This window comes from Anastrepha ludens, chromosome 4 (genome assembly GCF_028408465.1).
Source record: "Anastrepha ludens isolate Willacy chromosome 4, idAnaLude1.1, whole genome shotgun sequence".
In the NCBI taxonomy this organism is placed as follows: domain Eukaryota; kingdom Metazoa; phylum Arthropoda; class Insecta; order Diptera; family Tephritidae; genus Anastrepha; species Anastrepha ludens.
In genome coordinates this window covers 77,730,512-77,951,176 of record NC_071500.1, presented here as the reverse complement: position 1 = coordinate 77,951,176, position 220,665 = coordinate 77,730,512, and the positions used below count along the sequence as shown (strand labels likewise).

The 220,665-nt window shown below is 37.5% G+C and overlaps 10 protein-coding genes across 14 annotated transcripts; 6 read left to right on the top strand and 4 right to left on the bottom strand.

Moving 5' to 3' along the window:
* Positions 1-1,890: 1,890 nt before the first annotated feature.
* On the bottom strand, positions 1,891-57,513 carry LOC128859921 (uncharacterized). 2 transcript variants are annotated; one of them, XM_054097072.1, is made up of 6 exons: positions 56,856-57,513; positions 9,283-9,541; positions 9,076-9,202; positions 6,449-8,958; positions 2,069-3,829; positions 1,891-1,996 (listed from the first exon to the last, which is right to left on the bottom strand). In XM_054097072.1, the coding sequence occupies exons 1-6, from the start codon at positions 57,420-57,422 to the stop codon at positions 1,941-1,943; spliced, it is 5,280 nt and encodes a 1,759-aa protein (XP_053953047.1). In that variant the 5' UTR covers positions 57,423-57,513; the 3' UTR covers positions 1,891-1,940. The 2 variants fall into 2 exon arrangements, with proteins under 2 accessions (XP_053953047.1, XP_053953048.1); XM_054097073.1 differs by having other exon boundaries at positions 1,891-3,829; positions 56,856-57,512.
* LOC128859922 (uncharacterized) lies at positions 38,612-47,894 on the top strand. Its single transcript, XM_054097074.1, has 2 exons — positions 38,612-39,767; positions 46,478-47,894. Exons 1-2 carry the CDS (start codon positions 39,732-39,734, stop codon positions 47,552-47,554), a joined length of 1,113 nt encoding a protein of 370 aa, XP_053953049.1. The 5' UTR covers positions 38,612-39,731; the 3' UTR covers positions 47,555-47,894.
* An 8,262-nt stretch (positions 57,514-65,775) lies between the features above and the next one.
* Positions 65,776-84,210, top strand: LOC128859920 (TBC1 domain family member 9). Its single transcript, XM_054097070.1, has 15 exons — positions 65,776-66,370; positions 66,917-67,083; positions 74,087-74,345; positions 74,411-74,672; positions 74,847-75,018; positions 75,085-75,212; positions 75,283-75,431; positions 75,496-75,610; positions 75,663-75,851; positions 75,917-76,399; positions 76,515-77,102; positions 77,475-77,692; positions 77,759-78,366; positions 83,019-83,110; positions 83,178-84,210. Exons 1-15 carry the CDS (start codon positions 66,327-66,329, stop codon positions 83,469-83,471), a joined length of 3,768 nt encoding a protein of 1,255 aa, XP_053953045.1. The 5' UTR covers positions 65,776-66,326; the 3' UTR covers positions 83,472-84,210.
* A 5,224-nt stretch (positions 84,211-89,434) lies between these two features.
* LOC128859919 (polycomb group protein Pc) lies at positions 89,435-94,439 on the bottom strand. The gene is made up of 2 exons (XM_054097069.1): positions 93,740-94,439; positions 89,435-91,911 (listed from the first exon to the last, which is right to left on the bottom strand). Exons 1-2 carry the CDS (start codon positions 93,800-93,802, stop codon positions 90,724-90,726), a joined length of 1,251 nt encoding a protein of 416 aa, XP_053953044.1. The 5' UTR covers positions 93,803-94,439; the 3' UTR covers positions 89,435-90,723.
* Positions 94,440-101,808: 7,369 nt separating this feature from the next.
* LOC128859918 (ras-related protein Rab-26) lies at positions 101,809-155,510 on the top strand. 4 transcript variants are annotated; one of them, XM_054097068.1, is made up of 7 exons: positions 101,809-105,041; positions 106,965-107,075; positions 137,962-138,072; positions 147,144-147,252; positions 147,315-147,425; positions 153,470-153,614; positions 155,275-155,502. In XM_054097068.1, exons 1-7 carry the CDS (start codon positions 104,679-104,681, stop codon positions 155,387-155,389), a joined length of 1,065 nt encoding a protein of 354 aa, XP_053953043.1. In that variant the 5' UTR covers positions 101,809-104,678; the 3' UTR covers positions 155,390-155,502. The 4 variants fall into 4 exon arrangements, with proteins under 4 accessions (XP_053953043.1, XP_053953042.1, XP_053953039.1 ...); XM_054097067.1 differs by lacking the exon at positions 137,962-138,072 and having other exon boundaries at positions 101,814-105,041; positions 155,275-155,498; XM_054097064.1 differs by lacking the exons at positions 101,809-105,041; positions 106,965-107,075 and adding an exon at positions 129,527-130,484 and having other exon boundaries at positions 155,275-155,510.
* A 6,936-nt stretch (positions 155,511-162,446) lies between these two features.
* Positions 162,447-165,499, top strand: LOC128859916 (pre-rRNA-processing protein TSR1 homolog). The gene is made up of 5 exons (XM_054097062.1): positions 162,447-162,779; positions 162,985-164,330; positions 164,391-164,514; positions 164,582-164,848; positions 164,909-165,499. Exons 1-5 carry the CDS (start codon positions 162,597-162,599, stop codon positions 165,389-165,391), a joined length of 2,403 nt encoding a protein of 800 aa, XP_053953037.1. The 5' UTR covers positions 162,447-162,596; the 3' UTR covers positions 165,392-165,499.
* A 2,458-nt stretch (positions 165,500-167,957) lies between these two features.
* LOC128859915 (translocation protein SEC63 homolog) lies at positions 167,958-174,125 on the top strand. Its single transcript, XM_054097061.1, has 6 exons — positions 167,958-168,309; positions 168,906-169,615; positions 169,682-170,204; positions 170,269-170,395; positions 173,214-173,833; positions 173,896-174,125. Exons 1-6 carry the CDS (start codon positions 168,186-168,188, stop codon positions 174,072-174,074), a joined length of 2,283 nt encoding a protein of 760 aa, XP_053953036.1. The 5' UTR covers positions 167,958-168,185; the 3' UTR covers positions 174,075-174,125.
* A 14,821-nt stretch (positions 174,126-188,946) lies between these two features.
* LOC128861880 (myb-like protein X) lies at positions 188,947-202,190 on the bottom strand. Its single transcript, XM_054100255.1, has 6 exons — positions 201,793-202,190; positions 192,971-193,465; positions 190,320-190,389; positions 190,155-190,246; positions 189,899-189,995; positions 188,947-189,823 (listed from the first exon to the last, which is right to left on the bottom strand). The coding sequence occupies exons 1-6, from the start codon at positions 201,835-201,837 to the stop codon at positions 189,066-189,068; spliced, it is 1,557 nt and encodes a 518-aa protein (XP_053956230.1). The 5' UTR covers positions 201,838-202,190; the 3' UTR covers positions 188,947-189,065.
* Positions 202,191-213,711: 11,521 nt separating this feature from the next.
* On the bottom strand, positions 213,712-216,111 carry LOC128861732 (nedd8-conjugating enzyme UbcE2M). The gene is made up of 3 exons (XM_054100096.1): positions 215,611-216,111; positions 214,076-214,377; positions 213,712-213,979 (listed from the first exon to the last, which is right to left on the bottom strand). The coding sequence occupies exons 1-3, from the start codon at positions 215,714-215,716 to the stop codon at positions 213,839-213,841; spliced, it is 549 nt and encodes a 182-aa protein (XP_053956071.1). The 5' UTR covers positions 215,717-216,111; the 3' UTR covers positions 213,712-213,838.
* Positions 216,112-217,367: 1,256 nt separating this feature from the next.
* LOC128861731 (probable deoxyhypusine synthase) lies at positions 217,368-218,644 on the top strand. Its single transcript, XM_054100095.1, has 2 exons — positions 217,368-217,672; positions 217,724-218,644. The coding sequence occupies exons 1-2, from the start codon at positions 217,481-217,483 to the stop codon at positions 218,621-218,623; spliced, it is 1,092 nt and encodes a 363-aa protein (XP_053956070.1). The 5' UTR covers positions 217,368-217,480; the 3' UTR covers positions 218,624-218,644.
* The last annotated feature ends 2,021 nt before the right edge of the window (positions 218,645-220,665 follow it).

The following is a 220,665-nucleotide window of genomic DNA, read 5'->3' as shown; positions in this document are numbered from 1 at the left end:
TGAGTAAATTAGCAGCATTATTCTCTATTACGAAGCAAACGTGCACTTCGTGTCTAAGGTTTCGTTCGTCTGTTTGCATTAGGCATTTCGAGTCGAGAAGTAGATTTAAGCAGCTGTCTTCAAGCGCCTATAACGCAAGAAAAGCACATTTTCTATGAAGAATAGTTGTCAAGAACCCACAAGAAAGTAGTGAAATCAAACGAGAAGCTATTCTGAATCGCTTCGTTAGACTTCAAATAGAAAGCTCAGCAAATACTGATAAAGGAATTGGAGGATAACCGAACCTTTATCTGGAGCTGATAGGGATTAACAGCGATGTGAAATAGCGTCTGAAATAAAATACTTTTTCTATAATTTGATGTTTCATGCGAGTCTCTTCCGAATTGTAGTCACGCACCAACCATTTCGGTTATGGCGGTCGCACTAAATTCAAAAAGTGGCGAAAGCTCTAATAAATCAGCGTGGGGCAATCTGACCCATTACTCAGAGTCTAAAAAATATTGTATATTTTCGTAAAGCTTTAAAAAATAAGTAAAATATACATCTGTATGTACGTAATCCGCAGTTTTAGAATTTCATTGGTTTCATGGTTAGAAACCGACTTCTATGTAAGCCGTCCTTTTCCATGTGTATTAAAATGAATTTGTATTGTCTGTTTTTCTTCAATTATTTCATTTTTATCAAATCTTTCTGAAGATAATGAAATAATTGGCAATTGATGTTTAAAAAAGTGTGCTCAATAATTATCGATAACACTCAAACCTTCGCGCAGGTAATATAATTTTTGATTCAAAATGCCGAATTGATTTGTTTAAATAAAATATGGTGTTGTTTGGCTGTTCAAATTTGGTGCTTCATTGTCAAATTAAAGACATTTGTATTCTTCCCTCTTCTTCCTTTGACTGAAATTTTACAATATCCCACAAAATTTTTGTTTTTGAAGAATCGATATCTCCTTGTATAGATTCGCCTTGGTTAAAATATAAACAAACGCGAAAGTAGAAACAGCAGTTGATGCTGTCGACATTTCAAAAATCATATAAGATAAAATCCACTGATTTTTCCTAATTTTTATTCAAACTACATACGGCAACGACACATTTGACATTTATGACACATTCTACATCAACGTCATAAACGTGTGACAACGAACGCGTTAGGGAATGACATTAAAAGACGAAATCTTTAGAAGATGAAAAGTTCGTATTTCTCCCCGTTCGCGGTAGGGAAGAATGCTGTAAATTTCATTCATCATGAATAGTCTTTCAAAAGGTGCGCATAGATGTTGTTTTAAAATAAAACATGTAAAAATGTTGAGTCTTTCAGGCTTCACTATTTTTGTTCACAATATGGCTCCTAACAATTATGCGTGAAAACTTACATCACTTAAATATTCACCATGAGCATATGTAGATGTACATTATCGCTTTGAGTTCAACAATCTCGAACCGAATGTTGGATTTTAGCTTTGGAATCGTTGTTGGCTTATTTCCATAGACTCTGTTTTTCAAAAAACACCAGTCTGGTCTGCCAGTCCTTTTTCTATTCTCGACATAACCAGTTTCTTAAAATTTGTTCACCAATCTTTAAATTGTCGACTCATTCGGACGATTATTTGCACCACCATTATCATAATAAGTTTCAATAATTTTAACGCATTGTTCTATCGTGTAAAATTGTATAACTTTCTACTAGACAAATGTCAAAGATGACATAAAAAAGGTACCGTCTAGGAATTATTCACTACTGGCACCTAGGTGTCACTTTTGAAAGACCCTTTACCATCCCGTCTTTTTCATACTGTCAGCGGTCATGTTTTACGCCTTTGGAGTGGATATTCTACTTGTACGCTTGATGTTATGTCGTTAAATGATTATGAGTTGACTTGGATTGAGTTGCATTATATGTCTGTTAGAGTTTATTGATTTCTTTAATTGTTTTTACACCACATGGTTAATTTCATCCACGATAAATTTACGTTCAAAACTGAGGCTACCTATATAATAATGAAATATTAAATTGGTTTTACTACTTTAATTATCACCAGTGTTTTCACTTCCATCCTCACCCTCTTCTTCCAAAGAGGCACCCTCGCGTAGCATTTCTACTTTGTGCAGAGTGAAATTTACATTGTAATACGGCACATTAAGCGTCACCACGATACAGTAAAGCAGCACTTGCAGATTATTTGTGCGCAGCAGATATGATGCGCCTTGTCCATTTGGGAATAGCGGTTGATCTTTGCTTTGGCAATCAAACATAAAGAAGCCACCATCGAAGCCCATGGTACGACCGATAGCTAAGGAATGTTTGAAGCACTGCAATACACCAAATTGGAAGCGAGTGAAAAAGTACATCAACGCATCTGCCAAATTCATTGTAGTACGAGTGCCTGGGCTATAGAGCTTTCCGAAAGCCACATGCTCGAGATGTACAACAAATTTGATGTTCTCCAATGTACAGTCCAAATTCAAATCCTCTAACGAGAACTCATAGTCCAACAACTTTATATTTTCTAAGCTCTCACGGTGATAGCGATCACCATTAATGACTATTGTATCGAGCAAATGAGGACTCCAATCCGTCAAACTGTACATTTTTGCGGCACAGAGTGCCATCACATTGCATGCAAGGTATTGCTTTCCTCGTGATGTTGAACCAAATACTGGTGCATCTGGATGCAGATTGCCCCAAAGTGACCACAACCGGCCATCGATCTCTATATCGAAACGCTTTAGCATTGTTACCGGCAAATTTCGGTAGCGACCAGCTGTATTACGACGATTCATGCGACTCCAAACAGGCAAACAGTTCTCCGAATCTAACCAAGACATAGTCTCCGGATGAGCACACACCACTTCCTCATCTTTTCCATGCATCGCCGTCTTGCATTCAATCGGTACTGACAGATCGGTGAGTAATTGGAGTAAGCGTGTCTTCGGTCCCGCTTTCCTGTATGATATCACATCAATTACATGCAGTGCATACTCTTCGGACGCTTGCCAAGTCGGATTTGAGGCACGTTTGTCCACGTACTTTAATAGTGAATCAACATCAGCAAAGAGTACCCATGAAGCAGTGTTACGTTCGCCATATCTCTTCACTCTTTTTTTACATTTGCCTTTACGTGGACCTTCTTTTTCAACATAATCTCCATCATTGTCATCTTCCTCTTCCTCTTCACCTTCTCCTGATTTTTCCATAGTAGGGTAAGGATCGAATAGGTGGTAATATTCATCGTGGAAGAGAGCAAATGTGGTATTGGCTAATTGTAGTAGCAGATACTTACGGGCCTGCATAGATTTGGTAATCTTACGGGAGACATTAGCACCTTTCACACCCGGTGGGTCATGTGTCTTAACCCACACGTCGAATTTGTAATCATCCACCGTAACATTCTTGATAAACCGCTCGTAGGCCGAAGTCATATTCGTAACACGACTAGCGATTGTTTTCCCACTTTCGATCACATGATCCACGCGCTGGGCAGACCATTGATTGAGAGGACGCATTACAGCATATAATACAGCCAGTGTACTAGCGAAGAAACAAGGTTTGATTTTATCTACATGCGCAGAAGCTCGATCTTTCAGAGCTATTGTGCCCTGGATTTTGAAGTTACAGTCTTTCTCCCGCATGCGGTAGCCGAACAGGATTTTTCGTGGCTTGAAGCCAGAATCGAGCTCGCGTTCAAGTCGCTTGCCCGGCTTATGCTTCAATTCAACCTCTTCCTCTTCAAATTCTTCCATTTCGTCCATATCATATTCTTCGAATTCCTCGTCCTCTTCTGCATACTCAGTGGAAAGCTCCATTCTGATGGTCCTTTTACCTATTTCAAACAAAAGCAACAAATAAATTTATTCAAACAAATGAAATAGAAAGAATTTTAAAAGAAACCAAATTACAAATAATTTTCTAAACTCAAAAAAAAAACTAAAATTTTCTGTAATTTTCCTGTTCTCGCAAAAATTTTACGCAACAATAGTGGATTTCTTTTTCCCCAATCTAATATTATTATTTTATTATATATTTTATAACTCCTCATCAGCTTTATCTCCTGCTACCATTTTGCCTTCTGCTATTGCTCCACTAGCTTCTTTCCGACGAAAATAAAGGGCTTTGTGGCGATCGATACCGCTAAACCTTCATACACTATTTTTTCACTTAACCGACATTCATTCGTCAATGTGCCTCCATCTATTTCGCTTTATTAGACTATTATAAAACCCAAAACGCTACTAATACACTAAGTTATGCTCGGAAATTTAGTTTCTTGATGTATAAGCATTGGTTCCATTCGTTTAGTATTATGTAATGTATTGGGTTGGCAACTAAGTACAATAATTGCGGATTTCACGCATAGATGCTGAATTTTTAGGTTTGCAGACGTAGTAGCGGCCGCCGTAGCCGAATGTTTGGTGCGTGACGTAGGTTCGAGTCTCGGTGAAACACCAAAATTAAAAAAAACATTTTTCTAATAGCGGTCGCCCCTCGGCAGGCAATGGCAAACCTCCGAGTGTATTTCTGTCATGAACCCTCCATTTGCGGAACAACATCAAGACGCACGCGACAAATAGGACGGAGAGCTCGTCCAAACACCCAAAATAGGGAGTACGCGCCAATTATATACATATATACATATATATAAAGACATAGTACAAATGTAAAACAAATTTTGTTATTTGATAGTTGGCAATTCAGCTGTCAATCAGTTAAAAAAAGTTTTTTGATCGGCGTTCGTTGAAAAATGGAAAATCAAAAGGAACATTTTCGACATATTTTGCTTTTTTATTCCCACAAAGGAAGAACCGCATCGCAAGCTCATAAAAAATTACGTGCTGTTTATGGTGACGAAACCTTAAAAGAACGGCAGTGTAAAAATTGGTTTGCCAAATTTCGTTCTCGTGATTTTTCATTCAAATATGAAAGCGCTCTGCTCGTCCAGTTGAAGTTGATGACGCCCTAGTCGAAGCAATAATCGATTCAGATCGTCACAGTACAACACGTGAGATTGCAGGGAAGCTTCATGTATCACATACATGCATTGAAAATCACTTAAAACAACTTGGCTATGTTCAAAGACTCGATAAATGGAAACGCATTTAACGCAACGCATTAACAGCTGCGATTTGCTAAAGAAACATAATGAAAATGATCCATTTTCGAACCAAACGACACAGGTCGACAATGTTTTGTCCTATAAAAGTGTAGGGTCATTTCCGAAGTAATTTTTTGTGTAGAATCCGAATCCGGGGTTTAAATTGCTCTATGACGTCAGGATTTTGAGATATCCTAACCTAAAAGTGCAAAAAACCCTGTTTTTGCCCATTTTTGAGGTTATGTAGCTACGCAGATTTTGCTCTTCAAGTTTTTTTTATTTTTTTTGTGCGACTATGTAATCGACCGTATCACGTTTCATGTTATCTCAATGGATTTTCGAATATCGAAAAATTCACAAACATGGAAACTTCAAAATGCGATATCTCAGTGAAAAATAAAGATATTTAAGCAAACTCAACGGCATTTAAAAGAGGAAGACTTATATGTACTTTAAAATACTATGCTTACTTTTTTATGAAGAATCCTGACGTGATAGAGCAATTTAAGCCCCGGATTCGGATTCTACGCAAAAAATTACTTCGGAAATGACACTACACCTTTATAGGACATTCCGAACTCATTTTTTTGCAGACCTGTGTAACTGGCGAAGAAAAATTGGTTGTTTACAACAATATCAAGCGGAAAAGACCGTGGAGCGGGCTAGGTGAACTAACTCAAACAACATCAAAAGCTGACATTCATCAAAAGAAGGTTTTGTTATCAGTTTGATGGGAATACAAAGGAATTGTCTACTTTGAACTCCTACCACCCAACCAAACGATCAATTCGGGTGTCTACATTGAACAACTAACGAAATTAAACAGTGCAGTTGAAGAAAAGCGGCCCTAGTTGACAAATCGAAAAAGTATTGTATTCCATAATGGCAATGCAAGGCCACACACATCTTTGGCCACTCGGCAAAAATTATTGGAGCTTGGTTGGGATGTTTTGCCACATCCACCACACAGTGCTGACCTTGCACCATCTGATTACTTTTTGTTTCGATCTTTACAAAACTCCTTGAATGATAAAAATTTCAATAATGACCAGAAGTTTTATGAATGTGGGATTATGATGCTGACTGAAAGATGTTAAAAGGTTATTGATCGAAATGGACAATACATTACAGAATAAAGTTATTTAATTCCATGAAAAAATTGTCTTTGATTTTCTAAAAAATCGGCAATTACTTAGTTGCCAATCCAATATTTTTATCCATCAAAGCTGTTCGGATTGAGAATGAAAAATGTATGGATAATATTTATTATGAAGAGTGATTCATAAAAAAATATGATATTTTATCCTATTGAGGAAATACGTCAAAAACAGCTAATACATTCAAACATACCCTTTGTTTTGCCTCTTTGGGCGCGAGCTGCTATCTTCTCCTCTTTCTCCTCTAGGAAGCGCTGTATGCGTTCATTCTCTTTAAGTAACTCCCTGTCCAAAAAGCGTATCTTATCCATTCGCAATCTATCCATTTTCTGCTTGCGCTCGTACTCAGTCGCGTATATAGATTCTTCAATATCTGGTGGCAATTTCATGTAACGCTTGGGTGGCACGTTCGTAATGTCCAACACTTTGATGGCGACAACCACATAGTTGGTTATTTCACATCCTTGCGGATTGCAACCAAACTCTATGCGTCGTATTAGAGCATCTAACTCAACGAATCGTAGTAAGCAACCCGGACCAGAACCGAACTTTCGGTAGCCTACCGACGTACATGGAAATGCAATAAACATGTACAAAAAATTATAACGCTTCACAATCAAGCATGAAAAAATCTGACATACAACAATCAAACGATTGTAAATTAGCAGACTCTCAAGAAGCCTTTGCCGAAGCGTACGTTTCACTGAACTTTGTATGACTCTCTGCAAATGCAACATGTAAATATTCTTGCCAATGTTTATCTTTGGCATCTTCTTCGAAAGGAAAGTTCTTAGTGTCGCTTCGTAGTTAGAGAATTCTTCACCGAAACCATTAGATGACTCCACTGCATAATCAACGAGTTCCTTGTTCCATGTGGAAATATTATATTTTGCGCTAAGGGCTGTAGCTACTAAAGTAGATAGAAGACCATTTAGCTTGCTAACTTCATCTTCTTCCACAGGTATATACGATTTTCCCATTACAACCCATGATCCGTCAGGTAACTTCTTAAAGTTTGTACGTATTTCTAACTCTTCTTCTAGTGTCAATGGCCGCGGGGGCTGTTCCGGCTGTTTCTGGAACTCTGTATAGACATTGTCATAGTCTTCACCATGAATTAGCTTATAGCGCAGGCCTCTCAAATATTCCTTATCGGAACGCAACAATACCTTATCAGCTTGTTTATATAATTGTAAACGGCTTGGTGTCGGTTCAAATATTTGTTCGATAATATCGCATATGATTTCATCCAGCACAGCGGCCACCACATCGGCATCTTCAAACTCAGGTATGCGATCCTCATCTGGTATAGATTGTATACTGTATGTGCGTACAAGTTTCTTCTTACCCTTGCCTTTTTTGGATAGTCGCTTATCCTGCTCCGATTTTATAGCAAGCTTAGGAAAAGCTATCTGTAAGCGTGGATATTTATTTTTAATATTTGCTGACGACAACATCGGTCTGATACAGCCGATATTTATACCATGAATGAAAAATTTCCCACCACGCCGCAATTTCAATGCTTTTTGGTAGAGAATTCTACTAAACGACTCAAAGTTTGAGTGCATCTGTAGACAAGCCACACCTTTGGTGAGGAAATCTTCTGGATCTAGCACTTGTCCGGCCTTACCACGTCTAAACGGATCGAAAAGGTAGTAAAATTCCCCGTCTCGCCAAATTGCTAATACAGAATTATCAATCTGCAACAAAGCCGCTTCGTAACTGCTCCCAAAAACTTCGCTCACAACCGCTGTCAGTTGAGATTCCAGGTACGACTTGCAATTAGTCACATGACCTGTGTAAAGAAATGGATGTTTTTTCAGCGTTGCACGAAATGCGCCGAGCATGATCGCATCTGGTATATCCACTATGTTCAAAAGCTGTTTCTTCTTCAATTTTAAACGTTTCAAAAAATTCTTGTAAAAAGCTATTCCGAATTTGACAAGCTCGTCAATTACTTCCATGCGCCACGTCGAAGCTTGTTCGATATTGGAATATAAAAGTGCCAGAAGAGATATGATCATTGAACCATTCTGTTCAGTGCCGGCTATAGGCTGCTGGAGACCATTATTAACCGCCGGTATGATCGCATATGTACCGTTCACCACAGCCCACAGTCTATGAGTTCGCTTCGGGAATGGTTTATTCGGTATAGGGCTAGATATTTTTCCAAAACTTTTTATCGATATTTCATACACGCTAAACTCGCCTTTTACATCAGCCTTGCTGAAGTTGATAAGCAAATGCACCAAATGCTCAACATAAATGACGGCCATCAATGAGCAATTGCCTTGGGCAAAATCTCGTTGGCACAACTCGTCACGACCATATGGATCAAAAATATAGAACGTATTTGTACATCGTTTCCATATAAGCAGATATATATCTTTGGCGGTTAACACAGCGGCATTGTATTTAGAGAAATATAGTGAAAGTACTTTGTATATATTTGGCTCGGAGTCGAGAGGGCCAGTGAAGTGAAGCTTAAAGCCAACCTCCGCCTGTTTATCAAGAATTTGTGGTAGTATGTCAAAATCATTATCTGGAGATTTGTAGTTCAGATTGATGCTCTTCTTTAATAGTTTTTCACCAGTAGCCAATATACCATCCAAGGTTTCCGAAGTCCAAAAATCAGGATTGAATCGAAAACTTTCTACATAGGCGGCGAATAGGCAGGCGATTTCTTTCGGACGATTAAAATAACTGAGTAGAAAAGTGTTGAAAATTTTGGATCGTTTAGATTTGAAAGCAATATCGAATAAATTGATAAATAATATCGATCTACTCTTATATCCTGAATGGCTATTCGGATACTAATACCTGGGTTTTTGTTTTTTTGGTTTTTCTTCTGGTTGAATTGATTCAGTGCCAAAAACGATTTCAGCAGTAAATGTTTTATCCAGATCATTTGGTATTTTGAATGTAGTCAGCTCTAGATGTTTGCAATCTGTAATTTGTAATGAATTGATTATATAAGAAATGAAATTTTGGCTGAAGTCAGGGTCACCTAAATGGGCCTTTTCTTACCGAACTTTGGTGTGGATGCATCGAGAAAAGCGCGATCCAACTGGCTTTCATGTTGTTGCATCGCAATATTCCATGTCCATAAATCGTTAGGATCACGGCCTTGTATTAAGTCAACCCTTTGCAGGTTCTGTTCATCGAATCTCTGTTGCAGTAGCCGTGGATTGTAGTTGATATATGGAATTACATCTTCATCCGATGGCGGAAGCGGCTGTTGAGTTTCATTATGGAACATACCACTCTTGGGGCGTTTCAGTTCGAGCTATAGAACGAAGAGTAAGAAGAATAAAAAAGATTAATGAAATAAATAATAATGGAATTAATGATTACAAAAGTAAATTTGATTTCTTTTATTTTTGAGATTTGTTATTGTAATGAAACATAAATAAAGTAAGTCTTAAAGCTGACAATAAGTGTTAGATTAGCTGTGAACGCATAAAATATATACGAACTAAGCATAGGAATTGATTTTTAGTTTTATTTTTTGTATTACTCTCTTTTAAAATGTCTCTCTGTCGGATATTAATAAGTACGAGGGGAGGTTATTAAGTAACGAGACTGACGCACAATGTTGCGTCGCCATATAAGCTGTGCTCCGATTCGGCTGAAATTTAGTTCCTTCTTTACTTATGAAAGAAGAAATATGAAATATGATAAAGATTTACATACTGCTATGTCTACCCCTCTTGTGGGCGGAAATGTTAAATGTTATTCGATTATGATGAAATTCGGTTTACATATTGGTTTCACCTAAGAATATACCAATCTGAAGAAAGGCATTGATTGACTCATTTTCACACCACATCAAAATTTCGGCCCAAATGTTGAATATTATATGTTCCGATCTTTATGATATTTGGTGTACAATTTTATGTTAGTCAAAAAACCAATTATTTTAAAAATAGTGAGGATTAACACTCGGTCACCCCATTTCTAATAACTCCCATGCAAAAAGTTGGCAAAGAATAAACGTCGCATGAACTATGACTGAAATCATAGTTTCATAAAAAAGCATAGTCATACCCACACTTCGTTTTGCTACTTTTACTTGCACTTGGTAGCTGATTAGAAAATTATGCTTATTAACATTTTAAGTCCATTTATTATCAACCTGTCAACTTATCAACCAACTCATCAACATTAAATGATAGAAAACATTTTTTTCTAATAGCGGTCGCCCTTTGTCAGGCAACTGCCGTTCGGAGTTGGCTTAAAACTGTAGGTCTATTCATTTGTGGAAAAACATCAAGTCACTTATTCTTCTTCACACATTGTTTTACTCCCATTACTTAATATAAAATTCGACTAAAGTCTTTCGTAATGATTTGTTTCAAAACCACTCTTTCCGATGACATTCTCCACCATACTTTAATTTTATTTAAAGAAAACTGAATCTTTTCAGATTTTCTCCCGAGTTTTTTTTATAAAATGATTCCAATTCATCCCACTATTCTAAGGTGCCACTACATAAAAGTAAAGAGACACATACGTAAGGTTTAATAAAAGTTTCAAATTGTTACGACAGACAAAAAACAAGGAAATTACAGCAACTTAAAAATATTCAACTTTTTAGAAGATATTATTGACTTTATATGTATCTTCAATGTTGAATACTTTAAGGTACTTGACCACCTTATAAGTTTCAAAAAATAAATTTTTTTTTTTTTTACATTTTTTCAATCCTTATACTTTTAAAAATCATCACCTGAAACTGTTTTTTTAAATTCGAATTCTAACAAAGTGAAATCAGTGAAAATGTGCAGGCGCATCCTGCACTCATTACTTGCTGACTCAGCTGAAAGAAAATAGCAAGTTTTAACTTTAAACGCGTTTTTCCAGAAATTACTTTTTTTCGAATGGCGGACACTTTATCTCCGAAACTGCTTAGCCGATTTTAATGATTTTGGTCTTGTTTTATTTGTTAAGATGTTTTGTATGCCAATTTACCACATTTTGCAAAAAAAAAGTTAATAAAGTATTGCTTTTTAAGCATAACATTGTGAAAAACAGGGGTGTTTTCTTAACTTTTTTTCAAACATCCGCCATTTTTTTATTATTTTTTTTTTTGTCAGTTTGTGGTAAATTCTCACGCAAGGAACCTTCCTTTTGAAAATTTTGTTTCTCTCTTTTGTTTTAGAATTACCATTTCTAAGATTAACTGTCCGCCGCAAGACATGATTTTCTTCAGGCCTCGACTTTGGCGCCTCCTGGATATATGTTAAAAAAAGAAATTTTAATAAATCAATTTTTTTTTGTATTATATAAGCTCTAAATAAAAATTTAAAAAAAAATTTATTTTAATATATTATACAGAACATGAAAAAAAAATTATTGAATATGTTGTACTTTTTAGCTTTCCAAGGTGGTCAAGTACCTTAAAATGTAAATAATTATTACACCATTTCAAAAACGTTTTGAAATCTGTAGATTTGAGGTATTAAGAGGAAATCGCCTTCTTTCTTTTTTGACAGCACTCACAACACTGTGGGACATTATAAAAGTCTTTTCTTTGATAATACAAATTCACTTATTATCTCCTTCAATATATTGTACTTCCATCCTAAATCCCTGCCACTCTCCATGTGAATTTTCCATTGTTTCAAACAATGCTGAAGGTATTATTCTGTCAACTCCTTCAGGACATGTGCCACATTTTTTCACACCTTCAGTGGACTCAAATCTTATTTCTCTAATAGACGGTCTATTGCAAATTTCACCTAACACGAACAAGTGCTACCTTGCTCTTCTTCAATAGCAGCGCCAATATCGTTTTTTTTAACCACACCTCGTAACTACTACAAGGTAACGTATATTCAATTTTCTTTTACATCTGTTTCAACAATTTGGCATATGTAGTTTGTTTTTAACAGATACTAGCGTATACAGACATATTTTGGTGTGCTCGGCTATTGACGTCAATTATGATGCTGATTTGCTCCAAGTATTATAACTGATGACGAATCATGGCTATATGATGACGAAACTTAAGCCTAATCGATCCAATGGAAAAACCAAGGAGAGCCAAGAAGAGCAAAAAGACTGCATCGCTGAAAGAGAGAGGAGGCCTTCCTCTTCCTCTGCTACCACTAGGTGGTACCGCATCGAATACTTTCAGAGCCGGAGCGTTTGTATCCATTCGGACGACATGACCCAGCCAGTGTAGCCGCTGGATCTTTATTCCCTGCGCTATGTCTATGTCGTCGTAAAGCTCATACAGCTCATCGCTCCATCGCCTGCGATATTCACCGTTGCCAACGAGCAAAGGTCCAAAAATTTTGCGCAGAATCTTTCTCTCAAACACTCCAATCGTCGCTTCATCGGATGTTGTAATCATTTACACTTCTGCGCCATACGTTAGGACGGGCATGATGAGAGCCTTGTAGAGTGTTAGTTTTGTTTGTCAAGAGAGGACTTTATTACTCATTTGCCTACTTAGTCCAAAGTAGCACTTGTTGGCAAGAGAGATTCTACGTTGGATTTCAAGGCTGACATAGTTATCGGTGCTAATGCTGGTTCCTAAATATACGAAGCCTTTACGACCTCGAAATCATAACTGTCAACTGTGACGTGGGTGCCGATGCGCGAGTGCGCCGACTGTTTGTTTGATGACAGGAGGTACTTCGTTTTGTTCTCGTTCACCACCAAACCCATTCGCTTTGCCTCTTTATCCAGTTTGGTTGTCCAGCGCGGTTGTTAAGGCCGATGTTGTCAATGTCATCGGCATACGCCAAAAATTGTACGCTCTTATACAAAGTTGTGCCTGAACGATTAAGTTCTGCGGCTCGTACGATCCTCTCCAACATCAGGTTAAAGAAGTCACAACGAGTCACCCTGTCTGAAACCTCGTTTGGTATCAAACGGCTCGGTGAGGTTCTTCCCAATTCTGACTGCGCTGCTCGTATTGAGCAACGTCATTTTGAATAGCCATATTAGTTTTGCGGTCGAACTCGAACATATTACTTCAAAAAACATATTTTTTAAATTTTTCCCGTAAGAACTTAACTCTGATTAAAATGTTTAATATTATATTTTTTCACTTTGGTAGCTTCCTGGCGACATATAATTAGGCATATGCTTGACTTGTTCACAGTAGCACAGGAAACAAACTATGTGACATATAACGCTGAAATTTGCCATGTAAGCTTATAACAGTCCTACCAAAAAACAAAAAATTTATTTTTATCATATGTCATCCGCGGACCGTTTTATTGATAACGTGTCGTTCATATTTGAGCAGAAGGTAACTGAAGTGATATGTAAAACCTACTGTGTTGCCGCATATAAACATAACAGCAACAGAAATTCGTGTCATGAAAGTACATATAATATTATATTTCTTTGTTTACCATCAGGCTTTTCCTGGTTGCGAAATATAGTATAAAATTAATGCTTATTGCAGCGAAAGAAGGTTCTAATTATTAAAATTAGAATTTATGGTAGTGGTAGATCGGGGCACACATTCATTTTTCAGGTGAACTTAATTAAGCCTAGCCTTTTCTCTACTCTTTCGAACTTTTATCGAAAATATAAGGGTTCATTTAGGTAAATTTACTCAATTAATTTAAATTCCATTTATTTTCGGCATTCAATTTTATAAAATAAAAACCACCATCGATAAATGTTTGCACCATACATTTACAATTGTTCTCCTTTAAACAGCTGTCATTGTCGCCACACTTGTCCTACGACAAAAGTAGAAAGTTGCAGTTTTTGTGCATTTCGGCGTATTCGTATGTGATGCCTCCGACTCAAATACACATAATATATTTAGCTATTAGTCAAATTCGCTGCCGCAACGGACAGAACGGACCCATTGTGACGGCCCTATAAAAGACTTAATGCAGTAATGGAGATATCAAACAACGTAATACAATGGCTCGCCAATTAAAGTGTTCAGAGTCATAGAGGAATAGTTGAAATAAAATAGGTATGTATATGTATTAGGCAATTGGCTAATTTTGAGCCATTTTAAACTTACTCAATATTATACCGAAATGGAATGGGCTGCAAAACTGCTCAACATAAATTTTTTTTTTAAATGCTAACTAAAAAGTTTGCAATCGATGAAAATTTGTTGATTTTTTTAATTTTCTGCAATATTTGAAACTTGGAATTTTATGTTTTTCTTGTAATATGAACTATATATTTATAAAAAAAATGTAAATAAAAAATTAATAAGCAGTCAAAACTTTGCAATATGTCACGCTTCTATTATTGTAATTGCCATTGTATGTGTTTACGTGCTATAAGCCACATTATACATACATATAATATAAAAAATAGATGACAACCTTATTCATATAAAATACTTTAAAGCTCTTATTATTTAGTTGCACATGTGCTAATTATAATAATGATTAAATAATTATTTAAATAAACATGTATTGCAAAGTGTATGACTTTTTAGTATAATCTCATAAGCATAAAAAGTACGTATAAGTAAAAAATACATAGGTGTATTTTACGCATATGTTGCACATTTTATCTTGACACTCAGAACAATCTTATCGGCAACTAGCGAGAGTTCGAACTATGTGTGTATAAGTATATGGTATATATTATATATATGTATGTTTGTACTGTATGGGTAGTACATACTAGCTGTGTATGTATGTTTGTATGGCAATGTAAATACTCAAATAAAATAATTAGCTTACATGGCAACTACTTACATGCCACACTGTTAATACGTAATCTTACATACATATGTACTATATGTAAATACATATAAACAATTTACGCGACCAACGGATTTATTGACCATAACATGACTGTTACTTATGTAAATATGACTACATGTTAAATCAGTAATTTGACCACTGGACGCTAGGGCAAAAGAGAACATTTCAATAATAAACAGAGCACTTGCATATGTACATCTGTATTTATTCATGCATAAATATTTGTACTACTCCCGTTCTCACATGATTTTAGACAACTATGTATGTAGTTACGTATATGTAGCTATAAGCCCTACTGCACCCTCAACCGAAACACATTCGACTTAATCATTACAATTGGCAACAAAGTGCTGAGGTTTACCATAATATTGAAGAATTGAGGTGGTGAGTAGTACGAATGCCTATATTGTAATTGCCTACTGTCACTAGCTTTGTCACAATGCTTTGTGGTTTATTAATATTATTGCATGTGCATATACATATATTGTACATACATACATATAACCGGTCAGCGTCGAAAGAAAGTATGCATCACATATTGATAAGGTTTTACTATTTATTTATTTATTTACTAGCAACCCGCCCAGCTTCGCACGGGTATAAAATATATACCCTATGTCACTCACTGAAAAAATGATTAAAATCGATCTAGTAGTTTTGGCTTATTCATTACTGCCCGTGGCCCGCACGCGTTAAATTTGGAGTAAAACAATTCTCCTTTCTTTATAGCATGAAGATTTCCTGCTATCTTTGGGATATCTAAATTCATACCCTACATTTTTGCATATTAACTTTTTGCATTTTTACATATGTATTTATTTTATTTTTACAACAATTACTATATTACAGAATGTCTTTATATACAACGTTCATAGCCTTCTTGTCATTAGACAATACAAACATGTTTTCTCTAGAGGTTACTCTTGAAAGAGCGACATACAGTTGGCCATGTGAAAAACAGTCAACACTCAAATCTAAGCCTGCAACGTTGAAGGTTTGACCCTGAGATTTATTAATGGTCATTGAAAAAGATGTCTTTACCGGAAATTGTAAGCGTTTAAATTGGAATGGTAGATCCGATGGTATCAGAGGGATTCGGGGAATCAATACATCTTCTCTTACTTTGGACTTAGGTTTCTTAATAAAATAACAGGACAACCTATTTTCAGCTTCATTTTGTGAGGAGGGAGTCCAGACGGGTTCAAAGAATTTAGAAATTCTGTAGGAAATTGAACAGCTTCTTCCAAATCCATAACAGTATCGACCGAGTAGTATATTTTCGTCGGCGCATCAATCTTTGAAATAATCAAGTTATTTACTTTATCTACTTGTTCATTAGTTGGTGACAGAATAGCTCTTTCTTTAAACCAAGATATTGTCTTATAACTTATGTTATCAATGTCTGGATAGACATTGTTGACTAACTCTTGGATGTTGTCTATCAAAACACAAAGGTTTTCTAGGTTAATCCTTCCCTCACTTTGTGTTAATTCTCCATTGCCAACTTTTAGCAGCATCTCTGGAAATAGCCTGTTCTCACGTGAAGATGACGAAATCCTCATATTAGTTTTAAGCTCTAATTTATTGACATACGACTAAAGGTGGGATCTTTTTAGCGAAGCATTTATTTCGTCAGCACGTGTTCCTCGAGTCACAACTGGTAGGATTTGACGGAAATCTCCTGAGAACAGAATTGTACATCCACCCATAGGTGAATTTTTGTTGCGCTTCCACAGACGTCTTGTTTGACATGGTAGCTTCGTCCCAGACTATTAATGAGCAGTCACGCATCAATTTTCCTGTATTGCTCTGTCTAGAAACACTACAGACGCTGTTATCATCATCGGTTGCGATTTTCAGCGGGTGCTTGATTGTAGAGTGTGTGGTTCGGCCTCTTTCCAAAAGAGTTGCGGCAATGCCGGATGACGCAACAGCTAACGCAATTTTTCCGGTAGATCTCAATTACTAATTACTGATGTAATATCTTGAAAAATATTGTTTTTAATTATATGCTGTAAAGAGCCATATACATAGATCAATATGAAAACAACAATGTATTTAAGGTATTTAATTGGATAAGGATTAATGTTGTACCCATTTGTTGAAATCGCTTCGAAAATAAGCTATTAGTTGTCGTAAAAAGTAAATGACAAAAAATGTTATTGTATGGAATTGATAGCAAACTAAACGCGCTCCGAATCAATAAAAACTATTCAAAAACTGTATTTTAATTATGTGCGATTTACTAATATAGAACCTGAAAATAGCGTTTTATTTCGCTGTAAAATTGTATGTACATACAATTACATGGAATTCAGTACATACATAGATACATATGTACATACGTCCGAAATGAAATAATGCGAGCGATTCGTAAATACATACATACATACGTCACCATACGATGTAATTCAACATTAATGAGGTGTGGTGAGATTATCGCTTAACGCCTGTTGCTTCATTCGGTTGACAGCGAACACACACACAAACAGCTTTTTTGGAAAAAGAGCTGCTTTTGTTTAAACAATTTTGGTTAAATAACAAATAAATCAATTATTTTTTTTGATGCAGAACGAAAGTAAATACTTCAAAGTTAAACTTCAAGAAAGTTTCATTTTAATTGGTTGATTCGTTTATGATTTATGGCCGTGAAAACAAAAAATTTATGTTTTTTTGCCACATTTTGACCGATTGCCACGCCCCCTTTATATATTTCTTCACATTATATAGATATAAACCTTCCTCTTCAATCAATCTATCTTTAAAAAAAACCGCATCAAAATCCGTTGCGTAGTTTTAAAGATTTAAGCGTACATAGGGACATAGGGACAGAAAAAGCGACTTTGTTTTATAATATGTAGTGATTTTGTAATTTCAATTATATTTTTATAAAAATACTACAACATTCTTACTATCATACAATAAAAACCATGCAAAGCAAGGTTTCAAACTTTGTAAAAAATTTGTGAAAATTAGGTAAATTGTCATCAAAATTTCAAACTTTTCATTTTACTCAGAATTTTTAGAAAAATTTCAAGTATGTAGTTTTATAGATGATTTTGGTATAATAAAGAGCAAGTTTCAAGTGGTTAATTAATAGCGTTGATTTTTCAAAATTTGTTCGGCTTTTCATATCAAATGCGGAGTAGGCGTTAAATGGAGAAACTAAAACAAGACTGTGACCGAAAAAATTTCTAAAAAATTAGTGTGATTTTTGACTTACTTGAAACTTGTAAATTATTGCACCACGCACCAAAGTTTAACGAGGTATAAAATGTCATACTGTAAATTTTTCCAGAAATTCTAAATAAAAAGTTTGAAATATTGGTGAAAAGTGACCGAATTTTTACAAAGTTCGAAACTTTGCGTTTTACTCGTATGGTACTTATTATAGTGTTAACTATATTGTTATAAAAAAATAATTGAAATTACAAAGTAGATTGTCAAAACTTATCAATATGTGGTGTACACTTTCTTTTGACGTTGAATGTATGTATGCATGGTATACACATTCTGTTCACTAAAAAGTGCATTATTCAATTAGGATTCATTTTTCTAAGCGATAACACGCTTAACATACCCCAGCACTTAACCTAAGCCTTCATAAATTTTTCGAACTGGGTTAGGTGTAACAACTGCTTCAGCGATTTTCATTATCTTTGGTGTCAAGTAGGAATTTAGTTTCAGCAACTGTAAATAACACTGTGGAACAAATTCAGGTTAGCAAAAATTAGGTCCATTCTGAGAGTGGCGGGTGAAAATAGAGGCGAAATTAGAAGACCCGTATCGCGCCGTTTTTTTATGTTAGTTCGAATTTTTTTTTAATCGGCCTTCGAAGTTCGAAATCGGAGCAAAATTGTTTATATGGTTTTTTGGCTATAACTCGTCGACTAATTGATATTTTTTCAATCTGTAAAAGCCAAATTATTGCTAGAGACCTGTGCAACAATTACAGTTTTTGAAAAAATTGATTTCGAAAATTTTTGTGGTACTTATGAAGCAATATACTGAAAATCGGCATTTGACTGCAAACTTCGAAGGCCGATTAAAAAAAAATTCGAACTAACATAAAAGAACGGCGCGATACGGGTCTTCTAATTTCACCTCTATTTTCACCCGCCACTCTCAGAATGGACCTAATTTTTGCTAACCTGAATTTGTTCCACAGTGTAATCTGATGTTATCATTATCAAGGGAGTGTGATACTCGTCCAGTCACAATAAACAAAAAATAACAATTATAAGTTGCAGCAAAGTAAGTTTAGACCCAGCATCTCCACAGTTTGGTGATGATTTTCCTTTCCTTACCTTGTATGGAGATTTTAAGTGGCCTGAAAGTCAATATAAACTTAATTATTTAGTTCTCTGGATAAACTCAGGATCACAATTTACTTTGCCACACAAATCCAAAATTCTGTACAAATGTGTTTGTGGAATGAAAACTATTTTTGACTTTTACCTACTCTTATTACAAATTATTTTTTACATCGTTCAGAACAGAAATTTCGATTGCATTTATTACAACGATGTTAAAAGGCTTCTGAGCTTTTTTACAGGCAAATGAACCTTTTTTAGATTTTACCATAGTTCACATAGGTACAAGTTTAAGTATTGAATTTCTAAAACTGCCAGTCTTTTCATTGTCTAATCTAAGGAATTTTAGTACAGGAGCAAATTTTTTCCCATTGTGGTACAAAATATCGAACTTCCAATATGCGATCCCCGTTTTCTGTAAAATCAACACCAGTCAATAAAATACCGGCAAACCCTTGTATTTTGTCAGTTGGTTTACATCGATTTTGTAATGCTCTGTGCTTATTGAAGCCCCGTTCTAATATTTCGTATTTACCTTGACGCCAGACTTTATGAAAACGATTAGAGAGTGTCCATCAGACGTGTGGCCCAAATCATTACCTGTAAGGGGTACTGCCTTCTGGTGGCCAATCGATGGTTCAAATTCTCGTATGAACAGTCGGTCAAATAAAACCTATCGTTTTGGGAGTTTATGAATTGCTAAATTTGAAAAATTTTCTCGTCAGAAAACACAATACAGGGTGCATACGGTAGTTGAAGGCATGTGTATATGGTATGTGGCTAAAACTTGCCGAAACCATTATTTTTCGTTTTGCTCGTTTGCAACTTAACTCAAAAGACATTCAGTTATCGTCGCTATATGTTCAAGTCACACCGATTTAGAAATGTTTAATTTGTTTAAGTGCGCCCGTTCATTCGTTCACAAGATTCGCTGTGAATTGTAAACATCGGGCGACTATCAAAATCAATGAGGGTCCTTGCGAGGGAGCTTAATGTTTCTGGGGGTCTTATCCGTCGAGTTGTACATGAAGATCTCCTCTACGTTCTACGTTATGGGCAAAAGACAGTTTGTCGAAGCAAACACGAGAACAGTGGATTATCCGATCAAAACGCCTTCTAAACAAAATTAAACACCTTGAATCATCTAAGATATAATGACGAAAAAAAATTGGTCCAAAATCAAAAGGCCAACAACGGACCTATGTTCCAATCCTCATGCACAAACGGCCGCTGATATGGTTTTAGGTAATTTGAGCAACAAAACACTCTTCGTACTCAAGGATTTCATACGAATTCTGCTGCATCGAGGTTGTAAAGCTTTAACGGAAGCCGGGGTTGATAGTGTGCGGGGAAACAGACCATACATCTTTCAGCAAAACTGTGCTCTTTCAGACAAAGAGATGGCGACACACGATTGGATGGCTGAAAATTTCCATGACCACATACACCGAACTGATGCCCGCCAAACTCCCCAGACCTTAATATCCTGGATTACTACGTATTCGGCGTAGTTGAAGGGGCATTTGATTCGGGTATGCAATCGTTTCCGGACTTAGATGAAGAAGATTATTGCAGCTATGGGACATTTTATTGAATGATTTTATAGATATATAACAAGTTAATGTTGTGTAAAAAATTCGTGAAGTTTCATTAAATTTTGTTAAAAATAAAAACTATAATTAGTTTTACTCTCAAGTTGTACACAAATACCGTATGCACCCTGTATAATATATTTAAGTTTCACATGACACAGTGCGACACTCTCCGAGTATAATACAATAAAACAAGAATCGAATTTAAAATTCTCCCAATACTCCCAAAATCTTGATTTACGATTAAAAAACTGGCTTTTCGCAACTTTACGTACTAATAATTTTGAAAATTTACTAAAATAACATCGCCTTCTTAACATTACTTGATCATTCCAAGGCCTTTGGAACAGAATACGTACCCGATTATTCTGGCCTAGAATATTCAGCTTATCAAGCTATTCCAGCAAGAGTTTTTATGTAACCTGGAGAGAGTTAAGAGCCTCGGTCACTACCTGACTATTATTTAGGCTACAATATATTTTTTGCTGTACACAGACACCTGTCCCTGCAACTTTCTCGGATCCATCCGTGTACCATTCTATTAGATTTTAGATAACTCTTCCCAAGCCTTTTTATTGCCCAACTCAGTCTTTAGGTCTTTGACAAAGCTGAACATCGGCCTTAATGAACGCCTGAGCTAGTGGTAGCTTTGAGGGTTCTTAGGATAGCCCTCCCCTGGATATGGATGTGAAGAGTCCTGAGTTATAGAAGAATCTCCATTGATGCCGTGGGACATATACGCATACACACGCAAGTCTTGTTAGTATGTTTATTACTGTTTGCTTCGTCGGACGATTCTCCCATATTACTGGCCCGTAGGACATCATAAGTATAACAATAGCCATGTAGATAGTCAAAGTAATTATGGTGTACATCCCCAACTTCGTCGTCTGCCTAATTCAATCAAGAGTTCATCTACTACAAAGCGCCACATTATTGGTGATAGTACGCCACTTAGCATATTGCACATCCATGGAGCGAGAGTTTTATTAATGCCTCTCCTAACTAGAGCCCTATTTATTAGAGCAAGTTAAATCTTTTCTCTACTATGTTTCGACAACTGAAGTATTCTCTGATTCTGAACAAAGAAGTTCAGAAAAGCATGGCTCTAAAGTGGATTTCAACCTCCTTATTTTTTATTATAGTTATTATTTCCTGTTCAATAGGGTTTTCAATAATAAATTGAACAAGCGAGCTTTTCCTTACTCATTCACTGATCAACTGGACAAACAGGTGAAACACTTAAAGCGGTCTTATCAGACGGCCTTCAAAGTGGCTTGATCAGTATCTTTTAGCAAGAAGGACTTTGTTCCCTGGTGGAACAAGACGCTGACCGTCTTAAAAGAGAAGATTAGGAGGGTTTTTAATGACTGCTACCAAACTAAAAACTTTCAAACTTACCGAGTAATTTTGAATTAATACAAAAAGCCTTTATACATGCGAAATGTAACTCCTGCAAAGAGTACTGCGAGTCCACTGAATCCGTGAAGGATTCTGCAAGGCTAAGCAAGAATCTTTCGAGGGACCACTCTTGCAGAACTCTTGTAAAAAGAGAAAATGGGGAGTGGGATGTATCTGCAAAAGAATCTTTGACTATCCTGATAAAAAATCATTTTCCAGAAAATTCTATTACCCCACGTGACACTGTCGACTCGAGTCGACACATAGGGCTACTCGATGTTACCCTGAATCACGTGGGCAATCAATAGTGTCTCTACCTTTAAATCTCCTTGCTTCGATGCTTCAGAAAGCAAGTACCTCGGTGGTTCCTGTCCTGCATGACATCTACATGGCTTGTATTGCTCTTAATCGTGTCCGAACTGGAAAAAACGGTGGTTGTTTTCATACTCAAGGCAGGAAGAAGGGGTCACGTCTCGGCCAAGGACTTCAGGCCTATAAAACTTACCTCATTATCCTAAAGATCTTTGAAAGATTGATTGATTATCATATCCGAGAGCACATCGAATCCAAATTATCTCTAACGCAACATGCTTACCTGAAAGGGATCAGCCTTGCACGTGGTTGTAGGTGCTATGAAAAAATCTCTGGAGGGCAAACAATTCACCTTGGCGGCCTTCATAGATATAGAAGGTGTTTTTAATAACAGTAGGGCGGAGTCAGTTGTCACTGCATTAGATAGACTAGAGGTCGGAAAACCTATCTGTCTCTGGATGTCGTCTCTGCTTGGCTTCAGGGAAGCTAATACGGTGGCAAGAGGGGCTAAAGTCACTAGATTTGTTCACAGGGGGACACCGCAGCATGGTGTCCTTTCGCTCCTACTTTGACTAGTTGCTATTGACGAAGTTCTAAAAAATATTAAGTGGGGTTAAGGTAGTTGCATACACCCATGACTTGTTTCTAATGGTATCGGGACCGTTTCCCTCAGCCATGGCTGAGATTTTGGAAGGTTGACTGGCTGTACTCAGTCGCTGGGCTGGTAGTTGCGGCCTTCGAGACAAAACAAAGCTGGTGCTATTTACCAGAAAGTATAAATCTGCGCCCTTTAGACTTCCCAAATTAAACAACCACGTCCTTCTTTCCTGGCAGCTAGACGATTAAGGTCACTGGAAGTTCCTTTCTTCGACTGTCTGGGGCAGTGCACCTACCTAAATCTCATTAATCTTATCCATTGTATCAACAGCTCTGATTGGCTGTAGATATCTTCCTGTTGTAGGTCTCATAATAGTTTTCGATTCTTCCCACGCAACATATACTTATATGTAGATGACGCAATTGTAGCTCATTAAAACGTAAAAGATACAACAATAAATGTAAACGGTCTTTTTAACTGCATTTCGAATCATCCATTACACTGTTCAACACAAAAAATACAAGATTCTGATAATATTTTTGTGGCACATTTTAATCCGTTATATCACACTTATGATGAAGAAGAAATTAAGAGTGGTTTATTCGCATTTGAACTTTTATATACAAGTATACACTGTTAAGCCAAATAGTAGTTTTAAACGCCATTCTAAATGAAAAAAACGTAAAAATCTTAATGTTTTTCTTATGCTTTACCTGCATGTCCCGATGTTTCTTAAGATATATTAAGGAGTTCTCTATCATTGTATTCATAAAATTTAAAATACAAAACTTTTTCATCAAATAAATAAACATACATTTTGGGCTAAGTATGTATAAGTATTCGGCCGCCGTAGCCGAATGGGTTGATCCGTGACTACCATTCGGAATTCACAGAGAGACCGTTGGTTCGAATCTCGGTGAAACGCCAAAATCAAAACAAAAAAACATTTTTCTAATAGCGGTCACCACTTGGCAGGCAATGACAAACCTCCAAGTGTATTTCTGTCATGAAAAAGCTCCTCATAAAAATATCTGCCGTTCGGAGTCGGCTTGAAATTGTAGGTCCCTCCATTTGTGGAACAACATCAAGGCGCACACCACAAATATGAGGAGGAGCTCGGCCAAACACCCAAAACAGGGTGTACGCGCCAATTATATATTGGGTTGGGGAAAAAGTAATGTCGTGTTTTGTCAATTGAGTGCGACATTTAAACATATCTTGCGTTGTACTTGTACCTGCATCGGGTCACACTAAACGGCGATTTGAAGACGACAATCTGTACTACAAGTGTCTCTTTGACAGTATTGTGATCGTACGTTTCAGTCTTAAGTTATAGCGCGTCAAAGATGGAGTCTACCAAGCAAGAAATTCCTCATATTTTACGTTTTTACTACCTTAGAGGTAAAAATGCAACGAAGGCGACGGCAAAAATTTGTGAAGTTTATGGGCCTGATACTGTAACGATTCGCACAGTACAGCGTTGGTTCGATCGATTTCGTTCTGGTGTAGTAGATGTGGAAGATGCACCACGTACTGGTAGGCCAATCGTCGTAGAGACTGATAAAATCGTTGAAATTATCCAAAGAGACCGGCATGTGAGCATTTGCTCGATTAGTCAGGAACTAGGTGTAGACCACAAAACCGTTTGGAACCATTTGCAGAAGATTGGATTCCAAAAAAAGCTGGATGTTTGGGTGCCACACGTGTTGGCGAAAAAAATCTCTTGGACCGAATCAACGCTTGCGATTCTCTGCTAAAACGGATCGAGCTTGACCCATTTTTGAAGCGGATGGGGACTGGCGATGAAAAGTAGATCACGTACGACAACGCCAAGCGAAAAAGATCCTGGTCGAGAAGCGGCGAGCCGGCCCAAACCATCGCCAAACCCGGATTGACCGCCAGGAAGGTTTTGCTGTGTGTTTGGTGGGATTGGCAAGGAATTATCCACTATAAACTACTCAACTATGGCCAGACCCTTAATTCGGTCCTCTACTGTAAGCAACTTGATCGTTTGAAGCAGGCGATTGACCAGAAGCGGCCAGAATTGGTCAATAGGAATGGTGTTGTGTTCCACCAGGACAACGCTCGTCCTCACACATCTTTGATGACCCGCCAGAAGCTACGGGAGCTCGGATGGAATGTCCTATCGCACCCACCATATAGTCCGGACCTGGCACCAAGTGACTATCATCTCTTCCGGTCCATGCAAAACGCCCTTGGTGATACCAAGCTGGCCACAAAAGAGGCTTGCGAAAACTGGTTGTCTGAGTTTTTTCCAAATAAGGAGGGGGGGTTTTATAAAGGGGGGATAATGAAGTTGCCTTCTAAATGGCAACAAGTTTGCCAACGAAACGGGGCATATTTGACTTGAATCGGATAATTCTAAGTACGTTAAGTAAAGCGTCAAATTTCGATCACAAATACGACATTTCTTTTTCCCCAACCCAATATATAGTATATCACGCTGCCGCAGAAAGAAAGGATGCCGCCTATAGAGCCACGCTGCGATCGGGCGCAACGCGAGCCATGTGGGATCGCTACAAAGACCTGAAAAAGGAAGAGAGACGTATTATCCGAAAGAAGAAACGAGAGGCCAAAATACGTGAGTGCGAAGAGCTTGAGATGCTGGCCAACAGGAACAACGCCCGAAAATTCTACCAGAAAGTTCGGCGGCTTACAGAAGGTTTTAAGACCGGGGCGTTTTCCTGTAAGAACAAAGACGGCGAACTGGTGACTGACGTACAGAGCAATCTTAAATTATGGAGGGAACACTTCTCAAACCTGTTAAACAGTGACAGCTGCGCATGTCACCGAGAAAGTGAAGATCCCGATATCCCAATCGTTGACGACGGAATTGTCGTTCCGCTACCCGATCATGACGAGGTGAGAATAGCGATATCACGGCTAAAGAACAACAAAGCCGCGGGCGCCGACGGACTGCCGGCTGAGCTATTCAAACATGGCAGCGAGGAGCTGGTAAGGTGCATGCATCAGCTCCTATGCAAAATATGGTCGGATGAAAGCATGCTTGTCGATTGGAATTTAAGTGTGCTCTGCCCAATCCATAAGAAAGGCGATCCTGCAATTTGTGCCAATTACCGCGGGATTAGTCTTCTAAATATCGCCTATAAGGTTCTAGCGAGCGTATTGTGTGAAAGGCTGAAGCCCACCGTCAACCAACTGATTGGACCTTATCAGTGTGGCTTCAGACCTGGAAAGTCTACCATCGACCAAATATTCTCAATACGCCAAATCATGGAAAAGACCCATGAAAGGGGATTGACACACACCATCTTTTCGTCGACTTCAAAGCTGCATTCGACAGTACGGAAAGGAGTTACCTGTATGCCGCGATGTCTGAATTTGGTATCCCCGCAAAACTAATACGGCTATGTAAGATGACGTTGCTCAACACCAGCAGCGCCGTCAGAATTGGGAAAGACCTCTCCGAGCCGTTTGATACCAAACGAGGTTTCAGACAGGGTGACTCGCTGTCGTGTGACTTCTTTAACCTGATGTTGGAGAGCATCGTACGAGCCGCAGAACTTAATCGCTCAGGCACAATTTTTTATAAGAGCGTACAATTGCTGGCGTATGCCGATGATATTGACATCATCGGCCTTAACAACCGCGCTGTTAGTTCTGCCTTCTCCAAACTGGACAAAGAGGCAAAGCGAATGGGTCTGGTGGTGAACGAGGACAAAACGAAGTACCTCCTGTCTTCAAACAAACAGTCGGCGCACTCGCGTATCGGCACCCACGTCACTGTAGACAGTTATAATTTCGAGGTTGTAAAAGACTTCGTCTATTTAGGAACCAGCATTAACACCGATAACAATGTCAGCCTTGAAATCCAACGTAGAATCTCTCTTGCCAACAAGTGCTACTTTGGACTAAGTAGGCAACTGAGTAGTAAAGTCCTCTCTCGACGAACAAAACTAACACTCTACAAGACTCTCATCATGCCCGTCCTAACGTATGGCGCAGAAGCTTGGACGATGACAACATCCGATGAAGCGACGCTTGGAGTGTTCGAGAGAAAGATTCTGCGTAAGATTTTTGGACCTTTGCACGTTGGCAAGGGCGAATATCGCAGACGATGGAACGATGAGCTGTATGAGCTTTACGACGACATAGACATAGCGCAGCGAATAAAGATCCAGCGGCTACGTTGGCTGGGTCATGTCGTCCGAATGGATACAAACGCTCCGGCTTTGAAAGTATTCGATGCGGTACCAGCTGGTGGTAGCAGAGGAAGAGGGCGGCCTCCTCTGCGTTGGAAAGATCAGGTGGAGAAGGACTTGGCTTCACTTGGTGTGTCCAACTGGCGCCGGTTAGCACGAGAAAGAAACGACTGGCGCGCTTTGCTAAACTCGGCCAAAATCGCGTAAGCGGTTATAGCGCCAATTAAGAAGAATATATAGTATATACATTTTTTTTGTTAAATATGAAAAAATATTTTTTTTTTTTGTTTGTTTATTTTATTTAAAAGTAGGTGAAATCTGAATTCTTACTTAAAAATAGTAAAATTGAGTAAACTTTGCAATTTTTCGCACTCTAGCGGTCCCAAATATCACATACATACATACATACATACATCTTCTTCCAAAAAATGTTTACCAAATAAATAAAAATTGAATGCGGATTAATAACTAAAATTAAAAATAAGGAGGATTGAAATCCATTTCAGAGCTTTACTTCCCTTGACTGTTTTGTTCAGAATTGACAGGAGAATACTTCAAAGTCGGTTATTTATAGTATATATTTTAATAACTAATTGACCCGCCGTACTATTTATGGTTTCATGTGTGATGTACTCGTAATCGCAGGCATATTTTATGCCTAAGAAGTTATATATTGTAGTTTCCTTTTTTCTGTACAGTCTCAAAGCAGTCTCTAGTTAGTTGATAGAGAGCAGTCTCTGTTGATCACGCATGCATGTTGAGATGAGTGCAGTGGTATATTTGCTACGATCATGGCTCTGATGTAGTTGTATACTACCATTTCTATAATTTAGAATGTCAATGACGTAAGACAATTTAACCCAGAATGATTTAGGATAAAGTGAATACTTCTTTTCTGCCTTGGGTTTAAATACCACTTTTGCCCTCCTTCACATCTTTTAAAAGTACCCAAGTACGATACTTGTTCTAGAAATCATGGTAAGTGATCCTAGGAACAGGATCTTTATGGAGTAATGTCGCGAAGATGCCATCAACAACAGATGATTTTAACGGCTCGAAGCTGTTTATCGCCCACTACAATCTTAGTATCGTACATATATTAATTGTTGGCGAGCCTCTCATGTAAAGTCTTATAATACAGGGTGGGCCAAATAAGACCTACTAATGCTAAGTACAAATAACTTTTTTATTTTTTGACATATTTATTTTTCTCTTTTTGTAGGTTATAATTGAATTGTTGGAAATTTATTATGGAACCCTACAGTATAACACAACGCGTTAAAACTATCGAGTTTTTCTATTCTTGTCAACACTCAATTGTTTTAACGCAGCGTGAATATCGGCAACATTTTAATTCCAGATCAGTTCCCACAGCCTTCATGATTAGGAGTTTGGTCGGTCGTTTTGAGAAACTGGGGTCCGTGGCCGACCATCCTGGACGAGGTGCCCATCGAAATATTCGCACTGAAGACAACGTGGAAACTGTGCGACAGTGTTGCAGATGACTCGCGGTCGTTCCAGCCAATTGGGTACTTCCAGAACGACATTGTGTAGAATTTTAAAGTTGGATTTTAAGATGTACCCATATAAAATTCAAATTGTGCAAACACTGCTTCCGCAAGACCACCAACAACGACTACAATACGCTATTCGTTTTACACAGTTAGCCACACAAATTGATTTTTTAAATAATATTTTAATGTCGGATGATGCGAATTTCCATTTAAATGGTTATGTCAACAAACAAAACTGTAGATTGTGGGGCTTTGAAAATCCGAGGGCAACACACCAACATCAGTTGCACCATCTAAAAGTACTGTTTGGTGCGGTGTTATGGCCACTAGAGTTATCGGCCCATATTTCTTCGAAAATGAGGATGAAACGTTGGAATCGATTTCAGGAGCTTCTTACAGAACATTGATTGAAAACCTTTTGCGGCCAATGGCGGAGCAGTATCCTAATTTGTGGTTTCAACAAGATGGAGCAACTGCGCATACTGCTAGGAAACTATGGACCTGCTGCGTGAAATTTTTGGCGAACGTCTGATTTTCAAAAATTCAGATTTCCCTTGGCCACCTCGTTCGCCAGATTTGACTGCGCCCGCCTTCTTTTTGTGGGATATTTAAAAGACAAAGTGTATCTTAATAAACCAGAGACTATTAGACAGCTGAAGCAAAATATTCGAGACGAAATACTGAGCCTTCAACCAGAAACATTATGTGGTGTAATGGAAAACGCGTTAAAAAGAGCCAATCTTTGTATCGAGAAAAATGGTGGACAATTGTCTAATGTAATATTTCATACATAATTTCCATAAAATATATTCAATGTATAAAAACAGTTAACCAAAATAAATGATTATTGCAAAAGTTATTTGTGTTTAACATTAGTAGGTCTTATTTGGCCCCCCCTGTAATATGAGCGGAGATCTATGGTTCATAGGCTACTATCTAATTTGCTCCGGATATTTTTTATAGTTATATCAAGGACCTCTTTGTTACAAATGTTGATATATTATCCATATTAAAAATTTATAATTTATTACTAGGGATAAATTCAAGGAAGTACTTCCCAATTTGTTGATATCCGTGCTTTCCCATGCCTCGTTATGCGCATTTGCGTGGCATTCAATTATCAAAAGCAGCCTCCTCTTCTCGCACTGTTCTACCAGTTTGCGGACTAAATTAGGTGGTGCCAACTGCTCGTGGTAGGTGCACAGTGATTAGGTGTACATACAGAATATTGTCCCCGTCACATGCTCCTAACTCTGGACTTTCTCAGCGGGACAGTTTTGGCGCCGTTTCACGGCAGTTGGCAACTTCCTTGGTTGCAAAACTTGGACTAGTGTTAAGCCCTGCCGAAAGTATAAGTATATACCTTGAAATTTAAGTTCGGATTTTCATTTCTTATACATATTCTTTACGAAAAGTTTCCCAATGCTTCTCAGCTCCTCCCATGAAATATTTGTAGAGAGAAAGATTTGTGCAGAGCCGCCAGTCTTAAACCCTTAACTATGATCATTGCTTGCAGGTTGTGCCCTCTTTTCTTGGCACAGTTGCCTTCAACTTAGCTGATTTCAAGAACACACTCGAGCTTGACTTGTTTACAGTAGCACAGAAAACAAACTATGTGACATATCACGCTGAAATTTGCCGTGTTAGTTTATAACAGTCCTACCAAAAAACAAAAAATTTATTTTTGCCATATGTCATCCGCGGACCGTTTTATTGATAACGTCTCGTTCATATTTGACCCGAAGGTATTATTTGTTTCCAGCGTCACGCAGACATTTTTCTGACCGCTCCCAAGGTGGGAGTTTGCACAAAAGCTTGTCCAGTAATCGTGCTTGGCTTTGGGAGAATCCCGTTGGATATTGAAGGGTCCTTGGTGCCTGTCTTGCATTTTCCTTCCATGAGTCTGTTACTTTACGGGCCGTAGTTTGTGTGGGCATTGATGCTAATTTATCCAGCACACTAAATTGACCGGTTGAGATGCGGTTTGCGTACCCGCTGCTTTTCTGTATTTGTTTCGTCTATAATTCCAATCCCAGGAATGTTTTTCAAATAAGAGTTAACCAACAACTATAGTAGGGGACGTAATTGAAATTTGTATTTTACTTCTCTCTTTTTCATACATTTTTTTCTTTCCTAAATAAACTAAAACTAACAAATGAAAAAATACAAAGTAAAAAATAACCTTGCAAAACTAGTTTTGGAACCGTAAGCCAAGATTTTTGAAGTGTTTAGAACATTTCATATTGTGATTCCTGTTTTGTTCGATAAAACCTTTAAGAAAAATAACATCACTTCCCAGGTGTAGCCACATCATTATTTTTTGTCGCACTGCATAATATAGGTACAAGGTGTCCCAAAATCAAGCACCCTACCGTACATCAATTATATTTGACACTTGTGTATTAGACAGGTGCAGTATACAAGCAGACAAGCAATGGAGCACGTAGGGGTAAAAATAAAGAATTTTATCACCCAAAATAATTATTTAATTAGTCACAAAGTTATTCAAAGCAAAATTGGATGATTAATTTTGCACCACCTTGTACAAACATCAGGCTCATAGGTCTTATGAATCACTCACTAAAAATTTTTTTTTTAAATTATACAAAATAGAATTTATAAAAAATGTGAAGAAGCCATGGGCCCTACGCAATTCAGTTTTAGAAATGGCATGGGAGCTCGTGAATCGCTGTTTTGTGACCATGTTCTTGTCCAAAAGTGCAAAGATGTATTCATGTGTTTTCTAGACTATGAAAAAGCATTCGACACAGTGCAATATGGCAAGCTCTTTCACATCCTACCATCACTCGATATTGCCACAAAAGAGTTGCGCTGTTTAAGAAACCTTTATTGGAACCAGATTGCCGTAATTAATGTTGACAATGAGAAATCACTTCTAGCAGATAACTTAGACGATTTGCAAACGATATTAAATAAAGTTGTTCATCACAGCAAAAATTACTGCCTTAAAATTAACCTTAATAAAACGAAATTCATGCATGTCAGCAGGTGTCACTCAGAAGCAGGCAACAATCAAACACTTATGGTTCATAATGTAAAAATAGAAAAGGTTTCAAATTTCAAATAGCTTGAACGCTGGATGAATGAAAATTGGGGCACATCAGCCGATATAAAAAGCAAATTAGAAATGGCTAGATCTACATTTTGAAAGACTTGGACTTTGGACTTTTAGGCGAATTTTGAAAATTCCGTAGAGCGTAGAACCTCTTAATCGAGAACGTGAACTTCTACAAACAATAAAATGTCGCAAGACAGCTTATCTTGGACATATCATGAGAAACTCCAAGTACCACATGTTACAGTTAATACTGGAAGAAAAAATTGAAGGAAAACGATGCGTTGGCCGGAAGCAGTTATCATGGTTACGAAATATAAGGCATTGGACGGGCATATGCAATGTTGCAGAATTATGGAATGCAGCTCAAAATAGAGATATTTATAAATAAATTGTAAATAATATAAATTAATATGTTTTGAGTATTGTAGTTAAGAAACAAAAAGATATAAAATATTGTATGATCGCTATGCGAATGTAAACGAATAAGCAATACAGAAGAAGAAGTACAAGCAATACAAGCGTTGTCGAATGAAGACGTTTTGTATCCTCTCCTGATAAAAACTAGATCTTCTATGAACTCTCTCCTAATGCCATGCGTTTCTCGAGCTAGCGTTGAAGCTACACGATCAGATTCTCCTATTTGTTCATATTTTCCTGTCATAATTCTTCACGAAATATCCCACCACGGAATTGTCAAATTCTACTTTTCAACTTACATACATTCCGGATAGAGTATTTTTCTTTCTATGTGCCCGAACAATTTACTCTTTATACTTTGAGTCACTTTATTATAAATCGGCATACTTTAACTTTCACTGGAATTGAGCCAAAGCACTTTATTTAAAAAAACGTACACTGCATAAATTTATATCATACCTGTTACACCCTGGCCTTAAATGCAAATTTAAAATCTATCCAGGTACAGTCAAGTCGAATTGGCGAGCCTGCAGATGGAGTTACAAGATTCAAATATTATCTGGTGCCTATGGTGTCCCCTGAGGGTATCTACGATCCTTGACGATATAACTTCATAATGAAATAGTATTTTGGGTCCTCGTTCATCGGCCGAATACAAACAGACACATATACTGGGTTTAACGGTCTGCTCCTGTAATTCGTATTTTCTGTACTTTTTATGCCTTGCATTTTGCAGTAGAAAATGTCGATGTAGACAATTACATAAGCGAATCATTTTGTGCCTTTCTTTTAACTAAGATTTCTAGATACTTAAAAAATGCTTAGGGACAACAACAATATTAGAGTTTAAATACAGGGTAGAAACAAACAAGAATTTTCAACAAAATTCATAGCAAATTAAAGGTAGCATGTTAAGGTAGCTTTTTTGTAACGAATAAATCTCTCTTATAAAGAGAAATTTATTTATTTTCTCTAATTCATCGAGAGAAAAATTGTAATATATAAATTTTGAATTGCCTAATTTGTGCTTATTATTTCAATGTTTCATAGCACAAATGCCTGGAATTTTTAATCAAAAATAAAAAAATTGAAAACTCATCCGACTAAAAACTTTTACCAATAACAGCCATGGTTATCCAGCTAAACCAACTCTCTCGCAATCAAAAGCCATATGGCTGGCCATGGGCTCTTGCTTTGTGGTATCATACAGAGAAAAGCAGAGGTAAAATAACATAACGGACTGAAAAAAAGAAGGAATTCTTTGGATTAAATGAGGGTGATGTTAAATTTTCGTAACCGCTTCAAACTACTGATGTACATCATCAGATGTACGATACCTAAATCTGCTATATCCGCAGGTTTAGCAAAAAAGTGCGAGAGCGGTATAGCTGAGCAGAAGTTAGACCCACTAAGTTCATCAGGATTACGAAGAGAATATTTAACTCTATACTGTATAAGAATGATAACATTGTGATAATGAAAGCTACCTGATTGAAAACCTTATGGACTCGTCTAGTAATTAAAGTTAATTAACATGAGTTAGATTAGCATAAGGTTAGTGATAACTTGATTTCTAATTTCATTTTATTTTTATTGTCCTGTCAAATTTCGTTTCAAAGTTGTAAAAAAAGTGATTTTTGCCAAATAAATTGGCTTAGGGTATTTCTTTAGAGGCGAAAATGCGGCGAAAACAGCTGTCAAAAAAGTTATGAAAGGCGCTTTTAAACTTTGAAAACTTTCGAAGCAAATTAGTCGCGAAAACTACCCCGAAACACCGTTCCTAAATTTCGGTGTTTCCTTTATATCGCAATGGTCTACAAAATTGATAAAAGAAAACAAAAAATAGGAGAAACTAACTAGAAAATGAATGTAGGCAACACTAACTGAAAACCGCTGTAAAACAAAAAATTGCTTATTTATCAATTAAGAGAAAAAATGCCAAACGCACAGCAAGATTTGGGTCTTAAAAAAATTTCTTACTTCTAATAAAATTTTATTACATTCAAGTTTGTCCAGTTTACTCGTAAAAATTGCTCGCTCCTTTTATCTAAGTTTGGTCAGATATCAAAAACAAAGTTTTTGAGTTTAGAACCGCATTGAGTCGAAAAAGGCTGATACTTAGAAAACAGTTTACAGCCAGAGTGGTAAAAAGCCATTCATCAAGAATTTCCACTTCTTTTGCTCTTGATTGATTCTTGGCGAGTTTTTTCAATATTAGAAAATCGCCGACCACACCAAAACACATCGAATCTTTGTATCTATCAAAAGCAAGCAAAAATCGAGTACGGTGCCGCGAAATTTTAAAAGTCACCTTTATTTTTTAAACACACCTCGTATAAAGTAAACCTGGCTTCGGATTCATGCTCTTCCTGCCGGGTGTTTTTAAGAGCTTGTGAAAATAAAATGTCAATGCAAGACAGAGTTATTGTTCGAATGAATTTTTTTATTGTATTCTGGTAGATAATTTCATGGCATTCATTTTTTGAATATTATATCCGACATCTGTCCGCCGCGGCTACGAGTTACATGGTTCGATCAGTGCAATAAATCGATTGATAAGCGCGCAAGTTGCGTCGTTTTGCTGAGACCAAACGTCGATGCTTAGCCGATAAATTTTTGAAAACAAAAATGGCTCAATAGCGCTCGCCATTCACCGTAACCACAGCTCTTTCGTCATTTCGAAATAAATAAGGACCGCCAGTGCTCTATGAAGTTCGCGAACAGATTTATTTTGTTTTAAGTAAATTTCCACATTTTGAAAGAGTTATTCTGGCGTTAAAAGATTCATGGCGACTTGCCAAATCTTACTGAACAGAATTATAAACACAGTTTTTTATTTTCAGCTGTCAAGCCATAGGTATCGATATCGATAGTTCTCCTGCAGATAAAAAAACACCCGATACATATACCATATATATATGTATATACATATACTTTTATTTAAGTGTATGGCTTGCTGCTTGAAATATTATTATTAGGATATGAAAACTTCACACAGTTTGTAAAAGCTGGGAAAATGGAAACAGATTCGTAATTCTTAATTTATATTTTCTTTTTATGGCATTTAAATTGCATTCTTTTTGATACATACTCATATTTATGTTATCTATTAGGCAAATTCCTTGCAGATTTTATTCTCACTACTGTTTACATATTCACATCTAAAGTAATCTAAAATTGGAGCTTAAAAATATGTAAAATTATAACTAAAATCTAGGTATTTGATTTGCTACTGAGTTGCATAGAGGTAAACATTTCTTAATATTCTCAATACGTCTTTATATCGAATCATTTGTCAAACCTGACTTCTCACAAACAACAAAATTATAAAGCAAATTTCAGACATAAAGAATTACTCCGAGAATAAGTGGAAACAAGGAAGATTAGCCGAGTATAAGTGGAAGCAAGGAGAATTCAAATAGCCAAAGGAACTTAAAAGAGTGTTCACCGTGAAATATACAACAACAGTGCGACTATTAAATCATAAATGCATCAATTGACGATGCCTGTTCGGTGAAATGAATGACTAAATTGGCATCGCATACAAAAGAGAGAAAATAAAAAAACGCTATCAATAGAACATGTAATCGCACCACCAAAGCTTTCCCACAAACACCACCAACATAATGCGAACAATTGGGGACAAAAAGCGATATTTCTGCACTTTTGTGCATTCACTTTGTTTTTTCGAATGACACAAAAACAAATAGAGAATGAAATATTAAGGTAATGGTGAAGCCTTCAAGAATTTACAAGAGTAACATTGCGCTCTCAACTCTCGTACTTAATTCTACTACTACCTTTGCACTCATGAAATTGTGCATGAAAATCGCCTCATTCGCTTTTGCACTTGACGTGTTCGGTATTTTCATTTTGTTCTTGGATGTTGCACAGTGGTTTTGAAGCTATTATTCAGTAATTAAAAATACTGCAGTTATCCTTTATTTGCAAACATCTTAAGTGGTAACACCATCCTAGGATCTTATGTACATAATATTGTTTTTTGTTAAGTAATAATTGGACGGGTCTTAAAAACGATATTCATTGGACCCTATGAATAGCGTAAAAAGTTATTTAAACTTGGTTTTCTCCAAAGCTCCTTTTGTCAACCTCAAACACTATCGATTTGGAATTTTGCAGGTAGCCTAACAAAATCGTTTCACTTAGAAGTACGTAACCGTAAGATTAGTGAATTTAACCATTATTTTTTATTAAAAAATATGCGTTCACCTTTTTTGATCAAGCCAATTTTTTTTATCAAAATACATTCTACGACATTTTATTTAAAAACAAACCCCCTTTGTACACCCACAGGCAATAATATGCATATGATAATAAATGTTTGTTTTTTGTTACAGGTCCTACACTTTGCACGATTTTCGGCGCTCGTGAATGAGTTAAAAAAACGATTCTCCAACAAAATATTTAATACTCGCATTAACAAAAAAAATAAATTCATACAATTTAAACAATAATAAATATAAAGGTTCATATGGTATTTTCGCCTTTAATACAATTCTGCTTTTTAACTATCAGTACGAGGAAATTTAATGCATATTTAAAAATGTAACTCTAATTATTTCTATGCTCCCATATTATGTATGTCATATATCATACAAGTTAGATAATTTTCATTGATGCAAAAAACAATATTCTAAAATTTATTTGTATAAAAGAGAAAAAGGAAAAAAATACTCCTGAGTGCCACATATTTAATAAAAAGTTAACCACAAATATGGCCAGTACCGCCGTAGCCGAGTGAGTTTGTAGCTAAAGAACGTACAGCACAAAGTGGAGAAGAGTGTCGAATAAACTAATAATAAAATGTCTCCCATTATAATTGTATTTGTAACTATAAGTAGAAAAAAATTTATTTATCTTAAATGTTGATTAGAAAAAAGAAAAATATTAATATTTACATGATTTTAATACAGCTTTACTGTACACATAGCAAGATGCAGTAGTAGATACATATATATGAATAATAAATGCTGAATGTACTTTTTCACTACTTGTATTTTTAATTGCAATGTCTCTTTTTATTAGCTGAAGCTCCCTTAAAACCGAGCGTTTAGATAGCAATTATATAGCAATATAGCATACATGCTCATATTTAGCGTAAACACCGCTTTTAAATAGTGTTGCGTGTATGCTATGTATATACAAAATTAAAAAAAAAATAGTGAATACGAAGGTTAAAAGTTCATATCAAACAAACATTCGTTATTCTATTCTACTAGTATAGCTTTATGTACTAAGTACTATTTGAAGAGTTAAAAGAAACAAACGAATTTTTGCACAATTTTTTCATATTCTGTTAGGCTTCATTTCCTGAGTTCCTGGCATTTATCCTCTGGTTACCTGTTTTTCGTTAGGCCTTTTTTATACTCAACCTATCCGAAAACATGCGGGCAGTGAAAAATAAAATAGTATATTATCTCTACTTTATTTTAAATTTGAAACTTAATGCTCCTGTATTTTATTCTAAATAAGCCTACTGTGCACCAATATGTATGTATGTACTTTTTTTGTTCTGTTTGCAATGCTACTGCCGTGTCTGGGGCTGCATGGCTACGACTGCCGTGTAAGCAAAGGTGTTTGCATGCCTTGATGTCTCGAAATGTGTCTGTGTATTATTTCGTTGTATGGAAGGCAAACAAACGTAAACGAAGAGCCGACCACCCTACCACTCTGCGACCGACGTCCCAGCTGTTGGTTGAACATTTTGTATTCGTTAGCTCTAGCATTAGAAGCACATCTTGTGCACTTGTATGTGTGTATTAGTGCATTTTTGTGCTTTGCGGTTTCTACGAGCATGTTGGCTTGTCGACTACTACTACTCGTACTTTGTCCACCTCTACTGGTGGTTGTTGTTGGAGTGGCTGAATATTAATACCCATTGCTATATGCCACTATGCCATAGCCGGCTATACATATTAATCTAACACATACATATTGTGGCTGTTATGTCTGTTATAGCATATACCAATGCTTGTTGTTTGTATGTATGTGTTGTTGCCTAGCACTGTGTAATATTATTGTTGTTCTACTTATCGTATATATGTTTTTATATTTGTACATATGTATATATGAACGTCAATACTCGTGCTTTAGTTGCGATTGCCATATGGCTGATATAGACATCAGTAAGTATTTACGTCTGCACTCGCTTATAGCTGATGTTGTGTGCTAGCATTTATATGTGTTGGCCGTTGTTGGTTTTTCTCATACAAATATTGTACGGGTTTTATTTCATATGACCAAACAACACACAGAACCAACACCAGTGTCACTAGTCGCTTCGCGTTACTCAGCAGTTAAGCATTACAGCGAGGCAAAGCGCAAAAGTACAGCGAACTAGAATAGACCTGTCGAAGGGGCGAAACAAGTGAGAAAAACAATATAAGAGTAAACAAAAAAACAACACCAATAACAAGAACAAATACGGACATAGCTAAAGAAATAAGTGGGAAGTTTGTAAACTACTAAGTAAAATAGTAAGAGCTTACTTCGTTCATCGTCATAGATAGCCGACCACAAAGCCTCAAGGCGAGCCGAGTAAGGTGTTTGGAACATCGTCCGCTAAAGTATCCGTTCGTCGGATGGAGCTGAATCGAGCAAGGTGTTGATCGCGAATTGGGGAGCATCAGAAATGAACTCGAACTACTCGCTACATATGCTTGCACAATTACTCTCTCATACATGCATATACATACTATATGTTCATATGGAAAGTTAATGTGGGAGGCGAAGAAAGAGCGGTCAAAGAGGGAGTCAAAGTCGAGTGAAGTGCTAGGGAAGCAAATGGTTAATCACCGTTGAAGCTGCAGCTGCTGCACAACACTTGCATGCATATGTGTGTGGAGAGCTCATTCGTTACCAAACGACAGACAAAAACAACAAATACTATAAACTCTACACTGTAGTCTTACCAATGTCTGTACTTCGTTGATTTGATAAAGTGCATAAAGAGCAGAAATGGGTGCAAAAATTTGAGACGAAACAAGCGGTGGGAAAGAAGAGTTGGAGATAAATAAGTACAATCGTACATGAAAAATAGTTGGCATAAAAGAACAGTTGTTTGATTCTTAAACGGAATTTTGATTGTTTTCAGAAAAAACCCTTGTTCGGCATTTAAAGTAAAAAAAATATATGATTTGAGTATTGTGGTAATTTCATGAAAATGTTGGAATAATTGAACTGTTTAAAAATATTTATGAAAAACTCGGCAGGCGGTATAATAATTGGAAATCTTGAATTTACCCAACCAACCCATTTTGTATTTTTCATTTGTAATCTAAACACAAACGCTATTAGCAAGTGAACTACTTTGGCGGACAGGAATAGTTAAATCGAGTATAATGGCCACTAAACCATTTAAACGCACCAACAAAGGGGTAAGTTTTATATATCAGTTCTCGACACTTTTTACGCATGTTCTTACCAACCCTACACAGCTAACACCATGCGGCCAGTAGTGTCCATCACAAGCCCACACTAACTGTTTCAACCATGGTCAACATTTTCATGCACACATTTGCGGTTTTATGCGATGTAACTGCATAGAATGTGGGCAGCGACTAGAAAGATGTGTTTGGTGCGATATTTTCTATATAGTCCACTTATCGTAAAAGCACTGAGTATCTCTGTTACATACAATCCAAACGAATTTATTTGCATGTATGCGTATACGATTTCTTTGTATGTGTGGGTTCTCTGTTCGTTCGCGTGCACCTTTATATTTATTTGACCACGTCAAACAAAGCATCGAGGGTTATTTTTATGTTTTATAAAGCAGCGAATGGAACCACAACAATAACAATGACATTTGGAGAACAAAACCTCCAAATAACACATACAAATACTATATATATACATATGTAAAAGTATTTACATAGATAGGTATACATATAGATACATACTTTTGTGAGCATTGGCAACAGCCAAACAGATTCGTTGCTATTGCGACTGCCAACTTTTAGTTTATGTCACCACTTGTGGCAATAACAGATACAATTTTACAGCATAAGCAATGATATACTTAATTCATAGAGGTAGGAAGTATAGGCTGGCCTTAATGCCATAGACTTTTGGAAATTATGCACTGAACTACGGCGTAGCACTTAAGGATCTGTTAAACAAAAGTTGATGGGCTCTGAAAAAATTCGAAACGAAATAGACAGCATACTTCGTGTTCGGGATTGAGACAATTTTGCGAAATCTTTGCGAAAAGGGAATATAAAAATATCTCAATGAAATTAATTCCAAACAGTTTCCGCCAAATCTTCAGTTCCTGGGCAATAGAATATTTGCTCGCATAATAGTCCGATTCGAAGATTTCCAATTTCCATTTCAACAATTGGTGTACCAGAACGGAATCGTTGGAAACACGGCTTTGCTATTGTATTCAACGCTATATTGAAACTTATAAAGAGCCGAATTTCTTTCGGCCGCCTGCTCTAACTTTCCACTTCACATCGAAATGGTACTAAAAAAATTATCGAATTTTCGCGTTTTACTTCACTTTTCATCAAACACAAAAATGTCCAAGACCTTATATCACCTTTAAATCGGTGCATAGTATGATCCAAATTGTGGTATACGGTTCACTAAAGATATTTTCCGGAAGAAATTCGTACGATTTCATCAATGTGCCGCCTCAGCTGGTCTCGAAGTATCACATCCTGTCTATAAAGAATTGCAAGACCTTGCTGATCGTTTACAGCTCTACAAGACCTATTAGGATTTTATTTGTCTAAAGTAGATACATAAATCAGTATTTCAGAGCACTGCATAAAAAGTCTAACAGGGTGAAATCTTAACAATCAGCAGAACAATTGACATAATCAAAACGGATGACAAAGTATCATGGAGAAATTCGATTTTTTTGAGGATTATATCATATGGCATAGCGCGCCATGCTAGTGAGATCGAAAAAACAAATTTTGAATGAACTCACTACTCCAAAACTCACCCCCAACTATCACCCTCTACAGACACAAAGATTTCTCGACAGTCACGATTATTTTGCTTTTCACAGAGCCGCAGAAAGGAAAATTTTCCTTGATAAAAAATATACTTTTCGACTTCCAAGACCAACTGATCGTTTACCGTCAATTGATAATTGGTCAATAATTTCCGATGTTCATGCAAAGATGCGCACTTTCAGCCACGGCATTCACACTCTGATTGGCGGAGTGCGGGATTCATTGTACTCAAATGTACTGTTTTGTGGCAAACAGAAACACTTTAAAAATAAGTTCAAAATATTCCCAATGTTGTTGATTCGTACAGAAATTTCGATCAGAAAAACGGTGACAAAAGCAATTAAAGATACGCTGATATTCCTTTTGAGCCTGAACAGGGAAACTCTTCAGGATCCAGCTGACATTGTTATCGGTGTTAATGCTGGTTCCTAAATAAACGAAGTCTTTTACAACCTCGAAATTATAACTGTCTACAGTGACATGGGTGCCGATACGCGAGTGCGCCGACTGTTTGTTTGAAGACAGGAGGTACTTCGTTTTGTCCTCGTTCACCACCACCAAACCCATTCGCTTTGCCTCTTTATCCAGTTTGGAGAAGGCAAAACTAACAGCGCGGTTGTTAAGGCCGATGATATCGATATCATCGGCATACGGCAACAATTGTACGGCTCGTGCGATGCTCATCAACATCAGATTAAAGAAGTCACACGACAGCGAGTCACCCTGTCTGAAACCTTGTTTGGTTTCAAACGGCTCGGAGAGGTCCTTCCCAATTCTGACGGCGCTGCTGGTGTTGAGCAACGTCATCTTACATAGCCGTATTAGTTTTGCGGAGATACCAAATTCAGACATAGCGGCATACAGGTAACTCCTTTCCGTGCTGTCGAATGCAGCTTTGAAGTCGACGAAAAGATGGTGTGTGTCGATTCTCCTTTCATGGGTATTTTCCAAGATTTGGCGTATTGAGAATATTTGGTCGATGGTAGGCTTTCCAGGTCTGAAGCCACACTGATAAGGTCCAATCAGTTGGTTGACGGTGGGCTTCAGCCTTTCACACAATACGCTCGCTAGAACCTTATAGGCGATATTTAGAAGACTAATCCCGCGGTAATTGGCACAAATTGCAGGATTGCCCTTCTTATGGATTGGGCAGAGCACACTTAAATTCCAATCGGCAGGCATGCTTTCATCCGACCATATTTTGCATAGGAGCTGATGCATGCATCTTACCAGCACCTCGCTGCCATATTTGAATAGCTCAGCCGGCAGTCCGTCGGCGCCCGCGGCTTTGTTGTTCTTTAGCCGTGATATTGCTATTCTCACCTCGTCATGGTCGGGTAACGGAACGACAATTCCGTCGTCAACGATTGGGGTATCGGGATATTCACATTCTCTGTGACATGCGCGTGACAGCTGTTTAACAGGTTTGAGAAGTGTTCCCTCCATAATTTAAGATTGCTCTGTACGTCAGTCACCAGATCGCCGTCTTTGTTCTTACAGGAAAACGCCCCGGTCTTAAAACCTTCTGTAAGCCGCCGACCTTTCTGGTAAAATTTTCGGGCGTTGTTCCTATTGGCCAGCATCTCAAGCTCCTCGCACTCACGTATTTCGGCCTCTCGTTTCTTCTGTCGGATAATACGTCTCTCTTCCTTTTTCAGCTCTCTGTAGCGATCCCACATGGCTCGCGATACGCCCGATCGCAGCGTGGCTCTATCGGCGGCATCCTTTCTTTCTGCGGCAGCATGAATCACAACATGATCGATCTGGTTTCGCGTTTTTCGATCAGGAGACAGCCAGGTAGCTTGGTGTATCTTTTTATGCTGGAATCTGGTGCTGCAGACTACCATGTTTCGGCCCGGCGAAGTCGATCAGCCTCTGTCCGTTACCGGATGTTTCGTTGTGCAGGCTGAATTTTCCGACTGTGGGACCAAAAATTCCCTCCTTGCCCACCTGGCGTTGAAGACGCCAAGCACGATTTTTATGTCGTGGCGGGGGCAGCGCTCATAGGAACGTTCCAAGCGCTCCAAGCGCTTTTTTCTTCCCAAAACTATTCTCTTTCTAGAAAAGATAAATGTGTTTTTATAGATTTCTCCGATTTTTACGAATTCCAGAACAAAGTTTTGTGCTGTGAGGAATTCTCAACAATCTTAACTTATGTCTTTCAATATTTGTAAGAAGATCAACTAAATTGGCAAATGCATTTTTAATTCGATAATTATCATGATTTCGAAAACAATTCGACACTGATCATCAATTACTCAGTGCTTACACCAGCAGGGCGTAACTTACACCAAGATTTATTTAAATATTGTTTTTTATATGAAATAATTTGTTCACGACTATATAAAAGAAGTTTTCAAGCAATGAAGTCATATGCGAAAATATAAAATATAATTATTTTCTCAATTAATTACGCAATCCAGAGTAACCTAAAGTTGTTTTCTATACAAATTTACTTTTACATAACACTTTCACCAAAAAACTTGAAGAAATTGAAAATTGAAGAAAAGAAATGTAACGGTTAGATGTTTTGGGTGAAGATTATTCTCTTCATTAAACGCTGATAAACGCATAAATATTTAATTTAATCAAACATGTTTTATATATATTTAATACCTGATTTAGAACTAACAAAGGGAAATTCAGAATTATTATGTTTCAGATTTAAAAAAATAAGTTTGTTGGATGGTGACGCAAAAGTTACTTTTGCATATTATGGCATCATGAGGGTAACACATATTTCCTCTATTAAATTACGGCGTTCATACCAAAGTTTGAAAGCTTACTTCATTACTGAAATACTTTATATATCCACCATTCCTTTACTCTACTAAAAGGAAGAAGCAAGCAAATTTATGAAATTTTTTTTAGCAAAATACAATACAATAAATACAAAGGAAAATATAATATAAGGCGATTTTTAGAGAAGTGGTATATGGAGATATAAGTGCAAATCATATGGCTGATTCACTTCAATAATGGCATAATCCAAAAAAAATGCAGGGCTCTTCTATTAACAGTATCTCATTAGATGAACATATGTCTTTACCTTTACTTACTATGTATATATAAATACATATACCCTATGATCAAAAAGTACCGGGAATGTGATGTTGACTGTTTTCTTCGATTGTCAAGGCGTAGAGCAAGAGAAGTACCTTCCATCAGGCCAGACAGTCAATAAAGAATATTATTTATCCGTTTTGAAGCGTTTGAGAAATGCTATACGTCACAAACGGCCGGAAATGTGTGCATACAATTCTTGGATTTTTCATTATGATAACGCGCCATCGCACCGAGCCCAAATTGTGCTGGATTATTTGACCAAACACCAAGTAAATACCATCGTGCAAGCACCGTATTCGCCTTATATGGCCCGTGCGACTTCTTTTTGTTTCCCAAGTTGGAGTTACTACTTCGTGGAAGGAGATTTCAGCCGATAGAGGAGATCAAAGAGAATGCGACGAAGGAGCTGAAAGCCATCCCTTCGTCGGCCTACCAGGGATGCATGGAGGACTGGGAGAAACGTTGGTCATATTTTGAAGGAGATAAAATAAATTTGCCTAAAATTTAACTCTGTTTTGTTTTATTTAAACATTCCCGGTACTTTCTGATCATAGGTACTATATATGCTTCCCTCCATATATATACATATTATATATGCATATATATAAACAAGGCGAATTGAGTAGTGGAGGGGGCGCCATTAAAAAATAAAGACTTTAATTTTCGCAATTTGGACAAGTCTGAAGACAGCTCCCTTCGCAATACAAAAAAACGAACAAAACAACCAAAAGTAGGAGAAATTGCATGTTTGTGAAAATTTATTGAATAGCTTGGTAATATTGTGATTTGTGAGATTAAAACTAAACAAACTAATGCAAACGAAGTACCACGTGTTAAATTGTTAAAGCACAAATGAATAAAAAGCCTCCAAATGCAGTTTTTGCGTTTTTTATGCGGAAGACGCCATGGCTAGAAATTATGTGTATGTGCGTATAATTTCTTGTATTTGGCTGTTTTCATTGCTTTCGCCTACTCTTCTTCTTCACAAACATGTAATTCTCCTTCCTTTTGTTTGTTTATTGCTGGACTTTTACGACACGGCGAATTCGGAAAGCGCAATCTTCTTCTCTATCATTCCTGCTATATATGTACATATATTCTCTATAAATATATACTTATATAAGTATATGCCGGGTGCGTACGGTATTTAAGGACAACTTGAGAGTGTAACTAATTAGCTTTTATTACGAACTTAAATTTAATGAAACTTCAGGAATTTTTTATACAACATTCACTTATTATGTATCTATAAAATATTCAATAAAATTTCCCGTAGCTGCAATAATCCTCTATCTAAGTCTGGAAACGATTGCATGCCCAAATCAAATGGCCCTTATTCATATTGACCATAACGGTATTAATTGTAGCCTTCAGAGAAGAAATCGTGTCATGTTACGTTCAACGGCGACCCCATATGTAGTAATTGTTTCGCGAAAACCGATTTATTTTCCTCAAAGAAATTAGAACGGTGTAAAAGCATGTCAACGATTGCCCAATATAATAAAAAAAGTATTAGGTTATCTTAACGCGATATATAATATAAAATCTAAGGTTTGTACTGTCATCCCTCTCTCGCACCTTTCAGCGCCCACAAGGCAGCATTATCGCCCACTTTAAGAAAGACTGATTTAGATCGCCTGACAAATCCTTTTGGATGGCGGTAAAACCCATTGGATGGATTCTAAGTCAAGTAATTGCCAATCAAACCGCGACTTTTAGTCATAAAATTGAATGCAAGTATCGATCAGTGAACTTTTCCATTGAAATTTTAACTTGTCATTGAGAACCTCAAGTGCGATTTTAATGGAGTGTTAGGTTATAATATCATGGCCAACATGTTTTTATCCCTTCTAAGCTCAAGCAATGCAGGATCTATCTTTCATCGCTAATGTCAATAAAAAGTCTCAATGTAAACATTGACTTTAAAATGTCCCCCATATCATGGTATGATTTACGTCTTCTTCATTTTGGTTTCATCTAACTACTTTTTAAATATTTTAGAAACAATAATAAACTGATTATTTTATTTATATGTACTTACTTATCACTTGCAGGTCAAACGGCGCAATGAGCGTAATATACTAACATTTTACGAGAAAATTGCCGTCATACATTACTACGATGAGACGAGTGTTTCCCGAAACCGTTTGGCGAAGCTATTCCACTGTTGCGCCACACAAATTCGACGCATCCTTGAACACAAAACCGAGCTGCTCCAGCAATTGGCCACACTCAGCGAATCTGATGCCACCAACTTTATCGAAGAGATGACACGCAAGCGACGCAAATTCGAAATGAGTGCCATTAGTTTTATTCTACATCAGTGGGTGGAGCGCTGTCGAGAGTTGCGCTTGCGCAAGAACATAACCAATCAAACGCTCAAGGATACAGCGCTCAAAATGGCAGCAATACTAAATTTGCCCAGCTTTCGGCCATCCTATCGATGGCTAGATCGTTTTCGCGGCAAATACAAGTACACGGATGAGGATTTGGGTACGTCAGATACAAATGCGACGGACGGTGAACTGGCAGTAGAAGATATTATCATAGAATTTAAAGATGCACTGCCAAATTTCATGCAAACAGAAATCTCTGCGATCACCTCACTTGATAAAGCAATGAATGCAGAAATAGAAAAAAGAAATGACGAGGTGCAAAGTGGAAGTCATGAAAATAGCATAGATTATGTGCTCAGTGATGAAGATGAGGTGGAAGAGGTGAAAAATGGTGCAGTCGAAGTTGATAATGAGATAGCTTTGGTAGTGAATGATTCCAAAGATTATAGTGGAAGTGCGTCAAACACTGATGTGAATACTCTTTGTGCGATAAACAGCGTTGCTCTGGAGGAGAACGTCGATCAAATCAAAATGAATGCGGGCACCACGGCTGTACTAGGCAGTATATTCCCACACATGGCTGTCATACACCAGTTTGCACTGCTCAACGCAGATGTGAAGGCACTGGAATTGATCTCACAGTTGGGTGTGCATATGCAAAAGCAAGCTGTCGAGGGAGCATATAAACAGCTGACGCTGGCGTCGACAAATGAAGAATCAGCTGCAGAAAATATGCAGACGGACGTGAGCAGTCTGTATGCAGCAGATCTTGACGATATTGTACTGATTGAATGAAGATTTAGCATTTAAGTAATAAATATGTATGTACACATATCTATACATATATACATACATACATATATGTGTGCATTGAGTGAAATTTTATATGTTCTAAAGAATGAGCTCAACAACTTGGCCTTTAAAAAACACAGCCTTAATATTATAGAATTAATTTAAAAAAAAGAACTAGAATTCACTTAAGTTTTCTAAATAAGGAAATAAATAAATATTTATCAATTTGTACTTATAATTGGCATATCGAAATACATGCAAATGCATATATTTTTAGCACGTAAGGATAAGAATTTAGACAAACATAGAATATGAAAATAAACCATACTTAGAAACAACTGAAATACATGGAGTATTGCTAATTGTGGAGTAAGTATTTTTGCGATTCGTTTACTGATTTTCTTGTTTTTGTAGGTGGTCCACGAATATAAAAAAAAATGTATATGAAAAATATGTACTTATTTTAGTGTGATTGAGGTGGGATCATCAACCCTTTTAGCGAATTACCTTCTACAACCTCAAAAAAAGCACTGCGACGTAGAATATATTTTTGACGTGATAACGTCTTATAAATTGATTTAGCCGGCTGTACGCACGAAAAAATGTGTCGTTATCTTGCTCAATCGTCGTTATCTTGCTCATGCGTCGTTACCTTGCTTGAACTGCAAGCGAGAGCGCGGAACGAATGACAAAGAGCACAATCGGCCCTCGCATTCGGCAACGTTCGACATCTGGCTACCTCCTACTTGAGTGAGCATATATATTAGGACGGGTCCATTTAAAAATCGCTCATTGCTCTGTGAAAATCGTATTCTAGGGATCAAAATAAGAAACTTTGCCGAAGGAACCATACCTCTAAAACGAATTCTGATGTCCCCCAATTTGGGTCGACTGACACATCCGCCATTTCCATCGCAGCTCAAAATGCAATCAGGTTAAAGGGGATTGACCTCTGGAGGCAATCTCTCAAAGGACATGGTAGCATTTTCGGGCAATTAACACCGTATTTTTCCAAACTTCGAACATATCTCTCAACCCGTAAACTAGAATTTGAGGGTCGTGCTAGGCAATCTTTATAAATAGGCAGGATTGGATCGAGCGGAAAATCTGCACCGCAGCTTGCCCCTCTGTCTTCAATGACGGTTCCAAGATGGAATCGGGAGTCGGAGCAGGGGTTTTCTCTAATTCAGCCAATTTATCTATCTCCTTCAAACTGCCGAACACTACTAGTGTTTTTCAAGCAGAAGTCTTTGCGTTCCTGCATGCATGCAAAATGCTTAGGGAACGTGGGAGCGAGAGAGATATTAACATTTTCTCTGGTATTCAAGCCGCGGTTAAGGCTCTGATGACGACATAGTGCAGAACGAAATTAGTAAACTCCTGTAAGGAGGAGATCAAATCCCTTGGGTGTGCAGCTTACATTTCTCTGATCTGCGTTCCAGGACATAGGAACATAGAGGGAAATGAAATTGTTAATGAGCTTGCCAGGAAGGGGACTGAATTGGCCTCAGAGACCTCCTACCCTGTTATCGGGATCCCCCTGACAGTTGTTCAAGGGGAACTGCACAAATTATTTCTCGGGAAAACGCAGAAAAGATGGAGCTCCATTTCCTCATGTGCTATTTCGAAAACCCTTTGGCCCCAATACGATATACGAAAGACTCAGAAAGTCCTTTGGACTCCTCGCCATTCAATTTCCAAACTCGTAGCTGTGTTTACCAGTCACTGGATGACATGGGCATTTCCTTACAAACATGTAAGCTACTTATCCTTGAAGAAATCGTAAGGAAAGCAAACGAAAGATGGCGCAATGAAGCCAGCATCAACTGTGGCCGACTCTTAGTGCTAAGTTCACAGAATATTTGCTAAGCCAAAATAAACACAGTCTTAGCACACTGATGTCAGTCATGACGGGACATTGCCTAATAGGTAGGCACGCCCAAAGAATGGGTGTGCAAGCACACGACTTCTGTAGAAGTTGTCTTGATGAGGAAGAGGAGGAGATAATCTTGCACCTTCTGTGCCATTGTCCTGCTCTATCCAGACGGAGATTTGCTATTCTAGGCAAACAATTTTTTAACGAATTGGAAGATCTCAGTTCCACAGAAATAGGAGATCTTCTAAAATTTCTGAAAAGCGCACAATGGTCTTAGCAGAAGTAGGGAAAGCTCCCCCACGCGGCATCACAATGGGCTATGAACCTGAGTGTGTCCCACAAGACAACCGCTTCAGCCTAACCTAACCTAACCTAGGGTTACCATTTAACCTCCATTGCAGAAGCTGTGGGGACCTTTCAGAGAAGCAGACTGTAGAGCCTTTTCTCGGTAAATGTCCGGGTTTGGCAGCTAGTCGACTGAGGTCACTGGGTGCTCCTTTCTTCTACCAGCGGTGTATTGACGCTCAAGGGTCCTATTTTGAATAATATTAGTTGTATAAGCCAAGAGGTTTAATAAAACTGCTCATTACTTTTCAATCAAACCCTGTATGGCTTTGCGCTTGAACAACGGTGAGAAATGTTGCAAACTTTTTTTCAAAGTGAATGTTTGTCTTTTCTCACAAGCAAAATTGAAAATCGACGTGATCGAAGCCAATGCATCTTCAGAAAGTGACAGGGTGGGCAGCATTGACCATTTCGGTCAACTACGTCAAGCAAAGTCTTTACCAAAAAATCACAAACAAAAGAGGTTTACACATCTAATAAACCTCACTAAGGACAAACTGAGAATACTCCAAGCGTTCTTACTATAGCGTGAAGAGGGCGCAAGCACCTCCGCCTAATATGGGCGCAATATATGTAGAAACACAGGCTCTGCCTAGCCCAGTACCACCTTAGGCTTATTAAAATAACTAGATGAAGCCTTGTCAGCCTAACCTCAGTAAGGATTAAACTTATATTGTTTATAAATATAAAAAAATGTGTGTTAGACCTAAAATCAATTGATCTTTGTAGCAAATGACAAACGAAAGACTTAAGAAACAAACTTAAAAATAACTTCCAAGTTTAAAATATTTTGAAAAAAGCATTGATCATAATTTCTAATTTTAGAAATGACTTGGAAATATGAAAAATTGAGGCATGAAAAATAGGTAGTAATGAAAACTACCTTACTTCTTATGACATTTATTTTCATTAATGAGTCGTATTTTATTTTATTTCTGACATGAAGAAATATTACGTACAAATCTTTAACAATAAGCTAATTTATATTTATCGCAATAGAAAAATAAGCAGTGAAAATTTTTACATTTGATACACGAAGGCAGTTCAGTTCAAAGTATATAGGCCAGCAGTACTTCAGAAATCTATTTATATAGTGATCGCTCACAATATTTCTATTCTCAACAGAGAGTTCAGGTGTATCGAAACTGTGTGAAAAATAATCCCGTTTGACTCAGTACTTTCTCCACGGATATAAAAATGTGACAAGCTACCATACCTGCTATCCAGCAGGAGCATTAATACTTCACACCAACTGACAAATGGCAAAGTAATGGATCGCAATAATCAAAATACATATAAAGTATATGACGCGATGATATCGTACAATAAAAGTAAGTTTCAAGGTCAGAAGTAGTTTATAAAAATTAATATAAAAACGATGCATTTGGTGCTCACAAAAAATACGACACTTTGAAGTTTTTTGGTGTATGTAATGCAAATTTTTAAGCAAAACTAAATTATTTATTATCTACTTATTATGCTCATGATTCAGGTCTGAAAAGTGGATGATAGTGGCTAATCCAAATGACTTAGCGTAACAAAAGAATGTAGAGGTTAAATTAAAGTTATTTTTTTATACAAAGAAAAATAATATGTGCCGTGAGCGATCGATGCAAGGGAATATGGTGAGAACCCAGAAGGAGAGTAGTTCGATACAAATTTACCTTTCAGACTAAAACCTTAATAAAAGGTTTGATAAATTCCGATAAGGGTGTTTTACCATTTACTTATTAATTAAACTTAAAGAGCTGTCAAAACTCAGTCAACGAACTATTTAGTAAATTTATAAAAAAAAAAAACAATAGTTTTGTGCATTTTTGGTCTGATCACTTTAATGACAAAATATATATTTCGCTTAAAAATTTTGAACGTGACTTCGAAATTATTAAAGATGCTACTTTACTGAGACGTCGAAAAGTGTATAAAAAAGGTTCATCCTATTTGACGATGACGAATTTTATTCCCAGTACCGATTCGATAGAGCCACTGTTGACTGCAGAAATGGTATGAAAATCTGTATGAAAATATTTGAAAATTGTTTACTCTTTTTTCTTCCTCCATCATATTTCAGTTCTTAATTTGTAAAATGTAAACACTAGCCAACAGATTTATGAAATTTTATGTGTATCTGAATTATCAAATAAGCTGATATATGTGTATTCTAAAACCGGCTGACATTCTAATCGAGATATTGAATTTCAAGTAAAATATTATGCATCAATTGCCATCTTTTTCCTCCTCGAAATATATCCATTAGTTGAATTTCGATATTTTTCCCACCAAAAGGACATTGCTATTTTTGCAGCGTTGCCACTCCAGTTTATTTCCTAATTTATAAAGTCGTTATTAGTTATTAGTTTGAAAAATTCTAAAAGTAAAGCCTGTTTTTGCATTTTGGTCTTTTTCTAATTAAAGTCGTCATTTGCGTTGGGCTATGATAATTTTACAACATCTCCTGGCCGATTTGTATATATTTTACCCCAAATGTTTAAGTAAAATGCTATTAATACTTTCAAAACCGCTTTTTATGTAATCTTACATAAAATGTTGAACGAAACAGCATCTCATAGGAATTCCTTACCCCTAGCAAACATCTAGTTGCAATACCATTTCTTTACTACAGAGAGAGTACAGGCGGATGTTTGACGGCGATCCCCCGAGCAGATGGACCATAATGAGACTGGTGAACAATTTTGCTGAGCAAGGAACAGTCGCAAGAAGGCCTTATCATCGAAACCCACCAGTTCGGACGAAGGAAACGATCGCTGCTGTAGCTGCAGCTATACAAAGCAATCCAAGGGTTTCAACAAGAAGCTTATCTGCTCAACTTGGTGTCAGCCGACAGTCTTTGCAAACAATAATGCACAAAGATTTAGACTTATTTCCCTACAAAATTCAAATGGTTAACAAACTGAATGCAGCAGACTTGCCGATTCGCTTAGAATTTTGCCAGAAGATGCTGCAAATGGTGGAAGAAGACCAAAACATGTTAAACTGCTTCTTCATGTCTGATGAGGCCCATTTCGATTTAAACGGCAATGTGAACAAACAAAATTGTCGAATATGGAGTACTTCTAACCCACAGATACTCCACGAGACGGAATTGCATCCTCTTCGCGTGACAGTGTGGTGTGCGGTTTCTTCACGCTGTATTGTCGGGTCTTATTTTTTTGAAGAAAATGGTCACACCGTTACGGTTACTGGAGACCGTTATTTGAAAATGCTGAAAGAATTTTTCTATCCAGAACTACGCCGAAAGAGAATTCCTTTCAACTCTGTGTGGTTTCAACAAGATGGGGCAACGTCTCACATAGCCCAGACTGTTATGACAGAGTTGCGACGAAAATTTCCCAATAAACTGATTTCAAGAAACTCCGAATTTCGTTGGCCCCCAGGTCGCCTGACCTTACTGCACCTGACTTTTTCTTGTGGGGTTTATGTAAACAAGAAGTTTATAAAACAAAGCCAACAAATTTGGATGAACTAAAACAATCCATTCGGGCAACAATTGCGGCTATTCCTGTCGCAACTCTCAAAGCAGCAATGAACAACTTTTTACTAAGATGCCGCACTTGTGTCAACGAGCATGGGGGGCATTTAAATTCAATTATTTTTAAAACTAGTTAAGCTACATTTAATAAAATTTAATGACCTTCAACTTGAAAAAAAATTAAATGAATTCCATACACTAAAAAAAAAGTATATATATATGTTTGGTATGGTTTGGGGAAAAAGAAATGTCGTATTTGTGATCAAAATTTAACGCTTTATTTAACCTACTTAGAATTATCTGATTCAAGTCAAAAGAGCCCTGTTTTGTTCGCAAACTTGTTACCATTTAGAAGGCAACTTCATTATCCCCCCTTTATAAACCCCACTCCTTATTTGCAAAAAACTCAGACATCCAGTTTCCGCAAGCCTCTTTTAAGGCCAAGGGCGTTTTGCATGGACCGGAAGAGATGATAGTCACTTGGTGCCAGGTCCGGACAATATGGTGGGTGCGATAGGACATCCCATCCCACAACACAGTAGAGGACCGAATTAAGGATCTGGCCATATTTGAGCAGCTCATAGTAGATAATTCCCTTCCAATCCCACAAAACACTCAGCAAAACCTTCCTGGTGGTCAATCCGGGCTTGGCGATGGTTTCGGCCGGCTCGCCGCTTCTCGACCACGATCTTTTTCGCTTGCTTGGCGTTATCGTACGTGATCAACTTTTCACCGCCAGTCACCATCCGCTTCAAAAATGGGTCAAGTTCGTTCCGTTTTAGCAGAGAATCTCAAACGTTGATTCGGTCCAAGAGATTTTTTTGTGTCAACACGTACCCAAACATCCAGCTTTTTTGGAAGCAAATCTTCTGCAAATGGTTCCAAACGGTTTTGTGGTCTACTCCTAGTTCCTGACTAATCGAGCGAATGCTCAAATGCCGGTCTCTTTGGATAATTTCAACGATTTTATCAGTCTCTACGACGATTGGCCTACCAGTACGGGGTGCATCTTCGACATCTACTGCACCAGAACGAAATCGATCGAACCAACGCTGTGCTGTGCGAATCGTTACAGGCCCATAAACTTCACAAATTTTTGTCGCCGCCTTCATTGCATTTTTACCTCTAAGGTAGTAAAAACGTAAAATATGAGGAATTTCTTGCTTGGTAGACTCCATCTTTGACGCGCTATAACTTAAGACTGAAACGTACGATCACAATACTGTCAAAGAGACACTTGTAGTACAGATTGTCGTCTTCAAATCGCCGTTTAGTGTGACCCGATGCAGGTACAAGTACAACGCAAGATATGTTTAAATGTCGCACTCAATTGACAAAACACGACATTACTTTTTCCCCAACCCAATATATAATTGGCGCGTACACCCTGTTTTGGGTGTTTGGCCGAGCTCCTCCTCATATTTGTGGTGTGCGCCTTGATGTTGTTCCACAAATGGAGGGACCTACAATTTCAAGCCGACTCCGAACGGCAGATATTTTTATGAGGAGCTTTTCATGGCAGAAATACCCTCAGAGGTTTACCATTGCCTGCCGAGGGGCGGCCGCAATTAAACAAATGAATGGTAGTCGCGCACCAACCCATTCGGCTACGGCGGCAGTAACCCAAAGTAACCCAAACTAGTACTTATTTCACAGATATGCAAAATAGATATTTCAAAAAATGATCAGCAATAAATACATCTGCGAAAGGGAAAAAAATAGTTTCATTGTTGCAAAAAATGAAAAAAGTATGTATTGTCTCTACAAAACAAGTGGAAGTGGTTAAATGTTCTTTAAAAGCTCAGCAAGGCAATAATGTTTTTTGTACCACAAAAAGTGGGCAGAAGAGGACGTTAAGTTTGTTCATGTGGCAAAAGTCAAAATGAAAAGAAAAGATTGGGTAAAAAGACGCGCCTTGATACCAGGCGTGCCTGTGTGCATCTATCTCTTTTCGGCATCGGATTTCGGGATTGGGTTAGATCGGAAGAGAGCACAGTTGTCCAGTGATGTTCTTCCGATTCCTACCCAAATTTTTCATTGCTGGAATGAGTCCAAGATTGAAATTTGAAAAAAGTGAGCCAAGAAGCACCGAGAGATTGGTAACTCCTAAAATACGCTGGCTAAAAATCACATTGTATTCAAAACTCTGGAAAGTAAAAGGGTAAATAGGCAACGAGAAAAGGAGGGAAGTAACAGAAAGAAAGAGCTGAATAGAATAAAGGCAGAGACAGAGATAGTTACACCTGTGAGAATTTTCCACACTTTTTCTCAGACCTGAAAATATCCTCCAGTTTGAGAGATCGAATATTACTCATTCTCATGACATTAGAACCCAAAAGGACAGGACACTCACAGCGAAAATGCACAGTGATATCCGCCTCCTCTAAGCAAGATAGGCAAATTGGGTCCTCAATGATTCCAATGGTGGCCAATGCTGACCCCATGGGTTGTGTCTTGTAATAATACCGACCATCAACCGGACGTCTTTTCTTCCAAGTTTTAGAAGAAAGTTCGACAGTTTTCTGCCGAGCTTATCACAAAACACTTTGCAGTTCTGCAGCGTTCTTTACGTAAATTGAATACATAATCGCTGAACCAATTCATAATTCCTGTAGAACTGATTCCAATTATTAGCTCTGGTCCCTGCGGAGTCACCGCTGATCCACAGTTGGCAAATTCATCGACAACTTCGTTCCCTTGGGTAATTTAATAGTTTCTTCATTAAAAGAGATAAAAAGTATTTCAGTTTCTGAACCAGCAGAACAGAAATGATGAAGCAGCTCAGCATTGCAACGCTCTTTGGCGATATGATACTGTTGAATATTTTTCTTTGGAGTTTCTTTAGGGTAAAAGTATATTCCAATAACCCCATTAATGAAATGGAGCTGGCACTATACCAAAATGAGTTCATATCTGCACTCTTTATTCCAGCAAACCGGCCGCCGTAGCCGAATTGGTTGGTGCGTGACTACCATTCGAAATTCACAGAGAGAACCTAGGTTCGAATCTCGGGGAAGCACCAAAATTAAGAAAACGTTTTTTCTAATAGCGGTTGCCCCTCGGCAGGCAATGGCATCCCTCTGAGTGTATTTCTGCCATGAAAAAGCTCCTCATAAAAATATCTGCCGTTCGAAGTCGGCTTGAAACTGTAGGTCCCTCCATTTGTGGAACAACATCAAGACGCATACCACAAATAGGAAGAGGAGCTCGGCCAAACACCCAAAAAGGGTGTACGCGCCAATTATATATATGTATCAGAACTTTTCACATAAAGCCCGGACTTCTTACGCGGCCTTAATTGGAAATTGTATAAGGATATAATTGTTCATATTACGGAGACCCGACTCAAACTCTCTTATTAACATCACAAAAAATGTATAGGCTGCTTTCGAAAATAAATTAAAATCTCCAACAAAAAAAATTCAGTTTACTCCAAATATGTAGTGTTAATAGAATATTAAGCTTCCTCTTTTAAACTGATGAGGAAGGATTATGCAGGCACAAAATGTGGCTATTAAGATCATCAAAAGTGAAATATGTTGTTATGAGAAACTTACATATAATTTATCACAAAAACAACATTCAAAACTCACAAGTTTTTCTGATGGCTCATAAATTACATCCATACTGCATGAAGGGCTTGCAAGTTTCGGTCTCACCGACTTCTTCTCCTCCTCTTCGCCTTCTTCTTCTTCCGTCGAACGCCCTTCATCCTCCTCTTCTTGACTTTGCACTGGACTAACCAGTTCAATGTGACTGGGCGCATTTAAAGGCACTTCAGAACCATCATGCACACGCCGCGTCAAATCATAAGCGGCTCTCAGAAATCTTTCGCGCATAACTGAATGTTCCCTTAGCTCGATCGGAGTACGCTGTGGTTGCGTACACATAAAGTATTCATCGGTTTTGCCGCATTTCTTTTTGACTTCACGTTGAAAGCGCGACTCTTTCACTTTTTGATTCAAGCGTCGAAGCTCGTCTTCGATAGTCATTACTTTGGTAATAGTTGAGTTGTTGGGTCGTTCACATTTACGCACCTTTTCACACATTTCAGCCTTCCAATTTGTTGCGGGGGGAGTATCCCCCATATAGGTGCGCACCTCATACGGATTTTTTGATGGACTGATGTCCGATTGCAATGTCACAAATTTTTTCAACATTTTTAAAAATTTATGCTGATTTTAAGAAATTGTTGATGTTACGATCGTTTGATAATATTGTACTGCAAAAATGTAATTAAGCCCGAAACGTGATGTGACATCAAGATAGGATAGAAAAGATAAAAAATAAGAATTTTTGCAGATACAGAAAATTTGTTATTTGCTTAACGCTGACAAAAATAACAAAGTTCTAAAATTCGGTTATTATATATTTAATTATTTTTTTTATTTTCGTTTTTAAATGTTCTTTTCTACGCAATAAAATTCAAACTAAATTCAAATTTCAAATTATATTTTATTGAAACAATAATACCTGCTGCTGCTTATTCCATATTGAAACAAACTTACAATAAATGGAAAGTAGCTAAAGTGGTGAATTTGGAAGATATAAAATACAAGCAGATTCTTTTAATTGTCTGTTATAGACTTAACTTGGAAACTTTAAGTGTCGTGACCCCACCGCCTACTCAGATTCTGAGGCTCTCTAAGCAACAGTTCAATTTAATGTATCTTTTCGAAGGCCGCGCTTTTCTAACTTCAAGGAAAAAGGCTCTACTGAAGAAGCAAATTCAGACTATCAAACTCAGTTAGGTTTTAACAAACTCATCATAGACAACGATAGTTGTAATACCGGAGGGACGGACGGAAATTTAATCTTAATCCAAGTGTGGGCGACTTACATATCGAGATACACGCATTTATCCAAAAGTGAGCATGGTACCGCAGATTTTTCACCGTTTGATATTACTTTTCTTGGTTTCATTATTTGTAGCAAATATGAGCGATTTCGAATCACTTATAACGGAGATATCATGTGTTTATTTTTTGTGAAAATTACCGATATATGGCAGGAGACCATGGTTATTGACCCATCTCGATTTCAATACCAAACCTATTTGCACTAATTGTAATATGTTTACCGAGTTTCATTGGAATATCGGGTGGTTTGTTAGCTGCATGAAAACTATCGATATCGGTAAGTATGGTATGACAGCTGACAATGGTAAACTGTGTTGACAAGAACAACGTTTCCATATCGGGGGAATTGACTTGGGAAAAAATAAATCTTTTCACGAAATTCATAGAGCACTCGCGACATCATCGGTCCTTATTTCTTTTGAAATTACGGAGAACGGCGTGCGCTATTGAGCTATGCTGACTGAATGTTTATTTCCAAAAATTAATCAGCTAAGTATTGATTAACTTCAACTCATAATCGAGAAATAAATGCAATGAAATTATCTACCAGATTATAATCAAAAAACTCATTTCAACATCATTTCTGTTTTGCATTATTCTTTTAAAACAGGCTTATTTTGATCCCTTGATATATAAAACAGGCAGGCTCGTAAAAAAACACCCGATATATTAATTTTTGCTCGACTTATCATGCACACGGACTGACAGACGGGCATGCTCTCTTCATTCTGTCTCAATTCCGTTATGCTGCTACATACAACCGTTAACACATGGGCTGAAAAGTCGAGGGCCTAACAAAGAAAACGGTTTTTTTTTTTTGGAAAAGAACACATGTTCTTTTCTTCATTCCAAGCTTTTTTTTAGGTCTGCGCACAGCCAGTAGTCACTGGGAGCCAATTCTGGCGAATACGGTGGATGTGGGAGCGATTCGAAGTTCAACTCATATAGTTTTGTCATTGCTCAGAATCATCAACACGTTCTTGTTTTTGGTCAAGGATGAGTAAACGCAGCACCCACTATGAACAGAGCTTTCTCATAATCAAGTGCTCATGCAATATAAAGCCAACACGTCCTTTTGATATCTTTACGATGTCAGCTAACTCACGCAACTTCACTTTTCGATCATTCAAACACGATTTTGTTGATTTTTTTGATGTTTTCTGGTGTTAGCGCATCATTTAGACGTGCACTGCGTTGTGCATCATCGGTGTCTCTACGGCCGCGTTTGAAGTCAGCAAACTATCGTTTTATTGTTATTTCTGATAGAGCGGAGTCCTCATAACACTTTTCAAGCTATTGCTTCGCTTTAACGGTATTTTTCCCCATCAAGAAGCAGTGTTAGGAAATACTCTTTGATCCATCGTTTTGAAAATAACAAAAGTAGCGTCACTCTTAGCACAATAACTCACGAACTAATGAATAGAATATCATGCAATTTTACCATCTGTCTTTTTACCATTGACATTGTTATCGATGTTAATGCTGGTTCCTAGATAAACGAAGTGTCTTGCAACCCCGAAATCATAAGTGACGTGGGTGCCGTTAATCGAGTTCGCCGACTGTTTGTTCGATGACAGGAGATACTTTGTTTTGTCCTCGAACACCACGACCTCGACCTATTCGCTTTGCTATAAAATAAAATACTTGTGTTAAATTATCTTTTTTTGCTTGCGTTATGTGATTATTGTCCTGTTTATTGCAAACATACATTTCAAAAAATAAACAAGGCCGTAAAAGGACATAAAATGTATATTATTATAAAATTTAATATTTTAGTCATTCCTTCCTTGATCTGAATGCACCTCAATAGGATCTCCAAACCCCGAGTCACCCAGTTCTACCTAAAAACCCTCAGCAATGGTTTTAGCCTCTTGGTTTGGTCGAAAGTACACTTGTGGTCACTTACAGCACGTATTTGTTTCCGGATACACCCAAATGCAGAATCCGTGTTGTTTTTCTGTAATCTGCCATACACAGCGCGCTACTTCGAATCCATTCGGAAACTGATTTTCTGCAATTTAGCCAGTAAAAGCGCTGCATAATCTTCTCCAGCGTTTTAGTGATACCCATGTTTCCCTTTGGCCCATTGTGGAATTCCTCTTGCGCGGATGTAATTCTGGATTTAGAGACGATCTCCCCAGCGTTTGTCGCTACAATGATCTTTTCCAGGTCAGTATTGTTTAACTGACTTCTTCTTATCGCATTTGGTGTCACTCATCATCGGTTGCAACTGCATCCCTCGGATTTCTCGACCTTAAAGCATTGCCTCCACTCTATAGCACAAGGTCGCTGAGATAGTGCGTCTGCATTCCGAAGTTGTTCTGTTCGATTTCGAAGTCGTAATTTTGCAGTTTTTAGATCCATCGTACAATTTTTCCTTCCGAATGCTTGAACCATCTCAATGCTGCTTTAGCTGTTCTTAATTGGAATCGTTCCGTGCAGGTATTTGAGGAAATGTGCTAGCATTAGTATCCACAACGAACTTTTCTTCCGCGACCGGACCCCTAACATAGGCGCAGTGCAAAGAAGCTCTTGTTCTATGTGCCAGACGAAAGCGCAATTCTTCTTTGTGAGATTATGGAGACTGGGTAACATTTGCGAATCCAGAAACAAAACGACGGTAATACGTGCACAATCTTAGCAAACTTCGCACTTCGTTCGCATTTCTTGATCGTGGACGATCTTTTACTGCCTTCACTTTCTCCTTCTATATATTGACGCCTTCGGTTGTTACCTAAAGTCCAAGGTACCTGATATCTGTTTTAAATAAGGTGCACTTGTTCGGATTCAATCGTAATGACACTGAGGCAATGTGCCAAAGGACTGCTTCCAAATGTTTCAGATGGTCGCTAAAATTGTTACCCCTATATGCCATATTTCTCCAATAATTTCTTAGCTTTTGTCCTTTATAGCCCGCTTATTTCATGCAACCAAGTCCTTATGAAGTCGGGAGTTTTTCTTCTTGCTTCTGTGTTGAGGTCCGTCGCTATGGCTTCTACAGCTCAGCATTTCCCAACCACAACTCCTTTATCCAGAATAAGTGCTGACTTGAAATGAAATCATGGAGCCCTCGCGCCTCCATCTAGTATTCTTCCCACAATTATATTCTTACCGCAGTTAAAACACTTTATACTCCAACTGTTACAATAGATTGTGAGAAGAGGGCTAGCGTATTATTCTTCTTATTGTTTCTTCCAGAGAGGTAGGCTCTTCAACCTCAACTCGATGTGCTTTATGCACTAGCTTGCTTAAAGAGCTGTTGCTTCCTCTGCCAGTGCAGAAGACACTGTCTGTGTTGGGTATGATTCTCATTTCGTGCCCGGATCTCATATATCTCTTGTGAATGTCTGACACTTCATTTTTTACACAAAGTCTGCTGCCAAACGCGCTAACCGCTCAATCTCTATCGCATATTCCTGCAAGATCTTATTTGCCCTCTGGCAGCAATTCATCAGCTCCATCTGAAACATTTATTGCCTGTAGTCACTTTCGCAACGTCTCTCTACAACTAACATCAGACACAGATAGATTGCTTACGAGGTATACACTTCGACCTCATGATCTTTTGTACCCTAAATAATGGAACGCTTCACGATTTTGCGTGTCATCCTTACGCAAAGCCATGCAATTAGAAAGACACATAGATGCACCGATAATCTTCTGGAACTACTTCAGTACTTCAGCAGTGAAATCCCACCAGTGAGACAACCAATGCAGCAACTTTATCAGCAGTAGTCCAGTGATTTGTTGTTGATGTTTTTTCAAACTGAAGCATAAAGATTGGGAATGGTACGGTACAATCGAACGAAGGAGCTTTTTCTTTGGGACCACTGGTTAACATACATATTTGGACGATTCAATTATAGTTTATAGAGAGAATTTTCAGTATATTCTTCTGCTTCTGTATATTGCTTTTCCAGCTGTGACGACAACTTTGCTGACATTTGAGAGGTTTGTGACGACATTTGTAATATCTGCGATGACACCAATTGTTACGTTTTTCTCCAAATAAAAGGTCTCTTTATAATTCCTCTAAATTCGATTACTGGATTGCTAAATATAACGTATGTATAAACTAACGGCATCACAACTTGCTTGATTTTATTTTTAATTTCAATTCTTAATTACGTCATTCACACGTTCAACTTTAAAATGAATACTTTGTGCGCATACGCCTCTGTTTATTGATATACGAGGGGTGCCTTTTATATGTCGGGATTAGAGAACAAAAACAAATTTTAATCATCGAAAATCACTTTATTGTTTTTCAAAATATTCTCCATGAAGATCTATTCACTTTTGCATGCGTTTGAACCAATTGTCGAAGCACTTTTGCCACTCTGAATGAGGTACCTCCAAAACATGCATTCTGAATGCCGCAACCGCTTCTTCAGGTGTCGAAAAACGTTGACCTCTCAGTTTGTTTTTTACGTACGGGAATAAAAAGAAGTCATTCGGTGCCAAGCCAGGACTATACGGCGGATGACCCATTAATTCGATGTTTTGGGTGCTCAAAAATGCAGTTGTTTGAGCCGATGTGTGAGAGCTCGCATTGTCCTGGTGAAGAGTGATCCGTCTTTGGCGATTGGTTTTCCTAATTTCTTGGAAGACAACTGGCAAACAAATGGTTGTGTACCCCTCAAAATTTACTGTTCTGCGTTGTTCTAGTGGTACGGTTGCGGCATGTCCAGTTTTTCCGAAAAACAGGCGACCATTTGCTTGGAGTGCTTCGTGCGCGAACAACTTTTGTTGGATTTGGCTCATCTTGAAACACCCATACAGTCGACTGCTGTTTACTTTCGGGCTCATACGCGTAAATCTATGATTCATCACCTGTCACGATGTCATAGACGTGTTTCGAAGCCCCGCGATCGTATTTTTTGAGCATTTCCATCGACCAGTCGACCCGAGCCTTTTTTTGAGCGATTGCCAAAATTGTGTGGGATCCAACGCGAACAAATTTTTTTGACAGTCAAGTGTTTATACAATATTGAATGTAGCTGGTCCCACTAATGTCTAAGATTGTCTCAATCTCACGATAGGTCACATGACGATCTTGAAATATCAGTTCGCGCACAGCATCAATGGTCTTCGGAACAACAACTGATTTTGGACGACCTTCACGAAATTCGTCTTGGAGTGAACTACGACCACGATTGAGTTCACCATACCATCGATAAACACTGGTCGTTGATGGAGCTTCATCGCCAAAAAATGAATTAAGTTCATCCATGCAATGTTGCTGAGTTAATCCACGTCGAAAGTTGTAAAAAATAATCGCACGAAAATGTTCACGATTTAATTCCATTTTTGGACCGAGATGAATCTTTTAAGTTACTGTAAACAACACAAATAGCGCTGGTATTTCAAAACGTTCTGAGTACGTAAAAGCCAAAAAATGTCAAACTTTGCGATACAGCTGTCAGTTGCCAGATTGCAACACCAGGGTTGCCAAATCCCGATATATAAAAGGCACCCCTCGTACATGTGCATAACAACTAGATGTAGCATCTCAATTTTGGCAAATTCTGTCTTGTCATCTGGCATTCATGTTTTTGTTTTATTACCTCATTTGTCAATCAAGATTGCGCCTTCCGAATTCAATGTGTTATCAGGCTCCATGAATAACAAATAAAAGGAAAGGGGATTACTTATTTGTGAAGAGGATGACTAGGCAACAAGTGTCATCCGCATACAAACGCAAAAAAACTGAATTTGGAGGTTTTATATTTATTTGTGCTTTCACAATTTAACACGCTTCACTTCATTTTCTTTAGTTTGTTTAATTTAAAAATCACAATATAATCACAGAATTTTTACAACCATATAATTTCTCCCCCTTTTTTTTGTTTTGTTTACTTATTTTGTGTAATTAAGGTGTCTGACGTCAGACTTATCAAAATCACGAAAAAATAATTTGCGGATTCAAAAGATGCCACCTAAGGTATTTAATTCTCCTTGGTTAACAATAATTAAACATTATAAAATATTCCACAAACCAATTTGTATGAAGAAAAAGAAAAGAAAGAAGCGAGATTACCCATACAAAATTTCTCTCCCGAAATCTGAGATTATAAAATAATCCTATGTTAGATTATTACCATACTTTTTTATATACAATCCTGTTTTATCGGAAAAATTTTTACGAATGTAAAGAAAAACGTCAGAGGAAAAAGTAAAATCGACGCCGGTGAAGAAAACAAGTTTGTAGACATAATTAATTCTAATAAAATGTTTCTTAGGTATTATTAATTATGCAATCATAGAATAGAAAAACCCATATATACATAAACGCTTTGTCCACATACGTCGCATACGTATTGCTACCATAATTTTTTGAAACCTCAATAAACGTGGTTTACGGATTTCCTCCAACTTTTTATTACTAGCAGCCAATTGCGCAATTAAATTAGCTTTTCCTTCTCCTGTATTTTCTTCATGTCTTTAATAATAATTAAACAAACCAAAAACTCCAAAATATTCCACCAAAGTAATTTCTATGAAGAAATCCTTTCAAGTATTGACAGCTGATTGCCATATGCGAACGGGTAGATTAATTTTATAGTTTTATTGCTAATTACTGCATATCTGAACGTACTTTTAGTTGGATATACAAAAGCAGAATATACGTAAAATTGCCAAGTAATGAAGTAACAACCTCAGTGCAGTGTTGCCAATTTAGCGACTTTGTCGCTAGAAGTGACGACTTTTGCTGAGTCTTGGCGACAAAAAAAAAGTTTTGACGACAAAAATGACTTAGCGACTTACCTGGCGACTTTTGGAGAGCAAATCAAAACCGTTTTAGGCAATATATACTTTTCTGTCAACTTGATTACCCGTAAATGCCCTTTACCTTCCATACTCTAGAGTAACAATTTACTGAGTATAGATAAAATAACGCACTATCTATTGATGTGTTATCGTCGTTAAATTATCGATCTATAATTGAAATTTAGGATGACAGTCTTTAATGGACACTTAATAAAATAAAAAAAATTCGATCCAAAAATTCCTTCATTTTCCCCCTAAAAAAAGCACTTATTTCTTTGGCTGTCACAGTGGTGTTCCCCTTAAAGCGTAGCTTTTTTATGCAACTTTTTCTTTACTATGCTTAAATATGTTTTATAAATCCATTTCAAGACTTTAGTTAATAATAATACAGTAAATTGTTGTATGATTTGCCTAGTTTTATTATAAAAGCGTAATAGTTAATATTATTAATTTTATAAATTTTCAAATTTCCATTTGAATCCAGTACTGGATCAACTTAATAAATAATTTTTTCAACATTTCTAGAATCACTCATTCTTTCCAATGATATTTAAGAGACACAAATGTTTTTCAGACACAAATTAACAAAGCGTTAGAAAATTTAGTAGATTTATCGAATCATAATAAAAAAAACCAGTATTTCAGGAGATTGAAACTAACTCCCGTTGATCTCAAATTTCAGTAGAGTTGGTATTACTGGTTTAATTATTATTCATCTAAAAATTTTAAGTCCGCAGCTGGCCTCTTGTGCACCTCTCAGAATGAAATTTAGGATCCGCCCGTGATGGAGTTAGCGACTTTCTAGCGACTCAGATTTATTGTCGTTGGCAACACTGCCTCGGTGAAGACCACTAGTAAATGATGTAGTCATCTGTACTTCAGTCAAGAATAATAATTCTAAAAAAGTTGCATCTGGAACACTGCATGAAGAAACAGATGAAAAATAAGAAAGCAAAACAGAAGAGTTAACAAAATATAGAAAACCAAACAAAAGAAATCCAAAAAGTGACAAAGAAACATATGCGGCTGTAGAAAAGCAAATGAACGAGTTAACGAAGCGACCGAATTTAATGAATTCGACGGGCGACACCGAATGCCATCGTATTGTAATCATCGCTGTTGAGCTCGATTGTTAGAAGAAAATTATAAAGATTTTTTGCCACAGTACAGACATTTTTACTTGAAGAAATACATGGAGTGTAATTTACTGGATATATAATTAAAACAAAAACATAAAATAGTTCCTTATGTTGGTGGGTTGGACGGGATCGCTGAATCTAAATGCGCTAAAATTGAATTGGAAAATTAACACTTCTATACAGAGAACTCGTATCAAGGCTAATCGACGGAGCAAAGAATATTTTCCCAATAAACTTTAAGCAATTGTGTGCACCTTAATCGCTAAAGGGAGAAATACGCAAGAATAGCTTCAAAATGTGGATAAAGCCAAAAGAAATGCTTATGCCACCAGCATTTTGGTAAGTGTAAAATAATTCAATGCAATGCATACTAAATAGTAAGCCTTTTCCGAAGAAGCGTAACAATTCTGTCTATTTTTCTACGTTGTAAATGTTTAAGAACTCCAAATGTAAAATGGAGTGTTTTACACAATGTGTAACAATTTTTGCATATCGACTTTTTTTTATAGCTATTTCGATTAGAATTTTTTACGCAGCACGCAAATAGAGTAGCAATCACGATTCTGGCAGCGAATGCAGGCACAAAGGCATAATTGTAAGCAAACAGCTGCTCTAGTGTGACTTGCTGGTGAATTGTATGTGTGAAAAGTATACACTATTCCGTAAGTTGTTATAGGGTTTTTTTTATTGGACGCACTTCGTGTTATCAGGAAACCACTGAACTCTGACAAATCTCTGTTTGTATGGCATTGTCATTTTCTTGTAGTCATACATACATATATTGTCACAACTTGTATCACTTTAATATTATTTGCTTTAATGTATTTATTATTTACATTAATGTATTTATTATTAACATTAATGTATTTATTTGATTTTTTTAAGGATTGACGAAATGCAGTCGAAATATTTTGTGCTACAGAAACGGCGTGGCCACGGAGAAACGCGTAGCTTCACCTCACTCTTGGTTAATACATTAGATAGTGTTTGGGACACAAAGCCGCCACCATATCGCATCTTACATCAGACGCCAAATTCGGAAGTGTACTACGGTAAATGCACATATTGCCTATTCAATGCAAGTAAAATAATTAAAAACTGTTATTAACAAAAATAGCTTATTATTAACAAAAATAGCTTATATTGGTTTCCTTTACTTACGCAATCGTTGATGAATGGTTGTTGTCGAGTATGTTAGATATTTACCTTTGGTTCTAGGGTTCCGAAGGTAGAATCCTCGTCCCTTGGTTTTTCTTTTGTTTATCAATGAATTTAGTACATGTTTCTCATCAGAAAAATTTTAGCTTTATGCGAATTCCATCAAACAACTGCATGATTGTCAATTGATGCAGATCGATATTGATATCGTAGCAATTGGTGTGTCGAGAATCGCATTTCACTGAATGTAGGCAGGTGTTTCTACGTTTGACTTGAAAGTTTACCTTCTTTAATCATTAGTTTTTTGTTAAGCGCTTCAGCTGAAATTTCACTGCCCCGTATACGCTGAAGCATTTGTGCATGGCGCTCGTTCGTTCTAGGCTTGAAAGCATTTCTTCAATCTGGACTCGATACAATGCATGCCATGTTGCTAGTGTTGGGAGAATCCAATTCAGTAGATAAATAAATAAAATAATATTGAGGCAATAATAGTAGAATGAATGAATTTAATATCAAAAGCAATTGATTTGAATCGGCGGTTTCGGGTGTACATATGAAAATTCATACCAGTGGTATGAAATTCATACTGGAAGAGCGTCATAAGTAAAAAATCAAAAATTCGAGAAAAATGGATTCAAAAATTTTCAATTTACTATGCCTCCATAAGTAAAAGCAAAGACATATTTTCCCCGGCAGTCGGTTCTATGTTACCGGAACGACCCGGACATACTATATGTCCGGCCAAGGACTGTCACTCTAGCAACACTCCCCGTACATGTAATGTTGCTGTTAAAACAACATCAACACATTTCCATCCATTCCCAACCGGTTCTACGTGCCGGAATGACTCGGATTTTTTCCGACTAGAGCTGACGCCTCTGTGAACTAGCCCTGCCTAGTGCGTTGCACCTCACCCCTCCTCTATTGTCACTGGAGGAGCCTAAGCACCAAAGCTGCTCCAAATACTTTATCCTTAAGTCTGGCATCGAGCAACGGTGGTGCCATCTGAAAACCTGCTCGGGCCTAAGGCACACGTAGTAGACCGTTTAATTTGTGGCCACATATCCTTAGCTCGCACAATGCGCCAGTGCCTCCAAGGTTTCCGAAACGTGCACTTTAAGATCTTACACCAGTTAAGGAGTATAGTAGGATACTCAGCAAGCAATTTCTTCTGAGGGTGCTATCGCAGGGCCATCCTTGCAAATACTTCGTCGGGGCTGAACGACCTCCCAGCCACGTTAGGAAGCATCTCTTTGACTTAACTGGCGAGATCCAGGAATTTACAAAAGAACTATTGGACCCCAAAAGGTTGCAGTCATGCTGTAAACTGCATTTATCGGAAGCCTGTTATCACCTTTTTAAACTACCGCTGCTTGATCGCCGTCATTCGAGCCTAATCACCAACATATGTATGCTACAATAACACCAACACATTTCCATCTAATGAGATACAGTCATCTAAAACGGTTTCTTATTTTAACAATAGGATTAACTTATAACTCTTTTTGTTTTGATGGTACCCAAAAATTATTTATACTTTTTTTAAATAAATTTTAATCACTGTCGCGCAGGGCATGTCGCATAATGAATGCAGCTGTAAAATAATATTGAAAATGGCTTTATTGTTTTTCAATACATTTCCGCATTGGCCTGAAACAATTTTCAAAGCACTTTTGCCACTCATAAATGAATGCTTCCTAAATGAGCTGTTGAAAAACGTTTACCTCACATTTTGTTTTCGACATTCGGGAAGAAAAAGAAACAATTAGGTGCCAAATCAGGATTGTAAAGCGGATAACCCAGTAATTCGATCTTTTGAGTGCTCAAAAACTCCCTTGTGTGAGCCAATACGAAAGAGACGATGTCTTGTCTAACCCCCCTCTCCCTTTGGACCCAACCTGTCGAAACAGCATGTTTCCTGGGCCTACCCTTAGATGAGCTAGACGAAGACGAATGATGATATGCCTACACTGACAGGGCTACCTATGCTGTTAACAACAACAACAACAGACGATGTCTTGGTGACGGATGATTCGCTTCGGCGGTTGGTTTCCCTCAATTCTCTGAAAACTTCTGGCAAACAAATGATTGTTTACCACTCATAATTTACTGTTTTAAGTTTCTCTAGTGACACAGTTGCGGCATTACCAGATTTTCCGACGACCATTTGTTTTGAGGTGCTTTTTCCGCTTGCTCGTGACCTGTTACGAAGTCATATATGTATGTGCTTTAAACCACCGTGCTTGAATTCCTTCAATATTTTTTTACACCAATCGACACGAGTGCTTTCTGAGCAGTTGATTTGATTTTGTTTTTGTATTGGGCGTTCCCCCGACAGTCGATTCTACATTACCGGAACGACACGGATTTACTAACATACCCGCTAAGTACTTTAATTCCAGCAGCACTCGTCGTAGATGCATGGGGAATGTTTTTGCTGCTACAACAACAGCAACAGTATTTTTTGGGGTAATTGTCAGATTATGATGTATTCCACGAGAACAAATATTCTTGACGACCAAATGTTCATGCAATATTGAATGCATGCTGTAATGGCAGTAATGCTAAAGGATGCTTCTATCTCGCCTATAAAATTTCAATTAAGCTCCTAATTTTAATTAAACGGAGTCACATTTTATTTATACTTGTATATCGCAAAGTATTCAATCATTGTTCTGATTCGTAATTGCCTAGTAGCTGAATTATTTCAAATTTGCAGTAAAAGCTCCCATCCAAAGCAGTACATTAAATATACCAACATAGGTAGGGGAGGGGGCCCAGTTGTGACGCGGGTTTTGAAAAAAATTAAAATTTTTTCCTCAGTTCCGCAAATTGAAAAATGAAGAAGTTTAACATTTAACTATTAACCAAACGCAACTTTTCTCCAAAGAAAGTATGTTTATTTGAGTTACTCAAAAAATGTTGGAACAAATTTTTTCAGGATAACTTTTTTTAGGACAAAAAAAAAGTGGCCCAGTTGTGACGCACCTCAAGAAATTTACTGGAAATGAGAAAATATGAAAGGAATGTCACACCAATTGTTGTGATTTAATGATTTATTTATTTTGAAGGCTTTCAATGGCAAAAATAATGAAAAATACAAAAGAAAATGTCCTTCAATGGCCATAAATGACAACGATTTTTATTCATCATCGTCATCTAAATATTCCTAGTCGTCTTCCACGTCACTTTCGCAGTGTTTGCAAGTGAAATAACTTGCCTGCATGTTGGCGCACTTCAAATGAACTGGACGCTTGCATACGTTGCAATTGATCGAGTTGGCAGTTGGTTTTTTTTAAACAACAACAAAAATGTAGGAATTCGGCAGTTCTATATGATCGTAGTGCAAAAAAAAAGGTGCGTCATAACTGGGCCACCCGCTGAGTCACAACCGGGTCACGATGCTATTTTGTGTATGACAAGCAAGTTTTTTATAGACACCACATAATCACATAAATCCATATAGAATCACAAAATATACGGCAAATACAATATTTTGATGCATTACACTCGCCTTTTCACTGTTAATTTCACAAAATTTTGGTACTTTGAAAAAAATCAAAATAACTTTTTCGCACGATTTTCAACACGATGTTTGGTGCGTGTATACACAATGCGACTACTAACGTTGGTGTCTGCACAAAAACTGCTGAACGTCAAACGAACATGATTGGCAGGGCTCAAACTGTCATTTTCATACCGCATGTCAAAAATATTTAGCTGCGTCACAACTGGGCCTGCGTCACAACTGGGCCCCCTCCCCTACATACCCGAATATGTTAGTGATTTAAAAATTATAAAATTGGGGTTACGCAGACTGATCAGGTAATTTGATTGGTTTATAAACCTATTTGGGCCGGAATATCCATCCATTATTAAACAATGAATAACACTGTTAGAAAATATAATAAATACGCAGAAGCAGATCTTTTCAAGTAATTTTTGACACTTTTTCCTTTTGTTAACTCCTGGTGATTTGTGCCTTACATTTAATGCAAATTAAGAAAATGAAAAGCCTCTTCCAAAATATTTTACAAAATCATAAAATATCATCGAGCTTAAGAAACGTGCTCTGGAAAGAAGTTTTACCGCAAAAATCATTGTTTGAACACAAATGCTTACATATGGAGAATTACCTTTGTATTTATGCTTAATTTTTTGCTTTTTCACATCCTCGATACATTCAGTGCTGTGCATATGCTAAGCATCTCGCACCAAGTTTCAAAAAACTGACTATTTACTCTGAAAAAAATAGTCAAACGGTAAGTATTCTAATTTTTATTTATTACTTATATGAGTACAAAAAAACATATAATGACCAAAACAACAAAAACTTCTTTCTCAATTAAATACAACAACAAAACAAAATTAACTCAATTTTAAGCTGTGCATAACTTAAGCAACTGTAAAGAAAACATAGAAGCATATTCTTTTTTTCAAGTACATAGATAACGGTACTTTTCAATTCATTTTGCATTGCTTGTTCGCTCTTCAATTATATCAATGCAATGTAGTCGTCTAAAGGTTACAATTGTGCCAAAACTGTGAAATTCAAACATGCAGCGAGTTAAATACGATAATAGCTTTAAGTCTTATGTTATTTCGTTGTACCAGACTGTCAAAAGTCAATCTGATATTTCATAATCATTGAAAATTAATAAATCCATGGTTTCTAGATGGATTCATAAATGTAGCACTACTGGTAATGTTACAACATTAAGAAGTGGCGGGCCTCCACACAAACTATCTTATCGTGACGATACTCAAATTAAAAAAGATTAAAAAAAACCATTTATTTCTTCAAAAGAAATACTTAAAGCTCTTAATTCGAATGTTGTTTCAAGTACAATACGAAGACCTGCAATCAAACTTGGATTACAAAGTTATAAAGCATGTAGTAAATCAATGTTGACAAAGAAGCATATGAAGAAACGGATTGTTATTTTTAAGTTGCTAATAGAACAACAATAACATTGTTTTTCTAATTTTTAGTCTTGAATTCGCCAAAAAATATAGTGATTGGAGTGTTGAGAAATGTCATACGGTTCTATTCAGCGATGAGGTCAAAGTCAACCTTTTTAATTCGGACGGTATGTGCACAGTAAGACATCAGAAGGGTAACAGACTAAATCCACGTTATTGTAAGCAGGCTTGGTCCTGTTCATCAAATTGTGGATAAAATGGACCGTTGTATGTATAGGGACATTTTAGAAACAAAAATGCTTCCTTATGCAGGATGGCATATGCCACTTTGTTGGGTGTTTCAGCAGGATAATGATCCGAAACAGGCATCCAAGTTGGTTAAAGATTGGTTCAATGCGAATGGGATTTCAAGTGCTTGATTGGCCGGCACAATCACCCGACTTGAATCCGATCGAGAACTTGTTTGCTATTGTAAAACGCCGAATTGGGTCGTATCGATACCCGAACAAAAAGGCCTTGTTTAAAGGCTTTAAAAATGAGTGGAAAAACATCCCAAAAGTTATTTTAAGAAATTTAATTGCCTCAGTGCCAAAAAGATGTGCTGCAGTCATAAAAAATGCAGGTTCATATACAAAATATTGAAAAGTTGCTTAAGTTATGCACAGCTTAAAATTGAGTTAATTTTGTTTTGTTGTTGTATTTAATTGAGAAAGAAGTTTTTGTTGTTTTGGTCATTATATGTTTTTTTGTACTCATATAAGTAATAAATAAAAATTAGAATACTTACCGTTTGACTATTTTTTTCAGAGTAAATAGTCAGTTTATTGAAACTTGGTGCGAGTTGCTTAGCATATGCACAGCACTGTATAATTTATTTTATTTGCACATTTAACCGAAAAAATAGTGTGCCAAGACTTTCGAATTTGCTTCCATAGTTATTCCCTATTTGCGGATTTGAAAGGCTCGATTATATTTTTCAGTTCCGTCCAACGATGCTCAATTGGGCTTAGGTCAGGGGACTATGACGACCATTCTAAAGCATTCACTTTTTCTTTTTAAACCACTCCTTTGCTAATTTTTATGAATGCTTGGGATCGTTATACTGCATAAATTCCCATCTTAGAGGTATTTCTTATCTTGCATTAGGAAGCATCCAATAATCTCAAATAGTCTACCACACACATTTTATCTTTTATCCAAAATATTGGACCTACTCCTTCCTCCGAAAAGCATTCCGACACACATTTAGCTCAATTTTAAGCTCGTTTACCACCAAAAGGTTTAATTTTGGTATAACGTATGAGTTTTTTGTTTCTTCAGCGATACAGTCGATTCGAAAAATTGAAGTACAGTGTTTCAATAATATTTTCCAACAGCGTGGACAAATACTTATCTGTATAAAATGTACATAATAAATATAATTCCATTTGTACAATTTTAATTATTAAACTTATTTGCACAATTTCTCATATATATTTACGAGTATATTCTATGTTATACAATTTAATATTGCCTGCACTTTCGAGTAGAGCCTTCATGGAAATAAACTATTACTAACATGGATTATTGTATTACAAAAAATAAAAATAAGCCTTATCAAAAATACCAGCTGCAAGCCTATTATGAACATACATATATATATTTATGTACATTAGAATATAACAAATGGAGGGATAACCCTGCATTTTGTGAACTTGCAGTTTCAATAATCAAACCCCGTACGAATTTTAAAGTGGCATGAATCTTTTTGGTTCAGAAAATTAAATGTTGAAAAAGTGTTGAAGTTGTATTTTTTGTATCAAGTATGTATGGCGATATGTTTTCTATAGAAAGCACACATTTTTTCATAGAAACTATGGTACTGTTGAAACTTAAAAGCTTATGAGTATATTTAATAACAAATACGTACAAACACGCACTTTTTTACATACATTTGTACGTGCAGTGTTTTACCTTTACACCTCCCCTTGATAGAAATTGCGATTGGATTGACGCAAGAAGAGATCGTTAAAGATTGGGAATGGCTGGCAGAGCACCTTTTCAAAGTTCTCAATGAAATGGAGAGTGAAGAAGAGATCACCAACTTTACCATCTGTAAAATTCAATCTCTTAATGCACAAAATAATAAAGATGAATCGGATGAATCGGCCAATTTCAAGGTGGCGGCATCGAAATTCCAGCAACTTTTCGAAATGCCGAAAGAAGAGCGTTTAGTTAATACGTATGCCTGCACGTAAGCTATTTAGCCATACTAAATTTTTTATATTGATTGAATAATTTTCATATCATTACTTTCAGTTATGTCAAGAATAAAATACCACATCAAGGCAACTTATACATTTCGTTAAATCACATCTGCTTTTATTCATATATTTTGGGGAGTCAAACAAAGCGTGTAATCCGATTTGCGGAGTTGGAAGATATTCAGAAATATGGACAAATTTTATATTTAAAAACGGTTAATAATATGGACTATAATTTTACCTTGATAAAAGATGTTAAGGAGGCCCATGGACTGATTGAGCAGCTTAGCAAGATGGCTATACAGCAAAGAATACAGGTACATTTTTTGCCTCCGAATTAGGGAAGTAAAACCTCATATGAATTTAATTATGTGTATATACCGCCGTGGCCGAATCGGTTTGTGTGTGACTACCATCTCCCAATAAATAAATAAATAAGCACCCAAACAAAGGGTGTAATATAATATATATACATATGTATATATTTATAGGATCCTGATAGCCCAATCGTTGATCATGATGCATCAGCTTTTCATCGTTTGGGACGCAAAACATCAAATAAACCTGGACTTTTACGTGATTTGACAGCTCGCCAGAAATCTGAAGAGTATCGCAGCTATTTTCGTCTACCCCAGACCGAAATTATTGATGGCCAAATAAAGGGTTTGTTTTCAAATTAAATACGTCTTTAAAATTGATATCTTCATTTTCTTGGGTAAATATTTTTAGCCAATATTTGGACACCGTATTCAAAGCGCTATGTTGGTGGAAACATTTACTTGTCTAGGAACTTCTTTTGCTTCCGCAGTGACGTACCCGACCTGGTCAGCCTGGTCATTCCAATGCGTAATATTAAAGTATGGTTTTAGAGACTTTCATTTATAAGAGTGTATGTACTAATTTTAACGGTATATTTGACTGTTGCAGAGTGTAGAACAGAAAAATGATGGACCACATCGATATGATAATCAAATTGTCCTACATACAGCAGAAAATGTTCACTTTGTCTTCGCACAAATTGTCGACCGTGAAGTGTTGGTAGAAAAGATTAGCGAACTGCTGTCGCAATTTCATGTGTAAGAAGATTCATTTGTTATTACCTAAAGTATTGTATTCACTTCTTTTACATAAATTTGGCAGCCCTCTTAGTCGCGAGCGTGCAAAGTATGACATATCCTGGAGCAAACAGACAGCCTTAATGAATTCATTCAAGACTAATTTAAGTGAAGAAATGTTGAAGATACAAGAGCAGAAGGTAGATTGAACACTTTATGGTTTATAGTCATATTTCTGTATATCTTTCATAGCTGTCACGCTGGGAGTCACACTTCCGTGATTTTGGGCGCGGTACTTCTATGTTTCGTACAACAGAAGTTATCAATTTGATTGTAGAAGGCATTCCAGATAAATTGCGGCAAGAGATTTGGCTAATGTTTTCTGGTGCAATACATGAGAAGGAAATGAACCCTGGGCTCTATGAAGATCTGGTGGAGAAAGTATAATAAAGACTGATAAAAAAAAATAAAACTTGTGATATTTATGTTCAATATTTTTTCTCCAGGCTGCGTGCATTAAGCTATCCTCTACGCACGAAGAAATCGACCGCGACCTTCATCGGTCGCTTCCAGAACATCCAGCGTTTCAGCATGCGGATGGTATAGGCGCTTTGAGACGCGTTTTGCAAGCATACGCATTACGCAATCCACAAGTGGGTTATTGTCAGTCAATGAATATCGTATCTTCAGTATTTCTGCTATTTTGCGATGAGGAAAATGCGTTCTGGTTGCTGGCAAGCCTTTGTGAAAATTTGCTACCTGACTACTACAAAGACAAAGTTGTAGGTGCACAAATCGATCAGAGTGTATTAAATGAGCTCGTTGAGACATATTTGCCCGAGTTGCACAGTCATTTGGAGCAGTTGGGTATAATTCGTATGATCTCAATATCATGGCTTTTAACCATTTTCATAAGTGTAATTTCCTATGAAAGCTCATTACATATAATCGATTGTTTCTTCTACGATGGTGCCAAGATAATTTTTGTGGTACGTACAAATTTGAGTAAATATTTTTTAATATATTTTAATAAATTAATAATCATACAAATACCATTAAAATTTCCGTTCTACTCAGATGTTAAACATATTCACTTCTCCACAGATCGCACTGCAAATTCTGGAATGGAATTGCGAAAGGCTACTCAAATGCAATGACGACGGAGAAGCCATGGAGTTGCTTTCTAATTTTTTAGACGGAATTTACAATCCACAATATCAGCTACCATCACCATTTGATAAGCGAAAAGCTAAAATACAACCTGTGCAAACGCTCATCCATGACGCGTACACGAAATTCGGCTCTAAAATCTCTCAACAGAAAATCGAAGAATTAAGAAATAAACATCGACGTCTCACCATTCGTCAATTCGATATTGATAATGAGAATACGATTGTAAAATTCCACACAGATAATATGTATTTCGACAAAGAGGAACTCCATCTACTTCTCACCATTATACGAGAGGAAAAGTCAACTCCACGCAAAGTTTTACAGCAAAAAGCGCACTCTGCACTTGGCGGGGAATCGCCAATAGTGTTACCGGCAACGGGAGGTGTTGGCTATGCGGATGGGCATTCTAGCCGATCTGAATCGTACAGCGTTGATTTTGAAACATTCCGTGCACTATTCCACGAGCTGACGCCATGGCGCAACTGCGTGAGCATCGATTTAGCCGAGAAATTGTTTAGGGTAAATTATTTTATGTTCATCTTTTAAATAGCTAATTTTATATAATAACGCTAAACAAATTTTGAAGTACTTCATAAACAAATTTAAATTTGCTCGTGGTGCTTCAAAAATAAGAAACACCTAGAGTTTTAGTACATCGATTGAATAAGAAAATTAATTCGGAGCTAAAGAAGGCAATCACTTGTTGAGTTTTTGTTTTTGCCGATACGAACCTCCCAGAAAAACTCTAAGGCAGTGAACATTTCAACAACAAAAAGCTTTCAAGTTGGACTACATATTGCCTTACAGTATTATATAATACAAAATATTAAATATGTATTTAAAGGATGCATTTTAATTTGAATGGTCGTTTCCCATTTTGTATATTACCAGCTGACAGACAAGAAAAGTACAGGTGCGATTCAATTCTCCCAAATTATAAATGCATTGGGTTTGGTATGTTCTTGCAAATACACAGAAAAGCTTAAACTGCTTTACATATTGCACCTGCCACCATTGCTTTCGAAGGCTGAGATTGAACAGGTCCGCCGTCCAAAATCGAAGGCCAAAGAAGATGCTGAGGAGGCCATTGAAGCTGAGGACTTCTTCGGGTACATAATAAAAATATTTCTACATTTTACACTTGAATATATAAATATTGTAATTCACTTTGCTAGCGATGATCCATCCGAATCGATCGAAGCACTCCCGTCGCCTACAGATAACAACTTCGACGATGACGAATATGCGCTCATTACAGCTACGAAGCATTTGCATTGTTTGGCAGGCCTTTCGCAGCCGTCATCATCATCGGGTATAGCTGGGGCAATTAATGGAGAACGTTCATCAACATTCTATGTCGATCTGCCACGTCAACATGTTGCTCCCATGGAAGTGGCGCGTTCGCAGAATGGAGCAACGGGCAGCAGCACTTCGGATCTTATTGGCAATGCCTTACGTCATCAAGGACGTTTCGAATCGACTGACACATTTTCGGATATTTCCGATTTGGGTGCTGCTAAAGTGACACCCCCTCAATTAAATGTGGAGACTATTTCAAATTTTTCCCAAATAAGTGATTTGATAATGGCTACAAGAGTAGATCGCGCTGACTCATCGACGGACACAAAAAGTTTGGGTAGTTTAAGGCATTTGCTTGATCAACCTGATGATGGAAATGCGCCCAATAAGAATATACCCAACATGAAAAAAGCAAACTTCCAATTCTTATGGAGATCGCTTGTGGAAATAATAGGACAACAAGACGAAGATATGCGCAAAGCATGTAAGTAAGACCTGTGATAAAAAAAATGTAAACCGGAGGAAAAGAAAGGTAATTCTGATTGAGTCATAGTATTTACCGATACGATCCTCCAACAGAAATTCGATGCCAATGAATAGTCCAGCTTTGTGAAACTTTCCAGCTGCTGTGCACATGGCATTACATTGTTATTGTTAATAATATTGTTTTTTTAATTTTTAACCACATCTCACTCTCTCTCCTAAAATTAAATTCTTAACTTGGTCTGGTCGAAGCCGAATAAAGTTAGCATTTGAAAACGCAATCTTTTGTGACCTATTACATGAACCGTTTGATGATCTTTCTGCAAACCTTTTGAACCCTTTCCAAGGTTAGTTGCTGTTGTTGTAGCAACTTACAGCTCCCAGCTTAGTGCTGTGAAGCCATCAGTCGTCGTCAATCTCTTGTAACAGTAAGCCCATGAAACAGACTGTTTCGACATTGTGTGACCAAAAAAAGAGAGAAGTATTAGACGAGTAGACTTTGACGGTATGTGGGCAGGTGATTAGGGCAGAAAAACGGTAGACTCTTTACTCCTGTACCTTGAAACTTTTTTATTTGTCCTTTTGGCAAAGCAAATTTCCTTCACTATGCCCGTCCTAACATATGACGCAGAAGCTTGGACGATGAGATGATTGATTCTGCTGATTCTGTTTGAGAGAATGATTCTGGGGACGATTTTTGGAACTTCGCACATTGGTTACGACGGGTATCGCAGGCGATGAAACATTGAGCTTTACGGCGACATAGACATAGTGCAGCTAATAAAGATCCAGCGGCTTTGTTGGCTGGGTGAATGGATACAAACGCTTCGGCTCTAAAAGTACTCGATGCAGTATCAGCTGGTGCTATCAGATCAGATGGAGCTGTAAAGATCAGGTGGGGAAGGACTTGGCTTCACTTGGTGTGTCCAACTGCCGTCGGTTAGCTCGAGGTAGAAACGACTGGCGCGCTTTGTTAAACTCAGCCAAAGTCGCGTAAGTGATTATCGCGCCAATCAAGAAGAACAAAAACGCTTAATACTCCGTCTGTTATTCGCAGGAGATATTCCCTCGATGTCTGTTATCTTTATGAATATATCCTAAAATATCCTTTGACATAGCAGAGGATCAAATTCCAATTAAAAATATTACGGGCTTCGGCTTTTAAAATTAGAATTATCAATGTTTACCAGGGCCAAAAATAATAGCCATCTCGAATTTGCAAATTAAAAACGTTACCCGAATTTTAAAATTTTTCCAGAAAAAGCTACACTTACCCACTTCGCGTGGAATTGTGGTTTACGAGTTTGAAAAATCCGTAATGATTTATATAACGGGCTGGAAATTATATATAAATAGAGTGTTTTAAAGAGCTTGACTACTTGAAATGATAGTACAAAACAGAAATGTTGTTGGGACTATTTTTTTATCGTAATGTGGTAGATAATTTCGTGGCATTTATTTTTTGTATCTATATGTTCGTCGCGACTACAAGTTACATGGTCTATTCAATCAGTCCAATAAAATAAAGTTGCGGCGTCTTGTTGCAATCAAATGTTGTCCATGTTTAGCTGATTAATTTTTGGAAACAAAAGTTCAGTCAGCATGACTCGATTGCACTCGCCATTCACCGTAACGGCAGCTCTTTCCTCATTTCGAAAGAAATAAGGGCCGACGATGCCGCCAGTACTTTATGAACTTTTTTTCATAGTAAATTTTTCCACATTTTGGAATTGTTGTTCTGGGGTCAAACAATTCGTGATGACTTACCCAATCTTTCTGAACAGAAATGTCAACACTGATTCTCAGCTGTCAAACCGTAATTATCGATATCGATAGTTCTCAAGTAGCTAAAACAAAGAACCCGATATAACAGTTAAAAAGCAATAGAAAAAAAACTTTGGGATATAATTCATCACAATAAAGCTTATAACTTATAAAAAATATTTTTGTATACGAGGTTTCACCAAGTTTGAATGAGTTTCAAAAAATAACCAGCTCAGCAGTAACTTCATTCTATTTTTATTCAATCCGAGAACGTCTTAAAGAAAGAATCTGACCGACAATAATAAATAGGCAATGATTTTATAAAAGTCCAATATTTTTATTAATAAAAAGTGAGAAAAGCTGCATACATAACTTTCAATCACATTAGTTTCAGCTTATGACATACATGTACTTACTATGTTTGCAAAAATAGTAACAACAAAATTATTTTACATGTCTGCATGTAGTAAAAACAGGGCCGTGGAGATAAATCCGGAATGTTGAACTTAAAAACAAAACTATGGGATATTTACTCAAAAATAATTTTATTTGCACTTAACTTTGTATAATGTGAGTACACATATCATAGTTGAAAATTATTCAATGTAACCTCCATCTCGTGCAATTACCTGCTCCAGCCGGGACCTGAAGCGCCCACATGCGCGAGCTACCTCCTCTTTGTCCAATGTGGTCATCACTTCCTCGATGGTTGTCTTCAGAGCGTCCTTAGTGTTATGAGGCTTCGCGTTAACTTTTGCTTCAACTGTGCCCCACACGTAATAATCAAGAGGATTGCAGTCTGGGCTTGAAGGTGGCCAAAAATCTGGTGACCAGTGGTAGGGTAGGTTGTTCTGGAGCCAAGCCTGAGTGTTCTTTGCCTTGTGAGCAGGTGCAGAGTCCAACTGAAGCACATATTCTCTTCCAGCAGCCACGCGGTCCATCCAGGGTTGCGTTTTTTGTATCCAAACCACTCAATTATCTTTAGGGCTTTTTCCGGCGCGAAGTGACTCTAGTATCGCAACTCTTCTGTCCTGCTCTATACTCATCGTTTCACTAGCACTTACTCCGGCACTCCAATGTCAATCAGGAAACAATACACTAAAAATATGTCCCTTTATCAGCGGATTTAGACTTAACGCTACTTTCGAAATGTTTTCCGGATTTACCTCGACGGCCCTGTACATTAGACAAACTCAAACTTTTTCCAAAATTGCAAGGTTCCAAAAAAATATTTGTACGTGTCGACGCTACGTCTGAATTTTGTTTAAGGTTTTGTTCCTTTTACACATTCTTATGGGAAATCGGCATAGAAAACTATGTTGTCTTTACATATTAGATTTATGATGTGTTAAGCAGTGCTATTTAAAAAAATTGGAACAGTGGGGAGAGAGGGCTAAGTCCTCAATAGAAGCATCGTTTGGCTTTTTGCGTAAAAAAGCCAAAAATACTCATAACAGAGGGATATAGCGGGATAAAATGTGCGACAAAATTATTTGTCATAAAATTCTATTATAAGTTTTTGAACTCACCAAAGCTCAAAACTCAACTTAAACGCCAGACATACGGCAAAACGGAAAATGTATAATTTCGTTAGTGTGTATTAAAAAGATTGTCTCAATGTATGTAAGTTACAGTTTCGGTCGCCACTACCCACTGGGGGCATAGAATACCAACTGCTAGAAAACGTTTTTGCTATTAGCGGTCGTCCGCGGCAGGTAATGGCAAAAAATTTTATTTCTGTTATGAAAAAGCACCTCATAAAAACCATCTGCAGTTCGGAGGCGGCCTAAAACTGTAGATCCCCCCATTTGTGGGACAACTTCAAGTCACAAATTGGAGGAGGAACTTGGCCAAACAGCCAACTAAGGATGTCCGCGTCAATTAACACATGGCCGGGCCTAAGAAAAAAAAACACGTTTTTTGTTCAAAATTAGCTTTATTCATCAACGATTTATCTTTTGTCTCAAAATAGGCCAAAGTTTCAACGATAACCTCTTTATTCGAGCGGAATTTCTTGCCGGCAAGCATTTTTTAGGTCTGCGAACAGTAGTCGCTAGGAGCCAAATCTGCTAGTTTTGCCATTGTTTTGATTGTGACAGAGCTTCCACTTTGAATATAGCTTTCTCATAGTCAAATGCTCATGCAATATAAAGCCAATAGATTATTTTGATATCTATACAATGTCAGCTAACTCACGTAACTTCACTTTTCGATCATTCAAAACGATTTTGTTGATTTGTTTATGTTTTCTGTTGTTACCGCCTCATTTGGACGTGCACTGCGTTGTTCATCATCGCAGTCTCTACGACCGCGTTTGAAGTCAGCAAACTATCGTTTTATTGCTATTTCTAATAGAGCGGAGTCCCCATAACATTTTTCAAGCCATTGCTTCGCTTTAACGGTTTTTATTTCGTTGTAAAATCAAAACACAAAATTCTTTTTGATTCATTGATGTGAAAATAACAAAAGTAGCGTCAGTCTTAGCACGAAATAATGAATAGGATATCATGAAATTTTAACAGCTGTCTTTTAAGGTTAGTATTAACTGAAAAGGAGGTGAATGAAATAAAACTAGTGCCATCTATGTGTTAGGCCCGAGACTTTTCAGCCCATGTGTTATATATGTATATACTTATTTGGGTTATAAATTTGGGTTTTATTTAACTTTATGTCATTTTATAATAATAACTTTCAATTATCCACAGTCCTTTGATAAATTTTCTCAACGTTTCATTAATAATCATTATTCGTACCATATAGTTAACCCTGTCACATTGGAAACCATTACTTTATAATATAATATATGAACTTGCTTCCCTCTAGGTTAAAAATACCGCTACTACATTTTTTTAGCAAAATAAAAATACATCATGCATTTTGTAATTTTAGATGAAAATCTTCTGGAACTTGGTAACAACAATATGAGGAAAGAGATCAGCTTGGATAGCTTTACTCAGTTAAATTTGGGAAGCGGCGATGAGGTTCGTGTTCTCTTACAAACCATTTCAATCCATTTATAAAATTAACTTTTCTCACTTCCTTTCACAGCCTGATAGCAATGGAAACCCAACCACGCCCTCCGCAGATACCAACGCAACGACTAAACTCTTCCAAGCCTACGAAGAGGAATTGAAGCAAAACTCTTCTGGTGCAGGCCGAGCAAGCAGTAGCAGCGACAGCTCAACAGAGTTTGACAGTTGGGAAATATCCATAAACCAGTTCATTGCAACCGTTTTGGCAGTCACTTCAATAGTTCAAGGCTTCTATCAGAAAACCCCAATTAAAGAGAAGATAGAAAAGATGCAAAAAAACCGTCGTAAATGTGTTATCACAAATTACTAAGTTCCAAAAAGGATTCGTCCCGTTGACGAACAGGGATTTGAAAGTCGAGTGAAATAAAAAAACGAGAATTGAGTATTCATAAATATATAATATTATTTGAGTGATTTCCTAAGAATATGCAGTTCAAATAACTGCAATATAGATATATACACATTAATACATATTATATTGCATACGTACTACAAATAAAACAAATATAAATGCCCGTAAACTTGCATAAACGGAAACACTGTTTTAAGCGAATTTGTGCAAAAAAATTATATATTACTTCTCACATTGGCAAATCACATCTCGAATTTATATGCATGGGCTTCAACGTTAAGCTTCCGTTTCTATTCGGCTATAACGTGTAATAATAATTTAAAATTAATTGTAAATGCAGTAATCTGAAGAAAATCACTGAACAAACGTTTTTTGTAAATCTGGGCCGTTCTTTTGTTATTCTTAATTTTTCAGTAGATCATTGTAGTCTTGATATAAGCATTCATTGTTTTAGGCTTAGAACCATAAAAAATTCTTTAAAAGTTGCATTGTTATAGAAAAAAATATACATTTTTCCATAAATCTAAATTAAAAGTAATACTGTTTTACAATGTAGGCCTATATGTACCTACACATGAAGAAAGGTTATTGTATTATAATGCGCGAGAAATTTACACACATAGGCATTCATACATAAATAATCGTATGTATTAATAGTTAATCAACCAATAAATACACCGATACATATAAAATGTAAGCTGATTTTTTTCTTAAACGCTTGTAAGTTTGTGTTTTCATACGCTGATTACTGTCCACATTGGTGAGAAATGTTTTTGGTAAAATAATGCTAAAAGTGTGTATTTTAAATCACGAAGTATAATGGAAGAAACTAGTTTTATTTAAAAAGTTTCAATAATATTTCAAATAAATCAAAAAAATTGTTGGAGGGCCAACATTTTGCCTTCGTTAGACTATAAATGTTATGCCACTTAGAATTTGTAAATAATTTCGGGCATCAACCATCCGGTTTTTTTTTTTTTCAATTGTTCCAATTTTTTTCAGCATAACCGACCTTATCTCGCTGATAACCACTGAATGTATTATATTAATGTGGAAGCTAATTATTCGCTTAATGCGTTCACCAAACAGTTAGTAGGTTATGGGTCATCTATAGGTAAGTTTTGCTCTTTTATTAATATTCTGTACTGATCACTGATTTGGAAATAAATTTCCTCGATGCTAATTTACCAAAATATGCTGACGAGAAGAAATGTGACAGATATCCCTTTAGAAAGTTCCATTCGTATACGTTTAAAAGAAAAACACGTATTACCAACAAAACCTGGTTCATACAAATCGTAAAAAAATAGTGCCTTACCGTTTCAGATGAATATAATATTGTATATATGGATATATGTAATATAAGTATGTCGATTTTTTTAGGAGCTTGAGAACATAAAATGGTAATACAAAACAGAAATATTATCAATGGCGTCAACGGTGGCTTGAATATTGCAATAAATCGATTTTTAAGCGCGCTGTATGGCAAGATTTGACGTCTTGTTGGAATCAAATGTCGTCGATGTTTATCTGATTAGTTTTTGAAAACAAAAATTCAGTCAACACGGTTCGATAGCGCTCGTCATTCATCGTAACCGCAGCTCCTCCGCCGTAAGGGGTTATATAGAGTTAGAATTTTCAAAAAATCGATTTGTTTTAATTTTTTTGTTTTTTTCTTAATATACATATATTTAAGAATACACACAGAAAATTTAATATCGTTCCGGTGAATATTTTCGAAGTTACACGCAAATTTGAAAAAGCGTTTTCAAACTTTAAAAGATTTTTTCTGAAAATGGTGTTTTCAAAGTCGGTGACCAACATTACTCGAAAACGGCTAAACCGATTGGTCTCAAATTTTATCATGAGCTTCTTAAATATAATTAGTAATTAATCGAACATTTCCTCTCACAGACAAATATTTTTTTATAAACAATTTAAGCCCGAAATTTTGGTCCGAAACAATTTTTTTTTTTTGAGAAACCAACATTTTGTCAAAAAAAAAAATGATTTAGCTTATACCTTCCATTATTTACTAGATTTAACATTACTTTAACGAAATCTGTTTGGTTTTTTTAATTTCAGAGGATCCAGTTCAGAGATATAGTGATCGCCGCTAAACGTCTTTTTTGACAGATATATTATATAAATATTTTTTTAATATATAAATATTTTTACTAATACTAAGTCTTAAAATACAGTTAAAAGATAACATAATATGTGTACAAATTTTTAGATCAATAAATTTAAAAGTTTTCTCAGAAAAAATTCTGAAAAATTCGCTTTTTTTCGGCCTTCGAACTTTATATAACCCCATAAACGATTCATGATGACTTGCCAAACCTGACTGAATGGAAATGTCAACACAGTTTGCTATTATCAACTGTCAATCCATGTTATCGTTGTTGATTGTTTACGGGTATATTCAGAAACGCATTATAATGCGCAACGTACTTTTGCAGTGTTGGCAATGCGTTCAGAAATGCAAATATGGCAGTACTGCAAATGCATCGCGTTCCAAAACGCCATTTTTGTATCAAGCGTCACGCATTATTTGCAGGAAAAATTTTAATACTGCCGCTGATTACGCTAATATGATGTCTGATGAAAAGGGAGTATAAAACTAATTTTTTTAGCTTTTAATGCAAAGATATATTAAATATACGTTATTAAAACAATATTTTATTACATTTTTCATTTTTCTTGATTTTAGCGATTATCTAAGTACATCGGAAGTAAAGTTGCTTCTCAGAGTCCGACTGAGCATGGAAAGTGAATTTGCTTCAGGGAGGAGGAAAAAGAGTGTTTTGTGGAATAAGGTGGCGGAAGAAATAAAAAAAAGTGAATAAAGATTTGAAAATAGACGGGCAAATCGCGCAGCGAAAATTTTCTAATTGTTTCAAAAAAAGATTTTTTGTTTTTTTTTTTTTGAAAATTGGAAAAGTAATGAATTACAATCACAATAAATTAAAAAGCATTAGCGACTAGGAAAAAAAGATTTATTTTTGGGAATTTTTCGTTTTAATAAACATATTACTATATGTGATCTTTTTAGCTTTACACGTCTTTTTTTTTCTTAAATTTAGCAAAAAACTATTACTTTTTACTTCAAATATATCGTCAACAAATAAACTCAATAATACTTCCATTTTAGTGTAAGACGTGTTCACAAATGCAACAAATCTTTTTACAAATAGTTAACAAATCTATCAATTGCATCACTTGTCACATTGGCAGTGTTGCCAGCGCTGCAATTACTGCGCATTTATAATGCGTTTCTGAATATACCCTACATGCAGCTAAAAAAACAGCCTATATACCTAAATAGTATGTATAATTTTTTGTTCGAGTTATCGCGCTCACGGGCGGACGGACTCGAATGGATAAGGAAGTCCTTTATCATTCCGAGCGTTTGGGTATAAATATATACGTCTATATCGATCTCGATTATTTTATCCTGTTACATACAAACGTTATGTGATCAAAATTATAAAACCCTTGGGCACAAACGCGCAGGTAAAATAAGCATGTCACCAGATAGTAGATTCTGCATAACCGAACGATCCGCATGTATATCCGGCCAAAGACTGTCACTCGAGCAGCTTTCCCTTAACAATTCATGGGAATGTTTTCGCTGTTACGTCAACTATTTTTCTGTAAGCTAGGTGGATTTCAGTAGCGCTTCCTTTTTGATCCCATTTACAAGATTGTAATGTTTGCGGAATGAAATTAGCTTAATGAGTTTAGATGGCGGAACAGGCCGTGAATGCACCTTCGCTGTTTTTGACATTCTCCGATACTGGCTGCATAACCGCACTGAGTTCTATGTTCATATCTTTTGTTCACCTGTTTGTCTTCTTGGTATGTACAGGGTGGGCCATATAGCGTTTGCTTTTTGAACCATCTATTTTTTTAAAGAGTGGTAACACAAATGACATGTCAAATGTGTTCATAATTTACTTAATGGTTTGACATTTACGAAATGGGACGCTATACGCTTGAACAAAATTGGGAAATATTGAAAACCTATTTCCAAAGTGGTGAGTCTTCTTCTTTTCTGATTTTCACATCGGTGGCTACGTCAATAAGCAAAATTGTCGGATTTGGAGCTCAGAAAATCCACACGTTACTGTAGAGAAACAAATGCATCCACAACGAGTCACTGTTTGGTGCGGGTTTTGGTCTGGCGGCATCATCGGGCCATTTTTTTTTTCGAAAATGGGCGAGGAGCCGCGGTTACAGTAAATGGCGAGCGTTACCGCGACATGCTCAACGAGTTGTTTCCAAAAATGAAAGAGAATGACATGGACGGCATTTGGTTTCAACAGGACGGTGCGACTTGTCACACTGGCAAAGTTACACTCGAACTTTTGGCTACCGTTTTTGAAAACCGAATAATCAGCCGAAATTCCGATATCAATTGGCCGCCTCGGAGCTGTGATTTAAGCCCGTTGGACTATTTTTTGTGGGGAGCCCTTGAGGACAAATGCTATGCGAACCATCCAGAGACGATTGATGCTTTAAAACACGAAATCGAAGTTGCCATTCATGAAATTGGAGCCCAAACAGTCGAAAATGTGTTTAAAAATTGGGTTGATCGAATGGCCAGTCGTGGCAGTTATTTGAACGATATTATTTTTCATTCATAAAAGACAATGTTAAATCTTCAAAATAAAAAAAAAGGTTGAAAAAATATTGAATAATATTCAGCAATATTTTCCAAAAAATTATGAGAAATGGGTTATACTGTTACAACAATTTTTATGGGATGATATGTATCCTCGAAGGGTGCTGTACCCCATGCAGTTATTGATGTTGTAACACCATGGTACATTCTCCATAAGTTTTGAGAAATCACGTCTATTACCATACCCCTAGGTCAAACAACATTTCGAAAAATTTTTTTTGAATCAATTAATTGTTACAAATACCCAATTTGTTAAACCTTTCCCCTCAAAATTCATTTTTTCTCTTTTCATTAATTGTTACCAAGTTGTATATTGCCGATTGGCGTTTGTGTATTAAATAAATAAATTCTCCTGGAGTCTTTGGTCGTGGACCCGAGTGTTGTGGGAATCTGTTGTGTTTTCTTGAAGTGTAGTGTATACCCGCGACGCTCATTTAACATTCGAGTATTCTTATTTCTTATATGTTATCTGATAATATATTTTTTTCGTGTACGACAGTGTTTTATTTATGCTCTTTTTTTTAATGGAATAAATTTTCGATTTTTTATTTCTAAATATTCAATAAATATAGAATTTCACTTAGAATTTCGTTTTATACTCATTTCTTTATAAGATAAAGCTATTTTAAGGAATATTTGGTTGCTGTGCGAATAATTTTCTCTGCTTCCATACCTATGTAAATACATATTTCAAAACATTAGGAACGTCAATAAGGATTGCGAAAGGCGTCAAATATTATACATATGTCGAAACATGAGCTGGGTATGCAAGAGCGAACTGAGTGTTGAGGTACTTGCTTAAGTTAAATTGCATATAATTTCACTCTGATTTGAATAAATATGCTCCAAACCTGAGGAACAACCAAGAAAAAATTATGTTTATTGCTTTTATGTTGATTATAATGTTTTTATTTACAGTTCATAAATCTAAGCGCTTCTAGAAAGTAATGTATTTATATATTTGTACAATTATTAACATTAGCTTCTAAATTACAATGAGTGCATTTTGTTAAATTCTACTTAAATTAAATCTAGGAATATATCGAAATAATAATGTGTCACAAACATACACATTTAAAACATGTGGCTGAAATATCGGCGACTAATATATTGTACCATATGCATGTATGTAGGTATGCAAGTCGACATGCACACCTTAAACGCTGAAACGTTTATAGTGAATATTGCTTAGGGACTCAGCTTTGTCAGTTGCGTTTGCTTTTTAATGCTGCTATTTATTTATTTTTTTTTTTAAGTATTTCTTTGTTCTTTACTTGCTTGTTATGAATTAATTCGTCGCTCAGAAAAGAACTAAACCGAGTAGCTGGCCGGCTTTATACCACTGACATATCGAATAATATGCAAATGCTTGAAATAAAATCAATGTAATTGGCAATCCAGATGCAATTTGTATTCGCAATTCAAATTACTAAATTTATGCGATCAAAATGCAGACATTTTATTTTGCAATGCTATTATTGGCAATTGGGAGTTCTAAGCCCTGCAAGAATATATTACGGCTAACTTCCCTCTTCGTCGGGCTCATCTACAGTTACATTTAGCAAACGTATTTTTTATAGATGGAATCTCGTACCTTCCCTCCATTTGTGGAACAACATCAAGACGCACGTCACAAATAGGAGAAGCTCGGTCAAACACCCAAAAAGGATGTACGCGCCAATTATATATATATATAATCTCGTGGAGGAGCATAACACTACAAGATAATTTGAAACGTAATTGATTTGTATATGCTCCACAACCTGCAAGGCTACCAACGTATAATATATATGAAAATATGTTTAGTTGCATCTTTTTGTTTCCTTTTCCCCTTCTCAATCGAATCTACGATAACGGAACGGCAAGGATCTACATCCGACCAAAAACTTTCGCGCCACCTGCATTTCCCCAGGTTTATTTGCAATGTTTTACAGCAAATACAGAGCTTGTTGTAAAAGTATAGGATGCAACCTTATATTAGCTTTCAGAGTATTAGCATATGTGCGTACAGCGTAAAGCGATTATGGAATGTTTATAAAGCTAATCATGGATTATGAGTACAAAAGTTAGGATAACAACTTGTTATAATATTTCTTCTGCACAAAATCCGAATGTAGTTAAAAGCTTTAGTATAAAATTTAATTCCCTTAGTGGGGCCTATACATTCTGCTTTTGATCTTACTATAATTGCCAATGTTTCAACGAAAAAAATCAACGCCTTCAAATATATCCGAATGGTTAGGTAGCTAAAGTAATTTTTTCTGTTTTTTCCGGCTTTTATGTATCACCTTCAAATATATAGTACGCTGGTATATATACATATACATATATTGAAACTATGTAGAAATTATGGTACACTATCTACAACTTTCTTGATCAATTAAGAAATAACCAGCGAAAAAATAAAAAATATGCTCTTCATATGTCATTACATACTGTTATATAGTTTTGCTGTTTGCAGCTGGCAACACTGAGTCGCAGTATACAAATTGTGTAGGACTTTTTTACTGGCTTGGTGAGTTTTTAGGCCGCGGAGTCCGTTTCTGTTTTCATGCCACCAGACTTCAATTCACGCTCTCTAAAGAAGCCACGCTCTGTTTTGCATTCACGTATGGTCACTGTCTCTAAATTTACCGTGACATCGGTGATCACCACTTTGTCGGATATATTGCATTTACTAGGCAACCAAAACCGTGGTGGCAGTGCTTTCGGAGAAAGTGGCCCCAAAGTGCTTTGCTGCTGATGTTGGTTTGTAGAGTGCCCGTTACGTTTCGGGGAGTGCGCACCGTCATCGCCCGTCGACTTGTGCACAGCCGAATTGTTGTTCTCCATTTGACTATCAGCTTGTGAGGATGAATCATCGTCATCCCCAGTCGCCGCTGCTGTGGCGTTGTAATGTTGCTGTACTGTTGTGGTTTTCTCTGCGGGAGTTGATTGTTCTGGTCGCGAAGCTGGTGTTTCTGGTGAAAGCGGTTCAGTTTCCGACTTGAGCGGTGTTGATATCGAGGTGGCTGTGTCTAAATTGACCGCACCCACACAATGTTGCTTAGGCAGCGGGGGACCATCAGGTGATGTTTTTATAGTGACTCCTATTTTACCAGACTCCTTCAACACTTCTGCCTTGCGCTTAGTACCCATAGATGGCACTTCTTTTCGACTCAGCGGCTGGTCCTCGGAACTGGACGAGTTTGAATCGACTTCGGGAATGAAATTCAGCGCAGAATTGGAAGCAGCTGATGCTGCCACAACAGCAGCAGATACCGATGCTGACGCAGAGGTATACGTATGTCTCTTATGGCCGCCGGTATCTCGATACGGGTCTATGTGGGGCGAATGAGAACGATTCCGTTCAGATTTTGCTGAGTGGTGATGATGGTGATGATGATTGTGCTCGCGTTTTTTATCCTTTTCTTTTTCATGATGATAAGAGTGGTGATTACTGTTTGATAATGCCGCTGCCGCGGCTGATGTAGAAGCCTGATTTGTATCTACATCATCGCCGGTGAAGATATATTCATCCTCCTCAGATTCAGGTTCAGGATCTTGAGCTTTTTCTTTGCGTTTACCACCTCGCTTTGATGGAGTATTCGATGATCTATTACTTTGTTCGTAAATTTCTATAAGCCTTCGATCAAGAATATTCACTTCTGGCTCCCATGTGTTGTAGCGTTGATTCCAACCTTTCCACTTTACTCGATACTCTAGTACACCCTGCGGCAATGGTGTAGAAAAAAGTTTAATTTTATTAAGATTTTTATGAATATTATTATAAATAAATGTAAATAAATAATAAAAATAAATGTAAATGTATGGCTTAGGATCGGTTTGCACTGTAAACATAAACCATCTCTAGGATAGAAAGAGTTTTTTCCGGTTCTGAATTAACTGTGCCCATCTTCACAACGAGCACAGTAAGATATTCTGCACGCAATTTCTGCTGGGCTGCTACAGCAGGCATCACACTTGCAAGCACTTCCCAAAAGTTGAGCCACCTCCCAGGCAAGTCATGAGACATCTTTTCGACTATACTAACGAGATCCAGGACCACACCCATCTCTAACTATTGGATCAGACAGGCATTAAACGACATTTATTGGCAGTCTCTTACCACCTGTCTAAACTCCCGACTCCCGAATGCCTCGTAAGCCTCGCTTAACTCTGTCTCAATTACGCTCTGGATATTGTAGCAGGTTAAACTCCTATCTATCCAGAATCGACCCCCGACATACTCAATATATGTGCGGTATGTGAAGGTAACCCGCGCGATACTAACCATCTATTTACATGCCCTCTTAAACCCACTTATCTAACACCCCTCTCGCTGTGTTTCTCCCGTCGAAACACCATGTTTCATGGGCATACCGTTAGATGAGGTAGACGATGACGATCGATGACTACATCGAACTGGCAGGGCAAAGATTTTTTTTGCAATAACGGTAAAAACAATCTGTGGCTTGACCTTCGGTTTTCTGACTAATCTTCAATTCCTCGACAATGGAGTAAGTGCTCACATTCCGTTCCAAATCGATGATTTAAGCGGCAATTAGTGGTGTCGTAGCCATAAAGCGACAGCCGCAACATTATAGCATGTGTCGATTAGTCATGCCATAACCATAAACAGCTGATGTAGAAGTAGAATTAATAATCAATTAATTTTTCCTCGTTAATTTCTAATATTCAAATATTTATAGCAAATGTCAAGTGTTTCCCAGCCGCTTATGATTACGGGGGAAAAATACAAAATTTAATAGATACACGACGCGGTTTTGGCAATGGCTATGACGTTATAGAACGGCACCTATAATCGTTTACAGTTACGGTTATGACCAAGGTATGGTGACATTTTTAAGCGTTTTTTCCGACTTTAGAGTCAAAGTAGATTCAGAAAGTTAATACGCAATTTGACTGGTTTGTTAAAAGTCCCCTTTTCCCATATCTGACAGCACCGTAACAATAATGCCAGTTGTAATGCAATCCGATGGCAAGCGATTAAAACTTACTTGGTCAAACGGAAGGATAATTTTACACTGCAAAATGGAATAGCAAACATTGACAGATGATTTGAATTGTATCAGAAGGAAAATAAAAAGAAAATGAAAAAGGGCTCTAGCAAGAAGCGGCAGGTGTTTTACATATTACAATAAAACTTATGTATATATGTATATAATTGGCGAATGAATTTTTTCAAGCCCAGCTTTTCCTCCAATTTGCGGTAGGCGCCTTACACAAAAAGTAACATACAGTTCTAACCGCCTCCGAATGGCATGAAAATATTTCTAAAAGTAGAAATAGGCACATCCACATATCTACCATTGCAATCAAGTTCCACAATTTTACAAAAACTGTATAGAATTAATGTTTCACCTCCACAGGGACATCGAATCGGGAACTATCCAAATCGTGGTCACGCACAAATTACTCGGCTTGTTACGGCAGAACGAATATTCGGTTTAAGTTCTATACTGACAATAGCTGCCGTGTTTTCAAAAACGTAAATAAACTTAAGTTTTCAGAGCTTCACAATAATTGGTGGTCTTACCTTCCTAACGCGTTTCTGTATTATACGCTCCGCCGCGTAAACGCGGTCATCCGAACTGCCCATGTTGTTATCCAGCTTAACTACTTCCTATGCTCACGCACGAAATATTTAAAAATGTAATAAAAGCGCGGGCAAGAATCGCATAGAACAAAGTACAGTATATGTATGTATTCCTTTTCGATGCAACTCAAAAGTTTATTATACTTTCTTTAATATTTGTGGTCTAACTTTGAAACATTACCTTTTACAGTAATACTAAATAAACACTCATAACAGTGTGCAAATTGTGTGTTGCAAATGTTTGGTCAAAAGCATTTGCGACGACCACTTTAAAAGTACTAGTGCAGTAAATATTAAGCGCCAGCACTCGCCAAGACCGAATAATGTAAAAATGGAAACGTCCTTCAACAAATGTATCTGCTATTCCTCTCTACCCAATACACTTTGGCAACCAACAATATGGTATAGGCAAATCGTTACTCGCTCACACAGCGACGGCGGAATAGGTAAATTTCAATGTTTATACACAAACACAATAACCTTTAAAAGTCATAGAATAACTTGTTCACTCTTAAATGTTTCAAATGATATATTATTAATATCAATTAATAATTACAAAGAAAAAAACTTGTTAACAAAGACTATGCCTTCTAATAAAAAAAATTCTTGTTTCTCCGACAAAAACGCGAGACCAAATAAAATCGTTGCATTAATTTTACTCGTTACAAAACTGGATTTGCCAACTATCTCTAAATGTATCAAGCCAAAGAGCACAAGGCGAATAGAATACAGGAGGTGCCGCCTTCCAAAAACCGTTACTTGTTTTTGCGATTTCGACAACTGGCTGACGTCATGCAACATAGAATACAAAACAAAACAATCAAAAGAAATTACATGTTGGTAAATATTTTTTGAACAGCTTGGTAATATAGTGATTTATAACATTTAAAAAAAGCAAACTATTAAAACGAATTGCCGCGTGTGAAATTGTAAAAGTACGAATTATAAGAATACCTTTAATTACTATTTTTTGCGTTGTTTTGCTAGTGACGCCGTGGCAAGAAAATGTGTATGCGTATAATTTCTTGTGCTAGGCATTCCGCATTGTTTTCGCTTACTCTTCCTTTTGTTTGTTTATTTGAAAAGACGATGTCACAGAAAATTCGGTAGGCGCAGTTATGTATTTGCTTCTTGTGATGTAACTTTACCTTATATGAACTTGTCTTGGGCAAGAAGATGCAGTTCCTGCTCCATTCCACCAACGAAATTCGGTTAAACATTTCAGTACGCAAAAACAATTTGAGCTAATTAGAATTAAGATTCGTTTTTCATTGCTAGCTTAACTGTGGTGAATTTTTAAATTTAGTTTTATCCTGCTTGTATGCTGTTCCAGAAGCGATGAACTTCGTTGTGGAAAGGCAGATTTGTATCAGTCTGCAGCGACAGCAAAGCTGCGCTCGTGGCCTTAGACAGCCCTCCAACCACTTCAAAGGTAGTGGAGTACACCAAATCCAGGTTGAACTATGTCGGCAGACATATTATACTGATGCTAACATAGGTAACATAGGTAACGAGATCTCTGACTCTTTAGCTAGGAAGGGCTCTGCGGCGAACTTCCTTGGCCCGGAACCCGTTCTGCCACTCCCTTCTGCAGCCATCAAAGCCACGGTTAGCAAATGGGTTACTCTAACCCACAAGCGAGCTTGGCAGGCTAAGAGCGGCTACAGATGGACAAAACTGATGTTACCTGTCATGTCCGACCGATTGTCAAAAACCCTCCTGTCACTAAGTAGAAGCAACAGTAGACAGCTGGTTGGACTGATGACGGGCCACTTTCTATAGGCGAAGCACTCTGTACTTACTAGTCTAATCCGACAAAAAAAAAAAAAAAATCCTGCCTTGTATACATATGTAAATTAATTAAAATCTGCTAGACAACAACCTCAGAGTGTATCATTTTTAGAAAAGAACACCCATCCCAGTGAATATGCTGAGAATATTCCCCAACGGTCGGTGCTACGTTGCTGGAATGACCCGAATTTTTATTCGGTCAAGGACTGTTACTCCGAACACTCAAAGGGAATATTTAACCTGTTACAACAACAACGATAACATTATGAGAAAAGAACACGAAACTTTGACAGCCCTTTTGATCACCAAAAAAGAAAAATCTTTTAATATTGCTATGTATTTTTCAAACTACAAAGACTCGAAGTTTCTTACTTTGTCTAAATGCCATCCAGTTCTCACAAAAACCTCAGCAATGATTTTGGTATTTTGGTTTAATAAAGCATACACTACTGGCCACTTACTCAAGTATAGTAGCCCCTAACAACGAGTACATATTTGTTGCCGGAGTCACTAGTTGGACACGGACCACGGAACCGGCAACTGGTTCTCCGCAATTTACCCAGTAAAACTGCTGCTTATCCTTCTCCAGCGTTTTAGTGACACCCAGATGGTCTTCACTCTCATCCTCTAACACTGATATAATTCTTAATTCAGGAACTACGATTAGATTAAGGAAAAGATTCCCCACATTGCTTTCCTATATGCGTGGTAGAATTCTATCAATTATTTTCAGACTATTCCAATACACACAGTATGCCTTAGCCACAGGACTTGCTATTGCAAGTGGAGGGGTTTTGCCAAAATACATGACTTCTGTCTTTAACAAGACATACATACTTCTTCGGATTTGATCATAATCTCGCGGAAGCAGTGCACATGCACCCTTGACCCTCAAAAGGGTGTAAGTAGTATTGAAAGCTGCCTTCTCCCGTTCGCAAACCTCAATTTCCATCCGCCAAAGAACCACTTTTTAAACCCAGCGTATCTATCCGTGGTAATGGGTAGTTATTCCTTTTCGAGACTTCATTCAGCTTTCTGTAACCTACATAAAACCGGATGCTACCATCTTCCTTTTTAACCAGCACAACTTGACGAATTGGTTTTGCATCTGATATGTCTATCCGATGTTTCATGATGGCAGTTATACCAAATTTTCGAACAAATCATCGCCGAATCTCTAGCCCTCTCACTTCATGCAATCAAGTTTTTATGAAATCTTCAGTTTTTGTGCTTGTTTCCTGGAATTGTTCGCTTACAATCACAGCTCCTTTGACCAGAATAACTTTTGCCTTCAACTCGCAACCCTTACTGTAACCCCCGTGTCCATCCCCGATTTTACCAGTGTTCTTCCAACGATTAAATTTGTCGTCTCTTCAACAGCTTCTACGAGATACACTTCACTTGTCTCAGAGCCACCTTTCCCATTATCCCATATGAGTTTTTAAAATTTTGACTGAATCTGTTGACGTAGACTTAAGTTCACATTTTTTTGCCTAATACCCGGTGCTCCGAGGTATCTCCATTACAGAACGCTTTTAAAGAAATCCGAAATAAATCCGCGCAGCACCATGTAATCCACGCCACTTTTTATTGCATACATGATTCAATAAAAATATGTGAACAACTGACAAAGCTTCAATAACGACCTTACAAACTACCTTTCCGTAAATCGTAGGTTTATTTCCTGTAGCTGTCTGAAGCTTTTGTAGCCAATCAAGATTCCACCTTACAGTTTACCAAGTCTGACCGGATGAGTGTGTTCGACGCACCTGTGTCCAGGGTAAGAACCTAGGATCAACCATTTGTTTTTCCGTCCAATTATTGAGGTGGTGGCTGTGGGCCACTCAATTGTGGAAACCACAGTATTTAGAGCTGGTTCGTTTTAGTTCAGCGCTTCTCTTCCTTCTACTTGAGTTGGTATTCAGTTGGCTACGTGGTATACCACAATTGCGTGCAATACCTAGTTTTGTAGAAGTTGTAGCACTTTATATCCGAATTGCTGGGTCATGTTATTTGAGATTAGGATTCCCGTATTAATCTTCTTATGGTTTCCTCCATCGAGGTATGCTTTTCAACTTCAACCCGGTGTACTTTGAATATTGGTGTTTCCTGTTTCAGTGCAAAAGGCACAGTTTCAGTAAACGACCAATTCGGTGTTGAGTATGTTGCCCGTTCCGTATACAAATCTCTTATGAATGCCTAACCCTTCATATTTTCAATGAAGTCTGCTGTTTCCTTCGCATATTGCGAATGCGCTTAGCGCACGATCTCTGTTGCGTATTCCTGCAAGGACTCATTTGCCTTCTGGCACTGATTCGTCGATTCCATGTGGAACACTTGATGTCCGTGGTCACTGCCGTAATATCTCTCTATTGCTGTTATTAGAGTGTATTGTTACCCAGTCGTGCTTGCACGCTGTTTTGTTTCTAATGTTGAGGAATTCTAAGTTCACTCAACCTTGCCAATTTTAGGATCTTGTTTCATGGGTCGTTGTTCAACAATCCCATTTATAATACCAATTATTATTTTTTTCTCAACTCAAACGTCCTTCTATAATCCCCTTGAGTCCAATAAAACTCATAAACTCAGCACAGCTTGGTTGTTGTATAGTATGTAATTGCAATGTCTTATCACTCTATATCACTCCGTACGTTTACACATTGAACTTAATGCCGATTATCTTGGGCGCGTGCACTGCTGCTTATATACAAGTATGTACATACATGTCTTTAGCAAATATCTTAAATTCTAGATGAGGCAAGTCATATTTTCTGCCAACTCCTTTCTTTTTGTCTGGCATTCACATGGTGCGGTATTGCCGCCAGACGTTTCGCGTAAGCACATTTTAGACGCTTTTGCTTATGACAATATGAAATAGCAACCTCCTTCAGAATAGAGAACTAAGCTAATCGGTAAAATTTGTTTTTGCTCCTCTCAGTTCATTTCTGTTTGGGAATGAATAATACATATATATATAGGGTGGGCCATGTAAAATTTGATTTTTGAATCGGCTATAAAAAAACCAAAAATTAATCAATATTTTTTCAAACTTTTTTTTTTTATTTTGAAGATTGAACATTGTCATTTATGAATGAAAAATAATATCGTTCAAATGACTGCCACGACTGGCTTTACAGTAGGCCATTCGATCAACCCAATTTTTAAGCACATTTTCGATTGTTTGGGATTCAATTTCATGAATGGCAACTTCGATTTCGTGTTTTAAAGCATCAATCGTCTCTGGATGGTTCGCATAGCATTTGTCCTCAACGGCTCCCCACCAAAAATAAGCCAACGGGCTTAAATCACAGCTCCAAGGCGGCCAATTGATATCGGAATTTCGGCTGATTATTCGGTTTTCAAAAACGGTAGCCAAAAGTTCGAGTGTAACTTTGGCAGTGTGACAAGTTGCACCGTCCTGTTGAAACCAAATGTCGTCCATGTAACGTGTGGATTTTTTAAGCCCCAAATCCGACAATTTTGCTTATTGACGTAGCCACCGATGTGAAAATGAGCTTCATCAGAAAAGATGATTTTTCGGTAAAAATGCTTTTTTTTCAAATTTCTCACAGTTTGGGTAGAAGACTCACCACTTTGGAAATAGGTTTTCAATGTTTCCCAATTTTGTTCAAGCGTGTAGTGTCCCATTTCGTAAATGTCAAACCTTTAAGTAAATTATGAACACATTTGACATGTCATTTGTGATACCATTCTCAAAAAAATAGGTGGTTCAAAAAGCAAACGCTATATGGCCCACCCTGTATATACAGGGCCCGCCATCTATCGTTACGGATTTGAACTAGGTATTATTTGAAGAATGGTAACACTTTTTTAGTTTTATTCTTCCGCTGAACGAAAATGGTTGTGTATACGCTCAAAGAACGCTGGGAAATATTGCGACATTACTTTGAAAATCATGGTAATGTTGCAGAATGTGTACGAAAATTACGTACAGCAATGGGAAGAAGAAAAGCACCGAATGAAGCGTATGAAGCGTACTTTGCCTCGGAGCTGCGATTTGACGCCGTTGGATTATTATCTTTGGGGTGCCGTCAATGTTATGTTGCCGTGTTATGCCAACAAACCAGCAACATACGCGATGTCATAGCTGAAATAAAGCCGCATACAATCGAAAATGTGTTGAAAAATTGGACCGATCGAATGGGATGGTGCATAGCTAGCCGAGGCAGCCATATGAATGAAGTTGTATTCCATCATTAACCGGAAGGATTGTACTTCAAAATAAAAAAAGCAGTTTAGAAAAATATTGAGTAGTTTCTTATTTATAGCATTTTTAATTCCGTAAAGTTATATGGCGGACCCCTTATAATACAGCAATATTCGTTAAATGTTGTTTAGTATTTATGTTCTATTAACATATAAATGTCACTTTAATGTTTAATGCCTCTTAATGTTTTCTCTCAAATAGAGGGATCTCCAGTTTTATATGGGATCCGAATGGCAAATGGTTTTTAAGAGGAGTTTTTTCATAGCAGAAATACACTCGCAGGTTTGCCATTGCCTACCGAGGAGCGACCGCTATTAGGAAGAACTTTTGCTATAATTGTTTTCCTTCCTTTTCTCCTCAGAATTTCGTATTTATTCCACCATGGGCCACTCCTTACAAAAAAGTGAGTGTCAGCGTTCTTCAACTAATTTTTTTTTATCTGTGTATACAAATTTGTCCAAATAGTTTTACGAAAACTTTAATTACTAAAAAAATGGAAGTTAATACATATTTTACTATTTTAAACTATTTTTCTTGTTCTATTCCCATATAAATATGCAACAGTTACAAAGAAAAGAAAACATTAAATGTAGAATCTAGAGATAAGAAGATTGATATTTCTATTTACCACGACAATTACCACGGGATAAGTATTCTCTATATTGGTCGATTATACCGTAGGAAAGACTGCACCCAGTCAACTGAACTTAGAAGTGTATTTTCAGATCTACCAAATCCACTAAGGCCAGATTTTCATTTTATGTCAAATCTCGAAAAAAGTTCCCGGCAAATAAATCGACCATCACCTCTTCGCCGGATATCTGCCTGAAGATATACCGAAGAGTAACTTTCACCGACGGGTACTATGGGCTCGGTAGACACCACAGAAAGATGAACGATATCGAAGAAAGAAGAGAAGTCGCTAAAATCATTTGAGATACTAATATATGCAAAATCTATGATTCAACGATTCTGTGTGTTTGGGGGACAACGAAAGAAGAGGCGACCACAAATACAATAGAAGGTTTACAAGATCAGAAGAACATGGCGCAATAAAAGGCGCATCTGCGCAGAGAAGAGAGGTTTTCAAACTCAACCAAATCTGATAAAAGATTGTATAGCTGCATAAGAAGAAAAAAATTTTACCTACAATAACCTTTTGAGTATGATATGGAAGCATACATTTTATAGTTCCTCGAACCACCATGGAGAGGGAACTTACTTAAAACGCCAAACACCAATAACCAATTCAGAGATATGTAATTACAATGTCGAACCATAACCACGACAACTGACTTTCTAAGAAAAACAAATTTAATGTAAGTAGCAATGTGCATTATGAGAAGCTGATTAATATTACTGAGAGCAGAGAATGTAAATGTAGGCGTTAAATGTAAACGTTAATGTTATGTTATGAACATAATGTTATTGAAATAACATTCACCCTACTATTACTATTATGAAACTGAAAAGAGAGAAAAACGCCAATATATGAGTGTGAGTGCTATAGAGTGGGTGTATGTCGAATGGAGGTGGAATATAAAGAATTACGTATTATCCCAAAAAATCATAAAGATAGCAGATATAGTACTCATATATTTTATGGTATATATTTGGTAATTAGTAAAAAATATATTAGGAAATAGAAATTTATGCATTTAAACAATGACTGCTAATTTCTTTCAAGGATTAGTTCCTTCATATGATGATTACATTTTCCACTGTGAGATTATTGCGTGCAAGCACAAAAATACATAGATATATAACATGGGAGTATTGGAGAGTAGCGAAGTATGACAATTTGTGAAATACATACAGCCACAACCGTGCGTTAATAGGAGAGCAAACGAATAGAAACTCGTAACCCATCGTCCTCTGCGTTGTTCCCATTTTCTTTCTGTTTCATATAAACTTTAACGTCACTACTGATAGCTGTACTGCCAAATTTTTCCTCATGAAAGTCCAGTACACATTCAATCAGCGAACAGCAAGTAAAAGCCACGATGTAGGTAGAGAAAAATGTGAGCGAAAACGAAGAGAAGCAGAAATGTAAAATAACTGGCCACACAAATAACTATAGTATTGTGAAATTAAGTATTATAAGAGCCAGTCGCAGGCGAAATAACTTCTGCAGATATATATGAAAATAAGCGCAAAACTACGGGAGATATAATTAAAAAATCGAAAATGGATAAGTGAAAATACTCCATGAATTCAGATACTGCTGATGCTATTAAGGATTGATTTACGGTTAAGTTATGGGTTGAATTGAATGTGATGCGCGAACTTGCAAAGAACATACATATACATAGGTATTATATACTTTGTGGGTGGGAAAAAGAAGACTAAAAACGAATTTGATTATGAGTTAATTTAAGATCCATACGATGCAGCGGAATTGGTGCAGTTATGCTCTGACTTGGCAGAGACTGGAAGACGCCGTTACCGAAATTTACTGCCAAAAATGGATACATAATACTACGTCTGTGGAGTTATAAAAAATGTAGTATATTGTGGAAGACAAATCTCGCAAAGTGGACTCACCAAATTGCCCCTCCTCCCATTATGACTGTGATAATAATAAAGAAAAATGCAAAAAACTAAAACAGAAATTGCTGTAAATTGAACGAAAAATTGTTAAACGGGGCGGATGAGTAACATATGAAAGTGAAATACGAAATGTAAATAAAAATTACGTCAAATTCATAACCAATACACCAGTAAAGCTTTAAATATATTCGTGCGGTAAAATAGTGACTTTAAGTCATTGTGTCCGACTCATATCAAGAAAGGAGTCCATCGAGAAGTAAATCATGTGCTGCATTTAAGATATATGTATAAACATTTGAACGAATGTTTAATATAACATTAAGGATAAAGATAATATGAACAAGATGTTGTAACTACCCTTAGTAAAGTAGTTATTGCCGTGCTTTAGATGTAAACAAAACACCAATTTATTAGCAATTAAATGTTTTAAAATATTACCAATAACTTTTACGAAAAAATAATTTGGTACGAAGATTAAACACTTTTTTTAGAAATCTACGTTTTGTTGCAATAAGAACTATCCGTAAAAATAATAGAAAAATATCCACTAGCAACAAAGTTTCATAAATAATTCGAAAAACTGTTATATTTAAGATAAAGTAATTATGTATCAGGTGTTTTACCAGTAATAGGCGAGCCACGAAAACACTTTAATAAACCGACAGACTGCAAAAAATTTATGAGAAAAAAATATGTGAGTATAGTGATTCATAATTCATACTAAGACTTTGTTTATAACAATTCATTTGAGAGTTTACATAGAAATCATATGGAATTAAAGAGAAAAAAATAAAAATAAAAATAATTAAAATGAAACTTTGAAATTATTCCAAATTTAAATATTCTTAAAAATTACAAAACCGCAAAAGAATACTTTATTAAAATAATATGCATACTTTGTGAGTGCTCTGATGTAAAATAAAAGTTTAAATATGAAACTAAAAATAAAAATAATTACAACAAAAATAGATCAAAAAGCATATAGCCCAATAGTAAAATTTACAAAATAGCAGAATTTATATACATGAAAACATTTTCGTAAACAAAAAGACATAATACAAAATTAGGGAATTTAATGTGCAGTTTACAAATACAATAATAGCAAAAGAGTTTAAGTAAAAATACTTAAAACCAAAAATCCTGTAGTCACGAATATCGGAAATATACCTACATACTTGTTGGCAAACATCAATATATATGCACATATACAAGCATACATGTACATATGAAGAGGCAACGATCTACTTACGAACAAACTTATATATGTGCACACGAATATATTTATATATGAACAAAAAATAAACGTTCTTAAACTAAAAATCTGTAACAGCATCTACACCAAAAAATTATATTAATTACTTGTTACTACGTAAAATACGATAAAAAGTCAGCATGGAAAATATATATTAGAAATTAGTGGCCCATAAACTCATCAACGTATTTCGTACAAAAGAAAAATTATACTCACTCAAAAACATTCATAAAAACAGGTAATAACAATTTGTGAAAAATAAAAGAGGCTTATAGCAAGCTGCTACAAAAACCAATTTTCAATACCACCGCCACTTTTTTGATATCCTGCATACGGACAATCAACTGAATAAGGTAATCGGTCTTCATAACTGAGCATATGGCGGTATGACGTATGTCAATTGCTCAGAAACGTAGATAAGCAAAATTTCATGGTATTAGGAAAGGGAACGCATACAAAACAGACGAAGAGGTGAGAAATAGCAACTGTGATTCTGATAACAGTGGCAGCTGGTGGTAAACAACTCTATCACTCAATTGACATTAACGTCACAGTATTCAACACTGCTAGTGAACAGCTGAGCGTTTATACTATAATAGAAACAACAGTTGCTACAACTGGACTAATCCTATATTTATATCAAGGAAAACAAATATTGAAAGCTCAAGCTAACGAAATTTCAAGAGCTTTATCGTAATCAATTTAAACTTAATAGCTTTTCCTCACGCACTCGTTACGACAGAGCTTTCAAAACTATACTAAAAGCTTTCAATATTGTTGTTACGAAAACCTGTTGCTCAAATAACAAGTGGGATATACATTTAAAATTAAATAGTCTCCAGCCAGCAGCCGTTAAAAGAAGTCGTTAAAACATAATATTAAGTATATAATACGTCAAGTATAAAATAGCATTACACATTTATATTCGTGTAATGCCTATCCCGGCTACCTCTTCCAAGAAAACAACCTCGCTCTACTACTATTTCGCTCTCTACTTTTCCCACTACAAGGACTCACCGATACCTATAAAACAAATTTTCATAGGAGGTTAATTAAACATGTCTTATATACCCGATGATGCCAGTAGTATGAGTGACGACGTTTTTGAAGATCCCGAAACTACTCAGCGTCGTCTAGAGGAGACTATACGCCATCGTGTTGATTTTGGTGCCAGTGGTGGAGGTAGCAGTGGTCTTGGTTCCAGTATTGGCGGAAGCAGCAGTAAAGCATGCAGTACCGGTTATCCAGGCTATCGTCCGCCCGTTAAGGCATTGCAGATGTATGCACTTGAAGATGCGGTATTTCATGAAGACATTGACCAAGGCGAATATGAAGATGGTTGGCGTTCGTATCGCTACGATGAAGTGGGCATGTATACTCAACCACCACAACAGCCTTTCGATGATACGGTAAATCACAAGGTAAGCGGGTAAACAAACATACATATCTATCTATTTAGTACTCTGTATTTGGCTTAAGGGTCGATGTTAGAACTGTTTCTAAAGTTCTAACTACACAAAATCTCAGAGGCGAGAACGGTAAAATTTGTATGTAAAATTTAAAAAAAAAAGTGCTTTTAGGGCTTAGCTGCGTCTTAAAAATAAACCAAAAATATTTAGTTATTATATAAATCTCCTTACTTATATCGATTTATTAATACCAAAATCTTCACGCTAATACAACATAAATCCTAAAGCATGATCAATAAAAGATTCGATTAATATTTCTTATTGTTTAAGTTAGAGATGCGCGCCGGTGCCAATGTATGTACGTCTGCCTAACAAAGCTAACATCATTACAAACCAAGCGAAGCCATTGTACTGTAACTCCAAGTTAAACCCATTATTACCTTTAAAAGAGGTGTGGCGTAATTTAAAAAACTTTAATATGCATGGAAGACGTATTGCGGAGTGTAAAATTTACCCTGATATTATTAAGGACTATTTTAGTAGCGCCAGGAAAAGCCGCGGCAGTCCTCCACCTAAAAACTTCAGCAGCCAATTTACGTTGAAAGAAAAGTTTCAATTCAATGGAGTAACTGAAGCCGAAGTTTTGAAAACCGCTATGCAAGTCAAATCTATTGTATTGGCGGGAATGGGGAATCCTTGAAGTTTGTGAAGCTTGTGCTGCCATTTATTCTTGGTACACACACACGTTTAATTAACCACTACTACTCAACTTCGTGCTTTCTAACGGAGTGGAAAACGGATATTATTATTCCTGTCCCCAAAAAGAATATCGCTAGCGAACCTACTGACTATAGGCCAATTAGAATTTTGCCAGCCTTTTCAAAAATATATGAATCTTTGATGACAGCGCAATAAAAGAAAGACAATAAACTAAAAATGTGATCATTTTAAGCAATTTGTGTCTAATGCCATTGCTCTAGGCCTACCTAAATATTTTCGTATGTATTTACTTATGTCCCCTTTATACAACAAATACTTGAGACTTCAGCACTGGTGTATGTATATAGTATAAATAATTATTACACAAAAAACAATTTTTTAATTCTAATTTTAGTACAGATTTAGTATAAGATAAATATAAATCCAAAAAATTTTAGAAAAAGTTAAATTCAGATAGAGGTCTCTTTATAGGAGCATTAGCACAATAGATTGTCGGGTTAAGAGCACCATGGGTAACTTTATAATTACGGAAATTTCGGCATGGAACATTAAAATCTATTCGCTGAAGAACAAAAGAGCAATCAAACTTCAAAATTGATAGAAGAATTAACATATCCGTTGATGATAAATTATATTTAAATAAATACTCCACACAACAATATTTAAACCCCTTTTTTGAGTGCACCCCGATTTCAATTACATTTTTTTTTTCACTTTTTTCAAATTTTTAAATTTTACTAAAGAGGCTTTGCTTGAGGGATAAATACTTGTGTTTTGATTATTTTATTATATAATTTTTGTTTCAGTTTATAGCCATTATAATGGGCTACCTAGAAACCTTGTGTAGATGGCATATACCTTTTTTGCATTTAGCCCAAAGTGCGCGGTGTATGTTGACGCTTCGCAAAAAAGGTAGTTTTGACGATTTCCTTGAGCTGTTTGCAATATTCAATTCCTCACTTAGATCACGCTCTTCTGGGTAATTTTCCCTCACACGTCATATACAAGTATATGTAGTAAGAAGTGCATTTTCTCCCCTAGCTAGTACTTAATTACCACAAATCATCCACACTTTACAACATTGTTCATAAGAAAACAAAGCTTAAAAGTTGGATAGCAGTTATGCTTTATAATAGCGATAAAAAATCTATTTCAAGAACTTCTTATAAACTTTCTGTGTAAAAACTTACTAAATATTTATTTTTATTATTGTAGACAATATTGCTTGGCGATTCTGGCGTAGGTAAAACTTCTTTCCTAGTTAAGTACAATACGGGCGAATTTCGTTTGGGTTCCTTTTCTGCGACAGTTGGTATCGCATTAACGGTAAGTGAAAACACATAAAAAAATGTTTTATAAAAAGTAATTGGCCTAAGCACTGCTGGTCGAACTTACTAATGTGCTGTGGAGTATATTTTCTTAATTATATACTATTATTACTAGCACTTTTATTGATAAATTATAAAAAGTAAACGTAAAGCTTGGGTGCTGGTGGCGAGAGGCTATAGATCTTTATATACGAGAATATTTTAAATGCTGTACAAAATATTGCAAAGTATACATATTTTAAGCTTAGTAAAGTGGATATTTAAACACTGGTACACACGAGTACAAGTATGAGAGGAAAGTTTAGAAATGCCTGAACTACTTTTAAAGTACGCCATTCTTCTGTTATGTCTTGTATGGATATTGTTTTCATATTGTAGGTATAACCTGGATAGAAGAGAATCTGCTCGTGGAACCTTAGTTAAGTGAATTTCTGTACATTTTGATTTCCCTTCCATATTTAATTGTTTGTAGTTATTTTAATAGCTAAAAAGTATTACTTGAAGAAGCGATTTTGGTAATTATTTGTTATTGATGTACTCGTATTGGTGCTTATCGGGAGCTTCGTTGCCTTTGATTTCTATATGACTTATATTATTGTGTTACTTCGATGTAGAATGTTGCCAATGGCTCAAATTATAAATTCAGTTAGTCAGTGCATATTACGTGTTTGCTCTTTTGGACTTACAGAATTTTTAAGACGGATAAAGTTGGATAAAATTTCTTGCGCACCCGCAGTGGATGTATGTACTATATATAGAACAATAGTTTTCACGGGGTCGCTCTTATGAGAATAACGCAATGTATCATGGTGTCTATAGCTTTTTAACTAGAATAATACTTATGCGATAAAAACCGCAAGATCCCAATACGGGGACATGAAAAGAATTCAGTTTTCATTTCAATTATTTATCAGCGCTGTAGTTTTCTTTAACAAATATTGCAACTTTGTACATCCTAAAATTATAAATCAAGTAAATATATTGAACTCATATCTAAATAAATTAGTTCAAATGTTTAGTTAAATTTTTCATCCTTATCAAGGTTTTAGAATTTCACCTAATTTTCCGTCGCCCATAAGTATTATAAAAAAAGCTCTCGGTCGTTAAGGGTTAATATTAAACACAACCTTATAGAGCAAAAACCTTTCATATAGAACTCAAGAAACCTTTACTTTAATATATAACATGTTATGTAAAAATCAGATATAATTATCTTTACAATGCTCTTTTTTATAGATATTGATGTTTTACGTATTGCTCAATCTCTTAAAAAAAATTAGTTTGGTCCAATACCCAAAATAAATATGATTGATTGATTAGTGTGTTAGGTAATATCAATTATTTTTTTAGACGTTATACGTTACTTGCACCAACTGGAATTAGATATAATATTTCTTAGTCTCTAAAACTTTATTGGACAAAAACCACATCAATTTTATAAATTTATGTTACACAAATATTTTTAATTAAAGCTTTGTACATTCTTTTGAACAAAATTTGTTGTTTTGTGTATTTGGTATATGTTTGAGAGAAAACATTTCAAAAGAATATTGCTGTAGCAACTAAACTATTTTGAGTGAATGTGCCAAAAGATAATTTGCTTTAAATTCCCAAATTCCAATAATTTAACCATTTATTGTTGTTAGTACGCGAGCGAAGCCGCGAGACCCAACTAAAGTCTATATATGATCTTTGGCTACAATTGTGTCCAAGTGATATAGCTAAAATATAAAGGATAAGTGTCCTGCTCCTCGCAACGTGTCCCTCAAACTGTTATGTATGTAATTAAATTGCCTTCCAAACTATTTAGCTTGAAAACACTATATGCTTTGAAAAATTAGAATACTCGTACACCTTTCGCGTTTTTTTACAGGGTGTTATTATCTGCATATTACACGGACATTGATATTGAATGCTTTTTGACAATGTCAGTTCCATTAATCTATACTATAAAGGTGAATGTTGTACGTTGTCCGCGCATCACTACGAAACGACAACCCCAAATGACGTAAAAATTTTTATACATTTATAATTTCACCCGATGAAGGTTATAGGCATGTTTTTATGATGGAACTCCCTTCCCACAGCCCCCAGGGCGCGCCACCACTCTCATTCGTCACTAATAATCGAATATTTGCTTAAATTTAATCTAAAAAATCTTAGTTTTTCCTAGGGTTAAAGCTAGTCAAATATAATTTTCATAAAGTAAACAAATTAAATCAAACAGCATTCTCTAACCATAAATTCAAGTTAAAAAAAATTGGCTACATTTCAGACAGATTTATTGCATCTTTGGCTACAAAGAAAATTTAGTGAGTGGCAACCTTGGCTAGTATACTTGCAAAAATCATTTTCGGATATGAAGTGTTTAACTTGTTTGTACAATATTAAAGTATAATTTTATCGAAAGTAATTGATATCACTGTAATATGATTTCAAGTTGACTGGGCTCTACAAAGAATGTATCCCAAGTAATTTTTGTTTTTATATGCTATTTATTTTGTGATAATCGTATTATTCTTTTGCCGTAAGCTTGGCCATTATTTTTTCCATGATTTTTTCCATCATTTTGCTGACGAAATTGGTCCGCATCCCTTTACAGAATATTTTGCCTTCTGCGATTTAGAATGTCGAAAGTCAACTTTTAACAGCATTTTTTTTTTCAAATAAAATAAAAATAAAAAATTTTAATGGTTATTTTTAAGAGTGAATGTTAACAATTGGGCGAAAATCACGTAAATCAACTGAGCCAAAAATAACAACTTATGATTTATTTGAAATTTTCGAAGAAAGTATATGTGCCTCTTTTGAGAAGCATTTAAAGGCAAGTTTTAGACGCACTAACAAGCTCTGCACCTAGCCACAGGTTTTTTCGGTGCGTACACTACTGTTAGGTATTTGGCCGAGCTCCTTCGCCACTATTGCGTGCGTCTGCATGTTTATCCACAAATGGAGGGACCTAGAGTTTTAAGTCTACTGCGAACGGCAAATGATTTTTTATTTAAATACACTCGGATGTTTGCCATTACCTGCGACTGCTATTAGAAAAAAAACTGTTTTTCTCAATTTGTTGTTTTATATATGGAGATTCGAACCTGCTCACTGCCGAATGGTAGTCACACACCAATCAATTAAATGAATATTTAAATGACTTATTTTATAATAGGACTATGAATAAGTTCGTGCGGTTTTTTTCGAAATTTGAAACTTTATTGACGTAAAATGGTTACAAATTTAATATTCAAAATATTGTCCATCGCTTACTACTACTTTTTCCCATCTTTCTGGCAATTCACGGATTCCCTTTGTGAAAAATTCGGTCGGTTTTGCCGCAATCCACGAATCGATCCATTTTTTGACTTCATCGTAATTACGGAAGTGCTGGTCAGCCAGGCCATGTTGCATCGATCGGAAGAGATAGTAATCGGATGGCACAAGGTCTGGACTATACGGCGGGTGGGGTAGGACATCCCATTTGAGCGTTTCTAAGTATGTTTTGACCACTTGTGCAACATGTGGCCGAGCATTGTCATGTTGCAAAATAACTTTGTCGTGTCTATCGGCGTATTGCGGCCGTTTTTCTCGCAGTGCTCGGCTCAAACGCATCAATTGTCGTCGGTAGACATCCCCCGTAATCGTTTCATTCGGTTTCAGTAGCTCATAATACACAACACCCAGCTGGTCCCACCAGATACACAGCATAACCTTCAGGCCATGAATATTCTGCGCCGACGTCGATGTTGAAGCATGGCCAGGGTATCCATACGTTGCCCGACGTTTTGGATTGTCGTAATGGACCCACTTTTCATCGCCAGTCACAATTCGATGCAAAAAACCCTTTCTTTTGTGCCGTTGAAGCAGTTGTTCGCATGCCATAAAACGGCGTTCAACGTCTCTTGGCTTCAATTCATACGGCACCCAATGGCCTACCTTTCGGATCATTCCCATGGCTTTTAAACGTTTGGAAATGGTTGATTGATCAACTCCCAAAGTTTTTGCAACCTCTTCTTGCGTTTGAGCCGGATCTTGATCGAGCAATTCCTCCAATTCGGTATCCATGAACTTTGGCGGCGCACCCTCGCGTTCTTCGTCTTCCAAGCCAAAATCACCACTTTTAAAGCGTGCAAACCACTTCTGGCACGTTCGCTCAGATAGAGCATGCTCACCATAAACTTCCACCAAGATACGATGACTTTCGGCTGCTTTTTTCTTCATATTAAAATAATGAAGAAGAATTCCCCGCAAAAACACATTATTTGGCACGAAATTCGACATTTTCAAGTGTGGTAAAAATATTGTTGTTTACGCTTCAAATAAAAAACTTATACTGACGTTTGTGCCTTACGACAGTAGCTCTCCAATGAATGTTTGGAAATGTGGATCGATGGAATAATAATCAAGTTACGCCATCTGTTGTAAAACCGTAACGAACTTATTCATAGTCCTATTATAACAGAGTAACACACCGGCTCTGCCCGCAAAGCACTTATCTGCCTCAGGAGCGCATCCTTAAAATGACCTTTTAAAACCATGATAAGCCTGTTATTTCTTCCAACTCTTCATCCTACAGGACTGTTGCCAATCATTAGTACATGGATGGCCACATCGCAGCTTTTTGTAGGTCCTTAGCCCTTTCATAGTCTTTGCTTTTACGTCGCATACTGTCGTTGATCTTTGGCAGTTTTGTAGCATAAATTACACGAACGACTCAGAACTGTAGCTGTTGGCAAATATATTGGGAAGCTTTCATTTAGAGTTATATAATCGCCTGCATTCAAAGAATCGTGGTAATTATCTTCTATTGCATCTCCTCCACTGTAGTCGCATATGGGGTCCGGTTCGTATGTAAGCCACTGGAGGCATGCTGTAAAGCATCCGTGCAAGTTTAGAAACTGAGTAGGTAAAAATCCATTTCTCTATCTTTGCTGCCAATTTTGGGTACTTGTTTCTCGTACTGCGGAGCGTTCCGTTCGGTTCTCAACTATCAATGCCAGTATGTCTATCAGCTTCCTTTACAATATGGGTACTGGGGGCATTCCAGCGAATACTAGCGCTGCTTAAAATTATTGAAAACCGTCTCATGGCAGGCAGTGGCAAACCTCCGCATGCATTTCTACCACGAAAAAACGTTCCATAAACGCTCATGTTTTTGTGCAACACACTGCATGTCGGTAATATATGTAGGTACATATTTGCATTTGCCGCTTTATTATGTGCCCTCAAAATATTTGATTACACTGTATTTATGTATATCATATTACATAGTGCGCATGTTTGTCATAGTAAGCATGACTGCCAATATTTTCAATTTAATGCAAAATTAGGGAAAATGCATTTATTTAATGTATTTGTTGTTATTTCATTAGTTTCTACTCTTTGTGTTTGGCGTTACATTATCATTCAAGGGCATATAAATACATAAAAATACTATTAATAGTTACAATTTTTAGAGCCTTGGTCAGCGGAACAGCATGTGGGATTGAAGAACATGGCGCAAATAAGTAATCTTCAAAGAGACACAACTTAAAATTTTTTGTTAGGCATAAAACGTGTTGTAAAAATTTCCAAACAGGTTTAGAAAGATAACTATTTTGACAAAATTTTCAAAAAAAAGAGGTTGTCTGTAAAGTCAGTTTACTGAAGATAGTTTAACGTGACAACGTCATACGAAAATACTGATGGAATGGTTGCATTTTTCAAAAGAAAATTTTAACTTTATTTGTTTGATAGATATTTTGTATGGATATAGAGAAGTAGGTACATGGAATCGCAATGGAATTGATCAAGTTACATTTACACAAACGTGAAAAATGACGAAGAATTTATCAAATTCATGAAAGATATGCTCAATTTCGATAGTGCATCAGATGTTAATAAGTCAACAACACTAAGAGGCAACATCATCGATTTGACTTTTTCAAAACACATTACACTCGAAATACTCACATAATTTCCTACTTTTCTTATCATATCATATCGTAGAGAATAGATTCGTACATTTGATATGTCCTTATGATTTGTATGCATCTTTACATATAGATTTGTTCTTTTTGTTTGAAAATTGCGCAAAATTGTATATTTGTATGTTTGTATGTATTGGCATAGGACATATATATATATATTAGACTATGAAAATTGCACCAAAGTATATGTATGTACATATATATTAGTATACAACATATCTTATAAGGTATGTGGTAAATATTACCATACATTTTTTTCTTCATACATAATAATAAATTAATATTAAAAACATTAAAACAACAGATATTATTAACAACTTCTTCTTCTTAACTGGCTCGATAACCGCTTACGCGATTTTGGCCGAGCTTATCAAACCGCGCCAGTCGTTTCTTTCTCGTGCTAACCGGCGCCAGTTAGGCACACCAAGTGAAGTCAAGTCCTTCTCCACCTTATCTTTCCAACGCAGAGGAGGCCTTCCTCTTCCTCTGCTACCACCAGCTGGTACCGCATCGAATACTTTCAAAGCCGGAACGCTTGTATTCAATCGGACGACATGACCCAGCCAACGTAACCGCTGGATCTTTATTCGCTGCGCTATGTCTATGTCGTCGTAAAGCTCATACAGCTCATCGTTCCATCTCGTGCGATATTCGCCGACACCAACCTGCAAAGGTCCAAAAATCTTACGCAGAATCTTTCTCTCGAACACTCCAAGCGTCGCTTCATCGGATGTTGTCATCGTCCAAGCTTCTGCGCCATACGTTAGGACGGGCATGAAGAGAGTCTTGTAGAGTGTTAGTTTGGTTTGTCGAGAGAGGACTTTACTGCTCAGTTGCCTACTTAGTCCAAAGTAGCACTTGTTGGCAAGAGAGATTCTACGTTGGATTTCAATGCTGACATTGTTATCGGTGTTAATGCCGGTTCCTAAATAAACGAAGTCTTTTACAACCTTGAAATTATAACTGTGTACAGTGACGTGGGTGCCGATACGCGAGTGCGCCGACTTTTTGTTTGAAGACAGGAGGTACTTCGTTTTGTCCTCGTTCACCACCAAACCCATTCGCTTTGCCTCTTTATCCAGTTTGGAGAAGGCAAAACTAACAGCGCGGTTGTTAAGGCCGATGATATCGATATCATCGGCATACGGCAACAATTGTACGGCTCGTGCGATGCTCTCCAACATCAGGTTAAAAAAGTCACACGACAGCGAGTCACCCTGTCTGAAACCTCGTTTGGTATCAAACGGCTCGGAGAGGTCCTTCCCAATTCTGACGGCGCTGCTGGTGTTGAGCAACGTCATCTTGCATAGGCGTATTAGTTTTGTGCGGATACCAAATTCAGATATCGCGGCATACAAGTAACTCCTTTCCGTACTGTCGAATGCAGCTTTGAAATCGACGAAAAGATGGTGTGTCGATTCTCCTTTCGTGGGTCTTTTCCAAGATTTGGCGTATTGTAAATATTTGGTCGATGGTAGATTTTCCAGGTCTAAAGCCACACTGATGAGGTCCAATCAGTTGGTTGACGGTGGGCTTCAGCCTTTCACACAACACGCTCGCTTGAACCTTATAGACGATATTTAGAAGACTAATCCCGCGGTAATTGGCACAAATTGCAGGATCACCCTTCTTATGGATTGGGCAAAGCACACTTAAATTCCAATCGGCAGGCATGCTTTCATCCGACCATATTTTGCATAGGAGCTGATGCATGCACCTTACCAGCACCTCGCCGCCATGTTTGAATAGCTCAGCCGGCAGCCTTTGTTGTTCCTTAGCCGCGTTATCGCTATTCTCACCTCGCCATGGTCGGGTAGCGGAACGACAAGTCCGTCGTCAAAGATTAGGGCATCGGGATCTTCACATTCTCTGTGACATGCGCAGCTGTCACTGTTTAACAGGTTCGAGAAGTGTTCCCTCCATAATTTAAGATTGCTCTGTACGTCAGTCACCAGTTCGCCGTCTTTGTTTTTACAGGAAAACGCTCCGGTCCTAAAACCTTCTGTAAGCCGCCGAACTTTCTGGTAGAATTTTCGGGCGTTGTTCCTGTTGGCCAGCATCTCAAGCTCTTCGCATTCACGTATTTCGGCCCCTCGTTTCTTCTTTCGGATAATACTCGTACGCCTCTCTTCCTTTTTTAGCTCTCTGTAGCGATCCCACATGGTTCGCGTTGCGCCCGATCGCAGCGTGGCTCTATAGGCGGCATCCAACAACTAATCGTCACTAATTATAAATTCGGTATATATGTATCATTATTTATATTTTTATATTTATATAAGTTAGCACCACTTAAGTTATAGCAATACCCGTAATACAATTGCGACATCCCAGATGCTGAATAAACAAACGCAACAATGTAAAGCAATTGTAAAAAATGCTGAAACAAGCTTTAGCAATAAAAATCTCAATATCCAAATATACTGATACTTCGATCAGCAAAATTAGCTTTATCAATAAATATTAGTTTAAGCAATAAACATCCGCCATGCGTCGATGTAAAGCAATTGTCAAAAATGCTGACACAAGTAGAAATAAGCTATATTAAGGACAGATTTAGTAATTAAACTTTGAGTTGTAAGTTGGAATTTACAGAATAAAGGTCTTTCGACCAAGAAAATTGTGTTTTTTTCCATCGTCCAATTTTCCGGACGATAACTTATATACAAATAACCCATTATATAAATATTATTGTTATATTTATTTTTATATAAACATAACAACAATTATATGTATATATATAAACACATCATTGTTATGTATATAAACATAATAACGCACACACGCACACAAACCAAAATATAACAAAACACAACATAACATAACATAACATTTTTTGTTTTTACGAGGTGTAAAAGAACCTCAAGTCCGACGGTTCATCCTACAGGGATACCGTTTTGGTAATTACGTCTGGAGGCCGTCACCGGCCTTTTAATGACTTGTCCCACTTTGATTGCCAGTCAGCTATAGAGGTAGAACGTTCTGCTTGTTTGAATTCGTCTGTCAGCTTCATACCTTTGCGAGCCGTACAACCTCTTCTGTAAGTTTGCCCGGATGTTTATAGGCATTTTGCTAGCAGATTGCATCGTCTGACACCGTTCTATAGGCGCATGCGGTCCTCAACGCACTTGTTCTACTGACCTGCAGTAGTTCTCTAAAATGGCACTTTTTTGCTCCAGCCCAGATTGGAGAGGCGAACAATATTATGGAGTCTGTCGCAGTGGAAAGAATTTTCTCCTGGCACCTTGTGGTCCTCCTAAGTTTGGTAGTATGCCCATAAGTGCCTTGTTAACCTTTGTCGCCTTCACACTACGGCTTTAAGATGTTCCCTGAATGTTAGTCTGGCATCAATGTACATGTCAAGATATTTTATAGCCTGCCTTCAGTTTTTTAATTTAAGTCACATCAATTTAATATGTTTCGTTTTTTGACGTTATAACATCTTATAATTCGATGTAGCCGGCTGCACGTACCAAAAAATGCGTCGATATTTTGCTCATGCGTTGTTATCTTGCTTATGCGGCGTTACCTTGCTTGAACTGCATGTTATGTTATGTTATGTTATGATATGTTATGTTATGTTATGTTATGTTATGTTATGTTATGTTATGTTATGTTATGTTATGTTGTGTTATGTTATGTCATGTTATGTTATGTCATGTTATGTTATGTTATGCTAAGTTATGTTATATTATATTTTGGTTTGTGTGCGTGTGTGCGTTATTATGTTTATATACATAACAATGATGTGTTTATGTATATATATATTATTGTTGTTATGTTTATTTAAAAATAAATATAATAATGATGTTTATATATGTTATTATTATGTTCATGTACAAATAAATATAACAATAATATTTATATAATGGGTTATTTGTATATATACATAAATATAAAAAAATAAATAATGATATATAAATATAAATAATGATATATATATACAGAATTTATAATTAGTGATGACTAGTTGTTAATAATACCTGTTGTTTTAATGTTTTTATTATTAATTTATTATTACATATATATCAAGGAAAAAATGTATGGTAATATTTACCACATACCTTATAAGATATGTTGTATACTAATATATATATATAAACATGCATACATACATATACTTTGGTGCAATTTTCATAGTCTAATATACATATGCCCTTTGCCAATACATACAAACATGCAAATATACAATTTCGCGCAATTTCCAAACAAAAAGAACAAATCTATATGTGAAGATGCATACAAATCATAAGGGCATATCAAATGTACGAATCTATTCTCTACGATATGATATGATAAGAGAAGTAGGAAATGAAGGGAGTATTTCGAGTGCAATGTGTCTTGAAAAAGTCAAATCGATGATGTTGCCTTTTAGTGTTGTTGACTTATTAACGTCTGATGCACAATCGAAGTTGAGCATATCTTTCATGAATTTGATAAATGCTTCGTCATTTTTCACGTTTGTGTAAATGTAACTGATCAATTCTATTGCGATTCCATTTTCCTCCTTCTCTATAACCATACAAAATATCTATCAAAAAAATAAAATTTTCTTTTGAAAGATGCAACCATTCCATCAGTATTTTCTTATGACGTTGTCACGTTAAACTATCTTCAGTAAACCGACTTTACAGACAACCTCTTTTTTTCGTTTTGTTTTGTTTGTCGCATTATTGTTCACGATTTTTTTTATTTATTTCATTATTTGTTTCGATTTTTTCGTTTTTTTTATTGTGTCCTTTTATGAAAAGATGAATTATTTCAGTCACAGTTTTGTACTGAGTTGCGGTTAAATTCTGAAAATTGCCACCAGATTGCATACCACTTGCTCCATACCACGCTTTTCAGTAATCCAACATTTTTTTCAACATATAACCGCCATTTTGAATTTTTCTAATGGGACTTTAGATTCCGAATCACCGACCCCAAAAATATTAAAATATGACGGGATCCAACATTTTTGCATCAGTTTTGTAAAGATTATAAGAAATGTATTTGCTTATTTGCGAATTTAGCGTCTTTTAAGTGGCAGAGTAACGACGCCATTTTTAATTTTAAATTCTGCCACTTCCAATTGAAAGGGCATTAGTTTGCGAGTATTTTGAAGTATTACAGGTTTATTTTAGTTGCTTATAATTTTGTTTATATACATACATATATTATATTAAATATGTTTATATACATACATATATTAACTTCCATTTTTTTTTTATCAACTAAAAAATATTCACATAACTAGTTTTGGTGCACTTATGTATGTACACAAATAAATTAAAACCAGCTAAGTAATGCTCTTCGTCATGTTTCATAGAGGGTAGAAAATGTGCCTTAAATATCATTAAACCGAAATAAATAAATGTGAAGATAACTTTTTTTGAAAGTGCGGTAAATAAAATTAATTATGTTTGGTTATGATATATTTTATATGCACTACGCGCATATACACAGTTTTAGAAATTTTTGCGAAAATATTGAACACACCAACGAGGATTCTGGATTCCATAAAGTATTAGCTAAGAATAGCAGTATATCCATGAACAACCCCAAAAAAAGAGACGGAACCTTCACCGAAAGTGAAGATGAGAAAGTAAGAATACTTCTTGCGGCACACTTTTCAGGTTCCTTTAGGTTGGTAGAGACAGCAACAGAACATATTGAAAGCCTGGAAGTGTTAACAGCAATGAATGGATTAGTGCCAATGAAATATGTACGGCATCAAGATTGAAGCTTCAAGCCGCTAAAATCAACTGGTTTTGATCCTCCCGACATTACTCCAAACAGGCATAGACCTGCTTCTAGAACCACTTACTTGGATTTCTAGAGCAAGTATCGTACTTAGGTACATACCAAAGGTATGATAAAGGGCAAAAGTGGAATTTATATCGAAAGTAGAAAAAAAGGATTCACTTAGTCCTAAATCCTTCGGGGTCAAATTGTCCTACTGCATACATCTTGATACTAGCAAATGCACCACTGTATTCATGTCAACATACACATAGGGCTGGGTCATCAACAGAAACTGCACTGTATCAACTAACCAATATGCTTCGAGGCAGTATAGAAAAGAAGAAAACCGTAATATGTGCATTCCTGGATATAGAATGTGCCTTTGATAACACCTCACATGAAGCCATAAATAGGGATCTCACTGAATGGGTAGGCAATATTCTAAGTAGGAGAAATGTAGAGATACCAACCAGCTCAGGTAGCATAACGGCAAACAAATTTAGTGGGCATCGGTCACAGGTGGCGTACTATCACCAATAATGGGGAGCTTAGTTGAAAATGAACTCTTGGTGGAATTGGACAGCAACGGGTTATCATTCCAACGCCGACGTCATAATTATAATATGTAGAGGGAAATTCGAAAAGGCTACATATATTTAATGGAATTCAATTAGAGTTAAAACTAACTAGAAGGTGGGGTTAAACATAAATCCAACATAAACGACCACCGCAAAATTCTCAAGGAAATACAACCTGAAACATCTTAAACAATTTGCTTAGATGGAATTGAGTTAAAAATGTAAAGGGAAGTAAAATTCTTGCATATAAGATTTAATCAAAAATTACAATGGAAGGCACGTATAGAAGAGATGGCGAGAAAGGCTCTTAGAGTATTCATGAAATATAAATCGATTACAGTGAAAAGTTGGGGATGTACCAAAATTACTGCGATGGATCTACACTGCTATAGTCAAACTTATAATTTTCTGTCGGATAGAAGGCTGAGAGATGTACACGACGAAGTAAACAGTAATGAACACAATAACAAGGCTATGAAGGCTTGTGCGTGTATGCATAATAGGAGACCTGCTTATATGTTTCACGGCTTCAATAGACGTTCTTCTTGAACTCACTCTTCTTCACATTCCTATCCCAACCCAAGCAAGGATGGCTATCCAAAGAACAACAAAAGCTACCACTGGCTCAGGCATTCATCAACATCAGGCAGAAAGTTTGATATTCTTGCTGGACTAACCTCTGAGATGTCGACGCCTTGAGGCATGATGCTAACGATGTGAAATTTTGTCAAACGCTTCAAGACTGAAATACTTAAACGCCCTGAAAAATTTGAAATTTCGTTTAATTACCCAAGCGACAAGCCGTCTCCAGCTCCACTATGATTAAAATAAAGTACAGACTTAAATAAACTAAGCTCTAACTTATTTAGAGCCGGGTTTAACTTAAATATAATTATGCGCCCATTTAATATGTATAGAAATATTACAATAATTATAATTAAATATGTATGTAAAGTATGTATACTCTTGTAATAAGGGGAAAACCTTATAGATATGAAAAAGGTCTCTCTAACAACTAACAAAATATTCCAATATTTAATTAAATAATTTTTAATAGTGATTTCATATCCTTGTAGCCACTCTGTCTCTTAAAAATTGCTCCTATACAACATGGCCGCCACAGCCTGTTAACATTGACCTTTCCTATTCTATAAAAAAATATGCATACAGTACGTATGTAGGTACATATATCTGTACATACTGCAATGTAGCAACATGTTGCTTTCCACCTATCTTCGTTTGTCAACATATGTATTTCTACCGCGTCAGGCAACAAGGCGCCGATTGCCTTCGTTGGGTGCTACCTCACGCGACACAGCGTGCGATGTTTTCAGTTTTCTGCGCATTTCCTGCTCACATAGTCTAGTCAAAGGCTCGCCAGGGAAATGTTGTACAACAATTGTTAAATACGGCCACTTGGAGTGAAAAGTGTATAAGCATATGTACATACTGAGATAGATAAATATATCATAAGTTTCCGATTGTTCGTAACTCCGACAGCACGCCAGTTTTCCACCTGCTTCAACGGAATAAACAACAAAAATAATAACGCCCACTAAAATTTAAACAACGCAAACGCACTCCCGTTGCCATTGACCTAGAATTTGAAATCAATTGATTAAAACGTCTGCTGTATTCCGCATCGGTCAGACAGCACACGCAGGTTGCAATTCTTTTCAGTTTGTATTGTTCTCTAAGCGAGACTGAAACAGTGTGGCAAATTAGTGTAAAATCAAGTTGATAATAATATCTAAATGCGTATTTTTAAATTGTTGTTATCTTCTTTGAGTGAATAACTTTTAACAATCTTTTAGGAGATAAAATCGTAGTGTTTCTCTTGTGTAAACCTTAATAATTTATTATGATGGTTAAATAAAAAACATACAAATAAAATCTGTAGGTACCAAAAAAATTTATAAATATGTATTATAAATATTATAAACTCCTCTAATTGGCAATACACTTTAAAGATCTAAAAAAATGAATCAATAAATAAAGTGAGCATTAACTTACTCTTATTAATAAAAATATCTGCAACAACAATACGGAAAATTCGTTACTTCCAATATATAATATAATTGTATTGTGAGTATTGACCAGCATTGTCAATTCGACGGCATTTTGGTTGCTAATAATAATCTATGGACTTTTGACAAAAAAAAACTTATTTGAACTTAGCATTTTTGAACACCAATAAATTCTGATATTTGAAAGAAAAATATGTTAATTCAATTCCACATGATTTACATTTTGCATTAGAACCCAAGAATTGAATGCTTTACGGGAAGAAAGTGTTAAGTCGAGGCTAGTGATTCTGAAACCCACGGAAATGCTCCGTTTCTCGCTCTCGCTCATTCTTTAAACTTCACTTCATTCAGAATTGTACCCCCTGATTTCACACGTATTCTTATGCTGTTCCAATCAGTCGTTGTTCAAACGGCCTTAGGTAGCTGGATGCGAAACTCCTTTTCTCGTGAGAGCACTGTCAAAGTGTGCATTTTTTATAACTTTAGCCAGTGATGCAACAGCGGAAGAAACATTAACGGGGTATTTTTTAAACAAAAATTGTAAAATTTAAGTTTCCACACCACCATTGAGGTACGCAAACGGCACGTTACCGAAGTTAATTTCAGGTACTCGGTTGCCCAACAGGCCTATATCATCCATATACGCATACAATACAAATCCAATTCAATTATATACGCTTTTAAAACAAATCTGAATAGGAAATAAAAGGCTTTTTGAAAATTCTACAAACAAACCTTAATTGAAATTATTTCGCTTCAATTGAATTTATTAAAAAACAAAATGTTTCGAAATGTTTCGTTCTCATATAAAATGAGAGAGTTTCTCATCTATTCATCCATGCAGACGGCAACGAAGTAACATGAGCTGTGGCTACGTTGGTTTTTTTATATCATTCAACAATTTCATTTTTGTCGTAATCAATCCACTATCACGTCAGCAAATTAGCCGATGCCTTCCTCCTGCTGTGAGCCACACCTGAATTAGCCCCACCGTGCGAACGGACTAGTGTACTAGTTCGCTCGAGAATTAAAAATTAGGACGACCTATTGCAGGTGGCCGCCGTAGCCGAATAGGTGGTGCGTGACTACCGTTCGGAAATGCATAGATTCGAAACTCTGTATATGCCATTTGGAGTCGACTTAAAACTGTAAGCCCTCCATTTCTAACATTAAGACGCACGCCACAAACTGGAGGAGGAGCTCCCGCGGGAACACCCAAAAATGGTGTAAGCGCCAATTATATACTTATATGCTTATACCGTATAATGTAGGCCTCTTAAATATGATTTAGAATTGTATTCCATTATCTAATACTTTCAGTGGCTATATAACATACAATTTTTGTAATTAATTTCGATTCATGTTATGTCCACTTAGGCGAGGTTAGGTTGAAGTGGCTGTCCTATGGGAAACCGTCAGGCTCTTAGCCCATTGTGATGCCGTATGGGGAACTTTTCCCTATCTCCCCTAAACCCAGTGTGGGCTTTCCAACATTTTAGAATATCCCGGATTACTTCGTTACAAAGTTGTCTAGTTAGAATAGTAACCCTACGTCTGGATAGAGCAAGATAATGGCACAGAAGGTGCGAGATCGTCTTTTCCTCAACTGGACAGCTTCTGCGATCAGTGTGCTAAGACTGTGCTTATTTTGGCTAAACAGAGATTCTGGGTGTTTAGCATTGAGAGTCGGCCACAATTGTTGGGCGATTGTGCAGGTGGTTTCATTACGCCATCCTTTACTCGCTGCTCCAACGATTTCCTCAAGGATAAGTAGCTTACATATTTGTAAGGGTATGCCTATGCCATTGTCTATGTACTCAACCGTCAATTTGATGCTAGGTCTTGCTAGGTCATCGGTTCATCTACAGTTTCCCTCAATGTAGCAATGGCCCATGTTACCTTTAGGGGAAATTACAGCGATCTTGTTAAGAGATATGCGGCATTTCATGGCTACCTTTGGAGGTTGTCGGCTGTTTTGTGCGTGATTATATCGCCGCCTGGCTTTCAGTGAAAATGTAGATATCATTCCAGGAATCGCATCACACTGTATCAGTGTAGCGGCTTTCATTATTGCCATCAGTTCAGCCTGAAGGACACTGCAGTAGTTGGGGAGCCGAAAACTAAAGGAAGAGATGCTCGGAATATGCACCTCCCTACGAGTTTAGAACCATCTGTATATACATGGATGGACTCGCCCTGTCTTACATCGAACTTTGTAATGGCAAGTATAGACGGGAGTGCATAGTCCACTAGTACGAGAAGCTCCAATATGCCAGCCAGGATTTTACCGTGACCCTAGTCCGTGTTTGACATTTTACTTTAAGTGTTCAGTCTGCGCACTGCACGTGATATATCTATTATTTCACAAAAAAAAATTCATCTATCAAAAAGAAAATAATAAAGTTCAAATAGAAATTTTTAGCTCCAATGTTCACAATCTTTTTATTAACTTCACAATACTAATTAAGCAAAGTGTAAAACACTCAGGTAAAATCCTGACGACGAACTCCATACAATGTTGATCAGCATTTCTTTGCACTTAGAAAACTATTTAAGGGTAAATTTTATCTTTAGTACACGTGCGTATTTTACTCTTCTGCATTGAAGCCGGTAATTATTTTCTATTCAGTCTCTTTGGTAAGTATTATTTTTAGCTTTTCCAGCCGCAAATAGCGCAAACACCGCTACGCTAAACAAGCGACCACAGTATCAAAGCATCATTTAAGGGTGAAATCGTATAAAAAATATCAGCTTCTGCTAGGTTTTATTATTATCATCCCTAATTGTCTTAACAGAATCAAAATCAGAATCAATGTTCTAAAATATTACAAAATCAAGAACAATGAGAAAAAAATATGTAGGGTTTTCAGGTTATGCTAAAAGAATCTAGACGTTAATTTTATATATATATTTTTATACTTAATTAACTTTCTAACCACAAAATATGCGTGACTTATTTTTACCATATTCATAACAATCGCTTAAGTGAAATCTAAATAGAAAAGGCTACAAGTAGGTAATTTTACACCACGCTGCTAAGTCATGTTGACTGATTCAACTATTTGCGAAAATCTGCACGAATTTACTTTTACTATTCCGTTCCCCAATTTATTGAACGGGAGGAATTGGATGTTTGTTTTACTTAAATTAGTATCCAAGTTAATTACTCTATAGTCGTTATCCAATTAAGTTTAAACAAAGTTTTGATACTCGTAATACATAATTTTCATTTCTATTTTTTATTTCCTCCGTAATTTTTCAACTATAATTAGTTTGACAATTAATACATGCTTCAATTCACCCATGAATTCTCTACGCATTTTAAAAAGCTGTTATGTTAGTGATGCCACAAAAATCGATAATGTATTGCGTACGGTATATGAATCTGCACTTCATATTGTACGGAAGCCTAAATAAAACACTGAAAGGAATGCGGAGAGGGCAAACGAGGAGAGATAGTTCGCAGTTTGAATAACATTAAAATAAAAGCAATCGGATTAAGTATTTGAATAAAATGCCATAGTCATAGACGCTGAGAATTCTGATTAAAATTGTTGTGGGACAGATGATTTGCTTATTGGATAATTTTGTCAATAAAAGATATTCAAATGCGGGTATTAGCTGTCCTGATACTAAATTGCAATTCCTCAAACTGCTCCGAAATATCAAAACAATTAATGTAATTTCGAACGTGTTAGTGCACTAGCATTGCAACCGATATTTCATGTTCTTTTCATTACTTTTCATTCCCAATTGATATTAAGTTTCGCTTTTCGGCAATGTTGCCACCGGAAACTCTCCTGATCCACTTAAATTATATGAATTACGTCTAGTTGTCAATTCGCATTCGTTGCACTTAATTCCTGAGATAATTTCGAATTAAGTCGTTAATCCCGATTAACGTCTAGTCTATAAGACATAAGGATACCCCAGAACATTCATTTTCAAAGTAAATTATTTCAACTCCAGTGTTTTTTATCTCCCTTGTTGTTGGTAGTTCTCAGATAAATATGCTTATATTTCTATCAATAGAGGGATATAATTTGAAGTAATTACTTAATTACTATCCCATTCTGTTATGTTGGCTTCGGTTTTATGAGCACGGAGCTATAAAAATTAATAATATATTCAAACGAAATTAAAGTATTGTCACAGCAACCACGGAACACCAATGGAATATTTTACAAAAGAATATTTCAAGACAAGTTACGCAGCCTATTTTACTTGTCCTTCTTCCATTGAAAAAGGAGAATTTTTTGTCAAATGCGCTTTAGTCTGCACTCTTGCTCTGATCCTTGATCCCGTAAGCTACACTCAGTATATAGGGAAATATTTTTTTTTATCTCATGAGTATCAAAGAAAAAAATACTACCATAAGTAAAAAGTTATACTCCATACAAAGCATTTGAGGCGCTACGGCTTTCAACGCTTTAATCAGCTGACAAATCGTATAGGTGAGTAAAGCGCTAAAAGCCACGGCGCCTTAACGCTTAATATCGAATTCCAGCTGTAGTATGATACTTAAATACAAAAATATCTAACATATCTTCTTTAAGATATCCCCCAAAACTGTCAGACAACTAGTTGATTACTAGTCCATAGAACCTTCAGTTTCAACCTTTGAGCTCAAATCAAAAAAGAGGATAGTAAACAGTTTTTTCCGGTTTTTTTACCGCGCATATCGCGGTATCGTTAGTGCCAGTGAATTTGTCAGAAACTGTTTTCAAGCTGACGTAGTTTTAAAGTTTTATTCAAATTTTGTTGTTGACAAACTAATTTTTTAGTATTGACTTTTAAATTGTGCTCCGTTAATTACATCAACCTAAGCTAGCTTCCCATTTTTATATACAAAAAGTTCGCTAACTTGATATTTTAATACAGCTGATCTAAAATTAAGAGACCTCATTGAGGCTATGAAAAAATTTAGGCGTCACTGCGTTAAATTTACAAATTTTCAAATCCAAATGTATGTATCCACTGATCCACTCATATACACATATTTACAAATATGATAAATTAAGCTAATTTAAATAATTTATTGAAGCAGACCTCTATCGCACCATGTAGTGAAGATGAAGTATGAAGGATGCGCACACATGAAAACTAATTTATTAATATTAATTATTAGATGGGCATATTTAATACGTGAGTATATTTATATACATACTCGTAGATAACTAAAAAGGGTATTCGAATGTGGTAGGGAATTTTTTTTTCTTCTCCACTTGATTAATGTAATATGGTGTAATAAGTTAATTAGCCGAAAGCCTTTTTATATAAAATAATAATGATGTTACTATTATTATAACTACTTGGCGACACGTAATTTGTTTAATACTGTTTTAGCTAAAGTTAGAATAAATGTCATTTTCGTTTTACTGATAGATTGGAAATGCGGATTACTAGATGAGAGATCTGTTTTGTATTCAAAAATTTGATACCTTCCAGTTGCCGCTAAATATGCTCCATCATATAATATGAAATTAATTCATGTTTAAAACTCTCAAGCTAGAACTCCTTAACTTGCGTTCCAGGATTCATAGCATTCACTCCTTTATTCAGCTATAAGAGTTGTCAGCTGTACTACCATATACTTCTGTGGGCAAAAAGTAAGGTGAATTTGGTTGTAAAATGAAAAATCTTTATTTATTCTTGTAAATCAATTTCATCCCCTTCAAAATAATCCCCTCTCGATGAAATACACTTATACTAACGATTTTTCCAATCCCCGAAACATGCCAAATAGTCCATTTCCGGTATAGCCATCAGCACCTTCTTCGATTCAGCTTTTATCTCCTCAATCGACTCGAAACGCGTTCCCCGGAGTGGTCTCTTGAGTTTTGGGAATAGCCAGAAGTCACACGGAGCCAAATCAGGCGAATACGGTGGTTGCGGAACGATATGCGTGGAATTTTTGGCGAAATGGTCACGAAGAACGAGTGCAGTGTGAGACGGTGCATTATCGTGATGCAAAAACCAAGAGTTGTTGGCCCATAATTCTGGTCTTTTTAGACGAATTGCTTCACGTAAACGACGCATAACGCTCAAATAATATTCCTTATTAACAGTTTGGAAAGGTGGAAGGAATTCATAGTGCACCACACCACGAAAATCGAAAAAAACTGTCATCACGACCTTTATTTTTGAACGACTTTGACGTGCTCTTTTTGGTCTGGCCTCGCCTTTAGCACGATATTCGCTTGATTGGTCGGTTGTTTCAGGGTCGTAGTTTTCGGTACCAAACGAGATTTGACTTTTCGTAGGCCCAAATGGTCTTTCAAAATGGTTTTCACAGATCCTTCTGATATTCCGATCATATCAGTAAGGTCTTTAACAGTCAACCGACGATTTTTGAGCACTAACTCCTTCACTTTATTGACGTGTTGGTCATCTGTTGATGTCGATGGTCGTCCGGAGCGCTCCAAGTCATCAACACGTTCTCGACCCTCATTGAAGTCTTCGTACCACTTATAAACATTTTTCTGCGACATGGACGAATCACCAAATGCCTTCTGCAACCTGCTATACGTTTCCGCAGCCGAAATTTCATTCCGCAAACAAAATTTGATGGCACTTCTCTGCTCAATCAAATCAGACATTGTAAAAATCGAAAAATGCACTCTTGGTCGTTTGGTAAACACAAGCGTAAATATATTACTGGTAATGGCATTCACATGAAAGTTGGCCCAGTTGTTATTAATAGTGCTGCCAACTTATGAAAAAAATAATTAGAGCGAAATTTTAATCCGAAGCGAAGTTTGACAAATAAATTCAGCTTACTTTTTGCCCACAGTAGTATGGTATAAGTATTACACGAAAGTTCGTTCTGGAGTTCTGGCTTCGGCACATTGAAGACAATTAAAAAACCTAATTTAAATTCCTTTTAAGATAAGACAGCCAAGAGATTTGGAATTCTGTGAGGTTCTCCGAGATAATATCTAGACATCAGTAATAATAATTACATAGAAATTACGTGTTATTTGTAAGACTATTTAGGGCACTGGCTTTGATTCACTGGCATCGGCTTGAATTCAACTCATAAGGATATCTTTGATCGCAATACCTCAGTTGATAGTTTTAATCTATATCTCACAAAATTTTGACACCAAGGAAGGTGCTTGCTTGTAAATTTTCAGATTCGAAAATATAATTGGATAATGGTTCCGTGTATAAACGTCCACGTAAATGGGGAGAGTTTTTGACTGTCATTCACATGGGAGTGGCCAGAAACGATGTTTTTGCACTCGGTTCAAGCAGCTCACAGCTTCCAACTGATCTCATCCAAGTACCCTCTGAGCAGCGACTAGACAACCGTTTGAGAGCGAGATATGAGAAGGTGAACCCTGATGAGGTCACTGCGAGGTATTCAGCTTAAGAACGTACCAATATATGGCTTAGCTATATATGGCTTACCAATATATGTATATATTAGCTATATATGGGTTGTGCGTTGCGCTGGTAACCCTCTACTTAATAAAACAAAACTCCATTGAAAAGACGAAAACTGACTCTTGATTCTGATCTCCCCAAAAGTCGGCCGCTACTGCAAAATATTACGTCACCTCGCCTCCAGGTAATGAACGGATTACGAACAATTTAAGTGCCGATTGCTTTACTGAAAAGTACAGTAGCAGCTTTGTTCGGGATTTGACCGAGCTGCTCCTCTAATTTCTGGTAAGCGTCTTGATGTTGATCCACAAATGGAGCAACATGTAATTTTATGCAGTTCCCTTATGGCAGTTAGCCTTTATTAGAAGCATTTTCATGGCAAAAATGCAGTCGGAGGTTTGCCAATATTTGCCGTAGAGCGGCCACTATTAGAAAAACCTTTTCTATTATTTGGTATTTCAAGCCCATATCGGGTTTCAAACCCTGGGCCTACCGAATGATAGACCCGCACCAACCCATTCGACTGCAGCGGTAGCTTGCAAAGAAGAAGCAAAATTTATTATCAAAACAAAAATTGCTAAAGTCAAATACGTAAGTTGTTTCGTCAAAAGTTCACAGATATGTATATGCCCCTCATTTACAACCAATATCCAATACCTAATTGTCTATATGTAATTACTTACATTTTAAAACCAATATCTCACCTCGGGGAAAGAAAATTTAACACTAACCTCTCATCATTCAAAATGGCTTTTATTTTAGGTGGAAATAAAATCTTTTTTCTCCTCTCGAGTGATAATTCAAATAAACAAAAAGTCACAACTTAACTTGCGTCAAATTTGTTTAATTATTTACAATTCGTTACCTACAAACATACTTACATACATACATCAACATAAATAGACACGTACAAGCAATGCATCGTAAATCAAGTGTGAGACGTGTAAGTACTCCCACACCTCTACAAATGAACTCCATGTCAGGTTCCACAACAAAATCACCAAATCATGACCCGCGATTCGAAAGTTCAAAAAATGTCGATGATGATCACTATGACAACACGGATGTAGTACCTCGACGTGAATCACTGCACCAGCCAACTTGGCAATATATCGTCCCTGGACAGCCACTTCCAAATTCAAACGCCACAATCAGCTCAAATGCGGAGAGCAAAAGTTTGAATGTCACATCGGACTCAGATGAAGATGAATATCTGCGGCGACCAAGTATTGTTGTGCACCATCACTATTATCAGGAGAAAGAAATTCAGCAGCAGCTCCAGCTACCAACTAAGCCTCTACAACAGCTGCGACGCGCCAGCATGCACAGCGGGGTTTGTTTCAAGAGCTCCAGTAATAATGGCAGTAAAAAAATCACACGACATCATACCATTGCAAGTGCTGATGTAAAAATGGCTGTCGGTAGTGGCTTGCCGCTGCAACGCAAAAGTAGTTTAACACATCCCACTCGATCCTTGTTTGTGATGCAGAATGACTCGGAAAGCGCAGGCGGCATCATGCCCACGACTAGCAGCACCAACGCTACAATCACTACAGCTAACTCACCCATGACAAACATGGATGGTGTAACATTCTGTAAAAATGCAGGTCGCGCTTTAATGCGAATGGTTTCAATAGGTACAAAGCCGAACATCAACGGGACAAAGAGTGCCAACAGCGTCAGTGCTTATACCGATGGTGGGGAGGAATGCGACATGATGGGAAAGGTGATGTATACCAAATTAATTCTTTTTGTTTTTTTATCTATAAAAGCAACATCCAAGGGTCATACATGATATTGTAGTAGCAGATCCTTGTGTAGAAAATTACTTTTACTTTGGAAATTTGTACATCCGTTTTCTATAGAAGTGTTCCGTGCCCCACGAAGTCCAAAGATTTGACACACAGAGTCAATAATATCACTTGAATGCCGCTTAACCCCTAGAGCACGGAGTCTTTTTCATAACATAATGGCCGAAGTGTATTCACTTGGATCATCCAAATGAAAAACTTGCCTTATAATCATAAATAAATTAATAATAGAATGCCACTAATAAGCTTTTATGCAGGATTTAAATTAAAAGTCGACTTCCCAAAGAAAGGAAACAATTACTTACGAAGTTATTAAAGAAAAACTAGCCTTGGGGGAATCAAAGTCCCTTACTCCGTACTCTAAGGGTCAAAGGCAAATCACATTAACGTGGTCACCGGCTACATTTGGCATGAGAAAGAAGAAAATGCAAGTGTATATATCTAAAGAATATTCGAAAATATTTTTGAATCAGTCATAGGCTTTTTGTTTTATAATTTTAAAATGAGTTATAATTCAACGGTTGTATTTCGAGGATTTTTTGGAGTATTAGTAAGGCCGCGTTCATACAAATAAACTTTTGCCACTTCAAATTCTCTTTTGGTGTTACCCATCGTGTTCACACGCGGCAACTCCGTTGCTTGCAATTGTTTTAATTTTTAGTCTACAGCCAACAAGAGCGTTGTGAAGAATAAGAGCAAAGCGTGTTGATCGAGCACGAACAACTCGGTACTCTTCTGCTTTCCTCGTCTATCCCTCTTCCTCAAGTTACGAGTTGAAGCAACACGATTTGCTGTTTGTATGTATGAACGCTGTCTACTGAAACTTTGAATATAGTGGGATGTAACAGTTTAATGAGGTGTAACCAGGATGTACAAAATGCAAAGGTGTGGCCAATATCAGACTTTTAACCGGCTCCCAGCGATTTTGAAAGAATCTGCTGATTGTCTAACGTAAGCGGGGTCATGACGAAAAAATTGAGAATGTGTTGGTGATATACGAAAAAAATCAACGTAGTCTACACCAATGTTAATTCGTTGCCCTCTGAACAACGACTGATAAGGCGTTTGGTTCCAAGTGCTGCTGCCAAGTCCCTGGTGAAAGAACTCTTTGAGGTGTAAAGCTACTCACTATTGGTGAATCTTGCTCAATAATTTTGTTGTTGCTTCCACAAGCAAAATGTTCGTCAATCGAGCAGGCGAATCAAATGCGGCTAATATACAAGAAAATATGTACGTTGTTTTAGTGAACTGGGTGAAACGATATACCACCCTTAAGTAGTGTTGCATAGTAAAGAACAAGTTGCGCTATTGTGAATGAGCTCTGCAAACAAAATCTCAAATCCATTCTCTTTTTAAAGCTTAACAAAGCAATTATTTATGCTCTTACTCCATATTTCATTAACATATTTACCAAAAATTCCGTAGAGGAACTCATTTTGTTTTACTATTCGTTAGCAAATTTTGTCAAATATAATCTTATGTTTTATGACAAACGCTACGTAACAAAACTAAGAGCCGATTTCGCAATGCCTGATTAATATTGATTTACCCGGCGATATTTATCGCCTAAGTATCTATTTCTTCAATGATGAAATGCTCCGATGTCCGCACACTTTATTCCAACTCACTTCACTTCACGACCACTGTTTTATTTGAACACCGTTTTGTTTGAACAACGAGTTGCAAAACTGTGTAGTCTCTTACAACTTCAAAATCATAATTGTCAAATGTGACGTAGGTGCCTATACGCGAGTGCGTCGACTTTGCTTCTTTATCCAGTTTAGTAAAGGCAGAACTAACAGAACGGTCATTAAGGCCGATTACGTGAATATCATCGCACGATCGTTTCCAGCATCAGTTTAAAGATGTCACACGACAGCGAATCACAATATCTGAAATATCGGCTCGTAGAGCTCCTTACCAATCCTAATAACGCTACTTGTATTGATCAACGCAAGGGTCTTTACCAAGACAAGTATTGTGAATATCTGGTCAATTGTTGATTTTCCAGCTTTAAAGCTAAACTGATAAGCTCCAATCAGCTGGTTGATGGTGGACTTCAGTCTTTCACATAATGCGCTCGCTAGAACTTTGTACGTGATATGTTAAAGACTAATTCCTCGGTAAATGGCACTGATTGCAGCATCATTATTCTTGTGGATTGGGCAGAGCACACTTAAATTCCAATCGGCAGGCATGCTTTTATCCCAATGGATAAAGACATTTTTGTTGTTTTGCATACCAAATAGATGTACGATTCATTACCATAATCTACTGTCCATCCTCTATTATGCCAAAGTGAATAAATTTAAATATCCGTTCCATCAATGAGCCTTGGAATTATGACAAAAGATGGTTAGACGCCGGAGATCAGAATGCCATAATGCAGACTTAAATTTACAGCTGTTTGACACATTCACGACAACCGCTGCAGTCAGTCATACACATTATTACATCTTATACAAAAGTCAACCCTTGAGCTGGGTGATTCGCCCACTTGTGGCTTTTCGTAAGAGTTCAATCGTTAAAAATACCCATACCTACAGTTGTAGAAGTAGATACACTCCCACGCACAAGTATACTTGCAAACTTCCGCTTTTCGCTGCCTTGGTCAGCATAGCACCGATTGTATATACACAAGTATTTATGTATATGACTTTCTGGCCCCCAATATTGATTCTGCGGTTTTAATTCTGCTTTTGCCGTTTACAATGCATATATGAATTTACTGGAAAATTTCTGTTTGCAGCTTGAATAGCGAAACATAGCTGCATACATATGCATATATGGTACTCGTACATATGTATACTTATATGAATACGAGTTTCCAATACGGAGATCACAATTTTTGAAATGCAGATGCACAGTTAAGTTTCTTTTATCAGCTAACAGAGTCAATATTGATTCAAAACTTAGATTTTTATCATTTTTGAAATTATTAAAAATTATTGTGCTAATGAAATTCTAACTTTCGTGGCCGCAACTTTAAAAATGCTTACTACGCTGCCAGGAATTGACAATTCTGCATAAAAAGCTTAACTCATACCATTACAAGATCAAATTAAATTAAGAATTGAAGCCTCTTTGCAATTTGAAGCGCGGAAACTTGAGAGAAGCTCATGGACATTGTAGGATTCGAAATTGACAACATTCCGGCTGGTGAAAATTTAATACGATCGCTGCATATCTGCTCCCGCTCATTCCAAAATAATTATAGAATTTTATATTAAAAGCATTAGTATTACACCAGGAATAAATTTTAGCCCTATATCTTAAAAATCTCACTATTCAAAAACTTTTTTGCTTTTTGCTTGACATAAATTGTTAATCTAATATAAATCAAACAAAGATTTTAAAATAAGATTATTTCTTAAAATGACCAATTTCCCCATCCAATTAAGGGAAATAGCTAAGTGGTACATTGAAGTAGCTCCCAAAACAGCGGTTTTTGCAGGAAGAAAGACAATTTTACAGCAGCTTTGGAAAAATAAACCTGATTTGTTGGCATGTCGCCCATTAGGCAATGCTCTGATAGAACTACAAAATCCCCTGAGATCGTTTCGAAATTCCTATTTCCGAACTTTCTGGCCTCACCTTTTAAATGTAGCAATCTGCAAGTAGCATACTGAATACCAGAGTCTAGCTTTCGAGCGGAATTCGTTCTTCGACGCTCTGACCTGCGACCATAGTAACTTCTGTTTACTCATCTTCATTATAAATTTTTAAACTATAAATTGGGCCTTTAAACTTAGTTTAACTGCAGGGTATCGTAAAACGTGCCCTATAAAACTGGCCCTAATATAACGTTCAGAGCTAAACCTTATCCCGAAATTATTGTTGTTAAATGGATTAACTGGTAAATCGACTTTGGTTAGCAAGATGTCGCCATACAGAAATGTGACTTGATTAACACCGATTAAAACTTAAAGCACATGAAATTTCTATGTGCAACCTTGAATTACCGCCCTCTGTTTGTGAAAAAATCCATCACAGCTGATCCTGACAATAATCAAATGTCAAACAATAATAAATAATTAGTTAATGGTATTATTAATAATTTTTTTAATGGTATAATGGTCTAGTCCAAAAGGAGTATATGTTAAATACGAGCCTTTATAATTGTAATAGTCAACTGCATCTTCTGCTGCTGGATGAACTTATATTTGGCACCCATCTGAAACCTTCATGTACAATCAATTGCCTTATAAAGAGTCACTTTTTTACCAATAACTCCTCACACTTGAGGGAAACCCTGATTTTCGTTCATTCGGAATTTATTTAAATGTAACGGCCACAAACCTCTCCAGATCTCATGCCAAAACTCAATTAAAATGCAGCAAACAGTTCGTTTACCGATTCCAAACATATTTGCAATTGTACGGTATTCCAGCAAAGAACCAACGGCTTGCAAAGCAATTAAAATTCGTAGTTGACGTTTCTCCTCTCCAGACCTTTTGCATATTACACAATTTTTGGAGACATGAACACTTCGTTCGAAAATGATTAAAAAAATGCATCGCAATTTAGCTGGCAATGAACTTCTTAAAACATCTGGCCACGAATGTAATTATGTGCAATACTTGTTTTAATTAAACTAAGGAAATTTTTATACAAATATTGGGTATGGGAATAAGTGTCCGTCCTTTCTTAGCCAAAGTTACGAATTATTTGACTCGATCCATTCACTGAGCCAGTTTGCGATGCTCTCGTAAGAAGTGAACCGCTCTCCAATAAGGACTGACAATCCCTATAAATTTGTGGACCGATTTAGCAACGTGTGGCCTAGCGTTTGTATGTCTACCGTCCCATTCTGGCCGCTTTTCTTTGAGAGATCGATTCAACTGTATTAGCTGCAGTCGGTAACGATCGTCAGTGATGGTTTCAGATGGTTTAAGGAGTTCATAATAGATGACACCCTTCTGATCCCACCAGATGCACAACATAAACTTTCAACCTTTTTTTTGTTTTTTTATATTAGCTGCCAATGGGCCTGGTTCACCTGGCGGCTCCAACTTTTTCGACGGTTAGGGTTATCATAATAGATCCATTTTATTTATCGGCAGTGACGATACAATGTAGAAAACCTTTTCTTTTCACGATCTTTAACACTCACATCGAAATTGCCATTTTGGAAACGTCGAAACCACTCTTTACAAGTTGTATTTGATGAAGCGTGATTACCGTAAATATTGATCAATATACGAGACGTTTCAGCTGCACTTTTCTTTAAAAGGTAATAATGAAACACGACTTCCCTCAAATGATGTTTTTTCGGGATGAACGTAGACATTTTTGACGTCAGATAAAAAAAGATATTTACGCTTGAAACGAATGGCAACTACTGCGATCGATACCTCATTACTAGAGCGAACACGCAAATACTCGTAGTATCAGCAGCGACACCTCTTTTATGAGGGCGAAACTAACTTTGTATAATTTGATCCACATGCGCTAATTATTTTGGGCATCGTTTGAAGAAGAAAGAAACGTTTCATTGCTTGTCGCTTAGTATCAAAATTCCTGCATTTTTTCCATTGAAGGGAGAATACTTAAAAATAATAATATAAATGTTATTGCTACCTAAATTTTTTTTAAATTTTTGCGCAATATTGAAAAACAATAAGAAACAAACCATAAGCATTGACTCATTGCAGCTATTGTATAAATATCTTACAGCAGTGTGAACAGTCGAGATCAACGAAAAGATTAATTTTATTTTGACTGTCATTGGATGTCCTGCGAAAAAGGAGTAAATAAGTAAATAGCATCTAGAACCTCATTTGATGTAGTTCTAAGTGTCTAACTGCATTTGTATGTAAATCATAGTAGGTATTTGGACTTTAGTAAGTATAGTACATTGAGGTTAAACATTCTACCGAAGCGGAGCATCATATAAACACTCCATTTTCCCTCCTTTTCATTTACTAGTTTCCAATATTTATTGCATATCTGTATTTTTTAACAGATTGTGCTCCAAAGTTGTTTGTTGATTATTGAATGCGGTACTCTTTGTTTGAAATCAGGTGATCTCAGCATCACAAAATTTTAGGATTTAGCCCTCATTTCTTGCATATTGCTCATTTACAAATATAAAAGGATTATAACCCATCTCACTGTATATAATGTTTACTAGATTTCACATTGAAGGGCATCCATACACATACATCCATATTTATGCAATGCAGTAAATGTACTCTCTACTACTGAAAAATCATCGATTAACATAATCAACTACTTCTTAAAGGTGATACTAATTACGTTATTAAAACGCGTCTTGCCTCACGTTGAACTCAAAACGCAAAGAGATCCAATGCCCACTTTGGCGCTTCAACATTTATATATTTTATAAGTACAAAGTATATACAGGAGTTATGATAAAAATATGAGTAATTGAATAATTGTCCCACGTGGAGTATTTTCGTTACATATCGGGCGACCTATGTACATGGTTATGTTTCGCTTCCGGTGGTCAGAAATGATTAGTGATATACGTAGAAGACTTGTTTTTACATTGTCCCTTATTCTTTCGTTGGTTAACTATACTCTTTCATTTTTTCTCATACTAAAATTGTAAATTTAAATGTATTTAATATATACCTATGTATGTTCAGGAATAACTAAATTTACTTTTTATTGTGTTCCCAAATTGGTAACGTAAATCAAAGCAGCGCTGATCGAATTTTGAGTTTTTCATATGTTTATTTAAATTAAGGTGACATCAGACGGGGCAATGGAAGTGCTTTCAGCAAGTCTATAAACTGAAGAGTTTTGAATTATTTTAAGCGACTTCCGCATAATTTCATTCCCACCTGTAAGTATGAGGCAAGTTGCGTTCTGGTTTATCATTTCATTTGCCGAGCAGATCGCTGAACCCCAGCCCTCAAAAGACTTATGAAATGATAAATTGAAAGCGTACACAGCAGGTATGCCACACGCATCAAATCGTAGCATCAAGAAGCCCTTCCCCATAAAAGCAACTCGTTCCAAGAGCCCATCTTTATCAAAAAGTTATTAGCGGCCCACTCTGTTGTATGTAATTTGCAGGAGCAGTGGCCCCCATGCATGCAGCGGTGCCAGCTTGAGTTTCGTACCCTTAGCTCTTCTCCGACGTAATTCGAGGCAATGTAAATAGATAGATACGAGTACAACGCAAAATGAAATATTCCTGAACACGCATATGAATTTATCAGTTTCCACCTTTTAATATACATAACAATTAAGATTGATAATGATGTATTATTTGGTAATATTCTTCCTCTATAAGTAACCTATTCTGCACACATCAGTAGCACTTTCTTCAATTTGTTCGAATGAACTTCCATAATAACGAAAATTATGTAGATACATATTTCTTTTGAATTTTACTCTTAAATTCTGCCTGCTCCTCAATAGGTGATTATGTTGGGTGATTCAGGGGTCGGAAAAACATGCGTGCTCATCCGATTTTATGATGGGAAATATATGCCAAACTACTACATAACCACAGTTGGCATTGATTTCCGGGTAAGCATTGGATCTGTAAACTGTCATGAGGCTGGTGTGAAATGGATCGAACTGTTGCACGTATATACAATATATAGAGTTTTCAAATAAGGGCGGGTCGAAATGGAATAAAAAAGGTGTTTGCAAAGTATTATTTTTTTTATTTGAAAGGTTAATGCATGCCTTTATGCTTGAAAAATGACATCGTTCAAAAGTTTACGTTGCGTGTCGGCAGGGATCCAAGAGATCCAATATTCAATCACCTGCTGGATCGATCCGGCTGATTTTGAATAATGCCTGGGATATGTTAACTTTGAGGACGATACAAGACGATACAATATATAATATGTTTATTATATTATAAATTTGTACAATATGCAACTGTTCATTTGTATAACTTTCTATTGTGATTTGTCAGTGGATTTACTGGCACTGCCAAATTATTCCATTTTCGACTGCCAAAAGCACATGGCCGCCACAGCCTGTTGAGATCGGCCCGTTCCTATTAGAAAACCCTATACTTTAACTTTATGTAGTTATTGTGTTATTCTGTGTATTTATGTTTTAATTTTGATTATACTTCTTACAAGATACAAAGATTGTTAAGAGTTAATATTATTATTGCATTTTTTTAAATTTAAAATTTCAATTTTAAAAGAACCATTTAACTTTCTTCAAAGGTTTTTTCCATTTTTAATACTGTACACAATACAAAACCTACGTTGTACGTAGATGCAAAATATTTACCACCTCGTGATAGAAATGCGTGCGATGGTGTGTCTAAATTATAATACGTTCACATATAAGTAGGTGATCTATTTTTCGTGCTTAACTCCCAATGCGTAATTAAAAAGCGAGATTTCCCATATAAAATTTCTCTCCCAAAATCTGAGGTTATGAAATAATCTTATATTATTGCCATACTTTTTTACATACAACCCTGCGTTATCGATAATTATTATTACGAATGTAAGGAGAAACATCAAAATAAAGACTAAATGAAATGGATGCCGGCAAAGAAAATAGGTCTGTAGAAATAATTCTAATAAAATATGTGTTAGGAATTATTAATTGTGCATTCATATTACAGAAAAAACGTGTGTCCTTAAACGCTTTGCCCTCTTATTACTTATTATAAAATGTGATATCGAATTTCGCAATGCGTATTGTTGGCATTATTTTTTGAAATCTCAGTAACCATCGTTTAAAAATTTCTTCCAAATGTTTATTACTTTTCCTTCCTTCATATCATTAATAATACTTTAACAAACTCACAATTCCAAAATATCCCATCAAAGCAATTTCTATAAAGAAAAACCATGCAAAACAGTATTGACTGATTGTAAATTTTGAAGGGTGGATTAATTTTGTGGATTTATTGCTACCTATTGCATATGTGAACGTACTTTTATTACATACAAATGAATCTGAAGGTTATAGGAATAGGAATCGAACATTTTAATGGCTTTACTTATATGAAATAAGTTTTGAATTGAATTTCTTAATCTTAATCTCAGGCATGAACACCGAATACTAAAGAATCAATTGCAAGTTTTCTTAAAATATTTGGTCATGAAAATATGGTATGACAAAATAATGCTTAGAATACATAGTATTTATGTTAGGCATATAGTAAAGCTGCTAGATTATCTACCTGTATGATTTACTTTGCATTTCTTATACATTAAGTCATTCTAAAGTATTTATGCTGAGAGTCTAGTAATCTGAAAAAAATAATATATTTAATAATCAACTTACAAGGGTTTCCTTTTAAAGTTTGCGCCCAATAATGAAAACACAGCCAAATAATAATGAGAATGGCTTTATTGCTTTTATATAAATATATTCTCCTTGGAGTTCAATATATATATAAGTATTTCTGCATACGCTATTCGCTTAAACTAATTTTCAAAGCACTTTTCCACTCAGAAGTGGATAACTCCAAAACGAGCTATTTAAAGGCATCAACAGCTTCTTCAGGCGTTGAAAAGCGTTCACAAAAAGGGGCCCTTGGGTGCCAAATCAGGGTTGTAAGGCAAATGATCCGTTAATTTGATCATCTCAGTGATCAAACTCTCTCTTGTCTTGACGGAGGATGATTCGTCTTGGACGGTTGGTTTTCCTTAATTCTCCGAAAACTTTTGGCAAAACAATGGTTGTTTACCACTCAGAATTCACTGCTTCAGGTTTCTCTAGTGATATAGTTGCGACATGACCAGATTTTCCGAAAAGGCAGGCGACCATTTGCTGTAAAGTGCTATCCGCGTGAACCACTTTAGTCGATCCTAGATTCGTCACCTGTAGCAATGTCATAGATGTGCTTTGAACCACCGCTGCTGAATTTCTTCAATATTTCTTTACACCAATCGACACTAGTAGTTTTGGGGGATTGTCTAAATACGCGGTATCCAACGAGGACAAATAGTCTTTGCGACTAAATGCAATATTCAATATATGTATGCTGGTCCCAATAATGCCCAAAGATGCCTCTATCTCGCGATATGTCACGTGATGATCTTGCATTATCCAACAACATTATCCATTGCAACAAACGTTTTTAGACGGCCTTCACGAATTTCATCCTACGATGGTGACGGCAAATTTCATCCTACGACGACGATGTTGGATGTTCGTTGATCAATGCCCTCCTGTCTCAACAATCCTCGTCGAAAATTGTAATAGATGCTTTCCATTTCAATTCAACCGGGCTATTCGGGTCATGTTCTTCGATTTCGATGTAACTTAAATATGTTGCTCTCTGGTCAAAATAATGAGACACGTATTTTTTTGTTCGCCCGAAAAAAATTTTTTTCAAGAGTTATCGGCAATTTTGTTTTTCGCCTCAAACTCGATTTTTTTCAATTATATAAGAAAATTTTTTTTTAAATGCCCATAACTTAGTCAAAAATTAACCGATTTTAAGAATTCTGGGTTCAAAATGATCGTAATTACTTACACAAGCGACTTCATGTAGAAACAATTGCAAAAAAGTAGTTGAAAATTTTTTATTTAGCAAAAAAGAAAAAAAAAATGAAATTTTTCGAAATTCAATATTTCAAAAAGTGTATTTTTTTTTTTTTTATAACTTTTTCCAAATCAAAAGGACATCTCAAACTTTAATTGAGCTGCATGCCTAGTAGCTAAAATGAGTTGTTTTTGAGTAATGAGTTTTTGAGTAAACGCCCTGTTTCGCACTTTTTGTTTTTTGCTAAATAAAAAATTTTCAACTACTTTTTTGCAATTGTTTCTACATGAAGTCGCTTGTGTAAGTAATTACGATCATTTTGAACCCAGAATTATTAAAATCGGTTCATTTTTGACTATGTTATGGGAATTTAAAAAAAAAAATGTCTTATATAATTAAAAAAAATCGAGTTTGAGGCGAAAAACAAAATTGCCGATAACTCTTGAAAAAAAGTTTTTTCGGGCGAACAAAAAAATACGTGTCTCATTATTTTGACCAGAGAGCAACATATTTAAGTTACATCGAAATCGAAGAACATGACCCGAATAGCCCGGTTGAATTGAAATGGAAAGCATCAATAAATAATCGCAAGAAATTTTCACGAGTTAATTTCATCTTTTGAGCAAGATGAATTTTTCAACTCACTGAAAAAAAACAAATGAAGCTCGCAAGTGGAATCGTTATATGCAAGCTTATGCTAGTTATATGCAAATTTAAATATTCCAAAGGCCAAAATTATAAAAGACAACCCTTGTATGTATGTATAGTAATATGTAACTCGTAATTGCTTACTCATTTTAAACAATTAGTCAGTTCACAAACGAAACCCTTCGCCAAGGAACTACATAAAAAAATCTCGTGCTTGAAACTAAACTTTTTTTGTAGCATTTCAGAATACTTTTTTTTAGTAAAAGTTCCACTAGGCTTCATTAAAACGTATTTTTACATTAGGATGTCCACAACAGTAGATGTATTATGTATGAATATGTACATCTTATTTGATTTATCTGTTTATATATAGACTTCGAAGCAGAAGCGGATCCAAGGATAGTTTTGGATTCGAACGACTCATACTTCGGGGTCATAAAATCGAAAATTCGGCATCTATGTATTCAATATACGAGCATTAAACGCATTTACACAGCTGTTTAATTTGGCACATACAAAAAAATTGTTAGCTCCAGTTGTGTTAAAGCTAAATGAAAAATACTTGTGGGGCACCGCTCGGGCGGCACTTGGTATAAAGATGAATGGTTTACTTAACGTCAAAATCCATAAATGGCAGACTTTCTCTAAAAACTGATTTAAAGCAATAAATTTCGAAGTACATAAAATAACAGCATAATAAGCTCATTTCAATTTAATTTTAAACCCAATTCTCGTCTCATTGACAAAAACATAGTAATAATGAATTTATAAAAAGGTATGTACCTATATAAAAATATACATAAATAAAAATAACTAAAATAGGTGAATGAGCTTTTTCTTATATTCCGGGCTCGAGAAGTGTGCCTTACATGCATTTACTCTATTTAAGATACATTTTTTCATTTACTTTCTAGTTATTGAGACCTGTGCATCTTCATTGAAAAGTCGCACACCATTGCATGAAATACAATCGGAATACTTGGAGCAGCGAAGAGAGACTTAGAATGGCTCGATAGTTTCTAAGCTATCCTTTATACCATTTACTGTGCAGACTGGATTGACACCCAAACTGAACAATACAAGCAAATTATATTACTTAGACGATGTATAAAATTCGAAATAATATTGTAGTTATTTTATTTGAAAGATTTTGTTAGTTATTTATTATTACATTATTTATTACTTTATTTATTTTTCATCAGTGATAACCAGAATGAAAATCAATCGAAATCAATGATAAAATGTTATTCGAATAATATTTAATTCTCTCAAAATATTGAATCCGCCCCTGCTTCGAAGGTACACTGCACAAGTACCAAGTAAACTGTGTTTCCCTTTGGGTATTTATGTTTATATGAATAACTTCAGTGTGTGCATTTATGCAATTTGGGTAGATATACTTACTGATCTAACGCTGTAAAGAATACAATGGTGGCGCCATCACCAAAACGCTACTTTGTTCTGGGCAAATTTGACAGAAACAGCACAGAAAATAAACAAACCTTTGTATGGAAAGCTAATTGTTTTTGAATTGATCAGTGAATATTTTGATTTTTAAATTAAATAAAGTAATAAAAATGAAGTGCCGCGTGTAAAATTGTGAAAGCACGAATGATAATACAGCCCCCAATATCTGTTTTTTCCTTGCTTTTCCCCACGTTGTATCCTATGACTTGGCTTGGCTTTCCTTTTGCTTTCGCTTATTCTTCTACTACTTTTCGTTTGTTTTGTTTCTGTGCTGAGGTCACGGCCTTGGATGGCGCAATCTTGTATTCTGTCATCCTTGTCACTACCCTAATGAGAACAATTTTGCTCTAAAAATATACATATAAAATTAATTAAGGAGCAGTTACATATAAATATATATATATATATATATATTAAATTACATATTTATGTTGTTTGGTTTTTGTTAACTATTGTATTCCACCCGCCAGCATAATTTTTAGCTCTCTCCCTGCAACGCAGAGTAAGGTTATGCCAATCTAGCCGGCTTAATGCCGAAAAACAATTACTTCAAATACATTCATTGTTAGAAAAATGTTCCCTTGTTATGAAAACTAACACAAAACAAACTAAAAATATTGTTCTTATGAAGATAAAGATAATCAGTACAGACAAATTCGAGAGCGTGCATCAGTCGCAAAATTAGAGTGATTTGGATTAAAGGTGTTTTCCCTAAACCTCAATAAATTGGTTTTAACATTTTCAATAAAGTATATAGATATCCCTTATTTGTAGGAAATAATATGTGTTATAAATTGAAATTAGTTATAACACAATTTACAAAATATGAATCTCCTAAATTTTAAAACGTTATCGTACGGTACCGACAAAGAACTTTTAACATAAATGTTTGCACTGTGACAAAGAAGAAGAAAAGCTTAGATTAAAAGATAAGAGACTGCGATGGTAATGGCCTAAACAATTGACTTATTAGGTCATTGTCAGACATTACACAATTAATTTCGAATTTCTTAGTTACTTAGTTTTTTTGATTTTTCCAGTAACATATTCAATTTTTATTCTCACATGCAGCTTGGCTATCGTATACCCCCAAGGTAGGCCCATCAGTGATGCCATGGAATGGAGAACAAATACTTCAAAATGTACTAATTAGCCTGTTTTCCCCCTTTTTTGGGCAAGAAAATAACCCATTTTTTACCTGCTTTTAAAACACCAATAAAACAAAGCAAATTTATAAAATGTATACGCTGAAATACATATTTATTTATAACAAACTACATAGATCTTACTTCAATTGTATCAACCGAGGTTTAATACTCGTCAGTTTTCCTGTGCAGGCACAGCTTCAAATGATTTTTCGTTACCTCAAACAAACAGGCTTTTTATACTGAAAAATTTCATACTACAGTTTATCAATGGGAACATTGTTTAAATTAGTGTTTTTTAATCATTTTAATCAAGAGGTACTTTTTCATGGACAACCAGTTTTTATATAAAAAAAATTAATAATTATTTTACATAACAGTTTATCGCATGGTTATGAATCTTAAGATTTGTTACTGGTAAAAGCCCTTTAGCGTGTTTTCTCGGCATATCGAGCTCAGTATTCCGACCAATTCCCACGGGAATGATTTGTATATTTTTTATGAGAATTGACAGCACTGATATAAAACTACTATTTTGGTGGTGAAAATAAATATAATTATGTATATGTGGATGGGTGTACTCTTCACAACTTTTGTTTTTTGGAACATAACAACATTGAAAATAAAGTATTAACAGCAGATGAAGAATGTATAATTATAAATACATATACACATGCATACATATTTCCAAGAGAACGACAATTCAACTAAAACTCGGCATAATATAGTTTCAAGAGCTTATCAATGCAAATGTTATCAATTTGACTCCGCTGTTCCTATTGTAACAGCGTAAACATTCCCCATAAATGCTTAAGGGATGCTGCTGGAGTGACAGTCCTTGGCTGAATATAAATCCGTATAATTCCGGTAACGCCTGCCGTAATGGTTTATACCTAATGGCGTGACATTAAAATTTACTGAAAAAATCTCATTCAACATAATATTTATATCTGATATAAACATTTTTCTAATTTATTTCATAATAGCTGTACCCGACGCGCGTTACTACGCCAACAACTAAAATAAATTTAAGAAAAATAACTTTAAGGAAAAATCAGTACATGAATATTCAATTCACTCTAAACCATTTTATTGATTTTGTTTATTTCGAAAAAATCGGTTAAACGGGGCAGAAGTTGGTACTCAGCAGCGCCACCTGGTGGCGAGTGGCTGCAATGAGCATATTCTACAAACCTTCTCCATGGAAAAATGTGTACATATTTATACCAATTTTTACATTAATCGGTCCAGTAGTTTTTGAGTTCATCGATGACATATAGACAAACATTAATTTTTATATATAAGATAAAAGATATAAGAAAAGAAGATAACGTTTCTCTAAGCATTCAATAGTTTCTAAACATTTCAATAGTGTAATTCTACCAATTACAAAAGGTTGTACTGCCAAACTAACAAAGAAAAACAAACGTTGACGTAACTTCCGTCAGGTTTGCCACTATTGTTTGAGTCATGCGAAAAAAATATTGCAAAGCCATCGGCATAGAAAGCATAACAGCAGTTTCTGCTTAGGGGAAAATCATTATAACACAGAATATACAGTAATGGCCCAATTACAAAGGCCTAAGGCCCCCCTGCTGATATATGTATGTATATGTACATAAGTAAATAAGTATTGCTGGTCTGACCAGATTTTGTTCGTATGCGGACGAAAATGCCTATTTGTAAGGATCTTGATTAAATGTGGCGAGAGCTTGTATTTATTATGTACCATATACGCTTAAAAATTGAGCCAGTTTGTCACTTGATGTCTTTTATGAATACCAGACGTCGTGTTTGTAGGAAATAGGGAGTTAATCAGAGCTAAATTTATTGAATGTGATATAGGGTGGGCCATGTAAAATTTGCTCTTTGAATGGGCTATACAACAAAAAACTAATCAATATTTTTTCAAACTTTTTTTTTTTATTTTGAAGATTGAACATTGTCATTTATGAATGAAAAATAATATCGTTCAAATGACTGCCACGACTGGCTCTACAGTAGGCCATTCGATCAACCCAATTTTTAAGCACATTTTCGATTGTTTGAGCTTCAATTTCATGAATGGCAACTTCGTTTTCGTGTTTTAAAGCATCAATCGTCTCTGGATGATTCGCATAGCATTTGCCCTTAACGGCTCCCCACAAAAAATAGTCCAACGGGCTTAAATCACAGCTCCGAGGCGGCCAATTGATATCGGAATTAAAAAACGTTAGCCAAAAGTTCGAGTGTAACATTGGCACTTCCAAATGATAGTCACTCACGAACACATTTGGTTACTGCGACCGCAAGTTATTAAATTCTGAGATGAATTTAGATAACAAGTTGTTAGCTCAGATTGCAATAAAGTATTTTATTATTGTATTATTTTCCTATACGTCATCACTAACATATTGCTTATGTTCCAAATTTCAAGTCGAAATCTATTAAACTATGGCAGCAACTAAATTAAATCCCCATAGATTGGCATAATTTTACACTGGGCAACGCAGAGTAAGAGAGCCGATATGAAAGTGAGTGTAGAGATTGCCCGACATATATATGTATATATACATATGTAGTAACCTATAAAAATTTAGCTTTAGGCTTGGAATTATACATACATTTTCTGTAAGCGTAGTACTGGTTTTTACAATATATAAATATGTATATGTACCCGAACCTGTAAATGAACTTTAGTGAGAGTCTGTGTCGGCATGAGTGTGAATTCCCAGAAGTTTTATGTTGATTGTCTTTATATATCAGCCGCGTGTTGTAATACTACTACCAGCAGTGCTTAAAGATATATAAATTTAAATCTCTAAATTTAAATTATAAACAAATTTGTAAAAAATATAAAAAATGTATGTATGATTGTTCTTCAATAGAATAAGGTGGTGGTCGTAGATGGCACGCGCGTCAAGTTGCAAATTTGGGACACAGCTGGTCAGGAACGTTTTCGCAGTGTCACACATGCCTATTATCGAGATGCACATGGTATGTTGAAAATTTTACGATACAATAAAAAAATACTCTAAATTATTAACTTTTTTCATTAGCACTTCTTTTATTATATGACGTCACCAATAAAACCACCTATGACAACATTCGCGCATGGCTCGGTGAGATAAGGGAATATGCACAGGATGATGTTGTGATTGTGCTTATTGGTATGTATTTTTTATATATGTATGTATGTACATAATCTCTATTTATCCGAGCAGCAAAAATTGCTACAGTTCAAAAAAAAAATGTACACATATAGACACAAGTATGTATGTATGTACCCTATATACATACAAATATTTGTTGCATGTATCTTTTTTTTAAGTAAGGCCCATCTTCTTCAATTTGTGCTGCCTCAAAACGGTAATATCTAAAAAACGAGAATACTAATATATCTGCCAAGTCTTTCGGCTCTAACTTATGCAAAGTGACTACATCGTTAAAAGTTTTTTTGTTGTAATTTAAATAGGATTTTATGAATTTTAACGACGGGTGTTGCTATTTGGTAATAGCGTTTTTTGTCCTGATGTGGTAATTGTACTGTATGTGTTTTTCTGCTTCATTGCCTCCAATGCCAAAGTAGGCGGAACCAATAGGATGTTAATTTTGTTGTTATAGTTATGTAGTGTTGTCTTGATATTTTGAATTATATTGACGTTTTGAATAGTGCGTTACCATGAGAGGCAGTCTGTGCAGATTAAGCACTCTCCTTTTTGTTTAACTGCATAACTGTTTTAATAGCGAATGCTTCGGTTGTGAAGACTGGAGTCACCTCTAAAAGCCTCACTGTGGGGGCAGCTACCGCGAACGTGGTTGCTTCATTGTTTTTTGAACCATCTTTGTATATGACAGTCCAGTCAGATTGGATGTGTTTAATGAGCGACTCATGAAATAGATTCCTAAATACTTCAGGACTTGTTGCAGATTTTGTATGATGATGTTCGGGTTGATAACAGCGCTGTCAAAGATCTACCTAAGGTAGCGCTCTACGAGTATTTTGTTGCAACGCTTTTGCGGGTTGATACGCAATTTTTTGGAAAATACTGCACAACGGCGTATGATAAATGTCAGTTGGTGTTTTCGATTATAGCCAAATACTTTCCTTAAACAGTTGAAAATATCAGAATTTGTGTGTAGAAGATGTGGGTCACTAGTTTCCATGTAGCTTCCTTTACTCTATCTTCAGCTGAGAGTATCCAAGATGGGGATATCTGAAATGAGTCGAGGCTGCGACGAATTGCAACATTGCATGGGGAGTACAATTTTGGAATACTGCTTTTTGCCACGATGTACATAATGCATAGGTGTGACCAACATTAAACAGCTAATCGGCTTTTAGCGAATTCGAAGGAATCAGGAATCCGTAAAAGCCGTAGCAGCAGCTGACGTAGCACACAAAATTGCTCTCACAATTTTGTTTCAGATCGCCAAATTTTTGTTCCATAATTATTGGCTTTTTGCACACCATCCATAAATTTCCAGAGCATAGTCAATTTTTGCTATTTGTTGATGTGGATTTGCCATTTTTTAATGCCAAGATATTCAGCCTGGGCAATGTGCCTTAAAGTTTAGTCAAATGACACTAAGAATTTTTGGTGGACTGGTTTGATCAATCTTAAAACGTTTGAATGTCAAGTTAAGATTACGGTAGTTATGAATATTTTTTTGCTGATGTGCAGTGCCTTGCAGTTCTTGCTTGATAATGCTGCTCCGGACGAATTACTCCTTCTATCGACTTCCGTGAGATTTTTAGAAAATGTTTCTTTAACAAGCGGTTTTTTACATCTCTTGCTTACTTGGTCAAAGGCAATGGTGAGGGAAAGAGGGGGTATTCCGTTGGGCAGCGGTTAAAGTTTGAACGTTCTGTTCGGCACACGAACGAAGATGTTACGTTTGGGTAAAAAAGATTTGACAACGTCAAAAATTTTAGGAACAACGTTCCATTTCTGCAATTGTTCTAGCACAGTGTGAACTCGAACACTATCAAAGTTCAAGTTGTTTGAGGTACAAAAAATATGGATATGTTAAGAACCAAGAAATTATTGTAGACTAACTGTACGAGTACCCGCCGCGCGTTGCTACGCCAAAAACTAAAATAAATTTAAGAAAAATAACTTTACAGAAAAATCAGTACACAAATATTCAATTCATTCTAAACCATTTTATTGATTTTGTTTATTTCAAAAAAATTGTGACATTACAAAGTTTAGTTTCAATTCGATGTTTATTGAAGTGCTGTGGGATACACAATATTTCTTTCTGTCCATGTGAGAAGCATGGATTCTCCACATTTAATCCACACACTTGTAACGATTGTCCTTGTGCTTTGTTAATAGTCATTGCGAAAGCGAGTCGCACCGGGAACTGTAAACATTTGAATTCGAATGGCATATCTGTCGGGGTCATAGGGATACGTGGCAACAGTACGTCTTCACCTTTGAATTTTCCAGTCGAAATTGTTACCTCGCTAACATTGTTCATCATTTTCTTGACTGAGACTCTGGTTCCATTGCAAAGTCGTGGTGGATTTATGTTTCGAAGAAGAATTATGGGTACGCCAATTTTCAATGCTAGAACGTGCGGCGGCATGCCTGGCAAATCAAGCGAATTCAAGAATTCAGTTGGATAGTTGACAACCTCGTCTTGATTCTCCACAGTATCGATGGATTTATATGTTGTCGTTTCTCTGGGTATTCCATGCTGAATGGTGAAGTTGATGGTATTGACATCGATGTTTTTGGCTGCTAATATAGCAGGCGTACTGAGCCACTGATGGTTTTTGTAGTTTTGTGCAATGTTTGGGAAAAGTTTTTGCACCAATTCGTCGATTCTTTCTGTGATCTTACAGAAGTTTGATGGCAGGGTGATACATTGTGTAGATTCGTCAATTTCCATTCGCCAATTTCCAATATCCTATATCAATTGTTTTGCAAAATTTCCAGCCGATGCATCCCGTTCTTGTTGTACACGCATGTTAGTTTTCAAAGTCAATTTCGGTAAATGACGCCATAGAACTGATGATTTAAGACATGCATTAATTTCATCAGCGAGTGTTGAACGTGGTATAATGGGCAGTGTTTGTCGAAAATCACCAGACAATAAAATGAATGCGCCACCGCAGATCCGTCTGGTTCCTCTCAAATCTCGCAGTGCACGATCAATTCCAATGCTTTCTTGTGAGACATTGTGCATCCGTCCCATATGATAATTTGACACGTTTAGAGTACTTTTCCCATTCCAGAGTTTTTACTGATGTTGCGTGTTGGTGCCTCAGTGTTTTGCAAATTCAACGGCAGTTTCAATGCTGAATGCGCTGTTCGGCCACCATCCAAAATAGTTGCCGCAGTTCCAGCTGATGCAATAGCCAGTCCAATATTATTTTGTGATGGTATGGTTGCCAAAATTAGTGAAAGAAGAAAAGTTTTGCCTGTACCACCGGGCGCATCTATGAAAAACAGTCCAAGGCCATGTGTTCTGGAATCAACTGCGGAAGATTTGTTCTAACGAATGTCCCCAGTTCATCAGAATCATAATGTGTTTCTCATTGCAAATCACGATCGAAAAGGATGTTTGCAGGTAGGTTTGAAGCAAGCATTCCCAGTTGCACCAGTGCCTTGTTAGCGATTGTCAAACATATGTCTTCAATCAAAAGCGACATCAATGAACATGCTATATTCGTTTACTCTATGTAAAAATACATAGTCATACTGATTTTCATGACAGTCGGTTGAACGGGGCAGAAGTTGCTACTCTGCAGCGCTACCTGGTGGCGAGTGGCATCAATGAGCATATTCTACAAACCTTCTCCGTGGAAAAATACATATATATACCAATTTTTATAGTATACGGTCCAGTAGTTTTTGAGTTTATCGATGACATGCAGATAAGCATTCATTTTTATATATAACGATATGATATTCTGAAAGATTTTTGCTAGACCAGAGAACACTGATATTGGGCGGGTCTTCTGCATTAAGCCAACTGTGAGGGTAAACACCTCTTTCGAATAGTAGGTGGCGAAGATCTAATAATTTCCTTTTCCCGTTTGAAGAAACCTGTATTCGGATGTGAGATCCAATAGAACCCTGTCGTTTTTTCCATTAGAGTGCATAACAGCATGTTCTATTTCAATGGAGAGGTCTTTAACGCAAAACTATTAAAATTTGAAAAATATTAGTTATGGTTAGGTTAGGTTAGGTTGAAGCGGTTGTGCACTGTAGGATACACCCAGGCTCATGGCCCATTGTGATGCCGCGTGGGGAACTAGCCCTTATCCCTCTTAAAACGAATGTGTACTTTTCCAAAATTTTGTAAGAACCTTAATTTCGACAGAGCCGAGATCTTCTAATTCATTAAAGGATTGTTCACCCAAAATGGCGAGTCTACGTCTGGATAGAGCAGGACAGTGAAACAGAAGGTACCGAATCGGCTCTCCCCTTTTCCTCGTCTAGACAACTTCTGCAGAAGTCATGTGTTTGCACACCCATTCTCTGGGCGTACGTACCGATTAGGCAGTGCCCCGTAATAACTGAAATCAGTATGTTAAGACTGTGCTTAATCCCTTCCGTACGTTTAGCATTGGAAGTCGGCCACAGCTGTCGAGCGATTTTGCAAGTGGCTTCATTACGGCAACTTTCATTCGCTGCTCTTACAATTTCTTCGCGGATACGTAGTTTACATGCTTGCACCTATATCATTGTCTATGTACCGATTTTCGCTATTTCATCGGCTCTGCAGTTCCCCTCAATGTCACAATGGCCAGGAACCCATGTTATCATTAAGTGAAATGACTCAGCCATCTCGTTAAGAGATGCGCGGCATTTCATGGCTACCTTAGAGGTTGTCGACTGTTTTGGGAGAGATTTTATCGCCGCCTGGCTATCAGTGAAAATGTAGATATCATCTCCATTATTGCCATCAGTTCAGCCTGAAAGACACTACAGTAGTCAGGAAGCCGAAAACTGAAGGAGATCCCCAGATGCTCGGAATATACACCTCCACCCACCTGCCCTCGAGCTTTGAGCCATCTGTGTATACATGGATGGACTCGCCTTGTCTTACCGCGTCCCGTTCCCACTCTTTCCTTGATGGGGGAAGCCCCAACATGATTAATTATAAAAAGTTATGTTTTTGGTTATACTATAAATTCATTGCGAAAGGAATAGTGATTAGAATAGAATTATTGGTGATTGTGGCAAAAGGGGCAAGCTCGCTACATCAAGTTGAATAATAATTTGATTCTCATGATACTCTTTTTCCGCATGTACGCGAATGCTTATCTATAACTAACCCAAGCTTTCATTTAAGCCTTAGAGTTAACCTCATTTTTTTTTACTTGTATGATAATTATAGTGTAGGATTAAAGCTCCACTTTGGGTATGGCACGTCAGGTTTATGAGAAAATTGGCGCAAAAACTCGCAAAAGCACGTTTTTAAGGGATTTTAACCCCTATCATTCCCAAAACCCTAAGACGAAAATCACTTTTGGATTCCGGAAACGTGTTCAGCAGAAAAGGAAGTCGCATGTAAACTCAAGGGTGATTTTTAAAGACTTGTGTAAACAGTAAGAGCCTCCTTTTAAGATTGGGAAATTAAGATTTGAACATTTTCAATCATATCAAAGTAGACGCAAAACATAATAACACTTGAACACAAATTTATAAATTTATAAAATTTGCGATGGTCATGGTGAAAAGAATTCAGAGGTATAGCCAACATCAAACCGTTAACCGGCTCTCAGCGATTTTGAAGGAATCAGCTGATTCGCTTACGTAACCGGGGCCATGACAGTAGTTTGTTTTCAATAAAACTGAGATTGTATTGATGATATACGAAAATCAACATAGCCTCCCCGCACGTTACTTCGTTGCCGTCTGAACAACAACTAATAGAACGAGTGTATGATTCATGTGTATGGCATGAGCGAGCAGAACTCTGCCAAGTACCCAGTGACGTGGTCGTCGAAGCTACTCTCACAATTTTGTTTTTCATCACTGCGGATGGCCAAACCTGGTAATCTATCATATTTGAGCAATGACAAGCGAGGCGCCCTGAGTGACCTCCTAAAGCAGACGCTGATTCGCTAATAATGAAATATTTATTTTGAGAACTATATTGTGTTAAAATACTTTCACTTGGAAAGCGACACGTTCACTTTAAGCTTAGTTTGCTCGCAAATATATATATACTTTCTTCTATTTACTCCCAGGAAATAAAGCAGACTGCAGTAACAGCGAAAGGCAGGTAAAGCGGGAAGATGGAGAGCGTTTAGCGCGGGAACACAATGTGCCGTTCATGGAAACATCAGCAAAAACGGGATTGAATGTCGAACTTGCTTTCTCTGCTGTCGCTAGGTAAGGCATAAAAAAACTGAAACAACATATTTTTTGGTTCAAAAGAAAATTTGTTAGTCAAGAAAAAATCGAAGGAATCGTAAATGAAGAAAATTTTACTTCTGATAATAAGCGATAATGATAAGTAAAAGAGGTATTCTGAAAAGAAAGATTTCAATCTGGACGACGATATAAGCCGCAGTAAAAATATCGTTCGTACAAGGTCCAACATGGTAGCGACTTCCTCTTCATGGGCGCGGTAAGCGAGTTGTCTGAGTGCAACAGAGGGTCCCAGTCAATCATTGCTCGTGCTAACTTTGCCAAATAGACACAGTAAGTGTCATTGTTCGTCTCAAATAATCGAAAGCCCACAATATTACATGTTGGTTCCCAAACAAGCAAAGTCTCCCCTTCTTCTTCTTCTTCTTCTTCTTCTTCTTCTTGTTTGGCGCGATAACCGCTTAGGCGATTTTGGTTGAGTTTAACAAAGCGCGTCAGTCGTTTCTTTCTCGTGCTAACCAGAATACTTTCAGAGCCGGAGTGAGGCTCCTTACTACTTTAAAGTTATAACTAGCAACGTGGATGCCGCTGATTCGCCTATGCACTGAAGATAAAATATATTTAACATGCCCACGTGACCAAATCAATTTCCTTCACTTATTTATCCAGGAAACAGGCGAAGTATGTTAGATAGTAAACGATAATACCATAAAACCATGACTAAACTACATGCGCGACAACCCTTCGGATAATGTAGGTTCGAATCTCCGTGAAACATCAATATGAAGAAAAGGTTGTTGGCAAACCTCCGAGTGTATTTCTGCGATCAAAAAGCTCCTCTTAAAAAAAATATCTTCCGTTCGGAGTCGGCTTGAAACTGTAGGTCCCTCCATTTGTGAAACAACACCAAGACGCATACCACAAACAGGAGGAGGAGCACAGCCAAACACCCAAAAAGGGTGTAAGCGCCAATTATATATATATATATATATTATATATACTCGTATATACATCTTAATGTACATTGAAATCTAGTGCCCTCATTGGGTCTAATATATCCCGATCCTGTATGCAACAACCAAGATTTATTACGCCATATTAATTTTGATGATCCTAAATCTTGCCCAGCACGCTGCGCTCAGTGTAGAAAACGGGTCTAATTTGTTTTTCAAAGCCAGAAAAACGTGGACCTAAAATTTTCTACACTTGTGTTAGTGGACTAGTTATTCTCTTTTTCCATATCTCGCAAAAACTTGATAGATGAAGCATTTTGTATTATCATATTATATTATATTATAAATGATATCCTGACAATATGTACGATCGAAATTAACATTTTCTGATGAATGTTTTCTGTAAGTTTTGGATATCGATACTTAACAAACTCTTACCTTTCATGGTCCTTCGCCAAGATACTAGTGCCGGTAAGCCGCATAAAAGGCAACCGTTGAACTGCTTCTTTCATTTCTATCATCTATAATTGGACCGATCGAATGGATCTTGTAACTCGTAGCCGCGACGGACATATGCCAAATATCATATTCAAAAAATAAATGCCATGAAATTATCTGTCTAAAAAAAATGTAGAATGAACATGAATGATTAAAAAATTCACACTTGATTTATAACTAAAATAATTATACCGCATATAATAAATAATGTGTTGTTTTTCTTTTTTAAGGCAACTAAAATGTCGTGGCACCGTAAATGGCGATGATGGAAAATTCAATGTGCATGATTTCGTACGTGACAATACACGTGCACGCACAATGTGCGCGCAATGCAAGTCCATGTAGTGTTGTGCGGTTTACTCTGTTATTTGCCAAAAAGAAATATGAAATAAAAATAAGAAATGATGAAATGTGTAAACAGAAAGTATGGTGAATGTATTTTAATTTGAAAGTTTTTAGAATCATTTATGTGGCACATATTAATTTGCATATCTTTATTAGATATGATAGTTCTGCAATAAAGATTATATGTATTAGTGGAAACTTCATAAATGCAAACAGTGCCTTATAAAAATTATTCGGAAATCTAATTTTCTTGGTAGAAAGTCCAAAGAAAAGATTTTTTATGTCGGGTTCACCTTCATTTTTTTCTCATTTTTTAATACATACGCACAAAGTCCATTGGATTGAGATTGAAAAACATACCTCTCTGGAAGAAACAATAAAGAGAATAATACGCGAGCTCTCTTCTCAAATGCCCCGACCTAGCAGTTCGAGTATAAAATGTTACAACAGCGTAAGACTGGACGTATTGCACGCAATTGCAGTAGGCAGGAAGCAAGTGCTGAAACTGACAATGGCAGCAGTAGTGTGACCATATGCAGCAGTCATTACACAAAAACGAACCAGCTCTAAGGCGCAAGAATTGGTTCTCACAACTGAATGCCCTACAGTCTCCGTCTCACAATTGGAAGGAAAAGCACAAACTTGATGGTAAGGGGAACTCTAAATAGTCGATCCCAAGTGCTTACTCAGGACATAGATGCAACGCAGGACGCATAGGTGCAGTCAGATTTGGTAAACGGTAATGTGTTCAGAAGGCTACGGAAGAGGGAGAGATTTCGGGAAAGGTAGTTTCCGAAGTCGTTTTGGAGCTTTGTCTGTTGTACACATTTTTGCTGGCTGAAATCGTTGACAAAGTAATAATGATGTGGATTTCATGCTGCTGCACTGATTTGCCTTGGATTTGGTTAAAAGGGTTCTGTCGTGTTAAAATATGGAGATGCCTCTTAGTAATGGGTGTGAGCTCAGCATACAGTCCAAAAAGCTTGCCCTGAGCCACCGACAACGGATGAAGCACACATATGGGCTAATGTGGAAGAAGGCTGTGGGAGAGGTGAAATGTAGGTCAAAGAAGCTGCTGACGAGGCGACGAATGTAATCATGGGAAGAACACTAGTGAAAAGGGGAACTGAGAAATGTCGGGCTATAGAAGCCATAGTACGAGTAAACTGCAACGGACCACAAGAGGAAGTTGAAAAACTTGGTTGGGCTAGAGAGAATGAAAGCTATTGCTGGAGAAATACGGCTACATATTCAACGGTGATTATGGAAAGTTTGGAAGAACTGCCATCGCGAAATATCAAATAGACGCAGGAAATGCAAAGGCAATTTGTCAAGTTCTACGTTGAGTTCTACTAGCAAAACGCCAAGATATGCAGCAAAGTGGAGTAATTGAGCCATCGATAAGCCTGTGGAGCTCACCGGTTGTGCTGGTTAAAAAGAAAAATGGAAGATCCTGATTTTGTGTGAATGAAGTGACAAAAAAGGACAGCCACCCGTTACCGCGGATAGACGATACTCTCGACACTTTATCCGGTTCAAAGCATTACGACAGACTAGGAGTGTGAGCGTATTACCGTCGTTTTATTCCTGGATTCGCAAATGTTTCCCGGATCCTCCACAATTTCATTAAAAATAATTGCACTCTTGTGTGACACAAAGAATGAGAGCTGAAAGAGCTTCATTGTACTACGCCTATATTAGCGTATCCGGTCGCGAGAGAAAAGTTCGTTGACACTAGCGCGTACGGAATAGGAGGAATGCTGCCACATATCATCAATGGGCAAGAAAAAGTGATCGTATACTATAGCAGAGACCTCGGAAAACCGGAAATAATTACGGCGTAAGCAGACGGGAACTATTAGCTGTGTTTGAGTGCATAAAATATTTCCACGAATACCTGTACGGACAACGATTCCAGTTAAGAATAGCCCATGCTGCATTGAGATGGTGCCTCTAGTTCAAGCATCCGGAAGGGCAAATAGCACGGTGAATCGAAAGGCTGCAAATTGCGATAGTTAATATCAGATTAATGTAGTTGCAACCGATGATAAGTGGGAACCAAATGCGATAAAAAAAGGCAATTGAATGATGCTGACCTGGAAAGTATCATGGAAACGAAAGACGCCGGGGAGATATCAGCAGTGGATAAGCCCTAAATTATACGGTACACTAGAGAGGGTTAGTTATACCCGCTGGAAGTAGCTGTTCTGGCGAACGAGCATGATCTCATACGCCAGGCCAATCCCGGGGATCCTCGGATAAAGGATCCCAATTCGGAGATACGGCAACTGGTAAGCCAATATAAGCGGACCAAATAGGAAGAGCATCTGAAGTCGTGCAACTTCCCCTCTAGTGTGAGCAAGCTCTGGTCCACCGTAAGGTCCCTGACAACGACAAGGTGGATATCACCTTCAATGGTTGTACTTCGTCGGATCCGAAGAAATGCGCAAGCTACTTTAGCCGGTAATTTATTATGCATCCTCCGGCCGTCAGATCCAAACGTAGTGCTACCAGACGGCTGCACAAACTGACATACAACAGTGCGCCACTTGCTTTCTCCAGCAATGAGTTTCAGGGGCCATCAACCATACAAAACCTTCTAAACCACTGACCCTGACGGACTAAACATGCTGAGGCTGAAAAAACTAGGTCCATTGGGAGTAGAATACCTCACCAAGATCTTCAATTTGTATATGGTCACTCCCATCATTCCTGATAAGTGGAAGTTAGGGAGAGTGGTCCCACTACTGAAACCTGGGAAACCCGCTAACCAAGGGGAGGCCTATCGTCCTATAACTCTTCTTTCCCCAGTAGTGAAGACTCTTGAAGCGCTTCTTCTCCCACTCTTTACGAAATACCGCTCACCGTCATTAACACCCAGGTAAACCGCGGACTTAACTAAAACCGCCCCTGCGAGAGGACTGACCTAGTAGCGTTAAATCTAAAGAAGCTTTCGATACAGTCAGCCACGCCACGCTACTAGATGGCATTTTACAGTCAAGACTCCCGCCAGGGCTGAAGAGGTGGACCGCGAACTACCTGAGTGGTCGTCATTCGTCGGTGATATTTCGAGACAAAACAGAGGAAAATACCCTTTCACCCTTGCTTTTCAATATCTATATCTCGAAACTCCCCCAGCTACCAGAGCGAGTCTCCCTGGTCTTCTACGCCGACGACTGCGCGATAATGGCGTCGGACAATGTCATTGATGGCCTATGCCACAAGGTAAACGACTACCTCGCCTGCCTTTCTTCTTCACTGCGAAGAACTTACAACTTACCCCCACTAAATCCACATGGACAAAGAAGGTCAAGCTGCAACTTAAGGTAAAAGTCGATGACACACCAATTTCGACGAAAACAACTCCAAAATTTTGGGATTCTTGCTCTCCTTCTCAGCGCATACAACCGCTATTGCAACTAAAGTACAGAATCGCAATAAGGTCCTCAAGTCGCTTGCAGGCGGCTCTTGGGGCAAAGACAAGGAAATGTTGCTGTCGACTTTCAAGGCAATAGGCCAACCGGTTCTAAACTATGCTGCACCTGTCTGGTCGCCTGGAACCAGTGATTCGCTTCAGACCTGCCAAAACCCTGCTATAAGGACCGCGGCACAATGTCTCATGATGCCCCCTACAACAACATACATACAACACCTACACGACGGGGCCCATATGCTCCCCGTGAAGAAGCATGACGAACTGCTCAGCAAGCAATTTCTGCTAGGGTGTTACCGTAGGCCTCACCCATGCAGACACCTGCTTGAGTCTGAGCTACCTCCCAGGCACGTCAGGAACCACTTCCTCAATTACGCGGACGAGATCCAAGACAAAACAGACAGACAACTACTGGATCGAACAGTGTACAGACAGACCATAAACGACATTCCTCGGGAGACCATTACCACCTTCTTAAGCTCCCGACCCCGAATGCCGTTATCGGAGTCCAACCACCACCTATCGCAGACGAAGAGCTCCAACTTCCCCGAGAGTCCCGCGTAACCTTGGCCCAATTACGTTCTGGATACTGTAGCAGGTTAAACTCCTACTTATCCAGAATCGACCCCGACATACTAAACATATGTCCGGCATGTGAAGGCACCCCGCACGACACTAACCACCTTTTCACATGCCCCTTCCAACCCACTCATCTAACACCCCTCTCCCTCTGGACCCAACCTGTCGAAACAGCTAGTTTCCTTGGCCTACCTACACTACACTGACAGGGCAAATTTACTACTACAACAACAACAAAAAGCCCTAAATTATTGATGGAGTTCTGCATCACGTATGGGGAAGCAAAGACGGAAATCATTCCCGTAATAGAGGAATTTCACAATGGGCCAAGTCAAGGTCATATGGGTATCACTAAATGCTGGAGAAGATTAAACAGAGGTTTTACTGGGCAGATTGCAGAAAATCAGTTGCCGAATGAATTCTAAATTGCGCGAAGTTTATGGCATCGAAAGTTTCAAATGAGAGAGTGATATGGATGAGTTACCCAGCTAATGAGTAATAATATCACGGATCAATTTGACCGGGCCGTGAACTCCAAATGATTGAGACAAGGTACATAACTGTTTTCAGAAGACGCCACGTTCAATATTAAATTCCCAACATGGAATTGAGTGGCATAAGTACAAAAAATAAGCAATCCCACGGCGAATGGAGTATTATAGGTGGCGCCTTCGCAAAACAGTCACTTTATTTTTCGCGATTTTGACAAGTCTGACGTCAGTTCCCTTTCCAATACAAAACAAATAAATAAAACAAACGAAAGGAAGAAAAATTACTTTGTAAATATTCAGTGAATGGCTTGTTAATATTGTAACTTGAAGATTTAAATTAAACAAACTAATGAAAACGAAAAGCCGTGTGTTAAATTATGAAAGCACAAATTAATATAAAGCCTCCAAATGCAGTTTTTTTGCGTTTTTATGCGGAAGAGGCCGTGACAAGAAATTGTGGATGTGAGCGTATATTTTCGTATTTTTGGTTGTTTCCATTGCTTTCGCGAATTCGGAAGGCGCAACCATGTATTCTATCATCTTTGAAACAATCCTTTGGGATAGCACAATATTTTATTTGATAGTTCTTGCACAAAATAGGTATTATATATAGGTTAAAGAAAAACAATTTTGAAATACTGTAGCGTTTTCGAAATAGTATTGCTCCATATACATAAATGAAATTAAAAGAGGTAAGCTAAAAACTTATTAGGGGTATATGTAAGCAAATTTGTTTACCTACAATTAGGGGATATGATCTTAACACATTTTAGCAACACTCTCCCGAAACATGAAAATTCATTACATAATATCTCATTCACTGGTGAAGACGCTGTATAATCCTCCCATGAGTGGTAATCGACAATACTGGGTAGAATGTAATTATGTCATATTACTTTCATTTTGACATTTAACTTTTCGGTGAACGTGCCTGAGTTATGTTGAAAACAGTGAACGACGTACGCAGTCCCTTACCGCAGCCCCTAACGAGCACAAAAACTCATCCCGTGAGAACAACTGCGTTCTTTCAGTTACATATTTGCACAATACATCGGGTTGTGTGTGTGTGTGTGTTTGGTTGTATCTACCCAATGTTGCCATTGATTTTTTGCTTACACACTTGATTTTTGCTTACACACTGATTTCACACATCCGCATTATCAGTTACAATTTTTCATTGTTTAATAAACCAAAGCCAATACCCAGCAAATGCACATAATTCATTTATCTATAATTAACATTATTCAACAGTGTTTTTAAGTTATTTTAATAAAAATTATAATATTTCTTAGTTTATTTTGTAAATGATTTCGAAATGTACTGCTGGCAACACTGTGTGGTGAGAGAGCAATCAGCTGACAGGGCTTTACGGGAATTTTTAAAAATTCTGAGATAAAATCTACGATACTACGATACGGAAGGAAGAAATTTTTCATTTACATGGGTTCATTAGTTCGTACATTAGTTCGATCTTAACAGCTGACAGGGGACTGCATTTACGTCGTTCACTGTTTTCAGCATTAGTAATGGGCGAGTTTGAGATGTTTAAATAATGATATCGCAGACAATCGACTCGCAGCCCAACTGTGCCTTCGAGATGTTTTTCAATTTTTTCGAGTCGACTGACTTTTATATTTTATTATTTAAACTAATTGGGATAATGGTTGGGTATGCTGGTAAAAGGAAATTTATTGAAATTATCTCTTTTTTGTTTAATTACTATTCGTAACATTATAACTTGTTTTATATTATCTTCGCAAAAGGGCCATTGAAAAGAAATGGCTGTATATAAATTCACATATGTATATAAAATCTATCAAATAAATAAAATTAAAATTTTCTTTTGAAAAATTCAACCATTCCATCAATATTTTCTTATGACGTTGTCACGTTAAACTATCGTCAGTAAACCGACTTCACAGACAACCTCTTTTTTTTTAAGCGCGACCGAAGGCCGCCCACGCAAAAAAGAATTCTACACAAAAATCCTGTGTATTACGTATTTTTGAAAAGAAACGAGTTTTTTAATAAAGTCAACTACGACCACCCTATTTGTTTTGCAGATATGATAATCGAATTTTTGTGGAGAAAATCTGTTTATAAAAGGCATGAGGACCCGTTTGTAAAACTCATCGAAGCAATACAATACACATAAACCGTAATTTTTGGCTTTTAATTACTTTGTTATTTTTTGTGATCCGCTTAATATTATTGTTTTTAAATTTCGATGAGATGTATGTTTTCATTTTCAAAAATATTTCTCAATTTTAAATTACAGCAAAAACTACTGCAATTTTACAATTAACCCTTCACTGAACATCTCTGCTTACGAACTTCGTTTTTATTTCGGGTGTATGGCAACACCAACTTTTCGCTAAATTACAGAACTTAAACATTAAATTACTTAAAAACTATAAGGCTCCGGCGGGTGCGGTTTTCAGTTTTAAGATTGGGATACACCCCTCTATCCCCCCCTTTTAACCTTTTTTTTCAAAGCGTTAAACATTATACTAAATATTTCCCGATATTTTATTCGATTTTTGGCTAATACATGACTATTCGCGATTGGCAATTCGTGTAATCGACAATCGACTAGAACGTCGCGGACTCGCCCATCTCTACTTGCGATTCGAGCACATGGTGATTGATCCAAATTTACTAAGTGCATTGCTAAATATACTCGTAATAAAGTAATTACATTACAATGTCGGAGGTTTTCCACCGGCCTGGACCGTTGAAACAAACAAATAAAGCTCATAAAACTGGGCAACACCGATCAAAAGGTGCTATCGAAAAAGCACTAAAGGGCCGTGTTTCTCTTAAAGCAGTATCACACAAGCACAAAGAGGAACAACGTAGGGAGCAGCGTCGCAACCAGATGAATCAAGTGTGTTACATTTAGTGAAGAATTCTAAATATTTTAGGATTTAGTTTTAAAGTTAAAACTTGAGATTCCTTCGGATTTCAATTTTGGAAAGCATGCAAACCTTGTTGCTTCCATTAAGTCTAATAATCAAAGAAACATAGGAACGATGTTAAACTTTTCATTGAATTTTACTAAGCCGCATTTGTTTATAACTTCTTTTAAATAGATTCGTAAGAAGAAACGCGAGGAAGCAAGATTAGAAAAACTGCATTTGGGTACACAGAATTCTCCTCCGTTTATGGTTTGTATCTTGCCAATGCATCAACAAATCGACGCGAGATCAGCATTGGCTATACTAGAAAGTTGCGATGAGCAAGCTGTAGTCCAGCGAACTGAAACGGGCGTTACATATATAAACCTACCACGCTTTAAGCAGCGCTTTTCATTCATTATTCCCCCAACAGGCCGTGGCAATGAAATAGAAGTTTTAGATTATTTAAAAGCTTGTGACACTACATTACTTTTAACATCTGCGGCTATGGGGGAGGATGATGTATTCGATCGTTGGGGCCATCGTATTTTTAACATGATATCCGCTCAAGGTTTACCTACTCCTATTGTTGCACTAATGGACTTGGAATCGATAAACCCGAAAAAGCGTAACGATGTAAAAGCGTCTGTACAAAAATTTGTATCAAAGCTACTGCCAAAGGAGAAGGTTATGCAGCTGGATACCAACGCTGAAGGTTTAAACGTTATGCGGCGCATTGGTGGACAAAAAAAGAATATAATTCCTAATAAAGCGAATCGACCCCATTTATTTAGTGATAAAATTGAATATGAACTGCATCCAAACGAATCCGAAGATAAAATTAGTTTAAAAGTAACAGGATTCTTACGCGGGGCACCGCTAAACGAAAACTCTCTTGTACATATTCCTGGTTTAGGAGATTTTCAAATGGAACAAATAAATACAACATTTGACAATTTTAGATTAGATAAACGGCCAGAAGCTCAGCAAATTCCTGATCTTCGGGTAGCTGATCGTGGGAAACAAATTTCGTTGCAGAGCGAAAATATACCAGACGACATGGATGCAGAGCAGACATGGCCGACTGAGGAAGAAATCAAAGCAGCACAACAAGAATCTAAAAAAACAAAGTTAATTAAGCGTGTACCTAAGGGATGGAGTGCATACCAAGCAGCATGGATACCTGATGTCGAAACGTTGGAAACTGAAGATGCAATTAATAAAGATAGTGATGTGAGTGAATCTGGTGATGAAAGTGAAGATGATGATGAATTCATGTCATGTGAAAATGAATCTTTCGATGGAGAAGTGCGAAACCCCCATTCGGATACAGATGAGTACGTAGAAACTGCATCTATGTCAGATGCTGCTATAAATGACGAAACATATGATCTCCAAATGGACTTTCACGAAGAGCGCGAAACAATGAAAAAAATAAAAGAAGCACGCGCTGATGAGCTATGGCCTGATGAAATCGATACACCTTTAGATGTAGATGCTAGAGATAGATTCCAAAAATATCGTGGACTAGAGTCATTTAGGTAATAATTTATCTGAATTATTGTATTAGTATGTAAGTGCATAAATATATTTCTTCTTAGAACATCGCCTTGGGATCCAAAGGAAAATTTGCCATATGATTATGCACGCATTTATCGTTTCCAAAATTTCGATCGGACAAAACGGAGAATTATTTCTGAATCCAAGGATGTAAATGGCTTTCTGGTAAGCTTCTCAAATATATTTGTTGAACAATATTTTATATAGTATTTTAACTATTGTACTTATACAGCATGGCGCCTACATCACAATACACATCATAAATGTACCTTTCTCCAAGTGGAGAGCTTATTTATCAGCTCGTCATGGAAAGAGCCTAGTTGTATATGGTTTACTACCACACGAGCATCAAATGTCGGTAGTTAATGTTGTGCTCAAGCGGTTACCCGATTCAGAGGCGCCAATAAAATCGAAAGAAACTTTAATCATACAGTGTGGATATCGGCGTTTCGTTGTGAATCCTATTTTTAGTCAACACACCAATGGCGACAAGCACAAAGTAAGATAAACTAATGAATACATAACAAGAAAGTTTTTATTTGCTTTGATTTTTCTATAGTATGAACGTTACTTCCGACCACACACCACTGTTTGTGCTACTTTTTATGCACCGATACAATTTCCTCCCGCGCCTGTATTGGCATTCAAATTAAATCCCGATTCAACTTTAGCACTGGTTGCTCGTGGTTGTCTGCTGTCTTGTAATCCCGATCGTGTTGTGCTGAAACGCATTGTCTTGAGTGGGCATCCAATGCGTATAAATCGAAAATCAGCCACTGTACGTTACATGTTCTTCAACAAAGAGGATGTAGATTACTTTAAGCCGGTTAAACTACACACAAAATGTGGACGCTTGGGGCATATAAAGGAATCCCTAGGAACTCACGGACACATGAAATGTGTATTTGATGGGCAGTTGCGCTCGTACGATACAGTTTTTATGTATCTGTTTAAGAGGGTGTATCCAAAATGGACCTATGAAGAGTGTTTGATACGTTGTGGTAAGGATGAAGAAAAACTTGAGGACGAAAAAATGGAATAATATTTTATATAGGTATGTAATTTAGTTTGAGACAATATCTCATATTAAATATCTCATTGTAAATAATTAGAAAATATATTCTTTTCCACTTTTCTGTGAAACGAAAAATATGTCTAATCCCCTCTTTTTATCAAGAAAAAATAAAAGAACATTCAAAAGAATTTAATGTTATTTTGAAAGAGAAATTGCACTTTCATCAATAGTAAAAAATAAACAGACTTATGTTTCAAGTAGTTTAATAACCTAAAGTTGATAATTATTGTTGTTATAGCAGTTCACTAGGGCCTGCCAGTGCGATATAGTCACCGATCATCATCGCCTAAGTCATCTAAGCCCCAGGAAACGCATTTTTTCGACATGTTGGGTCCAGAGAGAAAGGGTGTTAGATAAATGGATTTAAGAGGGCAAATTTATGCGGGTCTCACGGGGCATCTGAAGCTCTTCGTTTGCAATGGCCTTCCGATACCGCTTTCGAGCATCGGGAGTTTAGGAAGGTGGTGCGAGTCTTGATGAATGTCTTTTACTATCGGTCTATATACTGTCCGATCCAGTAGTTGTAGTGGTGTTTGGCCCTGGATCTCGTCGGCGTAGTGGAAGAGATACCCACTGGCTCCCCTGGGAAATGTCTCAGGCTCTAATACCCTAATAGCCCTATGCTGAAAACAGTGAACGACGTAAACGCAGTCCCCCTGTCAGCTGTTATGCTGAAAACAGTGAGCGACGTACGCAGCCCCTAACGAGCACAAAAACTCATCCCGTGAGAACAACTGCGTTCTTTTAATTACATATTTACACAATACATCAGTTTGTGTGTGTATGTATTTGGTTGTATCTACCCAATGTTGCCATTGATATTTTTGCTTACACACTTTTTCACACATCTGCGTTATCAGTTACAATTTTTCATTGTTTAATAAACCAAAGCCAAAACCCAACAAATGCAAATAGTTCATTTATCTATAATTAACATTATTCAACAGTGTTTTTAAGTTATTTTAATAAAAATTATAATTTTTCTAAGTTTATTTTGTAAATGAACTCGTTTCAAAACTTGGCAGCATTCACACAGCTGACAGGACTGCGTTTACGTCGTTCACTGTTTTCAGCATTACGATTAAACCAAGGTGGATTTATTATAGGTGACAGCATTCACCCAGCTGAATTTTTCGCCGAAGATATGGCTTACGTCAAAATGATATGCTTTGTTTGTATGGATTGGTGTTTACATACGTATTGTATTGTATTTTGACTTGATGCTTGTACCAAAGGCAACAACAAATACATGTAGGGTTTTACTTTTATGTGGTTGGTGTCACCTGTAATAAATTCGCCTTGGATTAAACTAATGAGAACCCCATGTGAATGAAAACTCACCATCGTTTATTGTGTCGGTTACGTGAACGTTCGTAAGAAATTTTGATGTTTGCCGTGAACCTGTGTCAGTTGAGTGCTCTCACCATACAGTGCTGCCAAACTATCCAATTTAAAATCAGTAACAAAATAAACTTATAAAAATTTAAATTTTATTAAAATAATTTAAAAGTGATGTTTAATAATGTCAATTAATTAATGGTTTTGGTTGTGCGGTAAGTGTGTAAAGGTGTACGTGTATATGTAAACATATGAATGGCAACATTGTGTAGATAAAAGATAGATAAACCGATGTATTTTGTAAACATGTGAACAAACGAAAGCAGCAAAATGACGGTAACAAAATGGCAATGCCACACTTAAAATATTGCCATCGCCTTCGATCACATTTTACAGTAGTTATAAAAATTAATAATTGAGTGTCGAGAAGTATGATAGATTTCAAATATTTTCACAATGGAGTGTTGATATGTTGAGTAATTAACAGAACAGTCGATTTTACCAGGATTGAGCGTAGTGTTCTCTCATTAATATATTATATGTATATCGATCAATCACGGTTTTTGGCCAAACTGATAGATATATGTATATATATATAAATATTTATTTTCCATGAGTCTTTATTCCACGCATGCAAAATTGAGATGCCAAACTATGGAATGACTAATTCGTGACCTCCTCCTAACATTTTTGTTTTACCAGAGCTTTTTTAACATAAACTACACAAGGTGTAGATGTGGGGTAAATGCATACCCGGCAATCCCAGTGAATGGTAATTGAGAAGTGAATTACGTATAAGAGAGCGAACTACATGATAATTAATTTTTTTACATTACAAATGGAATGAATAAAAACTGAAAAAAAATGTATGCTTTATTGTACTTGTTTTATTCGTACCTCAAATACTCTTTATAAATTGTATTTGCATTTTGTTTTTTTTTTTTTAATGCTATTTTATAAGTATTTTTAACACTCCAGCACAAATTTACTCACATATTAAATGAATTGACTCGAGTAAAAATGAATATTATGCCTACTTCGTAAAAAATTCCAATACATATAGCGTCCAAGTCAAACAATAAAAATAAATAAAAACGCTTAGTACTAACTTAATTCGATGCCAGTGTCCAAATTGCAGCATTGGTTTTAGATCAACAGATGTCGCCTTTTTTTTATTAATGACAGTTCTTTTGACATGTAAAGAGACAGACGTGTCAGTAGACAACGAAATGAAGATTGGTGTTTTGTTCACGACGCAAAATCTTTCCACTTTCTTTTTAATTTTGACTAAAAAATTTAATAAGTCTTAAAATAAAATCATTGCCCCGTCTTCGTGGAGGATACAGAATTCACGTGTGTTCATTTCAAGAGGCATTGGAAGACATTTGTGAAACCAGAGAAGGCGAAAAAGTTCTGAGTCAACATGGCGGGGCAAAAGTTTCAATACGATGAAAGCGGCGGAACATTTTATTATTTTTTATTATCTTTCCTGGCTTTAATACTTGTACCAACCACAATTTATTATTGGCCACGTAAGAAGAAAGAAGGTGAGTAATAGTAAGTCGTAGTCTCAATTGAAATATTCCCCTTGCATCTTCCTTTTGAGATATGGAAGTTGTGTGAGTAAATCAAAGAGACAGAGGTAAAAAGTTTAAGCCATCCACGAGTTCAACAGAAATGCATAGCCATAATTACAGTCGACACGTTCTATTAAGAACCACTCAAAGTCGTCTTGTGGTGAAAGTAACGCATATTAGCAACAACATACGATACGACGGCGTCAGTGCATGAAAAGCTTGTTATGACTTCAAGTGACTGCCAGATTCAAGATGACAATTAGCAATTAACATAGGTTGTAAGTGCCCCGCGGAGGAGAGAAAGATCCGTAACAATTATTCTTTCCAAGTTTTCACACAACAACGGTTAAGTTAAACGTTTTTAAAAGATCACTGTATAATTGTTGAAATTGTCTCTTGTAGTACATATTCTACTGAAATGTATCGCATATTTTAAATAATTTGTCATATTATTTATAATACAACCTTCAACAATGTTTAATTTAAATTTTAAATAAAAAATTAAATAAGTTTTAAGTCATATGAATTGGAAAGATAAGTGCAACTTAAACTTTTTCCCCCAATAGATCCTAATAAACTGAAAGAAGAATGCCAATGTTCAGACTGCATAAAGAAGAAAGTTATCTTGGCAGCAGCAGAGCCATACCGTGTGCTGAAATCATTCCTCGTTAAACTATGCTTAGTATTTGGTTGGTCACTCCTCGTTTTACTTGCTTATCGCGTATCTCAGTTCGATTATGAAATGGCCAGTTTTGATCCATTTGAAATTCTACAGTTGCCACCTACAGCATCTATGGAAGAAATTAAAAAAACATACCGTGAATTGTCGCGAGTTCTGCATCCAGATAAACCTACTGGTGATGAGAAATCATTCATGATGCTACGCAAAGCATATCAAGCACTCACCGACGAAACAGCCAAACAAAATTATGAGAAATATGGTAATCCAGATGGGCCAGGTGCAATGTCCTTTGGTATAGCATTACCTTCATGGATCGTTGAAAAAGAAAATTCGGTCTGGGTACTAGGCCTCTACGGTTTGATCTTTATGGTGGCACTGCCCTCTGTTGTGGGCATGTGGTGGTATCGTTCAATACGTTTTTCTGGCGACAAAGTGCTTTTAGATACCTCGCAAATGTATTTCTATTTCATACATAAAACTCCACACATGTTGCTGAAGCGTGCACTTATGATTTTAGCTGCTAGCTTAGAGTTTGATAAACGACATAACTCCCAGGTTGTCGAGCGACAATCGGACAACGAAGAAGTTCCAGCAGTGAGTATTAAATTATATCCCTGTTTCAAGCATTTAATTTAATAAATACAATTTTTCTTCAACTAGCTTATTCGTCAGCTTCCTAATCTGAATGAGAAATGCAAGGAACACCCCCTATGTCGAATGTATTCAATTAAAGCGCGCGCCATTTTGCACGCTCACCTTTCACGCATTGCTCTCAATGGAGATACACTGGAGAAAGATCGACAATTTATTGTAAAAAAATGTCCATACCTAATTCAAGAAATGGTTTCCTGCGTTCATCAATTGGTAATGTTAGCATATGCCAGGCGTGTGCCACGTCTTCCCAGCATCGAGACCATAGAAAATTGTATGAAACTATCTCCTATGATTATACAAGGTCTGTGGGAATTCAAATCCCCCTTACTTCAATTACCTCACCTCACAGAAGATCAGCATCTATATTATATAAATAAAAAACGGCACATCAAGAATTTGCAACAGTTCGCTCAACTGAAACCCGATGAAAGCAGGCAACTGTTAAAAAGCCTCTCTGATTTTGAGTATGAAAATGTTATGAAAGTTTTGGGGAAGTTGCCACTGATTGATTTCTCTATTCGTTGTGAAGGTAAATGAAATTATAAACAATGTTCTTATGATTTTAATTAAAAATTACATTACATTCATTGTAGTAATTGATGATGAAAATACAAATGTTGTAACAGCTGGCGCAATAGTGACTGTTACTGTAACGCTAGTGCGCAAGGACATGAAGACGTTATTTGGGGACGCTAAAGTACCAGAAAAGCAAGGCATCAAGTAAGTGCATAATAATGTTATCTTACTAGTTATTATGTGATCTTGTTAATTCTTATTTTGACATAACTACGTACTTTATTTTACTTATACACATCGGTTCCCGTATGCCAGAAACATAAGTGTTTAAAAATAAGTATTAGAAGGTTGGATTTCTGATATAAACAATTATTTGTGCTTTCCTTGTGCGCACAGTATTCTGGATTTTGGCATAACAAACATCCAAATGTTAATCAAGTCAATCCAGCAATTCAAAATTGTAAAAATTGCACATTCATGCTTCTGGTGAGAAAAATGTTTTCACAGTTACATTCTGGCACTAAATTATTGGTATTGATGTAATGTGGAAACGTCCTAAAATATGGTATTTCTGGTCTTGCTATTCCCACGGCAGCCAGTCAAAATTTTTGAAGATTTTTTTTAAGTTTCTACAACAACGCGCCGAATTGTATCGCAGTTTTTCCCACGAACGGTTGTTAATTCAGCGTTCTCACAATGTTTACCTCAATCCCAGACCCGAAGTGCATACTTGGTCCGTTTGTCAGAAGGCACTGTATTGCCAGGAGGAGGATAAAGTTACATTAACTTAACTTCAACGTGGTGTGAATTTCTGGAAATTTCGGCAAAAGTATAAAGTTCTAATTGTCGAAAATTCACCCAGTGGTGCGACAATGTCTTTTAAATCGGCATAACTATTTTCTTTACATGATTGCTTAATTTTTCTATTTGTCGTTTTCAATGGTAAATTACCCACAATATCGCAATTATCAAAGGAAATATAATATTTATAGAAAACTTACGCACTACAACGCAAACAGCACTTGCTTTCCCTATGGTTCCATCCTATCGAAACAACCTGTTGCCCACCGTTATATGTTATTGATGACGGCGACTGCTGGCCACCAACTTTGAGCAGGGTTTACCTGCGGCAACAGCAATAACAACGATTTATTGACATCATTCCCATGGCAGCCGGTTCTACGTTACCGGAATGACTCGGGTTTTTATTCCCGACCAAGGGCTGCCGCCCCAGTACACTAGCCCTGTCTAGTGCACCGTATTTTACCCTATTTATTGACGTCTTCACGGCAGTCAGTCCTACTTTAACAGAATGACCCGAATTTGTATATCGCCAAGAACTCTCACGTCAGCAGCATTCACTGCAAAATGTATTCCCTATAAACCATTTGACCAATTTCACTATAAAAAGCGGCATTATATGGGCATATAATTTCTACTATGAGCAATAAACCATATTCAATAAAATGTGTAGTCGCTATAATAGTACCTATAAGTCGCTATAATGGCTTCATATCTGCGAGTCATACTTTGTGTTAACTTCTGCGCAAATTGTGGAGGTAATCGGCTCCAAATCAACCAAATTTGCCTTGATAACTGTTTGGCCTTCCATATTTGTTTTCATTCGAGTTTTAGCTTAACTGCCAAACATTTTCAAGAGGTTTGGCATCAGGCGACTGTTAAGGCCAATCCAACATTTCAATCCCATTTTGGTGTTTGCACTCTACACATCTTCGGCTTCCATGCTTAGATTCGTTGTTTTCTTTTAAAATCCAAGTCTGACTAGTTTTTCCAAACACCTTCGCAGCTGCGGTACACACAAATGAACGGTCAAATCCTTTTTCGGAGAAGCCGCCCCAAACATGAACCTTAACTCGTTCTCACGACAGTCAATTCTACGTAAAAGGAACGACACGGGTTTATATCCGCCCAAGGACTGTCACTTCAGCAGCATTCCCCGTATATTTATGAAGAATAACATGAACCATAACTGGATGTTTAAGAGTTCATTGAAGTTGTAGATCAGCAGTGCGCCAGGACCGACGTATTCAGCTATATGCTCCCGAATTTGAGGTCTTCTGCACGTAAACGTCCTCGAATCGTATCTTTGGATACATTACGGGCGTAGTGGCCTTAAAACTGCTTCAGCTTCTCGCGACCATATATGTTCGGCTAAGTCACAAACAAATAATTCAATGATCTTCTAATCTTGCTTTGGAGAGGAATTTGTTTGGGACCTCGTCCGGGAAAGACATTTATTTGCGAAAGCATTCGACTTCAAATATTTCGCTGCAAATGCACGTGAAATTTTTAGACCTTTAGGCTTCAAATCGTTCCTGTACACGGAACTTATTTCGTAAAAACAACATACGCTTTCTAAATTTCTCACAAAACTAAAAAAATGCACAATACGCATTGCGAAAAGAATACTCCTATTTAGCAACATTTAAATTTATTTTATAACTCTCAGTTTGAATTTCGGTCACGCTTCCATTAGACAGACTGTACAATAATGGAATGCAGATAGGCCTTGAAAAAGAGTGACCGAGAGTTCATTACCACCTTCATAAAATCTCGCCTTTTGAAGAAGAAGATATTCAACTTCCTGTCTCTGGTTCCACACCGTTACAACAGCATTCCTGGGTCCACGTTGACGCCGACAATTTATGATCTAATCGCTCCACATAGTGTGTAATTAGCTGCTAAAATAACAACAATGGGTCATACCATATGGCTCATCTATGATTTGTACGATGACGTTATTATGTTGCTACGGATTCAAAGTAATATCAATAAGAGTATGGACTTCACAGGAATAAGAAGATATGCTTACACATTCTTGATCCCAGCTGCATTATTCTTAATAGAACGTACACATCTTGTTTCTTTCACGTTGTAGCTCTTGCTTTGAATCATAATTCATTGAAATATTTCTGCTAGACAACATGGATTAAGGCTTTTATTATACTGTTTATCTTTGATACCTTCCATAATATTAAATAAATGATATCTTCTCAAATAGGGATGATGAAGAAGCAATGGGTGGTGGTGATGAAGAAGAGACTTCGGCTGCTGCTACATTACCCGTTAAGAAACCATCTGCCTGGGGTAAGCAACGTAAGGGGAAAGGTGGCAAGGGTGGTAAGAAATCGGGGAATAATCAAAAGCGCAAAGCACCACCTACAAACGCGGCACAACAGAGCAAAACTGCTATTTCTACTTCTTCTGCAAATGCGGAGGGACAAGAACAAAACGAAGATTCAGACTCCGATGCGGACGCCAGCGATTTGGACGAGAAAGACTTATCCGGCGACGAGTCTGACAGTGACAAACCACATAACAATAAGAGTGAGGCATATGATGATGATGATGACGATGAGGCTTGGGAAAGATTGCAAGCCAAACTTAATAAGCGTGAAAAATTGGAAGGTAAATCGCGCATATCTCACACAGTACACTGTCCCTACTTCCCTGAAGAAAAACAAGAATACTGGTGGACGTATATCTGCGATCGCAAATCACGATCGCTTCTCACGGCACCCTACCATGTCACTAGTCTTGTGGATAAGGAAGAAATACAGTTGAAATTTACTGCACCGCGTTGGCCAGGCTTATATACATTTACAGTCTGTTTAAGATCAGGTGAGGGTGATGGGTATATGTATATATGTAATATATCAACATAAGTGTACATTTTACTTTAGATTCTTATCTGGGCATGGACCAACAGCAAGAGTTGAAACTGGACGTTAAGAAAGCGCCTGTTCCACCTACAGATCACCCACAATGGGACCTTAGTGAATCAGAGCCCGAAAACCATGAACAGCATGACAACTCCAGCGATTTCACGACTGACAGTTCAGAGGACGAGGGTACCGAATAGAAACATTATAATGCTAACGTCTGAAATATAAAAATTATATAATGACTACAATAGTTTAGTTCATTTTTTATTCTTGGCTTTCAAATTCCTCACACCCTAATAGGCTTTGGATTGATTGAAAATATGGAAATTGAGGAACTCCGGGTGTGCATTTTTCAACCTAACACAAATAAAATATTATTAAGAATACATTTTTAAGAGCATGTAATTGCTATGGTTTTTAGCAAAAAATACATAGATACATATTTGAATTAAAAATGTGTGCGAAAAAACCAAAATAAATTGTGAAAGAGAATGGGTGTGTGCGTGCTTCAATAATTACGGCATTGTTACTTTTTATAAAATATCACGTTCTAAAGCTGAAAACCACAAAACCTGTGATGTTTGGTACGAAGTTCTAGCTAAAGGTCCCCGCACATTAGAGACTTTTTAGTTTGCCAGTATTTGTTCAGGTTGGGCTGTAGTTGCGTAATAGATAGTCGAGTTGGTGGTTGGGTCTCACAATCACCGACGTGGACGTATGCCGCACCTGTTTGAAGTGAGATATACAGAATTCAGTAAACCTTACGCCGTGTGGCAACATAAAAAACAGCTGCTTTTGTTTGTTTACATGTTTTCAAAATACATCGGATTGCTTGTATCGACACAATGTTGCCATTCATATGTTTATATACATACTTTTACACACATCCGCGTTATCAATTATATTTTTTCATTGTATAATAAACCAAAGCCAAAAACAATAAATGCAAATAGTTCATTTATCTATAATTAACATTATTCAATAGTGTTTTTAAGTTATTTTAATAAAAATTAAATTTTTATAATTTTTTTTTTTTAATGATTTAAAAATATATTGTTTGGCAACACTGTGTGGTGAGAGAGCATTCAACTGACCCAAGGATGATAGATTAACAGGTTTGCTTTTGTTGTTGTTGTTTTAACAGTAATATAAGCTCCGTGAGGTGTATCGCTGGTCGTCTTCGTCTGGCTCATCTAAAGGTAGGCCCAGGGAACATGCTGTTCCGACAGGTTGGGCAAGATGGAGAAGGGTGTTAGATGAGTAGGTTTTAAAGGGCACGGTCTGATCCAGTGGATTTCTGTTAGTTTTGTCCTGGATCTCCTCAGCGTGGTTTAAAAGGTGTCTCCTGACGTGCCTAGGAGGTGGCTCTGGCTCAAGCAGGTGTGAGTGTGGAACCTGTGGTAGCACCCTGACAGGAACTTTCTGAGCAGTTTGTTGTGCCCCAGGAAGAATCTGTGCCTCATTGTGAAGGTGTTGTATTGGGTACATCAGGAGACAACCGGCCGAATGGCAGTATTTTGGCATGTCTGTAGCTTTATCCACTGCGTGTCGCTGGTTCCAGGCAACCAGACAGGCGCAGCATAGTTTAGAACCGGTCGGCTTATTGCCTTAAATGTCGATAGCAACAATTCTTTGTCTTTGCCTCAAGTGCAGCCAGCAACCGATTTGAGGACCTTGTTGCGATTTTGGACCTTAGTGGCAATAACTGTAGTGTGCGCAGAGAAGGAGAGCAAACTGTCGAAGGTCAGCCCAAAAATTTGGGATTGTTTACTGCCGGGATTGGTATGTCATCGACTTTTACCTTGAGAGGTAGTTTGACCTCCTTTGTCCAGGTGGTAAAGAGGGTCGGCGAGGACTTAGTGGGGAAAGTTGGAGATTCCTCGCAGTGAAAAAGCGAGAAATGTCGGTGCGCTAGTTGATCACTTTGGAGCACAGGCCATCGATGTTAATGCCCGACGCCATTATCGTGTAGTCGTTAGCGTATGAGACCAGGGAGACTCCCTCTGGTGGTTTGGGGGGTTTCGAAATGTAGAAGTTGAACAGCAAGGGTGAAAGGACACCACATTGCGGTGCACCTTGCTTAATCTTCCTCTGATGTTGATGTTTGGTCTCGAAAAATCACTGACGAGTGACGACCGCTCAGGTAGTTTGTGGACCACCTCTTAAGTCCTGGCGGGAGTGTCGGCTGACAAATATCATCTAGTAGCGTGGAATGGCTGACTGTGTCGAATGCCTTCGATAGGTCCAAAGTTACTAGGACAGTCCTCTCGCAGGAGCGGGTTTGGTTAAGCCCGCGGCTTACTTGGACGTTTATGGCGGTGAGTGCAGGGGTGGTGCTATGCACTCGTCGGAAACCGTGCTGATGTGGGACTAGGGCCAGGTGTTTCGTGAAAAGTGGTGTCTTCACTACTGGGGAAGGTGAGTTATCGGAGGATAAGATTCCCCTTGGTTAGCGGGTTTCCCAGGTTACAGTAGTGGAACCATTTTCCCTTCTTTCCAATTGACAGGGATGATGAGAGTGGTCAAGGACTGATTCAAGACCCTTGTGAGATATCCTACTTCCAATCGTCCCAGGTGCGCGTTCAGACCGTCAGGGCCAATGGCTTTTGATGATTTTGATTTGTTGATGGTCCCCTGAACCTCATCACTGGAGAAAATAAGTGGCGCACTGTCGTTTGTCAGTTTATGCAGCCGTCTAGTGGCACGACGCTTGGCCCTGTCGGCCGGAGAATGCAGTGTAAAAAGTCGGCTAAAATAGCTCGCACATCTCTTTGGGTCCGACGAAGTGCAACCGTTGAAGGTGATAGCCGCCTTGTCGTTGTGCTTCGTCGGGGTCGACAGGGACCTAACGGTGGACCAGAGCTTACGCCCATCAGTGGTGAAATTACAGGCCTTCAGATGCTCAACCCATTTGGTCCGCTTATGTTGATTTGCCAGTTGCCGGATCTCCAAATTGAGATCTCTTATGCGGGGATCCCCGGGAACGACCTGGCGTAGGTGGTCACGCTCATTTGCTAAACTGGCTGCTTCGGCTGGGAGGTTAGGACGATCCAGCAGGGATGAAGCGAGCCGCAGCAGCTGTGAGCACCTTGCGGAATGCGCGTTCGCCTGCGCGCACATCAGTGGGGATGGGAAGAACGGCGAAGGTGTCTTCGATGAATTCCGCGAAGCCGGCCCAATTAGCTTTTTTGAAGTTAAAATAGGATCGGTGATCAGCGGAAACAAAGTCGGCAGGTCTCTCAATCGAGACGATACTGGGCAAGTGGTCTGATGCAAGCGATAGCATAGGTCGTCACGTTATGCTATTTCCGACCAGCGCTATTGTTATGTCAGGCGAGGTACTGCAATTGCCCACTACCCTGGTGGGGGCGTCGTCGTTCACAGTGCTGAATGTCGAATCGTCTATCTGCTCTGCCAATAGTAGTCTCCTACGATCTCTTACCAGGCTTGAATGCCAAAAATCATGATGCGCATTGAAGTCACCTACAACCAATCGGTGATATCCTGCCAGGCAGCAGGTGATAGGGGGTATGTAAATATTATAAATTTCGAGCTCGGCATCGCCTGTCCGACCTTACTTGTGAGTCCGTTGCAGTTATATTGAAGAAGCTTAAAGCTTCTTGGTAAGGTTGTAGTAACGCGGGAGGTGAGGGACTCGTGAGGCTGCCTACGTTGGGCCTGCTGTGCATTCCACTATAGTTGTTGCGGCCTGATGATGGTGGGCGGCCGCGCCACGTCGGGCGGTTGCGGAGCTCTGCAGCAGGGGCAACGTAGTCAGTTGTCCACTCACGGGTGGTGCGCAGGCCGGAACATCTCCGAAAGTGGCACCAGCCATTGCAAAAATTGCATTTAACTGATGCCAAGTTCCGAGGTATTCTGATCTGACACACGGAACAGACTGTGCGTGTGACCAAAAGCTGCTGGTTTGTCCCCGCACTGGGGTTGGAGCAGGAGGGAAGGGGATGGACTAGTAGAGAACTATTTCCAGCAAGACTGTTGCGAGGAGTTGCTCCTGTGACTTAAGGGGTGGGGTGATACACTGTTCACTAGACAGGGCTAGTTTACCTGGGGCGGCAGCCCTTGGTCGGGAAAACCCCGAGTCATTCCGGTAATATAGAACAGGTTTGCTCGTTAGGTATCGTGAAAAAAAAATTTGGATTCACGTCACTTGTGTTTCACAAAATTTAGCTTGTGGTACTGACATACGATTAAAACTATCACAGTCAATGCTGTGAAATACATTCCAAATGGCATCAGCACATCTGTCTAATTCGCTCAGAGCCGAATAACGGTACGCTACGTAGTACACCTTAAAAATCTTTTTTTTTTTTAGGCATAATAAATCGTCTGGTAATTGCAATCGCCCCACGGATATTTTATATTCAACTAACAGCCGCGGACAGAAAAATATGGAGAGCGTGCGGCAGTATACAGTTTGCCTCGTCAATCTATTCATATGAAAATATTTGACAAGGAGAAATGTTTGAAGTGGATTTCGAAATTAATGTACATACATATTTATTTATATTTATAACATTATTTATTATATTTCCGCCATTTATAAAGAAAGTACGTCATTTAGAAAAAAACAATTAAAAAAAGGTGTTATATTCGACACTGTCTCAAATTCTTTTTACACTTCAACAAAATAAAAGATCAAATAAATGTTGCACTGTATTAAGTTGTTTTTGTTTGTTAGACAGATTTGTCACTCTCTTTTTCAAATTCTTGGTGTAATTTGAAAAACAATTTATCTTTTACAAGGCCCATTTTTGCCGTAATGAACCGCTTACTCGTTGTCAGGCAGCATAACCAATTATGTAAAAATTTAGACATCTTCTCTAACTCACGAGAGACTCTAAAATCAAAACTTAATATGATTGCGACTAATGTATCTCACCGTATTGTTTACCATTTTTTATATAATATTTAAGCTTTATTATTAGTAAGAGCGCTTCAACTTTTGAACTTTTTTTGAATAAAACACAAACGGTTTGACTTTTTTAACTAATTTTTTTTTTATTATCGAGTTTGAACATACACATTTAAGTATGAAATTCGATTTCTTTTGCATGACCACCGCGTGCACGTTTTACGAAGTCCAATCGTTGAACCCAATTTTCGACCACTCTTTTGCATAAATCGGCCGAAATTCCAGCAATTTCGCAATTGTTACTGTAGACCAATGATTTCACATAGCCCCAAAACGGGACGGCTTGTTAAATGGACCGTAAAATGGTCGTAATTCTCTTAAAGTAGCAGCAACAGAACGATTATTTTCATAAAAAATTTGCACGATTTGCAATCGTTGCTCAAGTGTGTAGCGTTCCATGATGAAATATATACTAATGAAGTTTATAAATGACAAGCGAAAAATAAAAAATATTGCGTCGTTCGCGCATGAAGCGTGAAGCGCACCCATTGAATAACCCTATATATTTGAGTTGTACTTTAATTGATGATTGAATGCATTTATACATAAAAATTTATTTTGATTTTATGGATCAGTGAGTCCAAATTTGTGCACTCTTTATTTGAAATGGTTACGTAAAATGTCTAAATAGATTTATTTTTGTCCACTGAGGGCGAAACGCGAGTTAGAGCAAAATAACGATTATAATGATTTGCTGATTTACATTTATGGTATCAACCAATTGTATACTATTTTCACGTGTACGATAACCCCGGTTTTTTGCAAAGCTTTTTTTTATTGATGCGATATAATGAAGAGTATGAGCCACTGACACTGTAAAATATGAATGCACAATTGTGAAAAGAATTATGAGACATACTGTACATGTGTCATCCCACATACAGTCTTGTACCGTACCATGTTTTAATTCATCGTGACCACCAGCTTATTCAAATCGCGAACAACTGCTTCACAGACCTCTGTCCAAGCTTTTTCTCTAGAATTATATCAGAATATTATTTTACGTTTTGCTTTGTATAATGGCGCTCTTTGTATTTATTCTAATTTTGGGATTTGTTAATATTATAATTACAGTGCTGCCATACTTGGCTTGTTCGACAACAACAAAGTTATTGTTTAAGATACGCCGCTGGCGACTATGGTTATAGCTCATTAGACGCATTGCCTACCAACACATGTAATTTAAGGCAGCTCTCTTCCCGCATTGGCGACATATGTTCATTTATACCAGTTGCTTCATCTATTCGCCACTTGCTAAGCCTTGGCGAAAAGTAGAGGTCCAATAAAAACGGCGTATTGCAGCACTTACATATAAACGTTTGCAACCCACAGGAAAATGCTAAGCTGATACTTTTCTGATGTTCGATACTTATTTTGCATATATAGATGAAAGGAAATACGTAAATAATGGTATTTTCTACAAAAATTTTCTTTGATAATTTAGACAGTGTCTCAACCGTTTATACTCAACATTCAACTTTAAAACAGATTTTCGAAACGTTAGATTAATTTTATTTGGGGAAAAGCATGTTTTTCATTTTTTTATTCCATACTCAATTTGATCACATATAATTATAAAATTATATTTATATTCAAGGGGAAAAAAATTAAACCACAGAATTTATGTCCAAACGAATAATCGTATATAAATATGATGGGACAGGTTTCCGTTATATTTAAAGCGCACAGTCAATATGCGCATCAAAGCATTCAAGTTTTTAGTTTGCTACAGTTTTTGAAGTTCTTCACAATAAAACAGACCATCGAAGAGGAAGGTTTGCTGATTGTTAAATTTCAAGAGGAGAGAAAAAGTTTTACAAAAATTGGCAATTTAATAAACAGAACTCATTTTTAGTAAAAATCTTAGCCAAAACGTTCCTTGAACTTTTCAGAGGCGTTAAATAGAATAAAATTCATTTTTAACAAGTGTAATAATTTCACATACATTTGTTGAAGCTACAGTGCCTTCGTTACACTGCCCGCCAAGTCGTTGAACACGATATAGCACATGACTTATTCTACTAACAATTTTATATGGTGAGAATTTTAGAACACCCCTTCCGCAAATCTAACTGAGCTCGCCCTTAGACCACATCTGGTCTTTATTTTATCTCGTACGAATTGTACTCGATTTCGAAGTTTTGAGAAGGTGTGGCCAATAACAGACCGTTATCCGACTCTCCGCGAATTTGACAGAATCAAAAAATATATATTGTGTTAGTGAAATACGAAAAAAATCAACACAATGCCACTTCGTTGCCATCCAAATAACGACTGGTTGGACGAGTGTGTGAATATGTGTGAAATTATCATGCAGATTTCGGATGACGATAAGATTGTTTTAGTTATATACGAACAAAATCAACAGAGTTTCCGCCCATATTGCTTCGCTGGCATCTGAACAACGGCTGATTGGGCAAGTGTGTTAATATATGTGAAATGATCGTGCAGAACCCGAAGGGCCCTCACAATTTAGTTTCTCAGTTCTGTACAAAAAGCTCAGCAGTTTTGGCCTCTTGGTTTGGTAGAGCATACACTTATGGCTCCTTACTAAAGTAATCCAAAACAATGAGCACATATTTGTTGGAAACGGACCCTTCACATCCCTAAAAATGGTGAACCCGTGTTGTATTGCTGTAATCTTCCACGACTTCTCTCCTTTGGACCTTTTGCCCTACACTGTACGCAATTTCGTATCCATTTGGCAACTGATTATCTGCAATTTACTCAGTAAAATTATTGCTTGATCTTCTCCAGCGTCTTAGTGATACCGAGATGACCTCCGCTTGGCCAATTGTGGGATTCCTCTAACACGGATATAATTCTTGATTAGGATATAATTAGATTACGCGAATGATTTCTTCCTTTGCTATCCCATACGTCGCCGAGATAGTAAATCACTCTTATCATGTTCTTCCCCTTTACCATGTTCGAGATGGTTTCTCTGCAGCGTGTTTTGCTCCTTCCAGCTGAGCTCGTCTTCGGTTGGCTGTGTGGTATACTACAATTGCGTGGCATACGTTCAGTCTTACCGCAGTCATAACATTTTAAATCCGAGATTCTGGGTCGTGTAAATTAACAATGAGAATGGCGCTCCCGATATACAGCAGCAATTACACTAAAACCAAACCGCTCTAAGAGGCTAGAACTGGTTCCCACAACGAAATGCCCCAATCCCCATCCCGCGATTGGACAGAAAAGCAACAACTTGGCGGTACGGGGAACTATAAATTCCAGGTAGGACGAACTTGATCATCCGGTCAGCTTGGTTTTCTACAGGAAAGACAGCTATCATTTCTGGAAAGGTAGTTTGCAAAGTCATTACTCGAGCTTTGTCACAATTTTACTGGCTGAAATCATGGTTGAAGTAAGATTTGGTGAGGATTTTATGCTGGTGCACGGATTTAACTTGGATTTGGGCGAAAGAGTTTTGTCGTGTCAAAATAGAGAGATACTTCTCAGTACCGGGTATGAGCGCAGTGCACAAAAACCTGAAGCAGTTATATGGGCTAATGTGGAAGGTGGCTGTGGTACAGGTGAAATGTTGGTCATAGAAGCTGTAGATAGAGGGGAATATAATGGTGTGAAGAACACTAATAAAGGCTGGAAAAGACAGGATGACTGCAGTAAGGGTACTTAATTATTTCAAGTCACTAGATATTCTGGTTAAGGAACTGTGATTGGGAAATGTCGGGCTGTAGAAACCATAGTAAACTGCGACGGACCTCAACGCGTAAGCGAGGAATTCCAGGGAGCAAGAAGAAAAACTCCCGACTTCATAAGGACTTACTTGAATGAGGTAAGAGGGATAGAGAGGACGGTATTGGAGAAATATGGCTATACAATCGAGAAATACGGCTTTATAATCAACGGTGATTGGGGAAATTTTGAAGCAACTGTCATTGTGAGACATCGACCACGCCGAGTTTCACTAGCAAAGCGCGAGGAAGCAAATCAGATAATCTAAGAAATGCACTAAAGTGGAGTAATTGAGCCATCAATAAGTCCGTGGAATTCATCGGTTGTGCAGGTTCAAAGGAAGAATGGTAGCATCCGCTCTTGTGTAGATTACAGAAAACTGAATGAAGTAACGAAAAATGCGAAATGGTTTTCCACCCTTGAATTAAAAAGTGGTTACTGGCAGGTGGAGTTTGAGGATTGCGATGGTGAAAATAGCCTTAAGCATAGAAAGTGGGTTGTGGCAGTTTTCTGTGGTGGCATTCGGATTATGCAACAAATCAGCAACCTTTGAGAGGAGAATGGAACATGCGCTGCGGGGACTCCACTGGGAAACGTGTTTAGTCTATTTGGATGATATAATCATTATGGGTAAAAGTTTTAGCGACCATCTGAAAAACTTGGAATAAGTTCTTCAGCACATTGCCTCCGCATCTTAATAACGTTAACTACTTCACGTATTTTCTATTGCCAGGAAAAAGAGAACTATTAACATGAGGATTGCTATTTATATATCTGGCCTTGGGCTCTTCAAGTGTGATCAGGCAGTATCTGAAGTTTCCAGTAGAAAGTTTGCCATACATACATACATAGTTTATCATATACACTTAGAAGGTTTTGATGTGTGAGCCATATGAGTGTTGTTTATAAATCATGTGTAAGCGCAAATATCAGCAAAAACACTTGTCAAATCCCATCCCATCCCATCCCTCAAATATCATAACCCAACACCATCTTTCGTAGCTTTTGCATGCATTCTAATATTAAGTGGTGGCAATAATAATGTTTATTTACGTGATTTTTCCCGCGATAAACAATTTCTATCGAAGCATGGCAACGATATTTAGCAGCTTGTCAATATCAAGCCAATTCAATTGTCGGCGTCTAAGATTTGGATTTACTTACATAAGGATGAAACAAAGTATTACAGTTTAAACACAATTTTCATCAAACACGTAATGGACCGCAACCGGTCATTTGAGCGGCTATGAAATAATTGTTTTTTCAAAACAAATTTTTAATTCTTTCTAATACATAATTAATATTTTCAAATAACAATAAAATAAGAAATCATACATTTTAATTTTTTTGTATTATATAATATAATAGAAAGGAAACAAGAAATTATAAGGCTGCACGCCTTTATATTATTTAGGTAGCCGGTTATTTGACCGGGCGCGGTACGGTTAGTATTAAAAACTCATTTCTGCAAAATTGAAATTAAACCGTGCGGATTTTCGCACGATTATTTTTCAAAATTTTCGACGTCGTAAAGCAAGACAAGAAGGCATCGATGAATTAAAATTATTATGCGCCGAGCAAGTCTTTCTTTTCTCATCGTAAAAACGGTTTCAATGAATTTTGTAGTGGTCGCTGTTCGCTTACCTACGTATTTCGAGAACGTCGTCAAAAATCAGTTGCTCTGCCGGAAGATATCGAGCCATTAATGAACAATGGTCATTATAAAGCCAATATGGATGTATGGTGTACATATTTGACCATACCCTCTTTCATGCTTATACAAACGGCATATCACAGCAAAGACAAAGAGATATCACAGACATTCCCATGGCAGTCGGTTCTACGTTACCGGAATGACTCGGGTTTTTCCCGATCAAGGGCTGCCGCCCCAGTACACTAGCCCTGTCTAGTGTATCGTATATCACCCCACCCCTTACGTCACAGGAGCAAACTCCCGCAGCTAACCTGCTCCAAATACTTCTCCTCAGGGCTGGAGTCGAATCCAACCCTGGGCCAGAGGTATTCTACTGCTGCGTCTGCCATCAACGGCTCCACCCGAACTCCACCTCGGTTAGGTGCAATAAGTGCAACGGGTGGAGCCACCTTAAGACCTGCTCAGGCCTTAAGTCGCACAGGGAGTGGTCCACACGGTATGTGGCCACGTGTTGCTCCCGCCAACAGGCGTCTGATGCCTCCACGGCTACCACACCCCCTGATAGGCCGGCACTACCAACCGCCACCACAACCCACACCTCCACGGTGAGGAGCCTATCGGAGCAACACAACTCCCCTCTAACCCCTCCTATCCCTTCCTGCTCCAACCCCAGTGCGGGGACAAACCAGCAGCTCCTGGTCCCCCGTACAGTCTGTTCCGTGTGTCAGACCGTAATACCTCGGAATCTGGTATCAGTCCAGTGCAATTCCTGCAATGGCTGGTGCCATTTTCGGAGATGTTCCGGCCTGCGCACCACCCGTGAGTGGACAACTGCCTACGTTGCCCCCTGCTGCAGAGCTCTGCACCCACTACCTCCCCCGGAGGAGCGGCCGCCCACCACCATCAGGCCGCAACAACCACAGTGGATTGCACAGCAGGTCCAACGTAGACAACCCCACGCGTCCCTCACCCCCCGGATTACACTGACCTCACCGAGAAGCTTCAAGCTTCTCCAGTTTAACTGCAACGGACTTACGAGTAAGGCCGACGAGATAGTCGACTTTATGAACCGGCACAGTATCAAGATAGCTGCGGTCCAAGAAACAAAGTTGCACGCCAGGTCATCTCTGATCACCAGGGATGGCTATACCGTGCACAGACATGATCGCGAGCGAGACAACGGTGGTGGCCTAGCGTTTATAGTCCACCACACTGTGCAGTATCGTCTTATCGATGAAGGAGTCGACCCCAGGGACAGCACCTTAGAATGTCAAGGCATAGCTGTCCGGTCAGGCGATTCCGAGCTCAAAATTTTTAATATATACATACCCCCTGTCACCTGCTGCCCGGCAGGATATCACCCTGATATAGGTGCGCTCATCAGAGGTGAAAACCGATTGGTTGTAGGTGACTTCAATGCGCATCACGATCTTTGGCATTCAAGCCTGCCAAATGATCGTAGGGGACAGCAATTGGCAGAGCAGATAGACGATTCGACATTCAGCACAGTGAACGACGACGCCCCCACCAGGGTAGTGGGCAATTGTAGCAGCTCGCCTGACCTAACAATAGCTAGCGCGGGTCTGATAAATAGCATAACGTGGCGACCTATGCTATCGCTTGCATCAGACCACTTGCCCATTATCGTCTCGATCGAGAGACCTGCCGATTTCGTTTCCGCGAATCACCGGTCCTATTTTAACTTTATAAAAGCTAATTGGGCCGGCTTCACGGAATTCACCGAGGACACCTTCGCCGCTCTTCCCATCCCCACTGATGTGCGCGTCGGCGAACGCGCATTCCGCAAGGTGCTCACAGCTGCTGCGGCTCGCTTCATCCCAGCTGGATGTTATAAGGACATCCGTCCCCACTTCCCAGCAGAAGCAGCCAGTTTAGCAAACGAGCGTGACCACCTACGCCAGGCCGATCCCGGGGATCCCCGCATAAGGGATCTCAATTTGGAGATCCGGCAACTGGTAAATCAACATAAGCGGACTAAATGGGTTGAGCACCTGAAGACTTGTAACCTCACCTCCGGAGTGAGTAGGCTCTGGTCCACCGTTAGGTCCCTGTCGAACCCGACGAAACACAACGACAAGGTGGCTATCACCTTCAACGGTTGTACTTCGTCGGACCCGAAGAGATGCGCGAGCTATTTTAGCCGGCTGTTTACACTGCATCCTCCGGGCGACAGAACCAAACGTCGTGTTACCAGAAGGCTGCACAAACTGACGAACGACAGTGCGCCACTTACTTTCTCCGGTGATGAGGTTCAGGGGGCCATCAACAAGTCGAAATCATCGAAAGCCATTGGCCCTGACGGACTTAACGCGCTGATGCTGAAGCATCTGGGACCCCTGGGAGTAGGATACCTCACAAGGGTCTTCAATTTGTCTCTGGCCACTCTCATCATCCCTGACAAGTGGAAAGCAGGGAGAGTGGTCCCACTATTGAAACCTGGGAAACCCGCCAACCAAGGGGAGTCTTATCGGCCGATAACTCTCCTTTCCCCAGTAGTGAAGACACTTGAAGCCCTCCTACTCCCACTCTTCACGACCCACCTGGCCCCAGCCCCACATCAGCACGAATTCCGACGAGTGCACAGCACCACCACGGCACTCACCGCCATAAACGCCCAGATAAATCGCGGGCTTAACCAAAACCGCCCCTGCGAGGGGACTGTCCTAGTAGCGTTGGACCTAAAGAAGGCTTTCGATACAGTCAGCCATTCCACGCTACTAGATGATATTTATCAGTCGACACTCCCGCCAGGGCTGAAGAGGTGGTCCGCGAACTACCTGAGCGGTCGGCACTCGTCAGTGATTTTTCGAGATCAAATGTCAAAGCAGAGGAAGATTAAGCAAGGCGTACCGCAGGGTGGTGTCCTTTCACCCTTGCTTTTTAACTTCTACATCTCGAAGCTCCCCCAACCACCAGCGGGAGTTTCCCTGATCTCATACGCTGACGACTGCACGATAATGGCGTCGGGCAATGACATCGATGGCCTGTGTTCCAAAGTGAACAACTACCTCACCGACCTTTCTCGCTTTTTCACTGCGAGGAATCTCCAACTTTCCCCCACTAAGTCCACGGCGACCCTTTTCACCACCTGGACAAAGGAGGTCAAGCTGTCCCTTAAGGTAAAAGTCGACGACACACCAATTCCGACTGTGAATAACCCCAAAATTTTGGGTGTAACCTTTGACAGCTTGCTCTCCTTCTCTGCGCACACAACCGCAATTGCCACTAAAGTCCAAAATCGCAACAAGGTCCTCAAATCGCTGGCCGGCAGCACTTGGGGCAAGGACAAAGAACTGTTGCTTTCGACATTTAAGGCAAGTGGCCGGCCGGTTCTAAACTATGCTGCGCCTGTCTGGTCGCCTGGTACTAGTGATTCGCAGTGGATAAAGCTTCAGACATGTCAGAATACCGCCATTCGGACAGCGACCGGGTGCCTCCTGATGTCACCCATACAACACCTGCACAACGAGGCACAAATGCTCCCAGTCGCGGGGCACAACAAATTGCTCAGCAAGCAGTTCCTGCTGGGGTGTTACCGCAGGTTTCACCCCTGCAGACACCTGCTTGAGCCTGAGCCGCCTCCCAGGCACGTCAGGAGACACCTCCTCGACTACGCTGACGAACTCCAGGACAAAACTGACCGAGACCTACTGGACCGGACAGTATTCAGACAGTCAATAAACGGCATTCACCGGGAGTCCGTTACCACCTTCATGAACTCCCGTCCCGTGAATGCCGTAATCGGAGTCCAACCACCACCCATTGCAGATGAAGAGCTCCAGCTTCCCCGTGAGACTCGTGTAACATTGGCACAATTGCGTTCTGGATATTGTAGCAGGTTAAACTCCTACTTATCCAGAATTGACCCCGACATACCAAATACATGTCCGGCATGTGAAGGTACCCCGCACGACACTAACCACCTCTTCACATGCCCCCTTAATCAGACTCATCTAACCCCCCTCTCCCTCTGGACCCAACCCGTCGAAACAGCATGTTTCCTGGGCCTACCCCTAGATGAGCTAGACGAAGACGACAGATGATATACCTACACTGACAGGGCTAACTATGCTGTTAAAACAACAACAACAAGATATCACAGCACTTTAGATGGAGAGTATTAAGCAAGTAACAGTGGCTCGAACATGCCCATTTTGATAACACAATTTTTATGAAATGATAGTTCCTTTTTGCTACTACGCGGTGTAAAGGAAAGATCGTATAACTACCCTCACTTGACACATTTTGTTTTCATTTCATTCGCCTCTCTCTCTCTGTCAAATCCGTCATGACGTAACAGTCATTCTTTACAATTTTTCTTCAGCTACCCAAACGTGATAATCTATCAACCTTTTTGAATTACTTATTATAGGGAGTTATATGTACATTTTAAAATCAAAACAGTGAAAGTAAATATTGAATATGTTTAATATTTATTACAAATGAATACAATTACGTTCTTACTCAATATAGACTATTTGCCGTGATGATGATCGTAATTAGTACAAAAAACATAAGCATAAAAGAAATAATTCTTCCACTCTGGAGTCAGCGGAAACTTCTAGCTGAGACCCGACTGTCAATCAATGCGTTTTGCCAATGAACGTTAATAACTCAACCTGACGAATGGTCAAATACCTATGCATCCCTACATAATTTGTTGGATGTGGAATAAAGAGACTAATTATATTAATTACTACAGGCCACAGCGAGTGTAACCGTATACCCAGATAATTTAAGAAAATAAAAAAACTGTTATAAATTCTGTAACCAAGGAAGGAATATTTTTAATGAACAAATATAACGAATAAAATTAAGATTACGTTTTGCTTATTCGTTCTATTCTTTATTTTCATCTTATTCACCCGTTTCGTTTTTCTTTCAGTCTTCGCTGACTGGTTCCGCATCCTTTTCATTGCTTTTTTTGGCTTCCGTTAAGTCAATCGCTTCAATTTCTTTTTCAGATTCTTCACTCTTTATTTTCTCTTCTTTCGCCATTGGCGTATCTTCTAGATTTTCTAATTTCTCATCCTTTTCAAGGTCAACTCGACTATGCTTTTCACTATCTTCGACTTCTTCACTTTCTTTCTTTTCTTCCTCATTTTCATCTTCCTTCTCTTTATCCGCTTTACTTTCATCGACTTCTTCAATTTCTTTGTTTTCTTTCTCATCGCCATCTTCCTTCTCTTCATCCGCTTTACTTTCATCGACTTCTTCACTTTCTTTCTTTTCTTCCTCATTTTCATCTTCCTTCTCTTTATCCGCTTTACCTTCATCGACTTCTTCGTTTTTTTCTTTCTCATCTCGCGTGCCACTTTCATCTCTGCTCGAGTCTCCTTGTTCAGCAACTACCGTGTTTTCCGATTCCTGACTATTCAGTTTCGTCTCTTCCTCATGTTTACTTACATTTTCTTCCTCATCTTCCACTTTGTTATTTTCATCTTCCTGATCATTATCATCTATACCTACTTTTGAAGTATTTGATTCTTCCACTTCATTTTCTGCCTTATTATACTCTTCATTCACAGTTTCTCCAGTTTCCGTGTTTTCTCCGGCTTTTTTAATTTCTGTATTATTTTCAACCCCTGCGTCCTCACTCTCTTTGATTAACTTGTTTTCAGATTTTCCGTTGAACTTGTCTAGTATTACAATATCGAAATATTATGTGTGCATGTTTAAATAATTCTTAATTCTCAATACCGTTGCTTTTTTACCTTTTATTTCTTCTACTTCAGCTTCATCCTTCTTTTCCGGTTCTGCATTTATACTTTTCTCTTTTCCATCTACAGCCTTTGCTACTGTTTCTTCCATCTAACCTTAATCAATTAATTTTATGTCCGCATTTATTGTTCAAGGAGACAAATATTTCAATGTAAAGAAAATATGTAGATATTTAGTGATGGAAACTAGTAACGCGTTTAAAACAACTAGCAAAGCATTGAAGGTATTAGATAAGTTGTAAGCACAAACCTCGCTTGAGTCCTCTTCATTGTCTTTCCGTTTTGCCTCCCCATCCAAAGCTTTCTGTTCAAGCTGTTCATCATTGCTTTCCTTCACCTCTCCTTTATATCATATTATATTGCATAATAGTTAATGAAGCAAATCTGCCAATTACTTAAACAAATATTGCTTTACCTTCATCCTTTTCCCCAACTGAATCGTTTGCAGCCGTTTCGATATCCTGCTTATCTTCTTTTTGTTCTTTCTGTACTTAGACCACAACAAATTAAATATTATTTTTTTTTTTTTTGTAAAAAAAAGGTTATAGCTCCAAAGCGGCGGAATTTAAGTATTCTTGCAGTGCTCGCGACTTAGCATACACAAAGTATGGATTCCTAAATCCACATAAAAATTCACATGTGAAATATACATAGATACACATACACATTGAGCGCCAGACAGCAAGTGATTATAATTATTCAATTATTATAAATTTATAGTTTCAATAATGTGAAAACATTGAGGCGTATAAATGCAAAAACATGCTTTCGACACTTTTTAGAACAAAAAAAAAACGGCTATAAAAATTATAGCAAATAGCAGCATAAACAAGTAGGTACATACATATGCGTTATTCGAAATCATTTAGAAACGCCCAACTGATATTTTTTCGAAACTAGCGTTATTGTATTCTCAAATTGCCGGGCTGGGGTTGTTAAAGGAGTTAAATGGACAAAACCAGCAAATTATGTCACGCGTGATTTTTCTTGGAAATTGAATTTATTAAATCGTTTAAAAATTTTTAAACCGGGCGTTCGGCGATTTTCTGCTATCGAAGAGTCGAATGTACGTAGCCCGCGAAATTTGAAACCTTCACCTTATTTTTATTTCACACCTCGTATATGTATTTAACTGGAAAATCGTGTTTATAAAAATCAAAAAGGTTGCTTTGATTTTATGAAATAGTTAAATCATGCTATTAAAAATTCAGTCCAAATCTGTATTATGCAACTAAATATATTGATATATATGTATTTATAAGTAAATAAATTATAGCACACAAAAAAATAAAATACGCATTTTTTTCTTCTAGAATTATAAGAATGTATTTTTACTCTTGTTTCACATCATTCATTTCATATATGTATTAATATTCACTGATTCCTTTCTTATTGTGGCTTTTATATTTGCTCTTAACTGAGATTTTGTTTTAACCGAACGAGTGGGGAAAGAATTATGTGAATGAAGAATCATCCCATAATGCTCAATGTTTTTACATATGTGACTTAAATTATTTTAGAGTGGGAATACTTTTGTTGCTACCGTCAATTTCAAAGTAAGGAATTTCAACAATTAAATCGGGGTGTGGTACCAATTTAACTTTTGTTGTTTTTTGTGACAAGTTTTGATGGAATATTATATGGTAACTCTATTGGGATTTGTTTTGAGATTTGTTGCTTTAAAAGAATTAAATTTTTTTCGTGCATACATAGCAGATAGCCATAACAGACCCTAATAAAGGGTTTTCCAATAACAGATGTTATCTATCGCTATCGAGGGTTGATTAACGATTTTTTATGGTCGGAATAGGATGGTATTGATCTGGGCAACGTTTATTTTCAACAAGACGGCGCTACGTGCCACACAAGGGACGAAACCATTGATGTTTTACGGGAAAAGTTTCCGGACCGTGTTATTTATCGAAGAGGTGATCACAATTGGTCACCGAGATCTTGTGATTTAACACCTTGTGACTTTTTTTTTGGACCATGTGAAAGAGAAGGTCTACGCCAACAGCCCAGGGTCGATTCAATACCTCAAAGATGGAATTCGTGAGACTATCGACGACATAGGGCAGCCACTTTGCAATTTGGTTATGGAAAATTTCATGAAAGGGATATTGTCCTGTAGGCGTGGTCGTGATGGTCATTTGCCTCATGTTATTTTCCACTATTAACGGCATACCTTCCTCTTAATAATGAAATAAACCTCCGATAATTATATTAAAAAATCAAAATAACACCTCTTATTGGAAAACCCTTATTATATTTCTTTTTATAGAATGTGTGAACGGAAATCAAATATTTTTCGGGATTAAAAACAAAAAACGAAAATGTACTTTTAGACGTTGTTGATGTATAGTATTTACTTGGAAATATCTCTATACCTTGGTGTGTATTTTACGATTTCATTTATCTCGGCCAAGAGTTTTGAAAACCCGAAGATAAAATTCATTACTAGACATTATTGGGATTTAACTTTAAAATTTGTTTATTTTTTTATGTCTCAAGTTTAAAAAAATACAATTTTTCTGTCAAATCCATGTTCGACTTAATTCAATTCTGAATGTTTCAACTGAATTAATTCTGTTAAAATTTAAACTCATATCTTTGCTCAAAAAAACAAAAAGTTCCTGTTCTTTTTTAAATTTCTATAAACCACATTTTACATCGAATGTCTTTTGTGAACCCAAGTACAAATGCTTGCCAAAAACATAAAAATTGAGAAATGAAAGATAAAATATGAACTTAAAATTGTAATAAATACACATACGTAATAAAAAAGTTGTTTTGCCTGCTGGTTGTTAGTTTGCACTGCTTTTAGCTTTTTTAATTTTTTTCCAATGCTGTTGCTCGCACAGTATGAAAATATTAAATTAGAAGAAATTATTGAAATATTTTTAGGACAACACTAAATTAAAAAATTAAAAAAAGTAAAAATTTCGGTTATGAACTAAAAAGTTTCCTTAATGCTAGTTTGCTATATGTATGTATCAGAGCACAAACATGTGCTTGTTGTTAGCATTATTTAGCGTTTTTGCAGTTAGCATATAAATTGGCAGTTCAAACCTCAGCATTCTTGTTTTCGCCCTCGCCATTAGCGGTCTCATCAGCGCCGGCAACTGCTTCACTGACATCAGCCGCTTTACCGCCTTCTTCACCGTCCTTTTTTTCCTCGGCAGTCTCTTTATTTTCTTTATTCTCATCATCTTCAGCTGATGCTGGTGCTTTCACTTCGCCGTTTTCCTGCTTCAGCTCTAGCTGTGCACTGGAAACAGATGTTGTATCGGCTGGAGCCAACTTCAAGAACTGCTCCAACGTATCTATTTCGTTGGCCAAATCGAACGCATCATAATCGCCGCAATATTCTTCTTCGTTGAATATTTGCGGTGGCAGTGCGTGCCGTGGCTCGGGATCGCTAACTGTCGCCCCATTACTAGTGGACTTTGTCTGCATTAACTCTTTTTCGCTTTCTTTTCCTGGTTCTGTGATGTCCACTACGTTATACTTGATATTCTTGCTGTCAAGAATCATCAAAACACGTTGCTGGCGTTTCTTTACCTATTAAAGAAAAACAAGAAAACTTTATTAAACGCTTTTTCAACCCATTTAAATGCATTTGACCTAGAAACTTCTTCAAAGGTAAGTACGCAGTCAAAGTAAGGTAAGTCAAGTAGAAGTACAAAAACTATATTATTCCTATGACAGCCGGTTTTACGTACAGGAATAACTCGGGTTTTTCCAGACCAAGGGCTGCAGCCCCAGCAAACTAGCCCTACTTACCCCTCGTCTATCGTCTCTGGCAACAAAGGAGCTTAACATTGGACCCGAAATCGATTATGTGATGGTATCACGCTCCGCCATTAAATTTATGCAACAATGCCAAACGTCACGCGCCCAGTCAATAAAATATTGACAATATGATCCTCATCACTAGCTAATCAAGTGCATTAAAAAGGTTAAGTTATTGACCTAAGACTCCATATTTTCAAACAACACGTTCGGCACAAAATAATTTATGAAATATTTCGGCAGCTAATCAGCTTCGTATCAGCAACAGGCATCAAAAAGTATCAGATCCGCAATATTACTTTCATTTTTGAGTACGGTGAACATACCCTAATTATTAAATTTTGAAATAATGGTTATGCTATATATTATTTTAAATTAGATAACCAAATCTCCATAGAAGAATAGAGGCATAAGCTATATGGTTGTCAATGATTTCTGGAGGAATACTTGACCAGGCTTGTTCTGCAGTTTCAATTAACTTATTTTTGTCCATATTGACACCCTCTGTCTATCCTCCTTAAGGACCCGCGACTAAGCTGGCCATTTCGAGTGAGCTTCAGGTCGTTATTATCCTAAGTAGAACATAGGCCTAGGTGGCATATTCCACTATTCATGGGGAAGCCTTACACTTTAAGGGATATTTGCTATTTTTTCAGTGCAGGAGTTCAATGCCAAATCCCCATATCATTATACCCCCTCCGCAATACTTAACTGTACCTCGACAATATGGCGGATCTGAGCACTTAGTTCGTTTGAATATTTCAAACTAAATTTGGTTAAATATGAAAAGAGCACAGTTGTCCAGCGGTTCACTGACCAATTGATTGTTCTAGAGAAAATTAAAACGATTTGATTTTTTCCTGAAATAAATTACTTTTTAGCGACTGTCCTATAACTTCTTAGTCCGGCTGCACATGTCCTTTGCAGAGTCCAGCTGCTTACTTTTAAGTTTAGGGTTTTAAATATTCATCTTTCTTCATTACCTATACCTATAATTATCCGTGGACCTTCTTGTCGTTTTGTAGCTTTGGGACGTTCTCCTCGATACATATATTTCACGGCTCCATCTGTTTTGACTTTGCTTATTATCAAACTTACTATTCAGCTTTAATGAAAACTTTTTGCCTATCTGTTTCTGAGATAAGTTTATAGCCATAACTAGTTTTTAGTAGATTTTTAAGGAAATATTAAAAAACTTAAATGCGTCAGAACTTATACATTTTCTTGAGCTTAATCAAACAATATTTCACTAAAGATGCTTAAAATTCCCAGTACAATCGTGTACAAATAACGGCATTTTCGTCGCTTACCTTGGGTTTACACAAGAGAAGACAATTAAAATACGTACATATTAGTTGTCAAAGACAATTCACTTTTACGCGACCAGCGTTGGTATCGTTTCGCATAAATTACTAGTAGCTTTGACTTTGACTTTGTTTGGGTTTACATTTAAGTGAAGCATATATTATAATATTTTAATAACACTTGCCAAATCTAAAATCTTATAATGGATTTCTTACGCTTTTTTTTTGCGAATTATAACGAAACCCCAAATAATTTGCCAAAACTGTCTTCGAAAAATCATAGGCAGTGATGAAGACAGTGCGATAGTTGTGAATATATTAGTAACAAATGTCTTTGCAAAACTGTGGGTTTAAAATATTATATTTTATCGCAATGTAATTTTTGGCTTTTCTCTTTGCTTGTTTCAAATTTTTAAACATTTTTTTGATAATTCAAATCGTATTGCATTATGAAAAATAATTATTAAGTTAGCGGCTAATTTTTTAAAGTTATATGGTAATAAGTTTATTTAATAGTTTAGTTTAACATTTTTTGTCCGACATTGTGGCAATACTGCTGTTCCCGTGGCGCCGCAATTTAATGCCGGATTCTTATAGAACTCGACAAAAGAAAACGAAATGAAGGAGTAAAATTTTTTGATAACTCGCTTAGTTTTCGAGATATTAAATAAAAAATAATAATAATAATAATTTTTGCTTCAGTTTCGATAGAATTCGTCGAGATAAGACAAAATATAGGAGTAAAATTTTTCGATATCTCGTTTAGTTTTCGAGATGTGTTTTATCATCGATCGATGTGTTTTATCATCGGCCGCGCTTCAAAAAAATAGCCCTCATCAGGCAGACTCCGGCTACGCAATCCACCGTATTTTTGCGTAGAACTCCTTTCCGCGTGGGTGGCCTTCGGCCGCTCTTCAAAAAAATAACCCTCATCAGTCCGACTCCGGCTACGCAATCCACAGTATTTTTGCGTAGAACTCCTTTCCGTGTTAAAACCATTGAACCCAAAATTAAAACATCATATGCGTGTATGTAGTAAAGAGGCACGGAGGTTATTGTGCCTCCTTACTACATACACGCATATGATGTTTTAATTCCCCAACATTAACACTAAACTTAAATACTTAATTTTTGTTCATATTTTTGTTTCATTTGCAGACATCCGGCAAGACCATACTGTTGTCGTTTCCACGACAGTCGCTTCTACGTTACCGAAACGACCCGGATTTATATCCGGCCAAGGACTGTCACTCCAGCAGCATTCCCCGTATGTAAGTATGAATTTTAGTGAAGTGTTAAAAAATATATAGTGTAATGTGGCAAATTATACAATAGTGAAGTTCCAAAGGGCATTTAGAAGGCAAATAATTATGAAATTATTATTTCCCGAATAGTTTGGAGTTATAAAGAGTGTTCCTTAACACCTCACTAACATCTCCTTAAAGATATAATAGTTTACCAAAAATTGCCCAATATACATTATTCTAAATTCCATCCTTTTTTTATTCAATATCTCGAAAACTAAGCGAGATATCAAAAAATTTTACTCATTCATTTCGTTTTCTTTTGTCGAGTTCTATAAGAATCCGCCATAAGATTGCGGCGCCACGGAAACAGCAGAATCCCCGACATTGTAAATACATTTGCACCCATGGCCAATACCGGCATAGTATGCAGGGCGCATACGGTAGTTGAAGACATGCATCTATGTGGCTTTAACTTCCCTAAACCATTATTTTTCTTTTTGCTCTTTTTCAGATAAGACATGGAGGACTACAACTTAACTCAAGAAAATGAAGGGACATGTAGTTATCGTCGCTATGTGCAAATCACACCGATTTAGAAATCTCTAATTTTCTTAAATGTGCCTGTTTATCGAGGCGATCCAAAAAACTGTGACAGCCGAATTGAACGCGATAGGGGTGTATCCCCATCTTAAAACTGAAAACCGCACCCTCCGGAGGCTTATAGTTTTTAAGTAATTTAATGTTAAAGTTCTGTAATTTAGCAAAAAGTTGGTGTTGCCATAGCCCTGAAATAAAAACGAAGTTCGTATGCAGAGATGTTCAGTGGAGGGTTGATTGTAAAACTGCAGTATTTTTTGCTGTAATTTAAAATTAAGAAATATTTTTGAAAATAAAAACATACAACTCATCGAAACTTAAAACCAATGATATTAAGCGTACCACAAAAAATAATAAAGTAATTAAAAATTGCTTCGATCAGTTTTACAAACGGGTCATCAGTCATAGAACTTTTTTTCGCAAGGGCGGCCTTCGGGTGCGCTTCAAAAAAATAACCCTCATCAGTCCAACTCCGGCTACGCAATCCACAGTATTTTTGCGTGAAACTCCTTTTCGCGTAGGCGACCTTCGGCCGCTCTTCAAAAAAATAACCCTCATCAGTCCAACTCCGGCTACGCAATCCACAGTATTTTTGCGTAGAACTCCTTTCCGTGTTAAAACCATTGAACCCAAAATTAAGACTTCATATGCGTGTGTGTAGTAAGGAGGCACAATAACCCCCATCCCCATCATTAACATTAAACTCAAATACTTCATTTTTGTTCATATTTTTGTTTTCATTTGCAAGCATCCGGCAACACCAAACTGTTGTCATTCCAATCCTCTTCTTATTCGCGTTTAAAATTGGAAAGGGATTGTATGGACAAATGCATTTGCATTTAATTTTAATGAAAATAATTCGAATATAAGGATAAAAATAAATAAAAACACGCGTTACGTGACAACGTCATAAGAAAATACCGATGGCATGGTTGCATTTTTTGCACGATTGTACATCAGACGTTAATAGGTCAACAACACTAAGAGACACCATCGTCGATTTTATTTTTTTCAAGACACATTACACTACCCTCTTTCATTTCCTACTTTTCCTATCATTGTCCTATTCTCAACATATGTATATTAGGCTATGAAAATTGCACCAAAGTATATGTATGTATGCATATATTATATTAGTATACAACATAACTTATAAGATATGTGGTAAATATTACCATAAATTTTTTCCTTCATATATAATAATAAATTCATAATAAAAACATTAAAACAACAGGTATTATTAATAACTCGTCGTCACTAATTATAAATTCGGTATATACATATATATCATTATTTATATTTTTATATTTATATATAGAAAAAACCCATTATATAAATATTATATAAATTAAAAAATATTAATATTATTCAAAACTTGTCTGGACAAAACTAAAGCACCCCCCATTAAAAGCGAAAATAATTGTTTTTATTCTTCAGTATTTTGTACTAAACCCATTATTTTTGATAACTTCAGAACATCTTTTTGGCATAGACGATATTAGGCTACTAATAATTTCCGGAGAAATGTTGTACCAGGCTTCTTCAACCGCTTCAAACAGGGCTTCCTTTGTGCTGCAATTTTCCCTATTCATTTTCGAATTTACAATCTCCCACAAATTCTCAATGGGATTGAGATCGGGAGATTGAGCTGGCCAGTCTAAGATCTCTATAGCATTTTGCTGTAACCACGTTTTGCAGTGCCTAGAGGTATGCTTCGGATCATTATCCTGCTGGAACCTCCATCTCAGTGGCATTTCCTCCTCAGCGTATGGTAGCATTACATCTTCAAGGATGTTTGTGTACATGAAACGGTCCATAATTCCCTCTATTCGATGAATAGGCCCGATACCCTGGCCAGAGAAACAACCCCAGACCAAAATGTTCCGCCCACCATACTTGGTAGTTCCGATACAATACATCGGATTTAGTCGCTGTTGCTTTGGCCTTCTTACTCGCCTTATTCCATCTGAATGTTTCAAATTATATTTGCACAGTTTTCCAATTTTGAACTGTCCAATTAATATGCAATTTCGCAAACTCGAGTCTCGCGAAAAAATATATGGCGGAAATAAATGGCTTCCTAGCAGGTCGTCGACTGAAAAGTCCGGCCTCCACTGCTCGTCGTCTGATCGTTCTAGAACTTACCGGCAAACTTAAATCAATTTTTATTTGGTCAGAAGAGACTGTGGAATCACTCTGAATTTTTCTTTTATTCGTGGAGTCGCCTTGTCGTGTAGTTTTTCGTGGCCTTCCTCCACTATGGATTGCAGACATAGAACCCGTTTGTTCAAATTTTTTTATAAGTCGCGATATTATACTTCTATTTATTGAATATTTCTCACTAAATTTGTGTCGCGATAAACCACTTTGCCAATCACTTATTATTTTATTTTTAAATTCATTTGAATACGCATTTCTAGCCATATTTGCTGATTTCCCGTATGAAATGTTTTGTCCTACTAAATCCGCACGTGTTTTGCACAAATTATTCTAACGAACTTTGACTCAGCTTTAAATACCGTTAGGAAGAGAAATTAACTTAAAAACAACAAAACAAAGCCGTAGTTAAGAAAAAAAATGTGGGGTGCTTTAGTTTTGACAATTCAGTTTTTAAATAATATGAACATTTCAATTTTTTTCAGTATAACCAAAACGCTGTATATTTGGTATTATATTTTATAAATACTTAAGTAACAAGGAAACACATGACATATGTATATGCCATATTTCAAGATGTTTGATTGAGAGATTTAGCATTATTTGAAATGCCATGAGAGGGGTGCTTTAGTTTTGGCCAATACTGTATATATATATATATGTAAACACATCATTGTTATGTATATAAACATAATAACAAGTCAACAATTAAAGAACTATGGTATTCCACTCCCACAGAAACCGGCTGTAGGATTATCAATTCTATGCCAAGTATATATGTATATATATATATAATTGGCGCGTACATCCTTTTTGGGTGTTTGGACGAGTTTCTCCTCCTATTTGTGGTGTGCTTCTTGATGTTGTTCCACAAATGGAGGGACTTACAGTTTCAAGCCGTTTTGTGAGGAGCTTTTTCATTGGGGGAAATACACTTGGAGGTTTGCCGTTGCCTGCCGAGGGTCGACCGCTATTAGAAAAATGTTTTTCTTAATTTTGGTGTTTCATCGAGATTCGAACCAACGATCTCTCTGGGAATTCCGAATGGTAATCACGCACCAACCCATTCGACTACGGCGGCCGCATGCCAAGTAAGCAAATACAAAAAATCATTGATAATCATGGTGTTCACAGTGGTTATTGATCAAACTTCGATAATTTGAATGAATATCCCTTTTTGCTCCTATTGTTACTAGGGGTGGGACTATTCGAATAAAAATTATTCGAATAATAAAATCTTTTATTCGAGAGGTATTCGTAATTCGAATAATATTTATTCGTTTATTCGAATAATGCTATTCGAATACCTCACTGTTCGAATACCTTACTATTCGAATACCTTACTATTCGAATACCTTACTATTCAAATACTTCACTATTCGAATATTTTTCGGTTTATGTACAAGTGCATGCACCATGAGAAGGGCCAATGTAATTTTTATATTTTTAAAAGCATTTTCTCCCTGATGTTAATGAATATATAGTGAGGTATTCGAATAGTAAGGTATTCGAAGAGTAAACTATTCGAATAGTGAGGTATTCGAATAGTAAGGTATTCGAATAGTGAGGTATTCGAATAGTGAGGTATTCGAATAGTAAGGTATTCGAATAGTGAGTATTATTCGAAAACAATCCCACCCCTAATTGTTACTATTTGAAGTTTTAAAAAATCCTTCAATGTTTTTTTATATTTGTAATATTTATCTCTTAATTATGAAATAAAAACTACACACAAATGAATATGTTTTTATTAATTTAAAAAACTTGCATTTTCCGTATGAAAAAAATTGTATGTTTCCTTAAATTTTGTTCAAAATAAACGCTAATTACTTTTACTCTCAGGTTGTCCTAAAATACCGTACGCAGCCTGTATATACTATGCACATATAATAGTCGAAAGCAGATAGTAATAAGCTAGATGCTTGCAGTCTAAATTTGTTTTCACCACGACAGTCGGATGTTCATTTTACTGAACGACCTGGATTTATACCAAATGCATGTAGAATATTTTATTGTTAAAAAAACACCGCTTAATTTTTGTTTTACCAAACATTTTTGTTAAGTCGGAAACGATGGGCAATTCTTAAGTACATACAAAAATATTTTGAAACCTGTGACCAATACAAACTGACCCACACGTTCAACAATTTCGAGGTGAAGGCACGATAAAGTGATTCATAGCGGTTGATGGTGTTTGTCAAATAACGAATGAGCATACATATAAGGCACATACTTCCACCCATACATTATGTACATGCAAAGAACACATTAGCAGAAAAAGAACAGAACACACTACCTATACATAATACTTTTTATGGAATATATTTAATTAAACTTATAAATCGATGTTTTCATATCGACTTTGGCCGTACGATCAATCAGCATTTAACAGGTGGCTTCTCCACAACCACTCAATGCGATGCTCACAATACCGTATATATTTGAATGATGACAAACCACAACCAACACTTCGACGGTCGTTGGCAAATAGTCAACGTTAGCACCAAACTCAACACCACTTCATGACCCATCCACTGCAGCATTAAATAAAAGCCTCTGGGTTTTAATGCAGTTCGTGTCTTCAACATATGGATTTCCCTTCACTATCATGGATTTTCATTGAGTGTTAACAAGAAAGCCGCTATACAGATTTTATTTATTGTATTTAAGCATCAATTATACTTTTCCCCTCGAGTGCAGCCAGCCACACCCGCATACTACCACATTATCTTTATGCGCGAGCTACAACCATCGCCGCTGTTAAACCAAAAAGTTGATTATATATTCTTACCTCCTTGTTACCGGACATGCCGCTAATATACACTTTCAACACCATTTTTGCCAGTTTTAAATCGCAAACTGATTAATTTTTTCTAGTATATTTGATAATTCTCAATTTCTTCGACTTCCACTTTTTCTCGCTTTTCGTTGCCGTTGCTTTCGTTGCTTCAATCTCAACTGCGACTCAGCGTTGCTACTTGTTTGTCCAGTTCTGATTTCTGCTTAATTAAATACCAAATATAATACCTGCAGCTTTTTTTTACAGCGTATATTATTTATTGCTCTGCTTTAAATTACCAAATTTAATATTGAGCTTGCAACCACTTTTCCTTATTATTGCCTCTTATTTATGCTTTTTCTTTCTCAAATAAGGGCAAAGCTTAGTTAAATTAGCACTACCGTCAGTCAGCTGATTGGAAAGGTTTCTTTTTAGCATAGCAAGAAAGGCGAATTCACATAAGGTGATGTCTCTACAATAATGCGTTGTGGTTTTTTTTTATTGCGAATTCTGGTTGGAAAAGTCAAAGCACCATGCTTCTTTGCAGTTACCTTATTTGCAAAGAATGAATTTTCATTGAAAATTGGCCAACAAAACAGTAGAAAAACTAAGTACATGAGAATCTTTGCGCTGCTCTAGCGAACTCACCTTATATGAACTCGCCTTGATTACAGGGTCCTCTTCACAACGATGTTGTTACGTTTTTCTCCAAACTCTATATTTCCTCTGAGTTCGATCACTGAATTGCTAAGTAAAAGTCACAACTAATGGCAGTACAACTTGCTTGCTTTACTTATCATAATTCCAATTCTTAATCCTTCTTCTTGTTTACACGTTCCCACGCTCAACTTAACACTGCTTACTTTGTGTGCATGCACATCTGTTTATATACATACAGTTAGTAACATAAATAAGTATACAGGAGCCTGATTTATGGAATTGTTTGACGCTAACGCTTTCCTTAATATGTAATCAAAATATTTTACACATGGTAATTGTGTACTGGGATAAGCTTTCATATGCGCCTTAATTTAGCTGTAATTTTCGGTACCGTTTCCACGCTTTGCTTTGTCTTGGCTGCCAGCGAAATTTATGTCACCAAAGTTAGTATACAGCAAACGATTGTTCAGTTAGCATAACATTTATTTTTACGCATTGATTACAAAAGTTAAAACTATTAAAAGGAAATAACCAAAGTGAGTATAAAAATTTAGAGAAGTCGTTTTGTATTAATTTTTGCGACATTTTTAGTAATGGCACCAAGAGGAAAAGAGCTTTCTGATGATTTAAAAAAACTGATTATAAAATATCACAAGGAACATAAATCATTGCAAGAAATCGGTCGTTTGATAGATAGAAGTTTTGCTACAGTTCAAAATATTGTGAATAAATATAAAAGTGCGGGAAGCACCACTAATAAAGAGCGTTGTGGGCGTCCATCGCTCTTAAGCCCCAGAGAAAAAAGCTTAGTCGTACGGAAATTCAGAACAAACCCCAAAATAAGTTTCCCGAAATTGAAATCTGAAGTTAAAAATGAGCCTGGAAAACAATTTAGCACCCAAACTATTCGCCGGGTTTCGCATAGTGCTAGTTATCATGGGCGCAATGTTAGGAAAAAGCCCTTCGTGAGTGGTGTCAATCGGAGTAAACGGATTTCATTCGCAAAAGATCATGAAAAATATGACTAAACGTTTTGGAACCAAGTCATATTTTCTGATGAGTGTAAGTTCAGTATCTGTGGATCTGATGGCCGTATAAAAGTTTGGAGAAAAGTTAACGTGGAATTGGATCCAAACAGTATGACCGGCACTGTGAAGCATGGAGGGGGCTCTGTGATGGTTTGAGGATGTATGGCTGCGAAAAGGGTTGGAAGCTTGGTATTTATCGAAAATATTATGGACCGATATAGTTATTTAAATATTCTGAAAAATAATTTAAAAGAAAGTGCTACGAAATTAGGCCTTGGAGGAACGTTTATCTTCCAGCAGGATAATGACCCCAAGCACACATCCAACATTGTACGAGAGTGGCTATTATACAATGTGGGAAAACAGCTGAAAACACCGCCACAGTCCCCGGATACCAATCCAATCGAACACTTATGGGAACATTTAAAGCGACAAATACGTAAACATCCGATTAGAAATAAGGAACAACTGAAAAACGTCCTTCAAGAGGAATGGAATAAAATACCACCAGCTGTAACTGAAAACTTGGCGACATCAATGCCATTACGACTTAAAGCGATTGTAAAGTCTAATGGTTATCCTACCAAATACTAGGATTTGATTTTAATTATATTTTTGATTTCACAAATTAATAATATGATGAACTGTATACTTACTTTTGAGACATGAATTTTTATAAAGTTGAATATAAACAGCTACGAGTATAATTTTGCTGCTTTTTAAAATTTAGTCATTATTTGGATTAAATATGATTTTTGTATTTCATCCAAGTAAATAAAACACAAATTTGTTATAACTTAGGTTGTTTGAAGGAATCGATTGGGGAAAAATTGAAAACGTGTCCGGTGTATACTTACTTCTGTTACTAACTGTATGTATGTATGTAAATATATGTATATCAATATCAAAATAAGAAACTTTGCCGAAGGAACCATACCTCTAAAACGAATTCTGATAAATTCGAGCTCATATTTCTACGTGTAAAGTACTTTCAAGGAATATGATTTGAGGGCATGCACCTGGAATGTCCGGTCCCTTAATGGGGAAGGTGCCTCTGCCCGGCTGGTTGATGTCCTCGTGAAAGTAAAGGCTGACATCACTGCCATCCAAGAGATGCGATGGACGGGGCAAGGTAAGAAAACCATAGGACCTTGCGACGTCTACTACAGCTGCCATGTAAAGGAGCGCAAATTCGGTGTCGGTTTTGTTGTGGGAGAGAGACTTCGTCGCCAAGTACTGTCGTTCACTCCGGTGGACGAGCGTCTCGCAACAATCCGCATCAAAGCCCGTTTTTTTAACATATCGCTAATTTGCGCCCACGCCCCGACGGAAGAGAAGGACGATGCTACCAAAGATTCTTTCTATGAGCGCCTAGAACGCTCCTATGAGCGCTGCCCCCGCCACGACATAAAAATCGTGCTTGGCGACTTCAACGCCAGGGTGGGCAAGGAGGGAATTTTTGGTCCCACAGTCGGAAAATTCAGCCTGCACAACGAAACATCCGGTAACGGACAGAGGCTCATCGACTTCGCCGGGGCCCGAAACATGGTAGTCTGCAGCACCAGATTCCAGCATAAGAAGATTCACCAAGCCACCTGGCTGTCTCCTGATCGAAAAACACGAAACCAGATCGATCATGTTGTGATAGATGGAAGACACGCTTCTAGTGTATTAGATGTACGTACGATCCGAGGACCCAACATCGACTCGGATCACTACCTTGTTGCAGCCAAACTGCGCTCACGCCTCTGTGCAGCAAAAAACGTGCATCTACCTACGCAAAGAATGTTCGACATCGAAAAGCTGCAATCACAACAGACAGCCAGAAGATTCGCCACTCGACTCTCACTCCTGCTCTCAGAGAGTACTGCCCAACAAATCGGCATCCACGAACAATGGAGCAACATTTCTCGTTCTCTACGTACCGCCGCCGAAGAAGAAATCGGATTCCGGCGAGCCCGAAAAAACAATTGGTACGACGAGGAATGTCATGCTGCCGCAGAAAGAAAGGATGCCGCCTATAGAGCCACGCTGCGATCGGGCGCAACGCGAGCCATGTGGGATCGCTACAGAGAGCTGAAAAAGGAAGAGAGACGTATTATCCGAAAGAAGAAACGAGAGGCCGAAATACGTGAGTGCGAAGAGCTTGAGATGCTGGCCAACAGGAACAACGCCCGAAAATTCTACCAGAAAGTTCGGCGGCTTACAGAAGGTTTTAAGACCGGGCGTTTTCCTGTAAGAACAAAGACGGCGAACTGGTGACTGACGTACAGAGCAATCTTAAATTATGGAGTTAACACTTCTCGAACTTATTAAACAGTGACAGCTGCGCATGTCACCGAGAAAGTGAAGATCCCGATACCCCAATCGTTGACGACGGAATTGTCGTTCCGCTGCCCGATCATGACGAGGTGAGAATAGCGATAACGCGGCTAAAGAACAACAAAGCCGCGGGCGCCGACGGACTGCCGGCTGAGCTATTCAAACATGGCGGCGAGGAGCTGGTAAGGTGCATGCATCAGCTTCTATGCAAAATATGGTCGGATGAAAGCATGCCTGCCGATTGGAATTTAAGTGTGCTCTGCCCAATCCATAAGAAGGGCGATCCTGCAATTTGTGCCAATTACCGCGGGATTAGTCTTCTAAATATCGCCTATAAGGTTCTAGCGAGCGTATTGTGTGAAAGGCTGAAGCCCACCGTCAACCAACTGATTGGGCCTTATCAGTGTGGCTTCAAACCTGGAAGGTCTACCATCGACCAAATATTCTCAATACGCCAAATCTTGGAAAAGACCCATGAAAGGAGAATCGACACACACCATCTTTTCGTCGACTTCAAAGCTGCATTCGACAGTACGGAAAGGAGTTGCCTGTATGCCGCGATGTCTGAATTTGGTATCCCCGCAAAACTAATACGGCTATGTAAGATGACGTTGCTCAACACCAGCAGCGCCATCAGAATTGGGAAGGACCTCTCCGAGCCGTTTGATACTAAACGAGGTTTCAGACAGGGTGACTCGCTGTCGTGTGACTTCTTTAACCTGATGTTGGAGAGCATCGTACGAGCCGCAGAACTTAATCGCTCAGGCACAATTTTTTATAAGAGCGTACAATGGCTGGCGTATGCCGATGATATTGACATCATCGGCCTTAACAGCCGCGCTGTTAGTTCTGCCTTCTCCAAACTGGACAAAGAGGCAAAGCGAATGGGTTTGGTGGTGAACGCGGACAAAACGAAGTACCTCCTGTCTTCAAACAAACAGTCGGCGCACTCGCGTATCGGCAGCCACGTCACTGTAGACAGTTATAATTTCGAGGTTGTAAAAGACTTCGTCTATTTAGGAACCAGCATTAACACCAATAACAATGTCAGCCTTGAAATCCAACGTAGAATCTCTCTTGCCAACAAGTGCTACTTTGGACTAAGTAGGCAACTGAGCAGTAAAGTCCTCTCTCGACGAACAAAACTAACACTCTACAAGACTCTCATCATGCCCGTCCTAACGTATGGCGCAGAAGCTTGGACGATGACAACATCCGATGAAGCGACGCTTGGAGTGTTCGAGAAAAAGATTCTGCGTAAGATTTTTGGACCTTTGCACGTTGGCAATGGCGAATATCGCAGACGATGGAACGATGAGCTGTATGAGCTTTACGACGACATAGACATAGCGCAGCGAATAAAGATCCAGCGGCTACGTTGGCTGGGTCATGTCGTCCGAATGGATACAAACGCTTCGGCTTTGAAAGTATTCGATGCGGTACCAGCTGGTGGTAGCAGAGGAAGGGGGCGGCCTCCTCTGCGTTGGAAAGATCAGGTGGAGAAGGACTTGGCTTCACTTGGTGTGTCCAACTGGCGCCGGTTAGCACGAGAAAGAAACGACTGGCGCGCTTTGCTAAACTCGGCCAAAATCGCGTAAGCGGTTATAGCGCCAATTATGAAGAAGAAGAAAGTACTTTCATTCATAAAACGAGCCAATTTTCTCGCCCATTCGGAAATAATCAATATTGGAATATTTCGCGTAGAACTATTTGCCAATATTTGGTAAATCTTGAATTTTTGTCAAGTCGAGTGGCCGCGGCTCCGTACATACGTACGCATTAATATATGTATGTAAATATGTGTTACTAAATGCTCGACAACCGCAGCTGCTGTGCGACAAGTGCGCGCATGAGCATACAGTAAGTTGCAGAAAACTACTTAAGTAACTTATAAAAATGTTCTGTGTCGGGCATTTCAATACTAGGAGAAAATTTTGAAACAATTATTTTATGTTCTCTGATAGTAAGTAAATAGTTAATTAGTATAGTACTTTACGTATGTAGTTCTTCAATTGATAAAAAGTGCACAAAACATATGCATATACCTGCAAGGTTAGAAACTTACTCTCAAATCAGAGTATTTGAAGGTTCCTGCACATATTTGAAGGTTACTGTCCATACAATACATGCCTATGAATGTGCGATGTGCCTAGGAATGCGCGCTGGATTTCTTGAGAAGTTTTACAGAAGTTTGGGGATTTGATCTCGAAATATCACTGACGAGTGTCGACCACACATATAATTTGCAGACACCCTCTACAGTACCTGTGGGTGAGTAAATTGGTCAATGTCAATAAGTCGCGTGGAAAGTCTTAGACAAATTTAAGATTTAACTCTACTAAGACTGTACACCTTAGATACAGGAATGGTTTTATCAAGACCACGGTTTATTTATGGCGTTAGGTGCATTGGGAATACTTTGCGTTCTATGGAAATCCTGTTGTTGTGTGGCTGGGGTCAGATGATTTATAAAGACTAAAGGATTAGAAGGGATTGAAGCGTCTTCACTACTTTGGAAAGGAGAGATATCGGGCGATTCCTCTTGATTGGCGGATTTACACAAGTTTCAATAGCACGACCACTCTTTAAAAATACTGAGTACAAAAAATAATATCGTCGCCTTATTGATAACAGTAGCACTGTTATGCCGAGCACAACTCCCGGCAAAATTAATTCCTAATATCGGAAACTAATTATTTTCTCGATAATCCAATGTAATTCTTTTACCTCCTTCACAAGGTGTGGTATTCTAGAACCACATGATCAGAAACGTGTGTGGGCATGCTCCAAAAGCGGCAAGAGTATCTTCTATGAGTTGACTTCTCAATCTATATCGTTAGAATTCCTGCCAGGATATCGAATTGTTCTCAAAGTGGTTAATTTATTTTTGAAATTGTTTCCTATTGTAACCTCAAAGTAGCCTCTTTGTGTAACACTGTTTCGATAATTGGTTTTACTGGGTTCTTTCAGTAAACGTTCTAGCCAAGTTAGGTCATTTAGCTTATCTATGCAGTCAAGGATCAATACTTTAGTATTTACGTTTCAACGACAGTCGGTTCTACGTTACCGAAACGACCCGGATTTATATCCGACCAAGGACTGTCACTCCAGCAGCATTACCCGTATGTAAATATGGGGAATGTTTATGCTGCTACAACAACAACAACTTGTGTTTACTGTAAAATACGTTAATATCTACTCCGACAGCCAACGGGGAATTAGGACCTCAGGCTCGTTGCATGTGCATTCGAAATTAGTCCAGGAATGCCCGGCTTCTCTCTCGATTGCATCAATATTAGGCTCATATGGGAACAAAGCGGGGCCTTGCGTCGACTCGGCGAGCTCTGAGCTGGTGCGCAAACATGCAAAGTCGCGAGATCCTCATAGCCACGGGTAGATCGGGGCGCTCGAGGGAACTTCTAAGGCTAACAAAGACGCAGTTCTCGAATTTGGTAGGTATCCTTACCGGACATTGTCCGTTAAGTGTCCATGCGCTTAGACTTGGTTTTGCTTCAAGTACTCTCTGTAGAAGCTATCTGGAGAATGAGGTGGAACCATCTCATCATCTTCTTCTCAGCTGCCCTGCTCTCGCTGGGCAAATATTTAGACATCTGGGCTTTCTCTTTTGTGCTACACGTGCGGATTCAAATATCACACACCTGATGAATTCCATCAGTGACTTGAAGCGGTTAATAAAAACGTATTTAGCCACTGTTGGTCGTCATCCTCTAATCCAAAGCCCCTTTATTAAAGTTCTTAAATTTGGAATATTTCATAAGTTCTCAGGAAACTTCGAGATTGTGCTAAAACTGTGAAGATATTGATTTAATAAAAAAATGAGTGATTGTTTATTTCTAAGAAACACACCGCTTCTTTCTACATATATTGAGATCTAATACTACTCTTTCGGAGACTTGATCAAATTGACAGTCTATAATAATTTACCTTTTATTATTATGAGTTCCCACGATTCCTAGGATTTATATTCGACCAAGGACTGCCACTTGCGGCCGCCGTTATTGTTGTTGTAGCAGTAACTTTGCCCTGTCAGTGTAGTGTAAATCACCGTTCGTCTTCGTCTAGCTCACCTAATGGTAGGCCTAGAAAACTTGCTGTTTCGATAAGTTGGGTCCAGAGGGGTGTTAAATGAATGGGTTTGATGGGGCATGTGAAAAGGGGATTAGTGTTGCGCGGGGTGCCTTCACATGCCGGACATATGTTTAATATGTCGGGTTCAATTCTGGATAGGTAGGAGTTTAACCTGCTACAGTATCCAGAACGTAATGATGCCAAGGTTACGCGGGACTCTCGAGGAAGTTAGAGCTCTTCATCTGCAATGGGTGGTGGTTGAACTCCGATGGCGGCATTTGGGGGTTGGGAGCTTAAGAAGGTGGTAAGAGTCTCTCGATGAATGTCGTTAATTGTCTATCTATACCCTGTCCGATCCAGAAATTGCCGGTCTGTTTTATCGTGGATCTCATCCGCGTAATTGAGGAAGTGCCTCCTGACACGCGTGGGAGGTGGTTCAGGCTCAAGCAGGTGTCTACATGGGAGAGACCAGCGATAACACCCTAACAGGAACTGCTTGCTGAGCAGTTTACTATGCTCCTTTACAGGCAGTATATTGGCCTTGTCGTGTAGGCATTATATCGGAGACATCATGGGACATCCTGTCGCTGTCTTTATGGCAGGTCTGTAGCTTCGTCCACTGCGAATCACTGGTTCCAAGCGACCATACGGGGCGCAGCATAGTTTAGAACCAGTCGGCCTATTGCCTTAAATGTCGGTAGCAACATTTCTTTGTCTTTGCCCCAAGTGCTACCGTCAAGCGATTTGATTACCTTGTTGCGATTTTGGACTTTAGTGGCAATAGTGGTTCTATGTTCTGAGAAGGAGCGCAAACTGTCGAAGGTAACTCCCAAGAATTTGCAGTTGGCGGGGAAAGGTAGGCGAGGTAGTCGTTTATCTTGGCGCACCGGCCATCAATGCCATTGCCCGACGCCATTATCATGCAGTCGTCGGCGAAGGAGACCAGGGAGACTCCGTCTGGTGACTGGGGGAGCATCGAGATATAGAAGTTAAAAAGCAAGGTAAAAGGATACCACACTGCGGAACTCCTTGGTTTATTTTCCTCTGTTTAGAGATTTTGTCTCGAAATAGCACCGACGAATGACGACCACTCAGGTAGTTCGCGGTCCACCTCTTCATCCCTGGCAGGAGTGTCGATTGTAAAATATCATCTAGTAGCGTGGCGTGGCTGACAGTGTCGAAAGCCTTTTTTAGAACCAACCCTACTAGGACAATCCTCTCTCAGGGACAGTTTTAGTTGAGCCCGAGGTTTATCTGAGTGTTAATGACGGTTAGTGCTGTGGTCGTACTGTGCACTCTTCGGAAGCCAGGTTGGCGGGTTTCCCAGGTTTCAGTAGTAGGACCACTCTCCCTGATTTCCATTTGTCAGGAATTATGAGAGTGATCATGAACATATTGAAAACCCTTGTGAGGTACTCTACTCCCAATGGACCCAGCTTTTTCAAGATCAGAATGTTTAGTCCGTCAGGGCCAATGGCTTTAGATTATTTCATTTTGTTGATGTCCCCCTGAACCTCGTCGCTGGAGAAAGCAAATGGCGCACTGTTGTTCGTCAGTTTGTGCAGCTGTCTGGCTTGGATCTGTCTGCCGGATGATGCAGTGTGAATTGCCGGCTAAAATAGCTCGCGCATCTCTTTGGGTCCGACCAAGGACAACCGTTAAAGGTGATATCCACCTTGTCGTTGAGCTTCGTCGGGTTCGACAGGGATCTTACGGTGGACCAGAGCTTACTCACACCAGAGGTGAAGTTGCAGGACTTCAAGTGTTCTTCCCATTTAGTCCGCCTGTGTTGGATTACCAGTTGGCGGACCTCCAAATTAAGATCCTTTATGTGAGCAACCCCGGGATCGACCTGGCGTAGATGGCCACGCTCGTTTGCCGGAACAGCTGCTTCAGCTAGGAAATTGGGACGTATGTGCCGGATCCTTCAAGCAGGTACGAAGCGAGCCGCAACAGCTGTGAGCAACTTGCGGAATGCGGGTTCGTCTACGCGCACACCGATGGGGATAGGGAGAGCGGCGAAGGTGTCCTCAGTAAATTTCGCGAATTGATCCAATTATCCGCTAGCAATTGCAATGTCAGGCGAGCTGCTGCAATTGCCCACTATCGTCGTTTACTGTGCCGAATATAGAATCGTCTATCTGCTCTGCAAGTTGATGTCCTCTACGATCATTTGGTAGGCTTGAATGCCAAAGATCGTGATGCGCATTGAAGTCACCTACTATAAATCGGCTTTCACCTCCGATCCTGCCGGGCAGCAGGTGACGGGGGGTATATATACATTAAAAATTTCGAGCTCGGCATCGCCTGCCCGGATAGCTATACCTTGACATTCTAAGGTGCTGTCCCTGCAATCGATACCTTCATCGATGAGACGATACTGCACTGTATGGTGGGCTTTGAACGTTTGACTTCCAACGCTGTCTCACTCGCGATCCTTTCCGTGCACATTGTAGCCATGCCTGGTGATCAGGCAGTATAGTCGTAACACGGGGTATGAGGGACGCGCGAGGTTGTCTGCGTTGGTCCTGCTGTGCGTTCCACAGTAGTTGTTGCGGCCGTGCCACGGGGGACGGTTACGAGTGCAGAGCTCTGCAGCAGGGGGCAACGAAGTCGCGTGTCCACTCACGGGTGGTGCGCAGGCCAGAGCAACTCCGAAAGTGGTACCAGCCATTGCAAAAATTGCACTTCACTGATGACAAGGACAGACTGAACCAGGGACCAAGAGCTGCTGGTTTGCCCCCGCACTGGGTTTGGAGCAGGAGGGTTGTGAGTCAGAGAGGGAGTCGTGCTGCACTGGTGGGCTCCTAACCGTTAAGGTTTGATTAATGGTGGCAGTTTGATGTGCCGGCACTGAGGACGGTATCACAGTTGAGGCAGTATCTGCCTGGTGGAGGGAGCAACACGTGGACACAAACCGTGTGTACCACTCCCTATGTGTCTTAAGGCCTGAGCAGCACCTAAGATGGCCCCACCCGTTGCACTTATTGCACCTAACTGAGGTGGAGTTCGTGTAGAGCCGTTTGGGGTAAATGCAGCGATAGAATACTTCTGGACCAGGGTTGTGTTCGATACCAGTCCTGAAGAGAAGTATTTCACGACAGTCGGTTTTACGTTACCGAAATGACCCGAATTTATATCCGGCCAAGGACTGTCACTCCAGCAGAATTCCCCGTATGTAAATATGGGGAATGTTTATGCTGCTACAACAACAACAACAACAACAACAACAACAGAAGTGTTTGGAGCAGACATTCTGCGTAGGATTGCTCCTGTGACGATAGCCTGGGGGTGGGGTACGGTACACTAGACACGGCTAGTTTACTGAGGCGGCAGCCTTTGGTCGGGAAGAACCCGAGTCATTCCGGTAACGTAAAACCGGCTGCCATGGGAATGGCGGCCGCCGTAGCCGAATGCGTTGATGATTGACTACGAATCGGAATTCAGAATACGTAGGTCCGAATCTCCGTGAAGCACCAAAATGAAGAACAAGTATTCTAATAGCGGTGGCCACTCGGCAGACAATGGCAAACCTCCGAGTGTATTTCTGCCATGAAAAAGCTCCTCATAAAAAATATCTGCCATTCGGAATCAGCTTAAAACTGTAGGTCCCTCCTTCTGTGAAACAACAATAAGACGCACGCCAAAAATAGGAGGAGGAGCTCGGCCGAACACCCGAAAAGGGGTGTAAGCGCCAATTAAATAAAATAAAGAAAGGACTGTTGGCGTGACAGTATTCCCTAAACATTTATGGGGAATGTTTATACAACAACAACATATATTGTGTTAGATTAGTGGAAGCCACACCTTAACTGAAATGAATGAAATCAAATAAATTTGCTGCTTTCCTTCTTTAATGAATGTTGGAAATTAAATTAATATAAAAACGCCCACCAAAACGTAACATTAAGTCGAAAAGGCAGACGATAATCCTAAAATTAAAGAGTTGATTCTCGATATCACTTGAGACATGCCTCAAACTGGGTATCACCCACGGTATGGCCCTGCATCGCTCTTAAAACGTTGCGTTCGAATAGCGCGCGATTTGATTGCAATTGGTCGGCTGCTTCCTTATTCAATGGATCTTCGGGATTAGGCTCCTGAAAAGTATTTCAAAATGTGTTGTAAAATACATTTTTTTAAATCTAAATATGCATGTACATATTTTAAGAGTGTATTAAGTGCATTTAACGAACCAAAAATAGAAATTGTAATCCATAAACAATGGAGCTGATGGTCAACACTGGATTCCAGTCTTCTCGCAGTATATTTAAGCAGACGTTGCCCTCCAGATCGATGTTTGGGTGGTAAACTTGTGTTTCGCATTTAACTTTTGGTGGTTCATGTGGATAGTTGGGCCCCACGCGAAAACTAAACACAAAACGTCCGTTTTTATAAAAACCTTCGTCAGGACAAATCGTAAGCTTAAAGTTGAGCAAGTCATTTGGATCAGGAAACTCAGTGGCGCATGTTTTCGGCAGGTTTAGCTCGTTGATATCTAAGATATATTATAAAAGTAAAACAAGAAAAATTTAACAAAAATGTCATATTAAGTGAAAATGGATAGCCGCGCTTTAATGAAAGATCTCTCAAACAATTTTTTTGAAAGGTACCTCATACAGCTTCGAAAGTGGCTATGGTCATGTAGACGACGGAAGATATTTCCATAGCAGTTGGGGTAAGTTGTGTACCTTGGTGAGATAGTTTATTGTTTAGAGACCTTCGCTTTCCCTCCAAACTTCTCCACTAGAGAAAAAAAATTACAATGTTATTTCGGAATTTGTTCACCCTAAACGTGCTCAGGTTTGATGCGGGATAAATTGCAAACTAAATAAGATTTCTCTATGCTGACAAATTATAATAAATATAATTTCGGTTTTGCCCGTTTAGACAAATTCATGGCACTCGATTTTTCTTCCAGTATGAGAAAATATTTAGGCTTGATCATAAATTCATAGGAAGCTAATGTAATGAAGAATCGCAACTGGAAGTATAAGCTTTACATAGGAAGCAGAGGGGTAAAAAAGAATATACATATGTAAATTGTAAACAGCTGCCATGGTTCTCAAGAAACGTGACTTCATGTCGGAAAGTGGATCTTCTCTAGTCGAAGCTACCTTTAACACATCAACGATATGTACTTATATTGGAGAGGAGATAGAACCAATTTTATACAAAGAAAGTTTAATCTAATAGTGCGAATGTAGATATGAATAGTTTAACGAAAAAATCGTTGTTGTAGCAGCATAATCGAAAATATCGTGTTCGTGGTTGCATTTAACGACGTGTTATCAAGAGATCAGAATATGGCAAAAGACAAAGAGAACGGCACTGGACCAGACAAAAGAAAACTCTTGGCAATGAATTTGTCGTTGAGAATACAACCTACGAAAGTTAATGTGTTTTATTAGCCATGCAAAGATTAACTGGGAGATGCTAAAATGTAGCTTCTATGAGATGCTCACAAATATTTCAAATCACTTCCCAATTCGGGAAGATGGTCACATATTGTAATTAAGCATTTAAGTAAATTTATGAAATTCTTCAAACGTGTTTTTATATTATATACCTGGTTACGTATGTATATGCTCTGTTGCAATTTCAACTCTCTATTTAAAACTATGAGCTGCAGATTTTTTCATTAATGTACAATGGATATGTACACCTAAAAGTTTTTTTACTTCCAAGTCCAAATATTTGTTCCTAGTCATTCCCTCATATTGAAGTTTACCTTTTTGTATACGTAGCTGCGCAGCTGATGCTTTCTTTTGCTGTCCGGTTCGGGCCAACTGTTCGCCATCCTTTTTTTGTTGTTTCAGTGAGAACAATTTGATCATAACGTTCTTGCTTCTCTTTCGCTTATTTCCGTATTTTGTTCTTAAATATTAAGTGTTGTCGTACTTGGTTATTTCACTGCCACAATTCCTGCTACCAATCCTTTTCTACCGCTTCTTGAATTTATTAGCTGGTTACTATTGCAAAGATATCGTCAAGGGTCGGATGCAGGGCGCTGGCACAGTTTGTTGTTGTTGACTTCTTTGATCCGTATATATTAGTGTAATTTGCCACTACTATTTCGAACCAAATATTAACTATTATATATTTTAGTATACTTTTACTCAAATTTACAATGCTACAACACTCGAAATATTTTTCCAATTATTCTTCACGAATTTGTTCTTTTCTGAGTTTCTCCAAACCTTTGACTTTCAACCAAAATGCCAAAAAAGTGCCCCAATAGTGCTGCCACTTTTCGATAATTTTGTTCAATTGTTTAATAAGGGCATTCGTGTCGTTAGTATAAATGGTGTAACAGCATTCCATTACAAATTATTACATATTTTTAGCAAAGTACATACAAAACACATACAAATGAATTTAACAAAGTTTGGCGAAAATTCTATTATGGCTATCAATGGATGAACTGCAAAAACAAAACCAAAACCTAATTAGAGAAAGAAGTTTCTAAATATAAATCGAGCGAAACATAAGCAGAACAAACCACACAAAGTAATTTAGCCGAACTTTAAATAATTGTTGAAATCCTTGAGAAGTAAATAACTTTGAATGGAATAAAGGAAAGTGTTTGCGATTTTTTTTATTAGTTAAAGCTATTAGTTAGCTAAAGACTCACCAGGGTATGCATTCCCTGTTCACATTTAAAGTACGGCTTCAGTCTTGTAGCATGTGGCTTGCTATATACATCTAAGTACCATCTCTAAAATGTCCTATATGTAAATAATAATATAGAATATTTTCACATATAATTAAAGTTTTATTAAATTAAAATTAAAAAAAGTTTGAAGTGAACATATACGGGGAGTGCTGTTACAGTGACTGTCTTTTGTCGGATATAAATCTGGGTCGTTTCGGTTATTGGTCGTCGAACTATCGCGGGAACGATAGCTCGCTTGTTTCCACTTCCGACTAAGGATATTGTCAAGACCTCTTTTATGAACACTGAAACGCCAGTTTGTTAAAGCCGTACCTAGCGATTCCTAAACGCGTATCGAAAATAATCGAACAGTCGGGAAATTGAGCCTTCACTACAAAGCCTTTATTAATTAAGTTCTCTGCGGGACGTCTCGGTTACCGGGGTTTAGAATTGAATGGCAAGGAGCATATTTGCTACAAGGAGCTTCGTTTCCACGACAGTTGGTTCTACGTGACCGGAACGACACGGATTTATATCCGGCCAAGGACTATGACTTCCGCAGCATTCCCCGTATATGTATGGGGAATGTTTATGCTTCTATAACAGCAACAACGCAAGGTGCTTAGAGCAAGGGACTTCAGGTACAGGCTAACAGAAAACGAAAAGTACCTGAAAATAATACCAAAAGGTACATTGACTTCTAGATTTCCGACCAAGGCGAATTTCTGTAGAATTACAAATTTAGCCTCTTTCTAGACTTTAGAAGTTTATATCAAAATATTTTGGCAACACTGTTTACTAGCTTTGTAAGCGCAAAAGAATTTAACAACCTCTTGAGATGTCGGTATCCCTGTTTATTTGTAAACATGTGTTAATTTCTCAATTCGAACATATGGCTTAAACGTCCATCAAAATCAAGAAAAATTGAATTTGATACGTTCTTGAAATGTCTGTAGAGCCTAACATTGCAAAAGAAGCTGTACTTAAGCGTAGTGAAAATATTGCTGAAGGTACTCCAATTGTCCAGGGATATGATTGGAATCAGGGAATTGATTACTCCAAATTATTACAGTCGTACGTACATACAGGTTTCCAAGCTACTAATCTTGGTTTGGCAATAGAAGAAATAAACAAAATGGTAAAGATGGTACTTTGGTGAGGTTTGACTCATAATCGAATATCTTTAAAGCTTGATTGCAGGGAGAAGCCACTAAATCGAGATGAAGAGGATTTACACGAAACAGACGAATTCATAAGACGGAAACACAGTTGTACGATTTTTATCGGTTTCACCTCTAACTTGATATCGTCGGGTCTTCGTGAGACGCTGCGATTCCTTGTTGAACATCAAATGGTGGATTGTGTGGTGACGACAGCAGGAGGAGTTGAGGAGGACTTTATTAAGTGTCTTGCACCTACATACATGGGCTCATTCGAGTTACCAGGGCGAGATTTACGCGATCGTGGTATAAACCGGATAGGGAATTTGCTTGTGCCGAATGACAACTATTGCAAATTTGAAGATTGGTTAATGCCATTACTAGACGAAATGGTCGAAGAACAGAAAACTAAAGGAATTATTTGGTCTCCCTCGCGCATAATACAACGGCTGGGGGAACGGATTAATAATCCGAGCTCAATATACTATTGGACAGCAAAACATAAAGTACCAGTATTTTGCCCGGCCCTCACCGATGGCAGTCTTGGTGATATGATGTATTTCCATTCCTTCCGCCATCCAGGATTAGTGGTGGATATTTTGTCTGATTTGCGGCGTTTAAATACAATGGCCGTAAAAGCAAAGAAATCTGGAATGATTATAATTGGTGGGGGCGTCATCAAGCATCATATATGTAATGCCAACCTGATGAGAAATGGGGCCGACTTTTCAGTTTTTATTAACACTGCTTCTGAATTTGATGGTAGCGACAGTGGCGCTCGCCCAGATGAAGCTGTATCTTGGGGCAAGATACGAAAAGATGCCACACCAGTGAAAGTGTATGCAGAAGCTAGTTTAGTAGTGCCTTTAATTGTTGGGGAGACGTTTGCTAAAAGGTATTTTAGCAAAGTTAATAAATCCGCGAAATAAACAATGGTGATCTAAACTCGATTTCCTGTCTTAAAAATTAACTGATTTGAATTCAATGAGTTTTAATATTTGAAGGGGTGTTGAAGTGAGGATTTTTGGCAAAGTTTTCCCTTGCAAACACCCCAAATCCTAGCTGCTAACAGCTAGTTCACAATTGATACAAGCAATTTTGGGGAAATATTTTTTACTGAAAAAAATCATTGTAAAAGATTGAAAAAAATGTATGGCTTTAAGAATGATAGATGTATTAATTGCCCAGACTTATTTTAAAACATAAAATTATTGTTTAAAATAAAAGATAAATTAAAAAATAAAATGTTTACAGAAGTTGTCATTTCGTTTGTCAAGTTTTGAAATTTCGTTAGTTTTGCTGATGAAAGCAAATTTGGCCATTTTGTTCCGATAAAAAAGTTTGTATGCCAACTTTAATCCGAGCTGCAGCCGAAGAAATTACGAGACACTGTAGAACACGGCGTAGGTCATATTACGGCTTAGGGTTATATGATATCAGCAGGGCCGGAAATTTGGCTAGGAATAAAACTACTTATTTAAATTTGTCGAAAAATTATTCATTACAAAGTGCTGAAAAATTGGATATTCGGTCCTGATTTCGATTCTAGCAAGACCACCCTCCAAACACAAATCAGTGATAACAAATACCCTGTAATGTCGTTTTTTCTTTGTACTTGCTGTATTTTGTTTTATTGTAAATATTCTTAAATTAAAGTTTATTTGACTTTATTTTGTACGTTAAACGTTTCTTTCTTGGAAAATATGACTAGAGCTTGAGAACTTTAAATGACAATACAAAGCAGAAATATTGTTGGAATGATTTTTTTTTATTACAATCTGGTAGAGAAATTCATGGTATTTTTTTTTGATATCCGATATGTCCGTCGCGGCTACGAGTTACATGGTCCATTCCATAACTAAATTTTTTACTAAATCGATTGTCAAGCGCGCTGTATTGCAAGTTGCGCCGTCTTGTTGGAACCAAATGTCGATATTTTAGAAAAAAATTCAGTCAATATGGCTCAATGGCTCTTGCCATTCACCGAAATGGCAGTTCCTTCCTCATTTCCGCCACCGTCTAAACCACACATAAAATGGACGAAGTGAACTTCACCGAAATGGCAGTTCATTCCTCATTTCCGCCACTGTCTAAACCGCACGCAAAATGGACGAAGTGAACTTCGGGAACAGATTTATTTTTTTATTTTTCAAAGTAATTTTCCACAGTATGGAATCGTGACACTGGTGTTAAGCGATTCATCATTACTTTACCATATCTATAGTTTTCATGCAGTTAAAGAAGCACCCGATATAAAAATTGTCATCCTTTTTCTTGGAAATAAATGGGCACGATCATCTGTGAGTCACTGTATTAGTTAATAGATTTTCCAAATATTAGAAATTTTTATGATTCATCTTTTTTCTTTACACACAATATAACACAATATAATTAAAAATTACATACTTAACTAAATTAATCAAATTTTACATGAGACAAAAAAAAAAAAAAATTGTAACGAACCGCGAACTTTCGCGAAATGTCTGGCAACAATACGGAATAATTGAGGAACTACAACAAAACATGAATGTCTGACAAAAATAGTTAAACAAAAATTTCGAGATTTATCTAGAAATTACCGTAGTTGTTGAGCACATGCATATAAGCAGAGGTGCATGCGCACAAAGTAAATACAGTGCACTCGCGGTAACTCGAATAGCCGCTAAGTCGAACGACGTGCTAACTCGAACACATTTTTTTCCCTATTGACTAGTTTGTAACTCGAACAATATTAAAGCGCTATAACTCGAACAAAAAAACAAATTTATTTGTACACACACACATTCTTTTCAAACATGTACATTTTGTACATACATACATATGTAATAGTATATGTATATAAATTATATGTATACTAGTGTATTGTCCATATGAATATTTCGACGTTGATATCCCGTTAGTTTTCTGGGAACAACATCTTGGATTGACCAAATTGCTTTAAATTTGTCATTTGTAGTGTATCAGTGCATGT

Excerpts from the sequence above, each read along its gene's own strand:
- LOC128859922 (XM_054097074.1), top strand. The coding sequence starts at position 39,732 with ATGGCCACTAAACCATTTAAACGCACCAACAAAGGG. Across the intron at positions 39,768-46,477 it reads TTAAACGCACCAACAAAGGG|GTCAAACGGCGCAATGAGCG; the intron begins GTAAGTTTTATA and ends TATCACTTGCAG.
- LOC128859916 (XM_054097062.1), top strand. The coding sequence starts at position 162,597 with ATGTCGGAGGTTTTCCACCGGCCTGGACCGTTGAAACAAACAAATAAA. Across the intron at positions 164,331-164,390 it reads CGTGGACTAGAGTCATTTAG|AACATCGCCTTGGGATCCAA; the intron begins GTAATAATTTAT and ends ATTTCTTCTTAG. Across the intron at positions 164,849-164,908 it reads CCAATGGCGACAAGCACAAA|TATGAACGTTACTTCCGACC; the intron begins GTAAGATAAACT and ends ATTTTTCTATAG.
- LOC128859915 (XM_054097061.1), top strand. The coding sequence starts at position 168,186 with ATGGCGGGGCAAAAGTTTCAATACGATGAAAGCGGCGGAACATTTTAT. Across the intron at positions 168,310-168,905 it reads GCCACGTAAGAAGAAAGAAG|ATCCTAATAAACTGAAAGAA; the intron begins GTGAGTAATAGT and ends TTCCCCCAATAG. Across the intron at positions 173,834-173,895 it reads TACAGTCTGTTTAAGATCAG|ATTCTTATCTGGGCATGGAC; the intron begins GTGAGGGTGATG and ends ATTTTACTTTAG.
- LOC128861731 (XM_054100095.1), top strand. The coding sequence starts at position 217,481 with ATGTCTGTAGAGCCTAACATTGCAAAAGAAGCTGTACTTAAGCGTAGT. Across the intron at positions 217,673-217,723 it reads TAGAAGAAATAAACAAAATG|CTTGATTGCAGGGAGAAGCC; the intron begins GTAAAGATGGTA and ends ATATCTTTAAAG.
- LOC128861732 (XM_054100096.1), bottom strand. The coding sequence starts at position 215,716 with ATGATCAAATTGTTCTCACTGAAACAACAAAAAAAGGATGGCGAACAG. Across the intron at positions 214,378-215,610 it reads GCAGCTACGTATACAAAAAG|ATATCAACGAGCTAAACCTG; the intron begins GTAAACTTCAAT and ends AATATATCTTAG. Across the intron at positions 213,980-214,075 it reads GATTACAATTTCTATTTTTG|GAGCCTAATCCCGAAGATCC; the intron begins GTTCGTTAAATG and ends AATACTTTTCAG.
- LOC128859919 (XM_054097069.1), bottom strand. The coding sequence starts at position 93,802 with ATGGGCAGTTCGGATGACCGCGTTTACGCGGCGGAGCGTATAATACAG. Across the intron at positions 91,912-93,739 it reads TACAGAAACGCGTTAGGAAG|GGTGTACTAGAGTATCGAGT; the intron begins GTAAGACCACCA and ends CCATTGCCGCAG.
- LOC128859918 (XM_054097064.1), top strand. The coding sequence starts at position 129,675 with ATGCATCGTAAATCAAGTGTGAGACGTGTAAGTACTCCCACACCTCTA. Across the intron at positions 138,073-147,143 it reads CAGTTGGCATTGATTTCCGG|AATAAGGTGGTGGTCGTAGA; the intron begins GTAAGCATTGGA and ends GTTCTTCAATAG. Across the intron at positions 153,615-155,274 it reads GCTTTCTCTGCTGTCGCTAG|GCAACTAAAATGTCGTGGCA; the intron begins GTAAGGCATAAA and ends TTCTTTTTTAAG.
- LOC128859921 (XM_054097072.1), bottom strand. The coding sequence starts at position 57,422 with ATGTTGAAAAAATTTGTGACATTGCAATCGGACATCAGTCCATCAAAA. Across the intron at positions 8,959-9,075 it reads CCAAAAAAACAAAAACCCAG|TTATTTTAATCGTCCGAAAG; the intron begins GTATTAGTATCC and ends TTTTCTACTCAG. Across the intron at positions 1,997-2,068 it reads TGCCTCTTTGGAAGAAGAGG|GTAGCCTCAGTTTTGAACGT; the intron begins GTGAGGATGGAA and ends ATTATTATATAG.
- LOC128861880 (XM_054100255.1), bottom strand. The coding sequence starts at position 201,837 with ATGGTGTTGAAAGTGTATATTAGCGGCATGTCCGGTAACAAGGAG. Across the intron at positions 189,996-190,154 it reads ATGAAGAGGACTCAAGCGAG|ATGGAAGAAACAGTAGCAAA; the intron begins GTTTGTGCTTAC and ends GATTAAGGTTAG. Across the intron at positions 189,824-189,898 it reads TGAAGTAGAAGAAATAAAAG|ACAAGTTCAACGGAAAATCT; the intron begins GTAAAAAAGCAA and ends TTGTAATACTAG.
- LOC128859920 (XM_054097070.1), top strand. The coding sequence starts at position 66,327 with ATGTGGATAAAGCCAAAAGAAATGCTTATGCCACCAGCATTTTG. Across the intron at positions 75,019-75,084 it reads TATTGATGGCCAAATAAAGG|CCAATATTTGGACACCGTAT; the intron begins GTTTGTTTTCAA and ends AAATATTTTTAG. Across the intron at positions 83,111-83,177 it reads ATTTGGGAAGCGGCGATGAG|CCTGATAGCAATGGAAACCC; the intron begins GTTCGTGTTCTC and ends TTCCTTTCACAG.